This window comes from Mytilus trossulus, chromosome 11 (genome assembly GCF_036588685.1).
Source record: "Mytilus trossulus isolate FHL-02 chromosome 11, PNRI_Mtr1.1.1.hap1, whole genome shotgun sequence".
NCBI classification, from domain to species: Eukaryota; Metazoa; Mollusca; class Bivalvia; order Mytilida; family Mytilidae; genus Mytilus; species Mytilus trossulus.
This window is the reverse complement of record NC_086383.1, coordinates 44,974,287-45,262,644: the sequence shown is the minus strand read 5'-3', so window position 1 is coordinate 45,262,644 and position 288,358 is coordinate 44,974,287. Positions and strand designations below refer to the sequence as shown.

The 288,358-nt window shown below is 31.7% G+C and overlaps 16 protein-coding genes and 1 long non-coding RNA gene across 32 annotated transcripts; 6 read left to right on the top strand and 11 right to left on the bottom strand.

Annotated features, from left to right (window-relative positions):
• Positions 1–7,404: 7,404 nt before the first annotated feature.
• LOC134690415 (uncharacterized) lies at positions 7,405–11,544 on the bottom strand. Its single transcript, XM_063550386.1, has 2 exons — positions 11,483–11,544; positions 7,405–8,915 (listed from the first exon to the last, which is right to left on the bottom strand). Exon 2 carries the CDS (start codon positions 8,896–8,898, stop codon positions 7,759–7,761), a length of 1,140 nt encoding a protein of 379 aa, XP_063406456.1. The 5' UTR covers positions 8,899–8,915; positions 11,483–11,544; the 3' UTR covers positions 7,405–7,758.
• A 9,217-nt stretch (positions 11,545–20,761) lies between these two features.
• Positions 20,762–27,790, bottom strand: LOC134691632 (uncharacterized). The gene is made up of 3 exons (XR_010102163.1): positions 27,706–27,790; positions 25,658–25,787; positions 20,762–20,881 (listed from the first exon to the last, which is right to left on the bottom strand). It is a non-coding gene; the product is annotated as an uncharacterized LOC134691632 (long non-coding RNA).
• A 7,862-nt stretch (positions 27,791–35,652) lies between these two features.
• On the bottom strand, positions 35,653–45,791 carry LOC134690414 (phospholipid scramblase 1-like). The gene is made up of 6 exons (XM_063550385.1): positions 45,603–45,791; positions 43,389–43,451; positions 40,169–40,361; positions 38,370–38,460; positions 37,111–37,210; positions 35,653–36,198 (listed from the first exon to the last, which is right to left on the bottom strand). Exons 1-6 carry the CDS (start codon positions 45,706–45,708, stop codon positions 35,984–35,986), a joined length of 768 nt encoding a protein of 255 aa, XP_063406455.1. The 5' UTR covers positions 45,709–45,791; the 3' UTR covers positions 35,653–35,983.
• Positions 45,792–72,882: 27,091 nt separating this feature from the next.
• Positions 72,883–83,160, top strand: LOC134691177 (cholecystokinin receptor-like). Of its 2 annotated transcripts, none has more exons than XM_063551496.1 (2): positions 72,883–73,143; positions 81,601–83,160. In XM_063551496.1, exon 2 carries the CDS (start codon positions 81,609–81,611, stop codon positions 82,767–82,769), a length of 1,161 nt encoding a protein of 386 aa, XP_063407566.1. In that variant the 5' UTR covers positions 72,883–73,143; positions 81,601–81,608; the 3' UTR covers positions 82,770–83,160. The 2 variants fall into 2 exon arrangements, with proteins under 2 accessions (XP_063407566.1, XP_063407567.1); XM_063551497.1 differs by having other exon boundaries at positions 72,916–73,132.
• A 1,682-nt stretch (positions 83,161–84,842) lies between these two features.
• Positions 84,843–87,119, bottom strand: LOC134690413 (palmitoyltransferase ZDHHC15B-like). 2 transcript variants are annotated; one of them, XM_063550382.1, is made up of 2 exons: positions 86,984–87,119; positions 84,843–85,960 (listed from the first exon to the last, which is right to left on the bottom strand). In XM_063550382.1, exon 2 carries the CDS (start codon positions 85,948–85,950, stop codon positions 84,862–84,864), a length of 1,089 nt encoding a protein of 362 aa, XP_063406452.1. In that variant the 5' UTR covers positions 85,951–85,960; positions 86,984–87,119; the 3' UTR covers positions 84,843–84,861. The 2 variants fall into 2 exon arrangements, with proteins under 2 accessions (XP_063406452.1, XP_063406453.1); XM_063550383.1 differs by lacking the exon at positions 86,984–87,119 and adding an exon at positions 86,736–86,943.
• Positions 87,120–87,710: 591 nt separating this feature from the next.
• Positions 87,711–90,657, top strand: LOC134691176 (palmitoyltransferase ZDHHC3-like). Of its 2 annotated transcripts, none has more exons than XM_063551495.1 (2): positions 87,711–87,785; positions 89,540–90,657. In XM_063551495.1, the coding sequence occupies exon 2, from the start codon at positions 89,550–89,552 to the stop codon at positions 90,636–90,638; it is 1,089 nt and encodes a 362-aa protein (XP_063407565.1). In that variant the 5' UTR covers positions 87,711–87,785; positions 89,540–89,549; the 3' UTR covers positions 90,639–90,657. The 2 variants fall into 2 exon arrangements, with proteins under 2 accessions (XP_063407565.1, XP_063407564.1); XM_063551494.1 differs by having other exon boundaries at positions 87,769–87,932.
• A 309-nt stretch (positions 90,658–90,966) lies between these two features.
• On the bottom strand, positions 90,967–92,265 carry LOC134690084 (serine/threonine-protein phosphatase 6 regulatory ankyrin repeat subunit B-like). Its single transcript, XM_063550058.1, has one exon. The coding sequence runs from the start codon at positions 92,263–92,265 to the stop codon at positions 90,967–90,969; it is 1,299 nt and encodes a 432-aa protein (XP_063406128.1).
• Positions 92,266–94,884: 2,619 nt separating this feature from the next.
• On the top strand, positions 94,885–98,166 carry LOC134691175 (palmitoyltransferase ZDHHC22-like). Of its 2 annotated transcripts, none has more exons than XM_063551491.1 (2): positions 94,885–95,023; positions 96,983–98,165. In XM_063551491.1, the coding sequence occupies exon 2, from the start codon at positions 96,989–96,991 to the stop codon at positions 98,048–98,050; it is 1,062 nt and encodes a 353-aa protein (XP_063407561.1). In that variant the 5' UTR covers positions 94,885–95,023; positions 96,983–96,988; the 3' UTR covers positions 98,051–98,165. The 2 variants fall into 2 exon arrangements, with proteins under 2 accessions (XP_063407561.1, XP_063407562.1); XM_063551492.1 differs by having other exon boundaries at positions 94,892–95,019; positions 96,983–98,166.
• Positions 98,167–108,935: 10,769 nt separating this feature from the next.
• On the bottom strand, positions 108,936–170,291 carry LOC134691167 (zygotic DNA replication licensing factor mcm3-like). The gene is made up of 22 exons (XM_063551475.1): positions 170,076–170,291; positions 165,825–165,937; positions 164,749–164,871; positions 163,810–163,895; positions 163,319–163,449; positions 162,156–162,230; positions 161,631–161,714; positions 161,109–161,188; positions 160,577–160,685; positions 158,700–158,830; positions 158,075–158,131; positions 117,450–117,547; positions 116,735–116,943; positions 115,993–116,082; positions 115,330–115,414; positions 114,349–114,478; positions 113,306–113,459; positions 112,450–112,590; positions 111,620–111,735; positions 111,021–111,115; positions 110,646–110,760; positions 108,936–109,425 (listed from the first exon to the last, which is right to left on the bottom strand). Exons 1-22 carry the CDS (start codon positions 170,142–170,144, stop codon positions 109,227–109,229), a joined length of 2,490 nt encoding a protein of 829 aa, XP_063407545.1. The 5' UTR covers positions 170,145–170,291; the 3' UTR covers positions 108,936–109,226.
• LOC134691168 (uncharacterized) lies at positions 119,439–142,687 on the bottom strand. 4 transcript variants are annotated; one of them, XM_063551476.1, is made up of 15 exons: positions 142,520–142,687; positions 140,000–140,074; positions 138,692–138,766; positions 137,588–137,665; positions 137,170–137,262; positions 136,386–136,557; positions 135,775–135,905; positions 135,127–135,401; positions 134,284–134,405; positions 133,364–133,702; positions 132,911–133,024; positions 131,092–131,329; positions 129,546–129,738; positions 122,787–122,929; positions 119,439–121,381 (listed from the first exon to the last, which is right to left on the bottom strand). In XM_063551476.1, the coding sequence occupies exons 1-15, from the start codon at positions 142,563–142,565 to the stop codon at positions 121,022–121,024; spliced, it is 2,454 nt and encodes an 817-aa protein (XP_063407546.1). In that variant the 5' UTR covers positions 142,566–142,687; the 3' UTR covers positions 119,439–121,021. The 4 variants fall into 4 exon arrangements, with proteins under 4 accessions (XP_063407546.1, XP_063407548.1, XP_063407547.1 ...); XM_063551478.1 differs by lacking the exon at positions 137,588–137,665; XM_063551477.1 differs by lacking the exon at positions 140,000–140,074 and having other exon boundaries at positions 142,520–142,580.
• On the top strand, positions 142,860–153,157 carry LOC134691172 (uncharacterized). 2 transcript variants are annotated; one of them, XM_063551486.1, is made up of 4 exons: positions 142,860–142,991; positions 144,374–144,563; positions 144,982–145,142; positions 152,205–153,141. In XM_063551486.1, exons 1-4 carry the CDS (start codon positions 142,878–142,880, stop codon positions 152,262–152,264), a joined length of 525 nt encoding a protein of 174 aa, XP_063407556.1. In that variant the 5' UTR covers positions 142,860–142,877; the 3' UTR covers positions 152,265–153,141. The 2 variants fall into 2 exon arrangements, with proteins under 2 accessions (XP_063407556.1, XP_063407555.1); XM_063551485.1 differs by lacking the exons at positions 142,860–142,991; positions 144,374–144,563; positions 144,982–145,142 and adding exons at positions 149,251–149,376; positions 150,505–150,721 and having other exon boundaries at positions 152,205–153,157.
• Positions 170,253–193,422, top strand: LOC134691171 (tRNA-splicing endonuclease subunit Sen34-like). Its single transcript, XM_063551484.1, has 6 exons — positions 170,253–170,411; positions 173,078–173,215; positions 174,009–174,109; positions 188,588–188,801; positions 189,687–189,848; positions 192,002–193,422. Exons 1-6 carry the CDS (start codon positions 170,345–170,347, stop codon positions 192,187–192,189), a joined length of 870 nt encoding a protein of 289 aa, XP_063407554.1. The 5' UTR covers positions 170,253–170,344; the 3' UTR covers positions 192,190–193,422.
• Positions 184,671–187,158, bottom strand: LOC134691169 (E3 ubiquitin-protein ligase TRIM71-like). Its single transcript, XM_063551481.1, has one exon. The coding sequence runs from the start codon at positions 187,074–187,076 to the stop codon at positions 185,346–185,348; it is 1,731 nt and encodes a 576-aa protein (XP_063407551.1). The 5' UTR covers positions 187,077–187,158; the 3' UTR covers positions 184,671–185,345.
• Positions 193,423–194,733: 1,311 nt separating the features above from the next.
• On the bottom strand, positions 194,734–204,119 carry LOC134691170 (F-box only protein 5-like). Of its 2 annotated transcripts, none has more exons than XM_063551482.1 (5): positions 203,894–204,119; positions 199,535–200,267; positions 198,881–198,980; positions 196,834–196,974; positions 194,734–196,370 (listed from the first exon to the last, which is right to left on the bottom strand). In XM_063551482.1, the coding sequence occupies exons 2-5, from the start codon at positions 200,257–200,259 to the stop codon at positions 196,128–196,130; spliced, it is 1,209 nt and encodes a 402-aa protein (XP_063407552.1). In that variant the 5' UTR covers positions 200,260–200,267; positions 203,894–204,119; the 3' UTR covers positions 194,734–196,127. The 2 variants fall into 2 exon arrangements, with proteins under 2 accessions (XP_063407552.1, XP_063407553.1); XM_063551483.1 differs by lacking the exon at positions 203,894–204,119 and adding an exon at positions 201,669–201,755.
• An 11,964-nt stretch (positions 204,120–216,083) lies between these two features.
• On the bottom strand, positions 216,084–236,950 carry LOC134691173 (uncharacterized). 4 transcript variants are annotated; one of them, XM_063551488.1, is made up of 13 exons: positions 236,751–236,950; positions 231,585–231,688; positions 228,681–228,752; positions 227,770–228,006; positions 227,410–227,499; positions 223,510–223,587; positions 222,567–222,692; positions 221,860–221,946; positions 221,094–221,184; positions 220,579–220,640; positions 219,615–219,688; positions 218,765–218,832; positions 216,084–217,120 (listed from the first exon to the last, which is right to left on the bottom strand). In XM_063551488.1, the coding sequence occupies exons 4-9, from the start codon at positions 227,921–227,923 to the stop codon at positions 221,114–221,116; spliced, it is 606 nt and encodes a 201-aa protein (XP_063407558.1). In that variant the 5' UTR covers positions 227,924–228,006; positions 228,681–228,752; positions 231,585–231,688; positions 236,751–236,950; the 3' UTR covers positions 216,084–217,120; positions 218,765–218,832; positions 219,615–219,688; positions 220,579–220,640; positions 221,094–221,113. The 4 variants fall into 4 exon arrangements, with proteins under 4 accessions (XP_063407558.1, XP_063407557.1, XP_063407559.1 ...); XM_063551487.1 differs by lacking the exon at positions 236,751–236,950 and having other exon boundaries at positions 231,585–231,936; XM_063551489.1 differs by lacking the exons at positions 228,681–228,752; positions 236,751–236,950 and having other exon boundaries at positions 231,585–231,936.
• Positions 236,951–244,991: 8,041 nt separating this feature from the next.
• On the bottom strand, positions 244,992–249,702 carry LOC134691166 (palmitoyltransferase ZDHHC22-like). 3 transcript variants are annotated; one of them, XM_063551474.1, is made up of 2 exons: positions 249,661–249,702; positions 244,992–247,240 (listed from the first exon to the last, which is right to left on the bottom strand). In XM_063551474.1, the coding sequence occupies exon 2, from the start codon at positions 247,015–247,017 to the stop codon at positions 246,067–246,069; it is 951 nt and encodes a 316-aa protein (XP_063407544.1). In that variant the 5' UTR covers positions 247,018–247,240; positions 249,661–249,702; the 3' UTR covers positions 244,992–246,066. The 3 variants fall into 3 exon arrangements, with proteins under 3 accessions (XP_063407544.1, XP_063407543.1, XP_063407542.1); XM_063551473.1 differs by lacking the exon at positions 249,661–249,702 and adding an exon at positions 249,355–249,491; XM_063551472.1 differs by lacking the exon at positions 249,661–249,702 and adding an exon at positions 249,376–249,491.
• Positions 249,482–265,723, top strand: LOC134691165 (PR domain zinc finger protein 15-like). Of its 2 annotated transcripts, none has more exons than XM_063551469.1 (7): positions 249,482–249,620; positions 251,250–251,299; positions 253,151–253,241; positions 254,268–254,430; positions 256,023–256,269; positions 258,214–258,383; positions 260,827–265,723. In XM_063551469.1, the coding sequence occupies exons 2-7, from the start codon at positions 251,278–251,280 to the stop codon at positions 264,460–264,462; spliced, it is 4,329 nt and encodes a 1,442-aa protein (XP_063407539.1). In that variant the 5' UTR covers positions 249,482–249,620; positions 251,250–251,277; the 3' UTR covers positions 264,463–265,723. The 2 variants fall into 2 exon arrangements, with proteins under 2 accessions (XP_063407539.1, XP_063407540.1); XM_063551470.1 differs by lacking the exon at positions 249,482–249,620 and adding an exon at positions 249,711–249,826.
• The last annotated feature ends 22,635 nt before the right edge of the window (positions 265,724–288,358 follow it).

Below are 288,358 nucleotides of genomic sequence, written 5' to 3'. Positions count from 1 at the left end.
ATTTACATTTTGTTTTGAAATAACCTGTGCTTTGTTGGAACTAATATGTTTAATGGAGAAGGAGTCCCGGTTTTTTGTTGTTGACACTTTCCCAATAGACTCTTTTGATAGAACTTCTAGAATCGACTGGTTTGGCGAAAATTGAAAAACAATATCACTCAACCAGTTGTGTGAAGCCAACAATTCCAACTCTTTGTGGGCCTCCTGTATAACTCTAATATTTTTCTTCATAGCAAGAAAATACTGCATATACGATTGTTTATTTTCGTCTATTTTTGTATCGTCAATACCTTCTAAAACCAATCCCATCTGCTTTATCTTGGGTTGGTCTGTAACTATTTCTTCTTTTATATTCTGACAAATTTCTGAAACTTCAATATCTATTTTGTCCAATGATTGGTTTATCTATCTTAGTAAATCATTCTGTTCTTCGTTAAGAACACAAACAATCTGACTAAAACTATTTTCAAATCTCTTAAAATCTTGTCTGAAATTCTAAATTTCGTCATTTAGTCCGTCTGCTTCAGCGAAATGTTTGACATTTCATAAATCTTTCTCTGAAAGAATATCTACCCACCGATTATGATGTGAAGAAACACACCTTTCACAACACGGAATGTCATGTTTAGTGCAATAAGCTTGTACGCCTGTGATGAAAACACAAAGGACTGTTACCTTCCAGAGTTTGTTCGTTGGAGCTGTAACAGAAAATAATATGCAATTTTTTTCATGTGTGTATCACATTTATTAAATGCAAGTGAAATAAGCGACCGGTTCGTATATTTTGTTTTTCATTCAAGTTTCAATTTCCTACAGGCAAGCGGCAATCGGAATAGAAAAATTAAGAAAAGAAAGGTAATATAAAAAAAGTATTTAAATGATTAAGGTTGTTAAAACAACGAACATATATTTTACGATGCAGATGATCGTAAATGTTTACTGTTTTCTGTTTAACATCATAAAACTCTTAACATGGAACGTCATCCTATCTGTTTGAAAAAAATATTATCCATCAGAACTACTGACACGCTAGACATCTATTGAAGCATTATTGATTCATCTTTGAAAAATCGTAATAGACATTTTCGAAGAGCTTTTAATACGATCCGCGTAAAAAACTGGAGGGACTCCGAAAGTGAAAGACGATCCTGCTTTAAATGTGGCTTCCGTTGTCTTAGATATAGGAAGATGTGGTGTGAGTGCCAATGAGACAACTCTCCATCCAAATAACAATTTATAAATTAAACCATTATAGGTTAAAGTACGGCCTTCAACACGGAGCCTTGGCTCACACCGAACAACAAGCTATAAAGGGCCCCAAAATTACTAGTGTAAAACCATTCAAACGGGAAAACCAACGGTCTAATCTATATAAACAAAACGAGAAACGAGAAACACGTATATATTACATAAACAAACGACAACTACTGTACATCAGATTCCTGACTTAGGACAGGTGCAAACATTTGCAGCGGGATTAAACGTTTTAATGGGCCCAAACCTTCTCCCTTTTTCTGAAACAATAGCATAACATCACAACATATAAAAACATACGATAAAATATCAATTAGCAGACTTAACTCAATCAAAAAACGTATGATTACACAAAGAACGAATAAATTTGATCTGCGATATCTGAATACAAATGCACAGTTAATTAAATATTAGAGACAAACAGTCATGACCAAAAGGCTATCAAACAAATTCAAACACACTGAGAAATCTTGCTCATATTAGTACATATCCAGTAATAAGTTTAATTCGGCTGGTCACTTTCGGAAAAAAGAATGACCTAAGTGTGAATTGTGATAACAACAGATAGAACTTATTCGTCATCTTTTTGAAACAGATACGCCATGATAGTGAACCAGCTCATTCCTGTTAAATTTTCGAAAGGACGGTTTTATCTTTACTACTTCAAGCTTCTTAGTCAGCAACAACCATCTTTAAAGGAAATCATGATAGAAAATGCATGCAATATAATATCAACAGGGAGATATGTTATCGATATGCAGGTGCTGCTGGAATGTTGCTATATAGAAATTGAAAGCTCACTATTGGGAAGCTGAAAGTCATAAAGTTTTATTCTTAACCGACTCTTATACATAATTTTCGGCTGGAAGCCAAGATATGTATCTATCCTATCATCTATTTTGGGTTAAATGGATTCAACATAGTACGCAAGTTGTGAATTGTGTAGTCAAAGCACATCGTAATCATCTATATAAATGACTATACCAGAATCTTTTCATTATTCATAAGAATCTCATGTATGAAGTGAGCATCAAAAGAATAAAAGATCAAACCCACAGGAAGAGTACTAAAATTAGTTACTATGATATTGAGTTGTTATGCCTCATGCTCCAAAAGGAACAAATGTGTTGTCAATAAAATATACAACAATTGAAAATGTCGGTTCCAGGGCATTTTTTCAAAGTACACTTTTCCTGTACCTAAGACAAGTGACTTGTATCTATGTAGGCCATTATTTTGTAAAAATAAATCATTATTTGGTGTTGTAAGCTGCATTCAAATCAAGTGTGCTATTTCTTGGCGGTCAATCTTAATTGATTGGACAACAGTTTATGTAATTTACACAGAAAAAACGTTAATGTTATTGGTTTATCTGCATTCATATTTTTTATATTCTAATTTGTATCAACAAAGGTCCTCAATCTTAAACATTCTGAAAAGTATCTTGCTTTTCTTTGTCGCTTTCCATAGTTAATAATAATAATCGGTTCATTCGGATTCATTCATGTATTGAGGTTGACGAATGGTCAGGCCTTCGGGTGACACACTTCTATCCTTTTCATCTTTTCAAAGGTTTACCAGTCAATAATTTTAGATAAAAGTCGTAGTGGTTTCAAAAAGGATGTGTAACAGTGGTTTCCAAATATAAGTGGTTCAGAGAGTGTAGTTTTCAAAAGTGTAATGAATTATTAAAGCTTCGTGCGAATTTTACGAATGTTCAATTGTTTTTGTATAAATGACAGAAGGTCATAACTAGACAACATGGGGAGAAAGTGACAAAAAGTAAGTGCATATGCTTCTACATCAAATCGAATAGGTGAACATGAAACACTAAATAGAAAACCTTTATCATCAAGTTTGACATTGCAACTATATTGTGTCACAGTTTCAAACTTCTGAATACATGCAAGTCTTCCTTTCGTCTACGTAGAGATGTTGCACGATACAAATTGTTAGTCCAGAGTTTATTTTCCAATGATTCTCACTTATAAAATATTAAATGTCCCGACTGGCAGAAATGCTGATAGCCATTTGCATTGCTGTTAATGCCTGATCTATTGCCCCATATACGTTTATTTTACTTTTCTACACTATAAACAAGTATTGCCGATTTCAAATTAAAAGACGAATTGAAAGAGATGGTATTACTTTGTTTCGTTAAAATGAATTGCGAACGTATATACAAGTATCTTGTATTGGGGAGGCATATATTCTTCTTTCTAAAGAATCACTCCAATTCAAACAAAATATTCTGAAACTGACATTCCAATGGACTTAATTGTGTCCCTCTTCTTGCCGACTTGTACCTTTATCATTATGATGATGACTTCATATAGAAACTTCTTAGGAAGAAATATAAGACCTAAGCAATATCCTTAATTTTACGTTCCGCTAAATAGACGATGCTCTCTCATGACGGGTGCCCCATGTCCAGTAGGATCCGCCTAGCCTTCCTGAGCGCACGAAATCAACCCAAGATTTTTTTTCGGGGGATCGTGTTGCTAAGTCTTTAGTCCTCTTTGTTGTGTCTTAGTGTCTGTACTTTTATTTTTTTGCATGTCCTTTTATTCTAAGAGTAATTTCATTAGGCTGTGTATGGCGAACATGATTATTTAGCAGATAAACTGATATCCAGTAACATCCTAGTTTACTAGTATTGACCGCCCAAATAAATATTCAAATTTAAAAACAATAAAATGGTCCTGATTGAAAAAAAATAAAAAAAGGAAAAAGTTACTTAAAAAATAAATACTTATATTTGAAATGAATTACCTTAATTTAAACCATTGTGGTGACGTCAACCTATTCATTTACCGTGGATTCTTTTTCTAGAATCAACGCTTCCTAAATCTGTCGCTGAAATGGACTCACCAAATTATATTCAATTGTGTTCTTTGTGTGTCTAATTTCATTAAGTTTGAATTGGCCAATTTACTGATTTCTGTTCACTAATGGAATTATTTTAAAAACTTACCTTAATTTTTGTAATTTCTATATGCCTGCACTGGGCATCGAACCCATCCATGAATTTGCTTAAGTTTCATTAACATCAACATATCGACGAAACCTCTCGGCTACCAATTGGTTACGATTTATTTGTCTAACTTATATATATAAATGAATATTTGATATACATCGGTACAACGGACACAAATGGATTGTACCTTTATATATACAATAATAGGCACTCGTAGTATATGAGTTGGTAGCCGCGAGGTTTCATGGTTATACTTAATGAGTTAGAACTAGGCGGTAAAGGTTCGAATCCTGGTATATTTCTTGTTTTTTAAGGTATTGTGGATATTTTGTTTAATAAAAGCGAGTTTCTTCGTTTATAATCGGATCATTGTTAGCTATTCCACATGTTTGAAATGAAAATGTTTTCATTCTAAGTGTTCATTTTTGTTTTATAAACCACTATTATTAGTATGATTTCATCTGTTTATTCGCAAATTCCTATGCTAGAAAATCGTGATATGCCTAGAATAAGACTTCTTGTTAGAAATTTCAGACACATGCTTTAAAATATATGCTATATATATGTTTTTTTTGTCAAGTTGTTGTCCCCGGCTTTGACATATTCCCCATTTTCATTCTCAATCTTATTTTAATAGAAAAAAGATAGAATATGTCTAATTTTGTCAAAAATGTTCAGATAGATATAGAAAGATGTGGTGTAACATGCCTGATAAATGAAAATCTTAAAGGGCAGATGTGGTGTGTTCAACATGTATTTGTATTGTTTTAATCATTTTTTTTTTTAAATTGTTATATATAATTTAATGTTATGCATCGTTTGTCACGATAACATGGTTATTTAAACTCACTTACAATACCATCTAATTAAGAATAGGCTTTAATTTTGAATAGATATTATCACAATAGTTTAAGTTATAGATACAATGGATAAGCGTTGATTCATGAAAAAAAACCATTCGCCCTGCGGGCTCATGGTTTCTTTTTCAAGAATCAACGCTTATCCATTGTATCTATATCACTTCATGTTCCGATTGACACTGTAATTCAAACCAAGAGATGTATTATCTATTACGTGATACATGTGGTATGGGGACCAGTTATTTAGTCTACAAAGTGACGATCAATATTTATCTGCACTGCATTTCGGGGTTGACATGAATATCAATTTTATGGGCATATCTATAATTTACTATGGTAATACATAAAACTATTTTGAGTCTTATGTAGACGAAACGCGCAGCTGGCGTATTGAATTATATGCCTGATACCTTTGATAATTATAAACACCCTGAGATCGATGCCACTGCTGGTGGACGTTTCGTTCCCGAGGGTATGACCAGCCTAGTAGTCAGCATTTCGGTGTTGACATGGATATCAAGGTTGTGGTCATTGCTATACCGATTGCAAAAGTTTGAATTATTCGGAAAAAAAATAAGGATTTTCTTAACCCAGCGTGGATATCATTGGCCGTATTTGGCACAATATTGTGCAATTTTGGATTTTCAATGCTCCTCAACTTTGTACTTGTTTTGACTATTTTGATTTGAGCGTTACTGGTACGTTTTATGTAGACGAAACGAGACTCCGACGAATCAAATTATAACCCTGGTACCTTTGATAATTAGTGTATACTGAAAGAAAAATGCATTTTAATCTTAGTTCTGATAAGTTAATAGCTCGAATAAATTGGTTAGAACTTAAGAAAAAGATTTGAATTGATTTGGATGTTTGGTTTTGTACATGTTGTATTATTTTAAATAGTACTACAAAAATTGAACTACATGAGGAAAAGTTTACCTTTTTCGATTTCGGTCTTTTTTGCAAAATTTTTTGGATCTATAACAATCAATGCATCTTCTTGTTTTCAAACTTCGACGCAGTCCTTCTTGATAGATATGCTTTACCTGATGTTGGAAATTATATATACACCTTTATTGCGACCAACATTAAACATAACTCTTTCTATGTAATTCACTTATATTTTGTAAATAAAACAGATGAAATAGCTTTTTTTTCATCAATATAATCAGTTCCCCATCTCCGACTCAAATGGAAATAAGAAGAGGTCGGCAAGGATAAGTTCACGATTTGTTTCAAAGGTTAAGGTCAATAATAGGAACTCACTTCTATATATATCATACAAGGAGAATCACCAGCGGGTTATTTTTAATCCTAGCTATGACGCCTCAGAATCTAATGCACTGAAAACTAGGGAGAGATGTTTGAGAAAACAGAGCACTGAAAAGTCTATTTCTGCTTGCTTGAAATAGATAATGTTTCGGTTCTTTCTGTGTGCTACATTATTTGGTGCTAACGATACTAAAACACATTTTTTTTTACATATATTTTACTTATCTTGATAAATTTTCTCTGCTTTAAAACCACCAGAAACAAAGAAAGAAAGAAATGACAGAAAAAGAGAAGTAAAGTATGAACAAAGGAAAACAAAAAAAGAATGTAAAATAAGGAATATTGGAGGCTTCAGTTTCAAAGTGTATTGAATATGTTGAAAACTAAATTTCAAAATCAAAATCTCGAACGATAATTCTAATCGATCGTATGATTGTTAAGTGATAAGCTTTATAAGTGATCTCATGTCAGTTGATATTAAGAAGGGAATCGAATAAACCATATGGGTTATAAAAATACACGATAAAAATCATTTTCCATCTTCTTAATATTTCTTTATATTGACAAAATTCCAGTTAATGATTTTCAAAGTCTAAACAAAACAAAAACAAATGCTTGATTGCCAACAACCGTGTGGTTATTCACATTATTTATGGTTGTCATTATATAAAATTCTCTTTTTTTTTTGGCATGTCCTACAATTATTTCAAGGTATGTTCAAATTATTTAAGCATATGTTAATTTGTATTTACCATATGCATTCTACTAACAATATATTAAGCAGACCTCGAAATGATCTTTTCATATGCTAAATAAATCCTGTTCTCAAATGAAAAGGTCAATTTCTCAACTTGTTAGTTAAACAGTTGCTGCGTTTGGTCCTTACTAATACTAGTCATACTGCAACTATTTTTCTTTCTCTACTACCTTTTCCTATCTCCCTTCAATCTTTTTTTCGCGCACTCACACCTTTTAACTAATCTCCCTGTCCCACATCATACATGTATCAGCAGTTTAGAAATTATTTGGTAATTTGGAGATATTTATTACCCTGATTCCGTGTCATACAAAATATAAGTTCATATTTAATGTCAATTTTAAATCATTGCTGCAGATGACTGTCTACTTTGTTATTTTGCCATTTAAAATAGGAAGTAATAGACGCAGTTATTCATATGCAACATTTTACTGTCTCGTGGAGATTTTTCACTCGTTAGAAAAACAGATAAATCGACAGGACATATTTTGAATTGAAAATGAATATGATATCAAAGGAACGAATGAAGGTTTTATATATGATATATGCTTCGACGTTTGATCTGAAATTGCGTTTTCTTTGTGTTATTGTTTTTCTTTTTTTTGAGTTTACGAAGTAGTGTGAATTTTTGGCAAAATTTAAATCCAATTTAAGCTAAAGAAATAGATCACTTGATCTAAGTGGTCAACAATGAATACAATTAACATACACAATAAAAGTATAAAATAAAAAAATCGATGTGTGGACACAGGAATATCTTCTTTCCTTTCAGAAATATCTACTGTAGTATATTTCAATGGTCTTCCGTAAGCAACTTTAACTTTGGAGTCCATTATTTCATAAATCTCTTTTGCCTTAAAATGCAATTGTACTAATCTCACTGTACCATTACGTTCATGTATAATCAAACTATTGAGTCTTTTGTCTAAATCGATTTTTCTCAGATTTGATGTTGAATCTTCTGTTTTAAAAGGAGAAAAAAACTTTAAGAACTTCGTAAGCTTATTATCTTGTTCTTCAATCTCTGTTTCTTTGTTTTTGTAGATTATGTTTTCTTCTCTTTCATTTTGCGTTTGTATAACTTGTGCGGCGTTACGATTGGAAGGGGGTCTTAAAATAATAGGACTCCGTTCTTTGGTAAGGGATACTTTTCCAATTGATTCTTTTGACAACACATCAAGTAATGCTAGATTTGGAGAAAAATCTAAACTCATTTTATTCAGCCAAGTTTGTGGAGCCAATGATTCCAAGTGTCTGTGGGCTTTTTTTACCAATTTTTTGTTTTCTTTCATAGTCAAAAAATATTGCATACCAGATACTGTTTCTCCCCTCATTGCACCGTCAATTCTTTCTAGAATGTCGTCTACTTGTTTGAATTTTTTTTTGTCTGTGTTTACTTCTTTCTTCATATTCTCACAACAGTCTGCAATTTCATTGTCTATTTTTTCTACCAGCTGATTTAGCTGTCTTTCTAGCCTTGTTTTGAATAGTTGAATTTCATTTAGACGATCCGATTTTTGTTCGTCTAATATACTTAAAATATCACTAACACTCCGTTTGAATGGCTCAATATTCTCTCTTAAATTACAAACTGTTTCATTGTGTTCGTCTGCTTCAGCGGAATACTTGACGTTGCATAAATCTTCCTCTGAGAGAATATCTACACATGTTTTATGTTGTGTAGCAATACACCTGTTACAACACGGAAAGTCGTGTTTGAGGCAGTAAAATTTGACAGCATGTTTGTGATTAGCACACAAAATACTTTTACCATCCATATCTATTTCTTTAGATGCTGAAACAAAAACATTATTAATCAATATTTGTTTAAGTTATGATAACCTTTCTTATAAACATTCGTACGGCACACATAAAATTGTTTGACTGAGTCATTTTCTCATTGTTAATATTGTTCATTTATCTTGCTCATATAATAATACATATTAACTACTTCAATTATATGAATTCACTTATTGAATGATTATAATGCTGCGTCTTAAGATCGTTTCTGAATCAATACTTAGCAATAAATACATGTCATATCTAAAATCAGTCATAGAATATTTCGGCATTAATTTCATGATTAGATATCAAAGGTGCCAGCCGTTTTAATTTGAAACGCCAGATGCGCGTTTTGTCCACATAAGAATAATTAAATCAAAATAATTAGAAAACTAAACAAGTATAAAGTTGAAAAGGATTTACGATCCCAATTCGCAACTTTATTTATGTCTGAGATAAGGAAAATCCTTCGTTTATCGAATAGTTCATATTGTTGTTAACAGTTAATTCATGAACATGACCAAATAATTGATAATCATGTCAACACCGAAGTGCTGACTACTGGGCTAGTGATACCCTTGGAGGTAAAACGTCCGCATCAGTGGCATCGACCCAGTGGTATAAATAGTTATCAAAGGTACCAGGCTTCTAATTTGATACGCCACACGCGTAAGACTCAACAATTTTATCAAATGGGATTATCATTATTCTTAAAACATACTTGAAAATCCATGCTTAAGTGATTCTATCTAAATGTAAGCGAAATTTGTATACAGTATTTACTTTTAGCTAAAGTTTTAATCTTACCTGACTGTAAAGTAACTTTTATATATTTAAAAAGTTTAAGTCGATTGTGCTTCTTCAGACGCCTTATTCTTGTTATAATTGTAGTCGTAAATAGAATTGACTTGTTTGTCAACTATTCCAAATGAGTTTATTTATTTTTTTAAATTAACAAATTTAAGATGTGGTGTTAATTATTAAATGATGAATAAAAAAGAATTGTACTTTGAAACACCAAAAACCTATGTATATTACTGCAACAGTCAAATCTAATTATTGTGCAGAAATAATACTTTATTTTTTTCTCTGGATAGGTTTTCTATCCGAATTCTTAATGCCTGGTTGATATAATATAAAAAAATAGGTTTTTAAAAGACGATAAATATAGAATGGAGAAAAAAAAGGAAACGTTAAACCAAGGAAAGTTAGACAAAAAAATGTGACGTATAAATGTTCTGACGTCAGACATGCGAAATTGTTTCTTTTAAAATTATAACACGATGATGACTGATGTTTCCATATTTTTACTATTTTATTTATTATGTCTTTGCAGTTCACGCATCATTGAAAATATAACGGAATTTGATGACACTGTCCTACAAAGTGAGAAGTTCATCGCTATAAAACAAGGTTTAATCCACCATTTTCTACATTTGAACATGCATATAACAGTTGTTGTCCACTCGTTTTTTATGTGTTTTGTCTTTTGGTTTTGCCATGTGCTTAGGGACTTTTGGATTTGATTTTTCTCCTGAGTTCAGTATTTTTGTGATTTTACTTTTTGATATCATGACCATAGTATTTGACGCAATTTCTGAAGCATAAAATTGTTGCAGTTAACCAATAAAACGTTATGTTATGTTTGTTTATTTAAAAAGGAAAGACAATTTAAAGCGAATGATGATCGTGATCAATCTGAAAAGTGTTAATTAAGGCTATTGATATATTTGTTATTAATAACTAAGCCTAATTTTTAGTTTTGGATAAAACACTGGTACTTGTATGTAACTTATTTCATAATATAAGGTATAAAATATAGTCAGCTTTATCTAATAGATGTTTTTTCTCAAAACTGTTCATTACACAATTTCTAAATATCTATTTCTATGTACTTCATTTTGATAACCAACATAAGACCTATATACAGAATCTAATATTGCCTGCATGTTATTAAAACTTAATTGAACCAAAATGTTTACCCTTAGTTGTTTATCAATGAATACGTAGCAGAGTTTCGTTTACGTGTTGAGAACACCTATTTTTGATAACTATTTACACCACTGGTTCGATGCCTCTCCTGGTGGACGTTTCGTCACCAAGGGTATCGCCAGCCCAGTAGTCAGCACTTGGGTGTTGACATGAATGTCAATTATGTGGTCATTTTTATCCCAGGTATAGTTTACCTTAGCCGTATTTGGCACATCTTTTGGAATTTTGGATCCTCAATGCTCTTCAACTTTGTATTTGTTTGGGTTTATAACTATTTTGATATGAGCGTAACTGATGAGTCTTATGTAGACGAAACGCGCGTCTGGCGTACTAAATTATAATCCTGGTACCTTTGATAACTATCTACACCAAAGTCAAAGTGAACATAATGTGAACAACAATTAAATATTGTTTATTTAATGTCCTAAATGCTCAGCATAAACGTCAACAACTTCTTTTAATATTTGATTTTTTTTACTTTCGTTTTGACTAACCATAATATTTTATCAATTGATAATACCATTCTATGATAAATGCAATTTGTAATAATATCATAATTTAAAATAATTTTAGATAACCCAATTTTACCTGTAAACTGTATATATTTTTGGAAAAAATTACAAGTGTATTTTGTCGTCAAGGACGTTGTCTTAAATAATGGGAGATAATTGTATCGTGATCCAAATAAGAACCCAAAATTTAAAAATACGATACAACAGAATAAAGGTCACAAAAATAGTAATGTTAACAAAAATGCAAGGATTTAAATGTTTATATTCCAGACGCACATACGTCTAGTAAAAGACTTATCAGTGACGCTGAAATCAAGAAACTGAAAAAGCCAAAATAAAGTTGGAAATGGAAAAGTTTTGTGGACCCAAAATTACAAAAAAATTGCAAAATACAGCTAAGATAATATTTTTTTAAATATTTTTTAAATGTTTTTGTTATTGAACATAATTTTAGGAGCGCTATTTTTATCAGAAGAGAAATTTACAACAAAATAAAAGAAATAAACACTAGAAAGGTAAGTGCACAAAAATAAATAGAAAATTATATAACATAATATTAACACTCTTGTGATCAAAGTGTCTGATAAAATCTTAAGACTATGAACACTTGGAATCATAGGTCTTTGAATATATATATTATAAACAAAAAGAATCATGCCGTTCTGTTTTTTTGTTTTGTTTCTTATTGTTGAAAGCCTAACGATTGTCTATTATTTCTTACATTCGCATCATTTATGCTCTGTAGGAAAATTGTCTCATTTATGTTTTTCATGTTATATTTGTTATTCTCGTGGTGTTTTGTCTGATGTTTGGTCCGTTTCGGTGTTGTGTCGTTGTTCTCCTCTTATATTTAATGCGTTTCCCTCGGTTTTAGTTTGTTACCCCGATTTTGTTTTTTGTCCATGGATTTATGAGTTTTGAACAGCGGTATACTACCGTTGCCTTTATTTACCACATCCCCTTATTTTAATTTATCAGTAAATATTAACGTTGGTCATAAGTTGTTGAACAAAATATGAACATATCACACGTGGCTGTTAGTTGAAAAAATACTAACACTAAAGATATTTATTACATTTTCCTGCTAACACACGAAAAATGAAATATTAAATTTGGTTATTTAGTTTTTAGAAGATGTAAAAACATAGAACTTAAAATCACACGTGGCTGTTAGTTGAAAAAATACTAACACTAAAGATATTTATTACATTTTCCTGCTAACACACGAAAAATGAAATATTAAATTTGGTTATTTAGTTTTTAGAAGATGTAAAAACATAGAACTTAAAATAAACGTAACCATTAAGTTTTAAACCGGAATATGAAAACTTATTAAATACTGATCCCCGTGTGTTTTAACAGACAAACCAGTAAAATGTTTTCTCTTTAGTATTATCTGGAATAAAGCGTAAAGAAGGCTGAGAATTCAGAACTTAGTTTCTACTGCAAATGATCACTCACAGAATATTAGGGACGAAAAGAGTTCTCTACAAGCTTGAATTTATACAAAACACTAAATTCTCTCTCTGTGTGAAAAGACGCTTAGTTAGTGACTTTAATGCACCCACCTAACACACAGCTGAATTTTTTATATGTTTTAGTATGATATCTGAACTTCTTTTTTTTTGGTCGGTCGTAAAAAAATCGTACGGTGCAATTTTTGAAAAATTGAATTAAGATCGAGAAATAATTCCAAATTGAAAAATGACCAACAGTGTTGAAGCGGGAAAAATGAACAAATAGCTTCATTTTCCGTTGTCACAATGCAAACATTTTGTACGTTTAACATGTCAATGTATAAAAAAAATACTTTTCAAAAATAAAAGAAGTAACTTTTGCGAGAAAAAAAGATTTTTATAACAATTTTGGAATTTTTTATAAAAATGTTGCGAATTTTCATATTTTTTTTTCATTTCTTAGATATTTTCGGCTTAAAACCCAAATAAATAATGTTCGTATTATTCAAAAGTTCATTACTTGTTTAATACATATCGTTATCACTGTATTAATCTGGATTTTATACATTTTTACACACTCCCCTTTTTCAATCAAATTTCTGAAATCGCTGTCTCTGTTAATTTCTCTCTAGTTAACGGACATAAACGCTTCGAAAAAGAGAATGAATAACCATGAAGGCATTTTATTTTGGTACAAAAATTACGCAAAGTATAAAAATAAATAAAAGGACCATAGAAACTGAGATGTCAACGTTTTAATCTTGGTAGAAAACCAATATCTTATTGTTCTTAGTCAATTTGCACTAACAAAAAGCAGAGATTATGAATATTGAAAAATACCTCTTTCTCAATTGGTTCAATGCACATTTTAGTTTTGCTACTAAAAGTACGCAAAAATGTTTCAAATCTAATATTTTCCCCATGAACTTGAACGTGTGATATGTCCACCTTTTAAATTTCCTACCGTTTTAACTATCGCATACAGTAGACTTATTAATGGTGCAAATTTGGTCAGTATTTTAGAGGAAGTATAGCGTATGTGCTAGGGCCACGTCAAGAGCCTGTATGTTGATTTTTATATATGGGGATATCTATTCATTCAGTTGACTATTTTGAATTCTTTGTAGATATTTGAAATACAATAAAATGTTCTACCTCAGGGGGTATATATTACCGAAGCCGAATTTTAATAGGATTACGTGTTTTTAAATATTCTTCAAAGTTTTACTTGGTTCGAGTGTCGCCGATGAGTCTTATGTCGTCGAAATGCGTATCTAACGTAAACAATCGATCATATGCCTGATATCCTCAAATTGATTTGTAATTCATTATGGTTGTTGTTAGTTGCTTTTTATGAATTTTGCTTTTGTTTGTAGTTTTGAGCACGAATCAAGCTTTTGGGTATCTAGTTAAAATTGTTTTAATTGTTTTAGAACCTTTATAGGTTATTATACAGTGTTGGCTCTTGCATCTTGTTTTAGGCCATACGATAATCTATAGTGGTTTACCTCAAAGCATTTAGTCTCTGATATACAGGTATCATAATGTACTTTTAATCATACTTATCAAAGCTTACAATGTGATATCATCAGGCTTCTTATACAAATACCGATTAACAATTTAAGAGGAGTAATGTCAGACTTTACACTTCTTTGTATTCTAGACATGGAACACCTGTGTGCTGTTTACGAGTTCTATAACCAGTGGGAATTATGGTTGGCGATGCACCACGTTTATAGTGCATGTATAGTTTCTTTTGTAAAATATTATGTACCTTTACCATGCTCTTAAAGGTTCTATAGCTCATCATCTAAATGTATCTTTGTTCCTAAGAAAACTCTCTTTTAACGCTTTCGAATTAGATAGCGGGTCTTTCACAAATTAAACAAAATTCATATTGATACGCAGTTTGTCGCTGCAAGAAAACTCTTAAGTGTTCGAAACCAAAAATAAGTATGTATAAGTCTAATCAAGACGATTTGAGTGAGCTACATAATATCAGACTTCCAACCAAAAAGATTGCCATAGTTTCACGACTACCACCAAGTGCATTATCATTCAAACTACATGTTCTGAAAGCTGGCAAACAAAGACATGGCGTCATAACAAACAAATACGGCAGTAGGTTTACCTAAGTATGAGTACGGATGACAAAAGTGGTCTTTTAAAATACGTCATACTTTCTTCAAGATTTGATTAATGTGTTCTTTTGAAGGAAAAATATATACATTAGGGAACTTGTACATGTACTGAAATCATTGTAAGCATCTGTTACACAGAATTGTGTCAGTAACAGCGAAGTATCAGGAATTGTTTCAGTAAAACAAAAGCCTCACAGGCTTAGTTTTATAATATGAATTTCGGCTGTATTTCATTGTTAAAAATCACAAAATAGAAAATTGCATTATTTGTTATAAATTAGATTTATTTCGTTTCTTTTCAAGAAATAGATTATTCACAGAAACTCCTCCAGAATGACAAAAAATCTATACATAGGTTTACTAGCCGAACTATATCCCGCAAATTCATATTAGTTGATAAATGTCTATATATATCTAAGTTTTGAATACTGGTAAGACATAAATGCTTGCATTTTTAACTGGAAACCTTTTGACTGCACAAACGTGAGTAAAAATAAATGCAGTCGTAATAAAAAAAAACACGTTAAGAAATTACAGTGTTTGTAAAGTATATAATCCTCAAAATAAAGCTCACCGTGGGACCTAACTTAAGTTTGTCAATCACCGCATTCTTATTTTGCATCTGGGGTCAGTTTCACAACAAATCGTACGACTAAAGCTAGTCGTAGGTCATGAATAGATAAGTTTACTTACGATTAATCTTGCCTTAAGTTTTTTTTTTGTGAAACCGACTTCTGTAACTGAAATTTAGTAAACCTTAGTTTTGCAGCTATATATTTCGCGGACAGGATTCCATTATGATTGGATCCATATCACAGTGACCTGATTTTTGTTTACGACCATCCCCTATTATATGATGTAAATGCATACTTAGTTTGGAAAACCCAGGTTCAACGGTTCAAAAGATATGGATCGGACACAAAACAGACAAGAACAACCAAACAATTTTTGAAAACTTGACGGCTCAAATATCAATGCCAATGTCAAAATGAACTGATTTAGTTTATGAAGAACCACGTGCCATCCCATAATACATCTCTGAACTAAGTGCGTTTAACATCAGTTCTATAGTTCAAGGCAATGCATTTTATATTTGAAATCATTGGTTTTTGTATGAACTGTATAAATGTATACATGTAAAAGTGATAAGCATACAAGTGAGGACTGACGGACGGACAGACTTAAAATGTGATTCAAATATCCTCTTTAACTTTACTTGTAGTGGTATTAAACATGTAAGATAGTGATTTCCGATCTTGACACGGTTTGTAGGCTGTTAAAAAACAGGAGACTATTGTCACTGTTGATGTGAAAAAGACGTCTACTTTTACTCTCTTTATTGCGTTGTTTTCTCTCCTTTTTACTCGTCCAACTTACAATTATTTCATGATGTTTTTTGTTTTGCATGGCACACCATCAATTATAGTTAATATTTAATATCTAAGGTCAAATATTTGTTATTATACGTCGTTTTTGTAGAAAATACCGTTTTACATATATCAGAGTGAAAATGTCAAAATGACGTCAATTATCGCCAAACCATGAATAATATGCGACTTAGAATCAGAGAGACGTTATCATAGTATCGTGTAAAGTAAAATTTGAATTAGCTATATATCCAGCTGCTTCAAATAAGACAATAATACTACAAAAGTGTTATTCTTTCAAATTTTTATGAATGACCTTTGACCCCAATTTTAAAAAAAATGCACCATATTTTTCTTTCACGACCGGGAAAATGGAATCTACACATTTTTTCCTTTCGAATGCTATATTATATAGCTGTGTGTTAGATAGGTGCATTAAAAATATTTTTTAGGTCTAAATGTCACTCGCCTATAAAAAAAAAACAACATAGAAACATAAACTAAACGTATTCAAAAATACGTGACGTATAAGAAAGAACTTAATAGATAGATATATAAGTGCAAACTGAACTACTATTTTAGTTTAAATAAAAAAAAAATTATCGTGGATCTTCGCGAAAAATGTAAAAAAAAGAAATTTCATAATATTGTTGAAAAACATTATACGGAACAAAAATGCGCAGCAACAAAGTTAATGTTTACACATCAACAATATCTAAAACGAAAATTAAAAACACAATTGTATTTTACAAAAAAAATTAAGAAATTAAAAAAACACAATGCGTTGCTAACAGTGTACACATGTTGCAACCTCTGTCTCAAATTAAAAAATGCTTAACGAAATACGTAAACTTTTAAAATGAATATGTTTATGTTAGTACACTTGGACATTAAATCCTTTCTTAACAAAACTATGCACGATGATCTCAGTGAATGATTGGTCCGGTTATAAGTTTTTAATGAGCTCCTGAGATCAATGAATTAATGACATGTTTGATTTGAAATGTTCCAGCACATGTTACAGAAATTGACACTTACATGAAAACTTTCACTTCTTGCAAAAAAGTTCCACCTTCAAAAATGGTTGTTTAAGTTGTTACCTATTAAAAATGAATGTAAGTTTTATTACATGGTTCTTGATTAAAAGATGTCTTTTTCAAATTTGTCATTCAATTTGATCCAGAGATGCATAAAATATATATTTGTGCATACATTTCGTAAGTGTATTACATAAAAGTCAGGAATGTGATGGCTCACGAAGAGGATTCGAGTTTCTTTTAAATATAGAAAAAAATATTTAATCATCGTTATGGAAACAGATTTCTAACATAGTCATTCATGGACTATAGAATAAATTTAATCTCGATCGTTAATTTTGTAAAATTTAAAGTCATCTGATATTCTCGAACTGAACATTTTTATTTTAGATGTCAACCCTCCGCCAATACCTCTAGCCAATTTAGAAGAAAAAAACATACAGTAATACACACATTTCTTCCAGGTGCTTCACGAAACCTCTGACTTAATCAATAACGTTTATGTCATCACCAATCATAACAGAGCGCTAAGGTAATTGTAAAACTGTCTATTCAAGAGGTGTTGTTGATAAGTCTCTTTAATCTTGCAAATATATTTAACAACTTTTTCAAACTCTTTTAGGTCATTTTTAGTAGCAATAGATAAAAGAACTATGTCAATTAGACATGCTTTGATGATATATATGGCTTGAATTTTGACCTGTTAACATATTTGTTCGCTTTGGAGATTCCGTATATCGTCAAGTTACTGGAATTTCAATGGGGAGTAACTGTGCACCACTTATTGCGGACCTATTTTTGTATTGTAATGAGTTACAATTTATGACTAATATTAGCAAAGATACATCGAAACAACATTTGATACAAAAATTTAACAATACTTTTAGATATTGGGATGATATATTGGCTCTCAATTATGACGACTTCAGTATGTATACTAAATTAATGTATCCTGTTTAACTTACTTTTAAAAAAAGAGCTAATACTAACATTGACCACTGCCCGTTCCACGATCATGATATCTATATAATTACCGGGAAGCTAAATACAAAAATTTACAATAAAAGAGATAATTTTTCAATTCCTATCGTTAATTATAACACCAGTGTTTTCGATATCACAAACTAGTCAAAACATTTACCTAATTTTATCATCGGTATAAGGAAATAATTCGTAAATATAATTCAACAGAAAGACAACTTATACGTTCAGGTATTTTACATCAAGTCTTTTATGGTAATATTCTTTTCAAAGCACAAAAATGTCAGTATTCACCTTAAAAGCTTACAAAACCTTTAAACAGGCTTAGGGATATATTTACGTTACCGTTGTTAGGTCATAAAATATTGCATGTTTTGGCTATAATATTGATTCACGTATAGGGTCTTTGCATCGGAACTAAACACATTAATTTAAAAAAATAAAAGTTGTTGGCATGACACGGTTTATATTCTTCTCATATATTTTATGGTAGAATGATACTAAACCCATAACGGATGGGATTGTGCCTGATATTCATATAATGAACCATAATAGTTTTAATCAGTTTAATTGAGGTCTGGAGCTAGCACGACAGTTAACCGCTTGTTGTTATTTATGTATTATTGTCATTTTATTTATTTTCGTTTGTTACATCTTCTGATATCGGACTTAGACTTCTATTGAATTGAATTTTAATGTGCGTATTGTTATGCGTTTACTTTTTTATATTGGCTAGAGGTATAGGGGAGGGTTGAGATCTCTTCAACAGTTTAACCCCGCCAAAATTTTGCGCCTGTTTCAAGTCCTGAGCCTCTGGCCTTTGTTAGTGTTGTGTGATTTTTATTTTTAGTTTCTTGTGTATAATTCGGAGTTTAGTATGACGTCCATTATCACTGTACTAGTATACATATTTTTAAGGGGCCAACTGAAGAACACATATGGGTGCGGGAGCTTCTTGCTTCTTGGAAGACTCATTGGTGGCCTTCGGCTGTTGTCTCCTCTATGGTAGAATTATTGTCGCTTTCACACATTGCCCATTTCCTTTCTCAATTTTATTTTTCTATGCTGTACACAAGTATTCCCTATTCCAAAATAAGGGACAAATGAAAAGGGTGTTCCTGCTTTGATACATAATAAAGGAATTGACAACGTCGTATCAAATATCTTGTCTTCAGGAGGAATACATATTTTTATGTACAAAAATCACTCTTATTCAAACAATTCTTTTTAAAACTATTCTGATCTGACTGTCACTGATGAGTATAATGAAGAGGAAATGCGCGTCAGGCGTATTTTATCATACTTCTGGTACCTTTGATAATTATTAACACCCCTGGATCGATTCCACAGCTGGTGGGCGTTTCGTCCCGTGGGTATCACCAGCTCAGTTGTCAGCACTTCGGTGTTGACATGAATATCACTAATATGTTCATTTATATAAATATCCTGTTACAAAAGTTTGAATGTTTAAAAAAACTCAGGATTTTTTTTATCCAAGGAATTGATTACCTTAGCCGTATTCGGCAAAACTTTTTGGAATTGTGGGTGTTCAATGTTTTTAACTTTGTACTTGTTTGGCTTTATAAATATTTTGATATGAGCGTCGCTGATGAGTTTTATGTAGACGAAACGCGCATCTGGTGTATCAAATTAATATCATAGTAACTTTGATAACTATAGTTCGATAAAACAGTTAGAAAATATATAAATGAAGTTGAAAACCGTTGATAGAAGTTTTATAAAATCTAATTTGATTTGTACAACTAAGAGGGTTAATAATGCATTTTTTATATAACTACTGTCTTTCTAGGGGACTTCCCGTTTTAAAAATATTTGATCGGCATTGATTTTCAAAACTCGTCGTAGACATTTCTGATGTTAACCTTTGATACAAGTTTCATAAACATCTGGTAAGACTTGTACACGTGATAGTGCTCACAAAACAGAACGCATGAACAGACGGATGGATGGACGTCCCGTGTCTCTAACACCATGTATTTGTGGGCTAAAAAAACAATTCCATGACCAACAACATAGAAAATATATAAAGCACAACATGACACGTATACCGAACCAGGGTGAACGTATGTGATTCTTCTGATTTAGTATAAACTGTCTTAGCATTTTTAGTAGTGATTTTCTAAGGATAGTTTAACAAAAACAAAAATTATCTATGCTTAATACTTTTATTTCAAAGAGTATTTTTCTATAGAGAAGAATTGCAATCAATAATTTTAGTCTATTTAAAACAGCTCAATTATATTTAATGATTGAATATTAAAACAAAGGATTAATCCGGATATGCATTCCCCCAGCTGGATGACGCCTTGTCTCCGTATATTTACAGTTACGGAAAACTACATCGTATGATTCTCCAGTCTGCTGGTTTGAATACTTTTCTCTTAACAGTCCATTATCGATACAGAAAATGTCGGCAAGGAAAGAACCAGCTAGAATCAAAACCTTTTCTGAAGCTGACAGTATTTCTGAAACTTAAATATATATCATATCAAATAAACAATAAATCCACATTCTGAAATTTTATAATACACACTTAATGAAGCAGTATCTACGAAAGTCGTGTTTCAAAGTAAAAATGAAGCTACAAATGTAAATAAAATTCAAAAGCTTTGTATGTTTAAGATGATTTCAAACTTAACTGGATTTTGAATTGCAATTTTTGTCGTCCGTGCAGAAGACGATAAATTTAACAGTTGAGTTCACAGTTTAAATCACCAATAAGTTTTAGGTATTACTTGATTTATTTCACATGAGTTGGGCTGAGTTTTACCCGATCGCTTATCATGGGCCAGTTCAGCGTTAGATAAATTTTTTGGGATAAAATCGTCCATGAAGTGTCCAGTTAAAGTCATTGATCTGAATATACCGCAGTCACACTAGGCTCGATCGTACTACGATCTGTGAAAAAAATGAAAATTTTGACGATCGTAGTGCAATCGTGTAGATCGCAGTAAGGTCGTATACGGTCGTGGCGAAGTCTTCTCGATTGTGATGAGCGTGGCCAACTTTGAACATTCAAAACAATCGTGGTGCGGTCGTGGCGAAATCATGTCATAGCAGAAGCGTAGTGAGAGCGTAGTAATGTCGTGGTAAAAATCACAAAGGTCGTTGTACCATCGTAGCGAGAGCTTGATTCAATTTGGAGATACTATGCTAAGATCTCATAGCAACGTTACTACGACCATCACGTTCTCACCGCGACCCATCTACAGCTTCCACTACGACTATACCACGTTTATAACACACTGTTCAAGACCATAGTACGATTCTAACACGCATATGTCGTCATCATCACGCTCTTCTTATGACCTGACTACGTTCTTACTACAATCATCATGCTCAATGTCATTTTCACATAAAATATATTAAAAAAATCTAAAGAAAATAGCAATTTAAAACACAAATTTAGTGATATTTCTGCCTTTATTCAAACACGCTTTTTCTCGTGCCGTTCATTGTTTTATAGCTTACACTTTCAGGTCATTAACTAGGACAATTGTCACTTACTTCATTTCAATTTTTCAATTTTCCTTGTTGTATGGTCGGTTTGTATATTTTGAATAGTCCAGTTAGTGTGAGGAACGTTGTTTTGTAATTGGAAACATTTTTGGTGTTTTTTTTCTATCTTTTATTGTTTTTTTTAATTGATAGCTTTTTTATAATTGAAATATACAAAACAAATTCTTCGCTCACGTTTCAGACCCGGAATATTGCACACATTCTCAGTCCTGTTAAATTATGTCCATCACGCTAGAAACGAAGTAGGAATGAAATACAATGGGAGAAGTGTTTTATATGTCAGGGTTCTTCTACTGAATTGCTTATTAATATGCGAGGAATTAGCAAAATTAAAATCTTTATCGAGGCTATGAGAGCACGGAAAGATTTTAAGTTTATTGCATGATGCCTTAGACCTAGACCATCTTCGTACTGATGATTACAAAATGTTGTACCACCATTCTTGCTATAAATCTTGCACTAGCAGACACAACTGCAGTTACTTTAAAGCTGAATCAAGTACTTGTTCGTCTGTTAAAGTGTGTCAGGTCATATATAGATGGTTGTCAAATTCCTGACTGTACAACAAGCAGGCCTTAATCTGATTTCTTGGCGAATAGATTGTTCATCATCACGGTAGATCAACAGTTACTATGATACATGAGGTAGTCATATTCTAGCTAGCATTTCCATATATGGAAATATGTAAAAGTCTCGGGTTTGCCTTCTGTAACATTCTGCCAGCTGCACATGCTGTAACAAGATGCGAAACAGCATGTAATCGGTCCTTTTAGGGATCGGTAAGCGCACTGGTTTTTTTTCAGTTTTGAAAGGCAACCCAAATGATTTCACCGATTTGTCAGATATTGTAACATCGATGAATCTATAGACGCAGCTCGATATCTTGTTGTTAGGTTGAATGGTCTCAAGTCAAAACTAAAAATAGGTCATTGTGACTTAAACAAATTGAGCGTAAAATTGGCACCAATTTAAAATTTCTCCAATGGCAAACTTTTGTGAAACTACTTTTAAACAATACATAATAAAAGCTTCACTCCCGACGTAAATGTTATGTCTTCCTATTTAGCTAAAATACCCCAACATTCTCCTCTTCAGTTCGAAAGGGAAAGAAGAATGACTTGTTTCTGTCCATCTCGAAGGTCAGATGTCATCCAAAGTTCTGCAAGATTAGTTTTCAAAGGATTGCATTTGCTTCGAACAAAATCTTTCATGTACAGATGTATGCCCATGTCAGACAAATGACATATGTCAAAATGTAAATACTCGTCTGGTAGCAGTTATGTATAGAAACATTGATGACGACGAGATGACGATGTATAAGATTTCATTTTGCTGTATCATTGTTAGCTATCGAATGAAAATTCAGCAGTCCATGATATTTTCTAAACAATAAAAACATCTACACAATTTTGAAATCGTGGGAAATGTAGTAATAATCTAACTAGTGAGAATAATTCTGAACTATGTGCAAAACTAAAAGAAAAAAACCTGCCATATGTTCTCTGACCTTGGCGTGGTTGGTGGGCTTACATTAAAGGAGACCATAGAACGTGGTAGGTAATACTAGCCTCCATCATAATGTTCTATTTGTATTTGTTCTTTTTTTTCCGTGTTTTTGCCATGCTGTTGTCAGTTTGTCATCATATTATAAGTTTTTAATGTTCCTTTGGTTTCTCACTCCTTTTGTTTGTTTGCAATTGTTTGTAAAAAAAATATCGGTGCTGTACATAACCCTCTCACTTATCATATTAAGAATACTTGTAAACATTATATAGCCATTTGTTGCTCATTTAATCATCAGTATATGTAGGATGGGGTGTTTTACCTGTTTCTAATAGACTAGTTTGTTTTCATAACTTTAACTCCCCCTCCCCTTTTTCTCTGTTTGCAGTATTATTTACTTCTGTAAAGCAAAGCTATACACATAGCTTTATATTCAACCAACTTGACGTTCGACGTTAATTTCGAAACAAATAATTCATAAATACTTTTTCACACCCAATAACAGAAATTTCAATATTGACCCTGAAATTGACGAACACCTTACTATGAAAAGACGTGAAAAACACATTTTGTGATCGACAAATGATTAAAGTTAAGATTTTAAAAACATCTTTAGATCTTACATTTAACGAATTGAATAGAAAAATTTCAAATTTAGAAATTGAAATAGGTCGAGGTCAATGTTATTGAACAGCTGTTTGAAAATTTCAAATGTGCACCCTATATGCAAAAAGTCAATCTAAAGTGTTGGCGATAGAAATAAAATAATAAGTCCTAAATGTAGATACAAAAGATATTTTTTTATAAAGTTTTTATTTTTATTTTGCTCCAAACGCATATATATGTATGAGAATCAGGCTATCTTAATGTGACTGTGCATTTGCTTGATTGTTTTATTTGGCCTTTCACCCTGATTTAAAAAAAAATACGTGACCACGGCAGACAACGACGACAATGCTATTTCGATGAGGATTGTTCTTTTCATTCTAATGATATAAAATATAGCCGTGTGTTATTCCATTAAGGCAAATCGATAAAATTTGTTGATTAGGCACCCGACTAAAAGGGGATGACATGTGAAGCAGTATCTACTTACCGTTCCAGATCATGTAACATCACCCCTGTTTTTTCAATGGTTTTGATAGTCTGACTTTGAACTATTTCAAATTATAATTTGATGCCCTGGACATTGTTTGTTACTTACATAAATATGCACTGAGCGTGACTTATTTTCTTTTGTTGAGGGAATAATTAATAGTTATCCCACAAGGACGCGGTGTGTCAGTGAAAGATCACCCAGATGGCCGGAGGCCAGAGGGTGATCTTACACTGACACACGAAGACCGAGTGGGATAACTATTTTACATCCCAGCTGTTTTAGATAAGACGAAAACCCATTTACAATTCATAAAATCTAGTTTAGAACGCCACACAACCATTACAATATACTTTATATATTACTATATTGTGTATACCCTTCAATAACGACCATCAAACACGATGAGTAGATATCAAATAATGCCAATCGGCCCACACTATATCGCTACGTTATAAAAAAAATCGCCCAACTCCTGTTAACCGACTCGCCCCACTTTTGAAAAAGTGTAAAATCAAATTGAACAATCAGTCTGAAAACTAACTCATTCATGTTTTTAACAAAAAAAGGTTTAAACCCCAAAGAATAAAGGTTTGATAACTCGCCCCTCTTATAAAAAGATCTTGCTTCCTTTAAATATGTCAAATTACTATGATTTTTTATCCAGTCGTCCTGCTGTAGTGGTATGTGTCGTTGCTTGATATGCCAACAGTCTTGAGTTCTAATCCCAGCATATACACTGGATTATTTCTACGTTAATTTTGATTGATAGTCTTTTCCGTATAATTAATTATAAGTTTTATAGTGGAGTAGACATTCCCGCCAAAATGTTACAGAAAAAAGGAAAGCATGTATAACAAAGAAACTCAAACTGGGGTGATCTGGTAGGGGTGATCCGGCTCAGATCACCACTGTTAGAACAAAGGAGCTGGGATGTAAGATGACTGATATCATGTTGAGGTTTTTTTTACCATTCATTACTTGACTTTTTGTAATTAAGGAAACAGTAGAATACCACTGTTCGAAATTCATAAATCGATGAAATGATTGTTATTCCCTAGGTTTTGTTGATCTGAATGTAATAATTTATTTTCACCCTGCTTATATTCATTGTTCATGCTATACATACAAGTCAGCTTGAACTCATTTGTGATTCCACTTCTGTTTTCCTTGATAAATTCTTTTGCATCTGTATTTTCTTCTGTAAAGTATTGGGACGTATCCTGAATTTTTCCTATTTCTTTGTCCTTTGTTTTCATCTAAAGTAATTAATTAGGAGAATCTATATATCTCATTGTCACATGTCACCCAAAAGAGTAACTCATCAGTTATCATGGTTAGGGAAATGTTTCATATATTAGATGAGGAAGTGGTCCTAGTCATATTTTTTTTTACATTTGCTGACTTCTCCGATTTTTAAACGTTCGGAGTGCGACCCAGGATTTTTTCTCAATTTTTTTTTACTGTTTACCACGGATATGTAGGAGTGAAAACACGTGCTAGGTTTGTTTACGTTTGGCTGGGGTATTCGTGTGTTTCCAGGCATAAAAACAATGATTAACACGATTTTAACGCAGCCACATTCTTTCCCAGAAAGAACAAATATTTCTGCTCGTATGCATGCATTAAAAACAAACGTTGGTTTTCCCGTTTGAATGGTTTTACACTAGTAATTTTGGGGCCCTTTATAGCTTGTTGTTCGGTGTGAGCCAAGGCTCCGTGTTGAAGGCCGTACTTTAACCTATAATGGTTTACTTTTTAAATTGTTACTTGGATGGAGAGTTGTCTCATTGGCACTCACACCACATCTTCCTATATCTATTTATAGTTATCAAAGGTACCATGATTATAATTTGGAACGCCAGACGCGCGTTTCGTCTACATCAGACTCAATAGTGACGCGCAAATCAAAATACTTATAAAGCCAAACAAGTACAAAGTTGAAGAGCATTGAGGATCCTAAATTCCCAAAAGTTTTGCCAAATACGGCTAAGGTAACCTATACCTGGGATAAGAAAATCCTTATTTTTTCGAAAAATTCTAAGTTTTATATACAGGAAATTTATAAAAATGACCACAATATTGATATGCATGTCAACACCGAAATGTTGACTACTGGGCTCGTGATACCCTCGGGGACGAAACGTACACCAGCAGTGGCATCGACCCAGTGGTGTAAATAGTTATCAAAGGTTCCAGGATTATAATTAAGTACGCCAGACGCTCATTTCGTCTACATAAGACATATCAGTGACGCTCATATCAAAATATTTATATTGCCAAACAAGTACATATTGAAGAGCATTGAGGATCCAAAATTCCCAAAAGTAATAGGGAATAGATTACCTTAGCTGTATTTAGAAAAACTTTTAGGAATTTTAGTCCTCAATACTCTTCAACTTCGTACTTTATTTGGGCTTTTTCTTTTTCTTTTTCTTTTTTATTCGGGCGTCACTGAAGAGTCTTTTGTAAACGTGACGCACGTCTGGCGAAAATACAAAATTTAATCCTGGATTCTTTGATGAGTTTATTTATTCTACACTGACCAGCTACGCCAAAATAATAAACAATGATGTGTTTGGAAATTGGTACGGCCTAAATCCGGTTTTGTAATAGTAAAAATCTGAAGCTCTCTGGTACGCAAACTGTCATAAAATACCACAAGAACATATGAGCAACGGTTCCACAGAAAAGGGTATGCTAGAAAGTTTGTAAGTTTACAAAAGACGGACGAAAGATACCAGAGGGACAGTCAAACTCATAAATCGAAAATAAACGCCTGTCTAAAATGAAAGAAAACAAAAAGACAAACAATAGAACACATGACACAACATAAAAAACTAAAGAATAAGCAACACGAACCCAACCAAAAACTAGAGGTGATCTTACAAGAAACATTCATGTCGGAATCATGTTCAATAATTTTGAATAAATCAAATATTGTTGAATTTAAATCAACAAAAACTCAAGTTTAAAAATTAAGTAAACTTTATGTTAGTACACAAAATTCACTCTATTCATAGTGATACAGCTCTGGTTGGTTTTTTCCGACTTCTCTGCTTAGCCCTGGACGTATTATACCAGCGTTGCATTTACTATACCGATTCTTTCAATTTGTTAATAAGTTCTATCAATCAGTATGTTCTAGTTTCAATATATTTATATCGTTTTACTTACTGTAAATGAATTTGAAAGCTCATCTTTTTCGAATATACATACTTCTTTTCCTGAACCATCTCTAACGGTAAACGATAAGTTATCAGCCGAACTACAAGAAAATAGTACACCACTTATTTGATCTATTGTGCTAAAAGCATGAGTTAATTTATGTGAAACAATTAATGTGACCAATACTTCGTTGTATAATTGTATCATTATTTTATTACAGAAAATAAACTAACCAAGACTTCGTGTTTCAGACCGTACTTTTATAAATTGTGACTTGGATGGAGAGTTGTCTCATTGGTCCTCATATCACATCTTCCTATATCTATGAATTTATTAAATTATAGATGTATATAGAGCGTATATTCTTGTGTCTAAGTGTTTAATTTATCGAATTTCCTATTCGGATAAATCTCAATTCATGTATTCATCGTCGTTGAAACGGGGTACACGGAGAATGAGTTACAGAGAAGAATTGAGAGCTAATCTCTTTCTAATTTTGCTAGAAAAATATTTCCAAAGGACAACATTATCACTTTAAAAAGTGCTACGTACTGTTGTTTGATTTGTCCTATTTTTAATCCATTTGGACTGATAAGTGACAAAATTTGCTGACAACAACCACAGATTGCCCCGGAACAACGGTACGGACGCTTCAGTTCCATTATTGTTCTGTTGTCGCTATCAATAATTCTAAGTACCAAAGGCCTGGTTCTACTACAACAAAATCTCCAAAAACAACTGGAATCATCTACATTTTAAAAAAAGATAATAAAATGGCAAAGTACAGTCGAGGTTTTGTTTTCTATTTCTCGGTTTACTCTCTTTAAACAGCTAATTTTTACCAAATATTTTGAAGCAAGGTATGTGCTCAATGACTAATTGATCAACGTTAACGTTGCGTTCATTTCAGTATTGATTTCTCCATTTTACATATTCTTAACTGCGTGATTAGAAAATAAAATTCCGAACTCCAAGGAAAAATTAAAACGGAAAGGCCCTCACCAAAAGACAAAATAAAAAGCTCAAACACATCAAACTATTGGCAAACAACGTTCATATTCCTAACCTGGTACAGACATTTCCTTATGGTTGATCAAATATCATTTTATAGCTAGCTAAACATCTCACTTGTATGACAGCACATACAATTTCATTATATTGACAACACTGTATGAACAAAACAAACAGCTAAGAATTGTTACAAATAGGGAAACAGCAGTCATCATTGTGGAACATTCCTTATCACTATAAAAACAAACAAATGTGTCCTCATGGTAAAACAAAATCACATATAGACAAAGCACATAAGCAAACATGAACAACAAGAATACAAAAATGACTATTGCATAATAATGCAACAGTTGGATGTAAAGGTACCGAGCGAAGCCAAAATGATATTTAAGAGAAATGGATTAAACGCTTACGGTTGATATTTTACAAAGAAAAATTAGTTCGATTTGAAGATAACATTAATATTTAATTACATTTGTTTTCATTACAATTTTCTTTCAAACACTTTTATCTTTATACAGTCTAAAGTGTGTAAGAATGTGAAGAGATTAAAGTACGAAGACTTGGAATTGTCGGAAAAGTTTGAAACGAAATCGGGGGTAAACAGTGCTCCTTTTTATATCTAGTATTGCAACAATGAGATGGGTTTAAATGCTCAAAATGTTCAAGTATTAAAAAATATAACGATTGTATTGAAACTTCTGACAAATCATATCTTGCATACACTTGTTTCAAACGTTGTTTTTTTTATTGAGTGGGTGTCTTACTTGAACCATGTATTCATCTATAGTCAATGTTTTCGAAGACATATTGATACAAGGTGTCTCAGGAAAACCATATGATCTCCATTTTTGACAAATAATCTACTTGTAATAAAAACGAAAAACACTGTTTTGTACATTTTGTATATGTGTAGCACTGTCTATCCGGTCTGCCATTTTTCTATTAAAGTTACTGTTTGGCTGAAGTTAATGTTATTTATTGAGTTAATCGTTTTTGTGAGAAAAATTTTAAAAAGATATTTGAGTATAATCGAGAAAAATGGTAAAGAACTTAAACCTCCTTCATGAAATTTATAATTTCAAGCTTTTTTTGTAATCCTTTTTTCTCTATCTTTGTTTTTCTGCCTATTAGCAATGCAATTTGTGCTATTTGGGTACACGTTTTCACAATTCTTTTTCAATTCATTGCGATTCGTTTGCATGTAATTAAAATTTTCTCTGCACTTTTCTCAACACATTATTGTTCTCAGTGAACAATCTAAAGGCAGATAGATCTTACATTTGTACATTGTCAGATTTGCTATAAATGCTTTAGTTTCAAAGATATAAGCAAAACAACTGTATTTTGCTCTGAGTTATATTTTTAGCCATGTTGGTTGGAACTCAATTTTTTTAAACTAGATACACTGATGATGATTGGTTTAGTTAAATTTAGCCCAGCAGTTTCAGAGGAGAAGATTGTTATAAAGTTAACGACAACGGACGTCGGACGCCAAGTGACGAGAAAAGCCCTTTGGGCCGGATGAGCTAAAAAGAAAGAGCACACAAAGAAGGTTAAAAGAAATGATTTTTTTAACTGACCTAATTCTTCTACTGCTTCCATAATTTTCTTATTTTGCGAATCACATATATCAAACTTGTATCCTGCGAAAGAAATGTATCTATCAAAATACAAAAAGGCGGAATTGTTTTTGTGAATTATTATCAATTGTAAGCAGCGTTAAAAACAAAGAATTATAAAGTATACAGTTCCAAGATTCAGCTTGTTATTGATCATAAGCATAGATCACAAATAAAAAATGACCAATACAGTATAACGTTTTGTTGCTTATCACAACGCCAAAAACTGAGCTGAATAATTATATTAAAATTATATACAATAACTACAATGATTTTTAATTGCTGATGAAAAAAAACCCAACCACATGTAAAACAATACAAATAAATATATATCAGACCATTCATTTAAGACCAGCTCAATGAAAACTAGTTGCTAAAAACCTTAATTTTATTCGTGTTTGGTGTAGCTTTCAATATGGGTATGACACATAATACACCATTGGGAACCACACAAAATTAGAGTTCATTTATTATTTATCTCATTGATGCAACACCTGTTTTAGAAGGGGTAAACAGTTTATAAAGATATCAGAGAAATATTCAGTCCTAATTAGTCGGAGAAAAATTTCACAACGCCAAGGCAACAAAAACGAAAAAAATTTGAAAGAAAAACAACGGTCTACAGATGATTGCGTAAATAATTTTTTTTTAAAAGCACCACAAACATTAGGAACACATAGAGTTCTCCGTGGTAGTGTAGGCATTTTCATGGGCTTCCGAAAGGTAAATTATTTCCCCAAACCAGAAATAATGGTGAAAGTCAGTCATTTATAAATAATACAAAATAAATGGTATTGGACAGCTTAAATTAATAATTTACAATTAAGTCAAAGGACCTTTGTTCAGAATGATATATCTACAATTGTAAAAAGTCAACAGAAAAATTATCACTTTCGTAGAAGTATGAAAAACTTACCTTTTATCGTAAAATTAGAGAGGTGTTGTTTAACGATTATTTCGTCTAAATCATTTAATTTTGCCATCCATTTTACTGTTTCGTCATGAAGCCTGACCTGTGCCATTTTGCGCTCTAGCTGTATACCTACAGATTTCTATAACAATATGCGGTCATAAACCAGGCTGTTGATATTGTGAAACAAAACAAAAAACTTCAGGAGGTAAATTTCAACCTGAGAAGAAAGTTTGATTGTGCAAATAAATATAAGTATAATGCTTTAGCAAATAGTTATATCTTATTACGTTTATACATTTAAATTCTGGATTCCTATTCACAAATATAAAGACAGTATGATTTTATCTGTATAATTTCACCTCCAATAATTTGTAAACCATGCATTACTTTTATCAGATATATCAATACACTACGTTAGACCTGTTAAATGATTATTTCATTTTTAATTTTTGTTCTGAATTTTGAACCTATCAATTCCTCGCTGTTTTGGGGTTATTTTGCTGTGATGGTTGTTTGGGCAAAAACCTCTATTTTGACGAATATTATTGTAATTAAATATACTTAACCCAGGATCACCCATTCAGGACAATAAGTTATGATCCTTTTTAAAACAGTTTATTGAAGACAGGACAGGGAACTCTTGAAATGTTTTATTAAGCATATTTATGATTTTGTTGTTATTGGTTATTGGTTATTTTATTTTTGTAATGGTGTGTCACATACTATAAATATGTAATGTTATGCATATACAGATTTGAATTGAATTGAATTGTAAAATTTGCACATCTTTGAAAAATGCGTTTTGCCATTTAATATGTGGTGCTAACATGCATAATGTTTTATACCAAAACAGTAGTTGTCCACATACCAAAAAAGAAATTGGAATTGTTAATCGAAACTTTTTTAAACGACTCGGAGAAAAAAACTATAAGGAAAACGCAAAATATAAAGTTTGAATCCCAAAGACGTATCAATACCGAAATGCGCCAGGAGCTTAATTGAAATACTAAGGCTATCTACCTCAGGCAAAGATTACCTTAGCTGGATTTGGCAAACGTTTAGGAATTTTGGTCCTCAATGCTCTTCAACTTCGTACTTTATTTGGCCTTTTTAACTTTTTTGTCTTCGAGCGTCACTGATGAGTCTTTTGAAGACGAAACGCGCGTCTGGCGTCCTGGTCTTGGTATCTATGATGAGTTTATTATCAAAATGAAACCACTAATCATTGTTGATAAATTTAGCCTGAGTGAGTTGGAGTGTGTATTTTATCAATTTTCAATTTTTCCAGTACCGAAACTTTAAGAGCTACATGATACTATTTAATAATATACAAATTTATGTAAATAATTTGTGCTTAAAGAGTTAGTTCATAAGTTTCGTAATGATTTCTAGATTTATCAAAACGTAACTAAGAAGTTTTGAAGTATGTCAAGTCAGTATCGAAGCCCTTACTTCTCGGTTAATGATAACTTCGGTCAAAACAGACAACCTAAAAAATGAAAATAAATCTATAATATTGGTGTGTCCGAATACTTTTCAGGGAAAAAATTTACTTAACACATATACTAGTTTTGGTAATCCATGGTCACTGTATACACATTTGGAACATTTTAACCAAATGCAAATTAAACAGATGTTGTCTTTGATTGTCCCTTGGTCACCTCATGCAGCCACTGACCCAAGTTACACCAGATTACCTTACACAGTCCAGCTCCTTTGTTCTACCAGGAATGATCTGAGATGGATCACTCCTACCAGATCACCATAGCTTAAGTTACCACGTCTGCATGTTTCCCTTTGTGCTGTAACTTTTTAGCAGGAATGTCAAATGCACAATAAACTGAAAAATATTTATGTGGAAAAGTCAAAACCCTTAAGTTGGTGCAGAAACAAATCCAGATTTATTTTTGGGAATTTAACTAAAGACGTTTAGCCTTTAGACACACGAAGAATAATCCTACACCAGGACGAGTGGATATCAATTTTACATATTTTAAAATTGTGGTTGGTACTCCTGAAGGGTATATATTATAGAGCAATTTATAAAGAATATTATAATGATTGTGTGGCGTTCTCAACCAGATTTTATGAAGCAAAAATGATATGTATCTAATCTAGAACAGTTAGGATGTAAAATATTTATCCCATTTGGACTTGGTGCTATCTAAATAAAGGCAACAGTAGTATACCGCGTTCAAAATTCATAAATCGATAGAGAAAAGAGATCCGGGTTACAAACTAGACCTGAGGGAAATCGTATCAAATATAAGTGAACTACGACACAACAGAGACACAACACCGAAACGTAACACACAGAGAAACAAACTATGATGTAACAATGTCCATTTTCCTGACTTGGTAAGGGGCATTTTATGAAAAATTGTTGGGTTGAACGTTGTTTTGTGCCATGCCAAACCTCCCGCTTTAATGGCAGTGGTAATTATAACATTACATCACACGACCGGGTTGCAATAAATAAACAGATAAATGGGAGAAAATATAGGACAGAGAATCAAACGAATAATAGCCATCCAGAGGTAACGGGTTAACAAATATTTTTATACACCAGACGGTGAAGTTTGAAAGCAAAAACAACTACCAATTTGAAGATCGCCGAGGGCCAAAGGTTCCAAAAAAATGCGAGGCCAGGGTTATCTGCCTGGAACAAAACACTGACACAACGCGTGTTCATGGGATAACTATTACAGACAAAGGTTATGATTCCGTTGGCCACTTACACAGATATTGACTGTTGTTAGCACTTGTCACCCTACACATATATTGACCTTAACCTTTCGTCATATTATATAGATGGTATATAACACAAATAATTTCTCCTATCATTGTGTTCTTTTTGCAAAAATTTGTTTTTGGCTACTCCAGTTATCTTAAATAGATAGTAACAATCAATCTCTGATACTTTTAAGACTGAAATATTCAATTAGACTTTTTCAAATGTTTTTCTATTTTCGTAAATTCAATCTGCCAATTGATCAGCCAATAGTTTATAGTCGACAAAAACACATGATGAATTATAATTGTTAGAAACATTTGTCTTTGGAATACAACTGTGTAAGAATAGTAGTGATGCTATGTGGATACATTTATCGGTTTTCAAGATATAAACTGACCACCCGTTATCTTGACAATTGCTTCCATTTTCGCGATTGTAAAAAGTAGGTGGAATAATGTGGAGTTAGTTTTGACAAAGTATAATCCTGACTGCGAAAAAAGAATTAAGTTCATATGCCAAATTTATGAGTAACAAGCAGTTTACCATTTAAGAACCAATCGTGAATTTCTTTTATTTTCAATCAGAAATAAAGAACTTTTTTATGTCGCATTGCAACATATTTTAACCGTATTTTGTCTTGTAAAATCTTGTCGCCTTTCAGCAGATTTCTTATCTTTGTGATTTTAAGGCCAAATATTAATATGCATGCGACCTTTGTTATTTCTACATTCGAACGAAACAGGTGGCACTTTATCATGGTATGGTGAAACCAAACCTTTCTTTGATATTTGAGCACAGTTCTGATGTGTATAAAGCTTATTTTTCAAAATGATCCTCATATCACCCATTGCACCAATCGTAAACTAAGCAGTTTATGACGCACATCTAGCTGTTAATTGTCTGATGTATCGATGTCCTTAGCTTTCTCTGCTCATAAAGATAACAAAATGTGTTTTTTACAGATTAATCTATCATGTAATTGATATGACTTTCATTCTTCACATATCATTGTGATATTTTTATATGCGTCATTTTGCGACATATTTATCAGCGTTTGAAATTTCTGACAAGGTGTGTATCTGTTTCATAAGATCCGTAACGGAAAAAGAAGGGAATATGCTATTTACAAAGGAATTGAATAAAAAAATACAGACAATTTTATTTTTTAATGATTATAGAAATTGCCCAAACGGCTATATTTTTTTTATTATTCATGGTTAAAAACATTTATGATCATGTAGACAACTTCCAAATTTCATCAAATATTATACTTATCTACATGACTTTGTGCTTTTGTGTCTTTACTCTTTATATAGAATAGTATATGATACATTTAATAACGTAGCACAAAAATATGTCGTATAATATTCAAAAGTAAAATTAAAAAAAAACGTAAAGTCCCAAATCACTTGACAAAATAAAATGTTTTAGCAAGTCATACTATTATTTTTCTGTTTGTCGTTTTGTTTTGTAGCCATGGCGTTGTCAGTTTATTTTCAATCTATGAGTATGTCTGTCACTCAGATATCTCTAGTGCCTCTTTCGTACGAATTGATAACAACTGTGATATTCCTCATTTAGTATAGGCGTTTTATTATGTAAAAAATTGTCGATTGAACCTGGTTTCATAGCTAGGTTAACCTCACACAAACACATTCTAGAGCAGGAAAGCTTAATAATAATAATTTTATTTGCAAAAATACACCCATATGGGTCAAGCAAACACAAATACAACATTTAATACAGACAGTGAAGAATTACAAATATAAACATAAAAAAAACATAGTTATAAATGGTAATTAATGTAGCCTTTGATGGACATGGACCTCATTTTCGCAATTCTAATGATTGCTTTATAAAGACACCAATTTCTGTCAAAAGCTCAGATTTAGGATTTAAAAGTTGTTTTAGCTTTAAAAGTGGTTGATAATTTGTAAAATCAGGATCAATCAAACATGATAGCCATGTATAAAACAAAACACACACCATATTAAAAGTGTTCGAAAATTAGAACAAAATATTTATTAATACTTGTTCATAGAATCCAGGACCCCATCTTGTAAAGGTGTATTTACAGTTATAAAACTCAATTTCAATAGTTTCTCCAGTCATCGTGTTTGTGTTATATGTTCTTAACAGACCATTATCCATATAGAACATATCAATAAGGAATGCAGCCGACAGAATCAGTGCCTTTTCCGATACGGACAGTTTTTCTGAAACTTAAAAATATATACACAAGTTAGTTATACCTAGTTTTTATTATCCCTTTGTTCATACTGTTTTGATCGATCGTGAATGTGCTTTTACTTCATACTTCATTGGCCTTTTTTTCAAATGTCACTTATGAGTTTTTTATAGACGAAACGAGCATATGGCGAACAAAATTTAAAGACCGGTTTCTATGATGAATTTCTTTATAAAATTGAGGTTAAAGAAAAACAAATAATAGTAAAAACATAATATTGTCAAGAGAAGGAGTACTTCTACTTATTCTATCTTTATTTCCTTTTTACTATGTCTGATATAAAATCAATATTCTATGTATGTTGGTTTTTTTTCTCTCGTGGTAACAGTGTGGTTTTTCTCAATGTTTTCTTAATTTCAAGTTGTCTGTGACACAAATTGTTCGCACTCAGGTTATATCACGAACCTAGATCAATTCCATTCAACTGATAATTCATTTTTTTAAAAAGCTTTGTAACTGGGTCTTTATTTATCCTAACAAAGTATGATATACTGGTATATAAAAATGCGTCAGCCGTGATGTATAAGAAAAGCAAAAATATGGGATATTCATCCATAATACAAATTAGAACATCAAACAATATAGTATTGTTATCTTTTGATACTTGACATGTTTTGTAATGTATTTTTACTCCGGTTGAGATCACTGAACATACACTAAAATTATGTTGGTTATAACTTCCTAAACAAAGATTATTTAACTGATGTTTTGATGAAAAAGATGTTTTAAATTGTTAATTTAAATTTTTCGTCAGGTTATACTCTGAAATATGAATTGTGTTCTTTCAGCTTTGATGCCCTATAAATAAGTCATTTTACTTAGATAATAATGCCCGAACCTATTTTAGATGCCCCCATGTCTAACTCAGCGTAAAGTGTATACATACAACTCAATTTAAATTCATTAGTTGTTCCACTTTTGTTTTCCTCTGTAAAAGCATGCGACAGATCTTGAAGGATTCCAACGTCTTTTTCCTTTGTTTTGATCTAAAATTATGTCATTTATTAGTCTAAGTAAGAGTGAACAAATTATTTCTCAATGACACATTACAGCTGTGTTAAGGAATTAAATTCATAATTTAAAGATGTGAAAGTTTTATGTGATTTTCAGTTTAATCAAGCATACACAATACATCCTAAAGCTTTAACAGTTCATGACAGCATTACCTAGTCTAGTTTCGATTTATTAGTTTCCTATTGTTGTCGATACGGTATTGGCTTGGTGGTACATTTTATTTTACCAGCACTGTGCTATCACATTAACTTGATGTAGATAAAGGTGATCCTTTAAACGTTGTATGTCTGCTTTCTGTTAGGACGTGTAACATATTATTTGACGAAGCGTCGCTAATATAGTCTTCAATTTCGTAACATCTTTTTTCATTCGAGTGCTGATGGAGAAAATCGTGTAGAAGAAAGACACGTCTTGCGTAACATCTTATAAGCCTTGTAGCATTGGTTATTTGTTTTTATATAAATCAGTATCTTAAATACCTATTAATATTAACTTAAGGATGTCTGCTTGTCATGTTTTGGAATTTTTGTCAGATTTTCGGAATCCTCTGGTTTTATCCATTTGAATGCCTTAAAAAAAAATCCCCATGAACCCCCATTTTTCTTTTTATAAATCTTTTACATGTATAATTATAAGTAATTTGTAAAAGTCTTATAAAATTTTATTTATTTTTTAATAGTATTTGAGAACTTTAACTGGCCAATGATAAAGCTATGAAAATTCAAGAGAGAACATTTTCCCGCCAAAATTCCAATTGCTACTATCTCAAAAACAAGCTCATTGACCCCTATATTTTTTTTGCTTTTTTGATTCCTCAATGTATTCCCTATCAATAAATACTAGTTTTATGAAAAGTTATTTATTTTGAAACTGAGCAGCGAACATCCTTAACTACTAAAAAAACAATTTTTCATTTTGTTTCTTCAGAAATTAGGATTTCGAATATAAAAGTAGTCACTTCTAAAAGACGGATCAGCAATAAAATTAACGGTACCAATTTTCTTGCTTCAGATGCGCATTTTCACAATACATGTCTGTATTAGATAAACCACGCCTACTAACCCAATTTGAAATATACAGGATAGCCATGTATAGAAGGTAAGATAAACTACAATATTCCTTATCACTTACCTTGAATGTATTCGAAGATTCATCTTTTATCAATGTAAAAACTTCGGTTCCAGATCCATATCTTACTGCAAACGACTGGTTGTTCCCCATGCTATAAATGAAATATATCAACAGTCATTTTGAAGGTGCTTCTGTATAAGAAAACAATAATATGATAATCTCTAGACTTGGTTATCTATTACTGTCCAGAACTGTCAAAAACACGATTTTCTAATATCACTTTCATTCTATTGTTACACTGTGTAATGACAAATGTTTTCGGAGAGTCCAGGAACTAAAGTTACTATTGGTATGTTATTGTTAAGAAGCCTAGCAATTTTCAAATGAAGATTGACATGTCATAAGTACTTTTTAGTTTAACTTAGGTTTTAAATGGATAAGGTAATATTATAATAACAAAAATGACCAATTGAATAAAAAAAAAATCGCCAATTCAAGTTGCACAGAGTAACAGAGATTTGAAAAATTGGTGGATTGAATCGAATACCAAAATTTCAAAGATAAAACAGACAACACAGCAAAAAATCAATATTAAAAACAAAAACAGCAGTCCACAGTCCACAAAACACTACACAGAAACAGAATGAGCAGCACATCACTCATTGAAAACATGATTTGAACTTCATCAGCCATTTCTGGTCCAATAGCTGCCCCGTCGTAAAACTCATGTAAACATTTGAAGATACGGTGGATTGTGCCATGACACCAAAGTAGATCAGTAAATCACTGACTCAATAAATACCGAATATCAGGTTATCTACATGTTGATATCGTAAAATATCAGCTGCGAGACATAATATGAAGCTTTTTGTCGAGCGATCGTAGCGAACGAGATCAAAAAGCCTTCATATAATGTCAATTGTCGATATGTTTTGTTTCAAATAAAGGCAAAAGTAGTTTATCGCTGTTCAAAATTCCTGAATCGATTGAGAGAAAAAATATGGGGGTTACAAACTCAAACTGAGGGAAACACATCAAATTTAAGAGGAGAACTTCGACACAACAGAAACATAACATTAACATGTAACAAACACAGAAAGGAACAATGATATAACACTGGTCATCTCTTGACTTGGTACAGGACATTTTATTAAAGAAAATGGTGGGTTGAACCTGGTTTTGTTGCATGCCAAACCTCCCGCTTAAATATTACTTTAAACTGAAAACATTGCATGTTAGACTACAAAACAAATAAATGGGAGAACATAAAGAACAGAGAAATACACGAATAATAGCTAACACGAGGTGCCAGGTTCAAAATTTAATACGTCAGATCTGCGTTTCGTCCACACAAGAATAACCAGTGACGCTAATATGAAATAAGTTCGAAAGCCAAAGAAGTACAAAGTTGAAGATCATTGTTGATATGTTTTGTTTCAATCACATTGTCGATATGTTTTGATTCAAGTACAGTGTCGATATGTTTTGATTCAAAAACATTGTCGATATGTTTTGATTCAAGCACATTGTCGATATGTTTTGTCTCTAGTACATTGTTGATATATGTTTTTTTCAAGCACACTGGCGATATGTTTTGTGTCGAACACATTGTCGATATGTTTTCTGTCAAGTACATTGTCGATATGTTTTGTGTCAAGCACATTGACGAAACGTTTTGTGTCAAGCACATTGTCGATGTGTTTTGTTTGAAGCACATTGTCGATATGTTTGTTTGAAGCACGTTATCGATATGCTTTGTTTCAAGTACATTGTCAGTATATTTTGTTTCAAGCACATTTCAATAACTTTTGACAAGTAAACTAAAATACTGCGTATATGATTTTCTAAAAGATACGTACTTTTGTTTTATTTCTCCAAGCTTGAATCCACTTGGACTCTTCAATGACAAAAACTGTAGACAGCAGCAGAGTGGACCAGAACAACGATAAGGTCTTTTTAGTTCCATAAGAGTTTTATGGTCATTATTATTTATTCGTAGCACTAAAGGCCTTGTTCTGCTGCAACACAATCTCCAGCAACTACTGGAATCATCTTTATTAAATGTTATAAATGAAAAGTTTATTGCCACATTAAAAATATCATTATGGGATAAGTAAATTGGTGTTACAAAATCTGACCATTTTTTTTGTGTAGCAAACTGTATTTGTGTAGCACGTCTGATATGAAAGACTTCTTCAATGATTCTATGCAGGAATGTTTTTGTAAATACTTGTACCTTGTTCCTGCCACATCTTTGCTCTTATGTATCTCGATTTATTTACATATTGCGTTTTTTATAATAGCATTAGTATGTATATTCCAAATGAGAATCCAGAATTTTGAAAAGGGCTCTAAACCAGGCAACAATAGGATTACAACATGCATGTGAAAAGTCTATACATCCACTAAATATATTGTCGTCTGTATTTAAGCTCTATAAGGAGATAACGGCCCCATGCTTCTACCGAAAATATGTCTTTTGTCATCAATGCTTTTATGTTACACTGCAGGTTATATTTTATTTAAAGTAAATCTGAAATATGTTTAAAAATTGTGTTTACTTGTGTTCAACGGTAGACAAACCAGTTTAGATATATCTTAATGGTTATAATGTGAATTGATACACAACGTAAAGAAAACAAAGCAGTTGCTGAAATACCTTTCTTGTAATTCCTTGGGCATCTATATCTTTACTCGTTTCTCTTTTATACAAATGACTTTTTCATTTCTGTTATATGTTCGTGAAAAAACATGTTTAGTTAACATTTAGAAGTGTTTAGGAAACGAATCTTATAAAGGAAGAACATGTTTAAACTTTATCGTAAACAAAATAATATTTAAAATTGAGAATGGAAATGGGGAATGTGTCAAAGAGACAACAACCCGACCAAAATAAAAAAAACACAACAGCAGATGGTCACCAACAGGTCTTCAATGTAGCGAGAAATTCCCGCACCCGGAGGCGTCCTTCAGCTGGCCCCTAAACAAATATATACTAGTTCAGTGATAATGAACGCCATACTAATTTCCAAATTGTACACAAGAAACTAAAATTTTAAATAATACAAGACTAACAAAGGCCAGAGGCTCCTGACTTGGGACAGGCGCAAAAATGCGGCGGGGTTAAACATGTTTGTGAGATCTCAACCCTCCCCCTATACCTCTAACCAGTGTAGAAAAGTAAAAGCATAACAATACGCACATTAAAATTCAGTTCAACAGAAGTCCGAGTCTGAAGTCAGAAGATGTAACCAAAGAAAATAAACAAAATGACAATAATACATAAATAACAACAGACTACTAGCAGTTAACTGACATGCCAGCTCCAGACTTCAATTAAACTGACTGAAAGATTATGATTTCATCATATGAACATCAGGCACAATCCTTCCCGTAAGGGGTTTAGTATCATACCATCATAACATATATGAGAAGAACATAACCCGTGTCATGCCAACAACTGTTTTTAGAATAAATGTGTTTAGTTCCGACGCAAAGACCTTATCAGTGACTCAATATTAACGCCAAAATATGCAATCTTTAATGACTTGACAACAGTATCGTAATTATATCCCTTCTTAATAAGTCTATTCAAAGGTTTTGTAAGTTTATGAGGTGAATACTGACACCTTTGTGCTTTATAAAGAATATTTCCATAAAAAATTGGATGTGAAATACCTGAACGTATAAAAAGTCTGCATGTTGAGCTATATTTACGAATGATGTCTTTATACCGATGATAAAATTTAGTAAATCTTTTGACTAGTTTGTGATATCGAAAACCCTGGTGTAATAATTTTTCAGTAATACATAAATTTCTCTCGTTAAAATCTAAAACATTGTTACATACACGAGCGAATCGTACAAGTTGAGATATATAAACACCGTAAGATGGTGACAAGGGAACGTCACCATCTAAAAACGGATAATTAACGATAGGAAACGAAAAATCATCCCTTTTATCATAAATTTTAGTATTCAGCTTTCCGTTAGTGATATAGATATCAAGATCGAGGAAAGGGCAGTGGTCATTGTTAGTATAAGCTTTATTTAAAGTAAGTTCACCAGGATAAATTTCATTAATATACACACTGAAGTCGTCATTATTGAGAGCCAAAATATCATCCAAATATCTAAAAGTATTATTAAATTTGTTTATCAGATGTTGTTTTGATGGGTCTTTGCTTATTTTTGTCATAAATTGTAACTCGTAACAATACAAAAAGAGGTCTGCAATAAGTGGTGCACAGTTAGTCCCCATTGGAATTCCGATAATCTGACGATATACGGAATCCCCAAAGCGAACAAAAATGTTATCTAGTAAAAATTCAAGGGCATATATAGTATCAAAGCATGTCCAATTAACATAGTTTTTTTGTTTATTGCTACTAAAAAATGACCGAAAAGAGTTTGAACATATATATTCACATTCTGATTTTTTGAATGCCCATTTAATTAGGTGTGTGAATTTTTTCTTAATGAGAATGTGAGGCAATGTGGTATACAGGGTAGAAAATTTTGCATGTTTTCATATAAGCGGGAGGTTTGTCAGTCCATTAAACTAGATCCAACCAATATGTTTTCCTTCAAGTGTTCTGAACCATTATCAAATGTATCTATGTATTTGGCGTTTGTTTTTGTAGTAGTTCAGTGTTTCTGTTGATCCGTTGTGGTCCTCTTATAGATGATGCGTTTCACTAAAGTTTGCCATTTGTCCCGGATTTGTTTCAGCGGTATACTACAGGCATTTTAGCGCCTGTTCCAAGTCAGGAGCCTCTGGTCTTTGTTAGTCTTGTATTATTTTAATTTTTGTTTCTTGTGTACAATTTGGAAATTAGTATGGCGTTCATTATCACTAAACTAGTATATATTTGTTTAGGGGCCAGCTGAAGGACACCTCCAGGTGCGAGAATTTTTGGTTATATTGAAGACCTGTTGGTGACCTTCTGCTGTTGTTTTTTCTATGGTCGGGTTGTTGTCTCTTTGATACATTCCCCATTTTCATTCTCAATTTTACTATTACCTTTATCTACTATGTTGTTTTTGATAAAGAAAACCAAATCATTAAATTATATTTACCGCTTTCTTCTACTGCTTCCATAATTTGTTGATTTTGTGAATCACAAATACTAAACTTGTACCCTGAAAAATAAAATAAAGCCTATTAAATATCTGTGCGTTTGTATTATTGGATCAGTGCATATTAATTTTGACAGAGTTATGTCCCTTAATCAGCTGATATTGTGACCTTCATTATGGGTTGTCATTCACTCCTTAATAAATTGTTTTTTTTTACATGTGTTTTTATCCATATCTTTTTTTTAGGTCTTTTTCCAGATATTATACTACTTTTTTAAAATTTTAACTAAAATTATTATCTGCTTTGGTATTTATTTTATCTTTCAAGATTATATATTTAGTGAAATATATAGTATTATTTTTTGGTGTATAAAATTGAGATAGCAAATGGGGAATGTATCAAAGCGACAACAAACCGACCATAGAGCAAACAACAGCCGAAGGCCACCAATGGGTCTTTGAAATGTAGCGAGAAACTCCCGCACCCGTAAGGGTCCTTCAGCTAGCCCCTTAAAAAATATGTATAATAGTACAGTGATAATGGACGTCTTACTAAACTTCGAATTATACACAAGAAACTAAAATTATAAATCATACAAGACTAACAAAGGCCACTATCTCCCATCTTGGGACAGGCGCAAAATTGGGGCAGGGTTAAACATTTTTATGAGATCACAACCCCCCCCCTTTTTTTTTACCTTTAGCCAATGTAGAAAACTGAACGTATATCAATACGCACATTAAAATTCAGTTCAAGAGAAGTCCGAGTCCGATGTCAGAAGATGTAACGAAATAAAATAAATAAAATGACAATAATACCTGATAACAACAGACTACTAATTAAGTGGAAAGGGATTAATATAAGTTGCAAAAACTTGTTTCCCAATCCACTATAAATAAATATGTTTAAACTAAAACTAATTAAGGCGAATGAAAGATTTAATTTATATCTTCATCATATGAATATCATGCACACAATTCCTCTCGTTAGGGGTTTAGTATCATACTATCATAAAATATATGAATAGAACTGACTGACTGTTTAATTGTATTTCATTTAACAATGGGGCTTTTTTTATTTGCCCAGATTAAATTTTATTCCATATCTCTGATTTGGAAATGCATTGGGTTTAGGTTTTCGTGTTATTTTTGAAAATATTATTAAGAAATACTCCACGATACAGTTTTGATCCTGTATTTACAAGTTCGTGAACATTTGCATTTAGGCTATTATTAACCTGATTAAATCAAATATGTAATAAAAAATATACCTGCATGTGCTACTTTTTGAGTAAAATGAGATTGAAATTTTGTATATTTGATTACATTTCCGATTTGTGGCCGTAGTTTCTTTTTCGAAAGACAGACATAACTTTTTTGTTATAAAAGATAAACACAAATGGTTTTTTGTTAAATAATCGGTAAGTTCTGTATTTTATTAGTATTCTAAAACACAGACAGACATAACTTTTTTGTTATGAAAGATAAACACAAATTGTTTTTGTTAAATAATCGGTAATTTCTGTATTTTATTAGTATTCTAAAAAAATATGCATTTTTTTATTCAGAAATAGCTCATATTTATCAAATGTTCATGAATTGAGGAAATTGCGTCATTTGTTCTGCATGTTTATCAAAATTTTACAAAATCCTCTATTTACAGTTTAATAAAATTTGGGTCACATAATCTCCCTGCAAAATGAAACAAATTGCTGTTTTGAAAAATAGGGGTCCATGACCTCGTTTTCAAATTAAATCAGTTTGAATGATAAAAATCAGTCGAAAAATGCATCTTTTCCCGATATGTCACAGTTTAACGTTGCGAAAACAACATTTTACATTAGCAACGTCATGACCTTCCCTGTAACTGTATCGTCTGGGCAAATCATTGATTTGACGTAAATGCGTTTTTATTCAGATAAAAATAACAAAAATAATTTTTAAACGGACTTGTATATGAATACTTTAAAATAACCTTATATTATCCTATCAAGATTATCCCTCGGTGGTTATAATTTTACAAAAGAAGATTCCACATAAGCCAATAAGACGGTAAAATAATTATAGAATATAGTAAAATGAAATAATAATCATAATGATGTATTTCTCCGGTTTTAGAGTCGGAACAAGTGATCCTTAATTTTCTTTAAAAAAGTGAAGATATATCAGTTTCATAAATATATTAAGCTGTCAACGCAAATCTAAAGAGCCTACCTTTTACATCAAAGTTCATCAGATGCTGTTTTACAATTATTTCGTCTAAATTGCCAAGTCTTTTCATAGCGTCGTCAGTATCATCATGAGGTCTAATTTGTGCCATTTTAGTATAGAGCTGAATAATAAAGTATAGCAGCTAGAGATTTTTCTAAATGCAGTATGTAATTTTATTAACCCACAACTAGGATCCAGACTGTTTTATTATTAATTACCAAGGATACCTTCCGGGTTTAAATTGCCAACTCGAAAAATTTAATTAAAAACTAAGTTCTGTTTGTTAATTATATCGTATAACTGACTGCATTTAAATCTTTTGTAAATTTTATTCTTTAATTCTAAACCCAACTAGTGCAAATCCGTTTTGGTATAATAATTCTTATTTGTGATTTCCATTTTATATCAAAAGACCGCACTTGGGCCTGTCGTATGATTATTACAAACGTTTTTGACATATATATAAAATATATCGATCGTATCTATCATTAAAGATTTGTTGAATAAATCGATCGTTAATGTGTCTATTCAATTCTTTTTTTTATTGAATTGAATTAAAACCTGAAGGAAAAATCATATGTTTTAAAAGATGGTTAGATGGGTATATACAAACCGTAAAAGATGAAATTTAAGTAGATTAAGTCGAAAATTCAAAATGAATATAACTATTGAAGAAGAAAAAGCAATGCGGGAAATTTTGTATGATACAAGCATCGTGATACGACCAAGCGAAAAATCATCCAGAGTTGTAATAATGAACACAGAAGATTATAAATTAGAGGTAGAAAAAGAATTAGATAACAACGATACGTACAAAGCAATAGATAGGGATCTAACACAGAAAAATGAAAATAAAGTAAAAAAACTCTTAGAAAATTTATGTAAAAGAGAAATAATAGACAAAGACATGAAAAATATCTATTACCGAAAGGAACATGTCCCGGAAAGGTACACGCCAATCCGAAATTACACAAAAAAATAACCCAGTTAGAACAATTATTAATGGGAGGAACCATTCAACAGAAAAAATCGCGGAAATAGTCGAAAACGAGCTTTCGGACAATGTTCGAAACTTGCCCACTTATATCAAAGACACACCTTTTTTTTAAACAGATTAAATGCAATACAACAGTCTTTACCAGACAACGCAATAATGTTTTGTTTAGATGTAACTAAATTATATCTAAGCGTACCCAGAAATGAAGCGCGGGAAGCATGCAAATCAGCACTAGAAAATCGAACTAACACATCAATCCCAACTGAAGATGTTCTTAAAATGATGGATTTAGTCATTGAAAACAATAATTTTAGCTTCAATGGAAAGCACTTTTTACAAACCGAAGTAACAGCTATTGGTTCCCATCTAGGGATGAATTATGCTTGCACCTACCTCGGACAATGGGAAGAAAATTTATTTCATAACAGCATTTTACAACCATTTTCATATTGGAGATATTTTGATGTCATCTGGGGGATATGGGAACATGGTTTAGATGAATTAAAAAAAATCACGAAATGTCAAACAGTTTGCATCCGCGAATTAAAACAGAAATGCGTTACTCAACTGAAAAAAATGAATTCCTTGATGTGTTTGTACACATAGAAAACGGACAACTTAAAACAGATCTTTATACAAAATCAACAGATAAACGCCAGTACTTACATGTGTCGTCAAGCCATCCAAACTCTATAAAAAATGCTATACCATATGGACTCGGTATTCGTGTCAATTTGCTCAACAGAAGAATATTACAAAACAAGAAGAGAAGAAACAATAAAAACGCACCTAAGAAAACGTGGATACAACAACTCGTCCACTGAAGTTCAATTGAAAAAAGTCGACAATTTAAACCGAGAAGATCTATTACAGTACAAACAGAAGAAAGAAAACAACAGGGAACCTTTAGTAATTACTTTTTTAAAAGCGCTTCCAAATGTACATTCAATTCTTGAAAAAATCTTAAAATTCTCAATCAATCCGAAAGACTAAAGAAAATATTCCCCGATCCGCCTATCGTGGCATTTAAACGTAAAAACAACATAAAAGACATCTTAGTGCACATACTTTACTATTTTTTAAACAAACTAATGGATGTGGACCATGTGGTAAACATTGTGCATTATGCTCACATATAAATGAAACCAAGGTATTTTGTGACAACACCGGCAAAGAATATACCATTCAGGGTCAAATAAATTGTAAAACCGTAAGCGTAATATATGCGATTAATTGTACAAAATGTGAAAAAGTTATATATGTAGGACAAACAGGTGATACACTATATAAACGAATGCTATTGAACTTTTCAAAATTACGAACAAAGAAAACAGAAGATCCAGTAGCCAACCATTTCATTCAGAACAATCATTCAATGACAAATTTAAAAGTTACCGCCATATAAAGAGTATTTGGGACAGAGACTTACAGAAAAAACTAAAGAAGCAACACAATGTATGAACGATAAGGAAAATATTTATATTTATTTAGCTAGACTATATAATAATAATATTAATCCATTGTTAAAGGGAGCTTTTTCTCTAGCACAGTCTCTAGATTTGACAGGAACTTACTCATGGTATATATATGCTAAAAGTATTGTTAAAGAGACTAACGTTGACCTTAATATTCTTTCTACTTGTAAGGACATAAAAGATGTAAATAAAATAAAAAAACGATATAAGTTAAAAATGAAAAATAGATATGAAGATTTAATTCAAAATAAATTTCAAAACATCGATGATAAAAGTATTTTTTTTCTCTATAAAAAACTTAAAAAAGATTACAAGCTAGAATATTATCTAAATACATCTAATTTTCAGATAAGGAGATTAATCACTAAATTTAGAATAAGTGATCACTCCCTCTTGATTGAAAAGGGGAGATATTTTAAAATCCCAAGAGAGGAACGTCTTTGCCATAAATGTAAAATACTAGAGGATGAGAAACATTTTTTACTATATTGTGAGTATAATAAAACTCTAAGAAATGACTTTTTTCATCACATATGTACAGAAAATAATAACTTTAATAATTTAAATGAAGAAGAAAAAAATCATTATTTACTAAATCCATCATCGCCTTTACAAACAAATAAGTTAGGATCCTTCTTGAAAAAGTCATTAGAACTGAGGGCAGGGGACTCTTAACAACTTGTTTGTTGTTATAAATTTTAATGCTGTTGATATTTTGTATGTTTAATATGTATGTATATATGTTTATTGTGTTTATTGTATTAATATATGTTGGTCACAAACTGTAAAGTTTATATGACAATAAAATATTTGATTTGATTTGATTTGATTTATATTAAAAAAGCGAAAAATGCGGCAAATGAACGTCATAGAATTTATTGTTATTATAACGTAATGTATACAAGCGATGTAATTGTTGTTTCAATGTTGTAATTTATTCCAATGAAGAAGGCCATAATGGCCGAAACGTATGGGAATTTCATGTGTTATAGATTTTACTATATATATATTGATATCATTTATTGGTAAAGTCAGTTAAATTTTTGTCTCTAATATTGATTAATTGGTTTTTGAGACAAATGTTTATTTTGACGATTAGTTTCTTAAAAACTTGCACAGCTTCAAAAAAAGATATATGGCTTTATCGTGAACCCGTATGAACTTATAGCACAGGTCAAAATCTTAAACTTCACCTAAATTTCCAAATCAAAGGTCATGAATCCTAAATTGGACGGCTTCGGTACATATATTTAATTTTACCGATTAAACACAGAAAGTACAGATATAGTTTTCGCTTTCTACATCTTTCACAGAGAATTATTGCCGGTCTAACCTGAAGATATCCTATGGTGTTTTAATGAAGATTTTTAATAAATTTTACATTAAATACTAGTTACAACTAAAAAAAAAAAAATTCAATAACTGCAAGCATTCTTTCCGGAAGGGTATACGCCCAACATAACCGTTAAATTATTTTTGTCATTAAAAGTGGCATTGAACACCAATAATTAATCAGTCAATCAATTTTGTTATCAATTTGGCCTTATAATACAGCACGTGGACCTGTCGTATGATTATTTCAAAGTTTTTGATATATTTTGATATCATTTATTTGTAATTATAGGTTTCATAACGAGTGAGAATGGGATGTAGTTGTATCAACTAGAGTTGTTTAATTGCAATATAATAATAAATAAGCCTTCACAACAGCATGCCATAATTTACCGATTAAGCTGAAAACATCGGAAATCTCAGTAATTGTTGAAGACATCTCGAAGACAAGGCCGATGCTTTATGTAACCAGTTGTTCCACACCAAATGCAAAATCGACACAATCCCAAACAGAGTAGGAGTGTACTACTCCATTATTGGTATTATCAAATGATTTAGACCCTTCATCTTCAGAAAATAACATAACGTTCCCTTAATCAGAAAACATAAATACTTAACAACATGGACAATTTCTGTCAACCTTCAATTGACGGAAATCAGTCCACGAAAAGTTATTTTTTGAAGATGCGCCACCAATCTTACTCATGGTGATTGATAAAAATCTAGATGACATGAAAAGAAAGACAAATAGCCGTCATTCCAAATATGTTGATGAATGTAGCATATTGGAATCTTCTGGATCATACTTCTGTATTTCTGAAAAATTACCAAAACTTCATAAAAGTTAAGTAAGTTGGACAGACATTATTTTTACCTAAAACACCTCAGCTAGACAGTTCATCCGTTGTCATTATGCACCGCTATGGTGCAGTACTTAAAGATAACAAATCATTTAAAAACACGTCACATAGTTTACTGCGTCATCGGCAAATGATATATCATCAGTTTGAGTATATGAATACCGCGGTACCTATTCTTCCGAATGTGCGAGAGGAGATTATGTAAGAACGAATCCCAAAAGTTTACAAACAATAGTTGATGAATGCGATTCAAGAGAAAACACAGATATTTATGAAGATGAATAGAGCCAACTCATTGCATGCACCAAAGATACTAAACAATTCAAAAATACAAATACACAAATAAGATCAAAACAGAGCCTGCGTATGCAAATGTTGCCGATGAAAGCATTGCCATTGTTTAGATGTTTTATCAATATCCGTTAACCCGCAATAGTGTGTTACACAGATAAACAAATTTCAGAATTAACACATGTCCTTTCACAATAGTTGGAGCATCCTTCAGGGATTGGCATAACCTTCAATCTTGTTAGCTTTTACGTTTCGTCTTTTGTTTTTAAGAACGTGCAGGTGCACAGAAAAGAAACTTAAGAGCATCTAATATTCGCACGATTAGTTTAAACATATTTTATTTGTTAAAGTACAAATTGGATAAGACACAAGTCAAACAGACTTATGAAGTCTACGGAAGCCGATAAGGGCCATTCAAAAAAAAAATTATGTCGTAATTACGACAAAGCATGTCGTAATTTCGACATAACATGTCGTTATTACGACATCGCTATGTCGTAATTTCGACATAACATGTCGTTATAACAACATCGCTATGTCGTAATTTCGACATATCATGTCGTAATAACGACATCACTATGTCGTTATAACGACATCGCTATGTCGTAATAACGACATCGCTATCTAAAAAAGAATATGTATTATGATTGCCAAGAGACTAAATGACACAGAAATTAAAAACTATAGGTCATCATAACGCCCCCAATAATTAGAAAAGCCCCCGCATAGTCAGCTATAAAAGAGGGAGGAAAGATACCAGAGGGAGAGTCCCCGAAATGCTGTGTTGCAGACAGTGTTATTATTTAATTATTAGCTCCCTTGGAAAAAATCCAAATTTCATATTTAATGCATTTTATTGTTAAATAATTTACATGAAGCTTAATAAGTATATATTTGTTAATTGCATAGCTTTTGCTATTTGAATTCATAGGTTAAAGATATGTATTCATATTGTAAAGTTTAATATTTGCATTGTCGCAAAATCTTTGGATACCTTCTTTGGATACCTTCAGTGAGAAACTTATATATGTTATAAAAACCAATTGTGGTTAGAAAACTCATAGTTGTCGAATGACTGTACAGATAGATTAATAAAGATAAAAAAAAAAACTGTACAGATAGAAAGTAAGATAAAAAAAAACCTGTACAGATAGAAAGTAAAGATAAAAAAAAACCTGTACAGATAGAAAAATATATGATACTAGCTTGCCAGCTTAGCATCCCATCTCCCTCAAAATAAGCGCATACTACAGGGCTTCTTGTAATAACGGTGAATTAAAATATCAATTGCTCTAATGTTACTTTCAAACGTTGGGCATGCACGATGTTCCTACAACAGGTTACACTTAAAATGCGGCGTCGAAGAGGGTCTTTGACTTCGATTAATTTTTATTCGGTTTTTTATATTGTTAGTTGATTCTGGTTCTGTTCGTTTTGTGATGTCATTTTATCAAAAATTACCTCGAGTTGTGGAAATCGATATAATAATGTTTACCCTTTAAGTTATTTCAACTAAAAATTATGTACTGTCGCAAGTAATGTAGGAAGGAAAGATGGGACGGCAGTACATGTATACGGTTTTCATATTTTTTTTTTTTATCATAGAATGTTTAAAAGAGGGACGAAAGATACCAAAGGGACAGTCAAACTCGTAAATCTAAAACAAACTGACAACACCATGGCTAAAAATGAAAAAGACAAACAGAAAAACAATAGTACATATGACACAACATAGAAAACTAAAGAATAAACAACACGAACCCCACCAAAAACTAGGGGTGATCTCAGGTGCTCCGGAAGGGTAAGCAGATCCTGCTCCAAATGCGGCACCCGTCGTGCTGCTTATGTGATTACAAATCCGGTAAATAGTCTAATTCGGTAGGTCAAATTCATGAAAGGGAAGGGGATTGTAGTTACGACGTAAAGAACATATCCGATATCATTTGCGAAACGGTTATTCCATAACGGTCAACCAACTCGTGATGGCGTCCGTAAAATTTACGAAGGGATAATTTCAACTTCACCATTTGGAACTCTTGGTTTAATAGCTTCCTCGTGAGCAGTAACCCTCTATCAAGAAAATCATGATAGGAAATGCAAGCACGGGAATACCGTATCAATTGGGAGATTTAACTTTCGAATTGCATACCATCTGTCATTGTAAAATTTCTATACAATGTATCTTAATTCATCCCCAATACAAATATATCTGACACTCTGCAAGTAAATCGAACATTTTTACCCTTGGTTAAATTTGAATAGAATTGTATTTTCCCTGGCACATAAGTTGTCGAAATACACCCCTTTGGCTTGAGAATTATTTCCCAAGTCATCTTCAGATATATACATTTTAAAATATAGTAATCTACTCCTGGATCGTCCGCGAAAACGGCAAATAAAAATATAATCCCGTTTTTTTTTAATTCGATGAAACGGGTTTCGTCGCTGTTTGGGATTCGTCTTTCAATTACTAAGTACCTCCATTTCATGCACAAGTTTATATTGACGAAAAGTTCCGGCTTAGCTAGTACAGGAATTACTTTCATCACGAAAAAGCAGAACAAATCGCGAAGTAAAACATTCCGTAAACTGGTATTAAGTGTTTTGATATTGGTGATTGCACCTAACTGAAGTGACGACTTTAAATGATCTATTTCGTAGTACTTCCGTAACATAAATTTCAATATTTATATTATATAATGGGATTTTCCCCCCATTTCCAAATTCTTTTCAAATAAATCGTTAAAAGCTATACAATTAATAAAAATTGCAAAATTTTACCAGTGTCGAACCTATTTCCCCGGGCGGAGTCTATAGCAACATGCACTATTCTTTTTTTCGGCACCAATCATCAACATCTTTTTCCATATTTCATAACACGATTTGTTTTAATTATCATAAACATTTAATTGAAACTTTAGCACATTTAACGTCGGAAATTAGCGTCTTTAGGATTTTAGACGTTTTCAGACGTTTGTAAAAATTGGCTACTGTTTTGTAATGTATGGCAGCATTTTATTCCTTTAAGACCCAAATATGTAGTTAATAAGGAAAGAATCTTGGCATTTTTACTCTTCGTATATCTAACTTTTGTTTTGATCAATTATAAAAAATACGTGTTAACTGTTTTAAAAATTGAAATATCAACTTGGACAAAATGGCTACCGTTTGAAAAACGACTGTGTAGAGAAGATTTTATTGAATCAGCAATATTTGAACTCACATGAGGCAAATATTTGTACTTTTGTTAGATATTATTATTGTCTTACTATTTTTATTCATTTCCTGCTATAATAAGCAGTCGAGTCAAATGAAATTTGGTAAAATAACGGCTTTAATGCCACAAAGAACCGACACATGTCGTTGTTCCTGTCAAGAATCAAGAAGATCAGAGAATAAGAAATAGGATCACTATACATAAGGGTTAAAACAGTTTTTCATAAATGTAACGTTGGACGGGGACATCCGTTTTTTTTCACATAGCTTTCTTATTTTAATCCTCAAATATACTAGATATTACTTAGTATATGATCAAGAGCTGTAAAAACATAATTCAAAACCTATATTGAATTTGTTTTAATATTGGTTCGTTTTTTCTAACATTTTTATTTTGTTTTGCGGATGAAATTTCGAAGATTCTGTTTTAAATCCTAGGGGTTGTATGAACATCGCGCGTGCCCAACGTTTGAAAGTAGAAATAGAGCAATCAATACTCCAATACATCCTTATACCAAGAAGCCATGTAGTTTGTGCTTATTTATTGGAGATGGAAAGCTTGGCTTGATTTGGTTGAATTAATTCAGTCCCCTAATATTTCCTTATTTCATTCTTCCAACATGTGAGACTGCATAGCTATTCTACGACCGGTAACTTAATAATCTAAACGACTTTATCTGGCTGTACAGCCAGAGTACGATGGGCAATGATAATGTAAATTGGTATCTATAACATATATAAGATTCTAACTGAAGGTATTCAAAGAAGGTAACCAAAGATTTTGCGACGATGCAAATATTAAACTTTACAATATAAATAAATATCTTTAACCAATGAATTCAAATAGCAAAAGCTGTGCAATTAACAAATATATATTTATTAAGCTTCATATAAATTATTTAACAATAGAATACATTAAATATGAAATTTGGAGTTTTACCAAAGGAGCTAATAATTGAATAATAACACTGTCTGCAACACAGCATTTCGGGGATTCTCCCTCTGGTACCTTTCCTCCCTCTTTTATAGCTGACTATGCGGGGGCTTTTATAATTATCGGGGACGTTATGATGGCGTCTAATTGTTAATTTCTGTGTCATTTAGTCTCTTGGCAATCATAATACATATTCTTTTAAATATAGCGATGTCGTTATTACGACATAGCTATGTCGTTAAAAGTGATGTCGTTATTACGACATAATATGTCGAAATTACGACATAGCGATGTCGTTTTAACGACATGTTATGTCGAAATTACGACATAACGATGTCGTAATAACGACATGTTATGTCGAAATTACGACATGCTATGTCGTAATAACGACATAAAATTTTTTTTTTGAATGGCCCTTATCGGCTTCCGTAGAAGTCTTCTCCATTTAACATTTATAGCAATATAATACAAAAATATATGTATGAGCATGCATGTAAAGAATGGTATATCTAATTTAGTAAATATATATATAAATATGGATCAAAAGACGGAAAATTGAAGATTGAAGAAAAAGAAAACAATAATAATACAGAAAAAATAAATAAAAATAAAAATATATAAATGAATAAATTATTTTGAAAACAGAAAAGAAAAAAAAAAAAAAAGAAAAATATAATAATAAAAAAACAAAACCCCAATTAAAAAAAAATAAAAAGGACAAAAAAAAGGGAGAAGAAATCTTAGATGATGATGTGTGTGCGATCATGGTTTGCTACCTAGACAATTTGAAATCTTTCCGAACTTTTAATAAACTCAAAGACATTTTTGAAAATGTTTCGGTTTTGCTCTAAAGTAAGAAGACAACTACCCGAGATAAGTAGTTCTATGTTAATTTTACAATCATTTGGAAGCCAGCGAAGACTTTCAAACATTTTATTTCGTATGTTTGAATATAATATACATTTAAAAAAGAAATGATAGGAATCTTCACGATTAACACCACAGCGGCAGGAAGGGTCAGAATTAATGTTGACCCTATATAGCTCATAGTTTAAGGATCATGCTAAACATCGAAGTTGGCTGAGAATTATATTCAATTTTCGATTTCCAAATTCATATTGCTTCGGAACAAAAATATTACTCTGAGGGTAACGGTTTTTTTAGTTCAGTTTTAAATTTATTAATTGATTCCACATCACGAGTTGAATCATCAAGATTATTCCAAAGACGTATGGTTGATGGAATAAAAGAATCATTAGTTAATGCTAGTCTGCAGAATGGAATAATGATGTCATTTCCATTGCGTAGAGGATAAACCGTCATACTTTGTATTTTTTGGGGAATTAAATTTTACAAATATTCTGGAACATTATTATTATGAATATTATAAAACATTTGGATTTTTCTTCTCTCTCTTCTTTCAGCTAATGTTTTCCATCCAAGTTCTTCATAAATATCCCTTGAGCTTGTGAATATAGGTAAGCCCGTAACTATCCTAGCAGCTTGGAGCTGTAATTGCTCCAGTTTATTGACATAACCTACCCCAATATTATCCCAAACCTCACTTGCATACTCAAATAGAGTTTTTCTAAATTTTTCCTGCTCAGTTTATATTTCAACTTCCTTAGCATATTTATATGTTTAGACGTGCTTGATATAATATTATCAACGTGGGCATTCCATTTAGCATCATTGCTAAATGTAACCCCTAAATGTTTATGCATATTTGTAATAGGTATATTGTTATCATTGAATATAAAGTTCATTTCTGGGGTTTCAACATTAGAAAATAACATAATTTCTGTTTTATCTGGATTAAAAGACATTAACCATTTTTTGGACCATTCGTTCAGCTGTTCTAGATCATGGTTTATCACAGTTTCTATCTGAAAAGCATCACGATCCGCACAGCTGAACGATGTGTCATCTGCAAAGAGTCTGCACAGTGAAATAAGTCTTTCTGCAATATCATTTATATATATTATAAAAAGTAATGGTCCAAGGACCGACCCTAGAGGAACTCCAGCTGAAATACTGCAAAGTTTTGAAGAAGATTGCTTGATAACCACCCTTTGTTTTCTATCACTTAAGTAGCTTCTAAACCATTTTAACAGATTTCCATTTATACCATAAGCCTTCATTTTATGTAATAAACCATCATGCCAAACTTTATCAAAGGCTCTAGAGAAATCGCAAAAAACGAAACAACTTATCTCTTTCTTTTCAAGTGAGTTCAATATGCAATTATATATTTCTAACAATTGGTGAACCGTTGAACATTTAGGAAGAAAACCCGATTGATACTCATAAATTAATTTAAATCTTTGTAAGTGGTTGTAAACATATTTATAAACAAGACGTTCCATGACTTTGCCTATGCAACTTATGAGTGATATAGGTCTATAATTTGAAGGTAATGAACTATCCCCCTTTTTAAATAAGGCTATAACATTTGCAATTTTCCAGCTGGAAGGATATTTGCACTGATGCAAGGATTTATTAAATATAATACATAATGGAATTGCAATTTTGTCGGGACAAATTTTAAGCATCTTATGACTAATGACATCCGGGCCGGACGCTTTTTTGGGATTTATAGTTTTTATGATATCAACAATTTCACTAGTACTAATCACTATATCATTCAATAAATTGTTAGGTTTTTTTTGTCGAAATCGGGTAATTGAGCATCAACATCTGCTAGCGATGAAATGAAATGAAACAAAAATACTTATTTAGAATGTCGCATTTCTCGTCGTCTCTATCGGCGAACTCCTCAAAACGATTATCATTAAGAATATTTTTTAATGGGGGTATGTTATTAGATCCTCTATTTGGCTTAATCAGCATCTTCATAATTTTCCAATAAGTCTTAGAATCTGAAGCGTTATCTAGTATTATATTTTCCAAGTTTTTCTCAAAATTTTCTTTCGCTTCCTTTTTCATATTGTTCACTTTATTCCTCTGTTTCTTATATTTATTAATATCCGTTATTTTTTTTTTAGATTTAATTGATTTTTTTCGTAATCTATCCCTTATTCGAATTGCTTTTCTGATATTAGTGTTAAACCAGTGTTTGTCATTACCACGTATAGTTACTATTTTGGTTGGAATGCTCTCTCTTGCAATGCTGAGGATTTTTTCAGTGAATATAGTTACCATTTCGTCTACTTCCTCAACATTGGAAAAGAGTTCATTCCATTCAATTGCATTCAACATATTTGAAAACTTTTCAACATCTGTTTTTTCATATAACCATATTTCCCGTTTAAACGACTTTGTTTCGGACTTTGGACATTGTAACAAAATAATAGAGGCATCGTGGTCACTGATGTTATCAGGTACATTCAGTACATCAGAAAAAGAAAATTGTATAGCATCACTTAAAATGATTGGATCAAGTAAAGTACTACTGTGATCAGTTACCCTTGTTGGTTTATTAATAACGTTTTTTTAAATTAAATTGATGAATTATACCATATAACTTATTATTATTAAACGAAAATAAATCTGAATTCAAGTCTCCAGAAATCACAATGTTTTCTGTATACTGATAACCAAGTTCTATAGCATGATTTAGCCGTGTCCAATATTCAACACCTGACCATTCCGGTCGATAAGTACAACAAATAAAAAAGTTTGACCTTTACCTCTGATCTCCACCCATATAGTTTCGTCAATGTGGTTTTCGAGTACACCTTTTCTGGTGACTGACATATCATCTTTTGTATAAATGAGTAAGCCTCCTCCGGCGTTATTACGATCTTTACGGAATATATTTTGTGAAAATGAATCTATCATTAATTCTTCGTTATTTATGTTTGGATCTAAGTGCGTTTCAGTGACTGTTACAATATCAAACTCTTCTGCGAAATTTTGAATGAAATCAATCTTATTTCGTAAACTACGAATGTTAATATTGCATATTGATATGGAGTTATCAGTTTCACGAGAAAAATCGTTTTCATGTTCAATTGGACCAGGATTTTATTCGCACGATCAATGCTACTACAAGGAGCCATCATATCCTTATAGAATTGTTTTCCCCATATTTCTGTCACACTGGCACTTGCGATATATGATGTCGACTTCATAGGAATAAGTCGAAAAGTTCGGCAGTGATGAAGAAAAGGCGATAACCAAGGCTATAGAAAAAGTTTGATCGCGACTAAAATAACTTTTATACACAAAACATATGAAAAATGTGCTGCATTACTAACAAAATCGTGTTGGTGTCAGCACACAGGAAATAAAACAAAACTTTAGCAATGCAATCAACGACGACATAACAAGTGCAGACGATACGTTACAACTTGCAATTGCAGATGCACAACTTAAAGATGTATGCATAAATTATTCTCAGTTCTTAAATAGTCCCAGTTTAAAACCAAGAGTTCGAGCGTTTGTAAACGTGGCAAATAGACGTTTGGCCTTAACAAATTGGGAACAAACAATAACGCAGAATCTATGAACCATGTAATGAAAGAGGCAATCAATTGCAGGAATCAATGCAGAGAAGAGACCAAGAACCGCAAATGCCGAAAAAAAGACAGTAATCTATTATTATGACTATGTTTTATTGAATTGTTTTGTTATTGAAATTGTCGAATCAAAATTTTCCATCAAAAATATTTTTCTCTTAATATCAGAAATTAACCACAGACTTATTCAATCTATCTTAGATTATACATACTTACATTTGGGAAGATACACACTCACACAAGAAATCACAAATCAATCATCGAACTTGAACTTAAACAATTGAATAAAAAGACACGCTAACAAAAAGTTATAAGTTAATTAGAACATTACTGTGCTGAAAAAAAAGTGTTTTGAATTCTATGGTTTCCTTGGTGATTGGTTAAATAAAAATTGAGCTCCACATTTGACCTTAACTTCAAGTTCATGTTAAGGATTTCTTGGTGTACAAGGTTTCAATAATGGTATCCATGATGCGCTCTCTTTTGCAGGTCTCTTTGACATAAGGTTTACGAGTTACACCATCGTACCACTAATGACATTATGGCTTCCACAAACAAGGAAGTAAATTTCAATACATTTAGCCAGAAGATAAATTATCAGAACAGATTATCTTGAGGAAGAAACGACAACTTTTCTAAGAAAAAGCGATGACAAACAAAAAACACTATATTGAGGAATAACTCCCATAAAAAAGTGAAAAGATATTCAAAAACGCGATAAATGTTCAATATCATATTGATATAGGAAGATGTGGTGTGAGTGCCAATGAGACAACTCTCCATCCAAATAACAAATATTGTCCATCCAAAAATTTACATGTGGTCAAACAAAACCGATATTCTAGAAACAAAGCTGGTGCAAGAACAAATAATTATCGGAACAGAATCAAAATATCTTGACACGGAAAGTTGAAAATCAAACGAATCTGGGACGAGCTAGTGATCATGCTTAGTAATCACTGTAAAAATTTACAAAAATAAACTGTGAAAAAATAATTAACAACTGATTTATAATTATATGTCCATGGTAAACAAACTCACATAATCTCTGTATCACGTTGAGAACTTTGATTTATTTAGAAAACCACCTAGGATGGGGTTTATTTTAATATGGTACCTTGTATTCGTAACATCTATGAAAATAATTATATGCATGAAGAACAACTGCTTGGGGAATGATCTAAAAACGGGGTCAAATGATTGACGATCATGTAATCAATACATTATTACACCAAACATAGCCAACAAAGCTGCAGCTAATTTGTGTTACATGCACTGTACATTAATAGAATCATATTCAAAACAGTGTGGTCCTGGCCATTGATTGACGACCTAAATTATCCCATTGACTGGGACAGATTAGGTGAACGTTTGTTTGTAACGACCATTGCTCACTTCTTACTTATTATAGAATTTAAACTGTAGGGTCACCAAAGGTTCTTAACGCCTGTAATAATAAAATAATTCGAAAAATTATTCAGGAATAACCTTTATGTTTTGATTTATATTATTGATATAAATCAACACATCGTATTATTCCGGATTCGTTTTTCGAATTGCTTTATTTAGGTGTTGAGAACCTTTGGTGACCCCACAAATTCAGTGTCCTTAACAAGTACACAGTGAGCAGTGATTGTTACCGACAAACGTTCACCTAATCTATCCCAGTCAATGGGATAATTAAGGTAGTCAATCAATGGCCAGGACCACACTGTTTTGAATATGATTCTAAACCATAAGAGTAAGTAAGTAAGTAAGTAATTAGTTTATTACAGTGTCACAATCTAACATTATACATAATATATTATACATCAGATAAAAACAGCATAAAAATATATTAGATTCCTGCCTTAAAAGACATATGAGACACTTTTACCTCATGCATTTTAAATGCATACACAATTTAATAAATTTTTTCAAAAGTAAAATTTAAAAATACAAAACAATTACTTCGTAGATCAACAATTTTTAACTAAAACGTACAAAAAGGGTAGAATTGATTTAAAAATCTTTAATAATATGCAAATAAATAATAATTAAAAATTTAAGTTCTTTAAAAGTTATAAATTTATCTTTCTCCTCTTAAACATCAAATGCAATGTTTTAGCTAACAAAAATTGAATTTCATCACAGCTCATAATATAATTAAATTTCTCTTCTACACTCAAGATTATAAAAACATAGTTTGATAATAAGGGTGAATTTAAAAGTTCCTCTCTCAAGTCCGAATAAAAATTACAGTTCATTAAAAAATGTTGTTCAATTTCAATCGTATTTCCATCACAAAACTGACAAATTCTTTCATTTAAAGGTGTAACTGGCTTGGTGTAACGTCCTGTTTCAATGGCGAGTGGTAATGAACCACAACGAAAGTTTGATAAAGTTCTACGATATTCTCTAAACTTGACGGATTTCACATAACTGCTTGGCTGAAGATTACTTTTATACTGTCTGAACGTCCTAAGTTTATTTCCATTTTCACAGTTTCGATCGTTATGCACATCGCGTAGCCAAATTTCAGCATCCATAGTGTTTAACTTGTCCTTTACAATATTAACTTTTTGTCGGATTGTCATATTTTAGATCCCTTTTGGTACTTCTATTTAGTGTATTGATTCCCGAAACTTATATAAGTCAATCAGTAATTGAAACGGAAAAATTAGATATTGGCTTTGATTGTTCCTGATGGAGGTAAATCCAGAAAGAACAAGAATGTGTCCTAAGTACATGGATGTCCCATCCGCATTATCATTTGCTATGTTCAGTGGACCATTAAAATGGGATAGAATCTCTAATTTGGCATCGAAACTAGAAAGATCATATCACAGGGAACATGTTTACTAAGTTTAAGGTTTATTGGACTTCAACTGCATCAAAAACTACCTCGACCAAAAACTTTAACCTGAAGCTGGACAGACGGAATGACTAACGAACGGAAACATAGACCAGAAAACAAAATGCCCATAAATGGGGCATAAAAACAATAATAGATCAAAGTACGGGCTTCCACACGGGGCATATGTTCACAGAGAATAGCAATCTATAAAGGGCCTCAAAATTACAAGTGTGATACAATACAAAAAAGAAAAACAACAGTCTAATATCTATATAAAAAAAAGGAGAAAGTAGAAATACTTATGAACCACATCAAAACAGGACAACCACTGAACAGACTACTGACTTATGACAGGTGCATACAAAAGCAGCGGTTTTAAACGCTTCAACAGGCGCCAACATTCACCTTTACCTGAAACGGTAGTGTAACATAACAGCATAAAAATCCGCACTATGAGATATATAAAAAAATGTTTAACTCGATCCTAAGGACATATATACTAGTAGCAATGATATGGTGTTCCGTATCTTATCTAGACCAATTGATTTTGATTTGCATAAACAAGGCATAATATATTAATGAGACACCGGAGCTTCTTAATACTCAAAGGGGAATCGATATTCCATGTAAAAAAAACAAAAATGAAAAACAACGAAAAGACAAAAGAGATTCTAGATAACACAATCTGCAAAAAAAACCGGAATATGCAGTGGAACACGGGGAGGACTCTATCCCATATTAATTTTCTTTGGAAAGACAATTTTACATATCATATTTTACTGCGCAATTTTTTAATCGTTTTTTCAAATGTAATTTGTAAGTTTCTATTTGTTACTTTAAAGGGGCACTAGCTACGAGATATATAAAAAATCTAAAGTTTGATTTATTTCTGTTCAATCAATAATGAAAGTGAAATAGTGAAATAACCTTTCGCTTTTTGCACCAAAAAAAGGTTCAATTTTGTAAAATTACGCTAAGAAACATTGATAATGTGTTATTTCACTTGCAAGTGAATGAGTCGACCTCTTTAAATCCGTATTCATGTGAACTTCAATTTAACCCCTAGCTAGAAACTGACAACGCATGCATTGTACGTGTACTGGTTATTGAAAGAAAAATAATGTCAACAATGAAAGAGAAACTACGGTAAATCATTTGATTACTTATTCGATGCAAATAAAATCATTCTTATACGGTTTAAACAATGAGAAACATCTATTTTTAATCTATAAAATAAGATCAAACAGACCTATAAAAATCCAATTGCGCGTGTTGGTTTAATCTTATCATATCTAAATTTATGTTTACATCGCTTATATGGTCATCTGAGGTCAAACCGATAGTTAATTAGATGGCGTCTGGAGTAATAAAATTAACGGTACCAATTTTCTTGCACCAGATGCGCATTTCGACAATACATGTCTCTTCAGTGATGCTCGTGGCCAAAGTAAAATACACACGAAACGAACCTGTATATTATCTACCCCATGCTCTGTAAACTGTTTATTTTAGACTTTTAATTGTTTGGATAAATGTTGAACATTGTTATAAATCAAATATGAGAATTTGAGTCAAATCGGTGACCATGAATTTGACAGCTAGTGCCCCTTTAATACTTTGTGTACATTTTAAAAACAAGTATCATACTGACTCCCTTCATTTGTTTATGTTTTACATGTTTTGTACTTTTTTATATGATATTTATGTAACGTTGCCTTTGATGGGCGCAAAATTAGCTATTTATGTGTTATTTGTCATCATGAATCATCGTTTATACATAACTGAATTATATAATTACAATTGCAATATTTTTGGTAAAGTCGAATGACTTGTATTTTTCATATTTTATATTTTACTTTACTTTCTTTTCTACTTTCATTTAACATAATTTGTCGTTTTTCACAATACAAATTTAAGGGGAATTAATATTGAAATTGCACGGGTATTATACTCTTGTTTTATAAGTTTAGAATAGCAGATAGAAAGAACTCAAATAATCAAATTCTTTTAGATAACTTTAACGCTACCATTCCCCCCCCCCCCCCCCCCCCCCGTGTTGGATTAGAATTGCATGCAGCATACCTTTTTCTCCCGAAACAAATAAGTTGCAGGTAGGAAAAGTTGTCAATCAAAACTTGGTGTCAGCTTGAGTGATCTGAACTTTCTTTCATTTAGTAAATGCCATGCATCTGTTTGTGTGTGAAAGATTTGCGCAAATAAGCTTCACATATAATTAACTTGACTAGTTTAGAATTTTTTGTCTTGTGTTGCATGTTTCTAATATGTATGTTATGTTTGCATTTTAATCCGTCATGATTTAACTTTTAGTCTAGCTATTGGTATGTTGCATTTTAACCCGTCATGGGTTTACTTTTTGTCTACCTATTGTAATGTTGCATTTTGCCCCGTCATGGACTTACTTTTTGTCTACCTATGACAATGATGCAATGTTGCAGTTTGCCCCGTCATGGTTTTACATTTTGTCTAGCAATTGTAATGTTGCATTTTGCTCCGTCACGGTTTTACATGTTGTCTAGCAATTGTTATGTTGCATTTTGCTCCGTCATGGTTTTACATGTTGTCTAGCTATTGTAATGTTGCATTTTGCCCCGTCATGATTTTCCTTTTGGTCTAGCTAAAGTAATGTTGCATTTTAATCCGTTCATGGTTTTACATGTTGTCTAGATATTGTAGTGTTGCATTTTGCCCCGTCATGATTTTACATATTGTCTAGCAATTGTAATTTGCATTTTTCCACATCATGGTTTTACTTTTTGGCTAGCTATAGTAGTGTTGCGTTATAACCCGTCATGGTTTTACTTTTTGTCTAGCTATTGTAATGTTGCATTTTAACCTATCATGGTTTTACATTTTTTCTACCTATTGTAATGCTGCATTGTAACCCGTCATAGTTTTACTTTTTGTCTACCTATTGTAATGTTGCATTTTGCCCCGTCATGGTTTTTACTTTTTGTCAAGCTATTGTTATGTTGCATTTTAACACGTCATGGTTTTACTTTTTGTCTACCTATTGTAATGTTGCATTTTGCCCCGTCATGGTTTTTACTTTTTGTCTAGCTATAGTAGTGTTGCAGTTTATCCCGTCATGATTTTACATTTTATCTAGCTATTGTAATGTTACATTTTGCCCCGTCATGGTTTTACATGATTTCTAGCTATTGTAGTGTTGCAATTTGCCCCGTCATAATTTTTCCTTTTGTCTAGCTTTTGTAATGTTGCATTTTGCCCCGTCATGGTTTTAAATTTTGTCTAGCTATTGTAATGTTGCATATTGTCCCGTCTTGGGTTTACTTTTTGTCTAGCTATCGCAATATTGCATTTTAGCCTGTCATGGTTTTACACTTTGTCTAGCTATTGCAATGTTGCATTTTGCCCCCACCATGGGTTTACTTTTTGTCTACCTATTGTAATGCTGCAGTTTATCCCGTCATGGTTTTACTTTTTGTCTAGCTATTTTAATGCTGCATTTTAACCCGTCATAGTTTTACTTTTTGTCTAGCTATTGTAACGTTGCATTTTGCCCCGTCATGGTTTTACTTTTTTGTCTATCTATTGTAATGTTGCCTTTTAACCCGTCATGGCTTAACTTTTTTTTTAGCTATAAATATTGTAATGTTTGCAATTTAACCCGTCATGGCTTTACTTTTTGTCTTGTGTTGCATGTATCTTATTAAAGTTTTAATTGATGGGTGTTTTCAAAATGGTCCTGTTATATGCTCTAGGTCTGTCAAATTGGTCAAGGATGTCTGTAATGGCATAACAGCCTCTGATGCCATTAGTACTGACCGATGACAAATTATAGGGTTAATTTGAAAACACCCAAATCTTAAAACTTTTATTAACCAAACCGTCAACGTTAAACATTTAATCAAGCTAAATATTTGTTTGTGTAAGGAGTGTAACAGTAGGGTCAGTTTACTATGCGTCACCGTTCCCTCGTGTCGATTAAACGTCAATAAAGGGTCGTCCCACTGTGCCTGATAGTTATCAAAGGTACCAGGATTCTAATAAAGTACTCCAGACGCGCGTTTCGTCTACATAAGACTCATCAGTGACGCTCATATCAAAATATTTATAAAGCCAAAAATGTACAAAGTTGAAGAGCATTGAGAATCCAAAATATCAAAAAGTTGTGCCAAATACGGCTAAGGTAATCTATGCCTGGGATAAAAAAAAATCATAAGTTTTTCGAAAATTCAAAGTCTTGTTAACAGGAAATTTATAAAAATGACCACATGACCACATTGTTGATATTCATGTCAACATCGGAGTGTTGACTACTGGGCTGGTGAAACCTTCGGGGACGAAACTTCCATCAGCAGTGGCATTGACCCAGTGGTGTAAATAGTTATCAAAGGTACCAGGATTATAATTTAGTACGCCAGACGCGCGTTTCGCCTACAAAGACTCATCAGTGACGCTCATATCAAAATATTTATAAAGCCAAAAATGTACAAAGTTGAAGAGCATTGAGGATCTAAAATTCCAAAAAGTTGTGCCAAATACGGCTAATATAATCTATGCCTGTGAGAAAAAAATTCCTTAGTTTTTCGAAAAATTCAAAATTTTGTTAACAGGAAATTTATAAAAATGACAACATTATTGATATTCATGTCAACACCGAAGTGTTGACTACTGGGCTGGTGAACCCTCGGGGACGAAACGTCCACCGGCAGTGGCATCAACCCAGTGGTGTAAATAGTTATCAAAGGTACCAGGATCTCTTGCAAATCAGACCAAAATTGAAATGCTGATGTTCAGATACTTCATTAAATATTCCACATACATTTACAAAATGTGAACAATGAAACAAAAACATAAGTTTAGGTAATTAAAATATTTAGTGAATAAGTGCGGAGCTATTTTCTGCAAATAAATTCACAGTCAACAGTGTTGAGCTAATACAGCTCCACTGGTCTCTTTAAGACTACCTAATATTTCATTTGATAGTCTATCCTTTTCACAAGTCAATTTAAGAAGGAATAATTCCTCCATGACAATAGCAAAATCTTTCAATTGGTATATTTACTAGATGATATTCCTTTCTTTCACAGCGATATAGTTTTTTTTAATCATCTCATAATTATAGCAAAGGGAGATTATTTCATACAGCAGAAATTGTATATTATATTTATACGAAATGCAACATTAAGATAACGGGCAGTTTCATACATAATGCACCAAATCTGTTAATAAACGGAAACATGTAACCATTTTAACCCTTTATAGTTTTCTTTTTTGTAATAAAGTCAACTGGTATATGCCAATACGTGTGAATGCATCTGATTTTATTTCACAGCAGTTTGCAAACCGTAAAAACAGGAAATAACGACGGAAAGTTCAATATAATATTATATAATAAATATTACTACTATAAAATAAATTATTTGACAAAAAATAAAGTTTTTAAATTTTAAAATATTTACTTTGCTTGTCATATCTATAAATAGTTACGACAAACGCCTGTTTGTATTTATAGAGAAAAGAATAGTGTCTCATTGATAACCTATAGCCCTAGACATTACAAATGACAGAGTGTTGTGGTGGGAGGCAATCAATCACTCTTAAAAAAGTTCAACCGAAAAAGAACACATTAAATTGTAGACTTATTTGTAAATACAATTTGTATTCCTCTCTCTTTAATGATTAGTTTGGACCTAACGAAAAGTTGAATATTTCAGCTAACTCCAGATTTGTTATGCTTAGTTATTCTAGCTACATGTATTTGTAGTATAGTAGTAGTTGTTTACATCTTTTTTCTTGTTTTTATATTTTGCTGATAGCTATATCACTGGCAATAATACAACATCTCTGTCTTAGTAGTTGTTTCCTTCTTCCTCATACGGATTGTACGGTACGTTCTGGAAGCATAAGGACGAATAATAATTTTAAATGCTATCTTACTGGATATAATCAGACACATTCTAGTAGTAGCCTTAATTAGTTTTTCAAATGGTTGTCAAGTAAAAAGTGTGGCAATATGATTAAATATGAGGGTTTGGATGAGAGATCCTTAATTGTTTGGCTCAATATTCTTTATCTTTCAAAGTAATGGCTATTTTGTAATAACTTAATAACTTAAATATGTATGTATTCTGGGCATTGTTCTTTTCATCAATCAATATAACTATTTTTACCCAATTCCTTAATGTTGACATTATTCTTTATATCAAACCCCATTATTCTCTTTTTTTTTTCTTTTTTTTTTTGCCCATTTTTCTCTTTTTTGCCAATAATTCTCTATTCTGTAAACCCCTTCCACATCCTTTATTTATAATCGGATTGGATTTGGTGAGACTGATGGACATTATACGAATATGTAAACATACTCACTTGAAATGTGCTCATTTTGGAGTAAGAAGAAAAGCAGCAGACAAACAAAAATTATCCATACACCCTATCATATACAAATTATTATGTTCTTAGTACTTAGATCACAGTTTAATTTTATTCTTTGCAGAAATGTATCTTTGAATATTGATTGTCATAACGTCCAGTAGGGTATATTACAAGCATCCAAGTTGATACCTTTAGATGTAGATTAGATTATGTGGCAAATATATTAATTAAAAGACATCTGTATCCGTTAAATATTCTTCCGTATACTAATATTGAGAATGGAAATGGGTAATGTGCCAAAGAGACAACAACCCGACCAAAGAGTAAACAACAGCCGAAAAACTGCCTACTTTTAAAATACTGTTTATATAAAAAAAAAAATGTTTGTATGATTGCCAATGAGGTAACTCTCCACAAGAGACCAAATCACACAGAAATTTACAAATAAAGGTCATCATACGGCCTTCAACAATGAGCAAAGCCCACACTCAAGTGACAAACTGAGTATTGAGAACGTTATATTCAGTGTAACATTTCAATTAATTACCTTCAAATTGTGGTTTTAAATTGATACAATACCGGAAGTATTTGTTATCTTATGTTGTCTTAATTGTCAAGAGGTATTATTAGCTGTCATTTGACTAATGGTAAACAAACAAACAACTTATAACTATCATCAGCTTACTGTATAGTTTTACTTAAGGCTATACACAATATTTTAAATTCATTTTTTTCGTATAATAAATAAAAAACCACATTATAGCAGTGGCGGATCTAGACCTTTTAGTTTAAACATATTTATTTATAGTGTATTGGGAAACAAGTTTTGCAACTTATATTCATCCCTTTCCTCTTTTTGATAGGGGAGACGATGACCGACCTAAGGGTGGACCCACTCCAGTCATGCTTCAGTGATTTCCTATATAATCAACCAAATTTTTCCCACGAAATGGGGGGGGGGGGGGGGCGGTCCCCCAGCCCATACCCCCCTGGATCCGCCTATGCATAGTATAAATTAATTGAAGGGAAATACTCAAAATAAAATTTGAAAAATATTTTAATAATTTGAATGAATTCATTCTATATATGTCCATTTCCTATACTATTAAAGCTATGATAACAATATGGACGTGTATATGTATGCAGATTTATCAAATGTATGAAAAGGTTGACACATGTATAGAAAGGTGGAATTCCTATTGCTCGATCGTCTCTGGTAGTGTAACTTCTACTCACTGAGAGTTTCCATTTTGATGTGCGGAAATAATAGATACACAGCCACGTCTGGTCGGATTCGGGTCATTTACTAACCAATATCGTTAAGGGGTGGAAACTGGCACGGTTTTAGTGAGAGAAAAATACAGAAGTAACCAATATCGTTAAGGGGTGGAATCTGGCAGGGTTTTAGTAAAAATAATACAGAAGTAACCAATATCGTTAAGGGGTGAAAACTGGCAGGGTCTTAGTGAAAAAAAAATACAGAAGTAATCAATATCGTTAAGGGGTGGAAACTGGCAGGGTCTTAGTGAAAAAAATACAGAAGTAACCAATATCGTTAAGGGATGGAAACTGGCAGGGTCTTAGTAAAATAAATACAGAAGTAACCAATATCGTTAAGGGGTGGAAACTTGCAGGGTCTTAGTGAAAAATAATACAGAAGTAACCAATATCGTTAATTATAAGGGGTGGAAACTGGCAGGGTTTTAGTAAAAAAAAGTACAGAGGTAACCAATATCGTTAAGGGGTTGAAACTGGAAGGGTCCATGTAAACAAAAATACAGAAGTAATCAATATGATTGTTGGGTGGAAACTGGCAGTGTCCCTGTAAACAAAAACCAAAAAAAACCTAGCCAATAACGTATAGGCATTGAAACTGACAGGGTCACTGTAAACAAAAAAAACAAAAATAGCCAATATCGTATAGGGAGGGAAACTGGCAGGGTCCTTGTAAGGAAAAACACAGAGGTAACCAATATCGTTAAGGGGTGGAAACTTACAGGGTCTTAGTAAAAAAAAAAACACAAAAGTAACCAATATCGTTAAGGGGAGGAAACTGACAGGGTCCGCTATAAACAAAACACAAAAGTAGCCAATAACGTAAAGGGATATAAACTGGCAGGGTCCTTGTAAACAAAAACACAAAAGTTACCAATATCGTTTAAGAGTGGAAACTAGCAGGGTCCGCTATAAACAAAAAACACAAAAGTAGCCAATAACGTAAAGGGATGGAAACTGGCAGTGTCCCTGTAAACAAAAAAAACAAAAGTAGCCAATAACGTATAGGGATAGAAAATGGCAGGGTCCTTGTAAACAAACACACGTGACAAAAGTTACGAATATCGTTAAGGGGTTGAAACTGGCAGGGTCCGCTATAAACAAAAACACAAAAGTAGCCAATAACGTGAAGGAGTGGAAACTGACAGGGTCCGCTTTAAACAAAAAACACAAAAGTAGCCAATAACGTAAAGGGATGGAAAATGGCAGTGTCCCTGTAAACAAAAACGGAGCCCAATTTGCTTTCAAAAACTAGAACACTGTTAAGTCTAATTGACCTTTGATAAACTTAATAAAAAAAGTGTTTATTGTAGATGAAACAGTGTCTGTAAATTATCACAATGATTACGCACTTGATGATGAAAGGGGATAAAGACGTAAATGTATCTGACAAGAAGCTGGCCGGATATGAGGTCTTGATGGAGGATTGCTATTTTCCGTACTTGTCTCCATTTGGGATAATATAAAAGATGACCTAATATTGACCTTAATATTTTCAAGTTTAAAATATGTAATTAGTCAGGTCTTGTTAGGGTGACGAATTGTGATTTCTATTTGTATTTGAACTTATTAACCTAAATTAGATTCTCCTGGTGTTAATGAGGATAAGGTGGACGAAGAGAAGAAGTTAAGGTAGGAGGAGAAGAAAGAAGATATTTCATGCTTGAAAAATTTACTATCAATATCAATGAACGGTATACAATCGAAAGTAACAATCAAAGTAACAATGTTCTTCGATTCACAGGCGGATATAGGGTAGGCTGCCCCCCCCCCCCCCCCTCGACGGTAAAATTAGAGGGAATCACTGGTGTGTGACTGGAGGCAGAACCTCTTAGGTCACTCGCGCCCCCCCCCCCCCTTTTTACAATTTTACAAAAAGTTCTGGATCCGCCACTGTACATCTACGGCTAGAAGGTCTTCATTGAAATTGTCAATGGTGATTGGGACATTAAATTGAAGAGCTGAGGCTGTTTACAAGTGTCATGCTTTTTTTTTGGTTACAAAATCGACAGTTAACACAATTGACAAAACAACTTTTTCCATTGTCAAATATGTTGCATAATTTGTTATAGATACAGGTAAAGGTTACTAAAATTCATTTCCTTATACTAAAAATATGAATCAAATTCTTTGAGAAACAGACATCATTCACTAAATTTAACGCCCAGTTTTAATATTTTATCTTATTGTTTCCTTGTAAAATTAATTAAGTTATCAATCAAACTTTTGTCCACAGACGACATAAATACAACTGACCAAAAAAAATGACATTTACACGGGGTTTTTCTTATTCATTTGAGAAAAAGTCTCGTCTTGTGGTTATTAGATGGATTTCTGTTTGAACCAGACAAATACATGTTAACGAAGTGTCGATTTGATGAACCTTGTGTGTCTGAAGACGGTGATCACGACAAAATACTTTAAATCCGAAATGGCAATCAAAAACTGTGCTCATACCTTTAATTGTGCAAGAATATTGATCAAATGGATAAAAAACATGACTCCAAACTGATTGGAAGCAGTTACATGGACTAATTCGTCACATTTTTTTGTAAACTTATCGTACCTTATGACAGAGCACAAAATAATAAAATGAACAAAGTTAAACAAAGTAAATAACGGTCACAAAGTGTTCGAACGTTCGCCTAAGAGTGTTGTATGCAATTTGCGCTTATTCTGATATTATCGCTGATTATGAAATTTAATGGTTTGATGGCATATATAATGATTAAACAACAAGTAAAGAAAAGACTGAACAGTATCATTGAAGAACCTTCATTTGTACCGAAGTATCGACTAGTACCAATATAGAATATTCCTAAATTGTTTATATTATTGCTTTACCAATATAGGCTTACCATGCATTAACTAAATACATTATTCCTGAAATGTGTATAGTATTGCTTGACCAATATCGGCGTACATGTACCATGCACAAAATAAATAAAATATTCCTAAAATGTGTATTTTATTGCTTGACCAATATAGGCGTACCATGCACAAAATAAATAAAATATTCCTAAAATGTTTATATTATTGCTTGGCCCAATATAGGCGTACCATGCACAAAATAAATAAAATATTCCTAAAATGTTTATATTATTGCTTGGCCCAATATAGGCGTACCATGCATTAATGAATAAATATGTAAATATGTTGTTATCAAAAAGCAGTTAACGTGTATATAGTGGCTATACATCGAAGGAACTTATTATGATTTATATAAATGTCATTTTTCAAGTGTCACGTGACTTATGAAAAAGGCGTCATTTTCTCACAACGTAAATTTCATCAGCATGAGTACAGACTGATACAGTTTTTCTTTGATTGTTTTTTTTGATTTTTTGGGATTTGTACAGTGTTCCTGCTTCTCCTGGCTGATCTTTGGTTTTTATATGAATTCATATTTTGACTTGCTGGTTATTATGTGAAATTGACAACGTTCTTGACATGCTTTCGGCAAATTGACAAACAAGGTAAAGAAAATGTAAGTAATATGTTATTTATATATTTTGTTTATATTAACCTGATATTAACATATTGTAAATATGTTTACATTCACGTACCAATATTTAAGGTAGTTTATTACATTATCTTCCGTTAACGATTGGATCGCCGAGGTATAAGATATATTATCCTTCTTTAACAGTCATAAGAACTGAGGACAGGAATCTTATTATATTTCATGTGTGCGTTGGTTTCTATTGAACAATTTAGTCTTTGTTGTATTTGTGGTTATCCTTTGCCACAAACGTTCATATGTGTACACTACTGTGTTATTTCGAAACGGATTTTAATATTGATATACATGTATATAGGACGGTGTAAATGCTTAATAATAATAAAATCCCTTTGGTGACAATTTTATAAATTAAAGCAGTATTATAGTACTATATACTTAATAAGATTTAATTGGTCAACAATTTAAATAGTAAGTGCATTACAGCATGTCATTTATTTTCAAAAATAAGATGACGACGTCGTGTGTTTAGAAATAGAAAAAAGAAGATGTGGTATGACTGCCAATGAGACAACTCTCCACAAGAGACCAAATTGAAACAGAAATTTACGTTGTTTTTAAGGATAATCACCATTTTTATCTTTAAAATCTTTACAAGAACGAAATTATATCTATAAATCTAAGTTAATACAATATAATGGAATTTGATGCGACTATCATGCAAGTGAGAGGTTTAGCTAGCTTTAAAACCAGGTTCAATCCACCATTTTCTACACAAGAAAATGACTGTACCAAGTCAGGAATATGAAAGTTGTTATCCATTCGTTTGATGTGTTTGAACTTTTGATTTTGCCATTTGATTGGGGACTTTCTTTTTTGAATTTTCCTTGGAGTTCAGTATTTTTGTAATTTTACTTTTTAATCTAATATTCGTTTCGGATGATGTCATTTTACTTTGTTCTTAATTTATCAGAAATATTTTTCTGCATCTTTTTCTCCATGGGCATTAGCGCTAGAATTACACATCTACTTTTAAAAGTAAAGTGCACACACTCCGTGACTAATATGTTATTTTGAAACGGATTTTCTTATTGATATATAGGTGTATATGCTTAATAGAAATAAAAAGCCTTTGGTGACAATTTTATATATCTCAAGTCAAATAACAAATTGCATCGAATACCAAAGAAAACATTACGAAATGACAAAAACAAATACCACTCCATAAAATGTAACAGCCAAAAGAGAAATTGACTAATCAACACAAACATGTAATAGTTATAGGAAGATGTGGTGTGAGTGTCAATGACACAACTCTCCATCCAAATAACAATTTAATCCAGCAGAAACTTTGGATCAGGATTAATCTAGGTTAGGGTGAGGGTTAGGCACCATCAAGCAACGTAACCACTTTCTGTATGTGCAAGTCCCAAGTAAGAAGCCAGTTATTCAGTGGATGTCGTTTATTACTGTATATCATATTTGTTTTTCGTTTATATACATAAATCAGGCAATTAGTTAAGTTTCTTGTATGCATTGTTTGACATTTGTCATTTTGTTTCATGTTATAGCTTTGTATGCAGTATGTGGTTTGTGCTTATTGTGGCAGGACGTAGGGTGATCTATAGTTGTTAATTTCTACGTCAGTTGGTCTCTGATGGAGAGTTTTTCATTGATAATTAAACCAAACCGTCTTATTTTGGATAATAGTTCTGGAGTAGTATGCTTTTATGTAGGTTTGGATTATTTTAATAAATTTAGACACATTATGCTTTCTTTTTCATCAGAAAATGTTATCATTCCATAAACACTGTCGTATATACCGCAAAACTTCTAGCGGTTTATAACGAACACATATTTGATAGTTTAGATGCTAATTAAAGCAGTCGAAGTACGCTTTTATTGTACATATATTCAAAGATTTGTCTTACCGTGTTCAAAAAAAGAAAAAATGACTAAGTTGTATATGTTTTTTTACAAAATCAAACAAAAATTAAAGTCATGGAACGTGAAATTTCAATCAAACAGACAATCAATATTCCTTGACATACATGTATACCGTAAACCAAATCGTTTCTGCGAACGATCTTTTTACGACTTTGGGGCGCCAGGATTATTCTGACTTGTATAATTATCAAACTTTTAGTATCTTTGATATCACCCGCGAATATAACACGATATAGGCTAAAAGGGCTGATAATGACAAAAATAGTCATCACATAACAAAACATAAATCTGAAGACAGAGCAACACCAATCCTATCAAAACTGAGAGGTGTCCATAATTCTTAATTTTATTGTCATATAAGTAAAATAATAGAACTGTGGCAAATTATACAGAAAATAAACAACAGCAAACCATCGACTGATTTGAATGCTTATAGTAAGGTTAAATCTTCAAAATACAGATTTAGCTTTTCATTTTATTCTTTTTCAGATGGAATTCCTACCCTCCCCCTTTTCAATCCGTTCACTTTCAATTCCAAAGCTTCGACACAAATCACTTATCGGTACCGGCAACAGCTATTACAGCTGAACGACACATCACAATTAAACGATTCACAAGGTTATAACTTCCCCCAAATTTAGAGTATATTTCAATCTTTGGATTAATATATAACTTTACGCGCGCATAGTTTAACATTGTAAAATCTAAAATTTAGAATACAGTACAAAGTTTAAAGAAGGGTGGATGTTTTTCGGAGATTACACTTCTACAGGAAATCTTACATTAATATATATCCTCCAACTTATATTAAGTATACTTAAAATGAATCTTCAGTGATGAAACTTGAAACTAGCTTCCGGTACAACCATGTACCCTTTAAAGTAGATATAGAGAAAATGTCAAAATCATATATTTTTTTTCTGATTATTTATAAAAAAAAATTTTTCGTAAAACTGCGACGCGCTTTTGATGATAAGAACTTAGAAGATCTATTTAAATCGTCGTAAAGGAAGTTCCTTATTCAATTTAAAACTTGGCGATATAGATAGAGTTGTGTCACTGAGTCTTTACTGGCATATCGTTGCAGTATTTATCAAGGAAGAAAAACTAAATTAAGATTTTTTTTTTTAAATTAAAAGAATTTCAATAGTATCAAACAGATTGTGATGTAAATACTTCTACATTGAATATTGTTTTAAAGGACCAGTAAGAAGTAAGGTTGTTGGGATACTAATTACAAAATATTTTGGTTACATCAGCTACGTATTTCTGCGGGTTTCATGCTGATCCATTTTGCAGTTTCAATCCAATATTGTGTTGACTTTCCTGGACTTTCGTCTCTTTTTGTATTTGATCACGGTATTGCCGCCCTGTTGTCTTGGTCTTATGTTTTTGTCATTGCAATATTTGTATCCTCTGCCTCTGTTTAGGTCGACAAAATGAGAGGTTTAGAAAATGCAACATAATATTCTCATATGGTAGGGTATCACTAGATTGTCCCGGCAAAATTCAGAGGTTTGGATAACGCAGTGTCTTAAGTTTTCATATGGTAGGCTATGTAGCTTCCTCTAGAATGTCCCGGCCTATGTTCAGATGTTTGGAAAAAGCAATGTCTAATGTGTCAAGTCATATGGTAGACTATATGTAACTTCCTCTAGAATGTCCCGGCCTATGTTCAGATGTTTGGAAAAAGCAATGTCTAATATGTCAAGTCATATGATAGACTATGTGTAACTTTCTCTAGAATGTCCCGGTCTATGTTCAGATGTTTAGAAAAAAGCAATGTCTAATATGTCACGTCATATGGTAGACTATGTGTAGTTTCTAATAGAATGTCCCGCCCTATGCTCAGATGTTTTGAAAAAGCAATATCTATTGTGTCAAGTCATATGGCAGACTATATGTAACTTCCTCTAAAATGTCCCGGTCTATGTTCAGATGATTGGAAAAGGAATGTCTAATGTGTCAAGTCATATATGGTAGACTGTGTAGCTTCCACTAAAATGTCCCGGCCTATGTTCAGATGTTTGGAAAAAGCAATGTCTAATGTGTCAAGTCATATGGTAGACTGTGTGTAGTTTCTAATAGAATGTCCCGGCCTATGTTCAGATGTTTGGAGAAAGCAATGTCTATTGTGTCAAGTCATATGGTAGACTATATGTAACTTTTTCTAGAATGTCCCGGTCTATGTTCAGATGTTTGAAAAAAGCCATTTCTAATGTGTCAAATCATATGGTAGACTGTGTATAGCTTTCACTAGAATGTCTCGGCCTATGTTCAGATGTTTGGAAAAAGCAATGTCTAATGTGTCAAGTCATATGGTAGACTATATGTAACTTCCTCTAGAATGTCCCGGCCTATGTTCAGATGTTTGGAAAAAGCAATGTCTAATATGTCAAGTCATATGATAGACTATGTGTAACTTTCTCTAGAATGTCCCGGTCTATGTTCAGATGTTTAGAAAAAAGCAATGTCTAATATGTCACGTCATATGGTAGACTATGTGTAGTTTCTAATAGAATGTCCCGCCCTATGCTCAGATGTTTTGAAAAAGCAATATCTATTGTGTCAAGTCATATGGCAGACTATATGTAACTTCCTCTAAAATGTCCCGGTCTATGTTCAGATGATTGGAAAAGGAATGTCTAATGTGTCAAGTCATATATGGTAGACTGTGTAGCTTCCACTAAAATGTCCCGGCCTATGTTCAGATGTTTGGAAAAAGCAATGTCTAATGTGTCAAGTCATATGGTAGACTGTGTGTAGTTTCTAATAGAATGTCCCGGCCTATGTTCAGATGTTTGGAGAAAGCAATGTCTATTGTGTCAAGTCATATGGTAGACTATATGTAACTTTTTCTAGAATGTCCCGGTCTATGTTCAGATGTTTGAAAAAAGCCATTTCTAATGTGTCAAATCATATGGTAGACTGTGTATAGCTTTCACTAGAATGTCTCGGCCTATGTTCAGATGTTTGGAAAAAGCAATGTATAATGTGTCAAGTCATATGGTAGACTATATTTACTTCCTCTAGAATGTCCCAGCCTATGTTCAGATGTTTTGAAAAAGCAATGACTTATGTGTCAAGTCATATGGTAGACTATATGTAGCTTCCACTAGAATGTCCCGGTCTATGTTCAGAGGTTTGAAAAGGGAATGAGCAAGGTTTTCAAAAAGGTAGACTATGTAGCTTCCATTCAGTCTATGGTCCACTGTTAGTTTTTTATCTGTAGCTTCACAAGGTAAATACATCGTCAAAATTTAATTTTCCATTGTGTTCAATTTTTCCACAAGTTGAATGTGAAGCTGTCTTTGTGTGTCTTTGACAGGTCTTTTTCGTATTGACAAGTTGGCTTTAGAAACTTCCAAATTGATATCACACTTTAAAAATAATAATAAGTTAGTAGATGAACATTCAAAAGAGATTGGTGAAATGATTATTTATTTACAAGTTGAAATTTACGCACCTTTGCAACATGTTCTTTTTGAACAATGTTAATAATAATACTAAGGCTTGTAGGTGGTCTCCCTTGACAATCATTGAATTGTGTATTTGAATTTTAACAGTCCTGTATCAAGCAACCTTGTCTTACTTTTTATTTATTTAAGAACGGTATAGATATACGTTTACATAGGGAGATTTATCATACAAGCAATTATTAAAGATGGATGGCTAAAACTTGATTTGCACTCGGAAACCGTCTTCCGGAGTGACTTGTTTATGACAAATTCAAATATTTCTCCTTTAAATAGGTCTTTCCGGTAAAAGTAGTTCTGTAGTATTACATACGTACATTCATATGATATAAATTTTACATACAAATGTTGCGCTTAATAATTTAATACGATAAGCAAGTTCAAAAACAGAATAAAGCATTTCTCATCATAAAAGGCTTCCATTATGTTTCGTTTAATAACTCATAACATCTGAAGACTGGCCTAGTTTAGCTCTTGTTAACAAAGTGACATTTGTTGCAGAAACAAAACTGTCTTATGGTTTTGAGGAACTAATATTTTGATATTATAACAATGGACTGACAAGAAGGTTAGGATCAAGGGTTCTGATGGGGGGGGGGGGGGGGGGGGGGTAATATCTGACAAGTACGAATGAAAAAAGAAGCAAATCTTATTTCACGTGAAGGAACTGGCTTTCGTTTTCAATGGTTAAATTTTTCCAAATTAAAATGACATTCAACCTAAAGTTTTATGATCTAATTAGTAGTAGTCTGTCAGTGCATGTAACAACAAATACAGAGATTGAAACAAACGGATGAACTTATCCTTCTTAATTATATTTGTGTTTTACAAACATTTACATACGTTATAGTGACATAGCGCCAGTAATGCTGATAGGGAGTTTTTCTCAGTTCTCGTGTACCCCAAATAACGGAGATATCTACCAGTACAGGCAATCGCAATAAAGTTTTATTAACAAATCCAAAAATTGAAAAAAAGGACAATAAAGGGGGGGAGTAATTAGTATAAAAAAATCGATAAAAATTTCGTTCTCTGTCCATGTTCCATGCGTCTATCTGCTGTTTGTCGTTTTTGAAGTTTTTACCATTTATGTTATCTTTTATTTGCTCTTCTGAAAATTCAGCTTACAATTCATTTTTAAAATGCAAATATGGCGCCCAGTGTAGTCATCATTCTTAAGCCCGCGTTAAGATTTACATTTATTCTAATTATGATAAGTGGCATCTTGGACGATGACATCCAGTCTCCTATAACGTTCATTAGGTTCGCAATAGAGGGACATCCTTCATTTATCTTATAGATCGGAAATTACAAACTACGTTGTTCTGGGGTACAACACGGGTTTTGTTTTATGCAATTGGGTGTCCTCTTTGTGGTCCGATTTTAAAAATAAATATGTCGAGTTATCCAGAAATCATAGACATTGCTTTAGAATGAAAGTTATGAACACAAATCGTATGTAAAAGCAGAATATACACACTTTATTTATTATTTCGGAAAATATAAAATGTATGTGTACGTTCAACGAAACCAAAGAAAGCGTCTAACGAGTCTCGCTTTTCTCACTGAAAAAGGTAAAACTTAAACGAACGGGTATCCTTAAACAATTTAGCTTTTATATTACTTTACTAGTATAATTCTATAAAATATGAAACTGATATAACTTTTTATTTTTTTTAACTGGTATAACTCTTTAAATGATTAAACTGGTACATCTCTTCAAATCGTATAAACAACAAATATAACAGGAAGAACATGAGTATCTCTATGAAACTGCTGTGTCCGGTGGCTGTACATTGCCAATTCGAATAGCAACTATTATGTAAGATCCGTACATTTATATTTGAGGACATTTTAAGTTTAATAACGATAATTTGGTTGTTAGTTTCTGTGTCATTTGGTTTCTTGTGGAGAGTTGGCAATCATAACACACCTTCTTTTTATACATTAAATAACAAATTAGGAATTATTTGTGCATTAAAAAAACTACAACCTTTAACGAAATGATGTCTCCATGTGTCTGGCTTTAACATGCACATCAACTTATTCTGAGACCGGAACCTGCCTCTTGTACGCTTTTCTTCCTGTTTCTAAATTTGTTCAAATAAGTGCATAATGCACTTTTAATGTATCAAATAGATATACCACTCAAGTGACAAACAATAACTTTGACTAAATAACGCTTGAGTTAGTACAGAACGAATTTCAAATGAGGCTAAAGTGCAATTTATCATTTCTATTTGTCACATTGCTTTCACAGTCTTACAACGAGTTTACTGCAATTTACCTTTCAAAGACAAAAGAGCATACAGGTACAGCATGCATCTAAAAATACCGTTAAAAGTTTATTCTTTAGATAAAGATAAGTGCGCCGGGGTGTATTTCTCTACATCTATTCAAAGCTTTTGTTTGTTGTATATAAACGTATGTTGCAAAAATACTAGTATGTTTTTTGTTCGCTTGGTTATCTACATTGTGTCGTTCTGGTACTCTGTATTTATGATCAGAAGTAAAACACGCTTTAAAGTGGTGCGGTGCAATTGGGTTGGGGGGATTTACGCCGGTTTATGTTTTCTTCCAACGAAAAATTGACCGAGTACCAGAATTTTCTATTATAATGTAGGTAAACAGTCGAAAAATCATATACTTCGAAGTATATGGAAAAAAAACTAGTAGTCTATCATTCGTGGAAAAACTAGTAGTCTATCATACATAGAAAAACAAGTAGTATATCATACGTGGAAAAAAATAGTAGTCTACCATACATGGAAAAAAAACTAGTAGTCTATCATACGTGATTATATACTTGTACGACTTATAGCGATGTGATCTTCGTTTTGATCATAAAATGATATTTTTTGTATTACATAAAAAGGGTTGACTGATGGTCAAATGTGCAGTGCATTCTCATACTGTGCAAACATGAAATTCGATCTTTGTCAATCACAAAAGCTCTTCGTACTAAAAGTTGTTATAACTTGGCCATTTTGAGAATATGAATGGCCGTTTACTGAATTAATAGTTAGATTGGTTTTAACATATTTTATTTTTTTCATTTCAGATTTCAATATGGATATAACAAATAAAACCGACAATCAGACATGGACCCTAGAAGAACTTGAATACAAACAGTTTTTAAAAGAGGACATTTTAGTTGTTTCGTATCTCGTCTTACTATCAGTGGTTGGAACGATTGGGAATGGACACGCTCTAATTGTATATTATTTTCGGTATAAAGTTTCTAACCACAGAACATTCGTCCTCTGGTTATCAGTTGTGGATTTACTCGCCTGCTGCCTCGGGATACCATTTGAAATTTTCGACCTCCGATATAGTTATACGTTCCAAGCAGTTGCGCCATGTAAAATATTCCGATTTTTAAACCATTTTGTAAGTATGGGATCTGGACTTTTGCTTGGAGTTATTGCCCTTGAACGGCACCGTAAAGTATGTACGCCATTTAAACAACAAATGGACGAAAAGTGTGCAATGAAAGCCTGTGTAATAACAATAGTTGTTGCTTTGGTTTTGTCAGCACCAAGTTTTGTGTTCTATGGACCAGCTGATAAGAAAACCGGCTCAATACTTGTCGGTAGCGATTGTACAGTTCTTGCCACATTTAAGGGAAGTTCGTACTTTTGGGCATATAGTGGTCTCTTCTTGTTAATAAGTACCACTATTTTCATAATTTGTGTAATCGCTTATGTCCATGTTGGAAGAGTTATGTACAAGCAAATGGTGTTCAGAAAATCGGCTCAGATTTTTAAACAAAAATCATCAAACGGACTATCACGATCATCTAGTCATGAGAATGGAGCGTGTGTTAATGACGACGAATCGAGTGTGAACACGGATATGCGTGTCAAGATCTCTACAATAGACCGAAAAATAACAAAGCAAAACAACCAAAAACCCAAAAAGTTTGTGTTAGATCGATCTAAACGTATAACGCTCATGTTTCTAGTTGCAACAGCAGTGTCTTATTTGGGTTATTTACCATATAATTTTATTATTTTGATAAAAGTGCTTAATCCAACGGCTTACAGAGCTATGGATCGTGTACTTGGACAATTTATGGGAGTATTACTGCGTGGGTATTTCTTGAACAATGCATCAAATCCAGTTGTGTATTGCTTCCTTGACAATAGATTCAGAACGGAATGTAAGAAATTTTACTCTCGTTTAAGATTATATTTGTGTACAAGGAGGGAAAAGGAATTATCATTTTAAATTCCTATTTTGTGCGTTGTTTGCAATTTTAATTGACGGTCAAACGCTTCTTTACCAAAGACAAACAAAATATGGCAGGAAATTCGATGATCAAGTTTATCAGTTCATTACATGCAAACTGGCAAGACAAGCCTGCTCGTGTATGAACTCGGCGAGAAATGTAGACCTATGACAATCGAACAATGTCCTTACACATTCTAAATCCGTTTAAACATTTTACTTTTGATTCCTTCAAGTATTCAGTAGGGCCTGGATATACTACCATGGAAAAAGTTACAATTTTCATTCATTATGTTATTACCCAGACACTGCCTTTACTCATTGATACATAGACAATTCTTTTTTAAATAAAAGCATTATATATTTTTTTTATTAAAACATTAATGCTATATTAGCGTTTTTATAAAAAGATGTGTTTTTTTATTTCTATTTTTTTCAGACTGTAGTTAAATCATTTCAAGACCTTCTATAGCTAATAACTATTCGGTATGGGCGTTGCTCATTGTTGAAGGCCGTACGGTGACTTATAGATGTTAATGTCTGTGGCATTGGTCTCTTGTGGAGAGTTGTCTCATTGGCATTTATACCACCTCTTCTTTTTTTTTATATTTAACATAAAAAAAATGGCATGGTAAGCCTTAAGGGTAATCTAATAAAGTTTGTTCTAGGTGTCATGTAAGTGTCCTGTAAAGGGATTGCGTTAGAATAAGGTATGGGTTAGGTTCAACTTTATGTTTAGTATTAGTTTAGCTCAATCTTGATTGGAACCCCTAAAGTAAAAGAAAGCCGAACAAGCATTTGTCGAATATAAATGATGACCGAAAGTGTATAGTCATCAATCGAGTCTGTAGAATTTATTGCCTTTAAACGACAGTTTTTTTCTATCCATAAAAAAGTGTTTTAATTTCTTATCCAGCAAAACAGATAAACAGGGCAACTTGAACATTTTAACCAAAACAGTTTCCATTCAAAGGAAGTATTCTTATTTTTTTAAAATTACTAGTCCAATAAAGTCCGAAAAATATGAACCCCAAAATTATTACCACATATTCAACTGAAGCAGCTGAGAGCACCAATAGACCCCACAAAGAGAAGATTCAATTTCATTTCTCTTTTCAAGGATTAACGATCTATTGCTCTGGAATCGGGGGTTTTAGTTTTTTGTACCCGATTCGTGTGTGTGGAGTCATTGGTGCAATCATTGGCCGAGTTAAATTTAAAAAAAAAGATACAAGTACTTTCCGCTTCATCGTCAGTGCCCTGCATTTTATGAGGCATGTTAAACCAATAACAGTGAGGTGAGAATATTTTCGCTCCGTGCTGAAGGATTCTCTGAGACTTTGAGACGAAGAAACGCAAAACAAGCGCTTTCCTTTTTGCTTTTTGTATTTTTGGCGTGCATGTTTTGTTTTTTGTTTCATGAATGGATACCCCTGTATCCTTTCTTTTCTAAAAGAGAACCCTAGTTACAGTCTTCAAATATGGAAAGGTGCCTGTGCATTGTGGCAAACCATAGAATATTCTGACTAAACGAGATGTGAATAGGTTGAAACAGACAATATCAAAGATCTGTCAATAACTATTATAGAACATATATGAAGATAATAAACAAGACAATCAAGTAGTCCCCAGTGAACAACCTGTTCTTCGGGAATCCCAATCTCCAAATTTCAAATATCGATCACTGGACTAACAAACTTTCAGTGAGTTAATTACAAGAGTTTCAAATATGCTTAAAAGTTGAAACGTTATAAAAACGATTTGTTGGATAGTACACCACAAGGACAAAAGAGATAATTACAAAAAATACCAAATCAATGAATAACAGCAATATAAAGGGGCGACCATTGGATTTTCTAAGAACCGGGAGATTTTGGAAATAATTATCTTCACAACCTGGCAAGATTTGGAAATAAATAATACTTCACAAGACAGGATAAACACGAACATTCTACCACACAAACTGCAGGAAACAATTGTGTTCAAAGTAAAAATAGGAAGCCAACGTAGCTACAGGGGAGAGCGGTGGAATGCATTTCCCAGTTTGATAAAATATAAAGCTCAAAACAAGTATTATCAAATAACATTTAATTTAGTAGTTGTAAACCTTTTTCTTGTGTTTTGAATTGTGATTTATTTTGACCCCATCCCATTTGTATCCATCGTCTCTTTGTTTAAATAAAATAGTCATTGGAAATATAAAATTCAAAGCCCAGAAGTCCCCGAACACAGACCGGAAGTTCTGATTTACACTATTATTGCACTTTACCTTGACCTGTTTAGCGAATTCGAACATTGTTATTCCTTTGAACACCAAAACGGTTTGAGCAGTGCAGTAAACTATACCCAGTAGTCCACAAATAAACTCAATGTATAGATGAACTATTAGCAAAACTATATGGAAATTTAAATCCTCCGACCCAAGAATCCAACGATATACTGCAATCGGCGGTAAATAATTCGTCCATGAATATGCTACTGGCCAATAAAATGTTTCTAAATAAATCCATGTAAAGTAAAATGCAACTGCTCCTATAATTATTGAATAAAATGATAATACGTAGAAATATCGTTGATTTCTAAATCCTATACAAGTTCCAACAAAATAGCAATGGTGGTCACGTTTTAGAATGCAAGTTCTACATATATTACAGTGATAGGCCCGTGGAGGTATATGTATTTCACAGTCCTGGCAGTAATTCCATGAAATTCCACCATCATCGCGTGGGCAGTTCGTAAATTGAGGAGCATGACCATTTGAACGTGCCCTGTCTGCAAGGAATGACTCAAAATATTCTGGTGGATTATTCCATCTTTCTTTTGTTTCAATTGTCGGATTGTCACGTGTCTTTGTTATATTCGTACTATAAAATATCGTACAAAAATAATTCATAAACCATTCGACACAGACAAAAACTGTAAAAACTTTTAACCAATATCGAGTCCATTCATCAAAATCATCAAAAAGTCTTGGGATGATAACACACAAAAACACGTACAGCTGTGTAGTTGACTGGAACGCAAATGTGAGGCGAGCATATTGTTTAGCTGCGTTTGCAGATTGAATTGAGCGTTCTTTGTCGTTGTATCGATGGCGCCATTTTTCCATGAGCGTCATGTCGTTCCATGCTTTATCTGATTGTTCCTCGTGTTTGTCAATATTTATTCTTACTGTCGCCATTTGTCAGGGTCTGCAAGGGAAAATAACGATAAACATATTTAAAATTTGATCGTCAAGAATATTGAAGATTTAAGATTTTTAGCGACAATCGTCATCTGGTATGGGTTTTACTCATTGAAGGCCGTACAGAATGAGGAGCTTTATGTGATAGCATTTTCGTATATTTGATATCTGGTGGAAAATCTTCTTATTTGGAATCTAACCGTGACTTCTTTTCATATTGTTTATGAATGAATACAAATTCAATGGCATACACGTATATAATTCTTGCATGCATCTTAACTTTTTTTCAACAAGGTCACGAAGTGTATCCTGTAAAAGTTGGAGTCTGAGCACGGATGAATCGGAATGAATATGAGTCTTTTACCAAGGGGTAAACATATAAAAATGGCCTCACTAATTTAAATATGGTAAATAACGAGTTCAAATAGGAAAAACACGCGAAATAGACAATCAGTTGTACGGAAATAACCCTTTTAATACGACACACATTTTATAAAAGAAAAAAAGCTCCTCTGTTTGTTCATTGTGTAACTGTGACTTAAAGTTCAGTGGCGGATCTAAAGGGGTCCAGCGGTTGGAACCCCTTTTTTACTTGACGATCAATGCATTTATAGGGGACATGTAGTTGGAATATCCCCTTTTAATTCTTGGTTGGGACCCCCCCCCCTTTTTGTTTTTTAAATGGCTGGATCCGCCCCGGATTTACATAGACATTAAATTAAGATCGCCGACTAAACAATAAGTCGAAATAATATTAAATAAAGCATTAAAATATTGATTACAAGAAACATGGGACAAAATATGTTGATAGTCTAGTAGTCCCGGAAGGAACACAATAAAAGGGGGCCGTGCTTAAGTTAGGCGCTTGTGAAAGGAATCCCGTGTAATAGTCAGATCGCCATGCTGGTAATTTATAGGAAGCCATGTATCACACTTTATATATAAATCGGATTTTAATATTGATCTTTTAAAGTATGCGTGACCAGTGTCCTGAGGGGGTGTAACAATAACAAGTTAAGTCTATACTTACATATAAATCAGTTCAAAAGAAAGCTTTCTGTTAAAATACTCGGACATGACTTGTTAAAACGTTTCAGTGATCAGTTCTATTTATATCTATATTCCTTCACTACCAGGTAAACAATGCATACCTGTCTGGACTAAATCAATATTATAAATATAATGTGATCCTGAAACATAAAATGTGATTATTAGTCCCTCAGTGAACCTTAAAGACAACTTGTTTTTTTTTTTTAATTTTTTTAAATATCTTAGCCTCTGGAATAAAAAAAAAAAGGGGGGTACGTTTATGGTCATTAGTATCTTATAAAGTTTGGTGATGGTTAAATTCATATGCCCATAAAAAGTCGAAGTCATGCATCCACTTCTATTTAGAAGAATGAAATATAATTATATGCTGCTTTCAATATAAAAAAAAGGAATACGTACACCTGCATAAATACATTTCATTTTTATCGATGTCAAATTATTATACTCGCTAAATTGGGTAATCTTTCTCATCGTAAAAGATAAATATTTATTGTTCGTCACATGTTTTAACTTTATTGAACTTTCATAGAGAAGTTATTAAAACGAACAAAGTTTTAACATGTAATTTTTTCGTCAATCAATTCAATGCTATACAAAATCAAATCCTGAGTGAATAACTCTAAACTTTTCATGACCAATCAAGCATGCACAAGTTTTTTTTTTAAAAATGTGTAAGCTTATGTATTTGTCATAACAAGTTGGTCGTCAATAATTAAACAGAATCGAGTTATATCGGTCAATTAATTATGCCATTGTTGACCATTGGTCAATTACTTTGACAGGTAATATTTATTACCGGTGAAAATCTGGTGCTATTTAATGTTTTAAATACGTTGATACATGCTAGCAGTGAAATTTTAAAAATTCTATAGGAAAATATAGATTTATGTATCTTTTGAATTGAATTCACAACAGTTATTCCACTCAAGGTAAGTTTGATCAATTTAAATTAATAGCACATAGAGTTAACTTGTTATACCACAAAATACACATTATAACCGAATTATCCGGCCGACAATTAAGGGGTTATTACTCGACAATGTATCACTTGAATCTCCTTCGTGTTTCTGTGCAATTTTAGGTAGCTGGTTCCCCTTTATGTTTCGAATCCCACTCATTTTTCATTGAATATTACTATGATATTGCAAAATAAACATACCGGGTACGCTATCAGGAATCTGTGCAATATAAAATCAGCCGGATAACCTGTCCTTTTGTTGAAAGGATATGATACCCTGCCCCCTCCTGCAGTGTTTAACTTTGCTTGGTGTTTTTCTTTGTATTTTCTTTTTCTTTGTTTGTTGTTTTATACCACTGTCTCCGATTAGGGCGTGGGTCGGGCAATCTGAAACAGGTTTAACCCCGCCAGACTATTTATGAACCTCAGGGGGATCCAGCCATTTTCAAAGGGGGTTCCTAGTCCAGGACAAAAGGGATTGATTCCAACTTCATGTCCCCAGTCAAATGCATTGATCGTCCAACAAGGGGGGGTTCCAACCCCTGGGACCCCTCTTGGATCCGCCACTGAACATTTCCTAAGTCAGGAGGCTGTTAAGTAGTTGTCGTTGGTTCACGTCTGTCATATTCGTAAATTGTTTGTTGTAAATTAGGCCGTAACCTTCCTCTATTGAATTGTTTCATATGACGGGACCTTTTATATTCGACTATACGGTCAGTGGCGGTTTCAGGAAGGGTTTGCGTCCGGACGTAACGAACAGACACAATTTCTTTCATAAATTCATGATATCCATATTTAAAAACTGTCAAATAACAGTGACTTGTAAAATTCGCTTACTCGTTCTTCAGTGCTAATCTTTTGTTAAAGCTGTCTTTTTATATGCAAAAGTTCTTCTTGGATACACCCCTACTTTACCCACATTTTGATATTCCAGGATCCACCAATGCAACGATAACTCAGATATATTAACAATTCTGTCCTGCTGATCTAGGTATAAAGGGTCCACAGTCAGCAAAGCCATTATTTATACTAACAATCTTATTTTGACGTTATTGTATACAACTTATTACAAGTACAAGCTACCATGTTTTACAGCATTTTGGAATGAACGTATGTTTCTCTATTGAACAATTTCTCGACACACATTATTTTTATGCGCAAATATAGTAGTAATAAAATTAACGGTACCAATTTATTTTGCACCAGATGCGCATTTCGACAATACTTGTCTCTTCAGTGATGCTCGTGGCCAAAATATTTGAAATCCAAAGCTTATATAATGTGCGCGATGGCAATGCAACGACGATCTAGTTATATTAAAGTATCTGTATACATGTCGTTCGATCGTCGTAAAACTGTTTCGTGTACAGAGTTGCTTGTCGATATGAAAAGGGTCATTTCAACCAGTTAAAGTTTGGCCCAATGCATTCGAATTTTACACTATCTCACAAGCGGAACGTTTAATGACAAAGGTAGTTATATATGATAGGAGACTAACAAAGAATAAGTCGTTTAGAATGAGCTTAAAACATCATGACACTTGATTTATTATATAGACCTTTGTTTCTTCTACTACAGATTACCTATAATGGCAACGATTCGAGTAAATATCAACAAACAAGAAGAGGAACCAGAAAAATCATGGAAAGAAATGACACTCATGGAAAAATTCCGGAAAAAATACAGCGACAGACGAGAAGTTGCCTTAAAAGATGCTGGACGAATGGCAAGATACGCCTACATAAGCATTGCATTCCAGACAGCGACACAACCGTATATGTTTCTGTGTTTTATTATTCCAAGACTTTTTGAGGAGTACGATGCATGGACTCAGTACTGGTTAAAACTAATGTTTATGTTCCTGGTTGTGCAAACTTTAATGAACTATTTTTGTACGTTATTTTACTCGACAAACATTATAAAAACACGTGACAACCCAACAGTGCAAATGAAAGAAAGATGGGAAAATCCCCCAGAATACTTTGAATCTTACAATGAAAATCAACCTCTAACAAACGGAAATGCCAAACATCTCATGAACTGTCCACAAGATGAGTCTGGGTTGCCATGGAAATACTGTGACGAGTGTGATTTTTATATTCCGCCACGTGCTCACCACTGCTACGTTTGCAGAACGTGCATATTGAAACACGATCATCATTGTTACTTTGTAGGCACGTGTATTGGATTCAAAAACCAAAGATATTTTTTCGTTCTAAATTTATATGCTTCGCTTCTAGGATGTTTTAGTTTTTATTCCACCATAAAATATTTACAATACTTTTACTGGCCGACTGCATACTCATGGACAAACTTTTTTCCACCACTCGCAATATTCCGGTGGTGTAATGGAGCAGAGGATTTGAACATCAACACCATTTTACTTCTATTGCAGTTATATAATGAACTTTTATACGGCGTATTCGGCATCATATATTTCACATCACAGTTGACATTAGTTATTAAGGGAGTTACAATGTTTGAATTTTCGAAAAGAGTGAGAGTAAAATGCAAAAACAGTATAAACCAGAACTTCCGGTCTGTATTTGGAGATTTCTGGGCGCTGAACTTTTTATTTCCGATGACAATTCTGTTCAAGCAAAGAGACGATGGGTTTAAATGGGAGGGTATTAAAGTCGATTACAACAGTAATTACGAGCACACATTGCCTAAATAAAATTTTAAAGTATGGTTCACTTTATGAGTTGTATTTATTTGTGTCTTTAATTTAATTTTGATGTCGTTTTTTGAGGAACGGACATCGATTAGAGACCGTAAGTTGATCTATATATATACACAATAGAGAACATTTGCAGTATTTGAGTCTAAGATAATGATGATGCGAGTTATTTCCCTTCCTTATTTATAAGCACTGCATATTTAGTGCCATGCAGTAATAAAATCTCGAGCTTTCAATTTGGTGAGAATTAGATGGAAGAAATATCAAATCGCTCAGTTTTACAATTTTATCATTTTAAAGCCTTTGGGGAAAAAAAGCGTTTATGTTATGAAATACATTCCATCTCAATACCAGACCATATAGAACTCCAGTAGTGTGACATAAATTTTCTAAACATTATAATATCTGTCATAAGTCTGTTTGGGCAGTTTGATATAACAGTCTTTATTATTTCTTCTGGCCCTTGTCTTTGAATAACCAGGCTATACATTTTGTAGAGACATAAGCGATATAGAGACGTTGGTGTTAATGATTCTGCTTCCAAGATTTTTCTCACGTGTCGCAAATGATCTCGCGTTAGTTTTAGTGCAATAAGTCCTAGATTGTCATAAACACAAATTTGTGGGGTATACACTAGTAGGGAATGATATCCTATGAGGGAATGAACCGGTTCGTTGTTATCCAAGAAATAAAACAAAGCTAATTTCCCATTGACGTCCTTTAATGAGGCATCAGCTCCTTTTCTGAGAAGCATTGCAATTTTGTAGCCGTAACCAATCTTTGCTGCAAACATTAGTGCAGTTTTCCCACATGCATTTGTGTCGTCTGGTGATATTTCATCAGTAAAAGGTTCAATAAACTTTTCAGATACCTGTTGATTCTGTACAAGACAATGAATAAGTCCGTTATTAAATGTGTCTCTAGACTTTTTATTGGATCCTAAGCTAATCATATAGTCTGTCATTAGTTCTGGACCAAATGTTGCACCAAAAAGAAGTGGCGTCATTCCATATGTGTTGCGATATTCTATACTTGATCCTGCTTCTCTTAAAATTAAAAATGGTTCCTGCAATCCTTTCTTGGCACAAAAATGTAAAAGAGTGTTTCCAAAAATGTCTATTTCCTCACGTGGATCTGCGCCATAACGAAGCAAAACCCGGAGACTTTTTTCTGAACAATCACGCAAAGCTTTCATTGTATTTCTAAAATGGAGAGCAACGCCATCTTCTGCATTTATTTCGCCTGGATGTGTTCTAGGCCAATACTGTATACAGATATTAATTGCAGTTCTTCCAAATTTGTCTCTGATATTGACGTCTGAGCCATATTTACAGAACATTTCCACTAACTTTGCTCTCCTCAGTAGGCAGGCTAGATGTAATGGAGAGAACGTAAGAGTCCTTGAGATATACTCTTCTGATTCATCTTCGAAGCTGGAACAATCTGTATGGATGATATTCAAATCTAGTCTCTGGCTGTTTATTAGTTTGAGACATGATTTGGTATCGTTCTGTACAATATAATCATGCAGTGTTCTCCACAGATTGTTGTGATCTGATGTCTGGTTTCCGTTCCACAGATATGGATTATCTACGTTAGGTGTTTTTGAATGAACGCAGCCCATCTTCTCTGCTCAGATAGTAATGGAAAACAACTCCGTGAACGTCATTGAATGCATACGTCATAACTGGACATTTCTATCAACAATGCAAAACTAGTTTTCGAGAAATATCATTTATTAAAGCAGTAAAAATTAAAATGGACCGGATATTTGGGACTCAATAGTTATTTCAGGGTGAAGGTAAAGGACAGCTTGACTTTCCGACAGCAAGGCCATTGTTTGTGACGATGAATTGTTTGGAATTGTTTAAGATCTTGATGTTTAGATTGGATTCGACTGGCTGGTAGATGAGTAAAATATTATCCACTGGACGCAGCGACCAATCAGTACACAACAATAATTCAAACATTAAGACAAGGTACAGGAAACCAATCTTAAGTCTTCCCACCTTTACGAATAACATTGGAAAATTTGATTCGAAATTACAATTACTTTTATTTTCTTTTCGGAGAAAAAATATGAGATGAACTGTCAGTGCCGCGTTCTATTTATACAATTTAAACCAACACCACAGACGCTGGTACTATTTTAAAATTTCCAAACACGGCGCAAAGATTACAAAGATATGCCAAATGCAAAGTTATTTGTGATGTGAACTTGCACTACTCTAAATTTCCAAAGGTTGTGACAGTTTAGATGTTATAACTGCATGGAGGGCAGTCCTCAAACAAAAAAATAAAAAAATGTCCTAACCGATCCAAGTTGGTATAATATTTCAAATTTGACAACGGTAGGGCAATTGCAACAGAAACTACATATTTAAGCCTCCTTAACGAATAGCAGTTTAATAATGATTAGAAAAATAAGTTTTATATCTAATGAGGTAAAATATTTGAACGTGGCTACGCACTTATACATTCATCCCGAATGAATGGAGCCCTGTAATTGAAACTGGTATTTAAAAAAAAACTCGAAAAAAAATTCGAACTGTAAAGCCAGTACTGAAGCCGGAGTTACTGGAAACAAGTGATGACAGGAAAATGAGTGACTCATTCTATGTTTTTTTTTCATTTATGCCCTCTGGGGAAATTGTCCGTAACTTTCTTATTTTCTTATTTTCCCGAGCGACTCTGTCGACCTTCGACGAACCCTCGTTGTGGTCTATGATTGTGATGGTAAGTTTTTTTTTTAGATCAGCTTGTGTGTGCCCAGGTGATCTCAAATGACGACTTACGGGTAGGTCGGGCTTGCAAGTGTAGTCACTTCGATGACCATTCATGCGTTTGTTTGTTGAATGGCTGCTTTGTCTCGCCAACATACTGCATGCCACATCGACACTGTAGGAGGTATACAACATTCTGGGTTTTGCAAGTAACATTGCAAAATATAGTGTACACAGACCCAGTCGAGTGGCAAGTAAATGTTTGAGTATTTAGTCTTTGTTGTCAGACAACGTCTGTTACCACATGACTTGCACCATGAACAACTTTTATTTGAGGAGACGTCAGCTATATATATATATATATAGAATAGATATAGTGTTGATTTTTTGTTTAATAATATCGAACAAAGCATGATACCCTATAATCGATAATTTATAGATGGCTAAAAAAAAACAACATTATTTTGTGGTGCCCTTCTTTAGATATAGGAAGATGTGGTGTGAGGGCCAATGAGACAACTCTCCATCCAAATAACAATTTAAAAAAAAAGTAAAATAGGTCAATGTACGGCCTTCAACACGGAGCCTTGGCTCACACCGAACAACAAGCTATAAAGGGCCCCAAAATTACTAGTGTAAAACCATTCAAACGTGAAAACCAACGGTCTAATCTATATATTTACATCATTTTAAAAATGCAAATGGAAATAATCCCGCCTGCGTTTTCGTTATAAGTAATTTACGTTTAAGTTACCTACTTTTGGGACAAATTACATCAAAATTATAGAAAAGTCTACCAACTCTTAATAAAAGGGTCAATGGGTTTACCATTTTCAATTAGCCCAATCGACCACTTATAATTTATGACCTGAACTTTTTTAAATGTAAATCCATCCCCTACCTTATGCAAGATAGCAACAACATTTGAAAGGTGTAATGGGGGGGGGGGGGGGGGGGGGGGGTATGCACATGTATAGTAAGTATTTAATGGAGATTTGTATAAGGGCCGTAATGCTTTCTGTTTGTGCATGTTATGAATGTTGTATGTTGTTCAGTTTATTTGCGTATGATCATTGTATGTATTACCTATGGATCTTCAGAACGCTGGCACTGTTGTTCCATTATGATCCATTATATTCTGCTCTACTTCATCATCGTTGTATTTAATTGCACGTATTTCATTGTATTCATTGACATTATTGTATAAATGTTATTTTCCATGCCTTCTGAAAAATCATGTTCTCTCATTTTTAAAGATTGTAAACAGAAAGGATAGAAATTGAGGCTACATTATATTTTAAAATAAAAAAAAAAAAACAAGTCAAGAAACAGACTAGAGAAAAGAAATAAAGTTATAACCCGTAATTAAAAAAAAAGATCTGAACGTTGATTTAATTACCATTGTTATGTTTTCTCTCTTAATTATTAATTTGGCTAATTATGTGTCAGGTTTTTTTTTCTATTCATATTTTTTAAAATTTATTGAGCATTTAAACAAAAATCAAGTAATCACATGTGTATCATGCAAGTATTTACCTGGTTGCTAAGAACAACAATCACAGGTATACCCGGGATCAATTGAGTGTTTACAATCGGGTGGAATTCATTGGCCATGAAAAATTATTAACAACATCGATAAGCGTGGAGCAGAAACTGTAGGTAAATATTTTGTTCTCATCTTTTTTTTTCTTTTTTAACTATCAAGCATTATGATTGAAATGTTAGGCACATGTTACAGTATTTCTAATCTTTTAAAACAAATTAATTAACAAATTATCCTATGAGATAATCTTCGAGTATCCACGCGTGTGTTTGGAAGGGGGGCCTATATACCGGTAAAAGACCGGTTGTAGAGCTAAACTCGGGGTGGGGGGAGAGATGGGTCATCCCTTTTCACAATATCTTCAAAGCCAGTTCTTCGTGTATAAATACATGGTGCTATTGGCCCGGCTGATGACACTTTGTTTTTGCTTATTCTATTTCCATCTTTTTCTGAGCTTAGAGCATCATATCTATAATGCAACCATCTGACACTAAGGGTCAAGCATTTTTATTTTGATAATTATGCTTATTAAAAATCTATATTTCGTCTTCGGAATACAAAGATTGTACTATATTTATACATGGAAAACTTCTAGAACAAGTTGCAATAAACCCTATTCAAATCGGTACTTCGAATAATTTCATTACAATACAAACTTACGAAAACCGTTGATGGCGAAGCAATATAAATGATGTCATGATTACTTCCTAAAATAAGCTGTTGGATATGCCCTTAAACAGAATAGTAACGTATTCAAATTATTTACAAAGGATTGACATCGTAGATCAACTGTTATTTACCCTTAGCAAATTTTTGAATACTTTCAAACTTTAAATGTCACATAATTCATTTCAGACAGTAAATACAACTAAGCTTTCACACTTTGTCGTTAAAATTAAGTTTGAAAAAATAATAATAGTTTTTTTAAGGTTCAAGATTTTTTAAACATTCAGATGCATATAGTACAACGTTTTGCAAAGTGACAAAAGAACTTTCATTTTGCCATAATTTGGTAATGGATTACATCTATTATATAGGTGGGAAATATTTGTATTGAATGTTTACAAATTTAAAAATGTACAAGATATTCATCACCAATATGTTCCTTAATATAATTCCGTTATTGCATTTATTCTAATTATGGTACATATAACGTTTATCAGATTCTATAGGTACATGTAATCGTCATTTTGCAGTGCACAATTTTGTTATACTTTTTGGTCGACGAAGAACATAATTTTCAATATCTATTTTTTTTAGTTAAAAGTGAATTTTGACCAGGAGTTTGGACACTTTTCAAATTCTATTAGTCAATTTTAGATTGAATGACACTATCTATTTTATAAAGTGATAAGTGAAGTAAAATCCATTTTGTAGGAGTTATGCAAATATTTCAATGATTGGGGGTGCGATAGATATTTTTTTTTGGTATATTGTAGCTCGCAGAATGAAATTGTAAAAATTTGAAGTTTTATTTGATGATGGATTTTTTTTTACATCTCTTCATCGCATAGTTTCCTAAAATATTTTACTGAAACGAACGACGGTATTAGTTCTTTCAACGGTTAGAGTATTAGCTTTTTTGCCAAGAGTAACCCATTCTAACTTAAAGGATTTCAGTTTATTTCTACGTCCGAGTTCAGGTCACGGATATTTATAAAGTTAACTAATATTTTTTTGGGAAAACATAGCCGTAAAGAAGAATAAACAGGGTTTATCAGCCTTCACGCTCCTACAAAAAAGGTCGCAAGTTCGCATGCATCAGTCAAATTTATTATAAGATAAGATAATGATTATTTTATTTAGTAACGTGTCACATATTGATCTTACACATACCTTAGGAGTAGATCTGTTGAAGGAGTAAACATTCCTGCAAGTAAAAAAGTCATCAAAAGATGCACCAAGACCAGCAAGATTGAAATAAAACGTGAAGGACGTTATGAAACAAATCTTGCTGATGAATCAAGCACACACTCAATCACAACTAGACTTATAGGAATCTTTTTATTTTCATATTATGTATACAACTGAACTGTCCAAACTGTATAATACTATTTTTAAACGGTCTTTTTCAGATAAAAATGGCGACAGTCAGAGTAAATATTCCACAACAACAGACTAAAGAAGAAGATAAATACACGTTTCAAACATTTAAAGAAGAAATTAAAAAGAAATGGACAAACAAACGTGAAGTGAAGCAAAGTGAACGAGATCTTGCTCAGTCATTTCCAAAGGTTCTTTTAGCTCTTCAATGTCCATCACAGCTTTATCTATTTTTATTTTATATAATTCCACGTTTATTTGAGGACTATACAGATGAAACACAAATATGTTTGCAATTGTTTGTATGTTTTTGTTGCGTGGAAGGGCTGTTGAACTATTTCTTATGTTTATTGACTAATTCGGATGTGAAACCACGATCTTCCTCTTCCAAAATAAAAACGTTTGATGACCCACATGCACACACTAATGGACATGTTCCGAATGGAGTAACTGTATCACGTGATGATGGAGAAATGCCATGGGGATTTTGTGACATATGCGACATGGACATACCTCCGCGAGCACATCATTGTAAAATCTGCAAAAAGTGTATTTTAAAACGAGATCACCATTGCTTTATGGTAGGAAATTGCATTGGATTTTACAATCAAAGATACTTTTTCGTTTTAGGATTTTATGCCATACTTTGTGGACTTGGGGCATTTGCATGTAATGCCTGGTATTTATATCTATTTTACTGGCCAACAGCGTATTCATGGACTAGTTTATTTCCTCCAATCGCCTTCTACCGTTGGCTTTTCGGTTACGAAAATATAGAGCTTCATGTACTTATTTTGATATTCCAAGCTTATCCTCAACTGTTTTTCGGTGGTTTCGGTTGTATTGTGGTCAATTCTCAAACGTTGATGTGTTTTCTTGGGAAAACTGCACATGAACTAACCTCCCACATCCCAATCAAAAATAACAATTTCTTTTTCACAAATTTTGAAAGTGTATTTGGAAAACATTGGCTGTTGAACTTTATTTTCCCAATGACACAGTGTTTAAAACAACCGGGAGATGGCACTTATTGGGACGGCATAAAAATTGACCATGTGTCAAATTCGGACGACAAAAACAAAGTGGTGCTAAATATGTAGAAATATCAAGTATATTTGTAAATTTTAAAATTTTGTAATTTCTTTTTTATATATAAATCACCGTTTGTGCAATATTGAAATGCACCATTACTCAGATGTGTGCCATATTATAATAGATATTTTTTTATATTTAAACTGGTTCGATTATTTTTAAGTATATATGTAAAAGAGATGTTGAGTATAAACCAACAAGACAGTCACTGGGCCAAACCACACCAGATTAATTGTTAGTTGTTTAACATTCAGTTGCAAATATTTCATACATGTTCAGGACGACACACACTAACAGCACAATATTAAATGTTTGTTGTTTAGCTTCCAGTTGCAAATATGCCATACATATTCAAGACAACACCCAATGACAACAAAAGATTAGTTGCAAATTGTTTAACGTCCAGTTGCAAATATTTCATACATTTTCAGGACGACACACACAAACAACACAATATTAATTGTTAGTTGTGTAACGTCCAGTTGCAAATATGTCGTGTTTGTTCAGGACGACACATACTTACAACAGAAGATTTATTGTTATTTGTTTAACGTCCAGTTGCAAATATTTCATACACATTCATGACGACACATTAAGAACACACAATTAGTTGTTAGTTGTTTAATGTCTAGTTGCAAATATTTCATGTATGTTCAGGACGACACACACTTACACACAAGATAAATTGTTAGTGGAAAAATGTCCAGTTGCAAATATTTCATACATATTCAGGACAACACACACAAACAACACAAAATTAATTGTTAGTTGTTTAACGTCCAGTTATAAATATTTCATGTATGTTCAAGACGACACACACTTACATACGAGATTTATTGTTAGGGGTAAAATGTCCATTTGTAAATATTTTATACATATTCAGGACGATACAAGATTTGTAGTTTTGGAACGTCCAGTCGCAAATATTTCGTGCATGTACGACATGAACTAACAACACAGGATAAATAGTTATTTGTTTATTGTCCAGTTGCAAGTATTTCATGCATTCTAAGGACGACACACACTAACAAAGCAAGATTATTTGTTAGTTTAACATCAATATGCAAATATTCCATCAAGTTGCATATAATTCATGCATGTCTTGGACGGCACACACTAACAACTGAAGATAAATTGTTTGTTGTTTTATGTCCAGTTGCAAATAGTTCATGCATATTTAGGACGACACACAATTACACACAAGATAAATTTTTAGTGGTAAAATGTCCAGTTGCAAATATTCCATACATATTCAGGACGATACAAAATTGTTACTTTTTGAACGTCCAGTCGCAAATATTTCGTGCATGATTAGAACAACACTTACATCTAGTTGCTTATATTTCATGTATATTTGGTACGACATGAACAAACAACACAGCATACATTTTTATTTGTTTATTGTCCAGTTGCAAATTGTTCATGCATTCTAAGGACGACACACACTAACAACACAAGATTATTTGTTAGTTTAACATCAATATGCAAATATGTCATCAAGTTGCATATATTTCATGCATTTCTTGGACGGCACACATTAACAACTGAAGATAAATTGTTTGTTGTTTTATGTCCAGTTGCAAATAGTTCATGCATGTTCAGGACGACACATACTTACATAATATTTATTGTTTATTGATTATCGTCAAATTGCAAATACTTGATACATGTTCAGGACGACACACAAAACCAACACATGTCGTACATGATTCATTGTAAGTTGTTTAACGTACAAATATTTCATACATGATCAGAACATGACACACTTGCAACACGATTTTAATTGCTTTTTATATATTTCATACATGTTCAGGACGACACAAAATAATTACATTCAGGATGACACACAATAACAACACAAGATCAATTGCTAGTTGTTTAACGGCCAGTTGCGAGTATTTCATACATATTCAGGACATGGCAAAATTACAGCACGATTTAAATTGTTTTTTTTGTTTGTTTTTCGTTCAATTTTAAATATTTCGATTGATTCTTCGTTTTTTAATGTCCAGTTGCAAACATATCGTGCATGATCAGGACAACACTAACGTCCAGTTGCGAATATTTCATACATACTAGGACGAGACACACTTAAACAGACGAATGGTTGTTTGACATCCAGTTGCAAATATTTCATAATATTCAGGACAATACATACTAACAATTCAAGATTAATTGTGTGTTGTTTTATGTCCAGTTGCAAATATTTCATACATTTTCAGGATGACACACAATAGCAACACAATATTAATTGTTAGTTGTTTAACGTCAAATTACAAATATTTGATACATGTTCTGGACGACACAAACTATTAACACCCGATCCATTGTTAGTTGTTTAATGTCCAGTTGCAAATAAATCATACATTTTTAGGACGTGACACATACTGACTACACGCTTTCAATTGATTGTTTTTCGTTCTGTTGCAAATATTTCATGCATGTTCAGGACGACAAACACTTACACATAAGATTATTTGTAAGTTGTAAAATGTCCAGTTGCAAATATTTCATTCATATTCAGTACGACACAAGATTGTTAGTTTTTTAACGTCCAGTTGCAAATATTTCATGCGTACTAGGATGACACACACTTTTACACAATAATGGTTGGTTTAACATCCAGTTGCAAATATTTCATCGTCCAGTTGCAAATATTTTATGCATGTTCAGGACGACACACACTAACAACACCAGCTTAATTGTTAGTTGTTTTATTTTCAATTGCAAATATTCCGTGCATGTTCAGGACAACAATAACGTCCAGTTGCTTATATTTCATACACACTAGGACGACACACTGTAACACAAGAATGGTTGGTTAAACATCTAGTTGCAAATATATCATACATATTTAGGATAACATGAACTAACATTGCAGGTGTAATTGTTATTTGTTTAACGTCCAGTTGCAAATATGTCATGCATTTTTAGGACGACATACACTTACAACGCAAGATATTTTTTTATTTTAACGTCAAGATGCAAATATTTCACCAAGTTGCAAATATTGCATGCTGGTTCAAGACGACACACAATAACAAAACACGATTAAATGTTAGTAGTTTTACGTCCAGTTGCAAACTGTTCATGCATGTTCAGGACGACACGCAATCTATTGTTAGTTGTTTAACATCCAGTTGCAAATATTTCATACATGTTTAGGACGTGACACACAATAAAAAAAATAAGGTAAATTGTTTGTTGTTTTTTATCCAGTTGGAAATATTTCATACATGTTAAAGACGAAACTACACATACTAACAACTCAAGATTAAGTGTTTGTTGATTTATGGCCAGTTGCAAATAGTTCATGCATGTTGAAGACGAAACTACCCTGTGCAATGTCAAGGTACAGGTATACATTATACTCGTCTGCTATTTAAGCAGAACTATAAACATTATATAAATAACACATAGCTGAGAGGGTGATAGAGCAGATTGGTACCCCGAGAAAATATTGTCAACCGCGGCGAAGCCAAGGTTGACAATGCCTTTTCGAGGGGTTCCAATCTGCTCTATCACCCTCTCAGCTATGTGTTATTTAATTTATAATACTGAATGTCCTATAATTTTTGGCTTTTACAGATTAATTTTATTCTAAAAGTATTTTCTATGACGTCACGTTCATAACAACGTTACGGGTATTAGAAAAAAACCAACTTCATTGTTCTTTGAATAATCGATTTCTGATTGGTCTAGACGAGAGGGTAACATTAAAAAAAATTGTCACCCGCTCAGCCATGTGATAGAGTAAATTGACACCCTCGTCTTAGCCAATCAAAATATGACATTTTAACGTGAAGTATAATAAATATATTTATATACTTTACTGCAGAAACGTTGTATATACATGTATAGTTAATCATCTCGTCAAGTCCCAATAAATACATCCAGCTTAATAGAGGCGGATTTAGGGAGTTGCTTATATTTCATACATATTTAGTACGACATGAACAAACAACACAGGATTAATTGTTATTTGTTTATTGTCCAGTTGCAAATACTTCATGCATTCTCAGGACGACACACACTAACATCACAAGATTAATTGTTATGTTAAATCAATATGCAAATATTTCATCAAGTTGCATATATTTCATACGTGTTCTGGACGGATTTAGGGAGTTGCTTATATTTCATACATATTTAGTAAGACATGAACAAACAACACATGATTAAATGTTATTTGTTTATTGTCCAGTTGCAAATAGTCCGTGCATGTTCATGACGACACATACTAACACAATAGTTATTGTTAACTTAGTTGATTTACGTCAAATTCGACACAAACTAACAACACACGATACATTGTAAGTTGTTAAACCTACAGTTGCAAAAATGTCATGCATGTTCAGGTCATGACACACTTACACAACACTCTTAAGTGTTTTATTTTGTTTTTCGTCCAGTTGAAAATATTTCATTGCATGTTCAGGATGTGACACATGCTTACAAAATTAATTGCTAGTTGTTTGACGTCCAGTTGCAAATTTAATACATGTTCAGGACGACACATAATGATAACATGTTCAGGATGACACCCAATAACAACACAAGATTAATTGCTAGTTGTTTAACGTCCAGTTGCAAATATTTCACACATATTCAGGATATAACACACTAACAACACGATCTTAATTGTTTTTTTTTATATGTCATATATGTTCAGGACGACAACCAATAGGTACATGTTCAGGATGACGCACAATAACGACACAAAATTAATTGCTAGTTGTTAAACGTCCAGTTGCAAATATTTCATACATATTCAGGACGACACATACTTACAACTCAAGATCAATTGTTATTTCTTTAATGTCCAGTTGCAAATATTTCATACATATTCAGGACATGACACACAATAACAAAACAATATTAATTGCTTGTTGTTTTTCATCCAGTTGCTTATATTTCATACATATTCAAGACATTACACATTTACAACACGATCTTAATTGTCTGTTGTTTTTTGTCCTATTGCAAATATTTCATACATGTTGAGGACGTGATACATACTAACAACACAATATCAATTGATTATTTTTCTCCCAGTTGCAAATATTTCATACATGTTCAGGACGACACACACTTACACACAAGATTAATTGTTAGTTGTTAAATGTCCAGTTGCAAATATTTCATACATATGCAGGACGACACAAGATTGATAGTTTTTTAACGTCCAGTTGCAATATTTTATGCATGTTACGGACGACACACACACTAACAACACAAAATTAATTGTTAGTTGTTTAATGTTCAATTGCAAATATTTCGTGCATGTTCAGGACAACACTAACGTCCAGTTGCTATAATTTCATACATACTAGGACGACACACACTTTAACACAAGAATGGTTGGTTTAACATTCAGTTGCAAATATTTCATACATATTAAGGACGACATGAACTAACATCACAGGTTTAATTGTTATTTGTTTAATGTTCAGATGCAAATATGTCATGCATTTTCAGGACGACACACACTAACAACGCAAGATAATTTTTCATTTTAACGTTAAGATGAAAATATTTCATCAAGTTGAAAATATATTTCATGCAGGTTCAAGACAACACACCATAACAAAACAAGATTAATTGTTAGTAGTTTAACGTCCATTTGCAAATATTTCATACATATTCAGGACGACAAACACTAACAACATTATTTTAATTGTTTGTTGTTGTATGTCCAGTTGCAAATAGTTCATGCATGTTCAGGACAACAAGCATGCAATTCATTGTTAGTTGTTTAACGTCCAGTTGCAAATAGATCATACACGATCAGGACATGACACACAATAAAAGAACAATGTTAATTGTTTGTTGTTTAACATCCAGTTGCAAATATTTCATACATGTCCAGGACGACACACACTAACAACAGTAGTTTAATTGTTTGTTGATTTATGGCCAGTTGCAAATATTTCATGCATGTTAAGGAATCACTGAAGCATGACTGGAGATGGCTACAACTATTCTGTCAACCAGCCCCCTTATGAGAGTTTCTAGATCAGCAACTGGAGAATACTTTTAGCGCAGGCTACAAAGTACTGTTAATCTAATTGTTGGAGGCCATAGGAATGTCAGCAATTGCTTACAACCATTTCATTTGAAATTTGGTGCATTTTTTTTACTATAAATCCGTTTAATTAAGAAAACTAGTTTGATAAATTGTATTTAAGTGTATTGTACTCAAAACACGAGACTATCAGAACACACTGTTATATAGTAGTCTCCGTGAAAAATCATATTTCTGAACAAGCATTAAAAATCCAACTTTACCCAGCTATAATGTCATCAACTTTGGGAGTCAATGCATAGTGGACGGATTAGAGTTGATTTTCACATGATGAAGACATATCTCAATCTATCAAAATAAGGTCAAGAGCTGGCATGTCAATAACTACTAGCTGTCATTTAATTTTTGCTGATCATAGTCATTTTGCTTAATTTCTTCTACCGTCAGATTTTTTTTACCAGAATTTTACCGTGTCCTCATAAAATAAATGAGCTTCACCCAGGAAACGACAGCAGAGGTCCAACCGTGAAGGGCAAAAAGGCACAGAATATTCAAGCGCGATATAATCCAAATTCAGACCTGCAGTGTAATTAAATATTTGACACATAGATTTCCGAGTTATTCATCCCTTATTATTATTTTGTATTTACATTGTATCATAGATCAAATTTATTCCTTCTTTGTATGTTCATTTGTGTTATGTCTATTGATTGAGTTGGGCCATTTCAATTGCTATTTTATAGTGTCTTTCTTTGATGTGACGTTACACTAATGTGGATTCATTTCTTTTCGTGGATTCAAGAAAATTTGCATGTTTGTGGATTTTTGATTTCGTGGTTTTGCCAAAGTATTCATAAAGGCCTAAAGAAAAATAGTTATTTGGTTAAACATTTAATTACAGGGTTTACTATTACCCATGAAAATTGATATCCAATGAATATTAATGAATCCACAGTATTATTTCAGGTAGGGATGCAGGTTTGGTACCATTAAAATCCTGCTGCATTTGTTTGCACCTGTCCTAAGTCAGGAATTTGATGTTTAGTTGTTTGTTGGTGTGTTCATAAGTGTTTCTCATTTTGAGCTCAAGTGAGCATTTCTCATCACTTGGAGTTCGTCGTCCGGCGTCGTCGTTAACTTTTTACATTTTGAACTTTTTCTAGAAAACCACAGAATGGAATAAAACCAAACATGGCATGAATGTTCCTTATAAGGTGCTGACCAAGTGTTGTTACTTTGAAGCCGATCCATCATCCAAAATGGCCGCAAGCGGGGGCCTTAGTTTAACATAGGACCCAATGGGAAATGCAAACAAATGACTTCTTTTAGAGAACCACTGAATGGAATGAAACCAAACATGGCACGAATGTTCCTTATAAGGTGCTGACCAAGTATTGTTACTTAGTAGCCAATCCATTATCCAGGATGGCCGCCATCGGGGGACTTAGTTTAACAAAGGACCCTATGGGAAATGCATACAAATGACTTCATTTAGAGAACCACTGAATGGAATGAAACCAAACATGGCATGAATGTTCCCTGTAAGGTGTTTACCAAGTGTTGTTACTTTGTAGCCAATCCATCATCCAAGATGGCCGCCAGCAGGGGACTAAGTTTAACATTGGACCAAATTGGAAATGCATACAAATGACTTCTTTTAGAGAACCAATGCATAGAATGAAACCAAACATGGCATGAATGATCCTTATAAGGTGCTGACCAAGTGTTGTTACTTTGTACCCGATCCATCATCCAAGATGGCCGCCAGCAGGGGACTAAGTTTAACATTGGACCAAATTGGAAATGCATACGGATGACTTCATTTAGAGAACCACTGCATAGAATGAAATCAAATGGCATGAATGTTCCCTATAAGGTGCTGACCAAGTGTTGTTACTTTGTAGCCAATCAATCATCCAAGATGGTCGCCAGCGGGGGACTTAGTTAAACATTGGACCCTATGGGAAATGCATACAAATGACTTCTTTTAGAGAACCACTGAATGGAATAAAACCAAACATGTCATGAATGTTCCCTATAAGGTGATGACCAAGTGTTGTTACTTTGTAGCAGATCAAGCATCCAAGATGGCCACCAGCAGGGGACTTAGTTTAACATAGGACCCTAAGAGAAATGCATATGAATGAATCCTTTTAGAGAACTACTGAATGGAATGAAACCAAACATGGCATGTATGTTCCTTATAAGGTGCTGACCAAGTGTTGTTACTTTGTACCCGATCCATCATCCAAGATGGCCGCCAGCAGGGGACTAAGTTTAACATTGGACCAAATTGGAAATGCATACGAATGACTTCATTTAGAGAACCACTGCATAGAATGAAATCAAATGGCATGAATGTTCCCTATAAGGTGCTGACCAAGTGTTGTTAATTTGTAGCCAATCAATCATCCAAGATGGTCGCCAGCGGGGGACTTAGTTAAACATTGGACCCTTTGGGAAATGCATACAAATGACTTCTTTTAGAGAACCACTGAATGGAATAAAACCAAACATGTCATGAATGTTCCCTATAAGGTAATGACCAAGTGTTGTTACTTTGTAGCAGATCAAGCATCCAAGATGGCCACCAGCAGGGGACTTAGTTTAACATAGGACCCTAAGAGAAATGCATATGAATGAATCCTTTTAGAAAACTACTGAATGGAATGAAACCAAACATGGCATGTATGTTCCTTATAAGGTGCTGACCAAGTGTTGTTACTTTGTAGCCGATTCATCGTCCAAGATAACCGCCAGCGGGGGACTTTGTTTAACATTGGACCCAATGGGAAATGCATACAAATGACTTCTTTTAGAGAACCACTGAATGGAATGAAACCAAACATGGCATGAATGTTCCTTATGACATGCTGACCAAGTGTTGTTACTTTGTAGTCAATCCATCATCCAAGATGGCCGCCAGCAGGGGACTTTGTTTAACATTATTTAAGAGAACCACTGAATTGAATAAAAGCAAACATAGACTTAATGTTCCTTTCTTAATGAGGTGCTGGCCAAGTGTTGTTACTTTGTAGCCAAATTTGTGGGGGCCTTTATAGCTTGATGTTTGGTGTGAGCCAAGGCTGTGTTGAAGGCTGATCTTTGACCTAAATTGGTTTATTTCTATGAATTGTGACTTGGATGGAGAGTTCGTCTCATTGGCATTCATACCTCATCTTCTTATATCCAATTAAAAACCAGGTGCTCCCCAGGGCACAGCTTTATAAGACCCCAGAAGTCAAACCCTGACATTTGGGGCAAGTATGGACAAAACATTCAAGCTTGATACAGCTCTGAATATGGATTGCTATCAAATTTTTGACCTAATATCAGTTTCTGACAGAAAACAAATGTCAAGATCTTACAATTGCGCAATTAAAGATTTTTTCTTTTGAATATTTAAAAATATGAATTTGAGAAATTTGAAGAAAAAAAATTGAAAACAACTACCCCCCCTTTTTTTTGGCAATTAGTCAAAAACCTGACATTTTTTTATACATAATATACAAGTAGTGTGAGGGAGGTAAATCTGAACATACCCAATATTGTTTGTTAAATGTTTTAGAATTACCTCCCTTACACTGCTTAAGACTGCAATTTTCTTAATTGTCCATGGACCAGAAATTCCTAGTTTTCCCCTTTTTTGCCACCAAATTCTGAAACATTTTGAGCCATTACCCCCTAAAGTCAAAACCAACTGTCCCCTTCATGGTATGGAAAATTGTGGTTTAATTTCTGAGATGCATACTTAAACATAAGTTATTGTTTGATAACTACAAAAATGATTATTTTGGGCCCCCAATTCATAAACTATCAAGACCATAACCCCCATAATCAATCCCAACCTTCCTTTAGTGGTATTGAACCTTCTTGTAAAAATTTATAGATATCAATACACTGAAACAATTTATGGTTTGTTAACTAGAAAAATGCTTCTTTTTGGCCCCTTATTCCTTCATAATAGGGAAAATTAATCTCAAACTGTATCCTAGCCTTCCCCGTGTTGTACGGAAACTTGTGGTATAATGTCAGAGAGATCCATACAGTTACACACAAGTTATTGTCTTGAAACTAGAAAAATGCTTGTTTTTGGCCCTTAATTCCTAGACTGTTTGCCCAATAACCCCGTAAGATAATCCTAATCTTCTACTTATGGTATTAAACGATGTGGTACAATTTCAGAACAATTGAAGTGCTAATACACAACTTTTTGTCCTAAAAGTAGATAAATGCTGTTTTTGGCCCTTTAGGGTCCCTCATTCCTAAACCTTTGGGATTATAACCCCCAAATTAATCCAAAGCTTCCTTTTGTGGTTATAAACATTGTGTTAAAATTTTATTGATTTCTTTTTACTTATTCAAAAGTTATTACCTGGAAACCATTCCTCTTCAAACGACGTGATACCAATATACAACCAATTTTATTTTATTTTTTGCAGTCATAAAAACTGATCAATTGTTCAATACACTACTGCCAACCTCGCCACAAAGGCAAACCTATGTCTCACCTTCCCTTGCAGGAGTCATAAAAGGTTACTGGGATTTCTATTCAATATAAAATATCTGACTGTCAATAATTTCTTTATAAAGTGATCTCATTGCATGGATAATGATTGGTGCTTAATGTCCAGTGGCAAATGTTACATGCATATCAACACAAAGACATTTAATTTCATATTACTACAAACCTTGCTGCATACCAACAAAATTATAGTGAACAAGTCACCATACATTTGACACTTATAAGACTACTATATACTATAATGCCACATGTTTAGTTGAGAATTTATACAGTTTGACCAAGCAATGACCTCCCTTATTCGTGATACACAAGACAACCAAGGCAATTTAAATGAAAAGAAAACTACTTATTCTGATATCTGTATATTTGTATGTACACATTTACAATATAGCCAAAATTAAAGTAAACATCTTTATGTAAAAATTCATAATTCAATCAGTATACTTGCAAATTCATTTTTCTATCACATAATTTATAATTTCATCAGATTAAATTCAACTAGTAAAAATTTCATTGCAAAAAGTTGATTTTTGAAATTTCATTGTTTATGATATCTATGGAAATTGTATCAGGTTGTTGGGTTCAGACTCCATAAACACTTTCAGTTATAATAGCACATTTGAAATTCTCGAGTTTAAATTAAGAAAACAACGTCGTCTGCTAACATGACTTGATTTGACTCCATCATTTTTTCAATTGCGGCAAAAATGTCATCTTCACTGAATTCTCCTGCATGTTCTTTTTCCATCTGTCCACGAACCTTGTCTAATGACACTGACTGGGCATGCTCAGACTTAAAGAGGTTGAAAAGTGAAGCTCTAAACATTTTCAATCTGTGAAAAGTAAAAATGTAGACATGTAGAATAAAAACTTAATGATAGCTAGAAATAAAGCAAGGAAGACTCTGAAAATAATAGACACTTCCTTCCCTAACACACATTACATTCATTACTGTAATTTCAGAAATTATTGCAATGTTTTTTATAGCGAAAAATGCACCAGGGTTATCATCACAATAGTTAATCTCACGTTTTTAAATTTTGGATATGAACTAAATAGAATTTTTCTCAATATTGCCAAAATTAAAATCACATTTTAGTCTAAAATGACAAAATTGCAATAATATATGTTCCCAATAGTTCCTGAATTTACAGTATTCTCAAGGAATATATGTATGAAATAAATGATTTATTATTGTCCATACTGTTACCAAGTGTTCAAAATTAACAACTTATATATTCTTGCCAACTATAATAAACTGTTGACACGGAGAAATGTCTTTCTTTTAGTAGTTTTCATAGTTAATGCAAATGTCGAAATTAAAATGGAAATATATAAACATGTTTATAACTAAACAAAATATTGAAATTCAATAGACCATGACCAAGTGGGACGAGCTGTATAATCTTATACATCTGCATAGCAAATACCAATGACTAATGCAATTACCCTTAAACTGACCTTAGAATCACAAACTGATACCGTGGAATCCTAATTTCTCGTTGGATACCAATTTTCCATGGATTTCCTCTATAAACTATGAATTTAAAAGTTCACAGGATTTCATATTTTTCATTGGCTTTTATGCCCACTTTGGCAAAGCCACCAAATCTAATATCCACTAAAGTGTAGTTTTTCTTAATCCACGAAAATAAATGAATCCACAGTACATGTAAACTAAGCAACACATTCAAAGACCATGACTGAGAAGACCCAGGCAATTATCTCCATGAAAATGAGATGTCCGAACGCTAATTCAACTGTGTAGCAAATACCATGCACCTTATAATAAAGTGACCAAATCTTAAACTACTATATTGTTAATCTGACAACAGCACGCCTAAGATTCACTTTTCTTTTTTTTCTACTCTCTCATTCTCCATGATAAATTTTAAAACTACAGGCTCAAAGCTCAATTTTTGGAAAATTTAAGTTATATTGTGTTGGCCTTAAGAGATGATTTTTACAAGCCTGTGCTGCTTTGCCTGTGGCAAAGCGTCAAGACTGTTTTCTCAAAGTAAGACAAACATTGAGATTAAACTTGATTTCTTACCGTTTTTCATCGAATTCTGCTGTTTTTGTTGAAGAATCTGTCTGCATTTGATCTTCTGCTTGGTCCTGTCCACTTTTTCTTCTCAGTTTCTTCTTCTTTTGAGATTCAACCAATTCTGAAAAAGGTTCAAAATAAAAGACTGTCTTTTTATTTAGATTGAAATTAAATACTCCTTTCAAAACATAATTAATTTCTATGGTACATCTTATTGGTAAACGAAACAGGTGCCTCTAAATTAATCCACACCAGGTAATTGTAAATGACAAAACCTACCACATAGATAAATCTACATTTACAACAGCTCAAATCAAGTCTTGTACCATTAAAGGCTAAAGGACCAAGTGCTGTTTTCTCAATTATTGTTTTAAAACCTACCGTCCTCACTAGCTGTGTCATCCTGTTCAAAGTCATAAGGATCATATCCATCTTCTCCTTCTTTCTTTGATGGTCGTCTGTCTCTTGTTTTCTTCCTGTTTAAAAAAAAAGTTGCCATAATTGTTTATTTATCATGTTTATAGAATTTCAATATCTCACTTTCCTGTTTGACCCAACTTTTGTCGTCATGAAAACCTTTTTTTTCATAAATAGGAAATAATTTACTGTCTGCATAACACTTTCCAGGATCCTCTGAATTTTTTCAAAAAGTTCTAAAATTTGAAGGCAAACATTATATTGAATGACATCACCATTATCAAAACAAAAATAAGGAACAGAGTGTTGTATGATCATTTAAATCTTATAGTTTTCATCCAATATTGTAAATAGGTAAATAAAATGCATCTATGCAGGTAATTTTTTTTAGAAAAAAATAAAAGAATGCGTCTGAGGACACAAATGCTCCCGCTCATGCTTGTTTATAATATGGGAAAATACTTTCGGGATGGACAGACAGAAAGATGGACGTTCCAGGGTAACACTTAATTCCAACTTCGCCTAGCGGTAGGAGCTTAAAGTTAAATAAAAGATTTACATACGATTTCTTTTTAAATGAGACTTCCCCATCCACTTCATCTTGCTGTTCATCAGCACTACTCTGTCCAGCTTCCCCACCGCTGTCTTTACGCTGTCTCTTCTTCGTCTTCTGTAGAACCTAATAATACAGAAACAGAAAATAAGGAGATTGAAACTGTGAGCAGTAATGTTGATACTCCTGCCCAAATATTTCGATTAACAGGAAGTTGTTCAGTGATGAATCTGAAAATGCATACATGGTATATAGGCAATAGCTAACTTATATAAACCCTGAAACTAAATTTTTGAAAGCAATGTATTGCAGCTCCTGAGAAAAATGTGACAAACATTATCAACTTAGCTATGGTGTGTAAAATGATAAAATGGTACAGTAAACAGGAAGTTGTTGAGTGATGAATCTGAAAACGCATCTCACAGTATAACTGACTTATATAAACCCTGAAACCAAATTTCAGAAATGCTTGTAATGTAGTTCCTGAGAAAGATGCGACGGAAATATTCATTGGACAGAAGGACAGACAGAGGTACCCCACTTTTTTTTACAGAGGGGGTATAAAAATTGTGTTATTCACTTTAATATCTATTCCATCTGGGTTCATTATAATTTTTAATGCCACAGAAAAAATATTGCAAGCAAAGTTTATGATTCAGTTTTAAAGCGTCCATGCATATGTAAATGTTATCCTATAGGAACCAAATGAGTTTAAGATACTAAAATGAAGCACACAAAATGTTCAAATAATCATGCTAAATGCCCGTTGTTAACAATGTGTATAACCAGACTCAACTTTTGGAAGTAGGCAAACTGTACAAGTTCTATAACCAGACTCACCTTTTTGAAGTAGGCAAACTGTACGAGTTCTATGGCTGCCTGGGCATCTTCCAGGTCTACAGTTTTACTCAATCTAGCTTTAGCATGAGCAGTGCCGAGACGGATCATGGTTTCCAGTGATCGAGCAGTAACTGGCTGAGTCTGAAAAATAAAGTTACAATTTACATTTTATTGAGATTTTTTTTTGTATGTAAAAAAAATATTATAAGAATACAATTTGTCGCGAACAACTACTTCAAGCAAATCAGAAAATCATGAACTTTAATAGTTGCTAAGTTGTCGAGAAAGGGTAAAATGTGAAATAAAGTATCCGTGTTAATAAAATGGTTTAGTTTTTAAAAAGATCAAAATATGGTTTATTATATATGAATAGCAGATCTTGTGGCTTGAAATTGGAATATCTCTTTTTAAGGATTTAGATTGATTTTTCTGAATTTCTTTTCTAACCAGATCTTTTCAAAGATTTCTCTCCCCTAGAATTTATTCAAATGAATCAACAAGGTTGTCTTAATTGGTCTCTTGGATTAGAAAAAAAAGTTTTCCATCTTCAACTTTTTTTCCATCAACAAATAAGCATTATAGTAATCTTTCCAATAATGTCTATGAAAGGGTACAGCAGAATGCAACAAATGTGTAGGTTAAGGTAATATAATTTGTTAGCTTGCTAGATAGATTAACTATGAAGTAACCCTCCTTTAAGATTAGACTAGTCCTACAGATAACCAATCTATTCCAAAGGAGAGGTAGTATACCTATTCTAATAATGACATCGCGCTTTAGCAAACAAGCAGGCTAAGCAAAGATTATACTTTTTTCTACACACTTAATGAAATTGGCTGTAAACGTGCCAACTTACCCTTGCCAGATTTTCTCCCTGTACATTATCTTGACTTCTTAACTTTGTATACTCATCAGCAATGTATTCTGCAGCCTCTCTGGTCAGTGCAGGTTTTAAGGCTTTGGCTACATGTATGTACTTTCTCATAAACTGCATACTCACTATCCTACCACTGCAAACACATTGAAATATTAAAAGGATTATAATCTTGATATATGGGATTTTTTGTACGGCTGTGGATTTATTTATTTTCGTGGGTATCAATTTTCGTGAATTGAAGGAAAACTAGCATTTTTGTGGATATTTTATTTCATGAGTTTGCCAATCTCTACATACATTTAGCAAACAGAAAATTTGTAATTCGTTGCTCACCTTTACCCACTAAAATTGGTATTCAACGAATAATTATAATGAATCCACAGTTTAATAATCATGGAGATTATAAAACATAACCACTAACTACAAATAATTAGGTGATAACATATTTATAACAATCACACTTTGAATTACTCAACCATGCCAACATCACGAAAGTGTTTTTTCTTTCTTTTAATAGAGCTATCTAAACTCTAAAAGCTAGCCCACCGGTATAAATTTTATTCAAAAGAAAGCAAAGAGAGCACAAGTTGAAATGTATAGCCTGCATAATTCATCATGATTGAACTTATGGCGAAAGTCTATAATATGAATATAGAATTTAAGATAAACAAGTAAGTATAATTGTGTATAAGAAGTATAATAACTGTTCAAGACTAACAATGTTGCAATATTTCACTCTTTATTATTAACCTTTGTTTTACCCAACCACCATTCTGGTAAATAGTTGGCTAATTTAACATCATTCAGGGATCTGACTGTAGCAGGAATATGCACTTCTCAGGTGATGTTGAAAATTATAGAAATTGGAGTGGTTATATTCTGGCACCAATCATGTTCTCAGTTAAATGAATTTTATGATTTTTTGGGGGGTCATTAGGTTGCTCTCTCTTTGATACTTGCACGACATTTCTCTCAACTCATGTTTAATCATTTTTGTTTTACTTTACATCTATTTTACTCACGATTTTCCTTTATTTTCACCATGTAATCTTTTGTCATATTTATCATAAATAGGGGTCTCTCCATCATCTTCCTTGTCAACATTGGGGTCAGAGGTCGCCAAGATATCTACATCACTTCCAAAAGGAAGAACTGAAAATATACATTGCAAAATTTATATTTTCACTACAAATATATATTAGATAGGAAATCAATCATTGTGAAGTTATTCTTTAAAATTCAAGTAATGTCTTGAGAGGTGAGCTTAACCTTTTCTTTCTTTTTCCCTCTCTTCCTCAACTAAAACAACTTTGATATTCTGTATTAAATAACTATCACTTATTGTAAATTTGGAAATTATTTATTAAAGTCAATGATTGAAAGATAAGAAAAAACTTTATTCAAAATTCAACACAAATACATCTAATTACCTGAAAATGCAGGTAGCTTGATGAAAATTTTTCTAAAATAATTTCATAACATTAAAGTTCATGCTCTTCATAATGAAATACACCCAATTGAGAAAAAAAACCCAACTGCTTGGGCAACTAAAATTTCAACTGGTTCACTGAAAAAAATAAATGTTAGGACTTGGACAAAAAGAGTTCAGTTTAGTCGCTGGATTAATGAATATTTTGTTACTATTGTCAAAATGTATAAAACATCCCACATTGAACATGTTTCAAGTCAACAAGGAGCTTATGCATTCGTGATGCCTTTCACTTTGTAAGAAACAAGGTATTTCCAATGATGCAAACATCAATGTTTAAAGCTTTGATACATTTATTTTTTACGAGTATATTCTCATATTCCTCTGAATACTTTCCATACTTTCCCTGTAGACACCAATTGCCAATCCTCCCATATGTAATGCATTAGTAAGAAGTACAATTCTTTTCCTCAGACTGAAATCACAAAACTCTTACCTTGAAATTGAAATCTCTATTTTTTTTCCTAAAATTTTCATGATTCATTTTTTCCCCAATTTGCATTTCTATATTTACCCTCTCCATCCTGTTCTCCTGCATTTCTGTAACGATGCATACGTAAAACATGGTCAGATATCTTTCTGTCATTTTCTGGATCCATCTAATAAAACAAACCATAAGGATATTTTATTAAAAATTAATCCAAAGTTGTTCTGACCTTTATACAACTGGTTTCAGATATCTAGGACATATCTAAGACTATAATCATGTTGATAAGAAAATAATTGTCTCTGTGGAGCTCATTTTTATTTGTTTCTCAAAATAATTATTCACAATACTGACTAAAAAGAAAACTATGACAGAGTAAAACAGATTCAATATTTCACATTTTTCATGTCTGGGCATTTAAAGCTTTTAAAGTTGACTACTAGGATATTGTATTTTTCATTGTTAAAGGCCATACTGTGGCCTTTCATTGAACTCTGTTGGACAGTTGTCTTGTTGCAATCATAATCATCCTTATAGATACAGCAATAACATCATAGTTAGACTCAACATTCAACCTATCAAAATACTGGATTTTGTGTTTCAAGCACCCATTTAGTATCTACTTCCAGTGTTGAATAAAATTTTATGACTATAGAATTTTGAGTCCGACTATGATAATCGTTCTACAAATTTTGACGACGGCAAGGCCAGGTGATTTAAATCATAGGCAACCTTTCTTAACACACTTACCTTGTCTAGTACAATAAACAGAAGATCAAAACGTGACAACAGTGAATCCTGTAAGCCAATATTCTCCATAGGACTTTTATACTGGTCATACTGTAAATAGAAACTAGCTACTTAAATAACTAATCTACATTTTCTGATGCATATATATGAAAGAGATAAGACTAAAATAAATGAAAAATGTGTATTTGGGACACAGATTCACTTGTAAATATGCACCGGTCAACTTCCACATATAGATGTAGGATTCTTGGCCTGTCTTGTGGTTATAAGCACTGTTTCAGTTTCACAACATTTGGTTGATGAAAACTAAAGTTATAGAAAGGAAATGACACAACTTAGCAATCTATCCATTAATAAAGGGGTACAATTCAAGAACAGTAAAAGTAATGCAACCCAATTTGTACTAGATCTGTGGTAATAAACATTGTGCACAAGTTTTATAACATTTGATTGATTCAAACTAACGTTACAGAATGGAAACTAAAAATTCAGCAATTTTAATGTTTATAAAGGCAACACAACTCTTGAACGGTAAAAGTGACGCCATCCAATTTCTAACTTGATCTGAGTTTTATGGTAATAAGCATTGTGTATAAGTTTTATAACAAATGTTTGAGGTGAACTTAAGTTAGAGAACCGTAACTATAAAAGGGAAGAACTCATGAAAGGTGGAGATGATGCCACCCAATTCATTTAATAGTATAGATACCAACAAAAAATGTTATATCTAGTGACTACATACCCTTCCATATACTGGATTAGCAGCAGCCAACACACTGCATCTGGCATTCAATTTGGCATGAATACCAGCTTTGGCAATTGTGACACGACCCTGTTCCATAACTTCATGAATAGCTGTCCTATCAATGTCAGACATCTTGTCAAATTCATCAATACAAACCACACCACGATCGGCCAATACCATAGCACCTGCTTCTAATCTTCTCTCACCTTCAAAACATTAGAGATCAAGGTAGAGAAACAAAATAATGGACTTATCACCACATTTATTTTTTTAACAAGAAAAAGCCAATTATATAAACCCACAAATATACGTTTATAAAAAGCAAACATCATGAACATATGATAATAACTTAAGATTATTTACTTTATTATTTGTTGGCATATATATTCATGTATTTTGTCTGTATAGGTGAACACAGAATACCTGTTCAACAAAATACACCAACTAGAGTTCATTAAATGTTCAGATCTTCTTCACTATACTTCTATATACATGGAAAAGTTTATTTTATGATTTCTTCAGCAGTTTTCACCTTTACTTTTCGCAAACAAGGTTAATAAGCTATCAATAAACAGCTTTAAACCTTGTCTGAAAAGTAGGTTTTTGTTATTATGACAGAAGTTATCAATGAATTACACACATTATTTTTTCAGTCTAGAGTTTCCCCCCCCCCTAAGGGTTTGACTCATTTGGCCAAGTAGTTAGACCATACCTGTTTCCTGATCTGAGGTAACAGCAGCAGTTAAACCCACACCAGATGATCCTCTTCCTGTAGTGGCTACAGCTCTAGGGGCTGTGTACAAAACATATCTACAACATATACACATGTATGTCAGCTTCATGTGCTGTATACAAAACATATCTATAACAAAGACAAGTATATGTTATAATTTACTGCATACAGATACTGCAGAATCAATGTTATTTGTCCCTTCATTCATTCTTTAAGCATTACATTTATTCAAATATAATAGTTGTTAGCAGATATGGACTTCAAATATTCCCCTAAAAACAAGACCTTCTTTCTGTGATTTTATTTACATTGAATAGAAGTACACCCATAAATGACACAAGGACATGTCCAAAAAAAAAACTACCCTTCCTTACCTCCCACACCCATTCCAATACAATAGCCCTGAACAAATAGTAATTCAAGCACTCGCTTAAACTTGCCTATATCACAAAAAGCAGTGTATCTATACATGTAAGTCATTCCTTATCAAAAGCTTTGTTTAGTAAGTAGACAAATAAAGCTGTGTTTTTATATTACAGCTGATTTCCAAAATACTTTTTAAATGTGGAAAACAATTCAATCCATTATTCAAATTTATGACATTTTTCTTTACAAGTTATGCTTTAATTAGATACAAAATAACACTATTCTAATAAATTAAGATCTAAAAAAATAAAATGTTAATCAAATTACATGTAGATATTTGAAAAAAAAAGCTTTCACCACTGCCTTAGCTATCTCTTAATTCTACCTCATTGATTTAAGTAACAACACTGTATTATTTAAATTTGGAGTAATTATTTAATATGGAATTTAACTAAATAATGAATTTCATGGATTTTACATGTCAAAGCTTGTTACCATGGAAACAATAGACAACCAATTTAAATATCACATCATGGAAAAAAATCCCATCCAGCACACAGACCTATTGATAAATATAAATCCTTTGCACCACACATACCAAGTAAGGATTATAAATCCTGTGCGGCGCACAGACCAAGTGAAGATTATAAATCCTGTGCGACGCACAGACCTGTTTTAAAAAACTATAAATCCTGTGTGCCGCACAGACCTGTTGAAGACTAAAAATCCTGTGCGTCGCACAGACCTGTTGAAGACTAAAATTCCTGTGCGGCGCACAGACCAAGTGAAGAATATAAGTCCTGTGCGGCGCACAGACCAAGTGAAGATTATAAATCCTGTGCGGTGCACAGACCAAGTGAAGAATATAAATCCTGTGCGGCGCACAGACCAAGTCAAGATTATAAATCCTGTGCACTGCAGTCTCATTGAAGACTATAAATCATGTGCTGTGCACAGACCAGGGTAAAGTTACATATTGTGTCCCATAGAGCCTGTGAAGACTACATATATTGTGCTCCTTATAGATTTAATTAGAAGATGTCAGCAAATTCACAGAAGTGAGGATGGTAATAAATGCTGTGTAGCACACAAATAACAACTACAAAATCAAAACATGTTGAAACAAATCCTGTTAAAGCATGTGGTTGTACTTGATTTGCAATTAGAAGCTCTTCTTATTGTCCATTTTGAATTTTCTAAACTGGTAACACATATATCTAGATAAGTTGATTTATTTGCCAGGTTTTTGTTAACTAAACTGAATTGAATTGTTGTTCTTTTAAAAATTAAAAAGCTTTTCTATGTTGTCTCATTGGAATTTTACCACATATCCCTGACTTCCTTGTAATCACTTGCCAGTTATTTGTACTACAGTGATAATGATGCACATTTAAAAGTTACGAGCTTGCATTGTAGATTCATTGGGATTTGAACATATTCCTGATTTACTAGCCCTTTCTTTTGTGTACTAAAATGTAAGTTTGTACTAAGTCTGCAGCTTTGCTTTGTTGTCTTATTGGAATTTTCTACATCTACCTAATTTACTTGCTAGATCTTTGTTCAAAAAGTGTTATGGTTGTATTTTTAATGATCCATGCTTGATGATGTATTCAAATCTTTATTGTTGACATTCTCTTACATGTTATGTGAAGTTTTTCTTGGAACATGATAATAGCCAACAAATAAACCATATGCAGTTGTAGTTTGATAACATATTTTTTTCTCTCAATAGTTATATGAAAATGATGACAATAATACACAGGCTTAATATTGTGCATAAACATGAAGCACATTTTGTTTACAAGTTATATCAAAATTGACAAGGGTAACAATTTTAATCTAATAAAAAATACCTAAACTTTTCTCCCCTTAACACTGTTCTTAACATAATATACATTTACATAATATTGCTTTCATTTAAATATATGAACATTATTCCAGCAGTCAATTCATTTATGCCAAAAATAGTTACCCACATATATTTCAGGATTAAACAATACATTCATTAACATTTAGCATAATAACAATATTCTGTTCATAGTACACAGATACCCCACTCTCATTATCGTTTTCTCCTGGGATTATAAAGATTAGAAATACTTATCAAGATCAAATTGTGTACTCATTTTGCAGTTGATTGAAATTCAACTTTCTCTAAAACTACCTTGCCCAAAAGTGTAACCATGAAAGGGAAAAGACAGACTTACACACAGTCCAAAAATATATTGCCCCTCTACCAGTAACATCCTTGTTTGGGCATAGGAAAATTCATTTTAGTATTTTTTAACACTAGTGAAGTAATGGACAAATTTATTTTTTCAAATTATAAAAAAAATCACCTAGATGAAATCCCTTACAGAAATTTAATATTAAATGCATTTTGTACTTCATACTGTCAGATTTTTGATTTTTCATGCCTACCAACTTGATATCATCATACAAAAGACCTGTTTTTTTGGCATCATCAAAACGTGTTAGCAATTAATTCTTATTAAAAAAATGATTGCACTCATACTCTTGTAAATCAGAATGACAAATGCAAATTAAAATAAAAAAGCAGGAAGTTTTGATGTTTTTCCATGTTGAAAATGATATCTGACAAAAAACGTTATATAAATATGAAGTGGGAAACTCCAAAAATGAATGGGTCAGTATTGCCTACATATTTGCATTGTAACAGTATAAAATTCATAGATTTTTCCATATCAATATAGGAGATAATCAGTTGGAAAATAAGCAGATGAACCTGACAAAAACAATTTGTCTCCCCACATTGACTGATATAGAAAAGATTGTTTTCAAAACATGGTAAGAAAATTATTGAAATAAATATGATAAGAGTTAATTTAAAGTTCTGTGCTACAAAATTTTTTAATTCAAGAATAATCAAATAGGAATGGAAATTGGGGACAGCTAACCAACCGAAAGGTATAAACAACTTAAGGCCACCAATGGATCTTCAACAGACAAGAACTCCCTAAACAATTGGGAAGGTAAAATGCAGGACACATAATATATAAGCTTACTCTAAAATTATTTTATAAGGTATGTGGTTTCTAAAGTTAATGTTCATGTTATTTGCAAGTATTTATTTTTTGATAATATTGATAAACTTCCAAAATTTAAAATAACTGTTTTTCCAATAAATATGCATATTAAATTATAATATTAAGCATTGATAATTCTTAAATCTTGGCTTGAAGTTCATGACTTTTACAAAACTCTTTTACATTTTTAGGTAAGAAACCCCCCTTTGTTAAACAAAAACTGTTCCTTATGATTTCTGTTATATTGATTGTCTGTGTCCAGGCTTCACGTTTTCCTTTTTTCCCTGGTATCGCTCTACTACATGGCTTCCATGGTTTGGTTTGGGATCCTCTGAACCAATGGATCATGCAGGTCTCCTCATCAGAATTGATCACTTGGGCAACTTGAGGCCACTCCTTTTCATATTCTGCTAAGTTTAGAAGAACCATCTCCCCAACACTTACAACAATTGTACTGTTATCCCCTTGGCTACCAGATTTCTTCTTTCCAACAACAAGCTAAAACAAAATTTAGAACATTATAAACTTCCATAATTTAGAATAAAATTATTATAGGACTAAACGCCCTTTCAAGGGAATTTATTAGTATATAATTTAATTTTGGATGTAACACGTCTTCTGATTGGCTGACATAATTTTGTTATGAGCCCATAGACATAATTTAGTCATGTGACCGTGACGTCATCAACATTTTTTTATGGTTTTCTACACTTTAAAATGGAATTTAGAACTAAATTATAAGAAATGGCTGTAATACTTTTTCTGTCTATTCGAAATAACATAAAAAAATGTGGTGCACACTGTTAAATAACACGCTACATGACTTATTCAGTGTGCACCAAATTTTTCATGTTATTTCTTCATAGACAGAAAAAATATTAGTCATTCCTTAAATAAACACATGCCAACAACTTAAAGTCTGAATTGGTCTAGTTTATACATAAATGAATTTCTTTAAAATGTATTTTATTTTTTAAATTCTTAACATAAGAGATAAAGAATTAATTTTTACAGACTTGTTACCGCTATCACACACAAATTGTGTATTCGTGTCATTGTATTGGCCTGGTGCATGAATATATACATTGGTTACTGCAGAAATAAAACCTTGTGAAATTTGCTCTCTGATTTATATCAACTACAAAACCTCTATTTTATCATTCAACTGAATGTTTTGTGTTTATTTGTTTAACGATTATTGCAAAGTTAAAATAAATATTGTAACATGGAGCTTGATTGAGCCTAATTGTGTTATTATCACCACCATTTTGTTTACATTGGTTACAAAAAGAAGTTCAATCAATGTCGTCTATGGAAAAATAAACAACTCCAAAAACGACTTCCATAAGTCCTCTCCAACACCACCAATTATATCGACGTATTCCCTGATAAGCATTATTGTTGTTTAAATCTATGTTTAAGAATACATTTGGTTGTGGAAGAGAGGTTTAATATAAACCAAATATAGTTTGTATCTGACCAGGTCTTATCTGTTCTAGCATACTTCCTGAAATGCATTTTTTGTTAAGAAAAAAGAACATATGTTCGTATTATTCTTGTTTAAATTAATATTTTTCATAAGGGAGTCTTTCCATTTCTTGTAAAAAAAAAATCGGTAGATTATGTAGGTGTTTTTTGGTTCCTCCTTTTGTATGTAAATTAGACTGTTGGGTTTCCTGTTTGTATAGTTTTACACTGGTCAATTAAATTTTATAGCTTGTGGCTCCATGTGAACAAAGACTCAACGTTGAAGATAGTACTGTAACCTATAATTGCTTTAATACTTTATACTACATTGTGTCTTAGATACAGATTTGTCTCCTTGTCACGTATGTCTTCTTATAAATATTGGTAGAAGTTTATAAATTTAAAATTTTATATACTAGTATACAAAATAAATTACCTGAGGAATTGGTTCATCTTCATCTGACACATCACTCAACTCTGAGTCACTTAATTGTCTTGTGTCAGAAGTTTCTTTCATATCTCTTTCCTTGGCTTTCTCAATTAAATCACTTAATGGCCACACTGCTTCTTCAGGAGATTCTGTGAACCAAAACAAATAAATATATGTATTCTTTCTTTACATGTTTAAAAAAGAATAAACAGCTGCGCCATTGGCATATGATACACCCTCACATTTTCAAACAACAAAGTTCTTTTACTTATCAATGTCATATTTGAAATTTATGAAAATCAAAAGGGAGATGACATCAATAGATATAAACAATTCTTAAGATGGCCGCCAAGATAGAAAGGAGTTGAACATCAGCTCTGCAGTATTTGGCATTTTTAAGCTGGATTTTGATGAAGAATTCTATTGAAAGTTATATCATTATATTCAGAATTGTATGGACTATATAGAAATCAAGTTATTTTGAAATTTCCTTCTTCAATGGACTTGTATTAGTGTTAAAAACATTTTGGATTCAGTGGAATTTAATAATTTTGTATTTTGAACTGTTGTTTAAAATATAGAAAGTATGCCTGGGGATAGTAATCAGAAAGGTGTTAAAACTGTACAAACAATGTTGGCAGCTAAAAAGCCTGGAGCTAAAGAATCTTCACAAGAAAAACCACCAAAGCAGAACAAACGAACTCATTCAGATGTAGCAGATGAAAGTTTGGAATGTACTGATAGCATGACTAGTATTCAAACTACTCTTAGCGAAATCAAAAAAGCCCTTCAGGTGACAGTTACTAAAGATGATTTAAGTAGTGCAATTAACTGTTTGGTTCAACAAAAAGACTTAAAAGATATTGTTACCAACATTGTTAAACAGTTATTATTAACTTTTGAAAAGAATTTCTCAGAAAAAATTGAAGCAAAAGTAAGGGAGACAACTGGAAAGTTACAAGATCAAATGGATTCTCTGATGATAGACAATGAAAACCTGAGAGAACGTGTGAGGGCAAAAGATAAATCTATAGAGAAATTAGAAGAACAAGTAAGTGATAACAACAATAGAGCTATTGATGCAATTAAGCTTGGAAATTATAATGAACAGTATAGTAGAAAGCATAACATCAGAATGCTCAACTACCCAGAAAGGCCTCATGAGGTATTGAGAGATGAGTTTGTTAATATGGTAAACAAAGAGTTAAAGGTAGACATTAAACCTGATGATGTACAGGCAATACACAGAATTCCTGGGAAAGAGGGACACATAAAACCTATCATTGTTAAAGTGCGCAATACTGAACTGAAAATTAAAATTATGAGACAGAAGAGAGGGCTAAAAAATGACATCAAGTTCCATGATGATATTACACAGCGTAACCTAGGACTGATGACAAGATTAAAAAACAGTGAACATTTTGAAAACGTCTGGTTTTATAATTGCAATGTCTATGCCAAGCAGCAGGATGGGAGTAGAATTAGATTTGACTTATTTGACAATATTGAACAAAAACTGAAAAACAAAAACAAAAAAGGTCATTGAAATTCACTTCCTTATTTGATACATTGCTTAATGTTTCATCACTGTAAAAAATGAAAGATAGTACATGTAATAAGATTAAAACAATCTGGGATGTGCATATTATCAATTTATTTACTTATAATGCATCTCTCTGAATTTGATTTAAATAATTTGAATTCATATTTGATTCAAAGTACTTTTTTTTATATATATAATTCTATTTATTTTTGTTTGAGTGAACCCTTCTTAATTTGAAGATAACTGTATATTTATTGAAGGGAGATAACTCAAAAAAAATTAATTACAAATCAAAGGGAGATAACGAAAATCTTTTATTATTTTTACTTATCATGAATCTCTCAACTAAATATATATACTAATTAATACATTGTCTTTAGAAAACAACTATCTTTATATTGTAAATAATTAAATGCCATACTGTAAATGAAATTTTGTTGTACAAAAATGACTTTACAGGTATCTATGCCAAAGTGTCATCTTATTGTTGAATGTGTGTATGATTGTATAAACTATGATTGTGTATTGGTTTTTAAGTTAGAATTTATCTGCTCAAGTTTGAAATATTGTTTTGTTTTATATGATAATGGATAATATTGTAACAGTGTTGTCTATGAATGTAAGGGGTCTTTTTTCTAATTCAAAAAAGAGAACAGATGTTTTTGATTGGGCGAAGGGCAAAAATGCTTCAGTAATTTGCTTTCAAGAAACCCATAGTAATAAAGATATTGAAAAAAAATGGGAAGAGGAATGGGGAAATACATGTTTTTTCAGTCATCATAGTAACAAAAGTGCAGGTGTCAGTATTATGTTCAAATTAGGTCTTGATTTTGAAGTGCATAATTCTATTATTGATATAGATGGTCGTTATATTATCTTAGATTTATCCTTGTCAAGTCAACGCATTACTTTTGTTTGTTTGTATGGATTTAATACTGATGAACCTTCAGTTTTTAATGACATTTATAAGAAAATGGCATCATTTTCAAATACTAGCTTTTTATTATGTGGGGACTGGAATGTTGTACAAGATACAAACATAGACACTTACAATATTATTCATAATAGAAACCCAAACTCACGAAAAAAGATTGAAGAAATAGTAGAAAGTCTTGAGTTATTAGATCCTTGGCGGACCTGTTATCCAAACGATAGAAAATATACATGGCGTCAATGCTCACCCATAAAACAAAGTCGGCTTGATTTTTTTCTAGTCACAGAGGATCTGTTTTCACTCATGAAAAATACTAACATTATTCCTGGGTATAAGACAGATCATTCAGCTATAACTTTCACCTTTTCTGCCAGTTTAGCAAAGCGGGGAAAGGGATATTGGAAATTTAACTCCCAACTGTTGCGAGATTTAGACTATATCAAAAAAGTTAAAACATGTATAAATGAGAGTATTTTAGAATATTATGAATCAGGCAACATAGATGATCTGTTAAATGTTAAACTCTCATGCAATGATCAAGTATTTTTTGAGTTGATAAAAATGAAAATTAGATCTTTGTCTATTGGTTACAGTATTCAAAAAGCTAGAGAGGAAAAAGCTGCAACACTTTTACTGGAAAATGACATTCAAAGTTTGGAAAATCATATGAACATATCTCCTGATGGTCAAATTCATGCAGCTTTAAACCAGAAAAAGTTAGAATTAGAAAATATAAGAGAAAGAAAAATTGAAGGTGTTTTTTTAAGATCCCACGCTAACTGGCAAGAGAATGGGGAAAAGTGTTCAGAGTTTTTTTGTAAATTGGAAAAGAAAAATTTTATTAAAAAAACGATAACTGAGCTCATAGATGAAAATGGAAAACATATATCAGATCAATCTAGAGTTTTACAAGAAGAAATGAATTTTTATAAAACATTATACTCAAGTAAAAATCTGGAATGTGATGATGATTCCTTTTTCAAGCACAATGTTAAACTCACAGAAGAAGAGAAGGATTTGTGTGAGGGTAATATTTCTTTTAAAGAATGTGCAGAATCTCTAAAATCTATGTCAAATGGAAAGAGTCCAGGCTCAGATGGGTATACTGTAGAATTTTACAAAGTCTTTTGGCGAGATATTGGACCTTTTCTTTTTAGATCATTATATTTTGGCTATGAAAATGGGGAATTTTCTAAATTTCAGTATCAAAGTGTCATTACCTGTATTCCAAAAGAAGATAAAGATAGACGTTATCTAGCTAATTGGCGCCCAATTAGCCTTATGAATACTGACACCAAGATTGCTTCTGCCGTTATTGCTAATAGAATAAAACCTGTTTTACCATCTATTATCAGTGACTGTCAGAAAGGCTTTATTAAAGATAGATTTATGGGTGAGAATACACGTCTATTGTATGATTTGATGCACTATTTGGAAAAGCATAACAAAACTGGTCTTTTACTACTAGTAGATTTTGAAAAGGCTTTTGACTCTATTGAATGGTCTTTTTTGAAAAAAGCATTGAAGAGTTTCAATTTTGGGCCATCTATATGCAGATGGTTTGAAGTATTTTATTTGAAAGCATCAAGTTGTGTTATAAATAATGGCCATCTTTCAAGCTTCTTTAATTTGGAGAGAAGCTGTAGACAAGGTGACCCCCTCTCCCCTTATCTTTTTATTATAGGTGTTGAGTTACTTTCTATGAAAATAAGGTCAAACCCCAAAATAAAGGGAACTTTTGTTCATGAAAATGAATCCCTTTTGAGTCAATATGCTGATGACACTTTCCTTGTTTTGGATGGAACTGAAACATCTTTGAGGGAGACTTTAAATTGTTTCGACTCATTCCAAAAAGTATCTGGGTTAAAAATTAATTCTTCTAAAACTAAAGCTGTGTGGGTTGGGAATAAAAAGTATTCAGATCTGATTCTCTGTCCTGATTTAAAACTTCAGTGGTGCTATTCAAATTTTAAACTTTTGGGAATTGAATTCTCTTTAGATCTTGATAGTATGCCAGAAATTAATTTCTCCAAAAAGATAAAGGAAGTGTCAGGCATTCTTAAGAGTTGGCAACATAGAAAATTAACCCTAATGGGAAAGATTACTGTTATCAAGACTTTGGCACTTCCAAAATTAATTCACCTGTTGACTGCACTACCCAACTTGCCAGAATCAAAATTAAATGAGTTGAATACTTTATTCTTTCAATTCATATGGAATGGAAAACCTGATCGAATTAGACGAAGTACTTTAATCGGAGATATTCCACAAGGAGGTTTAAATATGATTAATATACATTATTTTAATATATACCTTAAGATTGGCTGGATAAAGAGGTTTTCATCCAATTTATATGGTAGTTGGCAATCATTATTATTAAAAAACCTTGAACAGTATGGTGGAGAAAGGGTATTGCATTTTCAAAAGGAGAAACTCAGAGAAATCTCTGATAGTCTTAGCAATCCTTTTTGGAAGGATGTTTTTTTTAGCTTTCATGTAGCAAAGCCTGCTACCAATATTTCTGTTCAAGATATTTTGTCATTAGATATTTTAAATTTCGCACCTCTAGTAGATTTTCCGTATTTTATTCAGTGGCATAGAAGGGGAGTGCAGTCTTTGTTTGACCTTATTAACTTAGAGACTAAGGACTTTTGTAATTTTGATAAGATAGGACCAAGACTTCAAACAAATAATTTTTTAAAGTATTATGGTCTCATTGCTAACATTCCAAAGTATATGAGAGAATATATTAAAGAAAAGATTGCTCATGTAAATTTTGAAACTTTTAACTGTATTGATATTTTTTTGGAAAGATTATTGTGTAACAAAAAGGCAAAGTTTGTATACAAAGATCTTGTTGACAGAAATGTGCAACTGCCAACAGAAAAGTTCTTACAATGGGAGGAATCACTAGGTATTGAAATTGCAGATTGGTCAGAATATTATGTTATTTTAAGAAAATCATGTAAAGACACTTATTTAAGAACTTTTCAATATAAATTTTTACATAGAATAATTGCAACTAACACTTTCTTATATAAAGTTAAACTTAAAGATTCAAAGCTTTGTACTTTTTGTAAGGTTTCTGATGAAACCATGGAGCATTTATTCTATGAATGTCCAATAACACATTTTATATGGCAAACTTTTTCACAAAAACTGAAAAGATATTTTGTGAACTTTACATTATCTAAGAAGCACATTTTTCTTGGTCTTCAAAATGAGAGTTTACTGTTGAATTTGATTATTATTATTGCAAAGAACTATATATACAAATGTAAATTGTATGAAAAGAAACCAAGTATTATAGGGTTATTAGCAAAAATAAGAAAATATCAGGAAAATGAACATTATATAGCAAAGAAAAATGGTACCACACCTTATTTTCAAAAATTCTGGGCCCCATTAGATTACATTTTTACTGATTAGTCACCATTACTTTTGATTCAAATCATATAAAATAAAAAATGAAACTTACAGTTCATAAAGAGCAGATCTTTACAAAGATAACATTTTTCTTTGCAATACACAAGTTGATTTATGTTATGTTAATGCAAGTGCGAGAGTGTGTGTATGTGTGTGTGATTGTTTCTTTTCCACTTTTTATTATAATGTTAATATTTAAATAATATATATTCACATTAGAAGAAAAAAATGTAGTCAATTTTTTGTTGTATATATATATATCAAACCTCTTAACACCATAGTCAGGTGGTGATGTAAAGGGATTGTAAAAGCCTGACTACTGAAAAACAAATAAAAAAAAAAAAAAAAAAAAAAAAAAAAAAAGATATAAACAATTCACAAACAATTCTTGAGAATTGCTGAAAGCATTTTTCAATTATTGTCGCAAACTGAAAAATCCCCCCTTTTTTTTATGAAAAAGAAAAATTACTGAAAAATTTATTAAAATCTAACGGGAGCTGACATCAAAGGATATTAACAATCTAACATGGAAAAATTTATAATTTTATATATCATTAAGGCTTGATAATGCTGAGTTGTGTTGTAGCACATGTTTACAATCTTAAAATCTCTGCTACATGATACTTTTTTTGGCAGATAGTTTCGTTTAACCACTGTATTTGCACAAGGAAAAACCCACAGTATAAATATAAATACCTGCCACGTTGGGAGAGCATATAGTAGTATTGAAGGAATACATCATACATTTTGGCCCTAATGAAAATTTTATTTTGTCTGTAGGATTTTTCTAAATTTTGAATATTTATAAAGAAATAACTTTTTTTGTTGTTAATTAATCAAATAAACTTAAATTGGTACTGACCATTATTACTAGAAAGATCTGTGAAAAAATCAGTCCACCACTTTTTATCTTCCTCTCTCTTGAAATATGAAAATGAACCAGTGATATCGTTTTTTAGCTTGGCCAGGTCTATTTTGTTGTAGTCAGGAATTATTATTTTTGGAGAGTCTGTGGGAACACTAAGTAGAAGCTGCTCCTCTGGTTCTTGCCAAGTCTGAAATATATTTGACATTTTTAACCACATTTTGTTACAGTATGTAAATAATTTTAAAGCAATTTGTGTATCAAGGGTTCTGATTGGATGACAGTTACCATAATACAAGAGGCTCTCAAGAGCCTGAATCGTTCACCTGATTTTTTTTGGTTAAATCTCTCATCAATGATTATTTTGGCTTTTCAATTAATTTAAATGTTCTTTGAAGCACAAATTTTATTTTATACACCCTACTGATCATTCAGTTGAAGTTTGGTTGAATTTGGTTGAGTAGTTTTAGAGGAGAAGATTTTTTAAAGGTAGCAAATATGATGAATAAATTGTGAAAAATTGTCATTAAAGGACAATAACCCCTTAAGGGGTCAATTGACAATTTTGGTCATGCTGACTTTTTGTAGATCTTACTTTGCTGATAATTTTTGCTGTTTACAGTTTATCTTTATCTATAATAATATTCAAGATAATGACCAAAAACTGCAACATTTCCTTAAAATTACCAATTAAGTGGCAGCAACCCAACAATGGGTTGTTTGATTCATCTGAAAATTTCAGGGCTGATAGATATTGACCTAATGAACATTTTTACTTCATGTAAGATTTGCTCTAAATGCTTTCGTTTTTAAGATATAGGCCAAAAACTGCATTTGACCCCTATGTTCTATTTTAAGTAACGGCGGCCATGTTTTTTGACGGATCAAAAATCCAAGCACACACTTTGCATGCTTTGTGCAGAATATACTAAGGAACAATCATGCTAAGTTTCAGAGGAGAAGATGTTTGAAAAATTGTTAACGACGACGACGGACGCCAAGTGATGAGAAAAGCTCACATGGCCTTTTAGGCCAGGTGAGCTAATAAGGAAGCAGACGTTTTTAAATTACTGAATGTATTGACATGTAACTTCTACAATTATAAGATTAAAAGTGCTCCAGGTTTCCTGAAAATTAAGGCATTCTGTCTTGACAGAATATTTTTAAATATTACAGATCTTTCACATATGTTGGTCCAAATAAATAGAATGATGAAAGTGTATTTTCTAAAAGTTCATAAACAGTGTTATACAAAGTTTGTACGGGATGCCCCTATTTATTCCCCTTACTGCTTACAGGATAAATAAAAGTAGTGGGCACCCCTTTTCAAGTCTTGGATCCTCCATCACTGAGGATACATGTTGAAATGAAAATGCTGTGGTTGACAAACAGCAAAAGATTCTACACTGATGGATTCCAAGTACTTTAAATCAAATCATTACATTCAAACAAAATAAATAACTGATTCATAACATTCAAACAAAATAAATAACTAATTCATTTATTACATAATTTGTTAGTATTTGAAAGTATTTAATTATACCTTGTCAGTTGACCATTTTTTGTAAAACAGTCTTGTTTTCTCATCTTTCTTGATTATCTTAAATATGTGGGGGTATGAATGGTTACACATTTTGTTCAGATACTGAGATATCCAGCCAGCTATATCCCACACTTTTGATGTTTGAACTGACACTGGATTTGGAGTAGTGCATGACTCAAAAGCTCTCATAAGTTTGGGCAATGTAAGAACTGCCTGTCTTGCCAACCAGGAAGAAAATCTGCAATTAAATTAAGACAGAATTGTAGCATGAAGAAAACACGGCAACCATACATCAGAACATAGTTCACTTTTTTTTTGGTCATGTGTAGAAATTTTTAGTGTTTGTTAAACAGGAAGTTGCTGTTTAGTCAATCTGAAAAAAGCATTACAGTCTAGCTCACTCATATAAACATTGATATCAAATTTTAGAAAAGCTTATTATTCAGTTGCTCAGAAAAATGTGTCAAAGTATTCATAAAACAGATGGACAGAATGACAGACATGTGTAAAACAGTTAACATTTGTGTTTTCTGACCTTAGCCTTAAAGGTTTGTGTGAGTTATTGCCATCACTTGGTGTCTGTAGTGCCTTTATTTACTTTTCATATTCTAATCTTAACTAGAGGCTCTCAAGATTTAGGAGATAACTGTATTGTATTTTAAGCTCCGACGGCATCAATTGGGGATTTGATGGTCGCAAATTAAGTTTACTGGCGACGCGTTAGCGGAGACAGTAAACGGGTATTTGCGACCATCAAATCCCAAATTGATGCCGTCGGAGCTTAAAATACAATATTGTTATCTCCATTCTAATGAAACTGAGAGAAAACAACGTTAAAACATGTATTTAAAATCTGTCATATGCCGTCTGCGCTTGCGCGTACGTCCCATAGCATCAATTGTCAATTGATGCCATGTAAGAAAGTGACGTTATCCAATCAAAATGAACGTTACAAACTTTGTTGCATTAGAATGATTGATTGATTGTTGGTTGCTTAACGTCCAGTGGAGGCTCTCAAGAGCCTGTGTTGCTCACTTGTATTTACTGATGTCAGTCATCATGGTTGGTAGGTGGGGTCATTTAACACTTTTTTAAATAGATACCCTAGTAATAATTGTGGCCAAGTTTGGGTAAATTTGGCCCATAGTTATAGAAAAGAAGATTTAGTACAAGTTACAAAAATGAAGAAAAGGTGTTGACTATAAAGGGCAATAACTCCTTAAGGGGTCCTCTAACAATTTTGATCATGCTGACTTATTTGTATATCTTACTTTGCTAACGTTATTGCTGTTTACAGCTTATCTTATCTTTAAAAGTATTCAAGATATGAACCAAAAACTGCAAAATTTCCTAAAAATTACCAATTTTAGGGCAGCAACCCAACAACAAGTTGTCAGATTCATCATTTGTGAGGGGATAGATCTTATTCTGATGGACATTTAAATCTTGAAAGTTTTGCCCTAAATGTCTTAGTTTCAAAGATATAAATCAAAAACTGCATTTTACCACTATGTTCTAATTTTAATCATGTCAGCCATTTTGTTTGGTAGGCAGGGTCATGGAACACATCTTTTAAACTATATACCACTATGATAATTGTGGCAAAGTTTTGTTAAATTTGGCCATGCAGTTTCAGAGAAGAAGATTTTTGTTCAAGTTACAAAAAAAGAAGAAAAGTTGATAAAATTTGACTATAAAGGGCAATAACTCCTTAAGGGGTTGACTGACATTTTGGTCATGTTAACTTATTTGTAGGTCTTACTTTGCTGGTCAAGGATAGCAAAAAGGTAATTTTAGCATTATGTTATATATTACGTACCTTGAAAATACCTGGTCAACGTCTTCATGTGTATGTCCTACCATAAGGAATGACACTTTAACTTTTTTAAATACACCCAGCTCCACTAACAATGAAAGGAATCCAAAGACAAATCTGTAATACATATATTTGATATCAATAAACATAAGAAATAAATTCCTACATCGAACAGTATTTGAACTCAACAAAATATCTTCCGATAGGTTCATTATCTCTTTTTAATTAAAAATACAAGTTGCATTTTTTTATTGAGCATTTCTGTATTTTAAAAAGTGCTTTTTCAATGACAGATCATATTTTCAAACTTTAAATTGATAAATTTCATTGAAGATTTCATGAATAAAATTCACAAAGCACAAATTTCAGGATTTTTTATGTATTGTTTTCTTAAATTTTGTTATATTGTAACATTCTTTCAATCAATGGTCATAGAGTTAAATAAAAGTAAATAACCTGTTCTTATTTTCCCTGTAACAATTGTCCATTTGCAGGTAAAGGACAGGTGGGATGTCTTCCAAACCTGCCAATATGTTTATCAATGTTGAGATTGTGAGATTTGCTGAGTGAGGATATTCAAATAAGTCAAAAAATCCATATGTGCTTATTCCATGAAGCAAAACCCCAATTAAGTGGACCCTCAGCTTCCACATATTACCTGTAAACTTTGATTTATACAGGAAGTGTGGAAGCTGAGTTTTGCTTTGGTCCATTGAGTCAATTATGACAGATAAATATTTTTCCGGTTGTTCTTTAGCTTTCTGAATATGCTTGTAATATTTCCTTCTTTCCATGCTGAAAGAATAAATAAAAGGAAATGAAGAAGGGATGAGATAATTGTAATCCTAATTGATTGATTTTTGATAAAATCTATTTAAAGTAATTGACATTTATATGTAAATGTCCACATGTGTAGTAATTCAATTGATAATAGCAAAATATATTGTGTAATCATAAAAAAAACCAAAAAAAACCATTATATCAATATATTAAACATACAACGACTTTGAAGTTCAATTAAATTGTAATATATCAATTTTTTTTCTTCAAAGCAGCAAGTTTCTTGACAATTATTAACTTATTTTCACATTTGGAAAGAAGTGATTTTAAATCTAAATAATTCCAGTTATGTTATGAATAAAATTAAAGCCAGGGTTAAGTGCCTTGTTATAATGAAATCAGTTTGAAAATTGATTGAAACATTTGATCTGAGAAATAAGTGTGTTTATATATTTACAAAACAAGTATATGTACATGATTTATAAATCATAAATGTTACCAAAGAGAATGAACCATCTTATCTATGAAATAACTTAAAGATTTCAAGAGAAAATTTTAATATTATTAAGAAATAATGAAAAGTTTACAACACTAACTTTTGTTGTTTTAAGTGTTTTTCTCTCCTTCTTTGTAGTTCTTGCTTTTTTGTCTTGCTTCTTGTTGAAGAAAGTTTTGTCTTTATTTTGATGCATTTATTGCATTTGGAAAATCTTGATACCTGAAAAATAAATCAACTCTGTAAATAGGCTCACTATTGAAGGCTCTACGGTGTCTGCATCTATCACATGGAAACGTAAAAAAAACTTTATTTACAGTTCAAAGGCAATTTCTATTTTCTGAACCTTGATATATGGTAGTTTTAAAATATATATGATCCAAGAATAAAAAAATTCTTATTATTTAACAAGTTTTTCATCAAAATTAGTGCTGCTGACACACAGGGTTAAATGAGGTCGTTGATGGGATGTTAATTCTTGTTATGATTTTGTTTGTATATCAACATAAAAATGTACTTGTTTGTGATTTCTAATTCAGACTTTCTTTCCTAGGTTATCACTTCAATAAACAATTTGGCCTTTTAAAACTTATAACTTCATTTTTTTAATGTCGATGTATTCCCCAATTTCCAAGTTTTATAAGAATTAAATACAAATAATGATTCAGGTCATTAATTTAGGCCTAAATTAATATATTGTTTGTTTCCCAAATGCTGACCCTGCGAAGCCAGGTGTGGGTAGGTAGGTAGGGAAATAATTTTATTTTTTCCTAAAAGCTGGAATTTAGCCGGTTGATCTGGTAAGCCTGAAATTCAGAAATGAATAAAATAATATTTGACTAAGTTTGGACAATAAATTTGTTTGAGTAGGACCGATTTTGCTGGGTCGGTTGGAATTGGGGAAACAAACAATATTTTATTTTTGGCAAAATGGATTTGTTACCTTAGGGATGGCAATATGACACAAACATGTTCTCCAGAGTAACATAAAATGTGACATGGAAATAACTTCTGGTTCCCCTTTGTCATGTTGGTATTCAACCATCTCACTGTAAATAGACTTTTTGGTCACACATGGTGGTAGGTGTATTTTCTCCTGATTGGGTAATTTCTCACCAAACTGGATTGCATACATATGCAACCATGTCATTGCACTTTGGCTAGAAGCTTTCATTCTACCAAGACGATTACCAATTTTATTGATGACAACTGATCCATCTATAATTGAATGGAATGGACGATAAGAATTATATTACTCATGTAGCCAGACACAAGAAACTTCAAATATGTTCATACATAACATTTTTTTTTACCAGAAAAAATACCTGTGTGTATTTAATACTTGAAAGGTTAATGTTGTTAAAACAATTTGGGTTTATGATTCTGAAACTGTTGTTATGTTGACAGCTTGGATTTTTTTTTTCACTTCTTCTTTAATAGAAGTTTGAATCTACAAAATTCTGTCTCAGTGAAACAGATGTGTTCCTAGAATGGATGAAATACCATAAGTGGGCTTAAATATATAACTGCTAGCAATCAGAAAAATGAAAGCATATTCAATTTTAGTTGTGTGATGCAATTATATATTTACCATAAAACTTTTTCTGAATACTATAGTACGTTGATTTGGGGATTCCAAGAACCAGTAGAAAGGCTGATAGACACACTGAAGATGTACCTATCAGGTACTTGAACTCATACTTGCAAGTAAGCTCATTGATCCTAAAAGAGAATAAGAACATGTTTTATTTAATCAGTATTCATTTACATTTTTATGTTGTCATAAGTTAAAGATATTTTTGTCATTATAAATAGATATAGGAAGATTTGGTGTGAGTGCCAATGAGACAACTCTCCATCCAAATAACAATTTAAAAAAAATTAAAAAATTATAGGTCAATGTACGGCTTTCAACACAGAGCCTTGGCTCACACCGAACAACAAGCTTTAAAGGGCCCCAAAATTACTAGTGTAAAACCATTCAAACGGGAAAACCAACGGTCTAAAATTTATATATGCCAGAGGCGCATTTCATTTACAAAAGACTCATCAGTGACGGTAGGTGCCGTCGGAGCTTAAATTACAATACAGTTATCTCCTAATTGTAATTGCTGATATTTTGAATGGCAATCATTTCACATCTTCTTATATTGAAATATAAACATGATGAGAGATGAAAATTGTGCAGTAATGAATATATACCTAGAATGGCTTTGTAGCCAATTCAGAATAAACTGACTTCTTTCATTTGTAGACAGGGATTGAAAATTATTTCGAACTGTCTCTGCGGTCATAATGTCCAATCCTGATATGCAAAGCATTGAACAGCAAACCATGTATGCGAACGATGTCAGTGCTTTCAGGCTTCTTCTTTCTGCAAAATGTAAATAAATGGAATGAAAATGAGCTTACTGAGTGACAGCCCAAAGTGACAACATAAAACCCATTAATTGGATTATCTCCCTTTAAAAACATCAGAAATAATCATCTCGCTTCAAGCACACAAACATGTGATACACTTTTACTTTCATATAATATTTTATCAAAATATATTGAGTGGGTCAATGAGTTGCCTTTGAAAGATTCTGAATATTTAAGTGCATGCAAAACGGTGATTGGTTTATGTCACTTAGGCAAGCATCCAGCAATTATAAGCACAAACATAGAATGTCTTACATTGGACACACAGATGAATTTAGTGTCACATCCCTTGTACCTTCTAACAATTTGATAACACGTATACTGATTTTTACAGGCACAAGAGCAATTTTAAAAGCCTGGGCTGTTGGGCCTTTAAATTTTGGTTCTACGTGAAGACTGTGATTTTATTGAGAAAAATGCTGTAATGACTGTTTCCATTTTGGAACCGCCGAAGAATTTTTGTGTGTGATAATGGGTAGACATGCAATAAAGGGGGGTGATTAATGGTCTGCATCCAAGTTGACATAGGGCTGAACATATAAAATTATATATACATGCTACTTACTTTTTCTCACAGGAGTTTCCATTGTTTCATCTCCAGGATAATTCAGATGACAGTCAACAGAAGACCCAAATGGTCTTCCTCTTTTTCTATGTGCTGAAATGCAAACATTACCATGATAACATGAAGACTAAAACACAAATACATGTACTAAACACTAAGCAATGAACCATAAATATGAGGTCAAGGTCAAATTAAACTTGTATAAAGCATCCAGGTCTTCCACCTTCTAAAATATAAAGCTTTTAAGACTGTTAGCTAACACCACTGCTGCCCTCACCATATCACTATCCCTATGTCGAGCTTTCTGCAAAAAAAGTTGCAGGCTTGACAAAAAATCAGTAAAAAGGCGAACACCTTGTTTTTTTTCTATTAAATTGTGTAACATAGAACCTTAGATACACATCTTTAAAGTATTTACCTGCAGCTTCAATATTTTCCGCAACTTCATCTCCTGACTCGCATTCTAGCTCAGAATCATCTGTATCTTGATAGCTGTCTGAAATTTGAAAAATAAATAAATTCACTTAATTCAAAATAGTAAATTAATTTTAAGAAATTTACTTTAGAAATTGTAACCATGCAAGCAGGAGTATCTCTAAGTTAATTTATATTTGTTTTAAATTGACTTTATATTGTTTTTGTACTGCAACTTAAATTAATACAATGATAGCTATTAAAATTGTAAAACTAAATTCAAACTTATTTTCATCCTTTAGGAACCCCTGATTGTGGAAAAGTGTTGCATGATAAAATTCTCATTGCAGAAAATATAGCTGTATTACTATATTTAGGAAACAAACAACTGGTTGCAGTATAAATTGTTATACAGTAGTAAGTGTAATATGCATGAAAGCATAATCCAAGGAAATCATGCATTTGGGGATGATATTTGTGATTGGAATAAATCTTATAATATTACAATTGGGAGCTACAAACTTTAAGTTTTTGCTACTTATACAATCAAAATCATTAATTAATAAGGCTTGGGTGTCTTCCTCCATCTTCGATTTTGAATAAGCAGATATCTTTAGTCTATATATTTGGTGAAATGTGCAAATTTTGAGAGTTGTATGTAATTTTTGTACAAGACTTTTGATATGAATATAGAAAATTGTGTGTTTAAACATAATTGCAGTTGTAATTTTCAAAAACACCTTGTTTCTGTTTCATTAGATTTTTTCTAAATTTGACAAATAAGGGGAAATAACTCCGATGAGGTAATTTTTACAATAGAAAGTGTTATAAATTTACCTATTTCAATATGTAGCAAGAAAACAAGTTCAGTGACCCCATTTTTCTTTTACTTATTTGAAAGCATGTTATAAGAGCAATATTCTCACATTTTGTCTTAAAGTTCTTATAGAACGTTTTCTTTTTATCACACAAAATTTGATTTTCCATTAATAAGCTATTCAAAATCTGACAATTTGAAAAAAGCATGATAAAAGCTTCATTTTGACAAGTTATCAAAAAATTCTGTCAGTTTTTATTAAGACACCCTAAGCCACCTTAAATTTATTACCTTCACCATTATCACTTTCATCCGGACTATTCATTTCCATCATACATGTATCTGTGATATTTTCATAATCTGAATCTAAAGAATTATTGAACAGATTAAAACATAACTATACATTTGTACCTATAGCATACATTTTATAAATTATATGAAATGAGTGACTGGTAAAAAATAATGTTGATCCAATCTTGAACAAATGCATTTTTCATTTTTTTAAGCAATAAGACTGTTGGTTTTCCTGTTTAAATGGTTTATCACTAGTATTTTTTGTGGCCCTTTATAGCTTGTTGTTCTGTGTGAGCCAAGCCTCCTTGTTGAAGGCTGTACCTTGACCTACAATGGTTTACTTTTATGAATTTTTATTTGGATGGAGAGTTGTCTCATTGGCACTCATACCACATCCTTCTATATCTGTATATATATATATATATATACGAGTCTAAATTGCACAAACAACATTTTCCAAAAGACCCAAAAAGTGAAAAAGCATATTTAAACAAAACGCATTTGACTAACCGGTCGAACAACTGATGTTCTTAACCCTGCTTACTGCCATTGACAATTGCCAAATAAAATTGATCACAAGATGTAACCAAATGGATCTTAAAATAAATTTAATACTAAACAGAAACACTTTTTAAACTTGTGGCCGCGATCTTATGCCACAAACATACAGTGTCAATATATTTTAGTACACCAGATCAGGATTTCGACATTAAATGTCTCTTCAGTGATGTTAGGGATCGAAACGATATTTGGAACGCCATATAAAAAGTATCCTCATATACATGTATATACAACTCGTCTAAACATCAACCCAACAATGTTGTCATTGTCGGCTTCTGTATGGTTTTGAAATCAACTGTAGCTATGTACTGTTAAGCTAACAACGTTTGACTGGAATTGACATCCTTTAGCTTAAAGATTTCTCATTTTTATAATATTTAAATGGCCTCATCTAAGCTGGACATCGAGAAAGTAAAATTTATCACCATATAATATAATAAGTCTTCTGTGCACGACTTAATTTGTTTTTTTATGCATTCATATCACAATATCGTCAAATCAGGTAATTGAATATTCAAACCAAAATATAATTTGTGATATTGAGTTTGGGGCTAAAAAAAAATGTTCATAATCAATCAGTTTTACATATTCAAAAATTTACAGAGGTGGATTTAGAGGATTTTCCAGGAGGCCCTAGACCCCCTTTTTTGGCAAAACTTTGGCTGATCATATAGGGAATCACTGAAGCATGAATAAAGCAGTACCCCCTCTTAAACAATCAAAATCCTTAATCAAATTTATTACCTTCACCATTATCACTTTCATCAGGCCTATTCATTTCCATCATCCATGTATCTGTGAAATTTACATAATCTGAATCTAAAGAAATATTGAACAGATTAAAGCATCAATCAATATACAATATATCCATAAAGGGGCAGAACAAAATATTACATTGATTTTGACATTTGTATGTGAATAAAGAGCTACCAATTAATTTCCAGGGTGAGTGGATAAGGAGGAAATATAAAAAAAAAAGCAGGCCATGACACCCAAGTTGGTCTATGGGCAAATCAAACATCAAGAACACTAACATTGAAGACAAAAATAGTCAAGAGGTACAGCGGGAAGGTCAAGATCTAAAAAAAAAAATGTTTAACCCTGCATCATTTCTGTGCCTGTCCCAAGTCAAAAGCTTGTTAGTCTTGTATGATTTTTAATTTTATTTTTTGTGTATAATTCGGAGTTTCGTATGACGTCCATTATCACTGAACTAGTATATATATTTGTTTATGGGTCAGCTTAAGGATGCTTCTGGATGCTGGAGTTACTTGCTGCAACCAAGACCCATTGGCGGCCTTCTGTCTTGTCTGATTTATGGTCGGGTTGTTGTCTCTTTGACAAATTACCCATTTCCATTTTCAATTTTATTCATGACAATAATCTTATTTTCTTGATCTTGTATTACTGATCTTTTATGTATGTTGACTGTTAGACAGCTTGGTCATAACAGACTTTCTTGAGATGTGTACATGTAGCTGTAAATTTATTTTTATAAGTTTCTGTATTAATTAATATTACTTTTAAACATGACTGTATAAGAGAGTGTTAAAGGGTTATTTACGTGCAACGTTTTCAGCCTTTTTATTTCGCATGTTTCCGTGTTTGGTTCGATGTGCATGCTTTGTATTTCCCCTTATTTATTTTCTGTGTTTCGTGTCGGTGCTCCTAATTTCTCGTTCTTGCCTTTTTCCGCATAAAGAAGTTGATGAAAAAGTAAATTGAAACTAACTCAAAGTCAGTGAGTTATTGTACTTTTTGAAACTTGTGTAATATAATAGAAATTGATGTATATTGTTACCATTCTAATAATATTTATTCAAAGCAGATGTGTAAAGGTGACCACAAGGTCTTTACAGTATGTCCATTAACAATATCTACATGAACTCCAAGAACGGCTGAGTAATAACTGCTGGTACTTTTTTTCTTAATATTTACACTGGACGTTAAGCAACCAACAATCAATCTTAATATTTACGATTTTATTTCTCGTGCTTCGTTTCTCTCGATTTTTATTTTTCGTGCTACGTTTTTATGATTTTTATTTCATGTATTTCCGTGTTCAGTACCCCCCTTTACCACCCTCATATAACATTTTATAACTCATGATGTATTAAAATGAGTATTTATTGTTGCCAACTCCATTAGAAATTAGAAGGGGAGCTAAAAATAAAAAAAGGGGGTGGGGTTTATCATTTTTACCTTTGCAGTCATATAAAGCTGTGCCCTGCAGGGCATATGCGGTCTCTTTACTCAACATTATTTTCAAGAAATTAACCAAAAACTTGTAAAGTTTACATAAATTTTCAATTTTGGGCAGCAACCCATCAACAGGTGGTATAATGTGTCTTAAAATTCTGAGCAGATAGAACTTGAAGTGATGAAATTTTTTTTCCAATTTCAGATTGCTGTAAATGCTTTTGTTTCAGAGTCATTTTGACTTTTTTGTAGATATTACTTTGCTGAACAATTTTGCTGTTCACAGTTTATCTCTATCAATTATAATATGCAAGACATTAAATGTAAATAACAGATACAAACAATTCGTAAGCCTTCATTTCATTGAATTAAAAAATTAAGGAGTTAGATACATATATTTTTTATGTTTCAAAGCACTTTTTTTTTTTATTGTTTCTGTACGTGGAAAATTTAACTCTTTTGTACATGTGAAGATAGTGTGGCTTATAGGTTTTTTTCTATGTTTTGTTTTATACATGTGGTCACTTTAGCAGGGTTTTGTTAAACTATTTCAAATCAGCACATTGACTTTGAGTATTTTAACCTAAATAAGCAAATAATTCTTGCTATTTAGTTTTTATTTGGTGAAAAATTTATCCAGAGCTATGGTGCAACAACCTCAATTTTTTCAATAAAAATTTGTAACTGAGGTTTTTCGCTTCTTTCATATTTTCCTCTAGATACTATCTTTTGTCAGTATTAAGAGGACTTAGAAGCTTCTGTCCAAGTTTGATTTTAATAATTACATGTATGTCATTGTAAATTTTGATGGAAAATTTAACTGTATGGATGAGAAAAACTTGTTGTAGCTGTAACAGGCAGGAGCAATTTTTATTTACTGAAGTTTTGTAGGAAAATATTGGAACTTTCAGTCCTTGAAAGTTGTCGATTTACGGTGAATCGGGTATCAAATGTTACACACTTACACGGAAATATTGTAAACTGTCTCAACTGGCCATATCATTATTCTTATTTGAAACATCAGTATTTTAAATGTGTAAATGCTTTTTGGGAACCAAGCCTTACCTATTACATCTTCTAACGAATTGAAATAATCATCAGAATCTGCCATATTCCTTCAGCTGTTCAGCAGTCTGTTCAGACGATCTGGAAGTCAAATCGCGTGCGGATTTCCAAATTCTATTTTCGTTCGTGGAGTAATATAAGTAACTTCTAAAGATATTATTACTCCAGATATATATTTGATGTAATTGTGATAAAGTTAATGAAATAACTTGTTTGCGTTTTACTTCAAACATGCTAAATGTCGGCAACAGCATATGAATTCGCGCATTGTTGATGGAACTACTTTGCTCGCTTTGTTTGTGTTGTGGTTGTAAATTGGTCACGTGCAGCTGATCGTCTGTCAATAATCAAACTCAAGATGTGGAAGATAGACGCAGGGGTTTTAAAAATTGGTGGCAAACAAGCAGTTGATGAAAATGGAAAGAAATATCCGAAGGTTAAATCCGTCAAAGAGAGTAAATTTGTCTACTTGGTAAGAATTTATTAGAAATCAATCGGCTTTAGCCCACGAACTTGCGAGTTCGCTACATTTACAACTATCGGCTCCCAACTATCAATATTCTCACAATATTAAAGTATATTTTTATCCTATTTAACTTTAAAAAATGTTCAATGTCCGATTTATAATCTGATTTTAAAGTACAGGGCATCGCTTCTTTTTAGATGTCGAAATGAATGTCGTCTTGTTAGACAACAATTAGATCTGCGCATGTGTCAAAAGTTAAAATTAAACTTACAAAAATTCCGAGTAGGCGTAAACATAAAATTATTGTTCGCACATACATTTAGTTGATTTGCATTCTTTATTAACAAGAAGACAACACCCTTAATGATGTACAAAAGTTAAAGAATTTGATGATAATATGATCACTCTACATATATATGTAGCTATTTTTATATAATAAAGAATAAAGATATATATACAGATCAAAGCCCTATGTGGGCGGAGTTACCGGACTACATCGTATAAAGCAACCAGTATTTTTACATGTGTTTATTATGGAGTTCTATTTTTAGAAGGTATATAAATATCGAAAGATATACATAACCCTCCCATTAATTATATTATTGTATACTTGATGGATATAGCATTTGAATGACACACAGAGACCAATAATATAAGGGTATCCAAATTGCACCTATTCAGAAAAGAATAGCAACGGAAATCTTACAAGATTTTCTAGAGACTAAACAATTTTTATTTTTATGATTTGATACTCAACATAGGTAAACATATTTACAGATATACACAAAACGTTCACAGTATTTATCAACAGATGGATGTTAACTGTAAAAGCAAAATGTACGAAAACGTCATCTTTTTTAAAATTAGCAAAGACAATGTATTATAAGAATCCATTTAGTAAAATATGAAGAGTAAGCATGGACTAATATCCAATTGTTCAAAATATTTTAAAGAAATTAAACAGAAGCTCGGTTATTAGACTTTTGACTATGTGAATTTAGGCATAGATGCAATTTGGGTACTCCTCATTACAAAATCATGAATAGTTTGGAGGTTGATTCAACCCCAATTTTTAATGACTCAATATAGATTAAAAATCAAACTGGTGTACCTAGACAGTAAAGAAGGATAGGGCTACAAAATAAACACAGAATGGAAATTTTTTCTTGATCATAAAAAAACGTAGGTGAAAAAACTGTCAAAATAGGTGCAATTTGGGTACCATCACCTTCGAAACATTTATAATTGTGTTATAAATTATGATTATTGAAAATAAAAGTCAGTAATAATGGTATATATACATAATTGACACATTCCCTGATTCCATTCTGTATTCTATAATGTGCATGTAACATATCAAGATAAGCATATGTATTCTTTTTTTGTAGATTTATTTCATTGGTCAGAAGAAGGGGCTTAAACTGGGCAAAGACAAATATACAGGTTCCATTGAAGTAATCAAAAGTTTTCAGGCCAAACCCTCCAGAAAAATAACCAAAGAAAAAGAGAACAGACTGCCAGAAGTAACCCATATTGAGCCCAGTTTTGGTAAATCTGTTGAAGATGATAAATTGATTGGTAATTTATTTGAAATTTTGAACATTTTTACAGCATATGAACAGTAGGAATTTTAAAAATAATTTGGTTCTTACAGTTTTATATTCATGTATGTAATTGTATTTCATTAAATTATCTAAAATTGAAGACAATTACAAGTATTTTTTTAATCATTATATAAAGCATGATAAGTTGATAATGTACAAAAATATATTTGCCTGGATTTTGTGATCTGCATATAAAATGGTATTTATTTTATTATATAATTCCATTCTCAATTTTATAAAGCTTTTTTAATTGACTTTATAATATCACTGTGGACATATTAAGAAGCATGCAATTGATTCTTATCATTATCAGAAGGTGTAAATCAAAGAAATGTTGTAATACATGCAATTTATTGTAAGTCATTATCAAATAATTATTTGTGCTTTAATAGGTGAATTTACTGTTGATGCTCAGACCCTTTCTAGCCCACCACAGGAATATTTATGCAGGACAGTAAGAGAGGACTGGGTTGTGGAGATAAGAAATAAGATACGTGAGCAAGCAGCAATCCCACAGGGGACACATCTGCCTGTGCTAGTGGACCCATCACAGGTACTTTTAAATACTAAAATTTGAAACAAAAACTGTATTAATATTTAGGGTTTGCACTCCAGGCGTGTAATGTATAACAGTTGATTAATAATCAGTATAAACTTATCAAGAATAAGTGTACATTTTTTTATATACATGTCCTTGTACTTTTAATGCATACGTTTTGGTACCGTTAATCTTATTATTATTATTAATGTCTTGCTGTAGCAATAAGTTTTATCCTTGTCAGTTTGTATAACCTAAATTTTGTTTATGATCTCCAACTTCAGTTTGCCTTAACCATATTGTTGTAAAACTAAAACACAGTGCTTATTACCAGAAAACACAGAAAAAATTTAGAATTTTAGTGGTGTCACAACACTTTTGCCGTTCTAGAGATATGCCCCATTTACAAATTGAAAAATTGCTGAATTTTTTGTTTGCTTCTGTAATCTAATTTTCGGTTGCCCACTCTAATTGTTATTTAATTCAAAAACAATTCTTATTACTACAAAACTGAGATCAATTACAATATATACAAAATATAATGATATAATGTCATCATCTGTGTCGTCCAAAGAAACATTGGTTTCTGGACAATAACTTTAGTTTAAGTGATTTTCAAGATTCAGGATGATGCTTTGTGTATAAGTATTTTGATTGCTCTAAAATTATACCACAATGTTTAATACCACAAGTAGAAGGTTGGGATTTATTTCCGGGGTTATGGGTCCAACAGTTAATGAATTCAGGGCCAAAAACAACAATCATTGTAAAGCCTGAGAGTGTATACGTAAGTGTATTGATCTCTCTGTACATAGTTCCAGGATTGCAGATTGTATATTAAAATTTACAATAATTTACACTCTATAATGGTTAAGTTTTTTTTTTAAATAAGTACAAAATATAACTAAAATACACTAGACTGTTTCAAAATACAAAATTCTTTTCTACTACTTAATCTGTCATATACACAATAAAAATAATGAGAAAATGTTGATATGCATATTAACATTTATTACAGTGTTCTGATCCTGACAAATTTAGAGGACAACTCCTAGAGAGTAATTCAGAAATAAAATCTACTGATTTTACTCTTTACTTGCTTGGTGGTAATCACCTTGTGGCTGCTATCAAGGGATTACAAGAAGAAGGAATTAAAGGAATTGGGTAAATTGGTTTTATCACTTTAACAGTAGCCATGTAATTTATGAATGTTTTTAATTATGGTATTTTTTACATATATATATATATATATTACTGATTACAAATGTGTCAAGGTTTGTGATTGGATAACAACACAGAGATGGTCAGTATATATTCAGGAAACTGCCAGGGTATATACAACGTTTTTATCCCTGATTGGAACCTCAAAAACATCATCATAACACAAGTTACTATATTGTGACGTAGTCAAAAGCTATCAGACTATCAGAGATTCACAGAAAAAATAATGACGTGCTTCAGTCAATAATACATTTTTGATACAAAAACACGCAATTTACACTTTTAATACTTAAATTTAATGTTAAAAGTGTTATTATAAATTATTACATACACGATAAAATTATGATCACAGCAAATTAGAAAATCCTTCACGTATACCGAACATATAAGGTTGGGTTTTTCAACTTATATATATGTGTTTTCAATAAATACCTGCACTGGAATAGCATTAAGTCAGTGGTTATCCGTAATATATGTGTAATTCAGGTCTCAGAAAGGGTATATACTGTGACATTCCCGGCTTAGGGCTAATATCCCCTTCCCCTTTGGCTCAGGGGATATAAACTCAAAGCCGGGAATGTCACAGTATATACCCTGTCTGAGACCTGAATAACATATAATATACGGCTGCAGTGCAGGCGATTTGGTGTCACAATATCACAGTAGCATGGGTTGGAAACCCGGAGAGGGAAGAACCATAAATTTGGAAAGCAAATTTACAGATCTAACATTTACAAATGCAGGTGACTGATACTTTTGGCCAGAGCATATGAATATAGCTGAAATTTGAATAAAATAAGATATATGGGTTTTTAGATTTTTACACACAAAAGTTTTCTTAAAATATAGAAAAATACTCAAAGAGTGTGCATGCATAACTTGAGCAAGACTAAATTCATATGCCTAGCTCACAAATATTGGATGTTAATTATTTATTTAGTAATTCCTTTGCAGAGAATTAGATGTGTCAGTGTATGTAGGTTTAACACCAGAGGAAGCAAGACTGTTAGGCAACAGACATAACTTTCAAATGTCAACTTTGCCAGTGACATTTCAAGTAAGTCGTTTTACCAAAAACCTATTTCACTCTTTTAATCAACATATTTTTAGATTTCTTATTCCGTAAAAGCATAGAAAAATTGAACTTCATATAGTATCAGTCCAAAGTTTGAAGTGCATAATAAATAATTTACAGTACTGGACCAACACTAAAAGAAACACACGTATCATACAATGAAGAAGAAAATCATTAACAAATATTATTACATTGGTTGCAATGAATTACATTGATTTCCCAATTACATAAAAACCGATAATTTCACATGCAAAATAAGCATGGTTATTTCACTCTCTGACGTCATACAACTATAGGCGTTGTCAAGAGGTCAATAACGTCAGATGAAAACAAATTGTCAATGTGTAGTAGAAAGTTATAATAGTTCCTTACATTTTCTACATAAATTTCTAAAAAAAAAAATCATTAGACAATGTAATCAAAAGAAAAACTAATTAAAGAAATCAAATATCGAAAAAATATTTAACTTGTGACTGAAAAACACTGATAATTAACTCTGACATGCACTTCAACATTCGTAAATAAAAGTGTTGTTCGGTCATTCATTGAAAACCGATAATTTCACATGCGAAATAGAGGTGGTTATTTCCCTCTCTAATGTCATACAACAATAGGTGTTGTAGATAACTGCGGATTATAACAAATTATGAATGCATAGAAAAAAGATATAGTTCCTTACATGTTTTTACATAAATTTCTTTAAAAAAAAAATCATTAGACAATGTAATCAAAAGAAAAACTAATTAAAGAAATCATAAATCGAAAAATATTCAACTTGTGACAGAACAACACTGATAATTAACTCCTGTGCTTTGAGCATTTGTAAATAAATGTGTTGTTCGGTCACTCGTTGAAATTTTTCACCAACATTTTAGAGAGAGAGAAAAAAAGATGAATATGAGACAAATTATCTTTATATAAGTCAGCTATGCACTGTGATCAGTTTCAGATTCAAACTTCCTGTTCCTGCTTCCACTAATACCTATTTTTAGACTAAATTATCCACTTGTGGCGGAGGTATCATCAGTGAGCAGAAGCTTATAGTTTAACTTGTATCATACTGTGATTTATGTCCATTCGACATGGGAATAGACAGTATATTTTCAATATATTTATATCGAGGATATGCAAGGTGTAAAATGTTGACAAATGATATGCCTGTCCATGTCAAGATTGGAATATACCCAGCACGGAATGATATAGTTATTTCAATTTTCATAATCAAATTTGAATATTTGTACATCAAGGCAAACACATATAACACAGTAGCTATTTTTACATGAAACACAAATGTCAAAAAAATGAACTGTTTAACTATGAGATAAATGTCATGAGTGATATTAAATATGGTGACAAATTCCCAAGAAGTCAAAGTTTTGAAGAGTGTATAGAACATGGTCCATGTAAATCTTCCAGTATTTCAAACAAGAGTGATCATAATATTTAGGGTCATATAAAAAAGAACATGTGTTATGATTGCCAATGAAACAACTGCCCAAAAAAGACCAAAATGACACATACATTAAAAACTATCGGTCACAGTACATCCTTCAACAATGAGCAGAGCCCTTACCGCATTGTCACCTATAAAAGACCCCGATATGGGAACGTAAAACAATTCAAACGAGAAAGCTTACATCCTTAATTATATAAAAAATGAATGTGTACAATATGTAACTAGAATCAGTTGGATCAAATAACTCCTACTTAGTTTTATGAAGTATTTACCTGAAATAGCCTTTGTAGCAAATTTTAGGATGAATGTAAAATTTGTTAATTCTACATTGGCATTTAATGTTATATATTTATTTTTTCCTCCAGAACTTAACTGAAGACAGCTGCAGTACTATTAAAAGCATGGCGTCATACTCTGAGAGATGTTTTGTTTATTTTACTAGTTTAGTGAAAAAATTTGAAGCTAAGCAGGGATGTCATAAGAATATTCCACAAAAGGTTTGTAAAATATATGTTTATTTTCTAACAAAATCAGTAAGTTTGTGCCTTTCACAAAAGTTGCTGGATTAGATTTGCACTGTCTAAGGTTGTTACTTATTTTCTGTACATTCTATAAATGTATATAAATCATATTGGCAAAGTCTAACAAAGGTATGATGTGTCAATGATTTAATTTGAGACATGGTATTTTTTTTTATATAATCTGAAATCTACCCCAACTGTTCATGGTTTTACACTTTGATTTCTTTATCAAGCTGAAACAAGGTATGCGAAATAAAAAAGGAATGAAATACTGCCAACAGTATAAATAACAAGAAAATATGTCTACTGTGCACTGATTGATGGTGACTTTTGTGGAAAAATAAACAATAATTAGACAATATACGTATAGTGCCTTGAAATATGAAATTTATTTGCATGAGGCTTAGAAACGGGAAAATGCGATGTTCTACCGAGCATTTTCCCGTTTCGTGCCAAATACAAATAAATTTCATATTTCAAGACACTATACGTATATTGTTTTTATACTGAAATCGAAAAAAAAAATGAAAAATGAAAAAAACATGTAACAAAAATTGTTAAAAAAAGTGTTTGGAATTTCCCTCTTGAGGTACCATTTTGGGGTATTTCCCTATGAGCCTAGTCCAGGTGGCTAGACATTGGCGTATTAAGGAATTAGAAAGGTAAAATGAACTTAATTAATAACATTTGATAAACATGATATATAAATAACCAATTTGAAGACATAAAAGTTTAAATTGAATAAGTTTGACCATTGTTACTTTACGTTGTCATGGTCGTGACGTGATGTTGTTGATGAAATACAATAAGGAGGCGGGGCTAATAGGTCAGTTGGGGTCATTGACGTATAAAGGTAACGTTTATACGTATAGCTTTATCTGTACAGTTAACTAGCTGATTGCAGTATAAAACACAATAACATCAATAGAAGTGACGTCATGAACCACTATGAAATTTACAAACCCTTAGTAAACCATAGGGGTAACCTGGTTACCACATGACACTCTATGTAAAGAATTTACTACACCATATAACTTTTATTTAAATCATCTGAATTATTCAATTTTGTTATTAAATTACTTTTAAAACCATTTTCTGTTACAGCTATTTCGGGCTTTACAAGGCCTTTCTGAGGAGGCCACATTTTCGTACTTAAGCCTTGCTGCCGAAGAGGGTTTGGAAAAAGCAGCTGGAACTGTCGATAGGTTGAAGGCTCGAAAAAGCTTACAGACATTTTTATGTCAGACAGTTAAGATAAACACCTGGGAAGAGGCTTACAAAACATACCCTGAGGTGTCAAGTAAAATTGAAGAACTAGTTGGTAAGAACATAACTATTTTAAACCTGATTTTTGTGACAAAAATGTCGGTTATTGATTTGGGGATGTACGGCGAGTGGGCGGCAATCAAATGTTGTCCGTGCATTAACTCATGAACCATTCAACCAAAGCTTTAAAATTTTAATATGTTGTAACTGACAACTAAATGAAGGTCAAGTTCAATAATGGCAATTTTGACTTTTACCGTTCAGGAGTTATGGTTCTTGAATGATTGAAAAATGGAGTTTCCAGTTGTGTCCGTGCATTAACTCATGAACCGTTCAACCAAAGCTTTTAAAATTTTAATATGTTGTTACCGATGACAAAATAGAGTTCGAGTTCAATAATGAGGATTTTGACTTTTACCATTCAGGAGTTATGGTTCTTGAAAGATCGTAAAATGATGTTTCCATTCACGTTGTTGCATTTACACATGAACCATTCAATCTAAGCTTTTCAAATTTTAATATGTTGATACTGACTACAAAATGGAGGCCAAATTTGATATTGACGATTTTCACTTTCACCATTCATCAGTTATGGTTCTTGTGATATTGCCAGGACACAAATAAATATTAATTAATCAATCCAGTTTGCTGTCGTTGTGACAGCCTCTTGTTAAATATAGGAATCATATGTTCAGTCAAACCTGTTTGAAATAATCATGATCATCAAGGGAGAGCAAACATCTGGTGATATTGTCACTTGCATGAGAGGCACTATTATGGGGTTATTGCATGAGATGCACCTGATATGGGTTATAAGCCCAAGTGTGAAATTATGGCTTGTGAACTTCTGCTCATTTCACATACGCAAAAGCTGTTATATCAATGCTAAGTATATAATAAACATGTATAAAACAAAGGAGCTATCTAAAAAAAATATTCATATAATAATAAAAAATTTGACGTTTGGATTGAATTGAGAAACTGTACTCAAACTAACTGTTGCGTCAAGAAAAAAAAACACAGCTAAATATAGAACAATAGATAGTTTCATTTTTGATACTGACTATATCATGTGGAATATCTAGACGAGCCCGTCATTATCAAAAACGAAACTACCTGTTAATCAGTTTATCGGTAATTATGACGTCACACACTGTATTGCCTGATATTTTCAGTGATACAGCCAGTATACTATGTTGATACTTGAATATATTAGGCAGTAGGATCAAAGAGAAAATATATGAATTACAAATAATTTTATTTCTTGCACATTCATCACACATATAAATCTGTTATAGTTAAGTGGAGTCCTTACAATTATACATTGTAACTAAAAGTAAAAAACACAATATGATGAAAAAGATTTATATGTTCAGCTTGTCTATTGTCAACAAATTACACTCTGCCTACCTATTGTTAGCAAACATCCAAGCAAACAAAGCAAGCAAGTTGATTACATGCTTTTATGGAAGAGCTGTAAATAAGATCTAGACATTGGTTTTGAAAAAAATGAGTTTGATAATCATCTTTTATTTCAGAAAAAAAAATCAGACGCAAATTTGTTCCTGAAGTTTTCACTGCCTACTGCAACTCACTGACAGCAATACCAGTGTGTAGTAATGGTGAAGAGTCAGAAGTTTCTGCTCCAGAACAAGTGGACATAGATGAAGCAGCAGCAGCTGATACACAACCACCTGTTACTCAATCCTCACCTCAAAATTTTCAAATAAATATTGTTATAAAAAGTAAGGGAAAGGAAATTGTAATTACTGAGGAAGCACAGAAAGTTATTGATTTTCATAAATCTATTTTAGATAAAGCTCTTACAAAAGTACTTCCTTTGGAAGAGTAAAGTAATTAAATATTAATGTAATTTATAATTCACTTCTAAACAATTTTCTAAAAGCTTCATTATAATGTCCTCCATTATATACACTAGCTGTAGTGTAATAGATTAAAAAAAAATAATCTGAAAATAAATATCATTTTCTTTGTAAAAATAGAATAATCAATTAAGATTAAGCGAGGACTACACTAGTAGATAGGAGTTGACAAACTTATTTTGAAATGTAATTTTGATTGGGTCAACAGTGGAAATCACATGAAATTTTTTACATTGTCCCACAAAATAAAAATAAAAAATATTTCGACTTAAACGTCAGATAAAAACAGACAAATTTTTTACATTTACTCACAATATCCTGCTCCTGAAAATGTTAATAGATATGACTCAGAAGCTGAGACACAAACACCTGCTCCTGAACCTTCAACTCAAAACTTGATATTGATATTAAAACTAAGGGAAAGGAAATTGTAATTACTGAGGAAGCCCAGATAGTTGTTTATTTTCATAAATCTATTCCAGATAAAGCTCTAACAAAAGAAGTGGGTTTGAAAAGTAAAATAAACCTTTAATGTAATTTATAAGTCAAAACTAAGGGAAAGGAAATTGTAATAACTGAGGAAGCCCACAGAGTTATTGATTTTTCCTAAATCTATTCTAGATAAAGCTCTTACAAAAGAAGTGGGTTTGAAAAGTAAAGTAAACCTTTAATGTAATTTATAAGTCAAAACTAAGGGAAAGGAAATTGTAATAACTGAGGAAGCCCACAGAGTTATTGATTTTCTTAAATCTATTCTAGATAAAGCTCTTACAAAAGAAGTGGGTCTGAAAAGTAAAATAAACCTTTAATGTAATTTATAAGTCAAAACTAAGGGAAAGGAAATTGTAATAAATGAGGAAGCCCACAGAGTTATTGATTTTCTTAAATCTATTCTAGATAAAGCTCTTACAAAAGACAAAAATATTTACTTTGACTTAAATGTCAGAAAAAAATGTTAAAAAAATATACATTCATTCACAATGTCCTGCTCATAAAAATGCTAATAGACATGACTTGGAAGTCGAGACTCAAACACCTGCTCATGATACTTCAACTCAAAATTTTGATATTGATATAAAATCTAAGGGAAAGGACATTGTAATTAGTAAGGAAGCCCACAGAGTTGTTAATTTTCATAAATCTATTCCAGATAAAGGTCTTACAATAGTATTGGCTTTGAAAAGTAAAATAAACCTTTAATGTAATTTATAAGTCAAAACTAAGGGAAAGGAAATTGTAATTACTGAGGAAGCCCAGATAGTTGTTTATTTTCATAAATCTATTCCAGATAAAGCTCTAACAAAAGAAGTGGGTTTGAAAAGTAAAATAAACCTTTAATGTAATTTATAAGTCAAAACTAAGGGAAAGGAAATTGTAATAACTGAGGAAGCCCACAGAGTTATTGATTTTCCTAAATCTATTCTAGATAAAGCTCTTACAAAAGAAGTGGGTTTGAAAAGTAAAGTAAACCTTTAATGTAATTTATAAGTCAAAACTAAGGGAAAGGAAATTGTAATAACTGAGGAAGCCCACAGAGTTATTGATTTTCTTAAATCTATTCTAGATAAAGCTCTTACAAAAGAAGTGGGTCTGAAAAGTAAAATAAACCTTTAATGTAATTTATAAGTCAAAACTAAGGGGAAGGAAATTGTAATAAATGAGGAAGCCCACAGAGTTATTGATTTTCTTAAATCTATTCTAGATAAAGCTCTTACAAAAGACAAAAATATTTACTTTGACTTAAATGTCAGAAAAAAATGTTAAAAAAATATACATTCATTCACAATGTCCTGCTCATAAAAATGCTAATAGACATGACTTGGAAGTCGAGACTCAAACACCTGCTCATGATACTTCAACTCAAAATTTTGATATTGATATAAAATCTAAGGGAAAGGAAATTGTAATTAGTAAGGAAGCCCACAGAGTTGTTAATTTTCATAAATCTATTCCAGATAAAGGTCTTACAATAGTATTGGCTTTGAAAAGTAAAATAAACCTTTAATGTAATTTATAAGTCAAAACTAAGGGAAAGGAAATTGTAATTACCGAGGAAGCCCACAGAGTTATTGATTTTCATAAATCTATTCCAGATAAAGCCCTTACAACATGTACAAAAGACAAAAATATTAACTTTGACTTAAATGTCAGATACAAATGTTACAAAAATATAAATTTATTCACAATGCCCTGCTTATGAAAATGTTAATAGACATAACTAGGAAGCTGAGACACAAACAACTGCTCCTGAACCTTCAACTCAAAATCTATTCTAGATAAAGCTCTTATAAAAGACAAAAATATTTTGACTTAAAAATCAGATAAAAATATATATTCACAATGTCCTGCACTGGAAAATGCTAATAGAGATGACTTGGAAGTCGAGACTCAAACACCTGCTCATAAAACTTCAACTCAAAACTTTGATATTGATATTAAAACTAAGGGAAAGGAAATTGTAATTAATGAGGAATTCCACAGAGTTGTTGATTTTCATAAATCTATTCTAGATAAAGCTCCTCAAAATTTTAATATTGATATAAAAACTAAGGGACAGGAAATTGTAATTACTGATGAAGTCCAGAGAGTTATTGATTTTCATAAATCTATTCTAGATAAAGCTCTTACAAAAAAATCTGGCTGGGATCAACAGTGGAAATCATGTAAAATTTTTGCTATTATCCAACAAAAAAAAATATTATTCAATGGACTTAAAAGACAAAAATGTACAAATTAGCAAATATGAAAATATGAAAACATTTATTCAGGTATAACTTGTATTAAGCTGGGTTTTTTTAAAAGTTATTTACCTGTAGTCTTATTTTATAACATTTCTTTATAGTATTAGATTTTCTCATGCATTTTTCGGAAATAATTAATTTTGTCCACAAATGAATGTCTCAATTTTAGCAATGCTTCATACGAATATTCCAACAAAACCATTCAATTCAGATATTATTTCTTTCATCATACCTTTGTACACCTACTTTTTTGTTTAAAAAAAAAGTTATTTTTAGGGGTTTATTTTTTACAAAAACATGAACATTGTTATTGTCAAATAAGAAGACACATATTATAACAATTTTATGGACTATTTTCTTTGATGGGGATACACATTTTGTATCCATAACTCTTCCTAACACACAAAAACTTATAGACACTTTTTCAAAATCCTCAAGTTATAATGCCATTGTGCACCCCCTATTCTAATTTATGTTCAAATTGATTTTGGGGTTTCAAATACAAAACAAGGAGCTTTTTGCTCACAGTACATATATAGTTAATAGTTTTAACCTTCATGTCAATTGTGAAATTTTCTATTTCTTATCAATAATCAGTTATATTTTTATTCATTGTAGATGTAGTTAATTTATAAATACTTTGCTGATAATTGTATTTATACAAATGTCTTAAACAGATTTATTTTTGCTAAATAGATGTCAATAAATTGTTTGATCTATGAACATGGATGTATATAGTAAGAGTAGAATACATACTGTAATTTCCTTTTCATTTTTAAACTCACATTACATTCTCCATATATATCTACATGTCATGGTCATAAATGTTATAATATGTATTGAACACTTAGTCATTGGAAATTTAAGCCAAATCACACAGTAAAGATCCTACAATTACATTTTTTTTCAAGTCAAGTTTAATGTGCAATTCTGTAATATGCAAAGAAGAACAAAATATTTTATATGTTAACTTTGAAACAAGCAAAGAAGAACAAAATGTTTTTATGGTTAACTTTCATAGACATTATATTAATTTCTTTCATTCTAAAACTGTTATCGAGATTCCTGTAAATACATGAAGATATACCTTACATTTCTATATTTTGTCATGTCATACAGAATTATTATATTGAAAGCTGTTTGATCTAACATCTTTGAAGCAATCTTAAGCCTTTTGCAAAAGTAAAATATGGGGGTCCATGTGCTACTTTTTATTTAGCTCAATGCAGTAGATATAGATATTTAAAGTGTTTCACCATTTCCCTTTTCAGACTGGATTACTTTGTAGTGTTTTCATAATGCAACATCACCATGTGGTCATTTCTACTGTTTTTAATAACATAATAAATGTTTTGTTAATTATTATTTTCAAAGTCATTATTAAGAAAAAAAATAAACAGCCTTAATTTTGTCTTGAATATTATGTCCCTTAGATAATTTTCAAATGCTTATATCTTAGATCATACAGCATCTGCATTTTAACCTAAAATAAATTACTATGTAACTCACATCACCAGTTTGATGATGTAATGAATTTTCTGTGAATTGTTAATGCTGATCATTATTATTGTAAGACATATTCATTTATTTATTATAATCAAGCTAATTACAGTAAGAGTTGTCTATATTGTATGTAACTTTAACGTGTGACACAATAAAATTATATATTAAGAGTAAAATACACAAATATGAAATAAATATATCATAGAACTGACATTTTGTAATTTTCTATGTTCAAAGAAGCATCTTGTAATTTAGTACATTAAAAGTACAACCAAATAATTTTAACATTCATGTTCAAAAGTAAATCGAGAGCTGTGTAAATTGCCAATGAGACAATTTAACAACCTCAGTATGAAAATTCATATTAATTTCAAACTACAACTAAGTGTATTTCACAGGATACGTTATTGTCTTCTATTTTATGTACCATACAGTACTTGTTATCATCACCTGGTCTGTGCAGCTAACAGGATTTATAACTTTATCTGGTCTGCACCACACATTGTTTATAATCTTTACCTGGTCTGTGTGCCGCACGGGATAGATAGTCTACACTTAATCTGTGCGACACACATGATTTATAGTTTTCACCTGGTCTGTGCACCACAGAGGATTTACAGTTTTCACATGGTCTGTGCACCACAGAGGATTTACAGTTTTCACCTGGTCTGTGCACCACAGAGGATTTACAGTTTTCACTTGGTCTGTGCGTCGCACAGGATTTATAGTTTTTAACAGGTCTGTGCATCGCACAGGATTTATAGTTTTCAACAAGTCTGTGCGCCGCACAGGATTTATAGTTTTTAACAGGTCTGTGCGCCGCACAGGATTATAATCTTCACTTGGTCTGTGCGACGCACAGGATTTATAATCTTAACTTGGTCTGTGCGTCGCACAGGATTTATAATCTTCACTTGGTCTGTGCGCCGCACAGGATTTATAATCTTCCCTTGGTCTGTGCGCCGCACAGGATTTATAATCTTCACTTGGTCTGTGCGCCGCAAAGGATTTATAATCTTCACTTGGTCTGTGCGCCGCACAGGATTTATAGCTTTTAACAGGTCTGTGCGCCGCACAGGATTTATATTTATCAATAGGTTTGTGTGCTGGATGGGATTTTTTTCATGATGTGATATTTAATTGGTTGTCTATTGTTTCCATGGTAACAAGCTTTGACATGTAAAATCCATGAAATTCATTATTTAGTTAAATTCCATATTAAATAATTACTCCAAATTTAAATAATACAGTGTTTAACACAAAACAGTGAAATCTTCTTACCGTAACATTTGAGACTTTGCAACAGAAGGATCTCCAATCAACAACACATTGATATCCCTGTAATATAAAATAAACTCATAAAATTATACAACGGACAGCTGTATCTTTAAAAAGACTTCTGAAATATCTTTTGAAATTTGAGAATTAATGCACCTTTTCAATTTCAGTATCCTCTTACATAGGTAATCTTCCTGTAGGTTGTACCTTTGAATTGTTTCCTATTTTTCCTCAGTATGAATACAAGATTGGAGGTATAGTTCAATCTTTAAAATTAGTCAGTTCCCAACTTTTCAAAAAGTTTGATTTATGGACCCATTAAATTATGAATTAACTGTTTATCAGAGGTTACATTGAAATGCCTCTTTTTACCTCTCTATATTTTTGTTGTCTGTGTGGTGTCTTATTAAGTACACAGAACCTGTTTAATATATTAGTAATACCTGGTCACAGACAATTCAATAAATCATTTCAAGGTTATGAAAGATGATGAGAAACACAGACCATATATTACTTTTGATGCTCATTTATTCAATGGCTTTCTAAATTTCTAGCCAGGAGTGGCTGTACTGAAGTTTATTTGAGAATCTATGCACATTTTCAAACTTCTCATTTTTAGATTACTTACCCTCTTATCCTTGTCCCATTAGCCAGTACTTTTTCTGTGCCTCCCAATAACATGCACAACACAGCTTTCTTAATATACTCATGTCCATGTATGGAGGGGGCCATAGATCTACCAAGAACTTCAAAAACATCCTGAAAACAGGAAAATGAGAACAGATTAAACCAGTCTCATTTACTGTTATAATGCTATCATCATGATCATTTGATTATAATAATTTTATATTTACTGATTTCCTTCTTTTATTTTATTTTTCCAGGTTATTAGGAGAAAGATCTTTTCTGTTCTTGTTTATTCATTGTATTTAGCTTAATCAAACAGGGACTAAACTTAACGCGCGCCCGGGCGCCCGAGGCGACCAGATTTTCGGCTGGGCGAATATATTTAGTCATCATGGTCGCCCAGCTGGCGACTGTAAAAAAATTGAAGTAAATCCCATTTGTACCCTTTCCCCCGCGATATTAACAAAGACTGTTCCCAAAAGGAAACCTGTTTGTCTTATCACAGCGATATAGAAATATAGAGTATTTCCGAAAACCAGTAGGTTATTTCTAATAACTGAACCCAGTCGAATAGCTATGTTTTCAATCCGGAGTCACGATGTTGCATATATATATACACCTTCTTCTTTACGCATGTTTTCTTAGTTCTACGATAATTTCATTATTGAACAGTGTTTTCTATTTAACTGTTCAATAAGCATCGTGAAAGGGATGTTTTCTTATTGTCCTGTGAGTCATTACAAGCCTGTGTTAGACGGTAACTTGTTCCTGGATCGCTTTATACAAAAATATTTAATAAAAAACGAAATTTAAAATCTCGTAAATAAAAATCCCGATATCTAGTTTGATTTCCAATCTTCATTAAAAACTTATTGAAAAATATATTTTGATCAACACTATTAGAGGATGGCTTGGATTGAGATAATATTTAATGTTCAAAGAAAGAGCCATATTGTCTAAAGGTCAACAGGAAGTTGAAAATTTGAAGGGAGATAATTTTGTTAGGAAACAACCTAAAATAAATATTGTCAAATCTTATGATACATTTCTGGTGGCAATAATTCAAATATTAAAATGGTTACCACAGAAAACATTTTCAAGACTACAAGTAGGATTTCACAATAAGGCTTCATTAGAAAAACTGTTTTGTTTCATACCATGAACATACATTTAAAGAAGAATCAAAGAAGTTTGTATTTGAACATATATATATGAAGACTACTTCCTGTTTTACTTCTTGTATGAATGATCCTCCTTACGTGGGAGCACTTAACAAATGTACAAGTTTGTTAACATAAACATCAAAATGATTTGATTTGCTTCATGGTATGATAATTTGATAAAAAAAAATCTGACTGGAACCAACATCAAGAACATATTAATTTCTGAATAAGGTTTAAATACAACTAATGTTCTCCAGCTGAGCCTATAGCTAGCAATATTCAAGTTTATTTATACAAAGTATCCTTACAATCCCGGTTATTGCGCTAAAGTGCCCTTTCAGAAAACAAGCACCCTTCTGCCCTGAGATTTAAGCTGGAACACTGTTAGTAAGTATATACTAAGTAATTTTCAGTTTTGTTTTATTTTAGTATGAATATTAGTGGGCTCCTAAAATTTTAAGCGGGCCCCTGAAAAAAATATCTTAGGGGCCCAGCTGGCCCCTAGAGAAAAACAGTTAAGTTTAGTCCCTGTCAAAGCAACAAAAATTTTGTATTTTTAGACCATATAAATTTTTGGTTTCCCCCTCTTTCATGACTTTGAAGTCAATCTGATATTTATGCTCCTATAAATACAGAACTTTAAATGAAGATTAATTCAACAGTATAATATGGTTGATGAACATGTACTGCTTGGGTATTCAAATCAGATATTTACTGTGTTTTTTTGTCTGCTAAACTTTTTGATTTTAGCCACATCTTCTGCAGAAAACAATGGTGCCATTTCTTTACTCAGTAACTGTACATTATTGGCAATTAAAATTGTTCTGAAAATAAAGAATCACATATATAAGGCAATAGAAAATGTTTCCAAGGTACATTCACAAAAATCTTGACGGAGCAGATAATTTTATTTCTATTTAAGACTGCTGGTCATTGACACTAAGCAAAATAATATTTTGACATATCATTTTCACTTTCGCTAGTACATCACACATAAATGTAAAATATATAATAATTGCACACAATAATTTCTAAATTTCAAGTGTTTTGTCACTTGTGGCAACTAGATGTTAGAACATCTCTCCAAGAAAAATGGTCTTTCATATTACTTACAAAATAAGTATATGTGGTAGGCAACTACATTTTACTTCATTACTTAAATACTACAGACAAAACCAGTAAATCCCTTAAATACAAACCTGCTACTCTTAATATATAATATTGCTACCCTTATAAATTGCCATTACCTGAATGTTCCTGTTGTAAATCCATTCCTTTTACCTGGTAGACATCTGTACATTCCAATAACCTGGATACGATCTCCTGGCTTAAATAGAAAATTTGTCATAAATGAATCCTTCATGCAGTTGAATTTCAGAAACTTTAATTCAAAATATGCTGCAATTTTACTGTGGTTTCATAACTAAATGAACTATTTGTTGGATACAAATTTTCATGGATTTTGTAGGTACATGTACAGGGTAACCATGAATTCAAATATTCAAAGAATTGCAAATTTCCTAAAGGAAAGTATGCAGACTTTGCCAAAACCATGAAATTTAATATCAATGAATATGCAAGTTTTCATCAAACCACAAAAAATTTGTACTGATGAAAATAAATGAATCCACAGTATATAAAAATTCACAATTTAGACACCATCAAAACACTTCTGTTACTTTTGACAACAGCAGCACATATAGTCAAGCAAACAAGTCTGAACATAATTTTCCCATTTCTACAGCAAAGATGTACATGTATGTTCTTACCTTACAATTATCCACCAAGTCATTGTCACAAATAATATCAACAGATCGGGGTAACTGTCCTGCTGGTGCTTTCTCCGGCATTTCCTGAAAATAAAACAGATTCATTGTAAAAACATATATTCAGCCTCATCAAATTAATTTTCTGTTCTGATTTTAAACTGATGTGAAATCTTTCTTTTTGAATTTGAAGAGCAGAAAAACTTCAGTCTGAGCAAAAAATAACTTGTCTAAATATTTGTTATGTCTAAACAAACTAAAAATAATGCAGATTGATTATTTCACAGTCACTGCTAACAACCAGATTACATAGACATTTAAAGGATGTTTATTAAACTTGTGATAACTTTCTAAGATTATGATATTTTAAAGTCAATTCATAATTTTTTGGAAACTTGGTCCTTATCATGTATGTTAATATCATCCATTAATTATTGTACTATTTTGACAATCTTTCCCCAAATCTTTTAACCACAAATTAAGATAAAGAACTGATCTTTTTATCACTTCCATGTGAACTATATATACCTGTATACTGAATGTTTGATGATCTTTGTAAACAGACAATCCAAATTCTGTCTCTAACAAATTACCATCTTCATCCTGTAATTAGAGAATTTGTTTATCAAATCATCTATTGTCACAAACAGTGTACACTAATAAAGATTCAGTTCATATATTCATGCTGGTGTTGAATGAATCACAGTGCTGGTAATAAATAGCAAATGACAACTCACCAGGCATCATACATAATTCAGGGTAATTGTTCTTTTATTGTCAAATCTAGATGGTAAACTCTTAAATTTATAATTTCCCACTCGTCAAAATTTGAAATTAACACATGATAATTTAAACATGGAATACATTTGAGCGAACCAAAATTTTCTTAAATTTGACTGATGATTTTTTGGAGTAGGTTAAGAACCATTAAATATACATATATAAGTGCCTATCCCAAGTCAGGAGCTTGTAATTCAGTGGTTGTCGTTAGTACATATTTGTTTTAGTAATTTTTTTGTACATAAATTAGGCCTTTAGTTTTCTAGTTTGAGTTGAATAAAACTTTTCATTTCGGGGTCTTTTATAGCTGACTATGGAGTCTATGGGGAATCGACTTTGTTCATTGTTGAAGGGTGGCCTATAGTTGTTAAAAGCTGTGTCATTTTTTACCTTGTGGAGAGTTGTCTCATTGGCTTAATACCACATCTTTCATATATATCCTGTTCTATGGAAATTTATCCCTTTCCGAACCCATTGTATAAAAAAATTTAATCAACATGTGGTTGCTGGTTATCTCAAAAGATCATTGATTGATTTTAAGGGTCATGACCTTTTTAGCTAACTGGATGAATCAACATTTGATAACAGGTGTTAATGAAATTGACAACTTCGTGCAATGTGAAAGGCACTTGAAGGGGATTTTCGGTTAACAAAAATGTCTTTTTAATCATTAGAGAAACAGATTCTTACATAGTTACTCGTGGATTATCGGATTTATCCAATCTCGATAGTTAAATTATAAATTTTAAAGTCCTCGCCGAGGCGGCTGCCGCTCGGACTTTAATATTGATAATTTAACTATCTCGATTGGATAAATATGATAATCCACTGGTACCAATGTAAGAATCTATATATATATTTCCCAACATCATAAATAAAGGTGCTATAAATAGAAAACATTTTACAAGTACCTTGGTAGGGTAGATACTAGATGATGGCACAGCCTCTAATGATGTCATATCTGTGTAGCGTCTTTCTAATGATTTCTTGGTTGCTGGACAATAATGAACACTCCTCACTACCTTAGGTCTGATAAGTGAACCTGAAATTAGATCATTAAGCTATAAATTATTCATTTTAAAATAGTGCAAACAGTGGTAGTTGAGTTAAAATTCACTCTTAGTGTTGTCAATTTTGGTGGAATATATCTGTACATATGACCAGGTTATAAACATGAGTGATAGAACTTGTAGCCTAGCAAGAGTAGTTTCAACTGAATCACCTTGTTTGTAATGTAAATGCAAGCAATGCATATTGATACCTCTAATAAAACTTTACCTACAATACATTCATGTCTGCGGACATGGAAGATATTCTTCCACCAAAATGTCAATTTTTAATAAAAACCAACTTTTTCTTAAGTGATAAATTTGTTGATGTAAATTACATAATAAGTACTTACATTTTGTGACAATGCCCTCCACACAAACCATATTACCAAGGAATCGAGACGTCAAAGACCTAGGTGTTACATGCTTAGCACCAAAACTACAATAGATAAAATATTTTTGTATCCTTTATATTTCACTTAGGCCATTTAAAAATATATGTGTGGTTCCAGTTAAATACTTCTAAAAAGTAAGGTCGAAAGTTTTTAATTTTTTTTATTAATTTTAATTTTTGAATTGTCAAAATCCGGAAAAAAAGGGTGTTTATTGAAATTGATTCCGGTATTAAACACCCCTTACTAAAAGTTTACCATTTTTACATGTATTTGGTTGTAAAACACAGTCATGTTATGTTTAAAGTTAGTTTTGTTGCATTCTTTTATGAAATGTTGCATTTTAGTCAAAACAGATATTCCTAATGGAAATTTAGATGCCAAAAATCTATGACTTTTATTTTTTGAATTCATAATCCTCAAGATTTGATTGTTTGAAAATTAATTTTTCAGAAATGAAAAAAAAAGTACTAGGGTCTTACATTGTCTTAGGGGAGGGTTAAATTAGCTTCGGTCGGGCAGCTGGAACTACAGATATATTTTTATTTGGCCTTAGACATTTAGATAAAGAAAACATAGTTTTCAAAAACAGTCTTTCTTCAATTGATCTTGGTAATTTAAAATCATGGCAAATATTCATATTTGAAAGACTAAATATTTGTATTATTCTTAATATGTTTATAGCAATGTTCATACCATACAGCTACACTTTGCTTAAAAAAGTTTAATCTTGAGAAATAGCTTACTTTCAAATAGAAACAATACATGAGCATATTTGTTATATCTGGCTTTTCTTTTGCTTCATGCTTAAGCAAACCATCTACCATTTTTTCCAAAATGTGGCATTTTCATTTTAATCACATTTTTTGTGTGTAAAAGGATAGATTGGTGAAAACAAACCTTCCTTCAAATCCCACAAAGAATTCTTCGTATTGTTTACTGTAGGTTGGATCAGCTGATGCTACAAACTCCTTTAGAGCTCTCTGGAATGCAACACACTCTTCAAAAGACTCATTTACTAATCTGAAAATAAAAATAGCAATTCAGCCACATTCTTGGAAGGATTCATTTAATAACTTGAAAAAACAAGTGAAATTGGGAGCTACTGCTCACTGTCTGATGATACCCCCGCCGCAAGTGGATAATATTAAGTGTAAAAATATGCAAGTGTTCGGTTAACAGGAAGTTGTCGAGTGATGAATCTGAAAACGCATCACACGGTATAGCTGACTTATATATATCCTGAAACCAAATTTCAGAAATCCTTGTATTGTAGTTCCTGAGAAAAATGTGACGAAAATTTTCAACTTTGCTATCATGTGTAAAATCATACAAGTGTTTGGTAAACAGGAAGTTGTCAAGTGATCAATCAGAAAACGCATCACACTGTATAGCTGACTTAGATAAACCCTGAAACCAAATTTCAGAAATCCTTGTATTGTAGTTCCTGAGAAAAATGCGACGAAAAATATTCATGGGACGGACTGACTGACGGACGGACAGACAGAGGTAAAACAGTTTACCCCCTTTTTTAAAGCGGGGGTATAAAAACCAATTGAGATAAACTATAGAATGCACTTCTAGTTTGTATCTTTCTCACAACTTGACTTATTTTCTGTCATTTTTATTGTTGATTTTTAATCATTTATATGATTTAAGAATTAATTAAAACTTTTTGTGTTACAATCATATAAAGTATGTTCCCTATTGGAATTTTGAAAACAAGGATGATTAAAATGATTGAATTAAATAATCTTCTATTCTTCCAAGTCATTGTTGTTTTTTTTGTGGTTGGACTCCGTCTACACCATAAATTTTCAAATCTACAAGGCCTGAATCTCAAATTGTGGAAAATTTTAGTTAGCTTTGGTTTGCCTGAAGAGATTATTTTAACTTAGCTAAGAAGACTATATCAAACACTACATGTTTCTGACAAGCACATGATTTGATTTGAATCTTGATCATTAATAACTTACGACAGCGCTCTTTTTGCATTTTTTCTTCTAAGATCATTTATGTTAACTTTAAGCCTCACTTCGTTGTTTGTTATCATGTCTCTGACTTTCTGCTGATAAATTCCCTGGTCTTCCTGAAATCACATTTTATACATAATTTAGATGCAGGTATTAAGGTTCATCATAACAAATGTACAAATATGGCCTCATAAACTATGTGCACAAATTTATCCGTGCAGTTTGGAAAATTTAAGGCCAACCTTAAAAATATGTTTGTTTGCAGTTTTCCGACTGTACCTTCAAAGTGAAGGGTCGGTAGGTAGGAAAAATATTTTATTTTATCAGCCAAAATACAGTTTAAAGCAGTTACACTATAAAACCTAGTTTCTGGTGAAGAAAAAAAAACATTTTAAAACAACAAACACTGGACATGCTGAAAACCAACATCAAATGAACAGGCATTTTCAGATAAAAAAACTTTTTAACCAAAACTGAAACTTTAACATAGTGTCATTATCCAATTTATGACATAAAATATGGTATTATAATTATTAAATACTGGAACACTTTTAAGCAAGGAATGTCATTATGACTAGAACTGTTTTAAAGAAATATATTCAGACATGTATGCTTCTTGACTAGAATGTTTTCATGAGTAGAGTATTTTCATCAGAAAAATGTATATATTATAGATTTATAAGACAATTATTAAAGAGTGTATTTTTTATAAAAAAAAATAACCATTGAATCTTCCTCAATTGAAAAAAAGGCAACATGAAAAAAAAAGTATTAAGACATCCGACTGTTTTCATATTTCTAACAATATTTAATTATATGTGATAAGGTTATATTTTTGCCAGGCTTTAATGAAAACCAAAGAAATCTAAAGTTTGGGGTGAAATCCATAGCACCCCATTAAAAGTAAATGGTCTGTACTGAAATGTTTAAATGCATAAAAAAAATTGGCAGCATAGCTCCTAAGGACATGTTTTAATTGAATTCACACAGGCCAAACAGTTTGGGTATATTTAATATTGTAAGAAAGAGAATAATTGCAACGAGTGGGGAAGCCCCCCTTATCCTAAAGGAGCATACTCATTGCAATCGAACATAGATTTAATTTAGAGAGAGTATATTTATTTTTCAAGCTAACCATTCATTTTCTCTACATCTTTGTGTAGTTAGGGTTGCTTCTAATTGATTTGGCATGATCTATATCCATTAACATTTCAAATGAGCCCTTCCTCCGTAAAGGCGTGTTTACAGATATCCATGAAAATTTAAGTCACGGAGGAGTGGTTTCATCTTTATCGTCTTCACAACGATTTGTAGAAAATATGCCAAACTTCAAGCTGCTGTCGAATTATTTAACCACTGAAATTGGTTCCATAAAGTCAGGCTCCACAGATTCTGAACCCGATTTGTTTGAGACAGAATGGTTATCGTGTCAGTTATGAATATCTGCTGCATCATCGTCAATGATATCATCACACATCATTACATGTGCCTAAATCTGTTTAAACAGTTTACTAATAAACATTTTTGTTTGTTATTTGTCTTAAAATTGAAACGAGACAACAGCATAAAGTACTCCTCCGTGACTTCATGGATACCTGTAAACAATTTCCATGTGCTTTATCATTAAATGGTCACATGAACGCTTGATGGAACCTAAGAAAAACCGAACTTGAAATGCGTAATTGACCCAGACTTTAAATCATTTCCGGAAAGGACCCAAAGTTCCGGATCGCGTCAATAGAGGTATTAAAAAAAAATTCTTCAAATTTAAAGCAATAAAATTCTCACAGTCGGGAGGATTTTCAAGGGTCGGTCGGTAAACTGCAAACAAACAATATTTTAATTTAAGCCTAAAGGCCTGGCATTCACTAGATATATAAAAGTTACAATATATTTGGCATATCAGAAAGATCAAATTTTTGGATTATGTTTAAACTTTAATGTTGTTGGAGTAAAGGGGGACGTCCTTTTTTCACTGAACTTAAACACAATTTTTATTTAAGAAGGCCAGCAGGTGGCCTTAGGTTTGGTTGTTGTCTCTTTTGACATATTCCAACAGATGAGTCTTCAACACATTCAGGATATCCTGTAAGTGGTCCTAATCTCATTCTCCTAAATAAAATTGTGTACAAATATATTTGATTTATTCCCGATTTCCATTCTCAATTATATTTTCTAAATTTTTTTGTCCGCGAACAGTCAGAGCTCAGACATATTAAAAAAAGTCCATTTTTGTTTTTGACTTAAGAGAAGTCAAAACATGTATTTATTATAAAATGTGTTTTCTATTTTAGACTTATTAAGTCAGAAAATGACAGACTTGTTTAGGTCTATTTATCATGTTTATGTTGATGAAAAAACTTCATTTTACTTGGTGGCCACCTATGACAGCAAAAACCTGTCTGAGTGTTCACAAGGACTTGTTAGAGCTATCTATATTTTATTTTTTAATTGAACATCCTTACTAAACACAGATGTTTTATCTCATTTAGTGTGGTTCCAGGTGGTTGTTTTGTAAGGTTAATTAACATTATCTACGATTTTTTAGACTCTCATTCATATTTTTCTATAGAAGACAAAGCATTGACATTCAATATTGTCATTATTTGATTTAGATGCATGACCTTTTTATAAATATGCATGGGTCTTAAAGTTAACCAATTTTGATAATTTATCCACCTGTCATCCTGTAGGAGTCGAAATTTGCAACTTTTTGATTCTGGACAATTATTTTTTGCTCAGTAGTATTTGACTCATTTAAGTCGTATTTGGTCTTGCATTATAGGGAGACAAATCCTAAAATTTGTAAATCTAGACATTAGTGAGTCAAAAGCAGATTCAGACTTATTAATGTCTGAGCTCTGACTGGCGAGGCGTCACAGCAAAGTATAATTAGTATTACAATAAATTTTAAAGACGTCTATAATTATTTGGACTATAATTAACTTGTACTATTATTCTATGCTTCGTCCATATGTGTGCAAATTTGTCTGCCATTACGTAAAATCACACAGGTTCCTGTCAACTTTGACATAACAATTCAAAAAATTTGACCTCACAATAAATGGGGAATTCCAGTCAAAACCTGGTTAAATCGGCACCCGGTCAAATCGGCACTCAGTATAGCCAAATCGGCACCTAGTCAAATTGACACCTGGTTAAATCGGCACTTTATTTAATCAATTTGGCACCCATGTTAGATTTGTTTAATATACATATTTGAACAGTTATTTCAGCAAAAACAGTAAAAATAAGGAAGGGGTTGTCCAGAAATATTCGCTTAATTTTATTCACATTTTTAGGAGTTGATGTATATATATTTTTCTCTTAACTAAATGCATATTTTAGTTATATATGCTACGATCAAGGATTTGTATAGTTCTCACAATCCTTGCAATGATATATGAGGTATGGTACTGGATATTTTTTATGCACGTTTTAACAGTTGAACATTTTGCGGTTGTTGGTATAATGCTGTTTAAACTCTCCTGAAAAAACACCTTGAATTGCTAATTATTTTGCATGAAAGTTTGAGTTATTGAAAGGGACACATAGTTTTCCATTTTATTGCTTCTAATTGTCTCATTGTTAAACATTAGCTTTTAAAATTATTTATACATATATAATATCAAATATTTTTGGATGCCGATTTGACCAGGTGCCGATTTAACCAGGTGCCGATTTGACTTGTACCCTAAATGAAGGGGGGGGGGGGGGGCAATCAGTGGCGGATCCAGGAATTTTCATAAGTGGGGGCCCACTGACTGCCATAAGAGGGGGCCCGCTCCAGTCACGATTCAGTGATTCCCGATATAAGCAAGCAAATTTTTTTCCAAAAGGGGGGGCCCGGCCCCCCCCCCTAAATCCGCCTCTGGCAATAGGGGGTCCATTAAGATGTGAACAAAAAACATCAGTTAACAAACAGGGTTAAAAAACAGTTAATAGCTTAAATTTATCTCAAATAACAGTTAACAACACCTTGAAGAGAGCCATAACAGGTTAACACAAAAAGGTATCCCCCCTCCCCTTTTCATGACAGATGTCTTTCAGTCAAGTTTGAGTGTTCCGATGAAAGGAATCAAATGTTTCATGATTTGTGTATCCGTTTACTGATCTTAACTGTGTGATGTCTGATGTCAGTGATGATCAGTGAAACGTAAAATCACAAAAAATACTAAAATGAAATTAATCAGTGATTGATTGCAAATAATAAGTTATTTTACAGTAAAGTTATGGCATTGTTTTTATACTTACTCCATCATCTAGGAAATCAAGATATTCTCTCTGTATTTCTATTATTCGTTGATCTATTTCTGCTGCCATTTTAGTTTTTTACTTGATATTGTTTTCCTAAGTTCTGGTTTCTTTGTGGAGGTAATGCTTTATTTTCCCGCCGTTCATGTCACATGGGAGTTATTTTTAGATTATTTATTCCACGTGGTTTTCGTTCGTATCATCTCTAGCTTCTTCTGAAACTGAAAGTAGATTTTTCTGTCTTTCTTTAAAAATCGTTGGAAAATGTAATGTCTGATCGTTGCAGAATCAAAATATATCTACAGAACCAAAATGTATTTGTATGGAGTGCTAAAGGTATTGAAATAACATCATAAAGAGTAAAATAAAAAAAAAACAAACACAAAAAACACCATAAATTTATGCCAAAATCACTAGCTGCTTTTGAAGTGGACAAAACTCTCACAAATAAAGAAAATTCATGGTCTTATAAACTATCTGAATTAATGAAATATATTGGAATATCCTTTAACAAGCATTGTAATATTAATTTCAAACAGAAACTAGAAGATTTCTACAAAAATAAAATTATTTTTGAACTTTCTAAGATAAAAGATGGAAACTGTGGTAAACTTTTATTTTTTAGTAAAATTTATACTAAATTTAAACAACAAGAATATTTGAATTTTAATATTCCTAAATACCTTAGAAAAAAACTCACTAAATTAAGAATAAGTGCACACTCATTAGCAATAGAAACTGGGAGGTATGCAAGACCAAAAATACCATCTAATGAGAGATTTTGTAAATTTTGCACAGAAAAAATTGAAAATGAGATTCATTTCTTGATTGAATGTCCGCAATATAAAAACATTAGATCTAAATATAAAATAAATGATATTAATTCAAATAATTTGGATGAAAATTTTACCAAAATGTTAAATCCTATGTCTAAAAAGGAATTAAAATCTATTTGTATGTATATTGAAGAAGCTCTTGATTTGAGAGACCACCATACCGTTTCATCAGATAATAATCTTTTACAGTAGTTTGTGCATATACATATATATATATAAATATCTTGTATTGTGTGTTTTAAGTAAATATACGAAAATCTATAATAATACTGAAATATAAGTCTATGGTATCAATATCAGTCTATAATGTATTTGTATACATAGAATTGGCTCATGACTTGTTACATGAATCTTTATTTCATTTATATGTTGTTTTAATATTATAATTGTCTGTATTTGGATCACGCCTCTATTGTGCTCTTTCCAATAAAATATTGAATTGAATTGAATTGAATTGAATAAATTCAAGGATTTGTAGTCTTGCACTGTGCAACAATTAAATTGACAGTAAGGACTGGAATTAATAAATATATCATGTATTAGAACTCAGCTATTTAAATTGCAGAAGAAATATAACCAAAAGTCGACAAGACATTACACAACAAAAAAAATTCAAGGCCATTTTTTCATGTTTTGTTTCCCCCTGAATGACACAATAACACCTCTAGTAAAATGGAGCATTTCATTATACAATTGCTATTGGCAACAACACGTTTGGAGAGAAAGTGCCACTATATCAGTTTATATATATATCTTATCTGAGGGGAATAGGACCTCTTATTGGGACTTCAGGATCAGGTGTTTTTAAGCTCGTTATTTCGGGATTGACCCTTTCTGGATCCAGGAATTCTTTTTTCCAATTTTGGGATATCGAGATTTAAATTTATTTTACTTCGGGACCTCAGGATTTAGTGTTTTTAAACCCAGGATTTTGGGATCAGGACCCCTTTTACCCGCCCTTATCTGGTTGAATCTAAAAAAAGTTATGAATGAATTAAATTGAAACTATTGATTAAAGATCTACATATGGAAAAAAAAGTATGACATCAACTTATGATTATAATCTCTTTAATTATAACTTAGTATAGAATGTCCCTGTTAATAGGAACTAAAAAAAACTGATATGTTACTATAAACATGCTAAACCAAATCCAGTCACATCTAGAAAACTTTTGATCATTGTACCTGAGGTAAACTGCATATATCATCCTTCACTCTAATATTGGTAATTGTTTAACTAGATTTTTTACAGCAACAAAATAAACAGTATAGACATGATAGAGATATGATTTGTACACTGTCCAGCTTAAATCTGTTCAGAATTTCAATGCAGAAAAGCAATTATATATTTTGTTTCTTTTAAACTATGAATGAATAATTAATTGTTCACACTTAAAGTACCAGAAATGATTATGACTGAACAACAACAGTATCATAAATATAATTCTCAGAAACCAATAAAGATGGTAATTAAAATACATTGTGGCTGTGTGAATCAGAAAATAAAATTGTGTGAATCACAAAAAAAAATGTATAATGAAAGAATTTCATAAAACATATGTAAAAGGTATGTTTCTTCAAAGAAGAATTGTGTTTTTGAACTATATATATATATACACTTCAGGCACCTTAATTTTGTTTAAGAAATGTTTTTTCAGTTATTTGTATACAGAGACTAAAGGCTATGAAGATTTTTAAAAAAAATATTTCACATTTAATGATGTTGTTTTCCCTTGCGGTTTTAAAGCTTTCCAATAGACACTTATGGAATGGGCATAATGGTTTTGTTGTAATTTTTGCTGATTTTGCCTTTTCACAGATTGATATGAATTGGTACATGTCATGATATTATTTCCACTTCCATAAGAAACAAATATGCCATAAATTTATTATGTGCGGTAAACATCTCATCTCAAAATAAGTTTTTAACCAAATGAAGACACCATTTCTGACTTATAATAAAATTATCAGTAATAAGTTGACAATTTACTGAAAAAAATAAATCATCTTTAATTTTAATCTTGGTGTTATTGTTAAAAGCACTTATTTCAGTGTCCCTATTATCTTATAAATTTAACCTGACTTGAGACAAATTTAACATTGATTGACCCTAGTCACTTCAAATGTAATTGGGTTGATGATTTATAACATTTTTTACCTTGATAGATTCTGTGACATTGAGGGAAGAATGGAGAATTGTTGGATCATTGGTGGGATGTCTTCCACGCTTACCTCGACAGAACAACCAGCTGGGGCTACCATTACAGTTACTTCCAGAGGAAACAACAATGTTACTAGAAAAGAGTATTTACCTATTATACAAATAAACACAACATAAAAGTTCAGAGTTCTTATTCAGCAATTTGAAAAATTATTATTATTTATTCTCATTAGATGATTAAATATAAAGGTCTATATCTTTGAGTCATGTGTAAGTAAAAATAGTTGTGAGATATATATTTATATCAATTTGATAGTGACCCAATAGCACAAAAAACAAGAATGAGTCCATAAAGTACATGAATGCCCCACTTGCAATATCATTTTCTATATCTAGTGGACCTTAAAATTGGTTTCAAAACAAAAATTTGGCATTAGAATTAGACAGATTGTATGATATTGAACATGTGTTCTAAGTTTCAAGTTGATTGGACATCAAAAACTGCCCTGACCAAAAACTTTAACCCAAAGCAAGACTGACTGACAGATGCATGCACAAATGGACAGACATAATAAATTTTTACTTTTGACTCAAAATCATCGTATTGTCCATCTTTCATGACTGTAGTTGAAGGCATGTTTATCAATCTTAGACTTATATGTGAGGGGCCTGATGGGTTATTTTCGTCCTTCGTGAATGGCACATATTCCCTATTGTGATCTGTTTTTCTACAGAATATATTTGATCCATGAACATGGAAATTTATTTTCTGTGAATTGTGATTGACAAAAAAGTCAACTCGTGAATCGTGATGAGACCCCCTATCAGGCCCCTCATATGTTTATATTCTTTTATATTTAATAAAAACAAATTTGCAATTTGTTCTTGCATGATTCTTTTATATTTATTAAAAACAAATTTGCATGTTTATTGAAGGTGTGTGCTTATTGGTAAAACCAAAAGAAAACTTACTGGAACCAACACCTGAACAGGTCAAAGAGCATGAACATTTAAGACTGGATTTGTATAAGGAGCAGGTAACTTTTTTCTGTATACTGTGAATTCATTTATATTCATTTGCAGGCCTCTACAATAACGCTTGTCCGATTGTCCGGTACCAGAGGTAAAAAAGGTTGGACAAGTAAAAGCTATACCAAGCTTTTCCGATGGGACAAGTAGAATCATTCTGCAGAAAATAAATTTTAATCAAAACAAAGTATAATTATTAACAAAAAAAACAAGAAAAGAAGATTTGTTTGACATCTTTCCTTTTTAAACTGAAACTAATTGAAACTTTTTATTTCTCAAGACCCCTCAGACTTGCAATCGATAATTTAAAACTGGTTCTTTGTCAAGTATTTTTAACAGGTAAAAAGCACACTTTTCTCAGAAACCAGTCTTACCGAACCCATTTAACCATGTGCTTTTTAGATAAGGTAACTTTAAAAGACAGTTTGTCACCAGCTCGGAAATGATTCGGCTTCAAGTTTAATAGACAGTTGGGCACTGTAGGAGACATATTTCATAGACATGATTAATTTACAGTTTGGCAAGGCAGTAGACATTTCTGGACCAAGACAAATCAGAACTTCTTTTCCTAACTTATTTTGTTGCTTTATAATAATTAATACCAATGTCCATAACGTATTTTTTAAATAAGAATGAGGAAATTATTTACCATAAAAATCATCAAATCGTGTTTGATCTTTATGTAGAAAAAACAATACTTGCAATGCAGTGACCTATAGTTGATAATTTCTGTGTCATTTGGTCTTTTGTCTCATTGACAATCATACCTCATATTCTTTTTATTGATTGCATTTGAAATACCTTTTTTCAACTTTTTAAAAATAGGATAAAAATCCAATGAGTGTACATTTAGAGGCCAATCAGATGGTGCCTTATGTGCAAAGTATGATGAGACTTAAGCATTGATAAAAACTAGAACCTAAGTCCTGTGACACAACTAAATTCAGTTGTTCATGGCTCATATCTTTTAAAAGTATTTCAAAGGATATAAATCAAATTCTGTTCAATTTTTTTTAATTCATTTTGTTCCTTGAATCAACTTGAAATGCAAAAAAGGTTAATATTAAGATTTTTTTTGGACAAGTTACAATTTTATTCGAACAAGTAAGTTTTGGTATGTACTTGTCCTACTGGACAAGTTGAAAAAAAAGTTATTGTAGAGGCCTGATTTGATACCAATTTCCGTGGGTTTGTGGGTACAGGTGATTCATGAATTCAAGTGTCCAATGAATAACATATTTTCAATAGGCTTTGTATACAGACATGACAGAGATTGGCAATATGATGATTCAGGAAATCAAATATCCACGAAAAAATCAAGTTTTTAGGGCTTATTCTCATTCAAATTTACATATAAAATTAATCCCAGTTTGCCTTAGTACAAATTTTCGGTGTCTTCTGGCTATTCCTACATTTTGTATTTTTCTATTCTGGCTATTCCTACATGGGGGATTAGTGGAATAACAATAGATGTTGTTATTGCAAGATATGTTGTTTTAATCATTAGTCTCTAATTAGGTCCCAGGTAACTTTAACTGTGGATTTTAAATAAAATAACTATTTATAATTTTTTTTTTTTTTTTTCAATTCAATTCAATATTTTATTTAAGTCTCATCTCTCAATAATATATAATACAACATTACATTAAATGTAAAAATATATAAATATAAAAAGAGAGCCATTCTGTACAGAATTATAAGAGACTATAACATTAAAAATTATATAAAGAATGCATCTATTATAAAACATATTGACATTAACATTATTTACAGTATAAAACATTTCTACATCTATTTAAAATAAGATTACAGGCTTTGGCACAGCTACGAATCATATTATTATCTGTAAATAAAAACACTAATTTCTGTTTATCATCATAAGACATAAAATCACTATTAAAATGTGTTGCTTCATCAAATAATGTTTTTCTAAAATCATCATACAAAGGACACGATAAAATAACATGGGCTTCATCTTCTAAAACATTCGTACAATTATCACATACTCGATCTTTTAAAATTAATTTTTCAAATCTCCCCGTTTCTATTCTTAGTGGTGCTACACCACATCGAAATTTGGCAAAAGAACTCCTTTGCGAAAATGGCATTGGAATTTTACAATAAGTTTCCGTTTCAAAACTGTTCTTAAACAAATTATATGTGCGAAGTTTGTTACCCCCTTTACCAGATAAAGCTTTCTCTGATTTTAAATTGCCTTGCCACTGTTCGACATATTTACTAAACATTTTATTTTAGACATAACAGTATTGACAACTGAGGTACTATCAACATAATCTGTAATGATACACAAATGTTCTGCATTATACTCAGAAAACGTTTGCCTTACATAAAAATTCCAATTTTTTATACACTTATGTTTTTTACTCATAATGTCTGCCCATATGAAAATTTTTCTGTTTAAACGCTCAGAACTCATATTGTTCAAACGGCACCATAGTCGAATTAAGCATTGCCATTGTTTTTGAAAGATAGGTATCCACCCCATATCCCCTGCAACTGCAGCATTTGGAGTATATTTACCCACTCCAAGAAAAAATCTGCAAGCTCTATTATGGATGGCATTTATAAAAGAAAAATTTTTGCAACCCCAAATACCAGCACCATATTCAACAATTGGAAGCACCAAACTCTCATATAATTTTGAAAAGACATTATGAGTAACACCACCTAAAATTTTGCACTTGGCTATAACAAGGCCAAGTGCTCTATTTGCAGAAGCTGCAACAGCTTTATCAGTTACATTATAATCTAAAAATTCACTTAAAACTACACCCAAATATGTATAAGTAGAAGAATATTCAATGATATCATTCCCACATTTAAATTCAACATAAGACCACTGTTAACATTAAACCATTCTGATAAATGGCCGTTTAATCGTACTGAACATAATATATTTGAATAAATAGACTGTATAGCAGCACAAAAATTTTCAGCCACCCCCATTATATTTAACTTGGACCATAGTATATTTCTATTGATGGTATCATATGCCTTTTTAAAATCAATAAACGCACAGAAAGTAGATTTACGAAGCTTCTTTCTGACTTCAATTATGTTTGTAAGAGAAGACAATTGGTCTATAGTGCTTCGATTTTGACGGAAACCATTTTGTTCGTCGACTAATATGTTATTGTCATCTATCCATTGCACAAGCCTTTCGTTTAAAATATTACAATAAAGCTTATAGGAAACACAAGCTAATGCAATTCCTCTGTAAGACAAAGGGTCGCGCGGATCTGTCATGTTTGCTTTAGGTATAGGATTGATAATAATTTTGTTCCATAATTCTGGCGTTTTTTGGAACCTAAAGCAAAAATCAAATAAATGGTACAAAAACAAAGTTGAGCAATTATTTTGCAAAAATTCAACTGGTTAATTATATGAAATTTATGTAAAAAATGTTGCTTTATGGTAGTTGGAAAACCCGTATCAAGTTTTATTATAAAGTGTTTCTAATATGGAATTTCTTGAAAATGAAATCATTTAAAAGAAAAGGTAGTTAAAGCATTTAATAGTACCCACCAATTTCAACTTAAGCTTCAAAGATTTGAATGGTTTCATTATTTGAATAAAAAATGATTTTTTAACAACAAATCATTTAGAAGGTTGACATAATAAACTAAAGAAGTTAGCCAATGCACCACACCCAAACATCTTCAGCTTGATCAAGTTGTTGAGTCAAGAAAAAGCCTTCCTTGCTCTTGCTTCACACTAAGCATTAAAGAATTGGTGGTAAACATGGTCCAAGAAGGAGAAAATATACAGGGAAATAGATGACAGACTTTGTGATGGTTTTTTTCTAAATCCATAGGATGTCAGATGTGAACAGCTTGATATTTTAGTCTGAGATGGATGAATTTTTTTATTAGTTGTTATCGGATTTAAACTAGCTGTCACTAACTGCGAGTACTCTCAGATCTGTACAAATTGTTGTCTTGTTGTGGGGATGTATTAGTACTCGTCCACGTCCACTTGGTGTTTTGTGAGATGAATTTCTAATTGTCACTTCGGGGTCTTTAAGCTGACTATGCGGTATTGGCTTTGCTCATTGTTGAAGGCCATTCGGTGACCTATAGTTGTCAATTTCTGTGTCATTTTGGTCTCTTGTGGAGAGTTGTCGCATATGGAAATATACCACATTTTCCAATTTTTGTATTCAAACATTGAAAACAAGGTTACAGAATTATGAAAGTGTGCCAATCTAGTATGTAGATGCTGCTTCTCATCTGCTGAACATTCATTCAGACTTTGTTTATTCTTATGTGTTTAATTAAATGAAATTTTTTACTGTATAAATGCTCTGCTTTAATGTCAATTTAGTGTACTTTTGGTGCTTTATTTCAATGAGTATGTAGTGTAACTCAAAATTTATTTCTTATTTATTAGTGCTTTATTTCAAAGAAAAATTACTACAATTTAGATAACTTTATATTTCAATTGATATCATTTACAAATGTACTTTTATATAATTTCAAATACTTGTAAATAACATTGAGCCTATAAATTCATTTTGTGTTTTTGAATATTATTTACCACAAATTTGCTTTTAACAAATTTATATATAAAATATTGAAATATTGACTGAATTTAAAACATTGTAATAAAATTTATGTTATTTTCCACAAGAATTACCTGGATTTACCTTAAATAATTAGTTAAGTGTTGTTACAATATAATCCTACATAATCCGATTGTTTACATACAAATTCTGGGAACTCCTACATAAGATTTTACTATTTTACCTATAAAATTCAAAATGTAGGAATAGCCAGAATGAACCAAATTTTCAGGTACACAAGAATTAACTAAGGCGAAATGGGAGCTTCTGTAAACAATAAAATTAAGTTATGTTTTGTTTGTATTGCAATTAGTTGATATTTGTTATTTTGATGTCAAATTCTACCATGAAATACTTTTTAAAGGAAAGATATTTTTTTCATTTTTGGTGTGTCACTTTTTATAGTTGCTCTTTTTTTACTGAAAGTGTTTTTTTTTACTAATGTGTTATATTTTGTAAATAAAGTCTTATTAGAGATGACAAATTGGATATGAACATTTCATATTTGAATGAATAAATAAAGACAAAACTCATACAAGTACAAGGCACTGATATACATATTTGAATGTTCAAGGTTAATTTAGTTTCCAAGTTTGAGGATGTAAGATGCTGCATCACCATACTGAATATAGTCAGTTGTACCATTGTGTAGAGTTACCTTTAAAGTGGTGAATCTTTCTTCTATTTATCTATACTTCTTGGGTTTTCCTCTCATCTTGCCACCTGCTGCACACTGCCATGACTTTCTTTTCCTCGTAAGCTACCTACTCTTTCTTGAACACATTGATCATTTAAAATATATTTGGATGTGTTGTTTTGGCTGTCTTTTGGATCTTGTTATGCCAGCCTTCTAAATGATTATTTGACCTGGTCCTTCTGTTGGGTGGTGGTTCCAGGTTGGTTGTAGGTTTCTGACCTCTCTTCATATCACAATTATACGTTAACTTGGTGCAGGTATTAATTTAGTCTGTGGTGCGTTTTCCGAGGTGTGTATTCTTGGTTAAGTATTTGGTAAACGTGATTGCAGTTTTGTCTGGTAGAGTGCTGATCTCCTGCTTTCGAATGAAGGCAGTTTTTGTGCAGTCTAATTGGTCTGTGCATCTCATGATAAACTAATCATTGGTAATTTGTTCAAATCTTGAAGACGTCAAGTCATTGAATACCATGGATTTTGCTTTTTATATATAATTAGCAAGGCTTTGGAGATTTTTTAATATTTTTTTTACTAAAGTTTCTGTTATGTAATTAAACAAGTCTGTGGGAAAATATGTTTTTTTTCTTTCTATTAAACTTTTTATGTTGCACAATGTAAAGGATAATTGAATTATTTTAATTTTTCTAACTGCATGAATTAAAAAAAAATTGCAACTTTTATTAAATATCAACATGATCAACAAACAATATTTCAGTAGAAGCAACTTTCCAGCTAGATCTACATTTTTTTATTGTAGATTTTTCCTGATTTCACAACTTTTGAAATCATAAAAATGGTCACTTTTATTAAAAAAAATAATTAAAGAGAAACAAATCCCTAATTACATGTTGTTCAAATTGCTATAAAAACACAAAAGGTTTAATTTGTTTATTTAATACCTCTCTATACCTTGTCAAAATGATGGTTTATTGAGAATAAAGATATATCCATATATAATATTTTTATCTAAATTCACATTTCACCTTAGTTCAATTCCCATCTGGCCTTAGTATATTTTATACCTTTTTTACCTGGAATTCACAGTTAAGGCAAAATGGGAACACACCGTTTTTAGCAATCCATGAAAATTAATATCCTTGAAAATAACTGAATCCACAGAAATACACCGTGCAATATGTAAGAAAACTGGAATCTGTTAATTCAATCACTAAGGAAGTTGAAAGTTTTGCATTGAATATTCATTTAAAAAATTTGTAAGGGTTCCGTGGAACCCAGTGTCTCGCCTACTTTTGCTGTAAATTGAGGGAAAAAATCAATAAAAATATTCTGCTTGATACTATCTTTTAATTGTAAGAAGCTTCTTAAGTTTTTAAGAAAGTTATCAAAATTTTTAAAAATGTAATCAAAGAGTGAATGTGTTGTTACCTGGCAGAAAATCTAAGTCCATTTAAAGTAAAATACGGAAAAAATGGATTTATTGTTTTACAAAATTTACTTCTGGATACTATCTAATGATCATAAACAAGCTTCTGTCCAAGTTTGGTACAAATCCAGGATAGTTTAAGAAAGTTATTAAAATTTTAAAAACTTTAACCACAGAGTGAATGTTATGTTTTTCCGCAGGAAAACTAAGTCCATTTATAAGTAAAATACGGAAAAAATTGAATTTTATTTTCACAAAATTTACTTCTGGATACTATCTTATGATCATAAACAAGCTTCTGTCCAAGTTTGGAAGAAATCCAGTATGGTTTAAGAAAGTTATTAAAATTTCAAAAACTTTAACCACAGAGTGAATATTTGTGGACGCCGCCGCTGCCGCCGTCGACGCCGACGGAATGTAGGATCGCTTAGTCTCGCTTTTTCGACTAAAGTCGAAGGCTCGACAAAAATGTACTTAAAAATATTATGTGAAATTAAATAAAATCTATAATTTAGAATTGATAGTTGTAAGTAGAAAGAGCTTTGAGCAAGGAACAAAATAAACTACAAAAATCGATAGTTTAATTAATTTGGAGATACGTTTTTTTTTAAAATAACTGGATACAGTTGACCTTCACCTTATATTTGCATTGGTATTATTTGGGTCTCAAATTGAAAGATAAGAAATTTAGAATCTGCTTGAATTTTAGTAAATGACATTTCATGTGCTTTTGAAGTCTTTTACATTTGTATGAAAAGAAAAACTTGTTTGATGGAGCATAAATGTTACCTTGTATCATAGGAAAATAACCAAGGAGTCTGAACATCTGACACAAATTCATAAACCTGACCAAAGAACACTCTTTAAACTGTGCATTAAGAAATGAATCTGTACATTCTTTACCATTAGTTTTTGACGGCAGACAACCAATGAACATGTTGTTTATCTGTTAGTTTGAATTCAGTTTTAATACTAGAATGTTGAATTGTTCATTGTCTATTTCATTTATATTTCGGTACAAGGGCGTTTTTAAATAAAAACGTATTTTCTTGTCCCAGCCACTTTAAAAAAAAAATTGTTTGATCTTTGCAAGTATTTTTTTGTGCAGTCAGTATATTGAATTAGATTTAACATTTTTAAGCAAAGAAACAGTTTATTATCAGAGGGATTGATAAGATATTGACTCCTGAATGGTCTAAAACAACCAAAATGGCATGTCCTTAGACCGCCTGTTCAACATTCATACTCTAAAATTTCGTAAAAAAATGAAGAAATAAATGTTATTTTTACTTTACATAAGTTCATTAATAATTCAAAAGTATGTTCAGAGCCAACATATTTTAATAAACAGCTTTCAATATAGGATTTTTAAATTCAGAAGGTGTGTCCCTCATAAAATGTCCACTACAAAACGAAGTAATTAAAATTTGCCAATAAACAGTTTTATAAAATCAATGTAATTTTTGTTTGCAAGAGATATAAACATTAGGGTTTTACAAAAGAAGTGATGCTTTTATAACGGCAATTAAATTGTTGGTAAGAAAAATTAAGCACATCAAATGGACCAGAGTGATACCATATTTTTGTTAATGTCCACTATGAAACGGGTCAAATCTCCTTCAGTATCTGGCTTTAAAATTACGAAAAATCATCAGTGTACAGCTTAATAAATGCTTTGATGAATACAATCAGTCTTGTTGCTAAATATTACAATATAGGGATTGTGGGGGAAAAAATAAAACATGCGAATATGTCCCCTACGAAACGGTCCCCTACGAAAAACGTTTTGTGGTGGACACTACCACTACCATGCAGTCTTTTTTTAATCTTTTTTCAATTATACTCGTGCAAAACAAATAACAAGGGTTAGTTTCATGTAATTTGTATTATGTTTTTATTAACATATAATAGGGTTGATGTCAACTACGAAACTTTTTGTCCACTACAAAACGCATCAAAATGTCCATTACGTAACATGAGTTGTACCTTCATATGTGAAGTACTGTCTAATCTTTATCGATAAAAATGGTTTTCAAATTTAGAAAAAAAATAGATTTTTCTAGTATTTAAAGTAAACAAACTGGAATCTCTGTAGGAAACATTTAATATTGCAAAAAATATGTGTGTTTAGAAGAAGTTTCGTAAGTTTTTTGTTTTGATACAATGTTCATTTTTTTCATACAGTATTCCTGCTTTTTTTACAACAAAATAGGGATGTTGACATCCTTCATATTTCTAAATTTTTTATTTTTTTTTATCAAGAATAACCTTCATTTACTTGCTGGATAAAATACAAAATGTACTGTTCCTTGACATTTTTAGTATTTTATTTACTTACAACTGTTACAAGTCACGATTCATAATTTGTGTTGAGTTACTCCCCTTGTCATATCAATTTTATGGCTACAATGTATACTAAATAAAATTATATGGGTACAGCATTTGTGAAGGGAACAATATTGACATAGAGATAAACATAGCTGGCTATCTGTGATTGGTTGATATATCATTTTTATATTTTCTCTTCTGGAAAGCATAAAGTTTCATGCAAGCACAAATTTGTCCTAAAATTTATATGATCAACATTGTCAAAATTACATGCAAGGTCAGTTTCCTATGTCTCAGGCAATGTTCAGATTTGTTCATTTGTGATATTTCCTACAACACGATGAAGCAGATACAGTGCACAGAAGCAATTTTCTGATAATAGAAGACGCGACTCCACTTCCAGTTCCCTTATCATATGGTCTATGAACACAAAAAAATAGTGGGACTTTCCAATACTGATTTGGCGTGTTTGCATGGGGATTGGCTCTGGTAGTCTGTCAACCACATCCCCTCGGCATATTATCAACGATATCTAAGGGTTCTGATAATTCTAATGCCGATTGGTAAACCTCATTTCAAACTGATGAACCATACGTACACTGAAAAATGTGCTCCAAAACTACATGTCTTAGACTGAGTATAAAAAATTCAAATCTTGTAAAAGATACAAGTTACTATCCGATTTTGTCATAATCTCCAATAAAACTTTAATTTTGAAATCAAATGCCGTTATTTAATGATATTTCATCAATTGAATATTGACAACACAGGTGCATGTTTCATTTAACATTCAATTTATAAATTATTTTGTTGCATGCCGAATCGATGTGCACACAACTGCGTGTTAACTTAGAGTATAGGGAGCTATGCTCCTGGAACATTCTCAAATTGATGTGGGTGGGGATGGGGAGACTCACCCTCTTTCATTTGATTTGTTTTATTGTCCAGTGATCATTTCTGAAGACTGCCTGTGTCTACCACTTACAATTCAAGTTCTAGAGAAAGGACACTAGTCCAGTAAACAGACTGTGACCTTCTCTCTCTCTCTCTATGACACATTGATTTGGTATCAAACTTTTCACATGTTACACTGTACTTGTCTAAATTCTTTTATAAAAGATGAATAAATTAAGGCTTAAAAATCACCAAAATAAGCCTTTCCGAGAGAATAAAATTTTGTAAGAAATTCTTTGATATTGCAATATTGAATGTAATCATAAGTAATCCAAAGTAATCATAATTATGTAAAGAAAAGTAATCTCTAATATAATCGATTACATTTGAAATAAGGTGTAGTTGTAATGTAATCGATTACATTTTATTAGCAAAGTAGTTGTAATTTAATAGATTACATTTTAAAGTAATCGACCCCATCCCTGATTTAAGTGTGGTAAAATCACAAATAGATACTGAGCTCCAATTAGATCACAGCAGTTTTTCCATAATTAGTTTATTAAAAACACCATTTAAGGATATAATTGCTAAAATTAGCATTGCCAGCAATGGGGCCACCATTTAGTTCTTTATATTCTTATAATTCAAAGTAAATGCACTCAAACACATACTCCATAAAAATAGAAATAGCTTTCACATTTATTCATTTTCCATGTCACAATTATAATTTAAATACATGTATGCAAATTCACAAGTTTTTGCTCTTTTCTCCCCTTTTAAGACTGGATAGTTCTTCCAAAGACAAAAACTCACATTTTACAATTTGACAGCATTATCCCATGCAGTATTCCCCAAAATCTCCAAATTTATCTTGTAATTTTGTTCATTATACAGCAAACACAATGTTGAGTTATTATACAGCAAACACAATGTTAAGTTATTAACTAAAAGAATTCTAAATCTAAAGTAAGAGATGATTGTTCATTATGATGTCACTTTATTAATAAAAGGACCTATATTTTTGGATGTATCTGTGATAGATCTTATAATGAAGTTACAAAATGTTAAAATGTTGTAGAAGACACTCAAATTGATGATTCCAAGAACTAAAAATGACTTGATATGAATGTTTTACATTACTCTAAATGCTGAAATTATTGCAATGATTTTACTTATGTGAAATAATACGACTGGGTTACAATCCCAATAATTTAAACTCACATTTAATAAAATTTATATAATATGAATAAAACAGGATTTTTCATAATATCACAAAAATCGTGTTCTAAAATGTCATAATCGCAATAAAAATTGCATGCAATAGTTTCTGAATATACAGTATTGTATATACATGTACCCTCTTTACATAAGGTAATTAAGCTTTAATAAGTGGAGCTTGGCATTGCTATATTTATCATCTTTTCTGCATGCAACCCATAATTCTTCACTTTCAGTCATATATAAGCAGTGTGGTAGTCTAATCCCCATTTCAGCAAGTGTTTTGCATCCCAATATTTCCCCAGCTTGGCTCAAAAGATGTAAAGCATGATTTTTCTCATCAGAAACTAAAACAGTACCAGTTGAAGTAACTTCAACATCCCTAGGGAAAAATTTGTCGAAGATTTGAACCCCAGTATAGATCCATCTAAGGTTCCCTGTCCATTCAATTGTTACTACTCTCCCTTCATACTTTCCGAATGATTTGTCAACAAGATCAACAACATATATATTGTTTTTAAAGTCTGTCTTGATTCTAATTGGTCTAGTAAAAAGTCTTTCTTGGTCTGCAGCAAACTCATGCACTTTTTCAACTTCTCCCTCAGAACTAAGAACTATTATTCTATTCGCACTGTCTGCTTTTGATGTTGGAAAAGACTTGGACTCTGCTATTCCTACAAGAATATGATTATCCATGCTTACATGCAAACCTAATGTTATAAACGGATGACATGAATGAAATATCTTAAAATATTTAATCCTGTTAATGTCACTCAGGCTGCCGAGATTTAGGATTTTCAAATCAGATGCTTTTTCTGAGAAAATGATATCATTGCCATTTTGCATCATGGCCATGTCATACAAAGATTGTGTTGTCTCAGTATCAATGCTTATATAGTCATTTGATAGCGTTACTTTGTATAATTTATCTTCCCAGATACTTGCTATTATAGCAGAATTATTTTCCAGTACTAACATTTTTGATGCACTAGAAATTATGCTGTTTTCATAAGATTTGACCAGTTCAAATTTTGGAGCTGCATAGACATGGCCAAAAATTCTACAAATTACATTGTTAGAAAAAGATTTGTTTACAAACTCAAAGTTCTTCAAATTTGTTGGTGTAATGAGAGCTTGTTTTAGTAGTTTTTCTTTTGCTTGAATATTTGCTGTCAGGACTTTGGATGCATCAATGGACTGAAGAGTTTTATTGATTTCATTTTTTGTCAACTCTAACTCCTCATTTGTTTGCATTATAGTCGCGATTTGTTGTTGCAAAACTTCCTCAGTTGGCTTCCAGTGGGAATCTACTTCACTTAAAAGCTTTTTTGAATGATTTCTAACAGCATTAACTATTTGGTTTTCTTGCTCCGATATATTTTCCTTAATTTCATTATAATGTTTTTGTCCAGTTGACATCTTTTGTTGCAGTCTTTCTTCCTCCTGTGAATAAAATTCTATGTGTGATTCAACTTTATTCTCATAGCTCTTCATTTTCAATAATTTTTCTTCATACACTTCACTTATATCACAAAAGTCATGGTCTGTATGCAATTCCTTTATACATTTAGTACATATTGTTACGGCACAGTCTTTGCAAAAAACAGAGCATTTTTTACCTGTGTGTAATTGGCAGGTTATATTCACCAGAGCATTTAGACGGATAGAATCTATTGTACTCTCAGCTCCACAATCTTTTATATCATAGACATGATGTTCTGCTAGACTTTTGCTTTTTGAATGAAACTTTGTTGAACAATTGTTACAAAATAGTAATTCACATTCAATACACTTCCATTTTAAATCTGGTGACTCCTCACAAATTTGACACACTGCAAAAGATTGTGCTATGTGCTCAGTTTGAGAATAAGACATTTTTCTTCAGTATACAGATTAGGAATGTGCCATTTTTCTTCACTGTACAGTTATAGAATAAGCCATATACTTACAGGAAATAGATTACTTGTCACTTGCGCATTACTCTATCAGAAAGTTATTTATAGTGCATTTATAAATACATTTTGTACTTCATTATCTTTTACCTGTTGTTATTTAATTATTATGACTTTGCACTTAAAAGACTTTAGTTAAAAGGGGTATTTAAATGTAAATAGACATTTTCTTCCTTTGATATATATTGATTTGATATTTCAGAGTTTGGAATATAAATAAAAGGAGTAGTGGGTATTTGACAATCAGAGATTTTGCCAAAAATCAACTGACTGACAATTTAGAATGTTATTGTTTTTTTATAATACCTTTTGAGTCATTTATTCCGTCAGTTAGCATTTGAGTGTGGTATTACAGTGGAAGATCCAGGGGTTTGGGGGAGGGGTTTGACCCCCCTTTTTTTGATAATCAATACTTTAGAATGGAGATATTAAAATGGGCTGAATATGCCCCTTTATTATTTATAAAAATTTTATCTCTTGAATAAAAGAAAAATTTAGTTAAAGTTTTATTTATATCTTATGAGCCAAAAATTAGATCATTACCAAAATAGAGTTATACAGCAGTTTGCATTAACTGTTTATATACAGATAATATCATAGGCGGATCAAGGGGGAGGGGTGCCCAGGCCCCCCCTTTTGTGGGAAAAATTTGGTTGATTATATAGGGAATCACTGAAGCATTAATGGAGCCCCACTCCCTTTTCGGTCAGTCAGCAGGCCCCCCCTCCCCCACTCCCCTTTATGAAAAGTTCTGGATCTGCCACTGAATATACCAACAAAAATAAGTTGTTTCTTTCTACAAATCTACACAGCTTTGATCATATACATCCATGGTGCTGCTATAACTTTTTATCTTTTAACAACAAGTAACAATTTATTTATTCAATTGGATAGAGGAACAGACTTTCAGTTATTTATTTTCACAGCCACAAAAAAGATATCTCTCAAACCAATCTTTGTCCATTTTAAAATCAAATTCTAATTGCCATTTTGAATAAACAATGTCAATGAGTCAATGACACTTCAAGGTATATATTTAATAAAAAATGTCTGATCTTTATTCAGAGTTATAAATTATGATATGGTGAAGACATCATCTGTACGAAATAAAAATCAATAAACAGATTAAAAAGAGAGAGGCAAACTTTGTTACCAAAGGGATATTCAAACTCATTGCCAACAGGAAACTGACAAGCTAGCTATAGGCCACAGCTAAAAACGAAAAACCACCAAAAGATAAACACATCATAGAAAACTAAAGTCTGAGCAACACAAACACAACCCAAAAAAGGAGATACTCTAGGGTGCTTCAGAATGGTAACCACACCCTGCTCCACATGTAGCACATATAGTGTTACTTATATAGGTACAAACCCAGTGATAATTCTAATCAGTAGGTCACTATCAAAATTAAATTTTATTGTAATTTTTTAGATCGAACTTTTCAAAGATGAGAGAAGAAAAGAAATGATTCACAATCTGCATCAGATCAAAGAAGGAAAGAGAAAAAAGCTAAAGGAAGAAATGGAGAGAAAAAGAGAAGCAGGAGAAACTGTCAATGAAACAGATTTAGATGTAGAAATAGATATAAACACCATACAGATACCTCCTGTTGCTCTGAAAAATTCACTAGTACAACTTTATACTGGTTAGTTTATATGCCATTCATGCATTCAATGCGGTTACCATTTGCTTGAAGTGGATGGCTACCTTGGATTTGATAAAATTGAGAATGGAAATGGGGAATGTGTCAAAGAGACAACAACCCGACCAAATAAAAAAACAACAGCAGAAGGTCACCAAAAAGTCTTCAATGTAGCAGGAAATTCCCGCACCCGGAGGCGTCCTTCAGCTGGCCCCTAAACAAATATATACTTATTTAGCATAAGATTTTGTGCATGAAGTATTTACCGCTTACAACTAAATGTATTTTTCCAAATCTGTTGTGTTAAACAGGGCTTTTTATAAAATCATCACGGAAGACTTTCGCTAGAAGTTTCTTTTAAATTATTTCTTAGTAAAACATTAACACTAATTATCTGTGTAACATGTTTCATATTTATCCGATTGTGTTTTATTACTAGCTCCTATACATGTTCTTCCTTAGCTCCATATTATTTCCAATTTTCTATATAAGAACATTCTGCAATGAAAGTACTGAGTTGTCTCCCTTTCTATATGTAATTTTAATTTTAGCAATACCATTATGTTGAAATTTTTAATTACATTTTTGAAGTACATTTTACATTATTGTTTTTGTAATTAATATGATGTTTATTAATTCTTGTACTTCATACTGCCCAATTAAGTATACTTTGCCCTAAGAAATATTACAAGAATATTGTCTAGATTTGATTTCTATCTTCTTGTAGTGGAGACCTATGCATTATAAATTAATTGATGATTCACTTCTGAAAAGATGATTTTTTTTTAATCAACAATCTTTTTTTTTTTTCTTTTTTTTTTTTTTAGCTTTGATGAATAATACATGTACTGGTATGTGATGGTCTAATTAGTCTTTCATTATTTGTAGAAAGTCCATATAATGAAGCTTTAGATGAATGTGGGTCTGAATGGTGTTACCCTACCAATGACAAAGAGACTACGAGATACAAAGTGTTCACAGATTTATGGAAGAAAGGGCATTATCTAACTTCTGGAAGTAAATTTGGTGGAGATTTCTTGGTTTATCCAGGTGAGATTTACTAGATAATTTATAGATTTTGCTCTAAAATTTCTTAACCAAATAAAAGTACCTCGATAAAAGAAGGTTTGGTATAAGTGCCAATTTGACAACTGTCCATCAAAGTCACAATTTATAAAAGTAAACCTTTATAGGTCAAAGTAAGGTCTTTACCATCGAGCCTTGGCTCACACTGCACAGCAAGCTCAATTATCAAATTCAGACTTCTGTCAACTGATTTTCAATTAGAATTATTTACTACAACTAAAATTGTTTAACCTTCTTTTATTGAGTTTTCTTTAATTATTTGGCAATTTAATCCTTTTGGCACATGGTTCTAAAAAATTTAATCAACACACGGTTGTCTACGATCTCAAAATATGATAGGCTACTTCATATAGTAAAAAAACTTTCATTTATAGCTATCTGGATGTATGCTTTATGTAGATTTTTCTTTTATCAAAAATGAAAAGTTATTTGAATCATTTTAGAAACAGAATCTTACATATTCACTCAAGGATTATGGGAATTAACCAATTTGGATAGTTAAATCATCAATTTTCTATAGTCCTTGCACAGTCTCTCACTTGCAAATTGTAAATGTAGCTATATAAGTTGTATAAATTCCCATAACCCGCTGATACCAATGTAATTGATTGTGTTTAAAAACAAGCATTGTATTCCCAGATCTGGCAGGCATGCAGTCTCCTGTTTGACAAAAATTTGATTTATGTTTTATAAATTACCATGCAATCTGTTTCAATGTCTAATAGAAGTATATACATTGCAATGTGTTGTATAAAGCAGCTGTTGGATAGTAATACTATAGAAGACTTCTATTATTCTTACAGTGTGTATGAGAAATGCAGTCTGTCATATAACTGTGTTCAACAAAATGGTGTTTTTTTGAAAGTTATTTTTATGTACACTAGTTCTGCATTTAAGCAAGTTTTAAAGAACCATGCTTTGCTGACAGGGAATGTTTATGTTCACAGGAGGAAGACATTTAAGACATAAATTATTTTGAAAATATCAAGAGATTATCTCCCTTTCATATAAAAAAAAATCCACCAAGAAATAGCATCAAATACACTCTGGGGAGAAATAAATTTCAACTGACAAGTACAAAAAAATAACCTGTCTAAATTCTTTCTGTAGTAACTAAGAAATTCTAATGCATATCAATGTATTAGTTCAAATTTATGATTGTCTATTATGAAAAAGAAGATGAGTTTACATGATTGCCAATAATTGTGTATGACATTTATTTATTTTTCGTCTGTTGAATCCTTTCAGATTTCTTTTTTTGTTTGTTTTGAAAGGGAAGTAACTCTGTTATGCCAACAATAACAACTTGTTAGCTTTAATTAAGTTTTATGAACTTATTTCAACCTTTTATCATCAATTTCGTCATCTGTTGAATCCTTTCAGATTTTTCCTTAATACTGTGCTATTTTAATAAAGGGTTGTGGCATCATTTTTGTTTTGAAAGGGAAGTAACTCCTTGCTAACCCTATATGGTAACTAACCATGTGAAACCCTATATCAAATATACATAGTCACCATGTGTAGTCCATTGACCAATCATATCCCCATAAATCTATTGGAGGTAAGATAATAACAACTATAGGTCACTGTAGTTTTAGATTTTTGAATATAGAATTAGGAGATTATTGCCAATTTGACTGTATATTGATCTCCATCTTTTGCAAATGTGTATTGTTTTGGTTGCTGTTTCATTGTTGTATTATCAACATCACTTTCTATACATATTTGTTAAATTGAATATGCTATTCTTTACTTAACTTTTGGAAATTAAGAAATTGACATAATATTGCTTTGACAGGACAAGTTTATCAGTTTCTTCTTCTAATGCATTAAATTTATCCTGTTGAAAGAAAGACAATAGTTATCAAAAGTACCAGGATTATAATTTAATACGCCAGACGCGCGTTTCGTCTACATAAGACTCATCAGTGAAGCTCAGATCAAAAAAGTTAAAAAGCCAAATAAATACGAAGTTGAATAGCATTGAGGATCCAAAATTCCAAAACTCTGTAATCATTTGTCCATTTTAAAAATACTTGTGCCAGTATATGATTATTTATGTTATAGTATGTGAGTTCTCAGATAGGATGTCATCACTAGATACTTGTTCTTTGTAGGAGATCCAGCCAGATTCCATTCATTTTACATAGCTGTGTGTCGTCCATACAAACAAGAGATTTCCATGTCTGACTTTATATCATTGGCAAGAATGGGATCAAATGTTCGTAAAACTGTCATATTGTGTTCTGTTGATAACAATGATCAGGTTGTTTATACCTCTATACAATGGACAGGAATAGCATAACAGGAGAATGTACCTGCTGGTTTATAGATGTATCCGGTTTTAAGCATTTCAGCAAGTTAGTTATAAAAGGATACATAAGATAAGGCTGTGAAGTTACAGAGACACAGAGAGAGAGAAAGATGTACAATGATAAAAGTAGATTAAAAACATTACAATAGAAGGAAATATCTAAATTGTTGTTAAAGTTTAATGCATGTTAATTGTATCAAGTTGTTGCTCCTTAGGTATTATCAATATTGAGAAAATGCCAAAGTGAGTTTATATTGCCTATTTGTTTTTACACAAAGTAAAATATTCTATACATTTTCTGTGCATAGTCCATGAGTATAAAAACAAGGATGTGGTATGATTTCCAATGAGACAACTAACAATTAAAACTTAAGGATAAAGATGTAAAAATTTATTGTTACAGCTAACCATGCAGTCTTTAACAATGAGCAAATAGATATAAGAAGATGTGGTACGAGTGCCTATGAGACAACTCTCCATATAAATAGTTACAATAAGTAAAAACATAACCAATTTAGGTCTAAGTATGGCTTTCAACACAGAGTCATGGCTCACACAGAATAGCCAGCTATAAAGCCCAAAAAGAATAGTAAATTATAAAAGGTAACTTGGATAACAAAATTTGAAACTGTTTAAAGACATATAGAGAATGATTGTGGGTTTTTACATGAATGTGGACAACCAACCATCTCCTAACCTTTGACAATGGAGTAACAAACCAACTGTTATAATCAGCTGGAAGGAACTCGTCTCATCAGATTGACACCAAGCATGAAAAAACAAATGACAAAAAGTAAAGATCTGAGGTTACTAACAATATTGAAAGTTATTCATAGCCTAATTTGAAAGTAAGAATAAACAGTCTAGTCGTACACTAAAATGTCATCAGAACACCTCAAACAAATATGGTTTACCATGACGTAAGTGCTTCATACACAGTTTGAATGAGAAAATGACAAAATATGTGCATGTACTGACAGGATATAGGACCACAAGTGTTTATACATGTAGTGATATCTCTGTTAATTATTTACTACCGGTATTAAAACTAAATTGATCAGGACATGTCATAATCATTTCAAAGACAATAATTTCTTTCTGAAATCAAATTCAGGAAGCAAAATCAGTTAATAAGAATGTGTGGAGCTAAGGTGTGTTACGAATAGCTGTTTCTTTTTCATCCCATAATTGTAAATTTAAAAATAGTAAATGTCTATGCATCAATTGTGTCTTTTGTCAACCCATTCATCTTCTAGCTCTTTTATATAACCGTTGTCACTATACAATAGATAAATCCATGGTTAACTAGCTGACAAGAGTACCACAGAATATATGTTCTTCCAATTTTAATTATTGTAATGATGAACCTGAATCACTTATTAGCTTATATCCACTTCATTTGAACTTTGGTGGATAGTTGTCTCATTGGCAATCATACCACATCTTCTTATTTTCATAATAAAAGCCAGTCATTTTTATCTGTCAAAGTCCAAAAAGCAATAGGATTTACTTTTCAAATGTCAGCATAGTTCATGTTATGAAATGTTTGCATGAAAATAATTTTGATAGAACATTTATTTACATTTTTTTTTTCATCTTCTTGTTTATTATCATATTTAGAATTTGATGGTCTATATATTTTCTTTATTTTATGACAAGAAAGACAGAGCTGGACATTGTGTTTGGTTTTTGTATTGGTTGGTAGACTTTAATATCTATGTTGTTTCCGGTGATAGGGTCATTAACAAAGTGCTTAATATGTCCATGCAAGAAGAAGAAGAAGCACTTAATGGCAAGTCTAAAACAGTTGTTTTGATGGAGATAATTTTGAATTGCCCCATTGGTGTGCTGTGTTAACAGTTATTTTGTTTTTGATCTCATGGATGTATATTCTAAATCTCTTTTTAGTCATTTATTAAAGGCGCTCCCTTTTCAGTCTGATCCCACTGATTTTGTAGTTTCATATTCAGTACATGTATGGTGTTACTAGTAGATCAGACCTTTTTTTATATAAAATTATGAAAAATAGTCATGCTGCCATGAGTTTTAATAAATGAAGTTGTTATACGCTATTTTTCGGATAGAGGCAGTCTACTTATATATATGAATGTGGCATGATCATACATGTAGATATGTTGTTCTTCATCAAATAGCTGTATACTGTGCTTTGTATTACCTTAAAGCTATTGACATATTTTTTGTGGAAGGTTAACCTTCAGTTCTCAGGATGTACCAATGTATTTTACATTATGTTAAATGTAAAGGCTCCAATGTAAAATTTTCTTTCATGTGGCTTAATACCAATTCTGCTGATTGATAAACAATTCTAACACTCTGTAATTCAAAATTAATATCTGTGAATTCGTTTTCATCTTGTAGATTTGCTTTTTAGATATTGCATGACTGTTTTTGGCTGTCATGGCTGTTGTAGACATAAATTTCTATAACTAGTTGCAAAATGGCTGCCACAGCCTAAAATAGATGCAAATGGAACATTTTCACATTAACATATATATCTATATTGAAAACAAGGTGTAAATAAAATAATTTTATTCAGTAACAAGAGATTCAAGGAACACAATCTATGGTGGATATCATTTTGAACACATTTGTGGCAGATATCATTTATGAACACATGTGTGGTTATAAGAAATTGAACACATTGGTGTATTTCCTCTCATTAAATAATAGTTTACTCACTTATTCTCCTGACACATACACAATCACTCAAACAGATACCTTTCTATATTTTATACACATGCACACAACTCTATACACATTTTCATTTCATTGATTCACTCGTGCATGACATATCTTTCATGTTTTCTCTTTCGCAATTTCATATTTTTGAAACACATCCTGTACCCCTCTTGATCTCAGTAATAGAATTGAGCACTTTTATTATTCACAACCCTGTAAATTCATTTCATTTCTGAATATCTCTTCCAAAAAATCAACAAGTCAAATAAAAATGCCCTTTATGATTGTTGACTTTAATGAATGTGTATTCTGTTGTCAGATTTATCTTGAATATCTAGACTTTAATTTTCCAATACGAAGAATACCTTTCATTTATAGTTCATTTTTAATCTATTCTGACATAAAATTCTGTTAAACCTGTCTCCATATGTAAACAACTCTCATCTAATCATTTCCCCTTCTCATTCATACATTTCATTCAAATAAAAGTGAAATAAAAAATAACAAATAAAAATAATATGAAAAAAACATTGTATAAAATATTTACTAGAACAAAGTTTGCAATACATGCAAATGTAAAAATAAGTGTATAAAAATTAGAAACATAAAAAGTTTACATATATTGTGCATACATGCAACTTTTCTTACTTCCCTTTATTGCCTGATTTATGATATGCTAATAATAATATATTAGACAACATATTAAACTTTGATGCTACTATCATGACTATCTTATAAATTTTGATAATTTTGACTTTAGAAGTCTTTAGAGCACAAATGAATTGCCAAAAGATTTGGTCATTGTGAATGTATTAAATAGCATAGAAATAAATAAATATTGTTTGATTGTTTTCAGATAAAGTGATTATTCTAAAAATCATTGACTAGAAATAAATATCTAAAAATGTGTGCTTTTTAAAGGCTCTTTCAATTCACCGGCTAGCTCATCTTGGACATTTGTTGTTGAATCTTGTCAGCTCATTGAAGAGCTATTCCTCCATATGTGCCCATCATGGAAAATGGCCAACCCTTTTTCTACAGCTGCTCAATGAGTCAATAGCAAACTGATTTTCTATCACAAAGTCATCTCCAGTGTAAAGGGAGATAATTTCATTTTCTCCTGATTGGAGACAACTCTACCTGGCCATTCCTTTAGCTGACTCCACAGCATTGCTTTCTGGGATATATTGCACTTTTAACCTGCAACCAAGAGTTGCCTTTAATATGAGCTACAGTCTTCTTAGATTCTTTTTACTCTTTTTACCTCCTATAGAAGTGGTCTTTGCCTTCTTTGGTGACATTGGTACACACGGTTTTGAGCCATGAAAATTGTAAAAGCATTTGGTACAAAAGTCAAACAAACAATCTAGGTTTTGACACTGTCCTCTTTCCTGGACCGGTAATACTTTGGACACTTTTGAACATTTCGGACACTTTCTTAATTTTTCATCATTCTTCAGAGAACTGGCAGCCTGCAAATAAAAGACACTATGAAAACAGAAAAGCAAGAAAACTATTTTATATTCATTATGAATTTGTAGAAATACCATGACTAAATATCAATGTATAAATATTTGTATGATTCTTTTATCATCATTCTGTGCTAAACTGTTTTATAAAATGTTTTATGTCAGCTTTAAATGCAAAGAACATTTATACTTGTTTATATGATTTGATTTTCTTGACTAATCACAACCTTTCACAATTTCTGATACCTTTTCTAACATTTAGAAAAGCTGATGTACATTAATTTGAAAATGAACTTAGCTGATAAAGTCATTGTGCTAATTTTTTGACAACAACTTTTCAATATCCCAGCACCTCTTTGTATGTTGACATCTACAACATGAAATGTTTTGGATTTGTGTTGATATGTTGGGTTTCTGTCTCACCCTTTCTTTTTAAATTCTGATTTATAATCCTTATAGAACATACCTTTTGAAATAGATTAACTTTAATAGAACATGGAGTCAGTTGTTTGGTTAGTTTCCCTATTAGCTGTAGTGGTGCCAATGTAGTCTGACTATCTGTTAACCCTCGGAACTGCTTTGGTGGAGATCTTTTTCCTGCATTCTCCTAAAATCAACAAAAGAAATGGTAAATTTGTTTGAAAATGTTTATTAAGAATATGTATCGTCTGAAAGGTAATCATGGTAATGGGTACACATACTTGGAAGATTTCTAATAATAAAAATATAAAATTAAATATACAAAGTCACAACCATATCTATGGCTTGCTTTATTAAAAAAAAACAAATGAAAATTTCATTTGTAAGAGAAAAAAATGGGGTATCTGTTAATATTAATTAAATAAAAAGAAATCTGAATGCGCAGATAAGTAATTCTGTTCCAAAACATTTCACTTGCCTTCAAACATCATGGCATATCTATACTAAGAGTGGCCACATTTTGTTTGTATTTTGTATTGCTTCATCATTATCAGATTTTTAGCTCACCTGGCCCAAAGGGCCAAGTGAGCTTTTCTCATCACTTTGCGTCCGTCGTCGTCCGTCGTCGTCCGTCGTCGTCGTCCTGCGTTAACTTTTACAAAAATCTTCTCCTCTGAAACTACTGGGCCAAATTAAACCAAACTTGGCCACAATCAACATTAATGTATCTAGTTTAAAATTTGTGTTTTTTTACCCGGCCAACCAACCAAGATGGCCGCCATGGCTATAAATAGAACATAGGGGTAAAATGCAGTTTTTGGCTTATAACTCAAAAACCAAAGCATTTAGAGCAAATCTGACATGGGGTAAAATTGTTTATCAGGTGAAGATCTATCTGCCATGAAATTTTCAGATGAATCAGACAACCCGTTGTTGGGTTGCTGCCCCTGAATTGGTAATTTTAAGGAAATTTTACTGTTTTTGGTCATTATCTTGAATATTATTATAGATGGAGATAAACTGTAAACAGCAATAATGTTCAGCAAAGTAAGATTTACAAATATGTCAACATGACCAAATTGGTCAGTTGACCCCTTTAGGAGTTATTGCCCTTTATAGTCAATTTTTAACCTTTTTTCGTAGATTTCCATATCTTTTACAAAAATCTTCTCCTCTGAAACTACTGGGCCAAATTAAACCAAAATTAGCAACAATCAACATTGATGTATCTAGTTTAAAATTTGTGTTTTTTTACCCGGCCAACCAACCAAGATGGCCGCCATGGCTAAAAATAGAACATAGGGGTAAAATGCAGTTTTTGGCTTATATCTCAAAAACCAAAGCATTTAGAGCAAATCTGACAAGGGGCAAAATTGTTTATCTGGTCAAAATCTATCTGCCCTGAAATTTTAAGATGAATGGGTCAACTGGTTGTAAGGTTGCTGCCCCTAAATTGGTAATTTTAAGGAAATTTTGCTGTTTTGGGTTATTATCTTGAATATTATTATAGATAGAGATAAACTGTAAACAGCAATAATATACAGCAATTTAAGACTAAAAAATAGGTCAAAATGACCAAAATGGTCAATTGACCCCCTATGAAGTTATCGTTTTTATAATCAATTTTTAACAATTTTCAAAAAATTTGTGAATTTTTACTAACATTTTCCACTGAAACTACACGGACAAGTTCATTATAGATAGAGATGATTGTAAGCAGCAAGAATGTTTAGTAAAGTAAGATGTACAAACACATCAAAATCACCTAAACACAATTTTGTCATGAACTGTCTGCTTCCTTTGTTTAATTCACATATACCAAGGTGAGCGACACAGGCTCTTTAGAGCCTCTAGTTTAAATCTCATTATAGAAATATTTTCTCTGTGAGTGTGAGACTGAATTTGAAAGAAAAAAAGAACTTTAAATTTGCATTATATAAGGATAAAATTGTTTTTTGTTGCTTCTCTTCTTTAGAAAATGATCTTAACATGCTTCATAAAGCTTGTTTCACAACAACCTATCAGAATGTATTTGTTTTCCATAAGTAAAATTTAGTGCAGTTTACAAATTCTGATAATTGAAGGGATTTTACCTTGCCAATGATCAGTCTGTCTGTGATGGATCTCTTTCTCTTACGACTGACTGGGTCACCATTACATACAGTCTGCCATCTTCTGCTCACCTCACACATACTGAAAATGGATATGGCCATTAGATCAGCTGTATATATATAATCATTTTATGTGTATATATACAATTAAAGTTATACTACACCATGTTAACTAATAGTTAAGTGTTGACTTTGTATTTATATATCTTTTACTTCACAACATTTTTTTGGGGTCTACATGTCTATGTACATGTACATTTATACACTCTTATATTTTACAATCATTGTGCATGTATATTACATGTACTTGTACAAGTTGTAACTACATAATTCACAAAGATGTTAAAAGCACTTTTAGCCATTTCCATAATTTTCACTCTTGACAAAATGTTTTTACAAAAGAATTTATTTTCTTCAGTTCTATGTATATTTTCATATTTGTCAAGTTGTCAACCAGTGTTTATTTTTTAATGTTGAGATGAGTTTATAAATTTTTCTTGTTGTTGAAAATTTCATATATAATATATATATATAACTTTCATAACATCATGAAGTATTTTTTATGGTCTAATCATGCTACATGTAATAATAGAAAATGTGTTACTAGCTCATGACCAATAGTTAGATGTACTATACCTGCATAAATCTTTAGGATCTAAGTACTGAAGTATTGCTGAACAACTTATATTTCTATCAGATAGTTCTGAGATAATGTCCACATGATCAAGTCCCATCTTCCTTCCAATGACTTTCTCAGGATAAATCGGGGAAAATTTGAGCATAACTTCATCAAATCTCTCCACTAAACTTGATGTGTAATCTTCAGTACCAAGTTCCATGGGACAAGGTTCAAGGTCAAGGTTTAAACTGTAGGAAGGAATGTTAACCGACTGTCTCTTACTTCTCTTACTTTCCCTGATGTCATCACAATCGTCTATTGTGTCAGCGAAAAATGTGGAACCAGGTGTTTCAAAGAAGCGATTGACCTTGACATTAAAAGCACATGTGTAACTTTCGTCTAACACACTATCACCTCTGTACTTGTACATATCATTGAAGTTTGTCACAGGAGTACATTTCTCATTTCTATAAACTGTACTGGGAGTACTCATACACATTGTTTCATCACCACAACAAGAGTCCGTGAAGGATTCATCAAATCCGGAATCATTGACTTGACCTGTTGACATTGATCTTGTGACCTTGGGAGTCTTCTGGTCAACCATCTCTCTCGTTAGAATTGGAGTAGAAGTGCTGACGGACCTCATCTTTGCTGGATTGAAAGGTTCCATATCTGAACGGAAATCTGTTGACATGAGTGGTCTCAGGAATGGTAACGGTCTGTGTAACAGGTCATCCATTCTTCAAACTAAAAGAAAAGTTATATACATGTTAGTCATGTAACAATAATCATCAATTAAGTTCTAATCTTATGTAGCCAGAAGGTATATCATGCTTTTTTTTTTTAAATAAATGTCATATGATTTATTCGCATGTTTTGTGTGTGAAGTGACGAAATAATACTAAAGAAATTAGAACAAACTCTGGTTACAATTTGAAAAATTACCCTACTTTGTTGACTTTAGAATTTCAGACTTGAAGACTTAAATCCTTGCAGTAGGAATTTGACAATTGAATTTACATGTTTGTATATTTTTTATATTGTACATGTGTGTGTGAAATCTATCTGCCAGATTTTTTGTTTGCAGCCTTGATATACAAAATTTACTTACATGATAATCTTTTCAAGTTATCCATTTTTAAGGTTTGAAAGAAAGTGTGCATTTAAACATATAAATAATTTTATATATACATGCTGCAGGTACTCAAAGTGCCAGACAGGAAAACTTCTCAATTGTTGAATTAGTTATTTTCATTCATTAAATTTGTCTTAATTAAATTGACACATACAGTGTAATTATAATATATGAAGCATTTCATTTTGATGTGTACTCATAACCATAATAATAGACAGAAAATACCTGAAAAACTGTCAAGTATTGAAATTTAAGTATTAGTACAAAAATGGAACATATGTGTTAGAGATGACACCCTTGAACAAACAAATGCTTATATAATGGACAGCTTGTGATACAAAAAAGGTAGAGCTTGGACAAACAAATGCTTATGTATACATGAATATACAATGACAGCTTGGACTACCCAAAATTGGTAGAGCTTGGATAGACAAATGCTTATTATTGACAGCTTGGGATAAAAAACAGTTGTGTACTCAGGAGATGAAGTTCTATGTCTGAGAGCCTTAATAAAAAAATATAGTTATAATTCCTTCAAAAAATTATATACAGGCATGACAGGTAAGATAAAACAAAGTGTGAATCTAAAAAGTGATTCCATTTTTTAACATTTTAAATAATGTACATTTTTGTAGCATGTGCGCACACTACTTAAAGTTTTGAATGGTAAATTTGACCCATGTCTTTTGGTTCTTTCCAAATTCTTAAATATCATCACCATTGCATGTAAACAACATGTAGATCATAAGGGGTATCTTTCTGACAATTGATGTTAATTTAAACCTAGTAATTTTTCACACTACATTGCACTAAGGACCCTCATCATCATCAACATTGAACAAGTTGGATGATCATTTTTAACATATATGGGAACCTACATTTAATTTCTTTTAACACATTCATAGAAAAAAGTGAATGGGGTCAATTTGGTATGTACATACACATGTAATGTACATGTATGTAGTAAACCCTAAAATTAAAAAAAAAAATACTTTCATCAGCCAGTTTCTTACCTTATTTAAAAATATCACTATTATAGAATTCAAACTTAATAGTAGTCGGTACTTCCTCCTTTGCCCAATTCATTTTTTTTTATGGTCAATCTTCTCTTAGATATGTTAGAAAATAATAATCCATGATGATATCATAAATGAAGATTACATGTAAGTCTTGACAAAAATCTTAGTAATAAAATTCATAATCACAGACCTTATCAGTTGCCTATCAGGATATATCAGTTCACCTTGTAAAAAAATCCTTTGAAAATGTAATATAACTTTTTTCTTGATCAAAGGTCTTTTTCACATTTGATTTCAAGATAGCAGAATTCTAAATGTTTTAACAACTATTAAACTAAAGAATGACAATGAAATGTAGGACAATATGCAAATGACCTGAGGTGATTAAAGGTAATTATGACACCTTCATTCCTCAGGTAATGCAGATCAAATATTTTGTCATTAACTAATGAACTTTCAAATAAGTCTGATTGACACTGGTCAATTATATAATTATTTCATATCTTTGAATTTATAACCTGTGTACATCATGTACATGCTGTTGTCTTATTTAAATATTTATGTTCTTAATTCATGCACATATATACATAATGCTTTTATGAGTTTAATAACTAAAAAAAATTAAAAAAAAAACAATATTGATTTCATGGCACAACCTTAAAATGTTGATTTACTTCAATAATGTCAATAGGTTTAAAAAAGTCCATTATTTTATTTTATTATTTTATTATCAGTTTTTGAAAAATTAATATGGAAGAATAATTAATTGCAAAACAAAAATGCTTTTTTGCTATTTTTGTTTTCATGGTTTTGTTTGTTATAAAACATTTGTAAAATGTATTTTGTGTATGTTTATATTATTTGTAACCCCCCCCCCTCTGGATCCACCAATGATTTTTACCTCACCAAGTTATTCATTTTTAAAATCCTCACCTAGGAAAAAACAAATGCCATAAATTATATAAAATGTAACAGAATATAGTATGGTAGTACTAGCTGGGACTATACTAGTCCAAATAATTATGAAGTTTTGCAAGGCTATTTTTTTTTTTTGAAAAAAAAATAAAAATAGCCTTGCCAAACGTCATAATTTTTTGGACTAGGACTACACATGTACACCTTAATGCTATTTGTCCGCCATTACTGGATATCACACAGGTTCTCGTATTAAAATATGATGTCATAAAGCAAAATATCTGATGACACAATAGAAAAGTTATTGTTGTTTATGTCAAAAGTTCAAGCGGCCGGGTCAGCCAGGATTAGGGACAAGGTGTATTATATAAACTAGTTGTGTTGTTGAATGCAACGACTTAAAATGACTTTTGGATATTTTCTATAAAATTCATTAATTGAGAAAGGAAATGGGGAATGTGTCAAACTGACAACAACCCAACCATAGAGCAGACAACAGCCGAAGGGCACATATTATGCATATTTTAACCGGTTGAACATTTTGCAGGATTGTTGGTTTAATAGTTGTTTAAACTTACCTGACAAAAAGCACCTTAAAATTGCTAATTATTTTGCCTGATAGTATGAATTATTGAATGGGACTTGAAGTTCCATTTAATATTTCTATTGTGTCATTGTAAAACAACAGCTTGGGTAAGAGCTTCATTGTTAAATAGATTTGACTAGATACCGATATGACTTTTTCTATGGGTGCCGGTTTGACTTGTACCCAAATCACGTTGTTCTGGTTAAACCTTGGATATAGTCTCTGATTAAACTTTAGTACTCACTATAGTATATACAGTTAGAGGTGTATAAACAAAATATGCAGATGTTATGATATAAATCAATGGATAACAGGTTTCCCTTCCTGACTTTGCCAAATATTCTTTCAATTCATACAAAATGTGACTTACTACATTAGAAAATGCCTGTACCAAGTCAGGAATATGACAATTGTTATCTATTCGTTTGATGTGTTTGGACTTTTGATTTTGGATTATCCTTTTTGAATTTTCCTCGGAGTTCAGTATTTTTGTGTTTTTCTTTTAACTCACGTTTATTCAAAATTTTTAAAGAATCTTAAACAATATTAAAAGGATAAAGGCATACATTAAACTCGTTGATTCATATCTCATATCAAAACAGCATTCTTTCTGTAAAAATTATGCAATTTTAATTTTGTAAACAAGTGGGCTTGGTACTGTCAAAGCGGGAAGGTTGGGACTTTAGGACACGCAATCAGTGCAACAAAAATGACTTACCATTCAAAATTGATGTAAGAATCGTCGAAATCAATACACTATGTAGTGAAATGAGTGATTAAAAATATAGATTTAACAGTTAAAATGTTAAAATATATGCACAAATGTCTGTTTTCAAATATTTTTCTTCAGATAAAAAATGATACTTTCAAAATATTCGCCAAGTAAATTTGACCAATCAAATTGTTCTTCTTTCGAGTGACTCTGGAAAAAAGGATTGTCATTATGATAAGTCTAGAAAAAAACGAAAACTATATACTCTCGCGAGATATTATTTGTTTACAATTTTAGAACTTCCTGTTCCGGAGAAGCAAAAACGAAACGGCCTCCGTTAAATACTTGGTATCTCATGTCATATGACTTATTACCACAAATACAGAATAAACCAACAACGTACTTTTTAATAATCCGAAAAACAGATCGGAGGTAGAACGTATAATTTCCGGAATACGATATTAAACTATATTAAAACGGCTGGCTGGACGTGTATCAGTCAGCGATATTTTGGGGAGTATTATTTTATTTTTAAATAAATTATTTCTTGTTTATTTAGAGAAAATATTGTTGTGCATAAATAACCACAGTAGTAAATATTGTATATTGAAACCATGAACCAATTCATTACCGTTTATAATAGGCTTTTCTTGTGTGTGTGTGTGTAAGGAAGGAGAGGGTGTGTTATCTTTTTATAATACAAATTTATTATCACAATTAAGCTCGACGATATATAACCTATTGTGAAAGAGCCACTCCCACAGAAAAGTATTTCTGGTCTGAAAATCTTTTCAAGTTTTAATTTTGACATATGACCTTATGAGTAAAGAGGGGGGCTTTTATTTTTTCTCTCTTTTCGGTCTTGCCTTTTTTTTAAAGTATTTTCTGATTTATATTTTGCATAAAATGTCTCATACTGCTTTGGTGTCAAAAACTCCTGTCCTGCCTTTATTTATTTATTTTGTTTATTTTATTTTTTACATAATTGCCCCCCCCCCCCTTTTTCCCCCAAAACTTTTTTTTTTAAATCAAATCAAATCCTGTTTGAGGTAAGGTTCAATCTGTATTCAGAATCTTTTTTTTTTGTCATGTCAAAAACTCCTGTCCTGCCTTTATTTTATTTTTTTTTTTTTTTTTTACATATTTGCCCCCCCCCCCTTTTCCCCAAAATCTTTTTTAAATCAAATCAAATCCTGTCTGAGGTAAGGTTCAATATGTATTCAGAATTTTTGTTGTTGTCATGTACACCCCCTTCCTTGCTTATATACAGGACTCTGATGTCATATGTATACATGTAGATGATATAACTGTATAACATCAGATCCCTTGCTTGTATACAGGAATCTGATGTCATATGTTTATATGTAAATGAATATAACTCTATGACATCAGATCCCTTGCTTATATACAGGAATCTGATGTCATATGTATATATGTAGATGAATATAAATGTATAACATCAGATTCCAAGCTTACATACAGGAATCTAATGTCATATGCATAAATGTAGGTGTATATAACTGTATAACATCAGATCCCTTGCTTATATACAGGAATCTAATGTCATATGTATATAAGTAGATGTATATAACTGTATAACATCAGATCCCTTGCTTATATACAGGAATCTGATGTCATGATATGTATATGTGTAGAAGTATATAACCATTATACATCAGTTCCAATGCTTATATACAGGAATCTGATGTCATATGTATAAATGTAGGTGTATATAACTGTATATCATCAGATTCCATGCTTATATACAGGAATCTGATGTCATATGTATAAATGTAATTGTATATGACACTATGACATGAGATTACTTGCTTATATACAGGAATCTAATGTCATATGCATAAATGTAGGTGTATATAACTGTATAACATCAGATCCCTTGCTTATATACAGGAATCTAATGTCATATGTATATAAGTAGATGTATATAACTGTATAACATCAGATCCCTTGCTTATATACAGGAATCTGATGTCATATGTTTATATGTAGATGTATATAACTCTATGACATCAGATCCCTTTCTTATATACAGGAATCTGATGTCATATGTATAAATGTAATTGTATATGACACTATGACATGAGATTCCTTGCTTATATACAGGAATCTGATGTCATATGTATATATGTAGATGAATATAACTCTATGACATCAGATCCCTTGCTTATATACAGAATCTGATATATATATATGTAGATGTATATAACTGTATAACATCAGATTCCTTGCTCATATACAGGAATCTGATGTCATATGTATATATGTAGATGAATATAACTCTATGACATCAGATCCCTTGCTTATATACAGGAATCTGATGTCATATGTATATATATGTAGATGTATATAACTGTATAACATCAGATTCCAAGCATATATACAGGAATCTAATGTCATATGTATTTATGTACGTGTATATAACTCTATGACATCAGATCCCTTACTTATATACAGGGATCTGATGTCATATGTATAAATGTAGATGTATATAACTTTAATACATCAGATCCCTTGCTTATATACAGGGATCTGATGTCATATGTATATAGGTAGATGAATATAACTGTATAACATCAGATTCCAAGCTTATATACAGGATTCTAATGTCATATGTATAAATGTAGGTGTATAGAACTGTATGACATCAAATTCCAAGCTTATATACAGGAATCTAATGTCATATAATAAATGTAGGTGTATATATCTGTATAACATCAGATTCCTTGCTTATATACAGGAATCTGATGTAATATGTATATATGTAGGTGTATATAACTCTATGACATCAGATCCCTTGCTTATATACAGGAATCTGATGTCATATGTTTATATGTAGATGAATATAACTGTATAACATCAGATTCCAAGCTTATATACAGGAATCTAATGTCATATGTATAAATGTAGGTGTATATAACTGTATAACATCAGATTCCTTGCTTATATACAGGGATCTGATGTCATATGTATAAATGTTATTGTATACGACTCTATGACATGAGATTGCTTGCTTATATACAGGAATCTGATGTCATATGTATATGTGTAGAAGTATATAACCATTATACATCAGTTCCAATGCTTATATACAGGAATCTGATGTAATATGTATATATGTAGGTGTATATAACTGTATATCATCAGATTCCATGCTTATATACAGGAATCTGATGTAATATGTATTTATGTAGGTGTATATAACTCTATGACATCAGATCCCTTGCTTATATATAGGGATCTGATGTCATATGTATATAGGTAGGTGTATATAACTCTATGACATCAGATCCCTTGCTTATATACAGGGATCTGATGTCATATGTATAAATGTAATTGTATCCAACTCTATGACATGAGATTCCTTGCTTATATACAGGGATCTGATGTCATATGTATAAATGTAATTGTATCCAACTCTATGACATGAGATTCCTTGCTTATATACAGGAATCTAATGTCATATGTATATGTGTAGAAGTAATATTATAACCATTATACATCAGATCCAATGCTTATATACAGGAATCTGATGTAATATGTATATATGTAGGTGTATATTACTCTATGACATCATATCCCTTTCTTATATACAGGAATCTGATGTCATATGTATATATGTAGGTGTATATAACTCTATGCCATCAGATCCCTTGCTTATATACAGGAATCTGATGTCATATGTTTATATGTAGATGAATATAACTGTATAACATCAGATTCCAAGCTTATATACAGGAATCTAATGTCATATGTATAAATGTAGGTGTATATAACTGTTTAACATCAGATCCCTTGCTTATATACAGGAATCTGATGTCATATGTATAAATGTAGATGAATATAACTGTATAACATCAGATTCCAAGCTTATATACAGGATTCTAATGTCATATGTATAAATGTAGGTGTATAGAACTGTATAACATCAAATTCCAAGCTTATATACAGGAATCTAATGTCATATAATAAATGTAGGTGTATATATCTGTATAACATCAGATTCCTTGCTTATATACAGGAATCTGATGTAATATGTATATATGTAGGTGTATATAACTCTATGACATCAGATTCCAAGCTTATATACAGGAATCTAATGTCATATGTATAAATGTAGGTGTATATAACTGTATAACATCAGATTCCTTGCTTATATACAGGGATCTGATTTCATATGTATAAATGTAATTGTATACGACTCTATGACATGAGATTGCTTGCTTATATACAGGAATCTAATGTCATATGTATATAAGTAGATGTATATAACTGTATAACATCAGATCCCTTGCTTATATACAGGAATCTGATGTCATGATATGTATATGTGTAGAAGTATATAACCATTATACATCAGTTCCAATGCTTATATACAGGAATCTGATGTCATATGTATAAATGTAGGTGTATATAACTGTATATCATCAGATTCCATGCTTATATACAGGAATCTGATGTAATATGTATTTATGTAGGTGTATATAACTCTATGACATCAGATCCCTTGCTTATATACAGGGATCTGATGTCATATGTATATAGGTAGGTGTATATAACTCTATGACATCAGATCCCTTGCTTATATACAGGGATCTGATGTCATATGTATAAATGTAATTGTATCCAACTCTATGACATGAGATTCCTTGCTTATATACAGGAATCTAATGTCATATGTATATGTGTAGAAGTATATAACCATTATACATCAGATCCAATGCTTATATACAGGAATCTGATGTAATATGTATATAGGTAGGTGTATATTACTCTATGACATCATATCCCTTTCTTATATACAGGAATCTGATGTCATATGTATATATGTAGGTGTATATAACTCTATGCCATCAGATCCCTTGCTTATATACAGGAATCTGATGTCATATGTTTATATGTAGATGAATATAACTGTATAACATCAGATTCCAAGCTTATATACAGGAATCTAATGTCATATGTATAAATGTAGGTGTATATAACTGTTTAACATCAGATCCCTTGCTTATATACAGGGATCTGATGTCATATGTATACAGGTAGATGTATAACATAACCTTGCTGTTCAAAACAAAGAAACTTGGGGTGAAAAGACAAATCAAGAAACAAACAAATCAAAATTGATTTTGAATTCCTGGAAGCATTGTTCAAATGCTTTTTGTGGTCTCTTGACCACTTTAATTACAGCTTAAAAGTTAAGGAATTTTCTAAATCTGTTTCGTAGTTGGAGAAGAAAATCGATATATACCTTTAATATTTAGTGTTTTGTGTACTTTGTGTACTTTGTGTACTTTGTGTCAATCTGTAGAGTCCAGCCTTTTTCAACAGATCTATAGTTTTTCTTCTGTAAGTTGTCCTGTTACCCCACTGCCCCCAAAATAGGGAGGATAACAACCTTACAAATATAACTAAATTCACCATATGCGCTTTGATACTGTAGTTTGCATGATTGTTGTTGTTGGTTGTACCAAAAATTTGTTTGTTTGTAAAATAAAATTTTCATTTTAATAGTTTTAAATAGTTTTACATTTTGAGGTGTTTTATATACAGTATGTGTTTGCTCTTATTGAATAAAATTGAGAATGGAAATGGGGAATGTGTCAAAGAGACAACAACCCGACCAAAATAAAAAAACACAACAGCAGAAGGTCACCAACAGGTCTTCAATGTAGCGAGAAATTCCCGCACCCGGAGGCGTCCTTCAGCTGGCCCCTAAACAAATATATACTAGTTCAGTGATAATGAACGCCATACTAATTTCCAAATTGTACACAAGAAACTAAAATTTAAATAATACAAGACTAACAAAGGCCAGAGGCTCCTGACTTGGGACAGGCGCAAAAATGCGGCGGGGTTAAACATGTTTGTGAGATCTCAACCCTCCCCCTATACCTCTAACCAGTGTAGAAAAGTAAAAGCATAACAATACGCACATTAAAATTCAGTTCAAGAGAAGTCCGAGTCTGATGTCAGAAGATGTAACCGAAGAAAATAAACAAAATGACAATAATACATAAATAACAACAGACTACTAGCAGTTAACTGACATGCCAGCTCCAGACTTCAAATAAACTGACTGAAAGATTATGATTTCATCATATGAACATCAGGCACAATCCTTCCCGTAAGGGGTTTAGTATCATACCATCATAACATATATGAGAAGAACATAACCCGTGTCATGCCAACAACTGTTTTTAGAATAAATGTGTTTAGTTCCGACGCAAAGACCTTATCAGTGACTCAATATTAACGCCAAAATATGCAATCTTTAATGACTTGAAGGCTTGATTGTGATCTTAATTTGTCAACATCTACATTTGTTGGTATCAGGTATATAGTGTTGTCTTTGGCAATCATACAACAATTTCTTATTTCAAAATAGTTTTAATTTTAAATAATGTTTGGTCAATGAACACTTGATGCATAAGGACAGAAACAACTCAGGGTATAGAATGAAGAAAAGAGACACAATCAGAAATGAAAGCTTAATAAAAGTACATTTGAACTTTTTCACAGCATATTGAAGCTTTAACCAATATTAAAACAAAATATATATCTGCATATTTTTTATTTCATAACAATGATGGAATATTTCATGTATGCTTCATCAATATTTTACACTTATCGATAATAATTGTTTTACAATGTATTATGCATATTTATAATATTTCTTGAAACTTTCTATCTGTTAAATCAAGGACTTATATTAGAAGGATTCGAATCTCATAAATTTTGGAAAATATGTAGAGAATCGTTGGATTTGAACATATCTTCTATACATTTTTAAATTGCTTATATTTAATCTTATACCTTATTGATAACCATGAAAATTCTTTTGTACATGTAATAACATTAAGACTTCAGACAAAATAAATTTCATCAAAATCAATCAAGAACTTTTTAAGTTTTTAGCTGAACAGTTGAACTACGTTTTATTGTGGTTTTTTTTCCCAAAATGTAGAATAATGCCCCAAAAATAATTACCCTCCTTTCTTAAATAATTCAATTTACATGAAAGACATGAACATTATTAACCAAATTAACTCTATCAATGTAGGAATCATTTAAGTTTAAGAAAATCTTTATTTCATTAAAATCCATCAACAACTTTAAAAGTTTTAAGGTGTACAGTGTGGTTTCTCCAATGATTCTCTACATATTTTTTATCGGGACAATGATTGTTAAGAAGTTATCTATATACGTCCCTGGTTAAACACAGCATCTGTCTAACTATGAACAACCATTCAATAAGATACCACATGATGTATAATGAATCAATACAATTGGACACTATGATATCATTTTTATAATATATAAATCATCATTTTACTCAGACATTACATGAAGTGTTGTATAAAAGTCTTAACTTCACAATAAATGACATCTATCTGACAACATAACGACAAAAAAAAAAAAATATCTAATGACATAGTAATTTCTTAAAGACATCTTTCAACTTATCAAAATACCTGAAATTTGCAATGAGTTATCCCAAGTATTCCTCTATTTTAAACAATAGGCACTTAAAATATCAAACCAGGATATATTCTGACCAGTCACATAGATTATGCCAACCAGTTTTAACATAACATATAACTTAAACTTAAACACAGCTGAACAGTCATCCTTACAACTATAATCACCAGCATACTCAGTCTTCACATGTAACACATATAAAAGATAATACATCATATGGATATTACCAGTAATAGAGGTTTGAAACTTATAATGTATATATAACAATACATATACTTTCTTATTGACTTATACATTATATAATAAGTGTTAGATACATTTACACTTAGATCATCAGATATATAGATCACATATGTACCTAAATAACATGTTATATGAAATTAACTTCCATAAGCTTAGTTAACTTAGGTAGAAACCTGCTTTTCTACAAGCTTTGTTTCTGAATGAATGAATTATTATAATTGATGCAAGTTTATTCATTTAGCAACATGAAAAAGTAAAAAAAAACACAAATTAACTTTTATGATGTTATGCTATCCAGATGTTAACATATTCTGTCTCCGTCTTACTTTTTCAATTTTTAGAGGGCTTTCAGTTATAAAGTATATCTCATCTTTATTTAAGGGGTAAACTGACAGAAAGCCACAAGACCAAAACTAAATCTTGATATAATCAATTGGATCCAAACATTTTGTGTGAAAACAAGGTAGAGTTTCAAAGGAAAAATAATAAGTATTAAGTTTACTTAGTCTAATTGTAATAACTTATTTATATATCCCTCCCGCAAATTACATCAGTTTTGTTATAACTTATCTTTGATAAATTTAGGTACAGAGTAAAATTACTGGTTTTAATTTACATATTGAATGTCCAGCTTTGGTAACAAATTACAATCTATGCTAAAGAACCACATTGTATTCACTTTATCCTTGCGAATTTCTTTACCTCGTTTATGCATCATATCATAACATGTTCTTAAAATAATTTATAGTTAATAATAAGGTTTGAACATTGAAGATGATATTCAAAATTACATTGTGCATCTTCCCTATTTCAGAATTCAAAGCAATTACTGGATTATTTACACTTATTATATCATTTTTTAGATGCATTGCTTGAAATAACTTTTTCTAACATATACAGATAATTTTTCGTACATTTGTAAAATGTATTGATAGTGCGGTGACAGAAGTGTAAAAAGTCGTCTAGATCGCGAGTTTAATCTCCCCAAATAACACACGGCTAAAAATGGTCTTAACTTAAAGACAAATATGTCTTCTTAAGTTTTTGCCCTGTCGTCAGAATTTCGTACGGTCACATTTTTCTAAAAAGTCGTTTTAATGACTAGTAGTATATTGGAGAGTTTCAACCCCCCTTTTTCAAAATGAAAAATTGTGTATGTTCACTTACATTTAACTGAATTAGTTTTCCTGAAGCTATTTTCATATATCGAAATATTCTATTTAGTATTTCATTTTCTTATGCTCTATAAAATTTGCAAAGTTAAGACTGTTAAAAATTGAGGTATTTTTAATTGCAAATTCAGACACAAACTTTAGTTTCTTCTTAATAGTAGCAATAAAAATTGTTCCATAATATTTTTAGCATATAGTATTTTATAAAACTAATCAGTAATAAAAATTTCGGAACCAAAATATGAAAAAAACCTTAAGAAATCAATGGAAAAAGAATGGAATAAAAAACTTCAATTTCAACACGGAACTTAATCACTTGCCTTCCGTCACATTTTGTATATTAGTCAATAATTTGCTCTCAACTGATATATGATATTACTACCTCTTCGCTAGTATATACACATATTTGCACTGATATATGCTACATTCTTTGTTTGTATGTGTTTATATTCTCTGTTTTTTTGTTATAAAACATTAAATATACTTTGTCAGAAAAGTCTAATTGTAAAATCAAAATAATTGACGGATAGTTTCAGTAAATATTCCGTGATATGTCAAGTATGTTTCAACTTGCTCCATTAAGTCCAAAGAAAAGACAAAAGTTGTTAAATTGAAAAAATGGACTGAAATTTTGAGTCAATTTCCCAGTATAGGAAAGTCGATTTTTGTATCTGTATTGAATAAAAGATTAGATGAGGTGAACATCAAACTGTTTCATGCGAAAGCTGTTAATTTACAGAACTCCGTGCAGGCTGTGTATCATTGTTCATGCTTCAAAAGTTACACAAGTAAACATATTTGTCACCCCTTTAAGAGCGAGGAAGCTTCTAATCTGATATTTAATGACGACATACAATTATCGGACTGTTGTCCCTCAGTTTCGGGTATGTGTACGCGTTCTAGAATGCAGTCGTTCAACTGGAGCGCTTGTATATTTTGTTGCAACAAAACATTTTAGAAAGATAAAAAAACTACTCAAGTTTGAATCAGATGAGCGTATTAAGAATGTTTTAACCGTGTCAGATAAAGTTAAAGTTGAAATAGTTTCCCGTCCATCTTTTAAACTTCTTGAGCACTCTGTCATTTGGTTGCATTACAAATTATTTGCTAAAAACGAAAAAAAAGCAGATATATCAGATCACGATATTGCTTTTACTAATTTTATTTTGGCAATTGACAACGATGTAATGGTCATTCCTCATGACACCGTTACCAGATAAATATACTACTTAGTAGTAGATCTTTTCTTCCAGCTGATTCTAATTTAAAATATTCTACTTAAAATGCAGTCTTAACTCATTGATTTCTATAGAAATTCAGTTGTCAAACAACTTCAACAAGTTCAAGGCAAATATAACAATATTTTGTAGCAAAATAACTATTTGAGATGCCATATCAGCTGTTAGTCGATTGAAAACTGAACTCAAAATTTTTATGTCAAATATTGATGTAAAAGACACAAATAACGGACAGATATGTCATTCCACGGCAAGTATACAATAGAAAAGACAGCTCTACAAACTCTACAGAAGTATTCCCAACTTCGGATAAATTGTCTCTTTCTTCTTCAATTCAGTCAATGCCTTCGTCTTTATTGCAATTCATCTAATGGTAACTCGATGAAACTGCATAGCCAAGACTATTCTCAGGAAATGGCATCACAGAAATTGCGTAATTGCTTAAGCAATTGTTGGGTCAACCGTTTGTGTGATCATTTTTTTTTTAATCCTTTTCACTTAGGATTGGCTTTACAAATGTACCATGATTTTGGTTCGAAACACCTTGTTGAAATATTGAATGCCAATGGATTTTATGCTTCTTAAAGTAGAGTGCGAAGCTACATCTAATGTGTTGCCAACCATGAAATTGAGCGAAATCAAGATAGTGTGTATGTCTCATGCATAATGTTTCCCCATCATCTTTGCAGACAAGCGTATGGATGTCATCTTAACCCCATTTTAGATCTCTGTTAAATCTTCAAAGCTGGTATTTCTTTGGGAACAAATGTCTTCGGACTTCCTACAATACCTTGTCTGTACTTGTAAAGAAAAACTCAAAATAACGTGTTTGCTTTGAGCAGAACCTTTCATGTGCATACCTGTGGTCATGAGTGAAATGTATAGAAATATTAAAAACATGTATTGTGACGTTTGGTGAAAATGAAGATGATGGAGATAACGGTTGATTAGGTACAGAGCTTGTTGAACTTAAACACACGGTCCCAGCCCCCGGGTTTGGGGAGTGTTGGCGTGCCCTTAAAAAAGTCAAACCCCGCCACATTTTGTTTGTGTCTGTTTCAAGTCACGAGACGGTAATGCAGTGTTTGTCGTATGTTTCTATATACTATATTTTTTTGTTTCCTATTCATTTTGTACATCAATCAGGTCGAGAGATTTTTCGTTTGTTTTACACTATTCATTTCGTGAATTGAAGACTATGCAGTATAAATTTTACTCATTGTTGAAGCCCGTACTGGACGTATTGGTAATTTATGTCTCATTTGGAGGGTTGCCTCATTTGCAATCATATCACATCTTCTTTTTTTATATGGCTGAATACTTTTGAAGTTTGTGGTACGTTGCAAGGAAAAAAAGGGGGGATATAGGTACAAAACTTATAATGTAATAGATATTAACCAGAGTTAAATACGGAACAACAGATAAAACTATATGGAAGCAGTAATAATAGTGAAAAAAACCCAAAAGCTACGAATAGTCTATAATAAAACCTGAAGTATCCGCAATTCAATTTGAGGTCATATTTGACTGTAGTGTTCTATTGCTTTGATTTGATACCTCACCCAATATGATAGTTTAAAAAATAATTTTAAAGTATTGTCCCGCATGACACTTGATTTTTAGCTGAAATTGAAATTTTTCAAAAGGTTAAGGTGCTCTAAACATTTTATAGGTTGAAAACTTAATTTTTGAAGTTTTGTTTATAAAACGTCGTTTTTGGATTTTTTTGATAAAATAAATCTTAAAGATTAAGGTTTATGTATAATAACAAACATTAATAAAGCCAAAACAGTATCGTTTGTATTTATGTAGAGTTTAGAAATAGAAAAAAATGTCAAAATTGAAACCCTCCCAAATTTTCACAGATTTTCACATATGACCTTTGACCTCAATTTAAAAAAATTGTGACCATACCAAGTCCTGACGACAGGCATATTATTATAGTAAATGATTTCCTCTTTCCAATGATATATTATATAGGTGTGTGTTCGGTGGGGAGATTAAATTCAAAAAAATCTACCTTCAGTCACCGCACTATGATTGGCAACTCTTCAGTTTAATTGTCTGTAACAAGTACAATATGACAAGTGAGCACTATGTAACTTTAATGAACTTCACCTAATCCAGTCAATTGGAAAACTGAGGGTGCCAAGAAATAGTCTTGTTCATGGTGTTATGAAATAAATTCATCATAGATACCAGGACTAAATTTAGTATATACGCCAGACGCACGTTTGGTCTAAAAAAGACTCATCAGTGACGCTCGAATACAAAAAAGTTAAAATTGCCAAATAAAGTACGAAGTTGAAGAGCATTGAGGACCAAAATTCCTAAAAGTTTTGCCAAATACAGCTATGGCAATCTATGTCTGAGGTAGAAAAGCCTAAGTATTTAAAAAATTCAAAATTTTGTAAACATTTTGAAAATGATCATATAATTTAAATACAGTTGAAACACTTCAGTTTGAAGATGACATCATTAAAAACATGATTTGATAACAAAAAAGTATTTCAACATGAGTATAATGCAAAATATGATATACATGTAATACATGTACTCTCTAATACTTTTAATAGAAAATAAATCAATTTCAAATGCAAGTCAAAGATTCTTACAATAAATAAAAAATATGAATATGATCTTTATCTTGAAATCTAAAAAAATAATTAAAAAAAATAACTGACTAAGACCCGATTTTTTAAACAGCAAGTTGGAAAATGTAATGTCAGTCATGTAGTTGTGAGGAGGAATAAAGAACTGAAGAAGGCCAATGACCAAAAAGTTTTGAAAAATTGGTTTATTGATACAATGTTATATAAAGTAGGTTCCCTATTGGAATTTGAAAACTATAAATGCAAAGTAAAAATTTAATATTTTGAACATCAATCCGTTTTGTATTATTAATATCACAGCAAACTTGTTTAGTTACAAAAAATAAGGGATATATAAACATCTTCTGTAAAAAAAAAGTAAGTACCCTTCTAATCAAATCCTAAATATGGCCTTGGCATTGTTCTGTAGAAAAGTAAATATGGCTGTCCGTCTATGTTCTGCAGACTTTGAATAGTAACTTGTTTTACCTAAAAAAAAAACAACATTATAATTTTATTACACTAGAAAATAAAAATGCAAATGTGAAATTTAACCTCAATGTCATGTGGTCTCTGCTGGACTGTTTTTTTCCATTGAATTTGATACCACCCCTCATATTTTCTTACAATTAAATTTGTTTGAATATTTATATATACTTTCAAAATGAATATAGCAGTTGTGTCTAAAATTCAGCAGCATATTCAAATCAATGTGACCCCATCAAAAAAACAAAGCAGTTTTAAATTATAAACAAAGTAATAGTAATAATAATTATTATCCTCCTTACAAATCTTCATTTGGGATTCTATAGATGTTATATTTCATATTAACAAATCTTATCAATAATCCCACACATGAGTTGTCATAATAAGTTCAGGATTGTGATTGAATGTAGGACAGAAAGTCACTGGACAAGAAGTCACCGAAAAAGTCACAGACAGGTAGTCATAGGACAAAGAGTCTCAGTTTTGAGATTATCTTTCTTTGAACCAATAAAACTTATTTAGAATTTAGTTTTTTTTCATTTTTCTAGAAGTTTTATATGAGAATCAATTTTGATTATACAAATTTCTAATAAATATGAAAATGATCAAATAATTGTTAGGAAAACAAAATATCAAAAGGGCTTGGTACTAAAATTTAAATTGGTTAATTTTGCCAATTTTTAAAAATATCCTTTCATGATTAAAATTTAATATATTTACATTTATCAAGGTGTATTATCATGAGAAATTTCCTTTACTTAAAAAAATGAATACATGTATATGTTATAAAATGGAATATTTCAACATACATTTAAACGATTCTCAAAAAAATACATGTGACATTTTGTCCTATCAAATTCATTACTTTATGTCCTTTGAATTTTTGTCCTCTGACTTTCTGTCCATTAACCTAGTGATTGTATATTCTTAAACGTTTTGGACTCATCAAGAAATCTCTACATTGGCAGAATTTTCTATCACTGAGTATTATTCATACAAAGGATGTTTAATATATCTTATTGTTCTCAGAAACACATCACTAATATTCAAAATTTATGACAAGATCATTATGATAACAGGACAAATCAAATCTCTTTTTTCTATTCATCTGGTATACATTTCTTCATTAAACTAACCTGCATGTCATCCACAAGATACCACTGTGTACCAAATAATATAAAGGCATAGTAATGGCCATTAGACAGAGTATTTCCTTTGTGTACGATTACGCCATACAGTTCACTAATTTTTTCTTTTATTTTTTGTGGTTTATAAAGAAGGCCTAAATATAATATATAAAAAAGAATAGAGTTCAATATGAACTTCAGTTAGAAATTGTCAGAAATGAACTTTTAAATGTTTGCATTGTGGAGATTGATAATTATGTTATTGACATTTAATAAATATAACATCACATACAGTTGTGTGAGAAAATACATGTACTTTCATCAATTATTAAATGATAAAGACCCACAGTCCAAGAGGAGATAACTCTTTGGAAACCATTCATTTGGTTTGCAGTAAAAGACTTGCACACTTTCAATTTGAGTCTATTTGCCAAACATAATTGGCACTCACACCACATCTTCCTATATCTATAAGTTCCTTCAATATTATTTTGATGTTATTTGGTAACATTTTACTTACAAATCACATTTCCTTTCAACTTGTTCACTTTTAAAATAGCCTCCAATGGCTTCAGCAATATTCTGATGCTACATTTAAATAAAAAAAAACACTCCTAAATACATTTATATAATTTTTGTTTCATAAACATTGTTACTTCTTTCTCACTGTATTAGTAAATTGGGTTTAACTGTCAGACACAACTTGCTTTAAAGGTTTGTAAAAAGTACTGTGATTTGACAGTCAGTAATGCTCCCCACCTGTTGCATTTTATTTAAAGTTCTGACCAATTGCAATTTTATTTTTGTATGAAATTTTAACAAACTGCTTTAGGAAAACTACAGCCAAGTCTTAATAGTTAAATTGAAAGTGAAAGATGATAAAATAAAGTATACTCATAAGAAATTCTTAAATATATTTTAGTAATATCAAAGAAGATGGGATTATTAAAGTATCAATTGATTATAAATCTGCTTTATGTTATCAACTCGGCTGTGGTTTTCTAATGGAGTTTATATAACCAGGTGAACAGCTTGGTTTCATAAATCAAGTTTGAATATGGTCCGAATGTTTGAATAATCTGAAAGCATGAAAGAGTCAGCAACAATTACAGTCAAGACAACACAAAAACTGAAAAAAATTATGTTATAAGTCTTAGGTTCTTCAATTTATTTAAAGCTATTGAAAAAGAAGATTTTTGTTACAGTACATTACAATACGCAACATAAATTGGATATTTCTATTCAAGACATTAAACATAAATCAGTTCATTTACAATGATGAATAGCAAAAATGATTATTATTGGCATTAAATATATAGTTGTGCATAAAATTCACTGATCCATTGTTTGCTTTGTTTCTATTATCTTACCTTTTCAATGGGCAAGCTAAATGAGGAAAATGCAGCTTTTGTTGAGGATGCAGCTTGACAACTGTAACAATTCACTGGAATGAAGCAAATATTATTAACAATTTATTTTGTTCAAGCAATATTGTAAAAATTTGTTTCACTGTTTTGAGGTTTATAAAAATGTCTAACTGCAATAGTTTTAAAACAGCAAATACAATGAATAACAGAGATGGACCATTTTGTACATATATCATGAGGAAACTTTGTGCAAAGCATTATTATTTATAGTTTGATTGCATTTATTAGAAAAAGGGAATTTGGTGGAAAAAAACAAAGATTTTTTTAGAAAATCCACAGACTTTTAAAAAACAGATTTTTTTTTTGATTTTTTGTTCTAAGGAAATCATTGCTAGCACTGCATGCAATAATCCTCTATCTACCAAGCATTGAAATGCCAAATATGAGAGTACAAGGGGAAAGGCTGTGGATTTCCTATAAAATTTCAATATGTTAAGCATTGAATCAACACAAGGGTACATAATCCTTAACATAGATAAGTATTTCATTGTGTATTTTGTCAATTATCATACAGCTTAAATACTTTGTGATTGATGCTTTACAAACCAATTCAAAACCCTATATTTTAAAAGAGAGGAAAACAAATTCCTTACTTAAAAAAAGTTGGTGTGGTAGTTATTGAAAGTGTTTTATTCTATCTGGCGTGTGAGGGGGTCTCATTGAGGGGTTCTGATCCCGGATCCCGCTTACTGTTTAGTCAGATTCCCGTATACCGCTTACACTATGTATGTAAGCAATCCTCATTTCCCTTTTTCACGACACAATAATTTGACTTTCACGTGTCATGCTTACAAAAAATCGGCAATCCCGCATCACGCTTAGACCCCAATGATCTAATATATCAATTAAAGTTTTTTTCATGAAATTTTTGTGCAATCAAAAGCAATGTCAATAATTAATGTCTTACACAAGCTCTTCTCCTGGCCATAAAACAATCTTTTTTCTTCACTATATAAAGTATTGTCTGACCTGTAAAGAATAAATCGTTGTTTATTTATTAGAAATTTAAATATTTCTGCTCAAATCAGCCATAATTGTTTAACCAGCAGTCCTGTTGATGAAGAGATAAAAAATATTTGTAAAAAATGTTCTTTTATTCTATTTGTACATATCATCATTAAAATTCTCTTTAATTTGAACTCTCCTAGAAGATATTCTGTAGTCTCCTTTCTGAACTGCAGTTTCAGAAGAACAGCATTTTTTCATTTCTACTCCTTATTGGTTCACACACTTCTGTTTTCAGTATATTTTTGTTTAACTTGTCACATTTATATATTGTCACTATTCATGGAACTTACTAATCTTATCAGCTAATTTTTCATATCACATTTATAAATCCCACTCTTTAGAGGGTGAAAAGAGAGATATCACTTTCTGTGCGAAATATATAACAACAATAAGGTAATAAATATTTAAGTTTACCCAAAGCATTTCTCCTTAATCTATTGCATCATTATATGCAGCAACTCGTGTGAATCTTGTTGCTGACCTTCTTTATAAGAACTCCAAATGCCTGTTTCAAAATTTGTAAAATTCATTGCATACCTAATGAAAAGGTTCATTCTAAGATATACAAATACAAATATTTTATTAGCATGAACACAACTACAATAATAGATAAAGCCCATATGTCAGTACTTTTTTGCAATGTATAAAGAATAATGAAATAATATATTACATCTGAATTCTGATTTTTTATGTAAGCTGAGCGTTACTGTGTGTAATTTGCTGTGTGTTTGTTTATTCTGTATTGGCTAGAGGTACTGGATAGAAATTTCTGTAATCTAAACATTTATAATATTGCTGAAAATACAACATGTTTCAATCTTGCTATACGTTGTATTTTTAGAAATAACAGTTTAAAGCTTATTCTGTCGTAAGAATACTTTTCACACTACATTAAGTACAAAGTGATGATCATCTTCTTCCTCACCCAATTTACATAGATAATAACATTGCAAAATTGTTTATTGGTGGGTAAACTTAAATGTCGCCTTTTTCATTTGACAAGACTGTCCCAGAGACGGCAGAGGAAAAATATCTGACATTTGGTGCCAAAGTAGAACCCCTTTTAGCGCCTAATTTTTTACCCATTTCAGCGAAATTTAAAAATGTCAATGCCCATTTTTTGTGAAATATTTTATAAATATTCCTATTTTATGCAGTTAAGGGTATTCTTATCACATACTTGTCATTTTTCTGCATACAGGCTCTGCAGTTATGGAACCTTCTGTCATGATTTTTTTTAAGCTGCATGTGAAACAGCTGTCTTCATCTACAAAAAAGTAGAAACAAAATTTAAAAAAAACCTTAAGACATCATACCACATCTTACAACTATTAAAAGGAATTTCTTCTGGTTTCATTGTTAAAAATATGGATAAAATAAAATCCCATAAAACTGAATCCATTTATGTCCTTGCAAGAACCTTAAGAAATCTGAGATGAGGAAATGTTGAACTTCATAATTGATCTTTACATTATGCGGCTCAGTAACAAGTAATGGGAATTTTTAATTGTTTTTCACATTGGAAATTGACAACTTGGAGGCTATAAAGGAGACCACCTTATCATTGCTCATACAAGGGGCATTACCACTTCATGCTCATTTTCACCATTTGAGACATATTATTTAAGTTATATATATATATAACATACTAAAAATGAATACCCAAATTACAAAAAAGCTATAAAATATACAATTATTAAGACATACACTCAATAATATGTAACAACATTTCATTACATTTTTGTCTTTATGTGATGATCTAGTTAACCATTTAGATGATGCCCTCAATGACCCTACTTACCTAATATGAAATATACACAGTCACCACACGGACGCTTTAAACCACGAATCATGTTTCTAGAAATGTATAGGAGATAAGACAAATACCTGTACAAGCTGTGTGATACTGAAGAATTCTATGAAGATCAGCAATTCTCATGCACTGCAGAAGTGCATTTGCAAAACACAAGTTTTTTCCCTTAGGATTTATCAAACCTCCTCCAGGATAGCATTCTGTACAAAAATTAAAAGAACAGATATATAGGTGCAAATGATATGAATAATACAATCAGAATTATTTCTGTTTTAGATCCTAGCTAGACAGATTATTCATACCTGTATCCTGTACCTGCTAAAATACTTTAACTATTCATGTAAAACTTTCAAGCTGTTGAAATTAAAGCTGATGTCAATAAATTATTATGTCATATATTATTAATTTTCCTTTTTCAAGTGCAGTATAAGAAGAATAACAATCACTTCCACAATTTCTTGTTTAGATGCAAGAACTAAATATACGGTTTTTCAGAACTTAACATAAAAAATGCTTATGCTTTTTACCTGAGATCCCTCACATAAAGGTCATACAAACATGATGAACATAATTTATAACATGGCTTTTCAAAAAAACAATTTCCGAAGCAGCATTACAGTAAATTAAGAAATTCCAATATCTTAGTATATATTATTTCTCTTCATTTCTTTATGTTCCTTGTATCTAAGAGTCATGGTGAGAAGCAATGTTAGGTACTCTAAACTCCAATATAGTTATCACTAAACTCAATTGACTACTGGAGCTTACATTTTTTATATATTAAGGTAATAAATATAACATAACTTATCACCAATGCTCTAAAAATGAAGAAACATAAATTTAAACCACGGAATAATTGTACAAAATGATCAATTTAAAAATCCAAATTAACCTCAAATTGCATCTTTATACCATAACATCTTCATGTCATACTAACTTCATATTTGCATTGAATAGCCAAAATTAATTGAGATTCTTGTGAAGTTATCCAGTGTGTATGGATTTTTCATCAAATACCTGAACAGTCTGCATTAAGCTGTGCCTTTTTCTTTAATTCTATCGCTTCTTTGGTGAAGCTGACTGTGGATTTTGAACCTACAATAAATAAGTATTTTCATTTCTTCTGCATTATACAGAGAGTAAATAAAGTCCATCCAATGAAAGACAGAATGAAGACATGTAATGAATAAATTAAGTTATGTGTTATACATCTGATCACATCATTTCAAAACACTTTACATATATATACATGTGTGTATTATCAAGGAATCTGATATCATGAAGTTATATGCTATAACAAATAAACACAACTGTGGCAGAACTTTTTAGAAATTTTAGATCCTCAATGCTCTTCAACTCTGAACTTGTTTAGCTTCATAACTTTTATGATATGAGTGTCACTGATGAGTCTTATGCAGACGAAAAGCGCATCTGACCTACTAAATCATAATCCTGGTACTTTTGATAACTATATACAAATGACACCAGATTCCTGTATATTATCAAGGCTTATATTCAATATATCTAAAAAAAAAAATTAATAAATAAGGTTGTTAGTTTTTTGGTATGAATATACATATGACATCAGATTCCTGAATATAAGCAAGGGATCTGATGTTATAGAGTTATATACATCTTAATATATACATATGACATCAGATTCCTGTATATAAGCAACTAGGGATCTGATGTTATACAGTTATATTCATCTACATATATACATATGACATCAGATTCCTGTATATAAGCAAGGGATCTGATGTAAAACAGTTATATACATCTACATATATACATATGACATCAGATTCCTGTATTTAAGCATGGAATCTGATGTCATAGAGTTATATACACCTACATATATACATTTGACATCAGATTCCTGTACATAAGCATGGAATCTCATGTCATAGAGTTATATACATCTTAATATTCACATTTGACATCAGATTCCTGTATTATAAGCAAGGAATCTCATGTCAAAGAGTTATATACACCTACATATATACATATGACATCAGATTCCTGTATATGAGCAAGGGATCTGATGTTATACAGTTATATACATCTACATATATATACATATGACATCAGATTCCTGTATATAAGCAAGGGATCTGATGTCATAGAGTTATATTCATCTACATATATACATATGACATCAGATTCCTGTATATAAGCAAGGAATCTCATGTCAAAGAGTTATATACACCTACATATATACATATGACATCAGATTCCTGTATATGAGCATGGAATCTGATGTTATAGAGTTATATTCATCAACATATATACATATGACACCAGAGTCCTGTATATAAGCAAGGGATCTGATGTTATAGAGTTATATACATTTACATATATACATATGACATCAGATTCCTGTATATAAGCAAGGGATCTGATGTCATAGAGTTATATTCATCTACATATATACATATGACATCAGATTCCTGTATATAAGCATGGGATCTGATGTTATACAGTTATATACATCTACATATATACATATGACATCAGATTCCTGTATATAAGACAGGGATCTGATGTTATACAGTTATATACATCTACATATATATACATATGACATCAGATTCCTGTATATAAGACAGGGATCTGATGTTATAGAGTTTTATACACCTACTAGCATATATACATATGACATCAGATTCCTGTACATAAGCAAGGAAACTCATGTCATAGAGTCATATAAAATTATATTTATACATATGACATCAGAGTCCTGTATATAAGAAAGGGATATCATGTCATAGAGTTATATTCATCTACCTATATACATATGACATCAGATTCCTGTACACAAGCATGGAATCTGATGTCATAGAGTTATATACATCTACATATAAACATATGACATCAGATTCCTGTATATAAGCAAGGGATCTGATGTTAAACAGTTATATACACCTACATATATACATATGACATCAGATTCCTGTATATAAGCAAGGGATCTGATGTTAAACAGTTATGTACATTTACATATATACATATGACATCAGATCCCTGTATTTAAGCATGGAATCTGATGTCATAGAGTTATATACATCTTAATATTCACATTTGACATCAGATTCCTGTATTATAAGCAAGGAATCTCATGTCATAGAGTTATATACACCTACATATATACATATGACATCAGATTTCTGTATATGAGCAAGGGATATGATGTTATACATTTATATACATCTACATATATACATATGACATCAGATTCCTGTATATAAGACAGGGATCTGATGTTATACAGTTATATACATCTACATATATATACATATGACATCAGATTCCTGTATATAAGACAGGGATCTGATGTTATAGAGTTTTATACACCTACTAGCATATATACATATGACATCAGATTCCTGTACATAAGCAAGGAAACTCATGTCATAGAGTCATATAAAATTATATTTATACATATGACATCAGAGTCCTGTATATAAGAATGGGATATCATGTCATAGAGTTATATTCATCTACCTATATACATATGACATCAGATTCCTGTATATAAGCAAGGGATCTGATGTTAAACAGTTATGTACATTTACATACATACATATGAAATCAGATCCCTGTATTTAAGCATGGAATCTGATGTCATAGAGTTATATACACCTTCATATATACATATGACATCAGATCCCTGTATTTAAGCATGGAATCTGATCTCATAGAGTTATATACACCTTCATATATACATATGACATCAGATTCATGTACATAAGCATGGAATCTGATGTCATAGAGTTATATACATCTATATATAAAAATAAAACATCAGATTCCTGTATATAAGCATGGGATCTGATGTAATACAGTTGTATACACCTACATATATACATATGACATCAGATTCCTGTATATAAGCAAGGGATCTGATGTAATACAGTTGTATACACCTACATATATACATATGACATCAGATTCCTGTATATAAGCAAGGGATCTGATGTAATACAGTTGTATACACCTACATATATACATATGACATCAGATTCCTGTACATAAGCATGGAATCTGATGTTATAGAGTTATATTCATCTACATATATACATATGACACCAGAGTCCTGTATATAAGCAACTAAAGGGATCTGATGTTATACAGTTATATTCATTTAGATATATACATACAACATCAGATTCCTGTATATAAGCATGGAATCTGATGTCATAGAGTTATATACACCTACATATATACATATGACATCAGATTCCTGTACATAAGCATGGAATCTCATGTCATAGAGTTATATACATCTTAATATTCACATTTGACATCAGATTCCTGTATTATAAGCAAGGAATCTCATGTCATAGAGTTATATACACCTACATATATACATATGACATCAGATTCCTGTATATAAGCATGGGATCTGATGTTATACAGTTATATTCATCTACATATATACATATGACATCAGATTCCTGTATATAAGACAGGGATCTGATGTTATACAGTTATATACATCTACATATATACATATGACATCAGATCCATGTATATAAGCAAGGGATCTGATGTCATAGAGTTATATACACCTACATATATACATATGACATCAGATTCCTGTACATAAGCATGGAATCTCATGTCATAGAGTTATATACATCTTAATATTCACATTTGACATCAGATTCCTGTATTATAAGCAAGGAATCTCATGTCATAGAGTTAAATACACCTTCATATATACATATGACATCAGATTCCTGTATATAAGCATGGAATCTGATGTTATACAGTTATATACGTCTACATATATACATATGATGTATGGTTGGGTTGTTGTCTCTTTGAAATATTCCCCATTTACATTTTCAATTTTATTGCATAATTTAAGAAAAAAGAAATTGAATATTTTTTTACTGATGTTAATATTATTACCTTTGAGATGTTCCTGTATACATTTGTCAATTTTGGCCTGTTTTAATCTTGGATCTTTTGCTGGTGTAATTCCAATCACCTCCTGGACAGCTGAAATTTAAATTACAATCAATTACAGTTTCAGGTGCCAGAGAGATCATATCAATATAATTTTTATTTGTATATGTTCATTAAAAAGGCAGTATGCATGCTTAATCCAACACTGGGAACAAAGTGATTTGGCTTATTTTATTTCCATAACATTTGGACAAAATATTTTCTTTGACTTGTTTATATGCAAGTGAATGTATGATATTGTATTACCAACAAAAAAATCTGCTTATAGATGTAAAACAAATGATGATGCATCATACACAAAACCCAAGTTCTCCAAAATCATATAGACAAGTCTGTATTGCACAGTTTCTAGTTGGTTACTTGGGGCTATGGCTTTCAATGAAATTAACAATGCTTCAGTTTCTTCTTCATGTGCACAAACATCACGTAATACAGCTGCACCAATTCTTTCAGTCATATCTGCAGATTGACACTGTTCTGACCTCTGTGCTTCGGTCAGCAGAGACTGGTAGTGTAGGTCGTCAATTGAAAACAGAAATTCTAAAAAAAGTAATAATATTATGTAACTGATATTTACAATCTCAATTATATAATTAGTAGTGCAGTACAAATATTTAGTATACCATAGCGACTTCTCAAACTTTGCATTATGACTGAGAGAGGTTCATGTTAGATTTTTTGTGAATTCAAAAGTCTTGAAGTCTTCCGCTTGTCCATCATATGCATTATTGTGTATCAAGTATAGTATGTGACTACTGTTGACTTATACCAATTGAATGATCGATATATTTTATGAACCTAAATTGACGGAATATTTTTCTGAAAAATAACTCTTGTGCAAAGAAAAAATATGAGTTAAATTTTTAAATAAGTCAATTTCAGCTGTAGGTTTTTCACTACCTTATCCGGGTACAGAACACTATTCATCTCCTGAATTTAAGGTTGTATTAATCTAATAGTTTGTTGGCTTGAAACATAACATATTAAAATGCTGTCAGTTTTTTTTTCATCGTTTGGGATTATGATGCTCCTAGACCAAAGAACATAAGTTTCATGATTTTACATATGTAAAAATCAAAACAATGAAACTGGTTTGGTTACCTTAGTTAGCCCAGTTTGTAGTGATCACCAACAACATATTGTAATTACCTTATGTATTCTTTGAATGAAATTAACTATTCAGTAGGAATTAAAAAATAAAAAATTATCCATACCTTTAACTTTTTCTAAGACGAAGGATTTCTTAACTGCAAACTGGAGCACACATGTCACATCTGTTTGTAGATCTACAGAAAGAAATATTGCAATGGTGTTATAAACTAATAAAGGTTCCTTTGGGCATGAAATGATTTGTGATATTTCAAGGAATCTGATGTCACTGTAACATAAATAGCAATATATAGACAACAGACACCAGATTCTTGTAATATTTACAAGAATCTGATGTAACTGTGTTAGAGACAGCCATATATAGACAGCTGACACCAGATTCCTGTAATATGTCAAGGAATCTGATGTCACTGTGATTTAAACAGCCATACATACATACATTACAGACACCAGATTCCTGTAATATTTCAAGGAATCTGATGTCACTGTGTTATAAACAGCCATATATAGACAGCTGACACCAGATTCCTGTAATATTTAAAGAATCTGATGTCACTGTGTTATAGACAGCAATATATAGACAGCTGACATCAGATTCCTGTAATATTTAAAAGAATCTGATGTCACTGTGTTATAGACAGCAATATATAGACAGCTGACATCAGATTCCTGTAATATTTACAAGAATCTGATGTCACTGTGTTATAAACAGCCATATATAGACAACTGACACCAGATTCCTGTAATATTTAAAAGAATCTGATGTCACTGTGTTATAAACAGCAATATATAGACAGCTGACATCAGATTCCTGTAATATTTAAAAGAATCTGATGTCACTGTGTTATAAACAGCAATATATAGACAACTGACACCAGCTTCCTGTTATATGTCAAGGAATCTGATGTCACTCTGACATAGACAGCCATACATACATAACTAACACCAGATTCCTGTAATATGGCCAGGAATCTGATGGAACTGTGTTATAAACAGCCATATATAGACAGCTGACATCAGATTCCTGTAATATTTCAAGGAATCTTATCTCACTGTGACATAAACAGCCATACATACATAACTAACACCAGATTCCTGTAATATGTCCAGGAATCTGATGTCACTGTGTTATAAACAGCAATACATAGACAACTGACACCAGATTCCTGTAATATTTCCAGGAATATAATGTCACTGTGTTATAGACAGCCATATATAGCCAACTGACACCAGATTCCTGTAATATGTCAAGGAATCTGATGTCAGTGTGTTATAGACAGCCATATATACACAGCTGACACCAGATTCCTGTAATATGTCAAGGAATCTGATGTCAGTGTGTTATAGACAGCCATATATACACAGTGACACCAGATTCCTGTAATATGTCAAGGAATCTGATGTCAGTGTGTTATAGACAGCCATATATACACAGTGACACCAGATTCCTGTAATATGTCAAGGAATCTGATGTCAGTGTGTTATAGACAGCCATATATACACAGTGACACCAGATTCCTGTAATATGTCAAGGAATCTGATGTCAGTGTGTTATAGACAGCCATATATACACAGCTGACACCAGATTCCTGTTATATGTCAAGGAATCTGATGTCAGTGTGTTATAGACAGCCATATATACACAGTGACACCAGATTCCTGTAATATGTCAAGGAATCTGATGTCAGTGTGTTATAGACAGCCATATATACACAGTGACACCAGATTCCTGTAATATGTCAAGGAATCTGATGTCAGTGTGTTATAGACAGCCATATATACACAGTGACACCAGATTCCTGTAATATGTCAAGGAATCTGATGTCAGTGTGTTATAGACAGCCATATATACACAGTGACACCAGATTCCTGTAATATGTCAAGGAATCTGATGTCAGTGTGTTATAGACAGCCATATATACACAGCTGACACCAGATTCCTGTTATATGTCAAGGAATCTGATGTCAGTGTGTTATAGACAGCCATATATACACAGTGACACCAGATTCCTGTAATATGTCAAGGAATCTGATGTCAGTGTGTTATAGACAGCCATATATACACAGTGACACCAGATTCCTGTAATATGTCAAGGAATCTGATGTCAGTGTGTTATAGACAGCCATATATACACAGTGACACCAAATTCCTGTAAATTGTCAAGGAATCTGATGTCAGTGTGTTATAGACAGCCATATATACACAGTGACACCAGATTCCTGTAATATGTCAAGGAATCTGATGTCACTGTGTTGTAGACAGCCATACTTACATAACATGCAGACACCAGATTCCTAGTATATGTCACAGAATCTGTTATCAATATTTTTGTATATATAGAATCCTGGCGAGGGAAGAACAAAAAATTTGCGAAAGCAAATTCACAGATCTATCATTGTTGGGTTGATTTTTAGACGAGTTGTATATATATACATTTGCAAAATTGACACCAGAACCGTATCATATATCTAAGCTGCTGGTTTAGCAATATCATTTGGAGATATTACACACATGATACCAAAATATAATGCCGCTCTTAAAACTAATCTATACATCCTGTGATAAGTCCAGGCCTCACGGTCATAAAACTTTCGAGCATGATTTTTGTACTCAAGACTCGAAAATCAACCAATCAAATTGCTGGATTTCATGTTTCAAGCATGATTTTTGTGCTCTGAGCACTGAGCAAAGTTTTATGCCTTCAAAGCCAGGAATCTGAAATCATGGAGTTGTACCTTATGCAACACTCTGATGGAAGGAAGTTTGAGTATTCGCAAATATGTTTGACTCTGTGACATGCTTGGGGTGCTTGTCCAATGTTCAGGTAGGAATTAAATCAATTGATAGTGTTATTGCTGCATGGTATTAGTTTTATATTTATTGCTTTATCAAAGCACAGGTATTTGGTTTCTGGTTTTTATTCTGTTATCCTAGAAATCTGACATTTAATTAGCTGTACTGTCACATGATATCTGACAAATATAAAAAAAACATACAATTTACTCACCTGGTAATATATCTTACTACAAGTTTGGCCTCACAACCAACCTTTTTGGTTGTTTGTATCAGGAATCTTTTTTTTTTAATGTACTGGTGATCATTCTCTTCATTCTAAAACACACAAAGTCTTTTAAGCAACAGAATAACTTATTGAAAAACCTGTAAAAGAAATGAACAGTAAAGAAAATGTTCAAATAATATGTTTATCAAGAAACCACTTTAATTTATAAAAGATCACATAACCTAGTAATCAGTTTATGAAAGGCAAAATCATGGCCTTTTCTCTTTTAATTTAATCATCTTTTTTCTTTCTTTTTTTAGCATGAATGCGTCCATTTTAAATCTTAGATAATTAACCATAAACAATATTTAATTTTTTTTTAGATTGCCTGTTTATTTAAACTTGAGTAAGCACATAAATACAAGAATTCAGACATTTCTATTTTAATAATAAGAACCAAGGATTTTTATAGTAAGACCTTCTTACTATACAAATCCTTGTAAGAACTATTAATTTGTAAATAGCAAAAACTTATTGATATGATAAATAACTGATTTTTATCATACAGTAATAGTTGATGTGAAAATAGAATGGAAAGCAACAATAAATACGCACAGACAGCAAACATATTGAAAAAAGTGTCCTCCCCTCCACTCTACTATTCAATCAATTAATTTTTTTTAATGCTGTAGTATTATATTGATTAAGATAAACATTCAATATTCAAATAAATATACAATATAAGGACAATGACAGAAAAATATAAACTTTTTTGTATGAGGCTGAGAAAATGGTGAAGAGCAACATTCTAAAAAGCCCTTCAACATTTTTGCACTAAATACAAATAAGTTTATACTTTTATGACATTGACCTTATATTGTTTTTATACTGCAACTTAACTAATACACTGATAGCTTTTTAAATTGTAACACAAATGTCCAACTTATTTCCATCCCTGAATGGACACCCGATTGTTGAGAAAGTGTTCCACATGAAATTGAAATTATACAAAATAAAGCTATGTTACTATGTTTAGGAAATAAACTGGACTAGTTGCAATATAAATCAGTTTATTGTTTTCTTTTCATACAATATAAACTAGAGGCTTCAAGCTCAGCCTGTTTCGCTCATCTTATATTTTTGTTTACAATTGATACATGAAAAAATGCAAGCAGGAGATCCAAGGACACAGTTATCCTCCTTTGGTGTCCTTAGTGTTACAGTGTATTACTTGCAATTTTTTTTTATACACTTTCCCAATTAATTTCTAAATATGTAATGCATGAAATACTAAGTAGGGGGGTGAAATTACATTTAAAAAAAAATTGGGCACCGAATCTTTATGTAAATTAGTGATTTGGTCCAGTTAAAAAAAGGTCCAGTTTTAGTACGTCTGAAGCTGACAAACTAAATTTTTGACCCCCTTATCACAAAGTTGTCAATATTTTGAGTTAGAGCAAGTAGAAGCTTCTATAATTTTGATATTATTTGTCCCACTTGTAGTACACTACGCTTTAAAAATCTCAGAAAGAGTAGGTGCATTTTTTTTAATTTGAATTTATTTTCTTAAAGAAATGCACTACAAAATAACTGTCTTCTCCAGACAGGATGGTTATACTTTATCTTTAGTTTCAGAGATATGAGCCACACAATGGATTATACCCCTATGTTTTATCTTCATCCATGTCAGCCATGGTTGTTGGCAGATGGGGTCATCAGACACATTTTTTTAACTAAATGGCATAATGATGACTCTGGCCAAATTTGGTTAAATTTGTATAAGTGGTTTCAGGGTAGAAGATATTTGTTAAAGTTAAAAATGATGTACAACGACGATAACTGACAGCCATGTCGGACACCAAGTGATGAGAAAATCTCACCTGGCCTTTAAGGCCAAGTGAGCATAAAATAGGCCATGTTTTCATTGCTACTTTTTCTTCTTGGCTTTCCATATTGGCAGGTATACATTATAGTTCTTTTTACAGAGAATGGCATACTGCCTTTATGTATGTCGACATCTCCATATTTCCATAGAATCCTTCTCTCTGTTTTTTTCTTTTTCTTTGAGTCATCTGACCTAGTATACAATGATAAAATGCACATATTGTATGTAGAAATCCTTTCAATATAAAAGTAAGGAGGTAGTAATATGCAAGAAAACTGCTGTTGAAACTAGCTTATATGAACTAAAGCAAGTATGGTATAGAAAGGCTATATGAATTCATAAATAAAACTTTTTCTATTTTGGACAATCTGCAATTGAAATATTGGTCATATCAGATATCAGAGTCTACAGAATATAAAGAATCTTATTTATAGGTCAAAAGAAATGGCAAAGATTTAGTATAATCCTTCGCTGAAATTTGGCCTGCTTTTACTATTTCTTACCTTTTGAACATTTGACTCAAAGCTTTTGTTAATACCTTAAATTTTTGGTTCATTTGTAGTTTTGGTGTTTAATGTGGGTTCCAGTCTGCTGAACTTAGCTAGTATACATGATTGTTTTGGTGGAGGAATTTGTTGCTGCATTGATTAGGCCCATTGTTGTCCTTGAACTGTTTCATACTCTTAATTCCGTTTGCAATAATTGTCTTTTTGACATATTCCGGGTTTAATTTTTTTCTCTATATTAATATACTTTATTTTATTCAATATTACCATGTCACAAAGGTACTTAGAGATGCTCTTCTATGAGCCTCTAGTACTGTCTGGAGGTCTTCCTCACTCTCAACCCATCCTTTCATCCATTTCTTCTGGTCATCTACCTCATGATTTTGGAGGCATCTTGGAACCCAGGCTGTATTGTCATTCATTACACCTAATCAATAAGAGCCAACATAATAACGTATATAAGAGTTGTACATTTATCTTAAAATCTTAAATATTGTTGTACTAGCACAGGATTTTTAAAGGCACAGCTTGCTATAGTTAGGTAGTCAGTATAAAAGATGGGAAAAGAATAGTTAGCTAACAATTTATTTCAAAAACCAAGAATCTTCAATTTGCTTACTTTGGTTTCATTTTAAAAAGATGCCCGACAGATAATAAATCCATTTTTTTGCACCAAAATTTGGTTTACAAGCAAATTTTACAAATTATGCGTCATTTAGGAATAGACTGTATCATACATGTGTATGTAAATTTCCATTGTAATTCTACCACAAAATAAGTTTCACAAAATTTATGATTTATAAGATTTAAGATTTTTAATAAGAAGAAACTTAAAATTTGACAAAAATGTAATAAGCACATCTACATATTGTGCACCCCAAATATGCAAAATCTCATTAGCAATCCTACCTGTATAGTTGAGCCATAATAAAAAAAATGGATGTTGGTTTCCCTAAACTTGTGAAAGTTATCAAGGCCAGGCACACAGGTACAACATTTTATTTTATTTTATATTTTTGTAAGAAATCATTTTTCATTTTACAGACATTGTTGTTGTTTGACATTCCATATTATGATTAATCTATATGAAACAAGAATTGAGCAATGTTTAAACACATTTAAGAGATAATCAGACAATTTTAAAAATCAATCATTGATAATCATGATAATTGTCAATATAGAAACCAAAGCAACTCTTTATTTTATCTGCCATACAATGGGTTAGTACAAATATATATATGTTAATACATGATGTTTTATGTTAAAAGTATTTTCTGAGAGAATATTGCAAAAGGAGCTTGTAAAACTGAATAAAAAAATCTTAAAAAGTCATGTCAATACCAAATGTATAATTGTTTTGAGCTATGAAGTCCTTAGCATATAATTGAGAGAATCAATGATATAGCCTTCCTGGAGCAAGAGACTAGCTGACATCAATCAAAATAAAAAATTATACTTTTTTAATATACTACATAAACCAAATAAAAGACCCTTGTATGTTGATCAATGTAAATCCAAATGTGATAGATCAACATTATGTAAATTAAGGTTTAATATATAGTGCTCATACTTTATTAATTGAAAGAGGGTGATGTCTAAAAATACCAAAGCAGAGTAGAGTATGTCTTTGCTGCAACAGTGGAGACATTGGAGATGAACTACACTTCCTTTTAAAATGTTCATCCTATAACTAACAACGTGAGAGATAACCTCATTAAAAAAAAAGTCCATTGAACAACATATTACCTTCTTCATCATATAACTTGTTTTAATGAATGTTAGTTGGTGACAAACTCATTATTAAAAGGTACTTGATTTCTGTAATGATTTATATGCCTCTCTTTTATTTTTATATAATTTACCATAATTATCCACTGTCACTTCTTCATTGTATACATGTTATTGTAGTGGTATTCGGTTGTTCTGGCCCCAAACCAATTCAGCCCCAAGTCAATCCGGCCCAGGTCGATCCGTCCAAACTCGATCAGGCCCCATAATAAATTATAAGGAATAAACTATAGAGAGTTTTAATTAGTATAAATCGAATTTGTAAAAAGTATCAATGATGGATGACAACAGGTAAGTGTGAATATATTTGGAGTACCAGAAAGATGAAATATTTTAAGTTGATACGAAAATGGTTGTGATTGTATTTTTTTCCAGGTATTAACATCAGAGGCTTCTATAACACTTGTCTGTGTTGTTTTTTTTAATATCGAATATAGTCAATATATTTTTTTAAAGTTGAAAATATTTTGAATAGATGTGAGTAGATAAAAAACTAGATACCCTAAGGAACATTCAGTTAAAGTTTGGAAGTATTTGGCCTAGTAGTTTCAGAGGAGAAGATTCTTGAAATAGTTTACGACGACAGACAATGATGACGACGATGACAACAGATAACGGACGACGACAGACAACGGACGACGATGAACGCCAAGTGATGGCATAGGCTCACATGGCTATGCCAGGTGAGCTAAAAAAGTTATATAAGTATCCATTATTCTTTATTTCAAGATAATAACAAAACAATTACACTGAATGCACATTTTCAGAAAGGACTCTGCAAATCAAACAACATTTCTCAATTTGAGGATTTTAAAGAACTTCAAACAAAAGCAAAGTTTGTAGTGTAAACTAGTACTGTGGAGTGTAGTCTCAGATGATAGATCTAAATTTAATTTGTACTACATAACGGTTTGTGTTTTCTGTTATGAATATCAAATGTAAGGTGTATTATTATCATCTCTTTTGTGTAGGTTTGGGGTAAGTGTTAATTACCTGTATTAACTTGTATCTTTCATATAATATGTCTCTGTCTCCTAACTTGTCTGAACTTCGTCTGTCTATTAACAATTATATACCTCCTTATTGAAGAGTTTAGTAAATATCGCCCGTTTTTGTCAGTTACTGTCTTTTCGGTAATGTACTGAATTTTATCTCTGACGTATGACATGAGAAACCAAGTATTTAACGGAGGCCAAAAACGAAACAACGTGCAAGTTGACAAACTTATTATTTCTACTAATTATTTAAGGAAGTCAACAAGTACAGACTCAAACCGCTGTATGTTTCAAAATCATTAATTTATCGTACAGTTTAGTTAAAATTTGAAGGAAATGTCATCTGATATACAAAATTTGGAAAAATATATAAAAATCCAGAAAAACCCAAAAATAATTAATAATAAAAAGTCAAATCTTGTTACGCAGTTGTAACATAAGCATTTCAAGATAACATTTTTTTTTATAATGATTTATTTACAATGAAGCATACAGATGCATATATACCAAAAAAGCACAAACAAATCAAATATATAATATATGCATGGGAGATAACTCCAGTTTATAGGCAGAAGGTCTTTTCATCATTCCAGTGATCAGGTAGGGTACAAGTCAAATCGGCACCTGGTCAAATCGGCACCCATACAAAAAGTCAAATCAGCAACTGGTTAAATCGGCATCTATTCAAATCGGCACCTATTTACATGAAACATGAAAACTTAATTAAACATACATGAGTTGAACTTTTCATTTGTCAATGAGACATACATGAGTTCCATCTCACTAATGTTGATAACAAGACAGAATTGAAGGAAATGTTTGTCAAGTTTTGATCTTGTGAAAATTGGAATTGCTTATTATCGCAATAAATGATTTTTTTATTTTCAGGTAATCATGGAGCAAGCAAAAGAAGGATCAGCTCCTGCCAAACAGCAGACAATGATTTATATATGTGGGGGTAAGAAAATATATAACAGAAAACAATTAAATAAATTTAAGGTTTATTTTGCTAATTTGGGAGGATATTTATATAATAACTGTATGCCAGTTGTGTTCTACATACAAATTAATTGTAATTAAAACAAAAACTAACAGAAAAGTATGATTAAATCATCTATTTTTTTCTAAAGATTTTCTGGATTAAATCTTCCTTTATATGTTTATGTATTATGAATATTGTATGGTTGTCAGTATGTCCTGTCACTGAGGGGCCCTTGATTGGAATTTTGAACTTTATACATATATTGGATTTTTACTTTACTTACTTTACAACTTTACATTTACAGAGTGTCACCAAGAAAATGAGATAAAAGCAAGAGATCCTATCAGATGTCGTGAATGTGGTTACAGAATTATGTACAAGAAAAGAACAAAAAGAAGTATCCTTCGGTATATAATGAACACATAAACTTAAAATGATGAGTGGTATAAATCATGAATACACCTATAACTATCAGTGTTCCAGCTAGGCCGTTTTCAGAGGGCGCGGCGCCCGCCCTTTCCTGAGTGGTGCCCTGTGCCCTTTTTACAGTTTCCAGGGCGCCCTGCTTTTTTGAAAATCGATTGCATATTAATTTGTTCGTATTGATATGATACGCTAATTACTAAATTTTACCTGGGGAAAAGTTTATGACTTTGTTTACGACCCCAAGCTAATCAACGGTTACAACTGGTGTCATAATTTGTTGTTATAGGTAATCCGTTTATTGGATGGGTCATTAATGATCATCAACATTAATTCATTCAAATAGAATCGGTCAGTCGGCAATTATCTTTGAAAAAATGTGCATACAACAACTTGGGCACAATTTGCGATGTTTGCCGTACTCCGTACTTTCATGGAGGAAACGCAATGACAGAAAGTTGAAAACCATAATAAATTCGTTGAAGACATTGTTGTACTTCTTTTCCGTGAAATAAACAGAAAATTCAGACGTATTTGTCATTGACTGCCTTCATTTTTGATACGAAAATAACAAAATCGGCAGCCATATTGTGACCATATTTACATCATATTTACGTACTGTTTATAATCGTCCAAAGAAGTAGCACACCCAAATAAAGAAAGATAACTCAATCTGATTTTTTTCCTAGCATTGAGGTACCCATTTACATATTCTAAAATATGTCTACATACTTCTTGCTTTAAGAATATATATGTTTAGGTATTTATTTTGAGTTATGGGAAAAGTTAAAAAGGGTCTTAGTAGCAGTGTTGGTAGGGTGCCTTGGTCATCTTTTTCTGTATTCTTTATTTTTGATACAATTTAAGCACAGCAGGGGTAGAAAGGTGAAACTGGTAAAATGTGGCAGACCATAGAAACAGTATGAAACAGGTCACCTTTCAAAACATACTGCATATAAAGTTCAACTGTGCCAAGCAATGATAAGAAAAACTTGTGTGACAAGCTGCTTGACAAGTTTTTCAGCCTTAAAAGTAGAAAGATAGAGTTCTATATGGGCTAATGATGTTGTTCTTGTATAACCTGTGATTCAACAAATAAACACAATGTTTGATTAACATCTTTTATTAAAATATGCCCTTTTCATATTATCATATCGCGCGTTAAATGCCCTTTTTCAGGATTGGCACCCTGCCCTTTTGAAATCCTAGCTGGAACACTGACTCTTTCTTATGATCACACACTAATATAAAATGATTACACATAAAGACACAGTGATTTAAACACAGCAACTTAAAATGATAACTGTAAATTCAGATATTATTAAATGCCTTTTTTTTGTGATTTTGTCATTTGAGACTAAAATGCAATTTAAATTTTTGTGATAATGAGAAAAATCATGCCTAATTCCTACAAAATTTTTTAAAATGCGAGTTTAAATCATTGCCATTATAACCCTGTCGCATTCATAATATTAAAAGCATCGCAATAATTTCTAAATTTTCAGTACTAAATTTTAAAATGTATTTGTTAAAAATAAATGGATGACACATGTGGTGTACTTGCAGCAAAGTAATGAAACATTTACGAAAAACTTAACTCCTCCATAAAGAATAAAGTTATGACATAACATGCAAAAGGAACATTTCAAATACAATGATCAAGGCAAACTAAAGTTTACAATTTGAATTGTAATGTAGGAATGGAATTCATCTATTCAATAAGGGTAATATGCTGCTGATGATGTAATTTATTTCTTTTGTACAGGAACTTTCTGTGATTCAGTGAGGTGGGCTAAATTCTTCAATTATGATAATGGGGAGATAACTTTGTTCCTTAAATTCAGCAATCTGTGGTTTTGACTTTAGAGCTCACCTTTTCAGTTTCATGATTGAGAATTCATACAAAATATTTTTTTAATACTATCAGAGCAACTAATGGTTGAATTTTATTTTCAATTTTTTGGCCATCCATTATATGATTATTTTTTACCTTTACACAACATGTAAAAAAGTGTATGTATGCCTAATTTCGCTTAAAAATAATGTGAATTACAAATCTCTACAAAAATTATGCAGAAATACAACATACAGAATAAGAAAAATAATAAAGATTGATGAAAAAATAACTCACTGCATCACTGACACATACTGTCATTTTTTTTAAATTTTATATTTCAAAGTATTCAAAATTCAGTACTTGCTATTAAAATAATGAAAATATGTTAAACTTTCATCATATATATATCTGCATTGTCCTTTCTATAGAGACTTCAGATAAAATTAATGTTTCTTTAGAGATTCCATAGAATCCATACTAGTTTATAGATGTATAATTACATGGAATGTTTATTTATATGAGGATTGAATTAAATGTGAAAATATATACTTTATGTTCTTACACTTTATTCTAACTGATGTTTATAAGTTTCATGTTAAGATGAGTAGAGTTGTTTTAATATCCTTAACTTCTTGACAGTGATAGTGTTTGATGCCAGGTGAAGAAGATATTTACACAAACTGAACTTTTTAGAAAATACAGACACAAGTGCAATTTGAGCAGGAGCTCTTTCTTGACTACTGAACAATCCTATTGGCTATTGGCTATGTGAAACATAACATTTGGATGAATATCAATGATTATATGTTGTTTTATTGTTGAATGCATACTTATAGTTCATGTAGTAGTCAATAAATATAAAATAATGTATTATTACTTTAAATATAATTAAGGACACATTTAAACATCTTGCCTATTGAGCGTGGAACATGAAAATGATATGAACACATTAAGTAAATAAAAAACTGGGTGTATACACAAGAAAAAACTGACCAAATTAACCTCCATTGATATTTTTACTCTTGCATGTCTTATACTGTGTAAGAAAAAAATGATTTCTTTTGATTCATTTTCTGAAGAAATTTTGTGTTGATTTTTTGGTAAATGAATGGTACCGGTGTATCAGAAATATTACTTTTCCATTTGAATTATTTATTAGAAACACCACCTCACTTATAGTTGTTTTCACCATGCTCATTATATAAACTATAATAATGTGTTATAAAATATGAATAAGAGATCTTCTTACAGTCTTCAACAAATCTGTTTATACATTATGTCAAGCTCATATCATCTGGAGCAGTTGTGATAAAAAAAACAAATTAAAGATCTGTTTAAGAACCTTCCATATGTAAATTCACATATATTCATAGAAAGTGCCTGCAGGCAGCATTTATGTATTTTTTTATTCCATGGATTTATCAGCATTCTTGATGGTTAACAATAAGGTAAATTGAACTTTTGATGGATACCAAAAGTTGTCACATTAGCTGTCATACCACATCTCGGCATTTTTCTTAAACCTGAATAAAAAATTCACAGGGATTACAATCCGGTGGCATTATAAATTATTGGTATACCGGTAAAGCTTTAAATTTCAGAAGGCAGAAGACCTGTATTATTTATACCTTGGAAACAAACACCTTAAGATACAAAGTTTCTGTATGTCATTCGTCCATTGTTCTGTTCCTCATTTTCATGGTTCACGGACTGCTTGAAAAAAGTCTAGTCCTTGGTTATATGAAATTATTACACTCACTTGTGTGTATTAGTATAACTATATTAGGTATAAAAGATTCTTGCAAGGTCACAAGGTCTGTCAATCGGGTTTCATATAACTAAACTTAATAAAATTGAGAATTGAAATGGAGAATGTGTCAAAGAGACAACAACCTGATCATAGAGCAGACAATAGCTGAAGGCCACCAATGGACCATTTCATGGATTAGTGATCATGGTAAGGATTCTTAATACATTCTGTATCAAAGATACTATAAGAAATAGGTAAAGTTTATATGGTGTATAGAACAAATTCAATATTAAGGTGCACATGTCAGACTGGCAGGTTTTATTTGACTTTGATCTCACTTAAAGCATATATTATAGGAGGATGTGGTGCGAGTGCCAATGAGAAAACTCTCCATCCAAATAACAATTTAAAAAAAAGTAAACCATTATAGGTCAATGTACGGCCTTCAACACAGAGCCTTGGCCACAAAATTACAAGTGTATACCATTCAAAAAGGAAAACCAACGGTCTAATCTATATAAAAAAACAAGAAACACTTATAAATTACATAAACAAACGACAACTACTGTACATCAGATTCCTGACTTCAGACAGGTGTAAAAGATTGCAGCGGGATTAAACGTTTAAATGGATCGAAATCTCTCCCTTTTTCTGAAACAATAGCATAAAAATAACACATTATATGTGCACAAAATTCAATTTGATATATAACTTGTCATGGTGTATACTATATACAACAAGTATCAAATCAGTATTTTCAAGCATGTCAAAAAATGAGTGTTGAATGCAGATTTTCTAAGTTGTAGAACCATAACACTGCACCAGAATTTGTGCTGGTAACTATAAAACTATATATACCAATTATTAAATTGATCCAAAAAAAAAGTGCAGAAAATTAGGTTATTTTAGGGAATTTTCTAAGTCAAAGGACCATAACTCTGCACAAGATCATCTGACAACAACAAAATTCGAACTTAATGTGGAACTTGTCATAAAAAAATGATACAATGTACATCAAATATCAAATCAATATCTTAAAGCATGAAGAAAAAAAGTGGAAAACTAAATTTCCTGACTGACAGGTTGAGACCTGAACAAAGTGCAAACCTTAAACCCCTTCGACTTTGTCGCTAGGATATTAACAAGCAGCAGGTCAACTATATTTGGTGTATGGATTGAGGTAAGGTGTATATGCCTGGTTTGGTAGGTTCATTTGACCTTGACCTCATGTACATGGATTATTGATAATGTAAAATTGTGATACAAAGTAACATGTACAAAGTTAAAATATAAATTCAAGTAAAATGTCATCAAAGGCACAAGGGGTGGAAACTGTGGATCATTACGAAATAGAGTAACAGTAATGGATTTCTAGAAAATAAAACAGGGATTATTACCCCTTCTTTTTTCATTAAAATGGTCACTTTGACTTTTGTTAAGCTCTAGTTATCAATTATCAACTTCCCTTACTTGTCTCAATTGGTATGTTTAGCATGTGCATATTAAAATTATACAGGTATGCACTCACTTCCCTTTCCATACTCAAACCAGGTGCTACACAGGGCACAGCTTTAAATGGCCCCAGTGGTAGAACCCTTAACAGATGGGGCAAATTTTGTCACTTACTTCAAGCTTGATACTGTCTGAATTTGGATTGTGATCAAAATTTTCACATAATATAGGTTTATGTCACAAAATTCATGTGGTCAAAAGATCTAACAAACCCATTGCACAATACTGTACAATTGAAGATTTCTTCTTGAAACTTTTCAAAATTCGCAATTTGATTTTTTTTTGAAAACTAGACGCTCTCAAGAGCCTGTATCACTCACCTGCAGATTCTACCTCTGTTTTTGAAATCATATACAAAAAGATACAATTTGGCTACAAAATAACAACACTTGGTCAGCACCTCATTAAGAAAGGAACATTCATGATGGATCGGCTACAAAGTAACAACACTTGGTAAGCACCTCGTAAGGAACATTCATGCCATGTTTGGTTTCATTCCATTCAGTGGTTCTCTAAAAGAAGTCATTTGTATGCATTTCCCATGGCATAGGGTCCTATGTTAAACTAAGTCCCCCGCTGGCGGCCATCTTGGATGATGGATCGGCTACAAAGTAACAACACTTGGTAAGCACATCATAAGGAACATTCATGCCATGTTTGGTTTCAATCCATTCAGTGGTTCTCTAAAAGAAGTTATTTGTATGCATTTCCCATAGGGGTCTATGTTAAACTAAATCCCCCGCTGGCAGCCATTTTGGATGATGGATAGGCTACAAAGTAACACCACTTGGTCAGCACCTCATAAGGAACATTCATGTCATGTTTGGTTTCATTCCATTCAAGAAGTTCATAATGTAAAAAGTTAACGATGAGGACAACAGACGACGATGGACGCCAAGTGATGAGAAAAGCTCACTTGGCCCTTCAGGCCCGGTGAGCTTAAAAAGGAATGCCTTAAAAAAAATGGTAAACAAAAAATCCCCCCACCACCTTACACTCAATCCCATGCTTTCCTTTGTAGTACAATTTCAGAGAGATACACACACTTCAACATAAGTTATTGTCATGACTATTTGGAAACTAGAAAGTTAGAAACATGCTTCTTTTTTGCCCCTAATTCCTACATATTTTTGGTTATTAAAATAAAACTTCCCTTTGTTATATGGTACATTGTGGTACAATTTCAGAGAGATCCATACAATTACACACAAGTTATTGTCTGGAAACTAGAATAATGCTTGTTTTGTCCCTTTTTTGGCCCTTAGTTCCTAGACTAAATTGGCTCCATAACCCCTAAAATGAATCCAAACTTTCTACTTATGGGTTGAAACATTGTGGTATAGTTTCAGGGCAATTGAAATACTTGTACACAAGTTATTATCCTGAAACTAGAAAAATGCTTGTTTTGGGCCCCAAATTTCTAAACGGTTGGGACCATCATCCCAAAACCGATCCCAACCTTCCTTTCACAGTATTGAACACTCTGAAAAAATTTCATAATGATCTATTTACTTAAACTAAAGTTATTATTCAGAAACCAATGTATCATAGGACGGCGACGACGACATCATACCATTAATAATTTATACGATCCCAAAAAATTTTGGGGTCATATAAAAACACAATCTTATCTCACTGAGAATGAGATAAACTTTTTTATAAACAAAGCAAACAAAGAATATTCCACCTTTAAAATTTTCAACCCAAGCATAAATACAAAGAAAACATGCATATTATACTTGATTTTATTCAAAAATAGAATACAATATATTCTTCAACACAACAAATTATCATTCAAACTTGTAAAGAACATCTTAGTATATGGGCATGAACTTTTACAACCAATTTGAGTAACATTATACATAAATTTATTTAATACAATCAATCATTCATTATAGAAGTCTGTTCGCACAATCCCTTTCTCATGTTTCTTAACAATAAAATTGATGTAAATTTTCTAAAGGACAATAGTAAAAGCAGTAAAGCAACATTTGAATATTTATTCAAATGGGAGATAACTCTACTGAATTTTTTATAAAAGTTTTTGAAGGTAATTTGAAGGCATTCTCTGTTGTTAATTTAATTGTTTTTCATTCAAATGAAAACATGCTGAGGAATAAAATTTCAAGATATTTAGTGACAAACATTGCTCATTATCTCCTTACATGGTGTTTAAATGTCCCAATAAGGAAGGGGGAAACTGAATTTCCCTCAAGATTTTTAACAGCATTACTACAAGTAGTTGTTTCTCTGGTACAAATCTAAAAATAAATGTCAAAAAATTGTAAAGACTACATAATATATAGAATAAACGAGAACACAAGCTTGAAGCTTTGTGTAGTATGATTATGGGGTATCAAGCGATCATGATATGAGTATGAGGCTATGTGGCCAATGTGGGTTCAAAACAATGATTTCTTTGAATAATAATTTAATTTAAAAATATGTACACTTGTGGGATAATATATTAAAAGGGTTTTCTAAAGCTTAAAAAAATACAGTTCTGATGTCGATTTTATTCACAATAGAGGTAATTAGATTTTGTATATATATAAAATGCATTTTTTAAAGCTAAACATAATGTTAAACACAGCAGACAAAAATAAAAAATCATTTCAATTTTTTTTTAAATTAAAATAACTGATTGACAAATTGTTCATGTTCTCTCAAAATGAAAATGAAAATTAAGGATATGAATTATAGTACTGAACAGGATCACATGTATGTGTAGATCTGAACACATGTAATTTTCAATGTTTGAGACCATTGTCAAATTTGATTCTTAATTATATCAACATCTTCAGGATGTTTCACAAATATTTTGTATTCCCATTCATCCAGGTTTTTCCATCTCCTTCATTCTTAAAACATGGCATTGGAAAAATGAAATTCAAAATCCAGAATGGACCAAACACTGATCGAATACTAGTTAACACATTAGTTTGATAGGTTTTCTTTCCTTTAACAAACTCATAACTTGTCTGACCACCCTTTACTAAATTAAACTGCCATATAAAGAAAAATATTGAAGCTAGAAGTGTGGTAATATTAAGATAAAAAATCAAAATGTAAAAAAATATTCCAAATGTGGTACTCCCAAATAACCAAACAACAAGTGCATATGGTAAAAAGTATTTAAAAAATTCTGGTCCAAGAAATGTAACATAGTGGGCACTCAAATATGTCATCATGAAATAAAATGATAATGCACAACACAGCAATGTATGGAAAGCACAACAAATAAAATATCGCTGGTTGTGAAAGCCAACACAACATCCTACGAAGAAACAATGATGGTCACGTTTCAATACACACATATTACAAAGGGGACAATGATGTGTTCTTTCTGGTACATCCTGGTTACACTGTTTGCATGTCTTCCAGTCTTCTCTTGTTGTGGCACTGTAAAGGGGCAAATCTCTTGGAGTACAATAGATTGATTTCTTTGCTCCATACCGTAACATAACATAATTAGCTATGAAATTGAAATAGATGTAAATTGTTAGATAACGTATGGATGAAATTGATTCTTCATCACGATTTCCTGAACCGTCTTCGTAGGCAAATGGAATTGTCACAAAGTATGTGACCACAAATAACATTAGAGAGTATCCTAAAGCATATGATATTCCAAGGTAGTTTAAAGCACGGAGATGGACTTGTTTTGTTTGGTCCAGCTCTGTGTTGGAACTGTTACACAATGTTTCAAGTGATGTAAACAGTTTCCTGAAATAATCAAATACAGCAAGTGGGGGAAGCATTGTTCTATTTTCACTCTCGTTGAAATTAAAGCTTCAATAATTGATTTTCTTTACTTGTGAAAATCTAAATGTCATAAACTTCTGCACTTCTAATAGATTGGAGCTAAACTATATCATTGGTAACCACTTGTTTGTAATTAGCACAGTCTTTGAAGTGATTTTTCACTTGCAGGTTCTTTCAGGTAAGATCAGGTAAGATAAGCTTCTTTTTTTCTTTTAGTATCTGAAATAATAAGCAGAATAGTTGGTCAAGTTAGGTCATATATATAAGACTACAGAAATTGAAGAGCCCTGTAAAATTCTAATTTTTGTTTAGAAAATATATATTATACAGGAACAGTTAAAGAGAACTTTAGAGAAGATACATTAATGTTTTAACATTTTTAATTATATTATTTATCTTTTAAGTCAAATATCTACATTATACAGTCTAAGATTCATCAATTTTTATCAACTTTCATTTTAGTACTTCATCTGTCTATTTTTTTTTTACATACATTGTATATCATGTATATTGAGATGTCAAAATCCATGCTTTAATTCCTGCTTCTTAAATTTGGAGTTAACTTAGGTCAAATTATTACCCAGAAATTTTATAATTATTTACAGTGGCGGATCCAGAAATTTTCATAAGTGGGGGCCCACTGACTAACCTAAGAGGGGGCCCGCTCCAGTCACGCTTCAGTGATTCCCTATATAAGCAACCAAATTTTTTCCCAAAAAGGGGGGCCCGGGCCCCCCCCCCTACATTTTTTTAAATCCCTCTCTGATTTATATATAGGTTAGTGAACAGTTTACTTAATTTATACTTTGGCCTCATCGTTGACATGTAAATTGATACATGATATTTGTTAAAGTATCTGAACATCTGTATTTGGGCTCATTTGCTAGAGCTCAGTTACAGCAGAACAAACCATTAATCGACAAGAGGGAACAGTGACACATAGCCTCAGTGACTCAGGGACTTTCTATACTATACTAGAAAGTACTTTAGGGACTGTACAGTTTCATTTTCCATCAGCGTGCATTTAATTTAATTTAATTTGCAATTTTTATTATGTATAATACAATTTAAAAATATAATTAAGAAATAATTCATGGGGGCTTGAATATATCGTGATTTTACCACGGGTTGGCCCTTTATGACAAATATTTTACCCTGAGCGATAGCGAGGGGTAAAATATCCGCATAAAGGGACAACCCATGGTAAAATCTAGATATATTCAAGCCCCCATGAATCATTTCGATTCTAATAGGACAAATACGGCAAATGTTTTTGGATCGAAGCGCTCTAGGTGGAGGCCATTATTTGCCGTTCTCATAAATTAACGCACTTTTAGATTGGCGTAAAAGAATGAAACAAACAGAATAACTGACAAGCTAAAAACTATTCACAAAACTTTTTAGATAGATTTGGATGAATTTAAAGGATAATTTTCTTATATGTCTTCTATGTATATAAAAAATTGGCTTATACCACATTGTAGCATCAGTTGTTTACGTTTCCTTGATGTGATGATTTTCGGTATCAAAAGCGTGTATTTTCCCGTAAAATGCTTAAATATATAACGTCATCATTCTATGACGCCGAGTACCTCATTCATAAAAAAACATATGACGTGGGAGTACGATAGGAACAGCCAATGCAATATATTCATATTTTACCACGGGTGTGTATTCAAAGCGTTTGAAAGACGTCATGTTAGAATTTTTCATACTCTTCACTCTACACGAAATCCCCATATTATTGATAATTTTCGTTTATATTTCACATCACATTCCTGATCATATGGTATTTATTTATAAAAATCAGATGTGGGTACTCGTAGCCTAGGAATGTCAATTTTAATATTGGTACCCCTATGCAGATACGCGCAGACACTGTCTTTTTTATTTGGTCTTTAATACTGCATTTAACTACCTGAGATAGCAATTACTTGGGGAAGTGTGCGACCCACTTTATAGTATATTCAAAGTTAAGTGTTCTGGTCCATATGAATTTTTCAATGTTTAAGGTTGTGTATGACTTTCTGTTTTAAGCAAAAATGCAAGCATGACAATGACAATTAATTCACATGAACATTTAAACCTTAGATAATGAAAACTGTTAAAAACACAGTTGAATTACCTTAACTGTGCAGCTATGATTGAGGAAATATAACCAAAGTGATAAAAATGTGTTTAAATTTTTGTTGTCATGCATTCCCAAAATTGGGAAATAATAAGAACAAATTAAGAAATTGTTAAACCCAGCTCTTAACCTAAGCATTGATATGAGATTGCCACGCCCCTTTTGAAGATTTTGTGTTTTACAGCAGTATTGTCAATAAATGTACCATAATTTGATATAATGATACCTGGAAGTAATAAATGTAGCATTTGGAAGCATGTTTGGGAAACTAGTTGCTTGTTGTTGATATAATCCAGGAAGTAATTTAGAAAATGTTTTTAGCGCCTGCGCAATTCTTATTTCCTGTTTATTCCTGAAAAATTGCAAGACGCACTTCAACTTCATTTCTTTGAAGTGTACACTATTTATAACAAGAGCATTTGTTTTTGAGGGTTAACTTCTAATCATTACTACAGATTTATCATTTCTAAGGTAAAAATGTATATGTGAGGAGTTTAAATCAGGAATTTACCTTTCAAGAAAATGGCGGAAGGTCGGCGTACCGTTTCGCCATATTTAAAATCAGTAGTTTTGAATTTTGGTTTCACCAAGTAAACAAAAAAAAAAAACACGTGAAAACGTTCAAATCAAAGCAGACCATTTATGATCATTTATAATGAATTTTCAAGACAAAAAAGGTTCAGTGACCGTTATGGATTGTTTATGACTGACCTTTGAAGTTAAAATGCATGTCATTGGGGGCTTTGGCTCCAAAATACAATAATTATAACATTTTGAGGCTTTTCTATAGCAAAATAATTTCAATGACACTTATAAAATTGGGACTACTCATAAGACTATGCTAGAGTTGAAACACAATTTGAGAAAGCTATCGAAGGCAAACTAATTCCAAGTTAATAATTAAAATTTGATCCCAGAATAAAGCAATAATATGATATATCACCAATGTGAAGATCACTCGATCTAGACTCTAATTTTCAGATACACAAACCTGTCATATCTTAACTCAAATAATTCAATCCCTCTCTGTGTAAATGGAGATACACCTTATCACTATTTGTTCGCCATTACTGGGCACCACACATGTTCCCCTAAAATCTTAGCGTCATAATACCAATCAAAATTCATTCAATAGAGAGTGCTAAGAACATGATGAATCAGAATGTGGTATGATGACCTCATTAACTTATGCATGTACATTTACAATCTGGACAGAAAAATAAAAGGTGTATTACTTGCCAATAATCATGATAATAAGATGGAAATTGGAAATTCAGTCAATTAAAGAAGACTTTCACAGTACAGCTTCCAGTCTTAGAGAAGTGACAGCAATATCGCAACACATGTTTAGGGATTGACCTAAATCTAAATTTAAAATTAATATTATAAGCTCTCCTGTCATGTCTGTGATGCTCATCATTAATTTACAGATTATTGATAGAATTTCCAATTCCTGTGACAATTAAGACAAATCTTCACCGAGACCAAATGACATACATGTACAAGTTAATAATCACCCTGCTTCCTATATCATTGTATATTGTTCATGTTGTTTTATACATACATTTTACATGTACAGTACCAATCTGACATCTAGACGGATTAAGGCATCCATAAAAATAAGTCCTTACCCGTACTGTAAATCAGGCTGCATGCTATGAGGCCTTTTTATTAAAGGGGGAAGTTTCCCAATATTTAAATCAAATAATAACATTAACACATTAAACACCAATTCTATATATATTGATATTTTAATAATGTATTTGAATTATATATATACTCTAATTGAGTACAAAAAATTGTTATATTTGACAATGTCTAGCATATCAGCCATTTGTGATGAAATAAAAATCAGACATTGTTGCAAAGGCTTGATCAAATCCCTAAACTGTATAATATCCATAAATATGAGGTGAAAAATATAGTGTATAGGATATAGATTTTTCAATATTTTTATAAACTGTCACACATCATTGTGAGGCAAGACTATTTAGATTCTGATTATATTGTTGTTTTGGAAAGATACTTCTGTGTTATTGTAAAAAGATTCCCTCAATTAACTGTTTTGCATTTGACTTATTAAATTATTGTATTTTGCAGGCATGAGAAGTGTTTTGATTAATAACTTATGATGGAGACTCCATTAGAAGGTAAGAAATATTTAATTAAACATTGAGGTACTGGAGAAACACAGAAATTAAGGGCCCACAAGGGGCATATAGTCCAGTCAAACTAAGATTTAACCTCAAACTAATTGCAACAGAAAATGTTTTAGTTCTAATCTATAGTATTATGCCCTTTATATACACAGACAAAAGTCCCATAACATCTTATTTGAGGAAAACTCAAAATCAGCATTTTAAATTTCCTATGGAAATTAACATTGGGAGGGGAGATAACTCTTGCAAAAATTAATCTTTTTTGGTCAGTTTTTGGTTGTTTTTCTTGAAATTTATGTATAGTATGATACTTTGATGGGGTTATAAGTTTGTATTTGACTAAATTATATAATCTTCTGCTCATGAAAAGTACAAAACCGAAGTGTTATGGGTAGTTTGTTTTTTTTCGTACATTTTTCATTTAAGAAATTGCAAATTTGAAGCTTTGTAACCATTTTGAAAAAATAATGTGAAAATTTGGTATTGTTTATATCTGCATATTATATTTTTTCAGCAACTTACTTTTCTTAAGAAACTTAAAACCACAAAAAGAAGAATACATGCTTAATTATTTTTATTAAATTTGAGATTCTTTACCTTGACATCTTGAAAAATTCAATAAATGGTCAACTAATAAATTATGAAATCTTGATTATAGCTTGGTAAAATATATGAAAACAACTGTAGAGTTGTTTGTAATACTCTAAAGACTTCTAAAAAATCAAGAATCAATACATTCTGATGAATAGAAGCCGTAAAGTTATAATTTTGTATCAATTTTTATTGATATTTCTGCCTTTTTTGCAAGAGTTATTTCCCTTTTCAATGCAAATCTCCATAGGAATATTAATGGTGATTTTTTCAGTTTTCCTCAAGTTAGATTTTATGGGACTTTTTTTTGTGTATATTTGGGGTATAATGCTAGAGATTAAAACTTAAAAATCTTCTGTTGCAATTACTTTCAGGTTAGGTCAAATATATGCTAGATTGACTGGACTAATACAGAGCATACATGAATAAGGAAAAAGAATATTGATTTGCATAGATACATAGATACAAACATTTTTTTTACATACAGTAACAATACAATTACTATAACTCATATTCACTTTAATAAATTTACCAACAGCATTAAGGACCTGATTGTCTTCACAGTTTAATAAATAAATAAATTTATGCTGATTATCAAGTATAGAAAAAATTGGAATTCTTTGGCAAACAAAGTCAAAGAGAGCATCTGTATCTGATTTGAAATTTTCACAGTTAGTTAAAAAATGAATTTCATCTTCAACACAGCCAGAGGAGCATTTTTTACAAATTCTTTCATTTTGTGGAATATTTGAAAAACGTCCAACTTCAATTTGAAGCTTATGAGCAGAAATACGTAATTTGCATATAGATCTTCTAAAATCAAAGTCCTTAATTAAAGAAAGATAATTTTCATAACCAAAATATCTGGAGGTGAAAAGAATCCCCCTCCCCCAGCTTAAATTAACCTACAAGTTCTTAGTATACACCACTTTTCTCCAGTTCAAAATATTAGTTCCAAATTGATAAATATTGTGTTTTGTTAGGTGGAACAAAATATATGTCGAGTTGACACCCCCACTTAAATAAGTATAGGAATATATATATTTAAAATTTATTGGCGAGTCTAACCTATGGCAATCAAAACTGCAATTTTTTTACGTGTGCATGTAAAACAAATTTCGCTGTAGAAGGGTCTAAAAACAGCACAAACAACATTTTCCAAAAGACCAAAAACGTGAAAAAGTATATTTAAACATTATTATATATATTTAAAATTTATTGTATACACATCATACACATGTTATATTTTAGGCTGTGATGTATGTGGTGAAGATCATGCTACAGTGCTATGTCCTGAACTTGGTCTACAGAATTCTGACCTTGAAGATGTTGTAGTTACAAGGTATATAGAGAGGCATCCACAAACAAAACTTATATTATGTTGCATGGTAAAAAAATGTACATTGCAGATTTAAGGAAGCTGGCTTGTCATGTTTTGGAATTTTGGTCTGATTTTCAAAATCCTCAGGTTTTATCCATTTGAATGCCTTAGCAAATTTTGCCCGGTGACCCCAATTTTTTTAATTTATAATTCTTTTACATGTATAATGGTAAGCTGTCTGTTAAAGTCTTATAGAATTTTGATTATTTTTTAATAGTTTTTGGGACTTAAACTTTTCAATGATAAATCTATGAAAAGTCAAGAGAGAACATTTTCCCGCCAAAATTTCAATGGCTTATATCTATCGGAAACAAGCAATATAAACTAGTGTTTTGAAAAGTTAATTACTTTGAAACTGAGAAGCAAACTCCCTTAATTCTAAGAACTGACTATAAAGCAGGGGAACAACTGTTCTATTGTTGTTATCTCTCAAACTTTAAAACAATTCATTAGCATGTACTTATTGGATAATGTATACAGATTTTGTGGTAGCAATGTTTTAAAAAGTTTAAATATGTTATAAACATATATATGATATAAAAATTGTAAATATCAGCATCAAGTGTGGGTCTCATTGAGGTCTAAGCGTGATGCAGGATTGCCGATTTTTCCTAAATGTGAAAATCAAATTATTGTGTCTTGAAAATGGGAAATGAGGTCTTGCAGGACCTGGGAAATGATAAAAAAATGAGAATTGCTTACGCACATAGTGTAAGCTGGATACGGGAATATAACAAAACAGTAAGCTGGATCCGGGATCAGAACCCCCCAATGAGTCCCCCTCAAGTGGATTAATGGGATTTTTACTCAATAGGTTTATACAATTGGTACAATAAAAAGCAGCAATAAAAAACAAGATGTTTGGAATAAGAAAGAAAAAAGGTAAATCTGTAAATGTAAGTGGTAAAAGTTCTTTGGTATTTGTAAAATTTAAATAATACAGTTTAAAGAAACACATACAAAATATATGCATTAAAACTTTTGCAGGGCAAGACTGACATTACCTCATACTCTGCAAGCAGTAGATTTAGGCAATGGGGAGGTGACCGTTTACAGTACTGAAAATCTTTGTAAAAAAACACAGTTTGGACCTTATGAAGCCAAGAGGACAACACATGAATTTAATGATGATGGTTTATTTGTTCTGAAGGTGAATTTATCATTACATGTATAATGGTTATTCCATATATAAGTTCATATTTGTGTAAAAAGATTTAAAAAAAGAAATATTTCACTGTACTACGTTTTTATACGACCTCAAAAATTGAAATTTTTTTTGGTCGTATATTGGTATGACGTTGGCGTCATCATCGTTGTCTGAAGACATTTGGTTTTCACACTATAACTTTAGTAAAAGTAAATAGAAATCTATGAAATTTAAACACAAGGTTTATGATAAAAAAAAAGGCAGGTTGGGATTGATTTTGGGAGTTTTAATCCCAACAGTTTAGAATTTAGTGGCCAAATAGGGGCCAAATAATCATTTTTCTTGGTTTTCGCACAATAATTTTAGTAGAAGTAAATACGAAATTTTATTACAAGGTTTATGACCACAAAAGGAAGGTTGGGATTGATTTGTGAGTATTGGTCCCAACAGATTAGAAATTAGGATCCAAAAGGGTCCAAAATTAAACTTTGTTTGATTTCATCAAAAAATGAATTATTGGGTTCTTTGATATGCCAAATCTAACCGTGTATGTAGATTCTTAATTTTTGGTCCTGTTTTCAAATTGGTCTAAAGGGTCAAATTTAAACTCTTTTTGATTTTAACAAAAATTGAATTGTTGGAATTCTTTGATATGCTGAATCTAAACATGTACTTATATTTTTGATTATGGGCCCAGTTTTCAAGTTGGTCCAAATTGGGGTCTAAAATTGAACATTATTTGATTTCATCAAAAATTGGATTCTTGGGGTTCTATGATATGCTGAATCTAACCATGTATTTAGATTTTGGATATTGGACAATAATAGGTAAAATTTTTAAGTTTTTAAGTTTAAGTTCTTAGACCACATACATTTTGTGTCAGAAACCTATGTTATATAACTATTTAATCACAATCCAAATTCGAATCTGTATCAAGCTTAAATGTTGTGTCCATACTTGCCCCAACTGTTCAGGGTGTGACCTTGGCAGTCGTATAGAGCTGCACCCTGCCTAGCATCTGGTTACAGAATGATATGGGTTTTTCTTCATTGTTGTAGACTGCACTGTAGCATTTAGTTGATTAGGCCTGTTTCATTTGGACTCTCTGGGAAAGTTGTTATATTGACAATCATACCACATCTCCTTACTTTATATTAAATATATTGTAGAATTTCAAAAAGAAGATGAAAATACCATAGAAACTAATTATAAGGATTTCTGTAGTTTCACATCACACAGTATACACACAATGAAATTACTTATTGTTTACATTGATAAAGCTGTAGCAAGCAATATCCAAATATCATCCTTGTAGAATGTAAAGAGAAAATTTTACATAGTAAATCCAAGGCCTTAACTAGATCTTTTATTTTAGTGAGGCAGAGTAATTGAGCCAGGCGTAGCGAGTCGATTTTTGTTGGCAGGGTATGGATTAATGGTGAAAAATCCTGCATTCTGAGCATTTCCAGAGGGCTTGAAAATGTTTAGAGTTTGGACACTTTTTATATTCACGTTAAACATTATTGAGAAAGTCACATGAATAATTGCCTGCAAAAAATAAGTTGATTTACTTTAAATGACATTTATTTTTTAAGATTTTGACAAAAGATGGCATGAATGTCAGTCTGGACACAACAGAGGAAAGTGAATGCAACTGGATGTGTTTGGTCCAAGCTGCTACTGAAGCACATCAACAGAATTTGATTGCATACCAACTGGGTACCAGTATATTCTACAGTACAACCAGGAATATTGACCCTGGGACAGAGTTACATGTGTGGTATGCTCCACAGTATGCCAGACGCCTGGGAAAACAACCTAATCCTGATGGCTATAGTAAAGGTAATACTATCAGTCAGGAGTAATACTGTCAGTAAGGGGTAATACTATCAGGCAGGAGTAATACTATCAGTCAGGAGTAATACTGTCAGTAAGGGGTTATACTTCTTCTAGTCTTATTCTTTTACTTAAACAGTAACATTTACTTTTATCATGTTTATAAGTATTTTGTAAGATTTTGATTCTCTTTTCAAAGTTTGAATAATTTTTTTAACCACCCTTTTAATTCTTTTATTTTTGGAGATAAACCCATATAAACTGAAAAATTTTCTGGTGTGGTGTGGTAATAATTTTGATTAAATTTCAATCTTTTATCTTCAAGACCTAAAATAAGATGTAAGTAACTAAGTAAATTGCTCCTGTGAGGCTTCTGAGTGAACAGTATTTTGAGAACACACATGATTTGCATTGTCCATAATATTATACTTTTATGAATAGACATTTATTAATGACAGAATGTCAGACAATTTTAAAACACAGTACATGTATTGTAGTCAGAAGAAATTCACGACAAGAAGAAAATATGATTAATTTGTATAAAGTGTTAAAATAAAATCTAAGGGAAATAACTCTACCTCAAAATAATTTCCCTTTAAATATTGCAAATAAATAAAAACAAAAAACTAAAGTATTCCAAAATTTGTCCAGGTTCAAATATGGGTAAAAAAAAGACCTCATTTGATAACTGTATTGGACAGTTCATTTCATTATAAGGCTGTGTGGTACTGGTAGGATTTAAGTTGATATGAACACAAACTAAAACTTTAACCTGACAGACAGATGCACAGACCAGAAAATATAATGTCCATCTTCTATCTTAGAGAAAACGTAATGTCCATCTCCTATCTTAGAGAAAACATAATGTCCATCTTCTATCTTAGAGAAAACATAATGTCCATCTCCTATCTTAGAGAAAACATAATGTCCATCTTCTATCTTAGAGAAAATGTTATGTCCAACTGTTATCTTAGAGAAAAAATAACTCAATCTTCTATCTGAGAGAAAAGATAATGTCCATCTTCTATCTTAGAGAAAAGATAATGTCCATCTTCTATCTGAGAGAAAACATAATGTCCATCTTCTATCTTAGAGAAAAGATAATGTCCATCTCCTATCTTAGAGAAAACATAATGTCCATCTTCTATCTTAGAGAAAATGTTATGTCCAACTGTTATCTTAGAGAAAAAATAACTCAATCTTCTATCTTAGAGAAAACATAATGTCCATCTTCTATCTTAGAGTAAACATAATGTCCATATTCTATCTTAGAAAAAACGTAAAGTTCATCTTTCATCTTAGAGAAAACATAATTTCCATTTTCTATCTTAGAGAAAACATAATTTCCATTTTCTATCTTAGAGAAAAGATAATGTCCATCTTCCATCTTAGAGAAAACATAATGTCCATCTTCTATCTTAGAGAAAACATAATGTCCATCTTCTATCTTAGAAAAAATGTAATGTCCATCTTCTATCTTAGAGAAAACATAATGTCCATCTTCTATCTTAGAAAAAATGTAATGTCCATCTTCTATCTTAGAGAAAACATAATGTCCATCTTCTATCTTAGAGAAAACATAATGTCCATCTTCTATCTTAGAAAAAATGTAATGTCCATCTTCTATCTTAGAGAAAACATAATGTCCAAATTCTATCTTAGAAAAAATGTAATGTCCATCTTCTATCTTAGAGAAAACATAATGTCCATCTTCTATCTTAGAAAAAATGTAATGTCCATCTTCTATCTTAGAGAAAACATAATGTCCATCTTCTATCTTAGAGAAAACATAATGTCCATCTTCTATCTTAGAGAAAACATAATGTCCATCTTCTATCTTAGACGAGGCATACAAAAAAATATTGCATTAATCTCATACATGTACAATATTCTACCAGCATGGTATATCAAGAATGATTTTGTAATATTTGTAGATTTTTTTGTTTTCAGTTATGCTAGGGATGAAGGTTGTCTATCCATCAGTAGATGAATTGGCAGAAAGTCAGATCATCAAAAATGTTGTGGAAGAGGGAAGCAAACATTTGAATCAACCACCAGAAGAGGCCATTGAAAACCAACAAATGGAGATAAATACTTCATTAGAACAAGGAATGTCACAGGTAACAAGACAAAAAAGTTAATTATGCAAAGGACAAACATCAAAGACAACAAAAACAAACTTGCAATGTAGTTTGATTTCTAGAAAGATTGGTTGATTTCTGTCACCACTACAAAAATAAGAATATAATATAAAAAAGAAGATGTGGTATGATTGCCAATAAAACAACTATCTACAAAAGACCAAAATGACACAAACATTAACAACTATAGGTCACCGTACGGCCTTCAACAATGAGCAAAGCTCATACCACACAGTCAGCTATAAAAGGCCCCGATAAGACAGTGTAAAACAATTCAAACGAGAAAACTAATAGCTTTATTTATGTAAAAAAATGAAGGCTAGATTGCCATAGAAACAATTCTCTAAGATTACTTTTACTGTTGAATGGTTTTATGTGATATCCGTTTGACGTGGCTCGGTACTTATACATCTCGTCAATGTGTTTGTTTTGGCTTTCGTTTTTTGGTGATTTGTTTTGTATATGTGACTCTTTGTATTTCTTTTGTGCTTATAACATGACTCTGTACTTTAAAAGATCCCGTCAGTATGATATTTGTCTATAATATGTCATTATGATATATTTCTATTATGAATTACTTTAAACGTTGAACCACAAACGTCAAAATCAATCAATGGCGTAGTGGAATTGACAATTTTTGGATTCTCATAAATTCTATGTATAACTTTTGAACTAGTTTGAATCTCGGTCTATTTCTGTAATTTATTCTTACATACTTTTGATTTTTTAACTCTGTATGCGTACATTGCCTAGGGAAATTTTTTTTTAAAATTGTTTGTATGCACATTGAACAAAAAATTTATGTGACGTATATAATTTTTCTAACGTCAGACACTCAAATCAATCCATGTGTTCTTAGACAGTAGATGTTATTGTGTCCTGTTCAATTGTTCCCTTTAAAAAGTTTTGGATTCTCATATATTCTATGTATAATTTTTGGACTAGTTTGAATCTCGGTCTATTTCTGTAATTTATTCTTACATACTTTTGATTTTTTAACCCTGTATGCGTACATTGCCTATGTAAATTTTAAAATTGTTTGTATGCACATTGAACGACAAATTTATGTGACGTATATAATTTTTCTGACGTCGGACACTCAAGTAGATCCATGTGTTCGTGGATAGGTTTTTGTGTCCTGTTAAATTGTTCCTTTTAAAAGTTTTTGATTCTCATAAATTCTATGTATAACTTTTGGACTAGTTTGATTTCTGTAATTTATTCTTACATACTTTTGATTTTTTAACCCTGTCTGCGCTCATTGCCTATGTAAAATTTAAAATTGTTTATAATCCAGGTACTTTTGATAACTATTGTATGCACATTGAACGACAAATTTATGTGACGTATATAATTTTTCTGACGTCAGACACTCAAATCAATCCATGTGTTCGTAGATAGTAGATGTTGTTGTGTCCTGTTAAATTGTTATACGATGATGACTGATGTTCCCATATTTTGACTATTTTATTGATTGTGACTGTTTATTTAACGCATCATGTAAATGTAACGGAATTTGATGAGACTGTTATTAAAGTGAGAGGGTTAGGGCTATAGAACCAGGTTTAATCCACCATTTTCTACATTTGAAAATGCCTGTACCAAGTCAGGAATATGACAGTTCTTGTCCATTCGTTTTTGATGCGTTTTGTTTTTTGATTTTGCCATGTGATTATGGACTTTCCTAATTGATTTTCCTCTCTGAGTTCAGTATTTTTGTGATTTTACTTTCTACTAGAGACCAAATAACATAAATGTAAGCATCTATAGGTAACGGGATGGCCTTCAACATTGAGCATTACCCATACCATATAGTCAGCTTTGAAAAACGATTTTGTTCTTCCTTATCGTCCATTTTGGACACTAAATCATTTCATCATGTTTAAATTGTAATTTCTCCAAAATCCCACCAATAAGTTTCCAATTTACCCATTTTTGGGGGAGATTTTTGTATTATATCCAAAAAATCATAAGAGACAGATAAAAACTTAAATAGGCAAACATGGTCAGTCAACATTATCTATATCGACAGGCATCTCCTTATTTGAGTTATTGCTCTCTAAAATGAAGATTTATACTAATTTTAAGTATTTTTGCCCATTATCTTGACAACTATAATAGACAAATCGACATTGTAATTGGTCAAAATAACCAGTAAGTTAAGATCTGCAAGTAAGAGAATTTTTGAAGAAATCATTTGTAGGAGTGATTGCTGTTCAATGACAATTTATTCCCACCTTTTCTAAGTTTTGGGTAAAAACTTTTTTAAAAGTAGATAGCGAGAAACATTAAACAGTAGACCAACAAGAAACTGATTTTTGTTATGAATACTATTCTAGTCCACAATGTTGGGGATGCACAAATACCTAACTGACAACACATACTCCTGAGAACCTCTATTTTAATCTACTTTTTGTTTCAGACTGAAGAAGATGAACAACAGTTGATACCAATAACAAACTATAGATGTCGACGTTGTGGAGAAGGATTTATGACGGAGATTGAGCTTGGAAAACATATTAGAGAACATATAAATCCACCAGGGTCTGGCAGAAGAGGAAGATTACCAAAAGTGGACAAAGTCATCAAGATTTTACCAAAGAAAAAGAAAACAGGAAAAGTGGAGAAAGAGGATACAGATAGCTGTGAGAATGATGAAGAATTCACACCTAAATCTTACCAAATGTTCAAAGTAGAACCTCAAGATCCGACACGCTTACGAGTTCTGCCGAAACGTAGACTGAAGGGGAAAAGGACTACTGGGTTCTTAGTTGATGAAGAATTTCTGCTAACAAAATCTCAAATTAAAACAGAACCTGAAGAAATCACAGCAGAAGTACATGTTGAGATCATAAATAAAGATGAGTCATCTTCCCTTAAAAGAAAACGTGGCAGACCATCTCAAAAGAGTAGTAAAACTGCAGGGTCTCCATGTTCAAAAAGGAAAAAAATATTTGAAAAAGAGATTGAAACAGAGAAATGTATAAAGCAGTCAGATGAACCGAGAAATGATTGTGCAGGAGAATTGCTTGAGAAATTGGATACAGTAAATACAGATGATAACACTGTTGAATTTCAGGATACTGACGACAAAATTGTAGATGATGATCAGAATATGAAATTAATGAAATTAATAAGCACAGCTGCTGAAACAAATGAAATTATTGATGCTCCAGCTATTCAAGCTGACAACGACAATCAGGTTGAGAATGCGAATGCTATAACAGAGGAAGTCACATCAAACAATGAGTACAGTTCTGCAGTGTTAGAGTCATCAGAGTTTCCTTCTGATTATCTTGTGGCGTCAAACAATACAATAAAAGAGAGTGAACAGGGAAAGAATGAAGAATTTAATAAAACATCAGAAGAGGCAGGAGATACAGAAGAGAATGGAAAATTATCAGCTGTTGAAACTGAACAGAAAGAAAAAGATGGAGAAACCAGCAGCAAAGAGAACATGGAAGAAGAAACCAGCATAGAGAAACAAGATGAAGAAATCAGCCAAGAGAACATCCACGAAGAAATCAGCAATGAGAAAAAAGATGAAAGAACTAGCAAAGAAATCATAGATGAAGAAACTAACATAGATAACATAGATGATGAAGAGAGCAGTGATAAAAGCAGTGGGAAATCAGAAAAAGAAAACTCTAAAAATAAAAAAGATGACACCAAAAAAATTCACAAGAAAATAACCAAATCAAAAAAGGAAAAAGATAAAATGAAAAGAAAGGCAAGATTACTACCTATACCAATGGAAGTGAGAGATACGCCCAATGGTAAAGAATATGTTTGTACCATCTGTAATAAAAAATATAATACTGAAAGGTACTTGCGTCTTCATGCTCCAAAACACACAAGTGAATTTAGGTGTGAAACTTGTGGCAAGTCTTTTGCTAGGAAGGAAAGTTTACAAAAACATGAATGTCGTTTTTCTGCTAAGATTATTACAAAGGAGCCAACTGAATCAGGACAACAGACAGAAGGTAATCCAATTTATAGTTGTTCTAAATGTGAAGAACAGTTCTATGACCTGGTAGAAGCAGAGAATCATTTACAAGTACACAGGATTGGAATTACATGTGAACATTGTAAACAAGTTTTCTTAAAACGGGTCCAATGGAACCAGCATGTTTGTCCTGATGTGGAAAAATCCAGATATTCATGTGACATTTGTTTCCAGACATTTGGGAATGAACAGAGCTTGTTCCGCCATGTTGCAATGCACACTGATATTTATAAATGTGAAAAGTGTGCGAAATGCTTTTCACGGAAGGATTCTTTGCTTCGTCATATTACTACTTGTTGTCCAGACAAGGCCGAGGATTACGGTGTTTTCTCATGCAGAAAATGTAGTAAAACTTTTGGAACAAAGTTAGGATTGGAAAATCATGAAGCAAGATGCAGCATGCATTGTTGTGATGCCTGTTTCCAAGTCTTTGATACAAAACCCAGTTTGGATGAACATAAATGCAGGCCTCTACCAGAAAACAGCGACTCCAGCACAAAACAAGTCAAATTTAGCTGTAGCGAATGTAACAAATCGTTTAAAAACTTGCATTATCTTCTCCAGCATAAACAAGTTCACTGTAATTCTCATGAATGTGAGGTTTGTGGCAAAAGGCTGAAAAGTCAGGAAGATAAGGATGATCATGAGAGATTCTGTCTCGCAGTGAATAAAATCAAAATGGAAGGAAAAATAAAATGCGATCGTTGTGGAGAAGAGTTCTTTTTAGCAAAGGAATACAAAGAACATTACCAGACACACACTCACACATATCACTGTGAAAAGTGTGATAAACGATTCGTAAAAATAGGCACTTTACACACTCACCAATGTGTGACAGCAGAAGGTGTTAATTGTCAGTTTTGTAAAAGAGATTTTAAAAGTAAAAAGACATTCCAACTGCATATGGTCACACATTCAGATATTGTGTCCCAGTGTCCAAAATGCAGTAAATATTTTGAAAATGACCTTTTTGATGACCATCCATGTGATGTCGAAGAATCAAAAGAAGAAGAATCAACTGCAAAGTATATGTGTCATCTTTGTGGGAAAAATTTTGTCAGTACTAGTAATCTGAACAAACACATGAAAGTACATGGCGACAAGTCCATATCTTGTCCGTATTGTGACAAAAAGTTTCATTATCCAGAATATCTTAAAGTTCACATTGCAGGTGTTCATGAAAAGAAGACACAGTATCAATGTTCTGAATGTGGGAAAATTTTAACCTCAAAACCAGGACTTGTGTCACATATGAAATTATTTCACTGTGACGCTAAAGAAGTCTATCCATGTCCAGAATGTGGGAAATGTTTCAGTCAGAAAGGAAATATGAAAACACACATGTTTTCTCACGGTAAAGAACGAACATTTCAATGCACATTTTGTACCAAGGCATTCAAATATCCTGAGCAGCTCAAACGTCACAAGCTATGTCACACATTGGGTATGAAATTCCTATGTGAAATTTGTGAGAAATCATTTGTGAAGGATTATGAACTACAAAAACACATTCAGGTTAATCACAGTAATAAAATGTATGTGTGTGAGTTTTGTGGGTCTCGATGTGGACTTAAGCATACATTACAGAGACATTATAAAAGAAAGCACAATGCGTCTGCTCACCTGGTTGATAATGCTGAATACCTTGAATCACGGTATCAAGAAGTTGATATTGACAACTCATCTATGAACAGGACAAATATTGTTTCAATGGTGGAGTTAATGCCACAAGCTGCAGCAGAAGCTTTGAGTAGTCTGTCTACATCAGTGGGTCAACAAACTGTCATCTCTAATGAAGTGGCACAATTAATTAGTCAGGATGGAACTATAGTACAACTTCCAGGCCATGACAACATGTTTACAATCCCTACAAGTCAGGGCGGTGGTGGTGATGAGCAGACAGTAGTCATTCTTCAGATTGTTAATCCTCAGGAACAACAAATAGAAGTCCAAGAAATGGAAACTCAGGTCATCGACACAATGGAGTTAGAAACAACAAGTCAAGATGTAACAGACTATCAATATACTGAAAATATCATCAGTACTTCTTAAATCTGATAAACATAAATTAGGTTACTGTATTTTTTTTGGTTTTGTTTTAAAGTTCTGGATTAATGCTACTGTGTTTAATAAGGTACACTGTCACATCTCCTTGTTGAATGATTATGATGGTTTTTTTTATTGATATTTTTTTTCTAAAGCAATGTTAACCCAGAACTCAACTGACATGAAGTTTGACAATAATTAAAATAAATCTGAAACTTATTAACTTAATTAAGTCAAATAATGTTTTGGAAACATGTTTTGATGATTTTTGTGCTAAATCAAAAACTATTTTCTTTTAGGGAAGATGTATGTGTGTGTTCCTTTCTATATGCCTGACATTTGTGTTCTCTAAAAAAGTTATCTTTAAAATATTATAAGGACAAAGACTATATAAATTACTCCTGATTAAATCTGTGTTTTGTACTAAATTAAAATATTTAAAAAAAAGATCACATACTTGTATGCTGTCAAATTTTTATTTTATTGAATTAAATTCACACACATGTTTTGGTGATAATTTTGTACATGTTGTAAACATGTATTAAAATAGGTATTGCACAATCACAGTGAAAAAAAAACATTTAATTGTATGTTATTCATTTCAAGTACATTTATACCTGTTCATGCAGTTAATGCAAGGACATACCAGTAAATGCTAATGAAAAGAGATTCAGATTTGTCACAAGGTTGTAAAACATACTGTTTTTTTGTTTTTTTTTTCATCTCATTTAATTGTTATGCATTGAAGACAATTTTGTTTCTGTCATTTTTACAGTTGAAACATCACAACAGTTGTACAAATCTGACTTTTATTAAAATGTGTGAATGATATTGAGTGATAAGAAGAGCATGAATTTGTTGTAAATAATCTGTGATCACATCTGTATGTTCCTGTCTTAGGTTGTTGGATGATTTTTTGGATTTAGATGATACCAGTTGAAAATATCATGCAAGTGACCATTCTTTTAAAGAGTGCATTCTTCAGGACTAAAAATACTCATATAAATTTGTGTTTTTTTATCCAGGTTAAATGTATGTAACATAATAGTCGCTGGTTTTAACTGAAAATGTTCACATATTTATTGCTGCGACATGTACAAAAATCATATGTTATTTAAAAAAAGTTTAAAGATACATTTAACAAAAAAAATTATGAATGTGACAAAATTTAAGATACAAATACTCGTTATCGATTACATTTTTCAGATTTTCCTGTTTTGTTTTTTTATCATGTTTATGAATGTTCTTTATTTGTGTGAATTGAATATTTGTATGGTTAATTTAAAGCTATTGAATAAAAAATATTTCAAAATGTATTTGTTGATTGTAAAATCAATACTGAACAACAAAAAAAAGCTACCAGAAAACTATTTTGTAAAAGGAGAAGAAAAGTTAAGGAAAACAAAAACCACAGAAAAAATAAACAGACTAACAACATGGTCTTAAGAAAAAGACACCAGTCAGCTCCACACCACAAAATAGATAGAAAACTATAGATTGAGAAACATGAACCCCTAACAAATTTTAGAAGAAAACTTCAGTGTCCTTGGAGGCTAATCAGTTCCTGATCCACTGGAAGAACCTGTCATGGTCCTTTATTGTCAGTATAATCAGTGATAAGTAACAATCATTATAAAAATACTGGTATGAAAAAGAGACTTGAGGGTAGACCATTTTCCATTGAATTAATTATATAATATAGTATATACTATTGTCCTAAATCATGTGTTCACCATTTCTACCTTTTTATGCATTAGCATAATTAGACTGAGATTTAAACAGATTCTGACCCCTTATAAATTCAGGAGAAAGGTTTACATATCAAAATATTTCATTAGATTTTATTGGTTTTTCCTTATTTGTTATTTCAGAGTTATAGAGGCTTGTATACAATACGAAAACAAATTGTTTGATTGGTTTGTCATTCATTCACTTGATAAACTCGCATGATTGAAAGTAAGTTCTATTTGAAGAAAGAGGATATTTTATAACTGACTAGGAATGAGATTATAAAGCACTCATTATAATATTTCATTCAGACACAAATCTGTCCTTAATTGTTTATTCAATTTGTTGTCTCACCTATTTACTGAAGTATGGGAGACACGGGGACTAGAAACATTAAAGCCCTGGAACCCTGGAGCTAGGATGAAATTTGTGAAATTTGAAAAAAATAGGCAGGACAGGAGTTTTGAGTAAAAAAAAAAGGGCAGGATGAGACACTTGCATAAAAAAGTTAGGACGACAATTTAGGTTAAAAAAAGTCAGGATAAACTAAAAAAAAAAAAGGCAGGACCGAACAGAGTGAAAAATAAAAAGGCAGGACAGAGATAACACCTAAAAAAAAATGCAGGACCCCCCCCCCCCCCCCCCTGAAAATCAAATGGTAGCTCCCTTATGAGTTTGAATATCTCTTTGGTGTCTTAGATGCCAATCCCATCGAAACAGTTGGACTGTTTATTTTGTGTATGGAATGAATCTGACCTTGTTTCGATAAAAACACTTTTCTTATATCACATAGCGATATTGTCTAATATCAATTGTAAATATGAAGACATTTCATGCGGAAAATATTGTTTTCGGCAACGAAAAATTAAGAAAATACTAACTTTAAAACTTATTGTTCAAATATAAACAACAATTTAGTCTAAATATACATTCAGAAGTTAGTTAGAAGCAAACGTTTATGTCCGTGTAAAATTTGAAGTGCTGTGTTTTTCTTACATTCATAAATATACAAATGCTATTAGTTCTAATATCAATGCTATACTTTTAAACTATCAAAGCGGTGTTTTTGCTAATCAATATTAGTATAAATATTTGACTGCTGTACCCATATTTTGACAATTTTACCTATTATGTCTGTTTTGTTTACGCATCGTTGTAAATATGTCTTTTTCTTAACTTTTCAGTGAACTAGTACATAATAATGCTTAGGGGCCAGCTGAAGCCCCCTTCCATGATTTTCTCGCTTCGTTGAAGGCCGATTGGTGACGTCTGTTGCTTTTCGGTTACACCGTCGTTTCCCGTTTATTGTACATTAATTAGGCCTATTGTTTTACATTTGTGATTTTGGGGTCTTTTATAGCTGATTATGCAGTATGGGCTTTGCTCATTGTTCAAGGCCGTACGGCGATCATAGCTGTTAATAATAATTTCTGTGTCATTTGGTCTCTTGTGGAGAGTTGTCTCATTGACAATCATACCACATCTTCCTTTTTATATACCTGTCCAGCCTCCGACTACTTCTGACACAGTTTATTCATGTTCTCTATAAAAAAAAAGAAAATTTTAAGAATTGATAAAGTACTGGTCATTCACGCATCTCCATCTACCAGCGCGAAATCATATCACTATATATATATAAGAAACCTCCTGTGCCCTGATGAGAGTCTGAATGAGGTGTGAAGTATAGATAATCTGGGGCAATATTGCAGAAAATGGATCAAAATGTTAGACTGGCAAAACATTAAGAATAATGGGTTGATAAAATATAAAAAATATGGAATAGGAATAATGGCCAAAATAAATCTAATAGGGAAAAATATCGTAATAATATAAATGAAAACGAAAATGAAGGCCCCCTCCCCCAACTAATGACCAACTTGTATCTAAAACGTTTCGCCGTCGGCATTTATGCAAATAGCACGATTTTTATGTTCCCTAGCTGGATTTTTATGCGTCTTAAAAGACACGATTTCTGAACTGTTTTGATTTTGAATAGAATATTTCACAAGTCGCACACAAAAACAGTACACATTAGCTGGTCCTATCTGCAGAACCGTCTGTCGTAGGACCGGGAGTCCCAGAAAAAAATAAAATATCTTTGCCAGACGTCATAATTATTTGGATTAGCATGAAATCAAGCCATCCTAAACTCTAATATCGGTTGCTGCACTTCTCAGGATCTTGCATACATCAACGTAATAATTAAATGTTGGATGTAACGCGTCTTCTGATTGGCTGACGTTATTTTGTTATGAGCCCATAGACATAATTTAGTCATGTGACCGTGTGACGTCATCAACGTTTTTTTTCTGTCTATTCGAAATAACTTTAAAAATGTGGTGCACATTGTTAAATAACCCGCTAAGCGCGTTATTCAGTCGTGCACCAATTTTTTTTATTTTATTTCTTCATTGACAGAAAAAAATATTACAGTCATTCCCTAATTAATTAAACAACACAGTACGACACGATTCTTTTCAGTGTCGCGAAAAAAAAGTTTGTACTTAATTACAGAACTTGTTTGCCTTTGATACACTTGGACGGTGAAAATATAAAACCCTGATACTGATCATTCATTTTATTTTATTTTTAAAATATTAACAATCAGGCTGGAAATTACTCAATTTCTTATTTTCCACGTTGCAGCAAATGTGTATTGTATGGATAAGCAGAAGTACACATTACATAACTGAAAATAAGGTAAAGATATAAAAAAAAGAAGATGTGGTATGATTGCCAATGAGACAACTATCCACAAAAGACCAAAATGACACAGACATTAACAACTATGGGTCACCGTACGGCCTTTAACAATGAGCAAAGCCCATACCGCATAGTCAGCTATTAAAGGCCCCGATAAGACAATGTAAAACAATTCAAACGAGAAAACTAACGGCCTTATTTAGGTAAAAAAATGAACGAAAAACAAATATGTAACACATAAACAAACGACCACCACTGAATTTACAGGCTCCTGACTTGAGACAGGCACATACATAAATAATGTGGCGGGGTTAAACATGTTAGCGGGATCCCAACCCTCCCTCTAACCTGGGACAATGGTATAACAGTACACCATAAGAACGAACTATAAAAATCAGTTGAAAAAGGCTTAACTCATCAGATGGACAAAAATACAAGTGGACGTGGCAAGGTAGACAATTTATACTGATAGAAATCAAACAACAAGAAAGGAAGGGGCCCTTACCCCAAACTCGATCAATTGAACTGTGCAGATTTATACATGCTGTATGAAAATTATTCGAATGTTTTTAATTCACGAGTGTTCTTAGTTAAAAAAATAATGAAAGGATATTTAAATCATTCATAAATACTGATTGACTACGATTACAAGTAAAAATCAAACTTTGTTAAAAGTCTATTTAAAGCTGATATATAAATCATACCTTCCGTGACATTTAATCTTTTGTAAGATTTTTAAGTACATAAATTAGGTTTATACATTCTATTTACTTATATATACTTTCATTGTACCCCGTTTCGTGTAATTTTTAAATAAATAAAATATTTACTTATAAATTAAAAGATGCCAAAATTAAAATTTGGACCAAATAATTCACTTAATACATATGTAAGTTATTAAACACTCATAACACTGGTACGATCTGCTTGAAATTTGGGGAAAATTTTTAGTCACATTGTTTAATTATTCATTTTAAATGCATAATATACGCCATATTGGATTATTTTTTCGTATATAGTGCATTAACGGTTAATTGAAGAAGCATGTGTTCTAGTTGCTTGGATTACGCGATTTGTTGTACTACACATTTTGCATTGCAATAATGAATTAATCACGACAACTTCCATTCTCAGCATCAACCTTTAAAGAAAAAAGTAAATATTTTTTTATCTTTTGCATATTTTCTGGACACAGTTAAGGATACGGTATGTGTTCCGAAAACAAGACAAACGTAACTGAATTACGTATAAACGAAGAAGGGAGCAAAGTACCATATGACCATTTAGGAGCTATGCAATTTATCATCGCCGTTATTGTTGTGTACAGTGGTTCGGTAACAGCAATGTTCATAGTGCGCATATTCCGGAAGCGATTTCTAGTTACGGAAAAACGTGATTTAGACGCCGAGACTGATAGTTTCTTAAAGACAATGCCTAAAATAAGAGTCAGACTGGAACAAGAGAACAAACAGCGTACGATACAACAGTTAGAAAAGATGTACAGTTTTCAAGAAAAGGAGCATAAAGGAACCACAATGTTTGGTCGAAATTTGGCGCCTTTATTTGCCCTACCAATGACTTTGGGTGGAATCGAGGCAAGTGATATTTCAGGAGAAATAGTACCGCCTACAATAAATGCAAACGCATCAAAATCATTGCAATCTCCTGATCAATGTAATAATGTCAACGAAAACAATGACACTATAGTAACAATTAACGACGATCAATAAACAGTGTACGTACATGTATAAGGAGGGTTCAACATGACGCAAATATAACCCTCATGTCTGAGACTGATTAAATAGGTCGTCTTATATTTACAAATTAATTAGTGTAAGAATTAGGGAGTTGGGACTTATAAAAAGCCAAGTAAACATGAAACTATCCAGCCTTCACGGAGATTTGGTAGGGTCAGGGGTCGACCTTTTGATATTCTGACGGAGTGGGAGGATCGGATTCATCACTTTATTTGTATCGGTTGCTACGCAAGCTTTTTTTTTTGTCGCAGATAACCTAGCGAAAATGTATTTATCTTGAGTGTTTTATTTTGTGTCCTGCATTTTTTGTTGCCGAATAATCATTGTCATATTATGTCTTCTGCAAATTTATTCATTATTGATTCCTACTGAGGCCAAGTTATCCATTTTCAAAATCCTTCTGTTATTTAAACCAAGGGACAGAAATGTGAACATCTCAGAGATCTCTTCTGTTGGGTATTTTATAAAAAAAAGTTATGAGTAAACAATCACTGTATCCAAATAATTATATTTTGTTTTTCTCACATGTACATGCATACGCGGCGTCACAACCTAACATGCTCTGTCTCATACTAGAATACACCTATCATAACCATACATCAATAAAAAAAACTTGAAAAAATGTTAAAAAAAAAAGCTAGAAAAAGGCGGAAAAATACGTCACAGAACAGGCCCGTAGCCAGGAATTTCCAAGGTTGGTGGGGGTTATTTGGACTTACAAACTCGACTTTAACAGTCATAATTCGAACAGAACGTTGACTTTAACAGTGCTTATTTGTTTTCAAGGGGAGACGGACCCCCACCCGAACCCTCTGGCTACGGGTATGCAGAAATCGGAATAGTGTTGACTATGACTTGTTATTTGCGAATTGCAAAAGTCGTGTTTGAATGGTTTCACGTTTCATGTCGGGCCTTTAATGGTTTTCTATACGTACTATGTACGTCATTTAGTTTCTAGTGAATAGTGACCTCATTGATAATCATACCATATCTGCTTATTAAATTACTTCTATGAAAATACCCCCCCGCCGAAAAATAAAAATAAATAAAAAAACAGAAAACAAAAAACAGAAAACAAAACTGAAGAAATAAGATCAGCTGTATCTGTTGCACTCCTTTAAATATGGTAAATGAATAACATCAATAACAAAGAGAGAAAAAAAATTTGAAAAAAGAAACCGATACGAAAAGGACTCATCATGAAGGAGAGAAATAAAAAGCTAGAGGTGTACGATAAAAAAAAACCAACAAAAATAGACATTCACGAAACATTTAAAAATAAACAATATATAAAATATGGACATATCTGTTTAACCCTGCCACATTCTTTATATATATATACCAGGAGCCTATAATTCAGTAGTTTTTGTTGGTTGTTGGTCATATATGTTTTTTTTTCTTTGTTGTTGTGTCATAACGCAGGCCGATTGTTTTCTAGTTTGAATTGTTCAATGATTATTCCCGTAAAAAGATTCAATTTGTATTTGAAATGAAGCTTATAAAAGTAACAATATTTGTTTTATTCTTTGATTTATCAAATATTTATCCAAACTGATATACATACTTAACTAAAGGTACGTCAATATAGATTTTTTCAATTTATTAATGTAAAGGAGTTGGGATATCTTATTATTCTAAATGTGTCTTTGCTATTTATCTGCTGTTATTTGTAGCAAATTTTATCGTTTTATTATTGATCTATAATATGTAATACCTTCAATAAAATCGTTACACACATATTTCGTAAAAGTAGGTATCAAATCACGTTTTATAAAATTGTATAAGTTGTTATAAACACATTGCTTGTTGTAAATATCTCTTTATCTAAAATACAAGTTAGATAAGGCACAATCAAACTTCATGAGTTTGTGAGACACATTTCAAACTGCATATTTGTATAAAACTATGGATGAACCCTTAAAAGTATACTGAAAATTAAGTAATGAAATGTAAGTTAAGCAAAACATCATGATCATGATGTATGGAAATGTTATCGTAAATATTGAATCATAATGCGTATGAATTATCAAGCCATTTAAATAATATATTTTGTATACTAGCTAATAACTACCAAATATAGTTTAATCTCTTTTGACACTTTTCGAAAATAATTTCTACCTGCGGCTAACACAAATAATAAGTTAAGTTAATTATTCTGATTTGATATAACATAAGTCTTTTGCATACCCGTTCGCTCTAAACATACTCGAGATGTGTTTAAAAAAAAAATAATCTGAATATCGCATACGGTTAAATTTATAATACCAATCTTCACTACAATAATGTAATTTGAATTAATACATTTGAAGCGAAATGGAGATTTGATCACTGTTAAGGTCAAATCATAATTACAATGAGAGAAAGAACGCAATTGATAATGTAACTTCTTCAGCTTCTGCCGACAAGTTTATCATGAGAAAAAAACCTTATCTTACACTTGAGCAGTTCCATAGCAAAATGTCCAAATCAATAGAATTTTGAGAGACGAGTCTACTTCATGACATTTTCGTGATCCATTTAGAGCAAATGTACAGTTTTCAACAAAAGGAGCATAAAGGGTCCACAATAATTTGGCGAAATTTGGCGCCTTTACTTGTCATACCAATGCCTTAGGGTAGAATCGATATAGGTGATATTTCAGGAGGAAAATGCTGCACCTTCAATAAACACAAAAGCAACAGAATCGTTGAAATCACCTCACCAATGTTATACTGATTATGAAAACAGTGATACAGTTATCAATAATTAGGATGAACAATAGCATCAAATAGAAATATATGCCCTTTTTTATCGTTAATTCGTCATAATTCGATGAACTTACATCGATTAACAATTTCTTTCAAAAAAAACTTATAAGAACGGCGTATATCTATGCACTTCTGTCTTTTATCTGGTGTTGTGTAAAGCAAGTTGTCAGATTAATAAAACACCAAAGCCTGACATGAATAACAACACACTAGATTTAATTTTCTATGTGTTGACCTACCGATGCTTTACATTCAATAAAATTGTACCTCAAACATATGTCAAAGTATAGGTATCAAATACTCCAGAATATATAAAATCAATTTAGATTTTAACACAATGCAAGTTATATATATTATTTCAAAATACCTAACACAATTTTTGGATTCTGTTTCTACGTGTGTTTACAGAATACATAATCTAAATATATTGAAAATAAAGTAACGAGCTCGAGATGCAATAAAAAAGCAAACAAACCAAAATATCAAGATGAATTAAATTGTTAACACTTAAGATTGTAAAATTGATAAACGCTTTCAATAATTTACTGTGTGTACTTACTAATTATCTTCTTTATATCATATAGTTTAATATTTTTTGATAGTTTTTGTAAATATTTCTACTTTCAGTCAACTCAATTGGTATACATGTTAGTTGACTAATTTGTATATTACACACAAAACCATTCGTTTGATGTGTTGAAGCTTTGGTTTTGCCATTTGATTAAGGATTTCTGTTTTTAATTTTACTCGAAGACGGTAATTTTGTTATTCTATTTTTTTCGTTTTAAACATATATTTGTATTTTTTTTTATCTGGTCGGTAGGTCACATTGATATAAAAGAGAAAGGGATTGTAGTTACGACGTAAGACACATATCCGATATCATATTTGAAACGGATATATTCTATAATGGTTAACCAACTTGTGATGGCGTGCATAAAATTTACGAAGGGATTATTTCAACTTCACCATTTGGAACTCTTGGTTAAATATCTTTCTTGTGAGCAGCAACCCTCTGCCAAGGACATCATGATAGGATAAAAGCGCGAGAATATCGTATCAATTGGGAGACATATACTCCGTATGCAGACACTGCTGGAATGTTGCTACATATAAATGGAAAGTTCACAATTGGGAAGCTGAACTAATCTCGTTTGTCGCAAAATTTTGTTTTCAAAAGACCCTCATTGTCAATTTCTAGATGTAAGTCAATATATGAGACAGAATTAACTGTATCTGTTGTATCATTTTTCTCTAGTTCGATGGGATAGAAAGTTAATACAACATAGTCACAAATAATTTTGAATTATTTAGTGAGAGAACTTCATCTATATAGCGGAAAATAAAGTAGTTCCTGTATGAAGTCAGCCTTATAATAATAAGGACACAAGTCGGCTAGAAGAGGGCACAAATGGTTCCCATTGGAATTCCGAGAGTCTGTTGAAAAACACGTCCTCCAAACGTAACAAATATGTTGTCAATCAAGAAATCAAGCAACTTGATAATGTCAGTTTCAGAGATATTTTTGTTTGAATCAGTGTGATCCTTTTCAAAGTAAGATTTATCCCTCCCCAAAACAAGATACTTGTATCTTCGTTGATGACCAAAAACCAAAGTTCAGAATTCGCAATGACATATTTTGTCGGAGATATTGTACTTTATCTGTAGCTTTTTTTTTAAATGAAAAAATAAGGAGCAGTAATGAAAGGAATAATACAAAATTTAATTTAACCTTGTTTCACCCAATAAATCAACCAATACATATACTTGCCGAAAATTTAATAAATAACGTAAATTAAGATTATCTTAGAAATTCAATAAAAAACAGTAAATTTCCATTTGGGTTTGGAACGAAAGGACATGCGTCGACAAAACAGAACTTTCAACAATTTGTTAGTTATAACAAATTGCCTATCTGAATTTATTATGCAGTTGTCGAACTTACGCTCTATGGTTTCTTAGTTTAAATATTGATGAAATGCATACGGTCTTATCAACCTCACCAGAATCTCGAAATATGGCCTGTTGTGGAAGTAGATAGTAACTTTTCGAAGAAATGATCGAAACCTTATTTATCACTTTTTCATGTGCACATGTCTATTCAATTTCAAACCCTTTTCATCTTGAGAAAATGCACTTTATTATTCGAACAATACAGAGTCGTTTACGAGTATACTTAGTTTATATCATTCTACAAATAAACTATTCCTCAAGTATTTTTTTATAAAGTGATTAATGCATTTGTTTCTTTTAAGAGTATTAATTATGGAAATAAAGGGATATCCATTCACATAGAGACAGAATGTCTTAAAAGCACATTTACAAAAGATTTAATTTCTCCTTTACTTGAAATGTGTTGTTACATATATAATAAAGTCATAAAATGAGTTAAATCTAATTTTCTTCTTACCGACTAAAATCTATCTTAATATACCGCTGATATCAGAATTCGAATTATTTGAACACTTGTCAATATCATGATGATAGGACATTATTAATCTTTCTTTAAATAGGTATCGACAGAATCAATAGATTTGCGTTTCTTTTTTGTTCTAATGTCATTAATTTTATTTACCTTTCCGCATATCAGTATGCTTTGATAAGGGTTCGATATTGAATTTACTATTTTATCAGGTATGCACACCTGAACAAATTACTTGGGATCATAAAAATATATGCGAAAGACTTTTTGACGAATATTTTGCAAACACGGAAGTTTCTTTTTTCTTAAAAAAAAAGTGTTTTGTTTATATTCTAAGATGAATGTGATGTTTATATTCATATGTGCATTTCTTTTATTGACAACTGTAGATCGAGGTAAGTACATATCAAATATATATCAAAATTTGTATAAAAACTGCAAAATCATTTTCTGTGCTTGGTAATTATGACAATAATGACTTCGACGGATACAAAGAGCGACCCCACAATGACATTTTTACAACATCAATTCAGACAATTGTATGCAAATGATTATCAATTCCTTGCTTATATTTTCTTCTCATTGTTATAGTGTTTTCATTTTCCATACATATTTTTTTTACGAATCTCGTAAAGGACAGCCAACAACATTATGGAAAACAATAAATGCAATTATAATTGTCAAATTTAAATATATTGGTTCATTATTTATGAATGTATGAAAATGCTTTATCTCAAACGTACGAATCATGTTCACTACAATAAACGTTTTTGACCTAACTATAACGAATTCCAGAGTGGTCTATTATAACATTACACACTATTGAACAGAAACAAGACAAGAATATAACTATTTCCACTCAAGAAAATATATGTGATTGCTTCCGATTTCCAATTCTCAATTCAAACACTCTAGAAGATGGAAATGTCAAGCCTGTGGTTTATAAAACTAGCGCAGTGAACGAAAGCATGCATGAAAAAATGAAATGTGGTATGAGTACCACTGAGACTAGGTAGCCACTAGTGACCGAATGACGTAGGACACCGTACAACCTTCAGGAATGAGCGAGACCCATACCTTATGACACAATATCGTTCATGTTCATGCAATTTGAGATATGTCTAATTTACTGAAGAAACCAGTAGAAAGACGTAGTTTTATATATTGATATATCAGGTACAGTCTTTAATAATTGAGCTGTCGCTAATTTGAGATATTCGGATTTTTTTTGTTCTTTTACTTTTTATGCTATCTTTTAGCTAATTTCATTGATGAGTTTGAATGTCCTTATGGTATCTACCTTCTCTATAAAAAAAAACCCACCCCAAATGTCTTACATCTTCTATTTATTCATGCTACAATATGTAGTAAATAGCTTGTTTGAAATGAACTATAGAGGGTAAGAATGTCTATACATAATACTTTTAATTTGTTTTCATTATTGATTTTGTGATATGGTATTCTTTAGTATTTCTTTTCTTGTACATACAGGTTTAAAGATATTCTAATATTTTGTCTGAAGTATCCAAAGGACAAAGCTAAATTATGTGACAAGAAAAATTAAACGAAAATATATTGTATTATATAATTCCTAATTTCAAATCGCAAATTCCTGTTGCGATGTTCGTCAACGCTCAAATTAAAATTGAGGATGGAAATGGGGAATGTGTCAAAGAGACAACAACCCGACCAATGAAAAAAACAACAGCAGAGGGTCACCAACAGGTCTTCAATGTAGCGAGAAATTTCCGCACCCGTAGGCGTCATTCAGCTGGCCCCTAAACAAATATATACTAGTTGAGTGATAATGAACGCCATACTAATTTCCAAACTGTACACAAGAAACTATGATTTAAATAATACAAGACTAACAAATGCACCGAAAACACTTCTGCTTAAACCGAAATTCTGTGTGAGTCTCTATCGATTTTACACCATTACTGGACTTGTAATTACTATAAAATTTAGACATATCGTATGAAAAGAATATTAATAGTATAGCCAGTATGTTGACATTTAAGACTTTTTTTTTTTTTTTTTTTTTATCTTTCTTGCTTTGCTGTTTAATGTAGGTAAACTAAGTTTTTTTCAGAAAATATTCGGATTGGTAAACTTTAAAAAAAAAAAAAAAAAAAACCTAAGATTTACACTATAAGTGGTTCTAAATGTATAATCGCGTTGAACTTCCTAATGTCATGAATAAGATATTATTAAATTTTAAATTTGTGCCAAAATCAATAATAAAAACCTTTACAATCGCGCAATTTATACAGCTGCAATAACTTGCAATTGATATGATTCGAGGGTCTTTAAGAAAATTTAGTCAACAATAACGATAAAAAATGTATATGCAGATAAAAAGTTTATGACAGACTTTATACGACAGCTTCTCAATAAATATAAAAATAGCTGCAATAGGTGTATAGATGATTTCTTTTAATTAAATAATTCAATATTTGGTGAACTAGAAATAAAAGGTACCACTGATGCAACTCTTATAAAAATATGGAGATATTGTATGATTACTCATAAGATAACTATCTATCATTGCTTAAAGTAGACGTAAGCACGTAAATGTCAAAGTACCGCCTTCGACAATGAGTGATACCGTTTAGTAAGATATAAAACGCGACGAAATTATCAATTTGAAAAAAAATAATAAACTGATTGATTTACAGCATTGATAAACGAAACATAAATATAAAAGAGGAACGAAAGATACAAGAGGGACAGTCAAAGTAGAGATCGAAAATAGACTGACAACGCCAAGACTAAAAATAAAAAGACAAACAGACAAACAATAGTACAGAAGAAAAAAACATAGAAAACTAAAGACTTGCATCACGAACCCCACCAAAAACTGGGGGTTATCTCAGGTGCTTCGGAAGGGTGAGTCGATTCCGCTCCACATGTGGCAACCGTCGTGTTGCTTATATTATTACAAATCAAGTAACATGTCTAATTCGGTAGGTCACAATCGTGAAAAGAGAATGGTATTGTAGTTACGAAATAAGAAACTTATACGATATCACCTGTGAAACGGTTATTCTGGTGCAAGAAAATTGGTACCGTTAATTTTATTACTCCATAAGGTTCAACCAACTCGTGATGGCGTCCCTAAAAATTACGAATGGATGATTTAACTTCATCATTTGGTTCGGGTTTAATAGCTTGCTTGTGATATATAATATATAGCAATCAACGACAACCACTGACTTAGGATAGACGCTACGAATTGAGAGGATTGCATATTCTTGACATTAACATTGAGGGTCGAATTAGATATAATCTTTATGACATTATCAATTATTGCTATTTTCCTGTCGTGAATTTTTTATTTCTGTGTAGCACCTTCATTATCGATTACATACCTCTCAGTTTATACTATAAAACAGGCAAACAGCTTTTGAACCAATTCTCGAATGTTGAAGTGAAACCCCTCTCTTTTAATGTTGAAAGTTGAAGTAACGACATTATGATCAGTTAAAAATTTATGAAAGATATATGTTTCTGATTGCCTTTTATATATTCTTCTTGCTACACCCACAATCCCGTCTTCTGTTCAAAGGAGAAACGCATATTTCGGTATAATCTTAAAGTAGTTTTTGCGATACTTTCTAGATGTTGAATTAGATAATAGAACTGGTAAAGAAATGTTTGCTAGCTCCATGAAAACGAACATTTTAATTTAATTTTTATATTTGGGAGATTAGTAGTTTACACATTATTAGTACGTCCATTTACACTAAACTATTACACATTCTTGTTTAGGGGCATGATGAAGACCGTCTCCGGTCCAGTTTTGGGATTTTCTCGCTATGTTTCAGACACATCAATTGCCCTCGACTGTTTTCAGCTGTTGTGTTGGGTGTTGTCTCTGGCACACATTCCCAATTGCTATTCTCAATTCTGTTTTAAATTAGAAAATGAATTTATTGTAATCAAAGAAATTTTATCTTATTCTATCTTAATCTGTTTATGTTTTTTTTTTATTAAAACTTACAAACTAAAACTGAGGGAAACACATTAAATATAAGAGGAGAACAACGACACAACAGAAACACAACCCTGAAATGCAACACACACAGAAACAATCTATGATATGATAATTACCATGGACAGGACATTTTAAGAAAACATTGTGGGTTGAACCTGATTTTGTGATTAGCAGATATTTCAACTATCACAGGAGCTCTGTTCTTTCACATAACACATATCTTACACACGTTGTTTGCTAACATATAGATTGCTAATATATGTATAGAATTTATATTTCATTTTCTGATAAAACTTAACTTTGTATTTCACCTGTATCATGTATATCACAATTCGAACTGTTTAAAAATTTGATGATAGCATGATAATATAATCAAATTAATCTTTATTTAACATTTTAAGTAGAGTCCTAAAAATCGATATATTGTTTTCTTTCGTTGTCCAATTTCATTATTTTTATAATCTTTCCGAGTATGCATAGATAAAGTTTTGATATCTAATTCTGCCATATGATTGGTATGCACAAGTAAACGAACTCCATGTGATCTTACTTTTGGACGAAACCTTATCACATACGGAAGTAACATTTTCCTTCATCAAGTGAAAGTTTAATGAATAAGATGTTTGTTTTTATATATACTTTCTTCTGCTTGGTTCTTGTTCATCCAGGTAAGTGTTTATCAAATTTATGAAAGCATGCAAAACATTACTTAGTGTTTATGTTAACTGCATAACGAACCCCTTTGTTGATCTATGCTCGTTTATAGTGAGTATATTAATTGTGCAATAGTTGAGTTCAGAAGATAGCCGAAATCGAGCGTCATACTAAGACAGTGTTACAAAATTTATTACACTGAAAAGATTTTATTTTAAATATGACAAATACCATATATCTTTTAAGTTACCCTTTTAAGAAACTTTTATTTGCCTTAATGTTTATTCACTTAAAAAGTATGAAAAAACTATTTTACTGAAGATTCGCTGAAGACATGTGATTCATCAATATGTTCAAAACCTGCAACACCAGGGCAACTAATGATTTAAAATTAAATTTCCTGTTTCATAAGCAGTTTGTGACGCACCACACTACGAATGTGATATTTAAAGTTAATACGACTCTTAAATGATTTGTTTGTTCTCAATATGTCTACTAATTAAAAGTTAACAAATTATTTTTTCAAATCATTAAATACTATAACCTTAGGTTGCAACATTTTTCTTGAGTGCAGAATATAACTTTTGGATTTGGTTTATATACCATGATTAAAATCTTGTAGACGCACGTGTTGCATCACAAGACTCGCTAGAGACGCCCCAATACAAAAAGATAAAAAAAAAAACAATACTCTGACAAGTCGTACGTTGTTTACGTCGTATTTAAAGGTCATTCTTGTGAAAATAGCTACATTAAAACGTTTTGTAAGTTATGTAATTCAACGGAAGACTATCAAGAAGTATGATATTACTACTATTTACTATATACCATTCATATTCCTGGCCTCTTTAACAATGACGGCATACCAATTTCAAAAAGTGTATTTTTTTTTATTGTAAAATGATATTGGCTATGGTTCCGAATAGAGGTCATCAGTTTTCTATTCTTCAATATGTTTATGTTCTATGTCTTTGTTCTTAATTCCTTTGTTTTATAATTCTGTATATTTTTTTGCTTTAGTACTCCTATGCTTTATTGTGATATATTCCATTTCGTTTGCTTATATTTCTCTATCCTTATTTTTGTTGCAATTTAATCTTTGTTTTTGCAAACACATTTCATTCCCTATGCTAAAAACCTACCCAGGTACTGATATGTTGCAAGTGTCAATAAAAAAAGCGAGTAGGTTGAAATAAAGAAAAAAGTTTAACCCCGTTACACGTTTGTGTGTTTCATCCAGGTAATGAACCTTATCATGAGTTGTTGTGTATTAAACTTATTTTTTTTTCATTTTTATTCGGATTGTTGGTGTAAATTTGAGTCAGATTCTGTTAAATTTAAATAACAATATTTTTAACTCTCCTGATGGGTAAGCGATTGACGAATTGTGTATACACCTGTCTATTGTTAAAGATTATATGCTGTAATCTAGATATCGTTTTGGTATAATGGTCTTTAGGTTTTTGTTGCATAAAATGTCTCCACACCTTCCACACTTTTTACTCTAATGAGTTGACAATTATTTGTAAACTTGTAGGAAACTTTAGCACATGGAGCACATGATTTTTAATGTTGTGCTACCAACTAACCGTTCAGACGAAAGACATGTGAATTTCTCTTAATTTTCTCACCCATAGAGTAACGCATACAAAGGGTTAAAACAATCATTGTTATAATTCAACTAAAAAGAATATTTACATAAATAGAATGCCCAACACATTTAATTTCATAGTACAGTATTTTTTAATGCTTAAAACTATAAATGTACCCATTGTAAGCCAAATGTCAAGCTGTAACAAAAACAAAATCATTTTAAGAAAATCATATATCTTCAAAACTCTCATAAAACTTATCGAGTGTTGATATTACAAGATTGAAATTCAAAAATTTCTTTTCAAATTTCTTCCTCGTAAATATAAAAGTTAAATCAGTTCACGGTTATTATGATTTATTGTTTTAATATTTGTTCAAAACGAAATATTTGTTCGCGTTTCATCTGTATTTATATTGGGTATATCTATTTGCTTAGCTGTCATTGATCCAAAAAAATGACGGATGTCGTGTTAATAAATTCTTCCTATAACATTTGAAATACAATGATACTACAAAATGACAAACGTCTTCTTCGAAATGTTATTTTTAAATACGGAAAGAACGCATTCTTTGAACTATATGATAACACAGTTGTGGATTACTTGTGTTTCTGAATTTATTTTATGTCTATGCATTTACCCTTATCAATTTTGTATAATTGTCAATTAAAAACAATTACCAAGTTTACGAGTAAAATGCTTTTTGAATTGTTATGCCCCACTTACGATAGTAGAGGGGCATTATGTTTTCTGGTCTGTTCGTCCGTTCGTCCGTCCGTTCGTTCGTTCGTCCGTTCGTTCGTCCGTCCGTTCGTTCGTCCGTTCGTTCGTTCGTCCGTTCGTTCGTCCGTCCGTTCGTTCGTCGGTCTGTCCGCTTCAGGTTAAAGTTTTTGGTCAAGGTAGTTTTTGATGAAGTTGAAGTCCAATCAACTTGAAACTTAGTACACATGTGCCTTATGATATGATCTTTCTACTTTTAATGCCAAATTATATTTTTTACCCAATTTCACGGTCCATTGAACATGGAAAATGATAGTGCGAGTGGGGCATCCGTGTACTTTGGACACATTCTTGTTTTATTCAAATTAATCTTTTGACCCAAATTTCACGGTCCACTGAACATAGAAAATGAAAATGCGAGTTTCAGGTTAAAGTTTTTGGTCAATGTAGTTTTTGTTTAAGTTGAAACCCAATCAACTTGAAACTTAGTACACATGTTCCCTATGCTATTATCTTTCTAATTTTTATGCCTAATTATATATTTTACCCAATTTCACGGTCCATTGAACATGGAAAATGATAGTGCGAATGGGGCATCCGTGTACTTTGGACACATTCTTGTTTTATTCATATTGTGAGATTCACAATCGAATGACACATCATTGTACATCAATGTCGTTTCAGTTGATTTATACTTTTTTGTCCTTTAAATTGTTTTTAATACCCCTCTATCGAATGCACACTGGTTTTAAATAAAAAGGGATATATGCTTATGACATAACACCTCGAAAAATAAATGATTAAGATACCTTTTTGTTAACAAGGTTTTTTTTCTCTAAATGAGACACTCAGTACAAATATATGAAATAAACTAATAAAGACAATAAAAAACCAGTCATCAATGTTAAGTCCTTTTAAAAATGTCTAAATCATGAAGATATCAATAAAAACAACCACAGACAATTTTTCAGACATGGTTTAGTCGCTTGATTATGTGGCATTGTTGATTGTCCTTAAATACATTCTGTATCATACTAGTATTTATTACAAATGTGGAGACCTTGTGAAAAGGACGGGTGACATAGGTTTCTTCGATATAGTATTGATTTTTTTTGCTATTTTCTGGTCCATGGAAGCAGTTGTCGTCCTATGGTTTTCATTGTCTAAGAATATAGTCCCTAGTAGAACAGTGTATAACCTGCATTTTTTATTTGATACACTTTCCCAATTTATTTCTTGATATTAAATGCATGAAATATTAAGTAGGGGGATGTAATTACATGTTACAAAAATTTGGATGCTGAATCTTTATATTAAGTACTGATTCGGTCCTGTAAAAAGGTCAAATTTTATTACGTCTGAAGCTGTCAAACTGAATTTTAGACCCCCTTAATACAGAATTGTCAATATTTTGAGTTAGAACTGATAGAAGTTTCTATTATTTTGATATTATTTGTCCCACAAGTAGTACACTACACTGTAAAAATCATTTTGAGACAGAGCAAGTGCGATTTTTTTAGATCGAATTTATTGTCTAGAAAAACTGCACTACGAACTAACTGTGTTCTCGGACCTTCTTGTGTAAAACTGTTGAGGGCCTGGAATATTAAGATTGACTGTTGTTCACAATTTTAGCGCCAACACAGAAATCTTATAGATTAAAGAATTGTGACTTGAATGGAGATTTGTCTCTTTTGCACTCATACAACATCTTTTTATATATATCCGCGTTGCCTCTGATTTACTGTCGGGTAGTCAGGTAGGATCAAATACATCAGGAATCGCAATTGCTGACAGATCCAAATCATCGTAGTTTACCCCTATGTTTGTAAATGAGATTGTTATGCTCAATAGACAGTTTATTCTGTATATTGTTTGGTATATGTATTCATCATTTCTCTTATTATACATTGTACTATCTGTTTTTCGTTGACTTGGCACCTTGGTACCCCCTCCCACAAAAATGATATAAACTTCTTTACTTCTTTCCAAACCTGAAATATTGAGTGTATTTAATATAATTATGATCACAGCTGTTCCTTTCTTGTGTAGAATGTTATGTATTATCCATTTATAATTAGGACCAACGTAAATGCATATTTTAAGTACACTTAGATAATAACTGTGTTCACAATAATTACAACTAATAACTTATACGTGATACTGCAGACATTAACTCATTTTCAAGTTGAATATCAAAGTAAATTAAAAAAGGCACAGTGTACCAAAATAATATTAAAATGTCAATGCAGTAAATATAGGTATTCGATTAATATATACGTTTGTGTAATTGAATACAGAGTTGCCTCGATTCCATGAAATTTAAATTGATTACATAAGATATTTCAATACAATTTGAACTTTTTATTGATTTGTTTGAAAGACAATTGCATTGTAGTACTGCTTTGGAACACCTTTATTTGTTTTCAAGGTTAAGGTTTAAATGTTGTTTTCAGTATCTTTGTCGTAAATCTATGTAATCTCATTATGATGAAAAGCTGAAATAATGAAGGTCTTCATAAAGATTTTTTTAGTGTATTGCAATTCAAGGTTTTCCTTGGCTGTTAGTTAGCTGGTGTCTGCACACAATGCGTAGTTCAAAATAGCCATGTTTCTTTAAAAAAAAATGGTAAATAAATTGAAATGACTGTGTCATTAGATTAACCTCAGAAGGAAATACTACCTTTGTTATCTTATGTGGTAACATGATTGATATGTTCTATAACAAGAAATAAAGTTAAAAGTACATTAGTTTAAGTTGTTGATAAAAATTGTTCTGTTTTAACATCCTGCCAGGCCAAACCAATGGGTACGTTCCGTTCTAATAAGGAGGGTGACATATGATTGATCTACAATTACCTTATCACAACAATACATATAAATGTAACAAATAAATAATTAATTGATCGTGAAACACTTTTTGTAAACAAATCTTTTTTTTTTTTTTTATGAAAATGTGCCATCACTAGTATGTTAAAAAACCTTTTAAAATGAAATAGTAGTACAGTAAATTTTAATGTTTATATCCGTTTGCTGTTTTTAGGAGGGGAACCAATGTATAATTTACAAAAATAATTGCAACATAATTAAGGTAATGCTATTCCAGGAATGAGTTGATCATGCGGATATGTTGATCACACTTTAAAAGAAAACCTAAATGTTTACTCTTTTTATATATATATAATGCCCTAAACTGTATTTAATATCTGTGTATGTTTCTTATATCAAACTCTAAAGGTTAAATGACAACATCCAACAGAAGTATTTCAGTATATTGACGATCATTGGTGTATATCCCATTTGCCAGGTTTTGTCTCAAGACACATTATATTCATTTGTGTTGTTATAATAACCATGTTACCATAACTTCCTTAACATTTTCGTCACATCTTCTTACATTTATTTATTATACTGAATTGAAAAGGTTGAAAATAAACAGTCTTAATATAAGGTAATTTACGATAATTATTATCTAAATAACTTATTATGGATTATATGTTTTACTGATGATATCTGATATTTTATTTATGTCGTAACTACAATCCCCTTCCCTTTCATGAATGCGAATTAAACTATTTGCCTGGTTTGTAATAACAAGAGCAACCCGACGGATGCCACATGCGTAACAGGATTTGCTTATCCTTCCGCAACACATGATATAACACACAGTGTTTGGTTGGTTTCGTGTTGCTTAGTCTTTAGTTGTCTATGTTGTGTCTTGTGTATAATTATGTGTCTGCCTATTGTTTTGGATTTTTAGCCATGACATTGTCAGCATATTCTAGATCTATGAGTTTGACTGTCCCTCTGATATCTTTCGCCCCTCTATTATTAAATGTTTCTTTGTGAATTGATACGAAGCTTTAGAATGCAGAAACACATGATTTTCTATTTTGTGTTATCTACAAGTTGAACTTATCGTTGCAATAACGGACATGTATGTGATTTTCTCTCAACTTTGTCATCACAGAGTAACTCATTCAAATTAATTTTAAACATTATTTGTAATAATTCAACCAGAAAGAATATTTCTATCAGTAGTATAAAAAATAGATTGAATTTCTTTTATTATACCAATATTAAAAATTATAAATTGATCCGTTTTTACCAAATGATACGGCAGCCCTGAAATGCCACGCAAGAAAATAATTACAACTTGTGCGCACGAGTTACTACCGTATAGCGGTTTTTTTTCGCGGGTGTAAATTTTCGCGATTGAAGGGCAACAAGGTGTACGAAAAATTTTGGCGGTTTTTATTTTGGCGGATTTATAATTCCCAATAAAGGCGGTTTTTATTTTGGCGGATTTATAATTCCCAATAAAATATTTTGGCGGTACATGTACCTAAAATCATTGCAGTTAAAAAAAAGATGTACAAATTGACAGGAAGAAATTATTTGAAACATCTGTATTGTAGTTCTGTATAAATACAAAAAATTAAAAGAAATGATTTTAATACTAAAAATAAAAACATTTGGTAATTGGAAACAATATTTTAGTTATACACATGTCTTGAATAGTTCAATATTTACAGATATATCTTTGATTTACTTGTCTCGTGATTTTTCGATAGTTCGTCTCCAAGATAATCAACCAAGGCGCCACTAATACCTGTTTCACGGAATCCACTACGGACAATATCCGGATTGTTTTTTGTGTTTTGGAACATCGGTACTAACCATTTTGCTGATAATGGTTTAAGTCATGTTAGAGAAAAATCAACCGGCACAATAGGTTCATTTTCGGATTCAACAATTTCTTTTCCATCCAACTGTTTAACGATTTCATTAGAATACCATTGTTCAAATAAGTTACGCATTTTATTTTTTACTGCTTTTAATCATAAGTGAGTTTCTTTATTGTTATTAAATCAAACAAGTGTCTATTGTTATAGTTAATAATTTTCTGTTACCTGAATGACCTCTGATGTATTAATTACTGATGCAGTTAATCCTTAGAATACCGGTAACAAAGATCGATATTTGTCACAGGTGTTAAAACTTCTTGTAAATGTTACGGTTGATAAATTATGAAATTGATCGGACCTTTGATGTACTAATTAGGTTATAAAAATATCAATAGGAATTTACTTCTCTTATGTAATTTGACACTTATTAATTAGGGTGAAATACCGGACAAAGTACTTTACACACTTAAATTATTTGACACTATTTGATATAATAAGGGTATAGTTCAGAATTCTCAGCCGGTATTATTTTCTTAGGTTTAAAGAAATTTAAGATACTCATCTTCGGATTTACATAAACAACTGATATTTTTACATGTGTGAAAAAGAAACTCAGTTTAATTAGAACGCACGACGTCATTTTATGAAATACATGTATGTACAATGCCTTTTGGCATTTATAATGTTAAACTAAAATATTCCGTTATTGACCTTCCGACTGGAAAAAAAATATAGTTCTCACTTTCGCTTTGAGAAAGTACCGAACGTATGCATAAAAATTCGCGGAATTTATTTTCGCGATTTTCATTTATCCGCCAAAATAAGCGAAAATAAACACCCCGCGAAAATAACCCGCTATACGGTATCTTGTGCGCACACGTTAGGAACTAGTGC

Coding starts and splice junctions, on each gene's coding strand:
- LOC134690084 (XM_063550058.1), bottom strand. CDS start 92,265: ATGGGCTGCGTTCATTCAAAAACACCTAACGTAGATAATCCATATCTG.
- LOC134691169 (XM_063551481.1), bottom strand. CDS start 187,076: ATGTCTTATTCTCAAACTGAGCACATAGCACAATCTTTTGCAGTGTGT.
- LOC134691173 (XM_063551488.1), bottom strand. CDS start 227,923: ATGACTGAAAGAATTGGTGCAGCTGTATTACGTGATGTTTGTGCACAT. Junction 227,500..227,769: donor TATGATTTTGGAGAACTTGG/GTTTTGTGTATG, acceptor TTTAAATTTCAG/CTGTCCAGGAGGTGATTGGA. Junction 221,947..222,566: donor GTATCACACAGCTTGTACAG/GTATTTGTCTTA, acceptor ACTTTTTTGTAG/ATGAAGACAGCTGTTTCACA.
- LOC134691170 (XM_063551482.1), bottom strand. CDS start 200,259: ATGGATGACCTGTTACACAGACCGTTACCATTCCTGAGACCACTCATG. Junction 196,975..198,880: donor ACAGACTGATCATTGGCAAG/GTAAAATCCCTT, acceptor TGTTGATTTTAG/GAGAATGCAGGAAAAAGATC. Junction 196,371..196,833: donor AAGTTAATCTATTTCAAAAG/GTATGTTCTATA, acceptor TTTTATTTGCAG/GCTGCCAGTTCTCTGAAGAA.
- LOC134690413 (XM_063550382.1), bottom strand. CDS start 85,950: ATGGCGACAGTAAGAATAAATATTGACAAACACGAGGAACAATCAGAT.
- LOC134690414 (XM_063550385.1), bottom strand. CDS start 45,708: ATGGCACAAATTAGACCTCATGATGATACTGACGACGCTATGAAAAGA. Junction 40,362..43,388: donor GGAAGCAGTAGAAGAAAGCG/GTAAATATAATT, acceptor CATTTAATAAAG/ATGATTCCAGTAGTTGCTGG. Junction 37,211..38,369: donor AATCTTCGAATACATTCAAG/GTAAGTGATAAG, acceptor ACATAATTTTAG/ATCAAAACAAAGGAAAAAGA.
- LOC134691175 (XM_063551492.1), top strand. CDS start 96,989: ATGGCGACAGTCAGAGTAAATATTCCACAACAACAGACTAAAGAAGAA.
- LOC134690415 (XM_063550386.1), bottom strand. CDS start 8,898: ATGGATGGTAAAAGTATTTTGTGTGCTAATCACAAACATGCTGTCAAA.
- LOC134691168 (XM_063551476.1), bottom strand. CDS start 142,565: ATGGCAGATTCTGATGATTATTTCAATTCGTTAGAAGATGTAATAG. Junction 133,025..133,363: donor TACAGGGAAAATAAGAACAG/GTTATTTACTTT, acceptor TATGTATTACAG/ATTTGTCTTTGGATTCCTTT. Junction 131,330..132,910: donor GTTGACCAGGTATTTTCAAG/GTACGTAATATA, acceptor ATTTAATTGCAG/ATTTTCTTCCTGGTTGGCAA.
- LOC134691171 (XM_063551484.1), top strand. CDS start 170,345: ATGTCTGATCGTTGCAGAATCAAAATATATCTACAGAACCAAAATGTA. Junction 174,110..188,587: donor TGGATTTGTATAAGGAGCAG/GTAACTTTTTTC, acceptor GTAATTTTTTAG/ATCGAACTTTTCAAAGATGA. Junction 188,802..189,686: donor ACTAGTACAACTTTATACTG/GTTAGTTTATAT, acceptor CATTATTTGTAG/AAAGTCCATATAATGAAGCT.
- LOC134691167 (XM_063551475.1), bottom strand. CDS start 170,144: ATGGCAGCAGAAATAGATCAACGAATAATAGAAATACAGAGAGAATAT. Junction 116,944..117,449: donor TACCTCAGATCAGGAAACAG/GTATGGTCTAAC, acceptor AATGTTTTGAAG/GTGAGAGAAGATTAGAAGCA. Junction 110,761..111,020: donor TGACACAGCTAGTGAGGACG/GTAGGTTTTAAA, acceptor AACCTTTTTCAG/AATTGGTTGAATCTCAAAAG.
- LOC134691176 (XM_063551495.1), top strand. CDS start 89,550: ATGGCAACGATTCGAGTAAATATCAACAAACAAGAAGAGGAACCAGAA.
- LOC134691177 (XM_063551496.1), top strand. CDS start 81,609: ATGGATATAACAAATAAAACCGACAATCAGACATGGACCCTAGAAGAA.
- LOC134691166 (XM_063551474.1), bottom strand. CDS start 247,017: ATGCTTCCCCCACTTGCTGTATTTGATTATTTCAGGAAACTGTTTACA.
- LOC134691165 (XM_063551469.1), top strand. CDS start 251,278: ATGATGGAGACTCCATTAGAAG. Junction 251,300..253,150: donor GATGGAGACTCCATTAGAAG/GTAAGAAATATT, acceptor GTTATATTTTAG/GCTGTGATGTATGTGGTGAA. Junction 254,431..256,022: donor ATGGTTTATTTGTTCTGAAG/GTGAATTTATCA, acceptor TTATTTTTTAAG/ATTTTGACAAAAGATGGCAT.
- LOC134691172 (XM_063551485.1), top strand. CDS start 149,281: ATGGCGTCATACTCTGAGAGATGTTTTGTTTATTTTACTAGTTTAGTG. Junction 149,377..150,504: donor ATAAGAATATTCCACAAAAG/GTTTGTAAAATA, acceptor TTTCTGTTACAG/CTATTTCGGGCTTTACAAGG. Junction 150,722..152,204: donor TAAAATTGAAGAACTAGTTG/GTAAGAACATAA, acceptor CTTTTATTTCAG/AAAAAAAAATCAGACGCAAA.